The sequence below is a fragment of the Acinonyx jubatus genome, chromosome E1 (assembly GCF_027475565.1).
Source record: "Acinonyx jubatus isolate Ajub_Pintada_27869175 chromosome E1, VMU_Ajub_asm_v1.0, whole genome shotgun sequence".
NCBI lineage: Eukaryota > Metazoa > Chordata > Mammalia > Carnivora > Felidae > Acinonyx > Acinonyx jubatus.
This window is the reverse complement of record NC_069397.1, coordinates 42614113-42879718: the sequence shown is the minus strand read 5'-3', so window position 1 is coordinate 42879718 and position 265606 is coordinate 42614113. Positions and strand designations below refer to the sequence as shown.

The 265606-nt window shown below is 44.3% G+C and overlaps 5 protein-coding genes and 1 pseudogene across 16 annotated transcripts in view; 4 read left to right on the top strand and 2 right to left on the bottom strand.

Annotated features, from left to right (window-relative positions):
- Positions 1-20139, top strand: part of WNT9B (Wnt family member 9B) — a 22169-nt gene extending 2030 nt beyond the window's left edge. The window contains exons 2-4 of the mRNA XM_053212079.1: positions 15723-15979; positions 18009-18274; positions 19115-20139. Coding sequence (XP_053068054.1) covers positions 15723-15979; positions 18009-18274; positions 19115-19588 — 997 coding nt within the window. The 3' untranslated portion in view covers positions 19589-20139. The remainder of the gene's footprint in view (positions 1-15722; positions 15980-18008; positions 18275-19114) is intronic.
- A 33866-nt stretch (positions 20140-54005) lies between these two features.
- Positions 54006-122560, top strand: GOSR2 (golgi SNAP receptor complex member 2). Of its 10 annotated transcripts, XR_008294322.1 has the most exons (7): positions 62267-62381; positions 63202-63334; positions 117861-118087; positions 119031-119189; positions 120083-120161; positions 121014-121111; positions 121450-122560. XR_008294322.1 is itself a non-coding variant. In XM_027052036.2 (6 exons), exons 1-6 carry the CDS (start codon positions 54135-54137, stop codon positions 69253-69255), a joined length of 639 nt encoding a protein of 212 aa, XP_026907837.1. In that variant the 5' UTR covers positions 54007-54134; the 3' UTR covers positions 69256-72708. The 10 variants fall into 10 exon arrangements, 8 of the variants coding, with proteins under 8 accessions (XP_026907842.1, XP_026907837.1, XP_053068436.1 ...); XM_027052036.2 differs by lacking the exons at positions 117861-118087; positions 119031-119189; positions 120083-120161; positions 121014-121111; positions 121450-122560 and adding exons at positions 54007-54163; positions 60455-60519; positions 65750-65890; positions 69094-72708 and having other exon boundaries at positions 62273-62381; XM_053212458.1 differs by lacking the exons at positions 117861-118087; positions 119031-119189; positions 120083-120161; positions 121014-121111; positions 121450-122560 and adding exons at positions 54265-54422; positions 60455-60519; positions 65750-65890; positions 69094-70696 and having other exon boundaries at positions 62245-62381.
- On the bottom strand, positions 87610-96446 carry RPRML (reprimo like). 3 transcript variants are annotated; one of them, XR_008294325.1, is made up of 3 exons: positions 95338-96446; positions 93383-93847; positions 87610-88228 (listed from the first exon to the last, which is right to left on the bottom strand). XR_008294325.1 is itself a non-coding variant. In XM_053212463.1 (1 exon), exon 1 carries the CDS (start codon positions 96167-96169, stop codon positions 95807-95809), a length of 363 nt encoding a protein of 120 aa, XP_053068438.1. In that variant the 5' UTR covers positions 96170-96446; the 3' UTR covers positions 95217-95806. The 3 variants fall into 3 exon arrangements, 1 of the variants encoding a protein (XP_053068438.1); XR_008294324.1 differs by having other exon boundaries at positions 95349-96446; XM_053212463.1 differs by lacking the exons at positions 87610-88228; positions 93383-93847 and having other exon boundaries at positions 95217-96446.
- A 1151-nt stretch (positions 122561-123711) lies between the features above and the next one.
- Positions 123712-133718, top strand: RDM1 (RAD52 motif containing 1). Its single transcript, XM_053212456.1, is given in 8 exon segments — positions 123712-123740; positions 123742-123820; positions 124179-124358; positions 127655-127777; positions 128622-128790; positions 129745-129843; positions 131907-131992; positions 133540-133718. Coding segments are annotated over 8 exon segments (780 nt in total). The 5' UTR covers positions 123712-123726; the 3' UTR covers positions 133570-133718.
- Positions 133719-133785: 67 nt separating this feature from the next.
- Positions 133786-242279, bottom strand: LOC113597128 (EF-hand calcium-binding domain-containing protein 13). Its single transcript, XM_053211847.1, has 27 exons — positions 242157-242279; positions 237002-237145; positions 230539-230610; positions 224016-224510; positions 221846-221983; positions 220542-220613; positions 214759-214902; positions 211013-211087; positions 192437-192580; positions 190265-190336; positions 187619-187867; positions 185768-185818; positions 181994-182137; positions 180125-180196; positions 176525-176668; positions 172567-172638; positions 166293-166436; positions 165891-165959; positions 162311-162451; positions 158276-158347; positions 157242-157385; positions 156710-156781; positions 153459-153602; positions 145083-145154; positions 138522-138665; positions 137551-137622; positions 133786-133955 (listed from the first exon to the last, which is right to left on the bottom strand). Exons 1-27 carry the CDS (start codon positions 242221-242223, stop codon positions 133786-133788), a joined length of 3399 nt encoding a protein of 1132 aa, XP_053067822.1. The 5' UTR covers positions 242224-242279.
- Positions 208713-208839, top strand: LOC128313560 (uncharacterized; annotated as a pseudogene).
- Positions 242280-265606: the final 23327 nt, after the last annotated feature.

Sequence of the window (265606 nt, the reverse complement as noted above, 5' to 3'; positions counted from 1 at the left end):
TAGCAGTGCACAGGGGTAGAATTTGAGACTTGTGAGTGGGGGGGGGTGCCTTGGAAATTGGGGTGGGAGGGGATGGTTGATTAGGCCTGGGTTAGGGTTGAGAGGGATCATGTGAGTATTGGAGCCATTTCTTCCAAGTCATGAACCCAACTAGGCAAAGCTGACCAAATAGACTCAAGCCCCCACCACCCCAGTGTGGGGAACTGGACAAATAGAGAATAAGCTAAAACTGAGGCTTTGCCCTATTATGTGTTTAGTCTCAGAGACTGGACAGGATTCAGCCTGAGTTCCCACTGAGGAAGCCCTAGTGTGACTCAGTCAGGCCAGATTTTCCAGCTTCCCATCAGAATTTGCTCTCTGGAAGGAACTTGGTATCAGTCATCCACACCATAGTGAGAATGAGAGGCAATCCGCTTCTCCTTTCTCCAGGTCATTTGCATTTGAAATCTCATTTCTGATTATAAGATGAAGTGTTTGGGCATTTGATAAAAGGAAATTCAGGGGCGCCTGGGTGGCTTAGTTGGTTAAGCGGCCGACTCTCGATTTCAGCTCAGGTCATGATCTCATGGTTTGTGAGTGCGAGCCCCATGTCGGGCTCTGCACTGACAGCACAGAGCCTGTTTGGGATTCTCTGTTTCCCTCTCTCTCTGCCCCACCCCAGCTTGCTCTCTCTATCTCTCTCTCAAAATAAATAAACATTAAAAAAAAGAAAAAGAAAAAGAAAATTCAAACATCAGGAGGGCAGGTGAGGCCAATCTTCTTGGGGTCTTTGAAATCATAGAATCATAGATTTAAGAGTTGAAAGTGTCCCAGAAGCATCTGGGGTCCAACTCCCTGTTTCAAACAGGTCATGTATTATTATTTCCATTTTTCAAATGAGGCAGCCATCATCCCCCAAACCACAGTAAGCCAGCAATTGCTTCTGGGGCTTTTGTATGAACCCAGAGCTGAATTGTGGTCATGCTGATAATGCCCTAATAACTAGTGTTTCAGTTTACAAATCACTTTCTCATACGGCCTCTCTCTCTCTCATCTGATTCCCAGAGCCATTCTAAAGGTATACAGGATGCTGTAAATAGTTCCCTAGAGGAAACCAAAGGCCAGGAAAGTTTAGTGATTCACCCTATGTCACACAGCAGGATAGAGGCAGGATAGACACCAGGTTCTGCCTCCAGTCTGGGCTCTTTGCCCTCCAAACAAGAGTCTCCAGAGCTAATACTGTGTGACCATCCAGGGAGCTGGAGGGGGTAAGGGGTGGAGGGCAGCCCCCTCCCCTGCTTGGTCACTTAGGTCACTGCCTCCAAGGTCTATGGCACCTGGAGGTCCTAGATTTCCTAATTCTTTAAAAATTTTTTAACGTTTATTTAATTTTGAGAGACAGAGGCAGAGCACGAGCAGGGGAGGGGCAGAGAGAGAGAGGGGGACACAGAATCCGAAGCAGGCTCCAGGCTCTGAGCTGTCAGCACAGAGCCCGACGTAGGGCTCGAGCTCACGGACCGTGAGATCATGACCTGAGCTGAAGTCGGATGCTTAACCTACTGAGCCACCCAGGCGCCTTGTGGTTCCCTAACTCTAATGGGCTGAACCTGGCCTGGAAGTCTAGGATGACTCAAGAGCTTCTATGTCGGCTTGGATGGCTTGGAAATTCTGCAAATATTAACTTGTGTGGTGTTTTATAAATGAACATGCACTGTATCATGTGAAAAGTGGCTTTGTAAGTAGAGGTAGTTCCTGTGGATACACCTTTTCAAATCCTGGTAGACTTTGGGGGTGCTTTTAAAATGTGTGATCTCTGCATTACTTGGGTTTCTTTCCTCTCTAGGGATGATACAGAGAAGTTTATGAAAGCACAGGCTTTGGAATCAGCTAGACCTGAGTTTAAATCCCAGCCTCCTGTCTTGCTAGCTGTATGACTCTGGGTGAATGTCTTAACCTTGCTGAGCTATGGGTGATACAATACCTACCTTAAAGATTGATGCAAGGCTTAATTGAGACGATGAATGAAAGGGCCTGATTGGGTGCCTGTACAGGCTCACTTTGGGTGGTGGCTGGCCCTCTAACCATCTTCTTGGGTTGTAGAGGTGTCATCATTGTTAAGAGGCAAGACACAAACTTAACCCCCTCCCCCCCCATCAACATTACATACAGTAAAATGCAAGCATCCTAAGTGCACAGTTTGGGTTCTAACAGATGTATACCCCGTGTGCCCACCCCCACAACTACTAAATGGAACATTTCCATCAGCCCAAAGGATCCCTAAGCTCCTTTGCAATCAACCCTCCCCCACCAGCCTCAGACCATCACTTCTTTGCTTCTTGTCCTTATAGATTCGTGTTGCCCGTTGAAGTTCATACTAGTGGAATCATACGGGGTATAGCTTTTGTGTCTGAATTCTTTTGCTTACAATAATGTTTTTGAGATTCACCCATGTTAGGTATATCAGTAGGACATCCCCCCCTTTTTTTTAATCACTGAGTAGTATTCCACTGTATGGATATACTATAATTTGTTTATCCATTTACCAGCTGAGAGACATTGGTATTGTTTCCAGCTTGGGGCTATTCCAAATGCTGTAAGCGTTTGTGTACATGTAAGTATGCGGGTGTATGTTTTTATTTCTCTTGGATAAATACCTAGGGCCTGATTGTTGGGTCGTATGGTATGCCTGTGTTTAACTTTATAAGAAACAGCCAAATAGTATTCCAAAGTGACAATACTGTTTCACACAGTAATGTATGAGAGTTCCGATTACTCCATACTCTTGTCAGCTATTGTTCATCTTTTAAAAAATTTTTTTAAATGTTTATTTACTTAGTTTGAGGTGGGGAAGGGCAGAGAGAGAGGGGGAGAGAGAATCCCAAGCAGGCTCTGAACTGTCAACGCAGAGCCCGACATGGGGCTCGAACTCACAAACCGCGAGACCCTGACCGGAGCCGAAACCAAGAGTTGGACGCTTAACAGACTGAACCACCCAGGCGCCTCCCTGTCCATCTTAATTTTGGCCCTTTTAGTGGATAGGTACTTACTGTATCACATTGTGGTCTTAATTTGCATTTTCCCACTGATGAATGGTGTATTGCACATTTTTTCATGTACATGGTAATCATTTGGCTATCTTTTTCATTGGGTCATTTGTCTTTTTATTATTGATTTGTAAGAGTTCTTTGTATATTTTGGATACAGGTCCTTGGTCAGAAAGTATCGGCAATATTTCATCCCTATCTGTGGCTTGCCTTTTTCTTTTCTTTCTTTTTTTAATATATTTTATAATGTTTATTTATTTTTGAGACAGAGACAGAGCATGAATGGGGGAGGGTCAGAGAGAGGGAGACACAGACTCTGAAGCAGGCTCCAGGCTCCGAGCTGTCTGCACAGAGCCCGACGCGGGGCTCGAACCCACAGACCGTGAGACCATGACCTGAGCCGAAGTTGGAGGCTCAACCGACTGAGCCACCTAGGCGCCCCTGCCTTTTTATTTTCTTAGGAAGAATATAAGTTCTTAATTTTGAGGAAGTACAATTTTTGTCTTCTTATGTGCTTTGTGCTTTTTTCGTGTCCTATCCACGAGATGTCTGTCTACTCAGAGGCTGTAAACGTTTCCTCTTATATTTTCTTCTAGAAACTTTATGGTTTAAGCTCTTAACACTTAGGTCTATTGTTTCTTTCTTTTTTCCTTTTTTTTTGGGAGGGGGCACAAGTGAGCAAGGGGCAGAGAGAGACAGAGACAGAGAGGGAGAGATAGAGAAATGGGGGTCACCTGAAGTGGGGCCCGAGCTCACCTGATGAGGGACTCAAACTCATGAACTGTGAGATCATGACCTGAGCCAAAGTCAGAAGCTTAACCAACTGAGCCACCTCTGTTGTCACTTTTTGGTACATATTAATTGATTCAATATATGAGGTCCTATTTCTGGGCTCTCTATTCCATTCCATTAATCTACATATTTATCCTTATGCCAATACCATATAGTCTTGATTATAGTAGCTGTGTAGTAGGTGTTGAAGCCAAGTTCTCTCTTTTTAAAGTTGTTTTGGCTATTCTCGGTCCTTTGCATTTCCACATAAATTTTGAATACACTTTTTAAGTTTATTTATTTTGAGAGAGAGTGCAAGCTTAAGTGGGGGAAGGGCAGAGAGAGGGGGAGAGAAAGAATCCCAAGCAGGCTCCGCATCATCAGCACAGAGCCTGACACAGGGCTCGAACCCACAAACTGTGAGATCATGACCGAGCCGAAATCAAGAGTCGGATGCTTAACTGACTGAGCGACCCAGGCGCCCCTCCACATAAATTTTGGAATCAGCTTGTCAGTATCTATAGGAAAGCCCGCTGGGATTTTGTCTGGGATTGCCCTGAACCTATAAATCAATTTATAGAAAGAATTGATCTTCTAACAATATTGAATTTGCTGATTTATAAACAGGCGTATCTCTTTATCGGGGGCTTTTAAATTGTATTGCAGCAATATTTTGCAATTTTCAGTACGCAGGTCTTGCGAATAATTTAAAAAGATGTATTCCTATGTGTTTTATATATTTGGATGGTATTGTTTTCATTTGAAAACATTTTTAGAAGTTGATTGGGTCCTGAGGAAAACAGGGTTGGAAGGAAGAAAGGGTAGAAGAAATTTTACTGCTTTGGGGTGTTGGATTGAAAGGCAAACATCACTGATAAGAATCATTGTGCTTGGGGAAGGAATTTAGGCCGGCTTCTCCCTGGCTAAGCTGTAACCCCTCCCACCACCCCCCCCCCCCCAGAAGTTGGGCTGTGCCGTTGGGCTCAGGGTCAAACCAGCCTCCTCATGGATAGTGATGGATTTTCTAAGGCTCAGGAGGGCAGGCAAGGCAGGGGGACTCCTGGGCTGGAACCCCCTAAGGAAGAGAGCCTGGTGCCTTTAGGATTCTGTGATCAGGTAGAAGTTGGGCTCGGGAGGAGGTGGGCCGGGTGCTGTGAAGGTGAACCCCACCGTGGCATCAGTCTAAGCAGGGAGAGAGGCAGCCCAAGGCCCTACTACAGCATAAGGAGCACTGGACTTGGAGTCACACAGATTGAATTCCAATCTTCCATCCAACCATTCATTAACTGTGACCCAGGGCAAGTCAGTTAACTGTTCTAACCTCAGTTTTCTCATCTATAAAATGGGCGAATCCTTACCTTGCAGGGTTATTGTGACAGTTAAATGAGCATATATAAAAGTGCTGAAATGCTGTCTATGTATGAGGAGTTCAAGAAATCGAGCAATCTGGTCTTAGAGCCTCCCAAGTTAAGGAGCCTCTTCGGTTCCTTTCTCCCTTCATCTTTGCCCTCGTCATTGTATAATCTGAATCCTTTCTGTGCTCAGCATTTTATGTGCACGATCTCATTTAACCACTGTGACATCCCAGGAGGTGGTGCTGGAATAATTATCTTCATATAGGTGAGTGGGGAACAAAGCTCGGAGAGGCCAAGTGCCTTGCCCAAAGTCGCCTGGCACCAGAACTGGAATTCTAGCTTGTCAGAATCCAGAGCCAACCTCGTCCTCCCTGCCTCATGTTGACCTGGGGCTTGACGGGGTCTGCCTCCCTCTGGGTGGTTCTGACCCTTGAGGCCCTCCTTTCCATCACCCATACCCTTCACCTGGCATATGCCCTGGGCATCTCTTGCACTGCATGTCTTAAACTCTCGTTTTGTTGTCCGTTTTCTTTTCCACGTGCTTGTGTCTTCACCTCACGCATAGCTCCCTTTAGGCAAGGTCTTGGGGGCCCTGTTTTTGGCTGAGTCTCCCACAGTTCCTGACGTTGCCTCATGGTGTTCAGTGAATGTCCAAATGGGCAGCCCCTGTCCCTTTCGCTGGCCCTTCCTCTCCCCCCAGAACCTTCCTCTGCCCCATGATGTTTGCTCTTTCTTCTGCTTACACTTGACTCTCTTGAGCACACACTATTTGGTCATGACCTGGCCTCTGTCAGGATAGGAAGTAGAAACAAAGCAGAAAGCGATGAAGACCCAAGAGGGAGGGTGGAGAGTCTCAAAGAGCCAGAATATTCTTAAACCACCATATTCAGAGTCCTGGAAATTATTTTCTTCCTTCCTTCCTTCCTTCCTTCCTTCCTTCCTTCCTCCCTCCCTCTCTTTCTTTCTTTCTTTCTCTTTCTTTCTTTCTTTCCTTATTTCCTCCTGCCCTTTCTTTCTTTCTTTCTTTCTTTCTTTCTTTCTTTCTCCTTTTCTTTCCTTCCATAAACTCTATGCCCAATATGGGGCTTGTACGCACAACCCAGAGAGCAAGAGTTACATGCTCTATCCGCTGAGCCAGCCAGGTGCCCCCAGAGTCCTGGAAATTCTAGAGAGACTGGTTTTAGGGCGAGAGCAGAGAAGGTCTGCTTTCTTGACAGTTACATTCCCTTTAATGCCAGGTCATGTCAGAATTCAAGAATTTTTAATTATTAGAGAGACAATATAATGCATATGCCATGTCTAGGGCAGGACCCCATAATCAGACACTTTACTTTTTTGCAGAAAAACATCTGCATGTGGGGATAAATAAAGACCATAAATACTCTCATTTTGGTTCAGGTCAGGACTCGCTGCCATATGAATTCACCATAACTGCACCAAAGTTTGTAGTCGTCTGAGCTTTCTGGAGTTGGAATTGTGGATAAAGGTTTGTAACCTGTGGTAAACTTTTAGCACGTGTCACCTCTAGAGGTTGTGCCAGCGGAGTTCTATTTATTATTATTTTTTGAAATATAATTTATTGTCAAGTTGGCTAACATACAGTGTATACAGTGTGCTCTTGGTTTTGGGGGTAGATTCCCGTGATTCAGTGCTTACATATGATACCCAGCGCTCATCCCAACAAGTGCCCTCCTCAAAGCCCATCCCCCAGTCCCCCCCCAGCCCCCCATCAATCCTCAGTTTGTTCTCTGTATTGAAGAGTCTCTTACGGTTTGTCTCCCTCCCTCTCTGTTTGAAACTACTTTTTCCCCTTCCCTTCCCCCATGGTCTTCTGTTAAGTTTCTCAAGTTCCACATAGGAGTGAAAACATATGATATCTGTCTTTCTCTGACTGACTTATACCACCCAGTTCCATCCATGTTGTTGCAAATGGCAGGATTTCATTCTTTCTCATTGCCAAGTAGTATTCCATTGTATATATAAACCGCATCTTCTTTTTTTTTTTAATTTTTTTAATGTCTTATTTATTCTTAAGAGACAGAGAGAGAGAGCAGGAGCAGGTGAGCGGCAGAGAGAGAGAGAGAGAGAGGGAGACACAGACTCCGAAGCAGGCTCCAGGCTCTGAGCTGTTAGTACAGAGCCCGATGCGGGGCTCGAATTCACAGACCGTGAGACCATGACCTGAGCCAAAGTCGGACACTCAACCGACCGAGCCACCCAGGGGCCCCCATATCTTCTTTATCCATTCATCAGTTGATGGACATTTGGGCTCTTTCCATACTTGGGCTATTGTTAAAAGCGCTGCTATAAACATTGGGGTACATGTACCCCTATGCATCAGAAAGATTTGGGCCAATTCTTGTCTGGTCCTCACTGGGTATCAAAGGGAGGCTTCAGCTGCCTGGCACAACTTGTCCCCAGGAACTGAGGTTGAGAGGGAACAGACCGGCTCTCCCACTCTCCTCAGGGGCTGAGCCGGCAGCCAGAGGATTCGGGGTCCGACTGACCAAGGCTGGGGGGCCCTGAGATCCGGCTCTGGGGAGAGCACGCATCAGTGATCCGAGTCTGAGAGCCACGCCTTCCCAGTGCCTGCAGGGCCGAGCTTGGGAAGGTTGGGGTGTGGGATGGCCCCTGCAGCTTTGGAGTGAGACCCAGGGAGGACAAGGGTGTGGGAGTGGGGGCGGGGCAGGCTGAGGGACAGCCTGGAGCTACACGCCCCACCTGGGGTTGGACATCTAAGGGATTTATGCGGCCTTCAGGTGTCTGAGGAGCACCCGCTTGGGGTAGAGGATCTGAGCTGGGGATGGGGGACCGCCGGGTATGAGAAACCAGGACCTCTGCCAACGGGCTTACAGTCTACTTGGAGAGACCTGTCTGCAGCTCTAAGGAGGAAGAAAAAAGTGTCAACCATGCAGAACTCAGGGTGTTATATTTGTAAAAGTGAGAGAAGACAAAGAAAGGGGATGGTTAGAGAGAGAGAGAGAGAGAGATGGGGCTGGCAAGTAAGGAGGGCTTCCTGGAGGAGGCAGATAAGCATTAGAGCATGCTGGTACTGGACGGGGCCTTAGGATCACCTTTCCTATTCCTTGCATTGTGAGTCAAGTGTTGAAAAGGGCCGTGACCATAAAAGAGTCCAGGGGATCCGGGAGGGCTTCTGGACTGGGAGAGGCGTCCCAGGCAGGGGTTACAGCGTGAAGGAGGGCTTGGAGCCATTCCAGCATGGAGCGGACTGTGGTAGCCAAGACTGGCTACCCTGAGGGGAGGGACCCCCCTGCTACAGCCGTGGCTGGCCCTGAGTCCAGAACAGTCCAAGGTGGGAAGTTGTTCTGGTCCTGCCCTGGCGGGGGGGGGTCCCTGCTCTGTTCCCAAGGGACTCCCTTACACCTTCATCCTGAGCGCTGTCCTGACCACTCTGGGGTTCCTTGGGCACACTTAGGGAGTGGCTCCTTCACCAGGTCGGGAGGCTGCTGCTCCCCTTGGAGCTGAGAGGGGAGGTGTGGGGGTGTGGACCATCTCTGGGCCCTGTGGGGGGACAAATGGACATCTCTTCCTGGAGCAGGCTGCGAACAGTGGAACTCTCCTCCTCACACAGTGATCACGCGCAGGGCATTCCCCCAGGGGTCTGGCCCTTCCAGGGTGCCCAGCCCGGCCTGAGACTGCCTGCCTGTCCGTGGGGCAGAGGGTGACCCCTCAAGAGCCTGCCAAGCTGGTTAGTTGGTCAACTACTATGGTTCAATAACTTGGCCAAAGTTACCCAACCCTGGAGGCAGGGTTTCATGGTGGGCAGAACTGGGTGGGGGCATTGCTCGCCCCAAGGAGAGACTCAACGACTACTTGCTTTTCCCTAAAGCCTCCGTCCCATGTTCCCTAAACTGCTCCTCCCCTGGGTCAGGGCTGGGCCTGTGAACCCAAGAAGCTGGGGGAGACTGTCTTAAAGCTTCTAGCACCCCTTTTCTCTACCCCTCTCTCTCCTTACTCCAGGCTTCCCCTTTCTCTTTAGCTTCTTCATGATCCCAGACCCTCTCCTTTGATCTTCCTTCTATCTAGCAAAGTATGTTCTCAGGCACTAGCATTATATCAGACTCTCACACTTTAGTATGAATAGGCAGGCCACTTCTCTAAGCTTTATTTCTGATTTTTAGCCAAACAGAAACTGAGCATACATCTCTCCTCCCTTTAGCTGCCCAGGGGCTCAGAGGAGTCCTGGCCAGGTTGCCTTCCTTTCAAAGCAACCTGTCTTGTGTTCCTTTCATCCTAGACATTTGCTGCGGTGGTGACTGAGTTTTGCTTCCCTGAAGTGTTATGTTGAAACTGAAAGCAGAAACTGCCAGGCTTGACAGAAATAATCAGGAGACCCGGGGCACAGTCCTAGTCCCACCATGAACCCAGTGGGCCACCTTGGACAATAAATATTACGTGAACTCCCAGGGCACCAGACAGAGCAAAGCAGAGACCTACACTTGGCAACCCCCTTGCCCTCCTGCCTGCCCCCAGAAGCCCCTGGAATACCTCCCAGGAGTCCTCAGGGCAGAACCTCTGGACCTGGGCCAGCTCAAAAGGCTTCTCCAGCCTTAAACCACAACGATTCAAATGGTGTGCATTTGCACCCAGGCAGGGAGCTGGGGGAGACATTCCTAATCTCAGCCCCTGAGGGGGTCCTCTGCACAAGGGGACCCTCCACGGCCACTGTGCCGCCTGCCCCATGCACACCAGGGATGAAGGTTCCCCCTTCCCAGCTCTGCCTGAGCCGGAGTGGAGAGGGAGAGAGAGTCAGGAGGAGGGGGAAGCATCTCCTCCGCAGATGTTGCACTGGCCAAGCTCTAAATACCCGAGATTGTTGAGATGCAAAGCGTGCTTGCTGAATGGGCTGCTTGCTGCCCACTTAGCTGTGAACACACGTCTCCCCGATGCCACCCTCAGCGGCAGCCGGGTCTGCGGCTGTAAAACAGGAAGTGGAGCTGTTCTTGGAGAGACAAAGCCCACAGCTGGGCCAGGATCTTTTCTGTCTGAGCCAGGGCTGGGCTGGGCTGGGAGACATGGCTCTGGGGATGAGCTTAAGCGGGGAGGTGGTGACCAGATTCGGTCCTCAGGGTGGGTTCACGCAGCTTGACCGGAAGTGGGGAGAGAAGCTTGGGTGTTGAAGGTACCCCCCCTTCTGCAGAAGGACTGTCAGAGCCCCTATGCCCTCTCTTCTTGGGCAGGCACTGCCCTCAGCAACCCTCCCCTACTGGGAAGAGATGGGTGGTGGAGAGCACAGGGTGGGGGTGGGGGGTGTGTGTGTGTGTGTGCGCGTGTAGGGGGATTTAGTCAGGGCTGGAAGCGGTGGGCTGAGATGTTTGGGATGAAAGCTCAAAGGGAACGCTTACCATGCAAATGGCCCTGCAGCGGAAGCCTGTTATCAGGAGCATCTAATGGGGTTTTGCAGGGCCAAGGCCAATGCTTCAGGCAGGGCAAAGCTTTCCTGGTTCCCAGGCAGCTGCCCATAGTTGGCATGGTCCCTGGTGCCAGGCACAGCTCCTGGCCCCTCCAGCGAAGGGTCCAGACAGGCTGGCATTACCTGGTGCCCTGGGAAGTGCCAGCTTTGTCCTATACTACCCACCCACTCAGTCACCCACATCCTGGAACCATCAAACTTCTCAACCAGAAACAGGGGTGGGGGTGGGGGGGGGAAGAATGGAGCCTGGAGCACCCCCAAGTGATGGGAAATGCACTACAGCTGCCAGGTCTTCCCCAGCTAGCCAGGGGTGCTCCCTGGGAGCTTCTTCTGCCTCCTCCCCACCCCCCAGGCCTCCTACTACAGGCAGGACAGGACTGGCCAAGGTCAGGTTCTCACCCAGATGGAGCTAAGAGTTCTGATCCCTGAGCAGCTACTGATTGTTCCATGGGGAGCTGGGCTGGTTCAAAGCCTTCTTCTCCTTCTTCTGCTTCTTGGGGCCTTGGGAAATTCTGGAGTACTCCTGAGTGCAACCAAGTTCCTTCTAGACTGTGAGCTCCTCGAGGGCGGGAGCAGGTCCCAGCAGCCAGCTTGGCGCCTGGCACACAGCGAGTGCTCAAGAGTGCCACTTGCCTGGAGCTTACGGTGTTGGGCACTGTTCTAAGAGCTGTACAAAAATGAACTCATTTAATCCTCCTGACAACCCTGTGAGGTAGGTACTGTGGTTATCTGTATTTTATAGATGAGGCACAGAGAGGTGAAGTGCTTCGCCCAAGGTGGCACAACGACTAAGAGACGGAAGTGGGACTGGAACCCAAGCAGTCTGGGCCGGTCATGGTCTCCCACTGGTCAGTGTGTATTTGTTAGTTGGAATGAGCTCAGGGGCAGAGTGGATGTGCCCAAGGTCACCAGTGAGTGTAGGCAGACTGGGACCAGGCCACCCAGGCCAGAACAGCTCTGGGGGCCTGAGATCCTTGGGTCCCTCTACTCCAGCAGGTGGTGGGTGACCGTTCCAGGGTGAGCTCCATTTCCTTTCTGGGGTTTAGTGATGACTGGGGTCCTGCGGAAGGTAACTGAAAGCAGTTTCCTGGGACACTTTCTCCAAGTCCTGGGAGAACCTTCTTTTCCTTCCTTCAAGGTCATCCCAGATGGGGCAGCTTCAGCCAAAACTGTGGATGGGGTGAGCACTAGAGAGTGAAAGGAGGGCCAGGGCAGGAGGGGCCGGGGTGAGCAGAGGAGGCCTGGGTGTGGGGGGGTAGGTGAGATGAAGTCCCCAGGGGCACCCTTGACTTTTCCCACGCTGGGTGGAGACAGGGTGGCCCCGGGAGTAGCTGTGGATGCTCTGGAGTCAAAGCCAGGGACATCTTGTTGTGTAGGGGTGGGGGCTTGTGGCCTTATTATTACACTAAGGGCTTTGGGCTGAAGGTACAGAGAGCAGAGAGTCACAGGCGGGACGCAAAGAAGGGAGGAGAATGGAGTTGGCCACATGGGGTTGTTGCTTTCTTGACAAGAGAAGAGGCACTGGAAGTCAGCCTTGAGGAGCCCGACTGGAAGCAGGAATGGGGGACACCAGCTGGGCCAAAGCAGATACAGCGGGGGGAGGGATGGTGTGGTCCCAGAGGGCTCAGGAACACGTGAATCAGGCAGAAGCCTGAAGGAACTCTTGTCCCACAGCCCAGAAGAGCAGCTAGCAACTTCACAACTTACTCAGCCCCTGCTCTTCAGCTCAGAACACTGACTACTTGTGTGGCTGATGGCATCTGACCTGACCACAGAGCAGTATCTTTATGAAAACAAATTTTGTCTGAATTCGTAAGACTGATGAGGCTCACTTGATCTCTTCCGGGTGTACGGCTTACTCTCATGGGGCCCGACTGACGTGTGGGCAATTAAGTTTTTGCAGAGAGGCGGGTGGGTGGGGTTCTTGGGCCTGGGGTGCCGGGGAATGCGGCTTCTTCAAGGGGAGGGGATCATGCCCACAGATCCTGAATCAGACTGGAGCCTGCAGTGCCTGGAATGCTCCTGAGGTCCGGGAAGAAGCCTTCCCTGGTAGCTGCCAAGGGAAGGGCATGTGGAGGATAGCTCACTAACACCACCGGAGGAAATATGGTGTTTTCCAAATTTGATGTCCTAGCACTGTCTCATCCAAGGAAACAGGATCCCAGCTGCGACACAGAAAATAAATAAAAGGCAAACTGCGTCCTGGAAGACCTCCCAGCTGTCTTCCTAGGTCCTGTGGGGGTCCCCAAGGCAGTGCCAGAGAGCTTTCTCTGAGAGCAGCCCTGGGCAGACCAGGGCCCAGTGTGGCCTGAGGCCTCTATGCGGTTGGCTGCCTTTCCTGACCATTAATCGCTACTAAGTGTCATTACTGCTAATAAAATTAACCGACTTTATACTGGACTTCTGGGGCCATCAATCACAAGGCCTATTAAACGAAATTTAAAAAAATAGGTGCCTATGGAGAGGGTGTTTGCTGAGCCTGGCTCACAAGTGCAGGCGAGGCCATGCTGGTACTCCACAGCTGTCAGAAGGTCGTGATCAGTGACAGCATCCTTAGTTGGACAGCCAACTCCGGGCCTTGACACTGTACTACAGATAGGAGCATCTAAGGCAAGAACACAGCTGCCTGTAGGAAGACTCTGGGGCCAGGGCTGAAAAGCTCCCCAAATTCTCCCTCCTACTCTCACTTCTGCTTCCCTCTATGTGTTTGGTTCTTTCTTTTTCTCTCTCTTTGGGCCAGCTTCTTCTTTTTATCTCCTGAGTTACAGGCCCCATTGCCCAAAGAAAGGAAGAGAGAGAAAGCAACAGTATGCGCTCGTCATTCCAATTCCTAATTCCCAGAGAAAGGACTGATTGGCCCAGCTTCGGTCATGTGATTCCTCATTGGTCCAATCAGTAGGCCAGAGCAGCAAGGTCATGTGGTATGAAATGGCCGACCCCATGGTATCCATGTAGCTGGGAAGAAGCAGTGGGTAGCCAACTCAACAGATGTCTGCAAGCTAAAGGTCTTAGAAGAAGCACTCAAAAAGTGATAATAATATAGACTATATAGGATAAGATATAAGGTATCATATAGCTATAATGATATAATAGTATTGTTCTTAGAATGCCGTTTGAGACAGGCCTTGAAGGATGCACAGCCCCGTTGGTCCAAACTGCCATCACTCCCTGCTTGTTCTCTCACCTGTCAATCAGCTGCTACAAGGGAGGTCCCAATTTCCAACACACAGGAACAGTGTGAGCAGCTTTCCCGCACACCAGCACCTGCTGGTGAGGGGCTAGATGGCTCCCGCACACCAGCACCTGCTGTGAGGGGCCAGATGGCTCCTGCTCCCTTTGCACCCTTCACACTGGAAGTCAGTCAGGGTGGGGCCTCCTCAGCTAGAGCTGACATCTGGACCTGCCAAGGGTCAAGCTCTAAGGGTTTCCTGCCAGGCTGCAGGGAGGGGTTTGGGTGTAGACCTAGTGGGCCGGAAATTTACCCATTTGCCCCAAGATTAATGATTAACGGGTCCCTGCCCTCACCCTGTCTAGCAGGGGAGCCTAGGGCCAGGCTGGGCCAGGAGGAGCCTGATAGCATCTGTCTCTGCTCAGGGGTTTCGGAGATATGCTCCACACTGGGTTGGCTGCATCTGATGGATTTAGAATCTACGGGCACTTTCTGGGGGCACCTGGGGCCTGGCCAGATCCCACACTCTCCCTGGGGCAGTGTGGCATCCAGCCAGATGTCCTGGCTGGGTCAGGTGGCTCTAAACAGGAGAGCTGGGCCCTTGGTTCCATGCAGTATGTGCCTCCCTGACCACGCAGCTGGGCCAGGGCTTGCCTTGGCCGTGGTGTATAAGCAAGAGTGACAAGGGCCACATCCAAGCAGGAGCTTTAGGAGCCGTCACCTGGTTTCATTTTTGCTCATTATCTTGGCCATGAGGCTGGCGTGTTCCAGAAGGCAGCTGCTTCCTCTAGCCTGGGTCTGGAATGGTATATATTCTACCCATGCTGAGGACCACCAGGGTACAGGGTAGGCAACAGGAGAACCGTCTCAGAGAGGTTCTGGGGAGAGTGAAAAGGAACTCTAATGTAGTCCCTGCCTTGCTGCTCATCTGCTGTACGGCTCGGGCTAGTCACTGCCTCCTCATAAAACTGTGTTTCCTTATGTGGACAAAGGGAAGACTCTGCCCAGGTTGGAGAATAAAGCACCTTGCAAGAGGAAGGAATCTTGAGAAACTCTAACCGGCAGAAAGGTGAACCAGAGTGTCCCAGGCACTGTGGTGGGCCCAGGAGGCAGAAAGGATCCTCTTTGCACTTCCCAGAGGAAAAAAGCAAGGTTTCAAGGTTTACACAACTAAGAAGTGGCAGCCTGACTTCAGAATCCATGAACTTCAGATATAGTAGAACGGCAAGACTGGGGCTGACGGCCTGATGGAAATTCATCCAGCCATCGGCCAGTTTATCCATCCATCTGTTCCTTCCTTCCTCCTTCTTTCCTTCCTTCCTTCCTCCATCCATCCAGGTATTCCCTAAGGATCCCTTTGTAACAGGCACTGAGTGGCCAAATGGTTGAAGATCTGGGAATTATGGAAACAGGCTAGGTCGGCATGGGATTACATGGGCAGCAATATAAGGGAGAGAGGGATCTCAGAGAAGCTGCTGAGTGTTTGCCCAACATCTACCCCTGTCCGCCTGCCCCCTCTTAGGAATATGGCTCTACCCTCCAGGCAGCAGTCACGCTACATGCAGTTTTTTTCCCAAACTTTCCTGATCATAGAAGCCGCCCAAGATGTGTAGTAAATACAGATTCCCAGGCTGCGCCCCAGACCAATAGAGTCAGAATTGCCAATCGTGGATTCTGGGCATCTGTATTTTTAATAAGCACCCAGATGATTTTTATGATTGGGCCAAGTTCGGACATAGAGCAGAGACTTTGGCATCTGGAAAACTTGGGCACTAGACCCTGTTACAAGCACTTGGGTTTTCTACTCTGTGAAATGGGCACATACCCCATGGGGCTGGCCTGCCTCCCAGCAGGGTATAAATGAAGCCCCCTAGGAGGTCCCTTTCCTCTTGCTTGTCCCATGTCTTCCTTCCCCCCTTCCCCCATCATGTCCCCTGAGGGTCACTAGCTCCCTCTTTTGCTCTCTCTAGCCTGACTGGGCGGGAGGTCCTGACACCCTTCCCAGGGCTGGGCACCGCTGCGGCCCCAGCACAGAGCGGGGCCCACCTGAAGCCGTGTGACCTGCTGAAGCTGTCCCGCCGACAGAAACAGCTCTGCCGGAGGGAGCCCGGCCTGGCCGAGACCCTGCAGGACGCTGCTCACCTCAGCCTGCTCGAGTGCCAGTTTCAGTTCCGACATGAGCGCTGGAATTGCAGTCTGGAGGGGAGGACAGGCCTGCTCAAGAGAGGTAGTGGGGGTGCTGGGGAGGAGGGGCTGGGGGAGGGTGGGGGGGCTAGGGAGGACGAGGCTTGGGGAGGAGGGACAGCTGGGGACGAGGGGGGCTGGGGGGCTGGGGAGGACTGGAGAGGAGGAGGGCTGGGGAGGAGGAGGGTACTTGGGGAGAAAGGGGCTAGGGAGGAGGGGGCTGGGGGGCTGGGGACAAGGCCCCCATTCCTGCTCCCCTGGCCCCTGGGCCCAGGCCATGCTGCCCTTGTGAACCTAGCATAGTCCCAGTGAGAAGAGTCCTGGGAGTTAATGAGGCCCAGTCTTTCCCTCAGCTTGGGGGGAGTGGAGGAGCAGGGGAGATACAGGGAAAGAGGAGGCCCAGCCCATTCCTGGATCCTGGAGGACCCCACAGTTGAGCTGCGTGGCCCCCCAGTCCCCTCCCTCAGCCTCCTGCGCACACACACATGCACACACACGCAAAACAAGGTACAAGAACATGTAAGGGTGGAAGGCAGGGAATAGTTGGCCGAATACCCTGACACAGGCCGGATTCAGGTGCTTACTCACGCCCATGGCTTTGTTCATCGCATCCGTTGGTCCACCGTTTCCTCTTCCCCTTCCATTCACACCCGGCCTTCTTCCCTCCTCGCTGCGTCCTCCCACCCCTCGTTCACTAAGTGTCCGGTGAGGCTCGCAGCGAGCCAGCCACGGTGCTGGATGCCGGAGGCACCGAGCTGCACGAGACCCCCCTGCCCTTGGAGAGCTTACAGCCCACGGGGGAAGCAGGTCATCATGTGACTCTGTCACCAAGTAGGAAGGGGCTTTTACAAAAAGGCAGCGATGGGGGCAGCTAGGTGGCTCAGTCTTAAGTGTCCGACGTCAGCTCAGATGGTGATCTTGCGGTTCGTGAGTTCAAGCCCCACATGGGCTCCGCACTGACCGTGCAGAGCCTGCTTGGGATTCTCTCTCTCTCTCTCTCTCTCTCTCGTCTCTCTCTCCCTCTCTCTCTGCCCCTCCCCTGCTCACACCTGTGCTCTCTCTCTCTCTCAAAATAAATAAGTAAACTTAAAAGAAATAAGGCAGGGGCGCCTGGGTGGCGCAGTCGGTTAAGCGTCCGACTTCAGCCAGGTCACGATCTCGCGGTCCGTGGGTTCGAGCCCCGCGTCAGGCTCTGGGCTGATGGCTCGGAGCCTGGAGCCTGTTTCCGATTCTGTGTCTCCCTCTCTCTCTGCCCCTCCCCCGTTCATGCTCTGTCTCTCTCTGTCCCCAAAAAATAAATAAATGTTGAGAAAAAAAAAAAAAAAGAAATAAGGCAGTGATAGTACATGGGAGGCCAGCTGCTGTCCGTGGTGGGGAAGGGCCTGGGATGGAGCTGCTGCTACTCCCCAAAGGGTGCTGCCAGCACCCAGGTGCGCTGGAGAGCAGGAGGGGGTGGGGGCAGGTTTGCGCCACGGCCCACAAGAACACGAGAGAAGTGACGGTCCCGGAAGGGCATGGGATGGTCAGTCTGGAACAAGTCACGCAGGAGACTCAGGGTCACTCCGTCATTAGGTCCGCTCCACGGTAGGTAGCAGAGAGCGACATTTCAGAGGCGTCCTGAAACGCAGGGAGCCCACAGAGCATATTTCAGGGGACCGGGGGCCTCAGAAATGGGTCCAGCTGGCTCACACGCGGCCTTCGGGTCGAGATCAGCGGTTTGGCCCCCGCTCTGCCTCTCACCAGGTGCCGAGTCGCTTCTCTTTGCATCTCAGCCTTCTCGTGTGTCCCGTAGAGTCAGGCGCTCCTGTCTGCCGCCCTGGGAGCCCGGGCATACGCTCCATAGTGAATTTGAAAGTTCCGTCTAAAGGGCAGCAGCTTGCAGCCCGAGTCTCAGGCGCGGGTGTCACAAGGGTGCCCCGGGCCACATCCTCAGGTCCATATGACCCTCGTCCGGCTCGTCACGCCCCCCCCCCCCATCAGCTCTTCTGCCCTCAGAGGGTAAAGGGCAGCCTCTGACCCCCCTCTCTCCCCTCCCTCCCGGATCCCCCCCCCCCCCCGGGTGCCCGGCCCAGGTTTCAAGGAGACGGCCTTCCTGTATGCAATGTCCTCCGCTGCCCTCACCCACACTCTGGCCCGGGCCTGCAGCGCCGGGCGCATGGAGCGCTGCACCTGTGATGATTCTCCGGGCCTGGAGAGCCGGCAGGCCTGGCAGTGGGGCGTGTGCGGCGACAACCTCAAGTACAGCACCAAGTTCCTGAGCAACTTCCTGGGGCCCAAGAGAGGAAGCAAAGACCTGAGGGCACGGGCGGACGCTCACAACACCCACGTGGGCATCAAGGTGAGCACGTTGCCGGGAGGCCTGAAGCCTGGCCCCAGCCAGGGTGCCGGGCCAGGGAGCCGGGTCTGCAGGAGGCCTGCCTCTGCCGTGCCCCTCAGCACACACACAGAGCTGTCCCAGGAGGAACCTCGCCCCTTCAACCAGCACACCAGTACCAAGTAGCGGGAAGTAGGGAAGGGTGCTGGATGGCACGGCGGGCTGGGCGGCGGGTGGGAGCCAGGCTTGGGATGCGGCCGTGATGAGGCAGAAACCTGTTTGCAGAGGGGTCCCCGTGCCAGAGACTGTCCTTCCCGGACATCCTGGAAGCCAACGTCGTTTGAAAACTTTGATATCTTTTGCAACATCACCTCTTCCTCCACCTTACAGATGGGACGATCAAGGAGGCCCACAGAAGGGGAGGGACTTAGCAGAGGACACACAGTAGTGGGAGGACTGGAGGGTAAAAGGTGTCTAAGCCTACCGGGATGAGAGGCTGGGAGAGGCGAGGGTTCAAGCTCTCTAGCAAATGGAGTTCTGTGTCCTCATCACTGAGTCGGGGTAAACCAGGGCTGCCGCGTTCAGTTGTGCGGGTTTTCCACTCCACGAGAACTCTGGGCCAAGGGAGGGAGCTGGGGCTGAGATCCGGCCCACATTGCTCTCCGCCAGGCGGGCACGTTGGCCCAGCGTCAGGGTGGCCTCGAGCTACTTTGCACAAAGGTGGCGTGTGGGCTAGCCTGGGTCCCATTCACCCTCTTCCCTCCATCTCTTGCCCATCCTGCTGCCCCGCCCCCGACGGGGTCTACACTGGCCTACACCGGTGCCACGGCCCTGACCACGCCTGCATTCCCTCTCTCCTCGCAGGCAGTGAAGAGTGGCCTCAGGACCACATGTAAGTGCCACGGTGTGTCGGGCTCCTGTGCCGTGCGCACCTGCTGGAAGCAGCTCGCCCCGTTCCGCGAGACGGGCCAGGCGCTAAAACTGCGTTATGACTCAGCTGTCAAGGTGTCCAGTGCCACCAACGAGGCCTTGGGCCGCCTGGAGCTGTGGGCGCCCGCCCGGCCAGGCAGCCCCACCAAGGGCCCGGCCCCGCGGCCCGGGGACCTGGTCTATATGGAAGACTCGCCCAGTTTCTGCCGGCCCAGCAAGTACTCGCCCGGCACGGCGGGCAGGGTGTGCTCCCGGGAGGCCAGCTGCAGCAGCCTGTGCTGCGGGCGGGGCTACGACACCCAGAGCCGCCTGGTGGCCTTCTCCTGCCACTGCCAGGTGCAGTGGTGCTGCTACGTGGAGTGCCAGCAGTGCGTGCAGGAGGAGCTCATGTACACCTGCAAGCATTAGGCCTGCGGCCCGGTGTGCCAGGGGGGCGCTGCCAGGACCCCGCGGTGCTCGGCCACGTGGAGGCCCCCCAGGCAGGCGCACGCGGCGTGCACCCCGAAGTCGGTGCCCGCGCGCGCGCACTCCTCTCCACTGGGCCCGGCAGCCCTTCCCTCCCCCGACACCCAGCAAAGAGAGGTTGCGGGGGGACTGGAACTGAGGGTCCCCAACCACGTTGGAGCAGGAGGGCAGAGTAGGAAAGGATGCAGGGGGAATAAGGGAGACCAAAGGAGGAAGGACTCAGGGTTTTTTGAGGGGGAACCACCTCGCTGTCTCAGTTCCTCGGATGAGTGGCCTAGAGCCAGCCAGGCTGGGCCAGCAGGGCGCTGGGAGGCAGTGTCAGCATGTGGCTTTGCTGGGCTAGAGGTGGGGGCGGGGCGGGGCAGGCCAGGTGGCAGGGGCTGTTTGGAGAAAGGAAGGCTTTCTGGGCCCAAGGGAGGCCAAGTCCGACACCTGCCCCGGAGCCCGGTGTACTTGATTTGGCTTTTCAAATATGCACTGAGGCGTCGTTCTTGCCTTGAGAGCTGAGTTATTCACACCCACTGGGCCCTGCTGGATAAGAGCACCAGTGAATGCAGGACTGGTAGGGAGAGCCAGCGAGTGCGCTGAGGTTGCACAGAGAGACAGTGACCCCTCGCCGTTTTCTGGGTGTGGAACTTTTAGTCCCCGCGCAGGAGAGGGTGACAGCCTTCTGGTTCGAGGCGGGGACGCAAGGAGCTCCGTTTCTCAGCCTCCCCTTAAGCCCGGTTTGATCAGCTCCCCTGTGGCTGCGGTCCACCCGTGCCGTGAGGCCCCAACACAGCTGACGGTCGTGACACAGTAGAGTCCCGAATCTGGTTACGTTTCTGCTCTTGCAGCCACTCATCTAATTAAGGTTTTTGCCCTGGGGTTACAGGTGCAGGGAAGTCTTCGCTAAGCCTGGCTCCTGGGGAGCCCCCGTCACTTACTGATGGCCCCCACTTTGGCTCCTACCTGAGGAATAGAAGTCACTTTGCTAATTTCCTCTGATCCTGTGGACACTGCCAGTGCTACCTTCCAAGGCTCTATGTGGGAGGAGGAGAGAGTAATTGGTACATATATACAGGCGCGCGCGCGCACACACACACACACACACACACACACTCCTTGGACCCGCCAGGCTGAGGGTTCCCACTTAGCCGCACACTCTCTCCGGTTCAGAACCAAGACCTTTCAGGGGTCACTCTGCTGGAAGCTGAGTGCTTCCCCAGAGCAGGGCCCACGGCCAGCCAGGAGGAAGTGACCTCCATCGGGAAGCCCTTGGCCGTTTTGCTGACCTGCCGCGCCCTCCGTCAGCTTCCTTTCTCCCTAGAGTTGCTGACCTGCGGCTGAACGGAAACTTCAGAATCAGCTGTATGCTCCGAAACCACCAGCGTGAGGCCAGGAAGAAGCCCCGGGCTCCCTGAGATCTCTGAGGGTGAGGCGTTGCCCTAGCTTTGGCGGGTCAAGGTGGCTTGTGAGATGCTGGAAGGATCTCTGGCTGCAGAGGTTCTGATGAAAAGCCAAACTTACCCGAGACCCCCTCCCTGGACTGACTTTGCCGACACAGGCAGCTGGCCCACATATGGCAAGAAGAACAAAAAGGAGAGAGAGCTGCTTTTCTTCCATTCCCCCACCGCACGGAGACTTTCTCTTTGCCAGCCCCATCCTTCTGGTTCCTCTGAGACCCCAAGTCTGCTTCCGCCTTGCCTCGGCCCTCGTCATAAGGCAGCAGAGACCTCACGGGCAGGAAGAAGGGACCCGATGCGCCCATACACCATCTGCACCCCGACTCCGTGGCCGGCAGTGCCGGGGTTGCGGAGGATAAAGGCAGACTCCAAGGGACCGAGGCCATGGCTGGCCACCGACACTGATGACCTCGGCCAATGTCACGGGTGTGGGCTCTGAGGGCCCCTCGGCCTGGGGGGGGTTCCTTTCTGTCTAGCCCCCTGTCTCTTTCCTCCTTCCATGCTCCCACCCCTTTCTCTTCCAGGTGCCCCCAAAGATCCCCCTCAGCCCTGCTGGGACCCCTGGGGACCAGTGGCCACTGACCCCTCATTCTACAGCTTTAAGGGAAACACTCACAGGGTATTTTTTTGTCTACCTCACATATATAGTTTTTAGGGCAAAAGAGAATAATTTATATAGCGAAGGTATATGAGAAAATATTTATGTATAATATTTATATAATTTCTATATTTCATGGGCAGCCCCTGGGGGGTTTGTGTGCTCTGTGGGAAGCCATCTGTCTGGGGAAATACAGCTTGGCCTGACCGGGGCTGCCCGCCACTGAGCTGTCTGTCAGGTGGCTGGGGTATCTCTTAGGTTCCTGTGACCGGCCTATCTCGGAGGTGGTGAGAACGCATCCCCTCTGAGCCTGAGCCCTGGTGGGCTTGATCCATATCTTCCTTGTGAAGTTTTTGTAAATTCTCTGTTTTTCTGGGTCCCAGGCCCATCTTCTGCCCTGGCAAAACTGTCTTGCTCGCAATGATAATGACAACAAAGATGCCCACGCTTTGCATTTGTAAAGAGCACTTGCGGTCTTCAGAAACCCTCTTGTCCCTTTAATCCTGCTGGATACCCCTGTTATCCCTGTAAGCTGTGCTGGGTTTGTGGATGCAGCCCAGAGGTGGAGGGCTGTGCCCAAAGTCACACTAAGGGGGATCGTCCACGGAGTATTTACTGAAATTCCGCACAGGCCAGGCACCATGGGAGCTGGCTTGCCCTGAGCCCAGGAGCCCAGGGAAGTGGCCGCTTCCCTGGCTGTGTCTGACCCTGACCTTTTGGACCTGGACAGCATGTCAGCATTTCTCCAAGTGGAGTCCTGTGTCTCAGGGGCTGGGACTGCCCGAGAGGCCTGGAGAGAAAGGGACCTCGCGGGAGCCACTCCAGGGACAGCCTGAGAGGCTTGGGCTCCATCACGGGGCCCCTCCCAGCCCACAGATGGATGTCGTTTGCTCTCATGTAGTGTTTTTCTCTTCAAAATGAATCGTTTTCCGTCGGATTTCTGGCTTGCCTGGCAAAATCAGTTGTGCTCGCAAACGGGGCCCGCACTCTCACCCGGCCACCGTCAGCTACACACAGGGAGCCCTACTGGGCTGCGTGGGGGTTCCCCACTTGGCCAAGTACCCCCACTCAGTCGGCCTCACTCATGGACGTTCCTGCTTGGCGCTTGTGGGCGCATCGTGTCCATATAAGCCAGATAAGCCCAGATAAGCCTGTCCAGATAAGCCCAGATAAGCCCAGAGTCCCGGTGTCTTTCAGAACCTGGCAGACGGGTCCACAGACAGACCCACGCCAGCCTTGAAGGTTATTTCTTGCTTTCCAGCATTTCCTTTGTCGACAACCATGAAGTTCAAGTGCTTTTAGTCTCAGCACGTTTTAGAGTCGCAATGGGAGTTATCATACATCGAGCACCTGTTACGTCCATCCATTCAATCAGCGATTGCTTAGGGAGTCACCTCCCTGGGTGCTAGGTTGCAGCGGCGAGTAAAACCAATCCCTGCCTCGTGGGGCTGACACTCTAGTGGGTGGGTAGAGACAATAAACCAATAAACTCCATGTCAGCTATTTGCACCTGCTTTGTCTTGATTTATTGCAAAAACCCTGCGTACTGGACACAACCAGTAAAGGCCCTCGGATGCCACTTAGGAAGCAGGGATGTCGGGATTTGAGCACAAATCTGCTGGTCTTCAAACTATGGCGTGTTTCCTCTCTGGACTGCTGCCTCCCCTCAGAGACAGGTAGGGCAGGCATGGATCACCCCCTTTTATGGATTCTGGGCAAACCGAAGCCTAGAAGGTTCCACCCAAGGTCACATGCTAAGTCAGACCACTCCGGAGCCTGGGTGCCCTCCTGGAGTTGATAAGTATTTCTAATGCCTTCATCCCGTGGCCAGCAATGCAGGCTGGGGTGGGGGTGAGATCGTGCAAAGCGGGAACTTTCAGGGCTTTACGGCCCAGTAGAAGAAATGGGAGGCACAGCTGTGTAATGGTTTGGGTCCTCTTAATCAACCCTAGGGTTCCTCTCTGGCCATCCTGCCTTCCCAGCATGCTTTGGGAAGTTCGTGTCCTTAACCAGCACTGGTCCCAGGGGTCTGATGAGGGAGGAGGCCCCTTTCTGAGCAGAGGGCAGCAGAGAGGGCTTGGCACCTGCCCCAGCGCTCCCAGCCCTGCTGGGATCCACACCAGGCCCCTGGAGAGGGAGACAGAGGGCACCTACAGAGTCGAACTGTGAGGGCACCTACACTTCCACCTGCAGGCCTGTCTGAGCACGTTCCTTCTTCCAACCAGTGCTCCTCAGGCCTGGAGACTGGCTGGCTCCGAGCAGTGACACAAGCATCCACGCACGGCCACATGGTCCAGTGTCCCCACGGACTTCTTACCTGTTTTTTTTCTTTGTTTTTCAAGTTTATTTTTATTTACTTTTGAGAGAGAGATAAAGAGCAAGCAGGGGAGGGGCAGAGAGAGAGGGAGACAGAATCCCAAGCAGGCTCCGTGCTGTTAACACAGAGCCGGACACGGGGCTCGAAACCACAAACCGTGAAATCATGACCTGAGTTGAAATCAAAAGTCAGACCCTTAACCGACTGAGCCACCCAGGCGTCCCTTACATGTTTTCTTTTTTTTTTTTAACGTTTATTTATTTTTGAGACAGAGCATGAACGGGGGAGGGTCAGAGAGAGGGAGACACAGAATCTGAAACAGGCTCTGGGCTCTGAGCTGTCAGCACAGAGCCCGACGCGGGGCTTGAACTCATGGACCGAGAGATCATGACCTGAGCCGAAGTCGGCTGCTTAACCGACTGAGCCACCCAGGCGCCCCCCTTACATGTTTTCTTACTCAAGCCTCACGAGGCAGGCAGCTTTCTTCCCTTTCTACAGATAGGGAAACTGAGGCACAAAATGGTTAAGAGACCCACTGAAGGCCACATGGCACATAACCTGTGTCTTTGCCTCCAAACCCTACATTGTGTCCACTCTTTACTGCCTTCAGCCTCCCCCAACCCCGCTCTGCACCTGCCCATAAACCTGTTCCCAAACAGCCCCTCAGGCCTCTCCCCCCTCAGCTTCTCGGTGAGGGGATCTCTTCCTGGGGATCAGTGCTTGCTAGACAATCACTGGGTGGTACTTGACCTATGGTATCTCCCCTTAAAACAATTTTTTCTAATGTTTATTTATTTTTGAGAGAGTGAGAGAGACAGAGTGCTAGCGGGGGAGGAGCAGAGGAGAGAGAGAGAGAGAGAGAGACGGAGACACAGAATCCCAAGCAGGCTCCAGGCTCCGAGCTGTCAGCACAGAGCCCGACGCCAGGCTCGAACCCAGGTTCATTGGGTGTTTCTTTTTCTCTCTATACCTACATATTTATTTTGTCGAACATTTGTGAGAACACTGCAGACACCAGGATACTTAAGATACGTTATTACATGTCCCCTAAGAACAAGAACATTCTCCAGAACCACAAGGCCGGCCAGGGCGCCTGGGAGGCTCAGTCGGTTAAGCATCTGACTTCAGCTCAGGTCACAATCTCATGGTCCACGAGTTCGAGCCCTGCATAGGGCTCTGTGCTGGCAGCTCGGAGCCTGGAGCCCGTTTTGGATTCTGTGTCTCCCTCTCTCTCTGCCCCTCCCCTGCTCACGCTCTGTCTCTTTCTCTTTCAAAAATAAATAAACATTAAAAATAAATTTTAAAAAAAGAACCACAAGGCCACATCACCCCCAAGACACAATATTATCTACCACACGCTCCCTATTCCAACTTCTGCAGGTGTCCCTCAAAACATCTTTTTAACTTTTTTTTCATGATCTGGGATCCACTAAGACAATCTTGCACTGCATTTTGTTGTCCGGTTTCTCCAGTAGTCTAGAATAGTCTCCTTGCCTTCTTTGTTTTCATGCCATTGATATTTTAAAGAGTTCAGACCAGATGTCTTGTAGAATACCTCTCCGTTGAGATTTTTCTGATTGTTTCCTTCTGACTAGATTCTGGTTAAACATTTTGGCAGGAGTTCTCCTGGGGTGATGTGTGTCTTTCTCTGCGCCGGCTGTCGGGAGCCGGGAGATGTCTGTTTGTCAAATTACCAGTGATCTGGGGCGCCTGTGTGGCTCAGTCGGTTAAGTGTCCGACTTCGGCTCAGGTCATGATCTCACGGTTCATGAGTTCGAGCCCCGCATCGGGCTCTGTGCTGACAGCCCGGAGCCTGCCTAGGATTCTGATTCTGTGTCTTCCTCTCTCTCTGCCCTTTCCCCACTCATGCTCTCTCTCTCTCTCTCTCTCTCTCTCTCTCTCTCTCAAAAATAAATAAGCCTTAAAATTTTTTTAAAAAAAGCATTACTGGTGAGGTTGAAGTTCATCACTTGGCTCAGGTGGTTTCCACCAGATCTGTCTGATGCAACGTGCCCATCTTCCCCTTGTGATGTGTGATTCACCTGCGGGGTGATCACGTTTTGACATGACGCGACTATCTTGTTGCTTAACAAACATTTTACCAAAAACTTCCAGCATCCACTGGGGTCCTTGTCTAAATTGATCGCAAATGGTGATTTTCGAATTCCATCATTCCTTGCCTATTTTGTAGTTTGCCTTCTTTTTTTTTTTTTTTTTTGAGAGAGAGGAAGCACAAGTGGGGGAGGAGCAGAGAGAGAGGGACAGAGAGAGAATCCCAAGCAGGCTCTGCACTGTCAGCGCAGAGCCCGACTCAGGGCTCGAACCCATGAACCATGACGTCATGGCCCGAGCCGAAGTCAGATGCCTAACTGACTGAGCCACCCGGGCGCCCCATAGTTAGTCTTCTTCTGTAGAGTTTTCCCTTCTCCCTTACCCCTCTGGTATTCCTTTGAATCTTCACAATCACCCTGCAGGGTGAGAATTGTTACCCCCATCTTGCAGATGAGGAGACTGAGGTTCAGGGGGCTTCAGGCATTGGCTGAGTGAGTGGCAGAGCCAGGATTCAAATTCAGGCCTTTCTCATGTCTGAGCTCTCACCCGCTGCCCTCTGAAATCTTTTCGCATTTCTGGGTTTCCTCTCTGATGACTCGACTCTGAGCAGGGGTGAGGAGCAGTGCCTTCTTCCGCAGAATTCCTGTAGCAGGTGGGAGAGGCCTTTAGAGCAGCAGGGGTGGGGTAGGAGGTGGTGAGCAGAGATTTCCTCTCTTGGAAATCATGAGATGGCCTTGTTCCTGCCTCCCGGGCCCGCCTCCCACCTTAGAGGCTCTGCAGTGCTGACACCTCCCTCTTTGCTGTTCCCGAGGAGCCCCACCCCCTGCGGGCCATGCTCGGGTCTTCGCTGGGTTCCTAGCTCTGTGGAGCATGACTGTGGTGACCCCAAGTCCTAGAGCCCCCGAGAAGGGCCCAAGGTCAATGACTCTGCTCCACTGACTCCTTTTTTTTTTTTTTTTGAGAATTGCATTTTATTGAAATCTTTATTGTTTATTTATTTTTGAGAGAGAGAGAGAGAGAGAGAGAGAATCCGAAGCAGGCTCCAGGCTCTGAGCTGTCAGCACAGAGCCCAACGTGGGGCTCGAACTCACGAACTCATGAGATCACGACCTGAGCCGAAGTCGGACGCTTAACCAGCTGAGCCACCCAGGCGCGGGCCCCACTGACTCCTGAAGACACACGAATGATCCCACATCCCACTGTCTACCCAGCAAGCATAGCCTGCCTAAGTCCTGCTCTGGAAGAAAAGCTGTAAAGGACCAGAGGGATGGCCTGTGATTTTGGGAGGTGGGGGGGACCTTCAGGAGTGAGAGCTGCCGGGTGGGTCCTCTGTCTCTACCTCCTGCCCTTCCCGTTCATTTTCCACTTTTACTTGGCATCGTCCTCTCACCTGGTGTCCCTTCATGTAACTCAGCACACTTGCGTGCTAGGCTTTGCTGGGGTGCCAAGGAGTCAGGACGAGGAGACGGGCAAGGAGAGAGGTCGCTAGGTGTTAAGCTCGGTGAGGGACGCTGGACTGCATGGGAAGCACGGGCTGCTGCCGGGACCATCTCCCTTAGCCTCCACGGCAACCGCAGGGACACATCCAAACACGATCCCCATTTTCCAGATGAGGAAACAGAAGTTCAGAGAGGTTCCCTGCCAAGCCCAAAGCCCTACAATAAGTGACGGGGCTGGCCATTAAACAGCCCTTTCACGACTCTTCTCCCAAGTGCAGGGCACAGCTTGTGCAAAGGCCGGGGCACCGGGGAGGGGGGGGAAGGCGACAACAGGAAATTGAGGATTCAGTATGGCCGGTGGTGTCCCCTCCCTCTTCCTAGGTCCTCCTCCTCCTTGTCTTCCTTCTTCCCTCTCCCTGTCTCTCCTCCCCGCATACCTGCAGCAGCTGAGGCTGCCTCTTGGGTGTCTGATCCCCTCTACCCGCCCCCCCCAACCCCGTCCCTCCTCTAGTCCCCAGGGGCTGTGAGGCCCACATTCCTCCCTGGCTCTCTCGGTCCCATTAATGTGTTTACGCTGGAGCAGGCCCAGGGGAGCCAGGCCGGACTCTCCCCACCCTGCCCCCACCAATGGAGAGAGGACAGGTGAGAAAGTCGAGGCCGGTCGGAGTCGCAGGAGATCCTGACCCAGAGTCCGAATTCCTGCCCCCGTCTGAACAAGTCCAGGGCGGCCAACGGTGGCCCCCGGGTCCCCGCACCCCTTCCCGCACAGCCCCTCCAGTGGCTGACAGGCCCTAATCTCAGCTGTCTTCATGCAGCCAGCCCTCCACGCCTGGGGTCACCTGACGCCAACACAGTTTAATTCAGAAGCTGATTTCTGCTTGTTGGCAACATGTCATTTCTGAAATTGCTTTCTCTGCCCAGAGGCGGGAGATGTCAGAGCCGCGCAGGTGTTACAGCGGTGCCGCCCCCACCCCCCCCCCACCCCAAGTTCAGGAAGGATTAAGGGGCGTGGGGGGCGCACATTAGATCCTCGAGCTCTGCTTCTCATGTTTCCCCCAAGGGGGGCGGGCGGGATGGAAAATGCCGGGAACTGCCTCGGCTGTCCTCTCCTGCCCGAGGACAGAGGCCCAGAGTTGGGTAAATGAAGGGGCTGCTGTGGCAGCCGATATCCCGAGGATATCAACAGTACATTGTTTGGAGCCTGTTCCACGAGGTCACACAGCAAGTATGTGGCGGACCTAGGACTCAGACCCAGTGAGGGTGCAACAGCTAGACTGGGGTGTGGAGGCTTGGGAAGAGACGGGCCACAGAGCGGGGGAGCACTCGGGGGCTGGTTTCTATGCCTGCTTCATGGCTTGGCCTCAGTATCTTCAGTGAAATTTGCCTGCCCCCTTAACGCCCCCATTCCTGCAACCCACCAAATAGTAGTTTTTTTTTTTAAGTTTATTTACTTATTTTGAGAGAGGGGTGGGGGCAGAGAGAGAGGGAGAGAAAGAGAATCCAAAGCAGGCTCCGAGCTGTCAACACAGAGCCTGACGCGGGGCTTGATCTCATGAATCGTGAGATCATGACCTGAGCCGAAACTAAGCATTGGTCGCTTAACCGACTGAGCCACCCAGGCGCCCCCATCAAATAGTAGCTTGCCCCCTCGTTTACATTGACTTGGCATTCTGCATATACCTCCATTAGCAAATATCTCTCAATCTTGGCATCCTTTGCTTTATTGGATGAATGCATGAAAAGATGAATGGGAAATGAGTTTATGAGTCTTGCCCTCCATACTGATCCCTATCCCCAGTTTCCTCCCTAGAGGCATCCTCCAGCGACCTCCAGAGTAGTCTTCCTGTTTCAGCTGGCGCCATGGCCCTCCTTGACACACTGGTTCATCATCTGTCAAATTCCCTGTCCTTTGCTCTCCTCCCTTTCCTTCCCCTCACTCTGTCTTGACTCACCTTCCCAACTCCCAGGACCCCTGGCTGCCCAACCATCAGTAACAAGGCCATGCAGAAGCCCAAGCCTGCTGGTCTCCTTATAAAGATGGCACCTGGGCCAACCCGCCCTCCTGAAGGAGGTCCCCACCCCTCACCTCCACCTGCTCCCCCAGGGTGAGCTTCTCCCTCTTGCCTCTCCCCTCCCCCCCGCTCTTCAGAGGACCCACGGCTGTGTGTACTCGATCCTTGGCCTGGGTCAGCGCTAGGACCTGGCCGGATTGACTGGTGTTGAGCCCAGGACAGACAGAAAACGGTCCTGACCCACCTCACACATTTCTTGCAATAGTATCGAGCATTCGCTTTAGCCAAAAAGCCTTCATCGCTCCCATTTGATCTGAGTGCTGACATAAAGCAGTACCAGCCGGATGGGGTAAAAACAGGAAATACATCAAAGACCCACAGAACTTCAGACCTAAACGGGCTTCTCCCACTTTACAGATGAGGAAACTGAGCCCCCAGGCGAGCAGCGGCGGTAACATTCTGAACGCAACAGTGGGGTCAGGGGTGGGCGGGTACCAGAGGGCCTTCTGAAGTGGGGAGACATTCCATTTCTTGACACATGGCTCTTCTCTTGCGATCATTTATTGAGGGATACTATTCATGTTCAATTACACATTAGGGTTTAGAAAAATGAAATCAGGATCAATTTCACAGAGGATGATCAAATGTCCAAGAAGAAGGGATAGGTAGGCTTTTTAAAAAAAAATTCATTAATATATTTTGAGAGAGAGGCAGAGAGAATCCCAGGCAGGCTCCCCACTGCTGGTGCAGAGCCCGACACAAGGCTCGAACCCATAAACCGTGAGATTGTGACCTGAGCCAAAACCAAGAGCTGGATGCTTAACTGACTGAGCCACCCAGGTGTCCCAAGGGGTAGGTAGTCTCTAAAAGGCAGATAAACAGAGTCCTGGGTAAGTCAAGCAACATGTTACCTTTCTTCTCGGAGCCTCACTCACTAAAACAAACAGGACAAAAACCTCTGTGTAGGTATCCCTAGATAGACAGACAGATAGATAGACAGATAGATGGATGATAGGTATATAGATGATAAATACACATATAGATAGATAGATGATAGATAGACACACATATAGATAGATGATAGATAGATGATAGATAGACAGATAGATGGATAGATGATAGATAGATGATAGATACACAGATAGATGACAGATAGATGATAGATAGATGATAGATGATAGACAGATAGATAGATAGATAGACAGATGATAGGTAGATAGACAGATAGGCAGATTGCATACATAGTTACTCCTTTATGTACCAGGCACTGTGCTGGGCCCTGGGGATGAAGCAGTTAACAGGGCAGGCACAGTCCCAGGTCCTAAAGGACAGAAGACAGATAAACAAGTGACCACTATGCAGCAGGATGAAACCGACAACCCTGGTCGCCCCAGGCAGCTGAACTCGGTGGCTGGGGAACAGGGCGGGGAGAGCAGGGAGGCTTTCCACTGTATTCCTTGCTGTTGCTTTTGGATTGTGAGCCACGTGAATGCATCACTTACCCCTCAAAGCAAACACAATAAAAAGGAGAAGAAAAAATAAAGTGCGAAGGGTGTTGACACGGGGTCAGTACGGGGTGCTCAAGGGGAGACTGTGGGGGTGAGCGGGGCACAGACCTGGCCTGGGGAAGTGAGGGAAGGCTCCCCGGAGGAGCCGTAGCCCAGCTCCAGCCTGCACCTCCTCCAGATGAGGACTTTGAGGGGCAGGATACTGGAGGTGCCGCTGGGAGGATCAGAGGGTATTTCTCGAAAGTGCCTGGCACACAGGATATGCTTAATGTACAGCGGCCTCTACTGCCATTGCTGTCCAGCGATGGCTGCTGCCACGGCCAGGGGCGAGGGAGAGGGGGCCCCCGTGCTGCTGCGGACTCTGCCCGGAGCCTCTGGGCGTCCCTTGGTGACAGGCAGTCCGGGCGCTGGCTGCCGCAGCATCTTATCGTTCACACAGATCCAGCCCCAAGGGCAGGCAGACAGGGAGCAGGCCTGGGCTGAGGGTGCCCTGTTCCGGGAGCGGGAGCTTGGCTCCCCTGGCGTCAGTTGCCCCTCGGACACGGGACCCAAAGCACCGCGGACCTCTGATGCAGAGGACACCTGCCTGGGTGCTTTCACGCCACAGACCGAGAAACCTCCCCATGCCGGGAAGGCACAGAATCCCCTCCTAGCCGCGGGCCCAAGACGGGATGTGGCCACGAGGACCCGTGTGGTAAGCAGCGATGACGCACTAGCCCCTCAGCTCCATGACCCCCATCAGGAGCGAGGGGCTATGATCACTACCCCCACTTTGCAGATGGGGAAGCTGGGCATGCAAAGGTTAAGTCACCTCCGTGAGGTCACACGGTCAGACTTTGACCCCAGGAGGCCTCTTGGCCACTCACTGGCCCTCGAGGAGAGCTCTGGTGTCTCAGATTCTCTCTGCTTGTCTGCTCTGCCCTCCCCTCCGAGAGGAAGACAACGATTTCCTCCGACTCAGGAAAGCCCACTAAGCACAACTCAAACTTTATTTGTGTTCTAGACTTAGAGCCCCTGGTCACAGCAAATGCAGTTTTGGAAGTCTGATTTCCAGGGAGGCCGGATGGTCAGGGGTTGAGGACATCTAGACAGAGGATGGGGTGGGGGTGCACAGCTCACTGTTCCCTTTGGAGTCAGGACCTCTGGGGTGTGACAGCCTTCGCCTGACAGGAAGTGCTTCCCTCGGGAGGGGACTCAGCATGTCTCCCGTTGGCTGGGGGCCCGAGGGGAAGAGCCCTGACCCCAGGCAAGCTGTGAGCTGGTGACGCTGGTGACCATGGCCCCTCGCCTACTTCTCGGAAGAAAGCAGGAGTCACGTAAGCACATGGCTTCATCAAGGCCTTGGCAGGATCCAGCCAACTGTCAGTGGTCATGGCCTCCGGCACCTGGGTTGGCTAAGTGCACCTCTGATCTCTGGCTCCTAAAGCCTCATTCAGACCTCTGACCTCTGCGATCCTGGCCCCCCTCCTCCCTGGCACTCACCCGACCCCCCGAGATCTGTGCCTGGGTGGTAGTTATGAGAACATGTCTTTTCTTCCCTTCCGGACCCTGGAGGGAGGAGCCCCACACACTCCTCCCTGTAGTAGTTACATCTCACTGATCCTGAGTGGGGCCTTTGACTTTTGACCTTTAGAGAGCAGAAGAAGGCCTCTTAAAGCAGCAGACCCCGGCCTTGCAGAACAGGGTCAGCAATCTCTAGCGATAGACCTCTCTGTGCTGTAATTTCTACATCATCTGTGAAATGAAGAAAGTGATACTAACACCTACATAGTGAGGATAATGCTCACTAATATGGGAGCTTAGAACAGGGCCTGGCACACTATCAGCTCAAAGCCAGCATTAGCTGCTAGTATTATTATTATTATTATCATCACTGTTATTACCAGAAGACTCTGCCCCCAAGGTTCCTGGGCTGCCCCCCTCATACCACCACTTTGGCCCTACCTGAGCCTCCAGCCCCAGGGCCCTGCCTCATTCCCTGTCTGCTCTGTGTCTCTGTCCCCAGTCCCCCCTCCCCCTGTGTCCCCTTCCCTCCCTATAAACCCACTGCTCCTAAGGCCCTTGGCCAGCTAATAATGCTGCTGTCAGTTCAGATTAGAGCCCATTACGTTCCTTCATCTCAGCTTAAAATTTTTGTGGTTTCCCAGCTCTGCCTAATGTGCTCCACAAGGGGCAAGGGCTGCCCAGCTGGAGGAAGCTTCCGGAGAAGGAATGCGGGTCTGTGAATTCCCCAGGTGGGTTCCTGCCTCATGTGGGGCTGCAGTGGGGGTTGGGGGCCAGGAGGCGCGGCCCCTCCGTGGGCTGTGAGCAGGAGACCGGGGAGCTGGGGGTCTTGGAATCTTGGCCTTTATAGCCCCGGGGTAGACTCTCAGCCCAGCGTCCTGTGACAGACAGAGCCCTCTGGGGACTATGGGCGTCTTGGGCACTCAATCCAAGAGGAGCCTCAGAGTCACGGGATTCTGCAACTGGGAGACTCCTGGCAAAACCACTGGGTCAAGCCCTGGGGCTGGGGTCCAGCGCCCCAGTCCCAGATGCTGCCTCTCTCCTCAGCCCTGCTGCCCCTCGCCTCCAGGGGTCATCAGCCACGGGCTTCCTCAGGAAGAGAGAAGAGCCTGAGCAGGGGGCTGGGAGGGGGCTGTATGCAAGGTCACTGTGGCACATGCTCCCCACGGCCCAGCAGTGGGTGTGCCAGGACTCGGCAGGCCTCGACTTCCTTATTTCCTACAACAGTCCCCTGAGGTGGGATCTCCAGTCACATAGCTAGGAAGGGGGAAAGCAGGATCTGGATTCAGGTCACTCTGTCTCCCTTGCAGAGCATCTAGTGAAGAGTGACAGAGGAGGGCCCCCTGCAGGCCTCGGGGGCTCTCCCTGACTAGTCCCAGCCCCTGGCAGGGTTCTGGGTACAGAATCCCGACACACCTGCTCTGTGACTCGGGTATTACGTCTTACGAATCACGTGTAACTTTTGTGTGGGACTTTCCCATTTTCAAAGTGTCTTCCATGGCTATCGTTCATCTGTTGAGTCCGCCAGTAGCTCCCAGGGGAGGCCGGGACTCAACAGCCCTTTTGGCAGATGAGGAAACTGAGGCTCAGAGAGGTGAAGCCCCTTGCAGGTGGAAGGTGGCAAGCCAGAACACAGAGCGAGGTCCGCAGGGGCACCGCACTCTGGTGTCTAGAATGGTAGAGCCATTCTTCAGCTAACCCTCCGTGGCGTCCCCAGCCATGCTGCCCTAAGAGCTGAGAGGGCTCCGGGGGGTACCCAAGTGGCAGGGGTTCATCTGCCCCGCCCCCCAAACCTTCCCCAGCCCCAGTCCACCCGTTCAGTCAGGAAGATGTCAGCTTGTAGAGGATGTCAGGGAGCAAACGAAACGCTTCCCATACTACCTGGCCCGACAGCCTTCCAGCTGTGATGTCCTCACCCACGGCCCGGTCTGGCCCTGACACCTGGTCCTGCTCCCTTTTTTTTTTTTTTTTTACGTTTATTTATTTATTTTGAGACGGAGAGAGAACAAGTTACAGAAGGACTGAGAGACGGGGAGAGAGAGAACCCCAAGCAGGCTCTTCACTGTCCACACGGAGCCCGATGCAGGGCTCGATCTCACAAACTGGGGGATCATGACCTGAGCCGAAACCAAGAGCTGGACACTTAACTGGCTGAGCCACCCAGGCACCCCAGTCCTGGTCCTCTTTGAGCTCTGCTCAAGAGGGTGAGAGGATCACTCTCTGTAGAGCCTCAGCGACCCCAGAGCTTTCTTGGCCCCAAATAGAATAGTCTCTGTTTCTAGTGAAGGTTAATGCCAGTCCTCAGAGTTTCAAAGCCCTTCCTTACACTTCCTATGGGCTGGATGTGTCACAGCCCTGCCGAAAATCTTGGCTGTTACCCCCAGGCGTGGCCCCTCAGCCTTTCCCCACCGTCCCAGCCCACATCTCCAGGCCCCAAGCAGCCGAGTGCTTCCACTCTCCCTGAACATTTTCCCACCTCTGCGCGTCTGCTCACGCCTGTCCTGCCGAGAATGCCTTTCCTGCCTTTGTCCACCTCAGTCATTCCTGCCCCACCTTCAAGACTCAGCTCTAGAAGTTTCCCACTGCTCCCCAAAGTGAATCATGCCTTCCTGGGAGTTCCACCATCAGACTGTTTTTTCCCATCGTGTTCGCACTAACCGCCTTGCACTGTGGGCAACAGTGCAGCCATCTCTCTCCCTGACTGGATTGTTGAGCTCCTGGGAGCGAGGCCTAGCTCTCATCCACCTCGATTCCTGCAAAAGCTCTTCCCTTTCTTCCTTCCTTCTTCCCTTCATCCATTCCTCCATCCTTCAACAAATGTTTATTCCAGGAGGGTCAAGGCCTGCCCAGCTGGCAGAAGCTTCAGGAGATCTGAATCATAAATAAATTATTATTCACCCTGGGGAGAGGTGAGAACAGCACCAAATTTCGAGTTGAGGTTGGAAGCCTGAAGAAACCAAATGGGGGGCGCCTGGGCGGCTCGGTTGATTAAGCGTCCAACTTCGGCTCAGGTCATGATCTCGCGGTTTGCGAGTTTGAGCCCCACATCAGCCTCTGCGCTGACAGCTCAGAGCCTGGAGCCTCCTTCGGATTCTGTGTCTCCCTCTCTCTGCCCCTCCCCCCACCATGCTCTGATTCTCTCTCTCTTTCTCAAAAATAAACATTAAAAAAAATCAATAAAAAATGAAAAAAAGAACCAAACCAGAAAGGCTCTGGCTTCTAGAGGCTAGGAGGAGAGAAAGACGCAAGGAGCCTAATTCATCCTTCTGGGCCAGGGGCAGATGCTCAGAAGAGCCAAGCTGGCCACATAGGGCTCTGGGTCCCTAGAGGGGCCAGAGAGTGGACACCATGCTTCCAGGGTCTCTGTGGGGGTGGAGACGTCTTCGTGGACGTCTTTGTCAAGACGCACAACAGGTACTAGCACGGGTGGCCGCCTTAACGCCATCTGCCTACAGCTGGTCTGCCGCGGCACTCAGCAGCCCTCCCCCCCAACCCCTGCTTTGGTTTGTTCTAGTAACTCAAGACCGTAAGAGCCACCTACATCTCTTCTTCGCGACCAGCGGATTCGCTCCCAAGATTTGGAGAATGCTCCAAATGGCCATGACGCTTCTTAGGTGCTTCCTTTTTATCATCCACACGACAAGCACGCATTCTCTGAACACCCAGTGTCTTTAAAACACCATTGGGTGGCAATGACGTAATGAAGTTGCCCTGCCCTTGATTACCCAAAGTGAATCCCTCCAGTTCCTTTAGGTATAAAGAGGAGAATTGAAGACGGAGCGCACATCCTCAAGGGACTTACAACCTCCTGGGATGAAGCACACAGTTAATGTGATTGAGTGAGTCCCTTTCCTTCTCTGGGCCTTCGGCTCCTGCTTCGTAATAACGAGGAGGATCAGATGCCCTGACCTTGAGTCCTTGCCAGGCCTCATATGATTCCAAAATAGGTTCTACATACAAGGTCACTGAGTGATGTGCAGGGATCATTTCAGTCCCCCGAAGACAGGTCCCAGGAAAACTACCAATTGGGTAATTAGGCTTGCCCCGACCCCTCATCCCTTGAGGGAGCAGATGTGGACCTCAGCCGCCCTCCCCGCGGTGGCTGGCGGAAGTGTCGGGCGCTGCGGGGGTCCCCTGGTGGAATGTGGCCATGGTGGGCGCTGGGACAGAGGCCTCGGCTGACAGATCTAAGGCTGCCGCCTGCCACCAGGTCTCTGTAGGGCGGCCTGCCGGCCTCCCTCCTGTGGAATGACAGCCCTGCTCCCCCCTACCTGGCGTTTAATCTTTAATGCAGCCCCAACTGCCCTCGGGCAGGACCCATCAACCCACCCGCTCTGATAAAAGCGATAATTAGCTCTTTTTCAACTTTTCACTTCTCCCCCCTCCACTCTGATGTGTGAGCATTGGGAGAATTCCAGCTAATGGGTCTGCCCTCAGCCAATTCCCTGGCCCATGCAGGCCGGAATGCACGGGGTCATTAGCCGGGCCTCCCGGGCAGGGGCCTGCGCTTGGGACGTGCCTGCCTGCCCGCTCTGGGGTGCCCCAGCCACCCAGGAGAGGGCCCGGCCTCGGCAGAGCAGACCTGCCCAGACCTGCTGGACCCCACTGTCCTCAGCGGTGGCCCCTTCCTGCACCTCTGTAGAGCCCACGGGAAGGTGGCCTTAGGCTCCCATGGGGCCAGGCGGAGAGGACACGAGGCCATCCGTCCCCAGGCATCGCCTTGCTTCAGGGCAGGGAGCCCAGCCTGGGTTCAGCCATCGGTCAGTGTGGAGGCTGCTGGCTGGGATCCCCCCAGTCCCGCCCCGTCAGTGACTTGTAATAACTAACTTGTACACACTGCCTGTCCCTTTCAAAGTCCCTCCAGATAGCTTAGCTCAGAGGTCGCCGCAGCCCAGGGCTTAACCATGCAGGCTCAGAAGCTGCCCCTCAGCAGCGCGGCGGCGGAGGGTGGGGTGGGGACAATTCTGGCTTCGTTCCTCTTCGCTTCTCCTCTGACCAGCTCCAGCCAACGCTCACAGACTCGTTGGTCACCTAGTACCAGAGGCTGCCAGCGCCTAGAACCATGGGGCCTCCATCACTAATGCCACAGGGTCAGAAACACCCAGATTGGCCACCAACGTCTAGAGCTGCTGCCTTCAAGGGTCGTAAATAGAGTCACTGACCCCTAGAATCAGAGGTTACCATAGATCAGGGCTACCTTCATCTAAAAACCCAGGGTTACCTTCACCTGCTGCTGTTGACATCTAGAACCACCTAGGCCCACAGGACACAGGCCCCTAAAACCCAGCAGAGCCCAGCCAGGGATGCCATAAACTAGAACTCTAGTATCACCACGAGGCAGTAACCACAGAGTTACTGGTGTCTAGTCTGTCCTTGGACTTTTGTTCATTTATTTTTAAAAGTTTTATTTATTTATTTATTTATTTATTTATTTATTTGAGAGACACAGAGAGAGAGAGAGAGAGAGAGAGAGAGAGAGAGAGAGAGTGCAAGCGGAGGAGGGGCAGAGAGAGAGGGGGGCCGAGGATCCAAAGTGGGCTCCATGCTGACAGCAGAGAGCCCAATGCGGGGCTCGAACTCGCGAACCGTGGGATGATGACCTGAGCAGAAGTCAGATGCTTAACAGACTAAGCCACTCAGGCACGCCACCCCTTCCTGCCCCCCATCCTTGGACTCGTATTGGATTGAGGAACTTTGTAGTAAGGTCACGCTGGCACTTAGTGCATGGCTTTCCTCGCATGGGCTCTGGGTGTATTTTCCTTTACTGACTCTGTACGGCAATAAAATATCACAGAGTCTTCTGGGCTGCTTTTTCTACCTCCTGAACCAAAAGGCTTCCTGCCCACCTGGGTCCTGGGTTCTCACTGTGAACTTTTCAAAGAGGAAAACAAGAGATAGTGTATACAAGGAGCATATGGCCTTTTAATATAGTCTCCTCTTTTTGCAGAAGGTATTTTGGGGTGTCGGATCAAGGGACTTCCTGGAAGAGGCAGTATTAGTTTTCCAGAAACAGAGCAGACCATTACCAGGGACGGGGGCTCGCGAAATCACATGCTCTCCAACCCGCCCACTCAAGGGCTAACATTTCTCCACACTTTTCAGCCTTGGACACCACAGTGACCTTGTTGAGATACCACAGGGAAGATGCAGAAGACTGTTCTCTTTCTACTTCCCCATCCTGCCCTAGCCAACAAATACACAGCTTCGGAATATCACAGATGTACCCAGAGAAAGTTCCAAGCTTTTAACACCTGACATCTTAGTAATTTCGATTTTTTAAAAAAGTATACATTTTCAATAATTCCCCTGGGATCCTTGGCCTGCTACTGCAAGAGTTTCCACCGCCAAGTTCAAGGGTCCCCCAGGAAGTAAGCTACTTGGCTGTTCTGCACTTCTCTGGCCATGGCCTGTGCCCATGGCTGTTGTCATGAGATCTGGCCTCATCTCTGGCCCACTGGGGCCTCCAGCTGCCCCACTGTGTGTGTGTGTGGGCGGGGAACAGGTGACACCTGCAGGGATGAAAGAGCCAGGGGAAGAGTTAGGACTTAGGACAAGGAGGAAAATAAGGAGGCAAGTGAAGAGGAAAAACAACAGAACAAAAATAAAGGTCATGCTGGGGGAACCTCTAAATTCAGGGAGGATCCTTGCATAAGGGAGCCAGCCTCAACAGAAAGTCAGACAACTGTCTTTTTCAACAGTAATGATAGCAGCATCTCGAATCCCTCGTGCATGATAAACCTCATAACCTGCTGGTAGGAACATAACAGGTGCAGCTGCTTTGGAAAACACTTGGGCAATTCCTCAAAATGTTAAGCATGAGTTACCATATGACTCAGCCATAGCATACCTAGATATCTACCCAAGAAAGGCAAAACACGCATCTGTACAAACACTTGTACGGGAATGCTCTCAGCAGCACGATCCCCCATCGTGTGAAGATGGAAACAAGCCAAGGCCCGCCAGCTGGCGAACGGATAAACAAACGTGGTCCATCCACACGACGGAATAGTATACGGCCATCAAAGGGAACGACGTGCCGATGCGCACTGCTACGTGGGTGAGCCTTGAAAGCGTTCAGCTGAGTGAAAGAAGCCAGTCACAAAACGCTGCATAGGCACACTGCACAATGCCGTCTACAAGAAATGTCCCCAGTAGAAAAAGCCACAGAGACAGAAAATAGAGCAGCGGTTGCCTAGGACGAGGGGGGAGGGAGGAACGGTCATGGTTGCCAATAGGCATGGGTTTTGAGGGGAAGGTGGTGAACATTCTCTGAGAGTAGGGGAGTGGCTGATGATGGCTGCATAACTCCGTGAACATACTAAAAACCACTGACTCGTGCGCTTGAAAAAGGGTGAACTTCATTTATGTGATTTCTCCCAGTACAGCTGTTATCTAGAAAATGCTAGGCAACTGGGTCCGGTAAGCTGATTGTTACCTCACTTAAATCTTACGGTGACCCACATCAGAGGTGGGGAAGTGGCCAGCGGAGTAGTTCAGAGTGCAGAAATTCCAGGCCAACTGTTGAGAGTCTAACCCCAACTCCCCCCTCTCCTAGTCCAGGGACCTTGAACAAGTCCCTCCGCCTTCATGAGATTCAGAGTCCTCATCTGCAAAATGGGCACCGCGATCCGAATGCCAAATGCACAGTACAGTGCCTGGCACGCGTGGGCATCATTGCTGTTACAGACCGTATACAACCGTCTCCCCTTCGTTTCTACTTTGCAAGCCCCCCAAAGTGCAATCGCTCTTAGAGGATAAGATGAAGAATAAGGAGGAGAAGCAGTAAAGGGGGTCTTACACTTGCTACTTTCGGTCAATTCGCTCCTGCGTGTTCTGCACTGTGGGACATGCAGAGTGGGAAGACTGTAATTGTAGCTAATCTCTACCTGGCACTTTTGATTTCACTTTTTTCATTTTTTTAATGTTTGTTTTTGAGAGAGAGAGAGCGAGCACAAGTGGGGGAGGGGCAGAGAGAGAAGGAGACACAGAATCCGAAGCAGGCTCCAGGCTCTGAACTCTCAGCACAGAGCTTGACGTGGGGCTCGAACTCACCAACCCAAGATCATGACCTGAGCCAAAGTTGGACACTTAACTGACTGAGCCACCCAGGCGCCCCTCACAACAATTTTTTTAAGTAAGCTCTATGCCCAGAGTGGGGCTTGAACTCACAACCCCAAGATCAAGAGTTGCCCGCTCCACCGACTGAGCCAGCCAGGCACCCCAAAATATCAGGCACTTTCCCAGCAGATTGATGTTTGCTTATTTGTTTGTTTTTCATTTTATCCCAGAGAAGTGGTCTGGTCTGGAGATATCGTGAATTCGTTCATTACTGAGCACCATCTACAGGCCAAGCTCTGTGTTCTGGGATAGAGTGGGGACCAAGCCTGTCCAGGGTCTGGTCCTCATGGGGCTTCTATTCTGAGGGGGGGGGGGAGAGAAGTAAACCTATAAATAGCTTGTTTTCTGTCCAGCTATACTGCAACTGAAAGAAATAAAATGAAGGTAAGAGGGACTGCCTTATACAGGTGTTCACTGAAGTTTTCTCTGAAAAATTGGCTTGTGGGCTAAGATAGGATGCAGGCATTTGAGGTAGAGGGAATTGAGGCAGGAACAAGCCTGGCACGTTTCAGGAGCGGCAAGAAGGCCATGGTGTGGCCGGAGCTGAGAGGGCAGCAAGGGGAGACCCCGAGGTAGGCGGGGTCCTATTACACAGAGGAAACAGGTCTGCATCAGGAACTTGATTTTTGTATTTAGTGCCGTCAGCTGCATGGGGAGTTTCTCCAGACTTCTTGTAGGGGGCGGACAGGAAGGGAACAGCAGAACCCCAACCCATATACCTAGTATAGCATCTCCCTATGCTCATAGCAATGGAGTGGGACTGGGTCATTTGCCACGAATCTTTCGGTTCCCTCCGCAATGTCCAGCTACCAGGCACCGCCTCAGGGCTGTCTGGAGCAAGATTTTTACCACTGAGATTCCTTCTGGTGCCTGCTATGGACACAGCAAGCTAAGCTGCGGCCCCTCCCTGAACATTGCCTCGTAAGCATCCTCCTTCCGGTTGGGTCACGTGGAGCATGTGAGGTTAGGTGTCATTTTGCCTTTGCTTTAAATCAAGCCCAGTATTTGGCTGTGAGTTGTTTATGAAAAAATGGAGATTCGTAGATGCCTACTTGTGCCAACCTTGTCAGAAACAGATGGGGGTGGTGTCTGTGCCGGGGACTGGGCAACACGCCGGAACAGGCATTTTGCTCCTACCTATGTGGGATCCAGAGTAGTTCAATGGACACTAGAGTGTGTGTGTGTGTGTGTGTGTGTTTAAGACAGAGAGCGAAAGAGAGAGAGAGAGAGAACACTATGGCAGAAGTTTTCACTTGGCCAAGTTTTAACAACAAACAAGGAGAAGTTTGTGGCCAAGCAGTCCTTCTAGAGGGAAAAACAAACAAAGCAGGGAGCTGAGAAAGCCAGGGATGGGTTTACCATCCTGGGGTGGGGGGAAGAAACACAAACTCCTAGATCTTTCTTCTGATTGCCAACAGACACTGTGAGTAGCCAGCTCCCCCATCTTCTTGGTAAAAGAACACTGGTTCTGGTGAGACACCCATTCCCTCTGGAGAAGGGATCTCCACCCCCAGCTCAGGAGTAAATCCAGGTGCGATCATCCCTTTTCTGTTTTCAGAGATTAATTTGAACACGGGCAGGTGACGCAATGCTAGCCAAAGAGACTTGAAGGCAGGTTCTGCTGGGCTTGTAAGAATGGCTCCCTCTCTCTTAAAAAGGGACATAAGAAGAAACTGTTTCTCTTATGCTTCAGGCATTTACCGTATTGGTCGGCAGTCCCCGGGTGTGTGGCAGCCACTTTGACACCATGAGGTGAGCTGGCAAGCACGTGGGGAGTAGTCAGGCAGAAAGATAGAAAAAAATCTTAATTCTCAGTGGTGCCATTGAGTCCATGACCATGAGCCCAGGTTTTCCTGCAGAACTCTGCCTCTCCCTTGGAGGTGAAGTGCTCCCATCTCCTGGGCCCCCTCCCTGGGGCTCTACCTCCCCAGACACAGAGCAGGAGATGCCCACTCACACCACAAAAAAACCAGCTCTGGGAGTTTGGAGCAGGTCTCCATGTGTCTTAAAGTTTCTATATTTTTGCACGGCGGCCCTAGTGAGATGATCTTCACCTACATCACAGAATCCAAAGGTCCCCCATGAAGATGATGCTTAGAATAACCCACCCCCAGCCGGGGTGGGCAGCAGCGAGAAGATGCAGTTTTCTCCTTCTGCTGAGTCATCGCTGATCCCTTTTGTACATGTTGCACATGGGTGAGAGAGGAAGCCCCGGTGCGGGGTGGCACCTGTGGCTATGGAAGAGAAGGAAATCTCTGGCCCTATCTAAGGACTGACCCGTGACCTTGACTTCTTGGGCAATGAACACAGACAGCTAAGCCATCACTCCCCGAAGTCCACTGTGCATCCAGGCAGTGGGCCTTACCCACAGCCTGGGACAACCCAGTGGAATGTCAAGCAGATGGCCAAGTCAGAAACTGGTTGCTTCGTCCCGCAGGCTCTGGACTGTGTGTATGGGGGGCCAGGGAGTGCAAGGCGGAGAGATTTTGTGCCTCTGAGTGTGTGCCCAGCCCTGCAGGCCAGAGTCCTCCAAGGGACCAGCCCCAGTGTGAAGGAAAGACCCCGCCCAGCAATGACGAAGTGACTAGGACATCTTTCCATAGCATCTGGGAGGAACAGGCAGGGCCGGATGTGGGCCGCTGACCTTCTCCCTTCCTCCTGGAGAGGAAGCTCCTCCTGTAGCCACCTTTGTGCGGACCACTGGGCGGTTACAAATGCATTCCCTGCCTGTCGGATCTCTTCCTGAGAGTGAGGGGCAGCCCACCCAGCCCGGCCCAGCCCCCACCCTGGAGAAAGCCAGCCCAGGAAAGGAGCAGCAAGCCCTGGATCCTGACCAGTGCTGATGGGTGGGAGGCGAGGACCCGGACGCCAAGCCAAGGCCTTCCCCCCACCTCTCTGGGAGCTCGGCTCCCTCCCCTCTCCCATAAGAAAATAGACACAGGGTCAGAAAGGACTTCCCTGAACTAATAGGACAGAGCCCAGCCAAAGGCCTGAACTGGGGCCAGCAGATGGATGGTGAGCATCTCTGGGCAAGGAAGGTGGTCAATAAATTTGATTGATTTATTTTATTTTTTAAAAATTGTGTTCATGTTTACTTGTTTTTGAAAGAGAGAGAGTCAGAGCGTGAGCAAGGGAGGGGCAGAGAGAAAGACACAGAATCTGAAGCAGGCTCCGGGCTCCGAGCCATCAGCACAGAGCCCAGCGCAGGGCTCGAAGTCAGGATCCATGAGATCGTGACCTGATCTGAAGTCCAACACTCAACTGACTGAGCCACCCAGGTGCCCCTCCATAAATTTGATTTAACAAAACACGCTTGCAGCATGTAGTATGTGCCCTTTATAATTATTACTTTATTTAACACCCCCCCCCCAACTCTATGAGGATGGTGCTAACATCCTGCTCATTTTACAAATGTGCAAGTTGAAGCACACAGAAGTTAAGTGACTGGCCTAAGATTGTCCATCCAGTAAGGGGCAGAGCCGGCTTTTGAACTCAGGCTGCAGAGTCGATGCTCTTAACTCATATGCAACCCTACCTCCCAAAGGTACAAAAATAAGAGCACTGCTTGAGCACCATATGTATACTAGGCGCTATCACAGTGTCCTGCCTGGAACCCACCACCTGAGAGACCAGCATATAACTGCCACAGCTACATTGCAGCTAGGGTGATTAGGGTGATCAGAGCTATATCGTGAAGGCACCAAGGGCAGTTATACCATGAAGTGGGGGGAGGGCAGGAGACAAGGGGATGAATTCCATCTGGTGGCGCCACCCACCGTGCGTTGTGCCAGGTACTTTCAAACATGTGATTTCACTTAATCCTTGTAAAAACCTCATAAGGAAAATGAAGGTCAGAGCAGTCAAGTAACTTACCCAAGGATGCACAGCATGCCACTGGCCCCACTCGGCCTCTCTGATAGCCAGACCTGATGGCTTTCCAGTATACCAGAGCGTACTAGGACTACTTGCCAATTAAGGAAACGGGGCTTGGAGAATTCAAGTAGCCGGCCAAGGTCAACAGGTGGCAGGGGGCTGAGCCAGGATCTGAACATAGGTCTTTCTGATGCCTTGATGAGCAACTGTCAAGGTTTGGGGTTCTTCCTGGCCCGCTGTCCTCTGGGTCCCAGTGTGGAGGGAAGGAGACAAGGGAGCCTGTGCCCTTGACCCCCTGGCAGAGAGACCTAACCATGTCCATGAGCACTCAGGCCCCCTGAGGCTGGCTGATCCCCAGTGGTTGTGGACGGTCAGCCAGTGCAGGTGTTGGTTTCAGTGGGGAGGACCGCACTGGTCCTCTGCTCTTACCTAAGGAGCCCTTTCCACTCTCCAGCCCCAGCCCTTGGCTCTAACAAGGCTTTGGAGACCCCCGCTGCGACCCACCTCTCCCGATTTAAAAAAAGAAAAGATAGTAAATATCGCCTCTCAAACTGTGTGCTATTTTCTTAAAAGCAGGGGCAGACAAAAAGGCCCCACCAATTTCTGCCTTGCCCTGGGCCCCATAACCGCAGCTCCAGTTGGGGGGCGGTGGAGGGGGGGTTCAGTGCCAGCACCGTGGGTGAGCAGGCAGGGGCCAGCCCGGCCTGGGTTGCCAACCCCCTAATCCCTCTCCGGTGGAATGTGCTTGATTTCAGGAGGCTAAGGTTTTGGGGTGGGGGAGCTGCAGAAGTCCCCTTTAAAAAGCCTAACGTTCAGGCAGGCTTGTGGCCCTGCTGTTTGATGGTTCTTGATGGATGAGCCCCCGACCCTCTTGTCGAGCCTCCTTGTCCCCCCTCCTCACGCACCCCCCTCACTCTGTGAGGTCTGGCTTGTGCAAGGAAGCCTGTCAATGTTGGGACACGTTGGCCCCATGGCCTGCAGCGGGACGGAGGCCTCTGAGGGATGCCTGCTGTCTGGCCCTCTCCTCAGAGAGCTCCTGTAGCCCCCACGCCTCAGGGTTTTGGGCGCTTCCCTTTCAAAGCTGCAAAATTATTGCCATTAATGCCGCTTGTCTCCTGGAGGCACTCAAAGTACAGCGAAGGGGCCCGGGATGTAGAGGAATCGGGGCTGAATCTGGATTATATGCGGGGTTGACTTGGGGGGGGGGGGTGTTGAGTGGGGGGTTTTGCCCTGGAAGGTGGCTGTTAGGATCACCCCAGGACTGCGGTGAGTTTAGCTGTGGACCCCTGTGGAGATGTGGTTCCGGCCTGGGGCCCTCTGAAGGAACCATAGCGGAGGCTGGCAAGGCTGCGAACAGCCAAGTGGCAAGTAAGGTTTCTAGCCCCATCCTGAGAATGAGTGACTCAAATTTTGTGCCCTTGGCACCCGGCTTGCCTTATCCCGGCCCCGAACCCAAAGCCCCATTCATCTCCAACGGAAAGGCTGCCTTGATTGCTCCCATACCCAGTTCTGAGACTCTGTGGATCCAAGGCACCCCAGAGGAGCCCATATGGGCAGGCTATGCAGTCTGGAGAACTAAGAACCCAGCTTGTGCATCAGCACGTGCAGGTCCTGGGATGCCGGACTTAGAGGGACCACTTGAGTGGACCAGTACTATTCAAGGCAGCTCTCTGCCCTCCAGAGCCTGCAATCTCAGAGGGAAGCCAAGGCCAAGTACCCTGGACCAGTGCCGTCCTGACAGAAGCACAGTGGAAGCTACAAATGTGAGCCACGGATTTAATTTTAAATTTCCAGACGTCATATTAAACAAGGAAAAAGAAACAGGTGAAATTCATTTTAATAACGTTATCATTTCAACACGAATTAACGTGAAAAGGTAGCCACATATTCTATGTATTTTTGCGCTAAATTTTGTGAAAGCCATTGTGTCTCTTACATTTGCAGCGCGTATCAGTGTGTGTTAGCCACACTTCGAGTCCTCAATAGCCACTGGTGGCTGGTGGCTAGTGACCGCCGTGTAGCTAGGGCTGTGGGGACGGCACCTTCCTTTCAAGGGGAGAAAACAACCAGATGGAACGCACCAAGGTGTGGCGAATTTGGGGGCCTTGGAGAGGGGCCTAGGGACTCCTTCTTGGATACTTTTCAGTCTGGATTGGCCTGTTTCGCCTCTTGGCACGTTGAACACAATCTAGGTCCTGAGCTCCGATTCCCAGACCTGTGCTTCTAGAACCCCTGTTTACAGGGCCTCATCACGTTCAACAGGCAGCGTGAGGTAGGGGAGTTAAGCCCCAGACAGGAATCGAGACATGTAGCTTCCCACCCCAGCTACGCTTTGAACTCTCTGATATGGGTAGGTCATATCCCCTCTTTGGGCCTCAGTTTCTCTGATGGGAAATGAGTGGGTGGATTGGTTATCAGTTCACTGTTTATGAAGGTCATTGAAGGAGATTTCTCCATGCCTCTCACTGCCCATGCCACACCTAAATCCCAGCGGACTCTTTGAATGGCAGAAATGAAGGGATGATACAGGGGCTCCTGCACGCTTAGGGCAAGCCCACGGGGCCATAGAATAGAGGCCTTTAGATTGGCACCCTTTGCCAAGGCCCACTAAGTTGCCACCTGCTAAACACACTCCCTGCCCCCCCCCCCCCACACACACACTGCCACAGCTTTGGTTAACTCATGGGTGTATATTGAGTCCTCCCATAAGCCGGATCCTCAAAGTACTACCGTTCAAGGGGCTGAGGTGTTGAGGTAAGGCACTGTCTCCTGATATTCAGCTGGATTGATTCCTGAGGACATCCCCTTAAGCCCACTGCCTCTCTAGCCTAGATTGGTTGAGCAGATTCATTGAGAGATACAAGCAAGCCTTTGTCCCCAAGAAGCTTATGATCTAACCCGGACACTGATTATCCACGGAGAGCCAAGACTTCCACGAGGTGAATGCTAAGGCACAGAGGAAGATAAAGACAAGAGGGTAGAGAGGCTGCTGCAGGATGGGTGGTCAGGAAGTCTGCTGCAGGACGGGCTGGGATCTGAGCCAGCTTGGAAGAGGTGATGGATCGGCCCAAGGAGCCACAGGCCCGCAGATACAAGAGGATGTGAACACACAATGTGTTTGGACCCCCCCACCCCCACCCCACCCCGGCCCAAGTGAGAGCTGTGACTCAAGCCCATGGTCAGGCAAGGAGGCAGAAGCTCTAGGTTTGGGTGCTCGTGATGGATCAGACCAGGAAAGGTGAGTTCCAGGCCAAGGAAGCAGTAGCAGGGAGCCACTGATGGTTCCTGAGCAGGAGACATGCATAAGGAGGCGTTTTAGGCAGGTGGATCTGAAAGCAATATGTCTAGAGAGGCGGGCAGGCTGCGGGGAGAAAACCAGAGGCAAGAAATGGACTCAGAAGGTCCCACGACAGTCACTGTGAAAGTCATTAACACTCAAATCTTGTGCGAAGCCCTTCATTCCCCTTCTCTTGAATCCTCTTTCAATTCAGTAAAAGGACAGGGAGTGTCCCCATCTAACAGATAAAGAAGCTGAAGCTCAGAGGAATGAATTGATTTGTCCAAAGGGTCAAGTTGGAAAATCAAACTCAGGCTGTCTTTATCAAATCCTGAACTCTGCCTACTACCCTTTGCCTCGATGGTCCGGGAAAATGGGAGCCCGAAAGGAAGAGACCGGAGATGACCAAGGAAAGCTCTTGGGGTGGGGGAGGTATGTTCAGAGGGAAGTAAAACCCCGTGGAGCCAAGCATCCCTCAAAAGTTGTCACACTCAAGTACCGACCTGGTACACACCTGCTCCCACTGGTGCCGAGGTGCCCTGGCCGCTAGCTAGTGAGGCCACCCACTGGGTAACTTTGGGCACTTAACCTCTCTGAGCCTCTGTTTTCTCATCTGTAAGTTAACATACCTGCACACAAGGGGCTTGGAAAGAATGAACGAGATCATTAGGGTCCAGACAGCAATCTCTCAGTCGGTCCCTCAAGTCTAAGTTAGGCCAATCGGTTCCTCCACGTGCTGGCACACAGGCCTCCTTGTCCCCCACGATGAACCAGGAGACCACCGCCCTCCCCCTGCAACTTCTCCCAAACCTTATGCCACCTGTGTCTTCCTCCGACCTCCCCTCCTCCCAAGCATACCCGCACATACACCTTGTTCCGTGGGGACCCAAAGAGCTGAGGACTCAGAAGGCATTTCTCCAGTCTGGCAGAGAGCCCCCTAGAAACTGTGCTGATCCCCATGGGAATCACTTAGCAAGAGGAAAAGCCAGACCTTTGCCCTGGCTCTGCTCACAGGTGATGGGGTTAATCAGGAATTCTCTTTCCCTTTGCTCAGGGCTGTCGGTGAGGGTCTAGCTCCCTGATGACCTGGGGACACATTAGTCAGTGATAAGTGGGGCTTTCCAGCCCCTTTTATCCTGTTTACAATACATTGGCTCTCCTTGGACAAAACCCTGCTCCCCCCACCTCGCTCTTGGCTGTTATGGCTACATGAGACAATTTGCTGATGGACTGTCCATGAAGGGCAGCTTCCTTGGAGACCCCTCCCCACCTCCTGCAGCCCCCGGGGCAACATCCCCTCCACCTGGTGGGTCCTGGAAGGAGCCACACATGCTTGGTGGGTTTTTTTTTTTTTTTTTTTTTTTTTTTTTTAGCTTTGTTGCAGCCCCTGAATTCAGAAATGCCATCCTTTCTGTCTGCTCAGCTTTAATCGAGGGAGTTTCGGAGCAAACCCAGAGGCAATGAGATTATGTTTCTCTGGCTTTGGAGAGTGACTGGGGTTTTGTTGCTGTCCAAAGCAGAAGCCATCAGAGGCATCTTAACTTATCTGTGGCAAGGCCCTTTTTGGGTCAAAAGGCAGGATAGTACTACGTAGCCTGGACCTTGGCTCCCCTGTCCCACCGTCAGCTTGGCCAGGCATGTTCACTTCTCGAAGCTCAGCACACTTGTCTAGAAAACCAGGGTCCTGCCTCTCCCAGGTAGTTAGGAGCACAGAATGAGAACCTGCCGAGAAAGTCCTTAAGGAGGAGGCATTGTGTTCAGCACTCCGCCTCGATTTCAAGTGACAAGCCTTTCAGCAAGAGTGGCTCCTCTGATGCAGACAGCTTATAATCACCTAAAAGTCAACCTCAAATAATTCTGGGCCTCTGAAACGGCAGGCAAAGGTTCCAGCGTCTGTATGACAGCACATCTCTGTGTTTTAAGGATCTCTTGGGCATCATTCAAGAAGATGATGGAAAAGGGGAGGGAGTGGTTGAGGAGTGATAGGGTGTCTCGATGGGCTCTTATAGGCTGGTAGGGGAAGTGAGGCAGTCCCAGCTGACACAGGGGTGTGTGAACATCAGCACAGGTGGGATGGACAGTAGGGGCAAAGGGGGCTCCGGAGGAAACAGGACCAGAAGGTGCGCTGGGAGGGAGGGGCAGAGACCAGGGTGGGGGAGCATAGGGAGCACTGACCGTTTGGGAGAAGGGCTAACAGAATTGCTCTATTCAATCTCAATTAGGGGGCCAGAGACACACAACAGATTCATTGGGTTTCAGAGATAAGAATTAAGTTCCATCAAGTTGGACAGATCACTTCCCTGCTTGCCAGGAATGCCCGGGGCCCGCTTCTCCATGCGTCTTATCTTTCGTGTATTTCAAGGTCCAGCTGAAATCTCGTCTCTTCTGGAAAGCCTTCTTTCATCATCCACATTCAAAGAGATCTCTTTCTTCTCTGCATTGTGGCAGAACTTAATTGTCTTCTCTGCGTCGTTGCCTTTTCATAAGCCCTGTACCCTGTCTCTCCATCTAGATGATAGACTTTTTTTTTTTTTTTTTAGATGATAAACTTTTTGAGGTCAGGGGGCTATTGCTGGATAACAAATGACCTCCAAACTCAGTGGCTTAAAATACCACCCATTTTGCTATATCTCTTGATGTCCTGGGACAGGAATTCAGGCATAGGCTCAGCTGGGTGATTCTTCTTTTCCATTCTTCTTCCTGGAGAGGTCATTTGAGGGGTTCAGCTGGTGGATGGACTGGTATAAAGGTTACAAGCTGGCTTCACCTACATGTCTGGGGCCTTGGCTGGAAGAGTTGGCTCAGTTGGGGCATGTTGAGTGAAGCACCTACACATATAGACTTTCCAGAATGATGGCCTTAGGGTAATTGGACTTCTTCCAACGTGATTTGGGGTTACCAGCATAAGCCTTCCAAAGAGCTGGGTGGAAACTGCAAGGCTTCTTATGACCTGGCCTTGGAAAACCCAGAGTTTCTCTTCTGTCACATTATATTCATTAAACAAGTCACTAAATCCAGCTCAGATTAAAAAGGAAATGGAATTCGACTCCATCTTTTAATGGGAGCAAAAAATATGAAACCACCTTTATTCAACTACATGATATAGTCCTAAGACCCAGGCAAGTAAAGTCCCTGGCCAAGGACCCAGGCCTCAGTGGGCCCCACACTTTGGAGTGCTATTTTTGAATCTTTCTAAACCCCCCTTCAGTGGAGGCAATCATTCTAGTCTGTTTCTCCTCTTCAGGGTACTCTCCAAACTCCCGTCCCATGCATGGGACTGACCAAGTGCCCTGAAAAGCTTCAGGGCCCATGCCTGTGGGTTGTCCAGGGAAACCTGGCGAGCATATTGCTTCTGCCCACCAGCACAGTATTTCTTTTGTGGCATTGCATAAGATCAGGCTGCCCGCGTGGTAGTGACTTGCTGATTTGGGGTGATTCCCATTCACAGTGGATACAAGATGAGTTCAGGATTCTGGGGTACTGACAGTTGACCATTGACCCTTGGAGTTAAGCCACCTGTTTGGGTCTGTGCCATGGCACTTGCCAGCCTGTGTTCTGACCACAAGGCTGCCTCCACTCTACAACACACCAGAATAGTGGGGCTCCCCACCTCCACCTGGTAAGGGTGGTCATCCCACGCCCACCACAGGCTTTGCACTGCAGGTCAGGTAGTGCTCCAGAGGTGGCCATGCCTATCTTCTGCTGGAGACCATTACTCTGCCAACTGGCTTTTACAATCAATGTCTTTCCCTTCTTTTGATCACTGTACTGACGCCATGAGCCTCTGGGTCAGTCTTAAGTAGGGCGAGGTGAGGGCCATGCATCCCTTACATGAGTGGGACTTCTCTTTTTGTTTCACCCATGCACCTGTAGCCTAACTACCCTTTGCCCTCTGCCAAATGGTTTCAGTATGTGGAAAGCAGTGTTGCAGTCAACACTGAAAGAGATCATATTCTAGGAAAGCTGTAATTAAGGCCTAACAAATTTCAAGAAAAAAAAAAACATAGTTGGAAAATATATTATTGTAAATTTATACTGAGTAATTCTGAACAGTGAATTATTATTCTTATTTTCCTGCATACTCTAGGGAAAACATGCCATTAGTGTCATCATCAATGAAGCACAGTGACAAACTTTGGGTCATTGGAAGTCAGCATTCACGTTCAGTGTGAAGTAATAAAAATCACGAGCAATAATGAAACTAGCATTAAATAAATAAATCAAGACTCGGTTCAGGTATCATCTCCTCTTTGAAGCCCTCTTGAATCCCCAAACTAGGCTAAGTGTCACTTCTCTGTCATCACACAGGTCCTAATTACCTCTATCCCACACTAGCTACATAGTATTCTAATTATTTCTGTAGATGGTTCCCTCCTGTGTAGATGTGTATATTAAAGAACTTCTATGGCAAGCTGATGTATGTTTTACTCATCTTTGTGCCCCAGTCCTTGCACTGTGCCTGATATGTAGTATGAACTCAATGAATACCTGTATGGAGAGTCATGGAAAGACACCACCGGACTAAGTCAGGTAGACTCTGGTGAGCCTAGAAAAATAGTTCTAGTAGAACAAAGGAGAGGTTGGAAGGCATGCTACCCATAGAGATGTTGACAGGGTAGATCTGTTGTCTATGTGGTTTAGTCATAAAAGAAATGAGAAGTTTCAAGTGCAGCAAGATGGGGAGATGGAGTTTTCTTCTCTTTAGAGAAAGGCCATGTCCATATAAACACCTTAGAGACTGAGAAGCAGAGGGGAGGTCTTCTGGACCTCAGTATCCTTATCTGCCTAACCCACCTCACCAGGATGCTGTGAGGTCCAAAGAAGAGCAAAATATTGACATAAAAATTCTTTGAGAAAATTTAAAATTTCTATCCAACCTCTAAAGGCTTCTAACTACTTATAGAATTAAAAAAGAAACCTATAAATAAAAATCTAAGCATGACATTTAAGATCCCCCATGATCTGACTCCAGCTCTCCTTCTAACACTATTACTGCCCCCAAGCCCCCTAAACCCAGCCACAGAAGGTCTATGTTCTTTCCCGCTTTTTTCCTTTTCTCAAGCTATCCCCTCAGCTTCAAATGCCCTTCCCTTCATCTCCATTAGGCCAACAAGATCAACATTTACAGAGTAGTGAGCTTGTGTAAGATACTGGTAAAACTCTATTGATTCTTGAAGGCCCCATTCATAGGCTGTTTAGTCCATGAACCCTTCTTGCTTTTCTCCAGAATATCAATTGTAGTACTTACTCGACCTGATAATGTTGCTTGAGGGCGTGACTAACCCTCTCAACAGGCTATGAGAGATGAGAGATTTGAGGGTTATATTACTTGTATTCCTCTTCCAATATCCGTGCCTGGTAATAGCAGGTGCTCATTAATAAATATTAGAATAAGTGGGAAAATGTTAGGGAAAGAATGTACATGGGTGGACGGTCTCTTAGGACACAAGACTGGGTGGGCTCCAGGATACAGGAAAATAAAAGCATCAACTTGTCAAAGGAAGAGGAACATCTCCTCCCTTGGGAGGAACTGCAGATAAGCCTGGAGGGTGGACATGGGTTAGGTCCACGTGGAGAGACCGAAGTGTCCAAATCCTTCAAGTCTTAACTCAAATGCCACCTCCTACATTAAGTCTTTCCTGAATCTCCGACGGGGCTGACCCTAGCTCGGCTGTCTCTTTGGACTTTCTCCCTTGCAGCTGTTTATTTGTACCCTTATCTCACTTCCTTTCCTAGACCGCGACCTCTCTTGAGGGCAAGAGGAACCCGGTTTCCCCACAGCACACAAGACACGGTTACCACTCATTCATTGGGAGTTTATTGGAAGGATAAATGGGGGGGGGGGGGGGGTAGTAACCAGACATATTTGACATAGGAGATGCTTGCGCACAGGAGCCCAGCGGAGCGCAAGCTCCAGACCCACAACTGAGCAGTTTACTGGAAGCAGAGCGAGAACAGCCCCCCCAACCTGCCTCCGCTGGGGAATGGCAGGTGTCCACCAGCTCTCCTGCAGCTTTGCTCTGAGGACCTCACGTCCCTACTTCTCCGACTGCCCTTGTCAACGCCTGACTCGATGCCGAAGCCCGCCCCCCCTACCCACAACTATGCTTCCTCGTCCCCGATCTGCGGCAGTGCCTCTGACTACCCTTAGCCTTTTTGTCCGGGCCTCTTCTCCCGTCGCCCTCCTCTTCTGTCTCCATCACCACCGGCAGGGCGCGCGCCGGGGCAGCCCTGGCCGGCAGGAGGGGGCGGGTCCTGCGACCGGAAGCCGGTAGCCGGAAGCCGGAAGGGGGGCCGTGAGGACGTGTTCCAAGGAAGCCAGGGCCGGACCCGGCGGGGCCGGCGACATGGAGCCGCTGTACCAGCAAACGCACAAGTGAGGGCCGCGTCGGGGCACGGGCGGGGGGCGCAGCCAGGCTGGGCGAGGCCGGCTCCCCTGGCTGGGGCCTCGGGCGCCCGCCAGTGTGGAGGCCGAGTCCTTCCGCCGGGGCGCTGCCGGGGGCGGCTCGGAAGTTCTGTCTCTGGCGGGATGCCCAAGTCGGCGGCGGATGGAGGGTCCGGCCTGATGCGTGGGGACGTTGGGCCGGACGGCTCATGGGATCTTCGAGGCCGCGACTACCTGCTAAGTAGACTAGGTGAAGGGAAAGTCACACTTACAGATGATAAATTGTTTGTCCAGCACCTGCCAACTCACTGCTCTGGGTCGGTAGAGATGGTGGGAGTCAGGGCCCCTACACCTAGTTTACTATTCACTTGGAGAGCCCAGGGACGTCCGAAAAAAATCTAAGGTGTGGCAGGATTGGATGGAGTGTAAAGGAACAATACAAACGGAATCTTCTTTAGTTTAGAAAGATCCATCATTGAGCTAAGGTCGTCAGAATAAGTTTCATTGTAACTCACAGCTCCTAAATGACGTCGGCCCCAACTCTTGATTGACACTAATCTGTTGTTGCTGCTACACTTTTTTCCCTTTTCTTTTGATTTGGTTTATACCAGAGACCATAATGATGAAGTGTTTGGTTTGAGTGCAGATATAAAACCTACTTGGTAACAGTTTTAAAACGACAGAATTTGCTCTTACCCTGGGAGCCCTATTCTCATATAAAAAGTATAAGAAGGGACGGGTCGCCTGTGTGGCTCAGTCGGTTGGACATCTGACTCTTGATCTCAGCTCACGGCTTGATCTCTGGGTGGTGAGTTCAAGCCCTGCGTTAAGCTTCAAGCTGGGCGTGGAGACTACTTTAGGAAAAAATTTTTATATCTATATATATGAGGGAACTTAAATAATCAGACCTGTGAGTCCATTGGAAAAGGAATGAAATAGAATTATTTTTGTGTTACTAAGAAAGGACAGATCTTTTAGTGTGTCTTTCCCCTGAAGTATTGAACCAGTCCTGGGAGTTCTGGTTCTAGACTTCTTTTTCTGATCTATAAAATGTTAGTTTGGAGCTCATAAACTTTGAGGCTCCTTTCAGCTTCATGATACTGATGATTGAGTGTCTTAAAAGGAAACACACAATCCTGCGAGCGTCAGCAATTAACTTTTGCAGTTGCAGAAATTAATGATTGAGGCTGAATTGACACAACAGTAACTGAGCATCTTAATTTTACTGGAACTTTGAACCCACTTTGTGGTTATCTCTGGCCATGTCCCTGACAGTACGTTGGAATGAAATCAGTACTTGAAAGTTCTGTATCTTGAAAACTCCTTAACTGCCTGAGCAATGAGTGGGGGAGGGAGGGGAGGTGAAAATCAGAATAAACATTTTATGCTTAAGTAATACTGCATTAGGATGAACTTTATAGATGAATAAGTGGCCAGGCTTCTATTTTTGATATTCAAGTGGTTGTAGAGGTGTCTATATTTGTCCCCTGTATAGTCTAGGATCACTCAGTGCCCTGGACCTTATTATCTCTAGAGATTCTTTGCGGTTTTAATTTTTTAAAAAATATTTATTTTTGAGAATTAGAGTGTGAGTGGGGGAGGGGGAGAGAGAGAGAGGGAGCTACAGAGTCCGAAGCAGGCTCTAGGCTCCAAGCTGTCAGCACAGAGCCCAAAGCGGGGCTCGAACCCACGAATCGTGGGATCATGACCTGAGCTGAAGCCGGACACTTAGCCGACTAAGCCACCTAGGTCCCTCTATCCCTAGAGCTTCCGATTCAGTAGGTCTGGAGCACAAGAAGCTCTATTTTTAACAAGCTCTCCAAGTGATTTTGGTGAGCAGCTGGGTGTGAAAACTGTTACCTTAACTGAAGACCAGTTTTTCCTTTTTTTGATTTTGCCTTCTGGTGAGAGGCTAAATGTAGAAGCGGCAAGGTGGGTGAGGTGAAAATGACCAGATGGTTCCCACTACTTTTAAGTAAAGCAAAAACAACCACAAATGTTTGTATGATGCCGTAAAGGTTACACAGCAATTTCATATTGCATTTGGATCTATGAGCCTTTAAATAGTTGTGATTATTGATTCATGTGTGTACCCTGTTTTATCGGAGACTGAGGCACCAAGGAGTTAAATGGCTTGTTCCTGGTTCCTCAGCCAGTCCATAGTGGGACCAGAACTTGCAACCAGTATCTTTTAACTCTAAAACTGTTCCCTGCTCGTAGGGGTCAGAGGCAGCATGGATACAAAATAGGTGTATATGAAAGGATGAGAGTAGTTCCATGGACTTTTAAAAAGCAATTTCATTTCTACAGACTGGATTTGTTTGTTTGTTTGTTTGTTTGTTTGTTTTTAGTCAGCAACAGTGACCTTGTTTTCTTACTATTAGGTCTCTCTGCTTGGTGATGTCATTACCTAAGCCCACCACGGACCCCATGTTGGACAGGGCTAAGACTTCTGGTTTCTAGTGTCCACCTGCCCCCCCCTCCCCCGCCCGCCCCAAGTCCTGCCTGTGCATCACCTGTTCCTTACTGGCTTCAAGTGTGTTGTCTGAATTCCCAGTTCGGTTTAAAACAGACTTGCCACATAGTAGTCCCCCCTGTGCTATGCCTGCTTGCTTTGTTGTTTTGCATTTGATTTCCTCCCAGGCATGAAATGTAGAGATTGGAATCATTTTCTTGGCCGTATCTCTTCTAGTTCATTCAGAGCATTCGGAGCTTAGGTGGGAGAAGTCAGTATTGTTTCCCTGCAACTTTAAAGTTTGTCCATTTTGGCTTAGAAAACAGTATAAGCCACCTGAAGGGTGTTTATAGGGTGAGTGTTGCCATCATCTCTCACCCTGCCCTCATAGACTTTAAAAATTGGAGGGGACTGGCAAAATCTTCCATTCCAACTCCCTTTAGTCAGGAAGAGCCTTTATAAAACCCGAAGCAGTTCATGTACCCTGTGTTTAAACATGCAGGAGCTCTTTTTCTTCTTCCTTTTTTTCTTTTCTTTTTAAGTTTAGAGAGAGAACACGAATTGGGGGGGGGGTGCGCAGAGAGAGGGAGAACCCCAAGCAGGCTCCCAGCTGTCAGCGCAGAGCCCGCCCAACACGGGGCTCGAACCCATGAACCATGAGATCATGACCTGAGCCTACCAAGAGTCGACGCTCAACTGACTGAGCCACCCAGGCGCCCCCCTTCTTCCTTTGCTTGAAGAGAGAGAGTTCATAATTATTCTGGGGTTTTTGTGGGGAGGGGCAGGTTGAGCTGAAAGCTACCCTCTTGAATGGGGCTCTTGGTTCTGGCTCTCCCTTCAGGAGCCGCAGTGGAGAATGAGCCCATTCCTCTGCCTATGTCAGCTCTACGTATTTGAAAAGCACCAGCTGCCCCATTTTAATGGAGGTTTTTTTTTCTCTTTTCTTTTTTCTCTTTTCTTTTCTTTTCTTTTCTTTTCTTTTCTTTTCTTTTCTTTTCTTTTCTTTTCTTTTCTTTTCTCAGAGGCTTATTATCACTAGCTCTTTTGACCATTCCTCTTCATGACTTGACTTCTAGACTCTTTCCCGGTCATCCTCTTCATCCATCTTCCGTCAGGGGAAGTCTTTAATAGGGGCCTTTAACAGACAGCTCCCAGGATGGAATGCCACTTGATATTGTACATTGGGGACTTTTTAAAAAAGTCTTAACTGGGAATGCTTTTCATCCCTGACAAATTTAATTTTACTATTTTAGCCTAAATGAAAATATTACTATTTGTTTTGTGGTACAAGATCCTAACCTAGGCTCATTATAGCACAGAGTGATGTGCAAATGTCATCAACGTAAGTTGGTTTGTTAAAAAAATCTTGAACAAAACGTAGAGCTGAAGGCAGTCCTGTGGTAGAATGCTGGAAATCTTGGCTAGCATCCCTTGGGTACCATTATTTAGCCTGCCATGAAGCCCTCGTCCTTAAAGTTTAAAGTATTTGTCAATCCATGGGAGAAATGTACTATCTCATTACTTTGACTTTGCATTCTTCTGATTACTAGTCAAGTGGAATAATAGATATAGATATAGATGTAGATATGTTTGGGTTTTCTTTTCTGTCATTTGCTCTTTGCCCATTTTACAAAAGTGCTTTGACTTTTCCTGTTGATTTGCAGCATTTTTTAATATACTCTAGACATTAGTCCTTTCTTATCTGCCGCGGGTATCTTCCAGTCTCTGCCTGTCTTTTTATTTTATTTTTTTAGAGCGTCTTTGGTGTAGACAGGTGTTTTGTTTTAATGTAGTCAAATTGACGAGTCTTGTGGTGTGTGTGGTTTGGGGGACAGTATTGTTTTTTGCCTTGTTTAGGAAATTCTTCTTCAACCTGAAGTCATAGTATGCATTCCTGTATTTTCTCCAGAAAAGTTTAAAGCCTTGCCTTTTACATTTGGGCTTTAAACCATCTTGCGTTTCTTTTTGTGTCTGGACTCTATTCTTTGCTCCTGGGTCAGGGTTAGGGTTTGTCGTCTCCGCACTGCAATGATGTTGTTTTGTTTGGTTTTGTGTTGTTATTATGGCTTTGTCATAAGTCCTCATAGCAGGTGGACCAGGTCATCCCTCTCATACTTGATTCAGAGTTGTCTTGGATACTCTTTGCCCCCTGCCCCCCTCCCTTTTTTTCTTCTGTTCCCGTTCCTGTCAATACTGCTAATTTTCACATTTGCTCTATGAAGCTGCCATTGACAACTTACCTCACGGCCTACGTGCAGGCCTTTGGGAAAATCCTAATTCTCTTCCCATCGGCGTCGCCGTGCAGTCCTCTTGCTGTCTCTGTGGTTACCCTGACCCAGATGTTGGTTAACTCAAGCTGTGTTCCTCCATCTACCTCCGTACCTCCACGTGCCCTCATTCTACACTATCAGGACCTATCTTACCGGAGGAGCAGTCTGGTCCCTCCATCTCTAGTGGTGATTTCTAGTTTCCTTTCAGGGCCGTGGGTCTTACCCAGGTGCGCTCAGACTCAGTAGAGCGCTGGCCTTGCTTCTGGTGCCATGGGTCATGTTTAGAGTCCGCAGGAAAGCCCTGGAAAAGACAAGACAGAGTTGAAACCCAGTTTGGGCTTCTGGCTTGCATTGGTAAATTTGGGTTCACAGATTGCGGTGCTCATGGTGGAGGCTGGTTGCTGACCTTTCCCTCAAGGGTTGGAGGTGATATAGTTGCTCAGCAGACTGCTTTCCTGTGGCTGTGATGTGAGAGACCGGAAGCACCAGGAGCCCGTTGTTGGGGTAGCATAGGCAGTATTCCAGAACTGATCGCAGACGACTGCTAGGAAGGGCTCTGGGGGTGACCTTGGTCAAGCCCCGAGGAGCCTCCGGAGAGCACGCTAGGGCCCGCCATCTGAGACCACGCTGGGGAGCCAGGGTGCGGTGTCGCATTTCCCAATGAGGTGGCACTCGCCTGGGATTGCCAGGGAAAGGCCTTTACCGGACGGGACATCCCCGTCCTTCAGGACCTTCCTCTGATAGTTTTCTCGCACTGAGCGCCTCATCCCTTCTCCCCTCCGACCCCTACTCGCTTCCGGGCAGGCCCACCTGCTTGTAATCCACGTGCCTTTTTGCCGATCCTTTTCTTCATCTCTTCCCTCATCAGGTCAAGCTTCCGTCTTCAGAGTGCTCTTTAGAACTCACTTGACGCCACCGGGTTCCGCCAGCTTTTACTCTTATTTTCTTACGTTTCCTTGGCACCACGCCACTGCGCGGAGCCCCTCGGCTTCCTTTTTGTTTACACTTACATGTAGTGATGTTCCCCTAAATCTTCTTGGGACTTGTCATGTCTCTCTGGCCTGTCGTTCCTAATGACATTGTTTCTCAAGGACAAGGATTATATCTTTCTTGCCCTTTGACTCTCCCTAGTACAGACCAGCGCTCAGCACATCGGGTCAAAGAACAGAGAGTGGGATTGGCTGGGTCCGGATTGAAGTTTATCACTTGCTGTGTGACCTTGAACAAGTTACATAACCTTTCTGGGCTTCGGTTGTCTTATTTATAAAACGAAGATGATAATGGTCCTTTCCGCATAGGGTTATTGACTTTGCAGAATGTCTCCGATGTGGCAGGCACTTAGTAAGCACCGCCTGTTAGTGTTCTTATTAATATTCATGGTAAAATATTAGAAACCAGGCCAAAACATGTGGCCTAAAGTGCCACTTAACAAAGTTTACAGTTCAGTGATGCTGTCGATTTAAATCAGTTACACGTTGGCATCAGAAAATTTGTCTTTCCTGACCGAAGCACTGTCAATGACTCCTGTCTCACTCATTTCCTCTCTTCCTTTGATAGGCAGGTCCACGAGATCCAGTCTCACATGGGACGCCTGGAGACCGCGGACAAGCAGTCTCTGCACTGTGAGTAATTAACTATGGAGACCAGAGTCCTTTCTCCTGATGACACGATGCTAATGGGCTGGGTTTCCTGACCGCCTTGCTGCCTCAGGGGCTTAATGATTCCATGCCGAAGGAGTTGTGTTGTTAGGGGTGGACAGAAAAACCCTCTGGCAAAGCCTCTGACTTCTCTCATTGCACCCCGTGGAATCCCACAGGCCTTATCCCCCATTACCCCTCAACTCACCCTGACAGGGCCCTATGGGAATGGACCTCCTCTCCTCTGTCTTAATCTAATTACCGAGCCCTGGGAGGAATGTACTCCGTACAAATTCAGAGATGTTTAACTGGAATTGGTCATTTCTTCTGAGCTGAGAACTGTGGCTTTTTAGGAGGATTATTTAGAAACGAATAGCAATATTAATTAGTGTAGTTCCCACACTGTGGTTTCATTTGAGAAGAGTGCTGCTTTTTGTTTTACAGTTTTCTGTTGGCCAGAAAAGGTCCTTTCTCTGAGCTGGCCACAACAGATGCCACTGGTTACCCACACGTTGCTGAAGCCACCCGTTCACCTCCCCGCTTGGCTGTCGCTATGCCCTTTTCTGTTTGCTCATGCCTCCTTTTTGGAGCGTCAAAAGCATCTCTTTTCTGGGTTCTGTGCCCCACCCTGTTCTAATCTAGAGTGCATATGTTAGCTGCTGCAGGTTGGCCTAGGAGGGTCACATTGCTTCTTTACTGTCGTGTCTTTATTGGGCAAGAAGCAATCTGGGTACCTTTTTTTTTTGTTAATGTTTATTTATTTATTTATTTATTTATTTATTTGAGAGAGAGAGAGAGAGCACACAAGCAGGGGAGTGGCAGAGAGAGAGGGAGAGAGAGAGAATCCCAAACAGGCTCTGAGCTGTCAGAGACCCTGGTGTGGGGCTCGATCCCACGAACCGTGAGACCGCAACCTGTGCTGAAATCAGCAGTCGGGCACAGTCGGATGCTTAACCGACTGAGCCACCCAGACGCCCCCCTGGGTGCCCTTTTTGTACGCGGTTTAGTTCCTATCCATCTGCTTTGTTTGCCTTCCCAGCAGTCTCACTGTCACATGATTAGAAATGGAAAAGAGGCCATGTTGACTGTTTATCAAGAGGGATAAGGAAAATGACTGTATTTATCATATCTTTACCTCTGTGGATTCTTTCCTGGGCCTTTCCTAGTGATATTCAGTCTATTTTGGGGACTCCAGCATCAGCCTGCCCGTCCTTATGGAAAGCCTCAAGGGAGCTCTTCTCTGTGTTTCACACACTAATCTTCCCCTTTGTGCTTTTTTTTCTTTTAACCTCATTACTGTAGGGAATTCAACTGGCAGCCTTCTTACTAGATATTTCTAACTCGTATCTGAGAATAATCTCAAAGGAAAAGAGACCTCATTCTGTTTCAGAAGATACTGCATTTTGCTTAAAATATTTTATTTGGACAACCCAAATATTCATTTTATTTTCTAAAGGCAGGAAATTTATTTCTACAGATTTATCTGTAGCTTTTTAAACAATTGGCATTGCTATGATATTAACAGCTACATGTATATATGCGTGTGTGTGTTTAGAGCAACATTTACAGAATCAGTATCACTTGACTTTTTTTCCATTCTTCAGTACGATATGCGTTTTTCTCCTTTTCGAATGGGTTTCTTTGAATTTATTGGATATGGAAAAAGACATGTTTATTATATCATTCTGATTTAAACTGTCTCTTTTCCAGCAATTACTCTTTTTTCTCTTTTGTGCAGTAGTAGAAAACGAAATCCAAGCAAGCATTGACCAGATATTCAGCCATCTAGAACGTCTGGAGATTCTGTCCAGCAAGGAGCCCCCGAACAAAAGACAGAATGCCAAACTGTGAGTGTTGTGGCGCCTCTTGTCCAGGGGAGGCTGTCAGATATTCTGAAAATCCATTTACACATTGAAAAACTGAGACTCTGTGAAGATGAAGTCCCTCTAAAGGGCACGGTTTCGTTTCAATGATATTTCCTCAAAATAAAAAGCCTGTGAGGTTAGGGGCTCAGAAGCCTGTGTCTCCTTACATTGGGTCAGTTTGAAATTTTGCCTCCAATACCGTTTTTCTGGCCAGACCCGTGGCCTTACTTGAAGCCTCCAGCAGCCAGGGAGGTGTGCACTGCCCTCTGGTTCCTGCTGCATTCTTGGATTGAGATGAAATCTTGCCCTTAATCACTTCAGTCAGCCGATTTATAATGAAATACTGATCTAACATTTGATACTCCGCCATGAAATTCAAATGAAAACCCTCACCACCTCCAGCCCAGCCCCTGCTCCCAAAAGTTCTTATGAAACTTTGTTGTTGCTTTACTCGAAAGGTGCCCTTGGGCTCCTTCTTGAAAAGCGATATAATCCATGGCAGGTCAGGGAGAGGTCGTTGAGCCTGCTTCCTGTCACCTGTTCCCTGTCATGCATCCAGAATCAGAGACCAGCAGATGCTTAAGTAAAGCTGTTGGGATCTCTTGTGCTACAACCGTACTTTAACCACAGGCCGCTTCTTTGTTTTCAACATCAGTGATCAAAATCAGATCATTTTGGTGGGGACAGCATGCAGTGGTGTAGGGAGAAGTAAGGAAGCATCTTTCTTGAATACGAAGGCTGGCCGCTCAGAATGTGCGGCCCTGGGTTTCTGGAATGTAATCTCTGTCTCCATCAATTCCAGTCGTGTTGACCAGTTAAAGTATGATGTCCAGCACCTGCAGACTGCCCTCAGAAACTTCCAGCATCGGCGATACGCAAGGGAGCAGCAGGAGAGACAGCGAGAGGAACTTCTGTCTCGAACCTTCACCACTAACGTAAGCCGGGCTCCTGGTTGGGGGGGCGTGAGGGGGTGGGGGGGCAGTGTCTACAGGCACTCGGCAGCTCGTCGCCACTGAAACTCGGGTCCTGGAGCTTCATCTTTGTAGGGGGTGTCCGAAGCCGATCGACTGGAAGTAACAGTGGGCTTTGTGCCTTGCCACAGACACTAGACCTAGACAGGGAACCTCCTTCTCTAACACGAAAACCCAAAGTGGAAGCAGTTAAAGTGAAGGAGTGGGCAGGGGTGAAAATGACCTGGGTTTGACTGAGAGGTGGAAGTTCCCATGGTGGAAACGGTTTCTGATCAGGTAGAGACAGATGATGAGAACTGAAACCATTTGTCACGAGGGGCAGCATTTCAAAGCTGCCTGCAGGCACTTGCCATCGTGCTGTGTATGTGTGTGGTTCCCGTGTCAGATGCCTTAAAATGTTTTTGCCCCAAATCTGAGCAGCAATTTGGAGGAATTTGTTAACAGGTCTTTTGTTTTGGATGGATTGCTTGACTTGAGCCTGTTCGAAAGTGGCCTGGTTGGTGTGCATGTTTGATTTTTGGGAGACCCTTGCCCCTGCCCCTCGGTCTTAGTAGGATCCATTCCTGCACATGGCTGTTGATGGCTAGAGGACACACTGGCCTTTTTCAGGTCCCTTATAATGTATTTCCACCAAGTGAGGTGGGTTTTGGGTTGTTTTGTTTTAACAGAGAGGTTCATTTTCTAAAGAGGTCTTAGCTCTCTAAGCCTGCCATCAGAATTCAAATCAGCCCACGTTTCACAGATGCTTAAGTCTCTGCTGTGTCCACACTTGCAGGAAATTTCCCTGAGTGTTTCAGAATGTGCCTGTGTAGTTTCTGCTTCTCTAGAGTAAGCAGTCAAGTAACACTGATTAACAATTCAGAAGTGTGATGAGGACGTGTTGGAGGCATAGTGGTAGGCACAGCTGTCTTCCTTCCTTCCTTCCTTCCTTCCTTCCTTCCTTCCTTCCTTCCTTCCTTCCTTCCTTCCTTCCAGTAGTTTCAAGTTTTCATAGCTGCCTTTCAAAAGCGTAATGAACTCTACAACATGCCAAAAGGTGTGTGGGCTTTTGATCACTATGGCATTGGGTACTCAAACCTCTTTTAGGTCAGGGATGGTCGCTCAGAATTCTTTTGTTTGCATATCAGCTCGGTGCGGTGCTCTGCACGCAGTGCCCCTTAATCCAAGTTGACTTTGCCAAATGAACTTCTTGCCGGTCACTCTGTGAGCTGGAACTATGATATGTTTTTCTGAGTGATAATGCCCGATTAGGTCTACCCTTTCAGGCAGAAGGGTAAGAACGATTTGTATACAGAAGGCACTCAATAAACGCTTGTCGAATGAAGAGAAGCCTCTCTTTGATTCGTTCAAACACTGGAGTCTTGTGACCCACTGAGCATTAGCTGTATGCAGAACATTGTTGAAGATGCTGAGAGTAAAGCTTGTGAAAAAGTGAAAAGCTGTGGTCCCCGCCTGCTTCTCGAAACGCTCCCGTGTTAGCAGGGGGCACTGAGAGCAGGTGTATGAAAAGTGATTCTGAACGTATGCAGCAAGGAAGAGGTGGTTGAACCTCTTCGTGGTGATTGAAAGAGGGGAGAATGACCGTGCATGGCAGAAGAATGTGCGATTGTCGGGAGGCGGGAAAGAAGGGAACTATGGCCAGTCCTGACTGCCTTCTGTATCCAGTCCGCTTCTGGTGTAAACTTAGAGCCCTGAGGCCAGTCTCAGTGTTTCTTCCCACAGGATGATTAAGAGGGCCGGCTCTGCACTCAGTAGTGAGATACAGGCCCCGCTGGACTGAACAGCTCTGTGTGATCTTAGACCTCTCTGAGCTTCAGTTTCTTCACCTCTAAAATGGGGATAGTACAGTAACTGTGTTATAACGTTAGGATAAGGATTAAGTGAGCTTAGGGTAATGGGCATCAGGGTGGAAAGTACTTGATCGGTGTCAGTTTTTTTCTTCCTTCATTTCTTTACAGCCCTTTCTGGACCGCTGAGGAGAATTGTCCCATCCCGACTACCCATTAGGCCTTCGTCTCCTTTGTCCTTAGTCAGACTCCGTCTAAGTGCAGCGACAGCTGTAGATAAAACAGCTGCAGAACAAAAGCAAACCTGTAACACTGTGTTAAGGGAAAGCCAAGGAAAGGAACATTTGGAACAAGCTAAGTTAATAGGGGAGTAGTCAGAGAAAGCCTTCAGGAGAAGCCCAGCAAGACCTTGCAGGACTGATGTTCCTTCTTAAGTGGTGGTCATGGTGGAGAAGCAGGAATTCACAGGCCGTGTGCATCTGGCTGTCTCTCTGGCTTGGCCTTGGCCGACAGGCGGAGCAGTCAGACCCACTGGGACCCCAGGAGCTGACCAGGCGGCAGAGCTAATCCTGTGCCTGCGTCTCTTTCACAGGACTCTGACACGACCATCCCAATGGATAGCTCGCTGCATTTCAACTCCTCCCTCCAGAAAATTCACCATGGCATGGACGACCTCATCGGAGGCGGGCACAGTATTCTGGACGGACTGAGGGCCCAGAGACTGACCTTGAAGGTGGGGGCTTTTCTGGGGGACAGGGAGGAGGCCCTTCGTTCTGGCCTCATCCACCAGTTGGGTACCCGCGTTGACGTCTTGGTTACGTATCCTCGCGTTTTGTTACTTTGGTGGTGAGACAGAGCCCTGAGTCTGGGGTCCTTTCTTTTGGAGCTGAAGTATGAGGAGTCCACAAGTGACCACCTTCCCTTCGCCCGCAGCTGCTACTTGTGCTTGCAACGAACCATAATTTGGCATCACTTGGTATCTGGGTCTTTTTCCGTTTACTGAACTTACCATGAAAGTGGCTGCTACGATAGGCACCACTAAGACCAAGAAATCCCACAACTGCCGAAATTACAGAGTGCACGATTCTGAGAAGGCACACGTGGCCACGCGTGGCCCCTCGCCCTCACGTGGTTTCCCGGAGAGCCCCTCCTGCAGACCACCTGATAGCCGAGACCTTTTGTGCTCTTGTAACTGAGCCCCTGTGGGCGGGGCCGGAGGGCTGCCTGGGTTGACTAGCCGCAGGCACAGAAGGGCTTCTAGAACATCTGGGCTGGCCCGTAGCAGCTGCCCTCTCCGTAGTCCCAGGTATTCCTAGAAGCCCCGCCCCACTGGCCGAGGCTCAAACCCCCTGGGAGTGGTTTACAGAAACATTACACAGATTCTGATGTCAGTCACGATGTTTCAGCCTCAGCCCTTTTCCTGTATCAGCTCTAATGGATAATGGGGTGTGGGCTGTGCCTATTATCAGGGTGTGGTCCCCTGTGAACGCAGCACTCCCAGCCACTGAGCTGTGAGAAACAGTCACTCGGAAGCGTGAGATTTATCTTAGTTTTTGTTGGACCGCGTTGAGCCCGTCAGCCCCGCGGGACTTCAGTACATTGCCGCACAGCCCCTGCCGCCGTCAGCAGGGAGAAGGTCAGGCAGCCCGCAAGTGACCCTCACGCCCTGCTGCCGGCCGTGGTGCTTCTGGTGGTCTGGAAGTGTGTCTCCAACAGCTTCGCGGGTGCCCCTCTTTCTGAACGGCCACCTGCTGTGATCTGAACTGATACGTGATGATTAATCTGCCCTTTCTTTAGAAAATTGCCCATATCTCGGGAAAACAGTAAAACCCTTTTAGGACAAGCCTCCCCGTGTCGCACTGACGTCGACCCGGTGGGGGGTTAGAGCTTATTGCGGAAGCGAATGTTCGCTTCCTATCAAAGTCTGATATCACTGCGGAGTCTCAGCGGCATCTGCCCCTGTGCTGTCCCCGGAAGGACGCGCAGGGCAGCCCAGTGAGGCGGTTGGGGTCGGAACGTGAGGTTTCTAATTCAGTTTCCTCTGTACACCCGCTGCTACCTACCCGCCTTTTGGTCTTGATTCTCTCCATCTTCCTCCCACCCCACTCCTGCCTAAACCATTAAAAGGAGTGAAGTTGCTGGGCCGTGGCTGGGGGAAATTTGTGGCTGGAAAGGAATACATTTTTTGAAATTTATGTTAATTTTCAGGTGATTTTAGAAGCTGGGTACTTGTATTACATGCAGGGATGAAATAATCTGCCTTCAGAGCTAAGCAGAATCTCTTTTTTTTTTTTTTTTTTTAGAGTTTACTTATAATTTACTTAGGGTGTGCGTGCAAGTAGGGGAGGAGCAGAGAGAGACAGACTCCCAAGCAGGCCCCGAGGTGTCAGCGCAGAGCCCGGTGTGGGGCTTGATCTCACAAACCGTGAGATCGTGACCTGAGCCGAGATCACGAGGCAGACGCTTAACTGATTGAGCCACCCAGGCGCCCCAGAGCTAACCAGAATCTTTAGCAAGAGCCTAAATTTCACCATCACTGTCGTTGCAAAAACATGTCTCTGGCCTCCGCTGGCAACGGTCAAGTTTGACCTGAAAGATCTCTTCCGGGGAGGCTTGTTCGTCACTGGGCTGAACCCAGGGTTCGAGTGCCTGTCCGTGATGCCTCATGCTGTTTTCACTTCTGCCTCTTCTGTCTTGCTCGTTAATGTGTTGTTCATTTAAAAACTGAACGTGGGGGCATGAGGTTAGATGCCGTCCATCCTGATGGGCCACGTGTGTGGAAGCAAGTTGGGGTCTGCCCAGCATCTGTTTATACTTGCCACTTCGTGAGCAGTCAAGTGTTCTTACGAACAAAAATTGGAAAGCAGAGAGGAAGGGCAGGCTGAGTGCTGTGGGCTGTTGATTTAGGAGTAAAATACTCTTTTGGTCTTGATGGCACGTATACAAGGGGTCATTGTGTTGGTGACGGTCATTCCACGTCACCCGCTTCAGACCCTCTCGCGAACGTGGACATTGACCCACACGTTAGACGCAGCAGAATCCCGCTGTGTTCCACACAGTGAACGGGCCGATAGCCAGGATTTTGGGGTCAGGGAGCAGAGGAAAAGTTTTCTGAGGTTTCCTTTTTTAAAAATATGTAAAACATTCTCATTTTAAAATTTTCTCTTGAGGTGTAACGTACATACAGTAGGCGTACGGATCTAATTCATGCGGGTCCTTGAATTTTGACAGATGCATATACCTTTGTGACTCACACTGCTGTCAAGACGTAGACCATCCTCATTGCCTCCGGACAATCCCTCATGCTTTCCCAGCCAGCCTGCCTGCCTTCCTTCCAGGCAACCACCATTCTGATTTATCTCACTGTAGAGTAGCTTTGCCTGTTAGTGGACTTCATATAAATGTATTACCAAGAGTGGCTTCTTCCTCTCAGGAATGTTTTCCAGGCTCATTCATACTGTTGCAAGTTGGTAATTAGGTCCTTTTTATTGCCAAGTAGTATATCCCATTGTACAGATACACTATAAGTGGTCTATCCATTCTCTGGTGGATGTACACCTGGGTTGTTTCATTCTGCTGTGTTTTCCTTTCGAAGCTTTATGTTTAATTCTGTGATCCATCTCAAATTAATTTTTGTGTATGATAGGAACTGAGGATCTTCTTACAGACATGTGTATGGTACATATGAGACATGTATGTATATATGTCCACGATATATATATGTACCAGGGTCCATCATTCCTGCACATTTGTGGAAAAGGCTTTTCTTTCCTCCTTGCTTTGCTCCGGTACCTTGATCAAAAGTCATTTGACCACAGAGTGGATTGATGCTGCTTATGCTTTTAGGTATGACCAAGAGACTGTCTCTAGGAGAAGTCCCATTCCTTGGCAAAAGGAGCTGACCTTTGTGTTTCCTTCTTTTCTCGTCCGCTCCAGGGGACTCAGAAGAAGATCCTTGACATTGCCAACATGCTGGGCTTGTCCAACACCGTGATGCGGCTCACTGAGAAGCGGGCTTTCCAGGACAAGTACTTCATGATCGGTGGCATGCTTCTCACCTGTGTGGTCATGTTCCTCGTGGTGCAGTACCTGACATGAGCCAGCCCCGCCCCGCGGCTGAGCGTCGTTCCCACCGTGCGAGAGTCTGTGTGAGTGTGTGTGCGTGAAAGAGAGAGGGGGGCCCAGAGGCTGCCTTCTTAAATGTGTGCCCTTCTTAACTGTGAAGACCACTGGGAGTCATCGTGATCTGTAACGTAGCGGGAGTTTCAGACCTGCTCTGTTTCCTGTAACACCTTGGAGGGGAAGCGAATGCTACCAAGATGCATGGTCCTAAGGAAATGAGAGTATCTCCTCTCTCTCTCGCTCTCGCTCTGTCTCGCCCTCTCTCGCCCTCACTAGGGGTGGAAGTGATGTAAGGGTAAGGGGTGAAGAAAGAAGAGGGAGGGAAAGAATGGTTTTGCTGTTCTTGTCCACGTAGCTGATACTCGCCCAGGGAAGGCTTTCAATAGCGAGCCTTGCACATAGGACCATTCACTTTGGCATCATTTGGCCTCTCTGGCTCCTCGCGGATAACCCAGCGCAGAAGCCAAAAGGAGGGGAAAGAGGCCTGCTTTCCTGCGTCATTATAACAGATGGATTTCCATGCTCTTGTGCCCCCTCCCCCCAGTGACATGCAGATGACTAATTGCTGGTACTTGTCACCCTTCCCTGGAAGCCACTACCTAGAGGAAGCAGAGGCACCGATGCCACTGCAGACAGCGAGTAAGATTTTCCACATTAGGGCCGTTGGGTGTTTCTCCTTCTAAAGCGAGGCCAGTGTTATTCCCTGAGAGTGTTCAGTCTTGAGTCTGAAGACCCCCATCACTGATTTTTTTCCCAGTGGTGAACAGAATGATTGGCTTCTGTGGTTCTAGGACTGGCCTGGCATCCTGCCTGGGCTCTGGTGGGCCTTTGGCCCGGAGAACATTGCCGTGATGTGTCCATTACAGAATCTCCTCTAGTTTTGGTGTCTGATTCTTTGCTCTCTTTCCTCCCCTGAAATCCATTAGCAGCTGCCAGCCAAGCCCCCATTCCACCCAGCCGGTGTGGGCTGACACCACCCTGGAGACGTCCCGGGTGTCCTGAGAGTCTCTGATCTCAGGGACCAGGGACTTTTCCCTTCTCTGACCAACCCCAGATTAAGGCTGTACCAGTACCTTGTGCGTTGTGGAATTTATCATAAAGCCAGCCTCTCTGTTGCGATCGAGCGCTGCGAATCCTAGAAAGACTTGGTTAGCATGTGTTTTCATCTGTCACAGGCCCTACAGCCGTAGGCTCAGTGGCCTTATGGCAAGACAAAACAATCTCAGAATTTCCCAAAAGAACTGGAAACCTGGTCAGTATTAACTCCACCTGTGATCGTCGTGCTCCGCCTACTTCGTGTGTTTATTTTTTGTCACTTGGACTGTCTTCGGTCTTCTTTCCCTTTTCTGTGTGTCCCATCCCACCTCCCTTAGTTACTTCCCACCTATTGCTGGAGCAATATTGGTCTTTTCTGGCATACCTTCTGGTGAACGTTTCTTAATGGTCGCAGATCTTTTAACGGGAGTTTCCTGGGTGCCGATTTCACACTTGGTGGGCTTTCTGTCGCTGCTTCCCCTCTGGGCTGAACAGGGGCCATGGCTTTCCAAGGAAGGGGGAATCTATGACTCCATCATGAAAGGATTGAGGGCCTTGCCAGAGTGAGAATGGTGGACTGAAGGGTATACAGAGGGGTCAAGGTGTCTTCCGACCTAGGTCTGGCTTTGGGGAGGTGAAATTTCCATCACCCCTGGCACCCCTGTCAGTGCAGGGATCTCTGCAGTCCATAAAAAGTGTTCCAAAAAATGGATTTTTAAATTGCGCAGACCCGTCGTCCTATCCCCTGGGCATCTGAGGATCTTGCCAGAGATCGTATTTCAGAGGAAGGTGTGTGTATATATATATATATATGTATATGTGTATACATATATATATATACACACACACACACACACACACATACATATTTCTGTATATATACACATATATACGTATATATATTTATATACGTATATATACGTATATATATAAATATAACGTGTATATATATATAAATATATATACGTATATGTGTGTGTGTGTGTGTATGTGTGTGTGTGTGTGTGTGTATATATATATATATATATATATAAATACCTTCCTCTGAAGGTATATTATATATATATGGAGCAACTAAGCCATGTGGACCTGAACTCTAGGGGGCAGAAACTAGCACCCCGCCCTCCATTGATTGATGTGATCTATCTATTTGTAGCATATATCAGTGTATTTCCACACTTGTCTTTATAGCGATTGCTGGTCTTGATGAACCAGGAGAAGGCTTTCTATCCTGCTGTACCTTCAGAGCCATTCTCCCTGCTTTGTAATGAAAGTTATGCAGGCAATTCGTGGGTCTTTACCACTTGGGGCTAGGGAACAGCAGCCAGTGTGTCTGGAGATGGCCTGAGCTGGCTTTCAGTGTCCTGTGAGAAACATACCTCGGCCTAACGGGGGTTCTACTGTTTCTACAGCACCAACGCCCTCCCTCCCCCCTCCCCCCCAGAGTGTAGGGAAGGGTTCCAGGCCAAGGAAAGAGCACCATCTAGTGGACCTGGGGTGAAGTCTTAGGTCATGCTGGTGCAAGAATCTCCAGTGCACAGCATCTGTGACCTTCTGCAGGATTTGGGTGCACCTGTTGCAGATGAAGACAGGTGGGTTGTCAAGGAACTTGGGAATATCTTCATTCCATGGAAGTTTCCTCCAGGTATGACCACCTTAAGAAAGACCAAACTCAAAAGACCCCAGTAAGTTGGGGAGTCTTGATTTTATAGGAGGCTTCACTGCTGGGTTTTTACCAGTCTGTTGCCCTAATGAATTTAAGTGGGTGTGAATTGCAGATTTGGAGTTACACCCATTGTTTTGGAAACACATCAGTTAAATAAAGTTGAGAGTTATTTTATTTAGGAAATTCTATTTTGTAACTAAAACAAATGTTTTTTTGTGTCCAGGCCAGAGATTCTCAAACACTGCTCCATAGCCAGGGGCTAGGCTGGCTGCCTTAGAAGCAGCTGGGAAACTTTTTTAAAATTAGATTCATGGGCTTATCCCAAACCTAATTTTTTATTTTTTATTTTTTTTAACATTTATTCATTTTTGAGAGCATGGGTGCAGGGGGCAGAGAGAGAGAGAGGAGACCCAGAATCTGAAGCAGGCTCCGAGCTGTCAGCACAGAGCCCGACATGGGGCTCGAACTCACAAATGGTGAGATCATGACCTGAGCCGAAGTCAGGCGCTTAACCGACTGAGCCACCCAGGCATCCCCAAACCTTTTAAATTAGTGTTTTTTTGAGTCTCTAAGGTAATTCTGATGTGTGTATTTTCTTGTCTTTTAGACAGAAGGCTTTTGTCTTAAAGATGATATCATTTGAAAATCTATGCTTAACTAGCTGGGCATATGTATGTAAGAGCAAAACTTATCAAGTCCAAAATAAAGTCTTACTTGTTTATATCCTATCTGATTCCAGAAAAGATTTGAAGAGGCTTATAGGAAGTAACTAAAACAGTGAAATAGGGAGAAATAAGGACCAAGAACAAATCAGAGCAGAATGTCATTACCAAGAAAAAGTAACCCAAATGCAAGTCATGAAGCCCTTTCAAAACTGTTCTGGGCTTAGTTTTGAGCCCCAGCAGCTGAAGCAAAGAGAAACATGGTCTGTTACTGTCTAACTGGGGGATTGGGGGTGTCCTTTCCTCAGAGGAAAACCCTTAATACCTCTTGCTTGTCTGTGGCCCTTCATGGAAGTCAGGTATGATTAGTCTCCTGGGCCGTCCCTCTGCCCTTCACAAACCCTCTGAATCAGGTTCTGTGTTATCCCCATGGTACAAGTGGCCGAGTTGTAGTGACTTTCTCTAGGCCCCATTGGGAATCCTGGAGGAGCCTGCTGTCTAGCTTCATAGCCCAAGCTCATAACCATAGCACTGAGGTGCCTCCCGTGCCCGGGATGAGGGGCAGGAGATGGAGGGCGGTATGCCTGGATTGAGTATAGGCTGTAGGGCACTTGTGCCTCACCCAGCAGGTTCTCTTCCTGAACTATTTTCCTAATTGAAAGACAGAGAGATTTGTGGGGGAAGCTTCTGGAGGTGGAGGATGGGAGCTGGACTCAAGCATTGCCACTAGGGGGCGACATAACCCCATCTGTGGCTGGTCGGCCAGAAAACTGCTAGGTGCCAGAGGCCTGGCAGATTTGGAAGAGGAGGAACCCACTGCAGGCTTGAGTCGGTCCTTTTAGATGCAAAATTGCCTGTGAATCAGGCTCTGGGCTGTTCCTTGAGGCTCTCAGGAAAAGACTGAACCTGACCTGAAACCTGTTAGTTCTGATTTTCAGACTCCCCTTCTGCCTCGTCTTTCCCTCTGCATGTGGGCATATCGCACACAAGCATGGAAAACGTTTCTCAAAGTGTGTGTTCATTCCTACTCCCCTTTTTGTGTCCTTTCATTTCACATGGCACAGTGGGGAGGAGGAGGGAGGTGGACAGGGCGGGGTGGGGGGGGCTCTAGTGCAATTGGTAAGTTTCCTGCTGGAGGACCCCTCTGAACAGGTCCTCCAACCTTGGCTTTACATTGGAACTCCTTCCGGAGCTTTTAGAAATACCCATGTGTGGGTTTTACCCTGATCTATTCTGATTTCATTGGCCTGGGGCACACCCTGAGCATGAGGAGTTTTAAGGGTTGTCCCAGCGATTGTCATGTGTAGACAAGGGTGAGAAAGACTATTCTAACACTCGAACGTTCTACACAGGGTGAGGCTGTTCCCCACGAACTTCCCTGAAGTCCCCTGCCACACCAGGGGAACCACTGCCCTGACCAGCTGGGATGGGCTTGCGGAGGGTGGAAGCTTAATTCTCCCGTGTGGGTGGGGGAGGGGCCACATCCTTCCTGGCCAGTCTACACGCGCAGACACACACCCCCACTGACTGATGCCTCTGTGTCTGCTGAATAAAGCACTGTAGTGTGACAGGCCAGCCTCATCGCCACCTCTGGTGCACCGCTCAGCCCTCCCCCCGCCCCCCTCCCCACTTCATCCTCCTTGGACTGCTGGCCTGAGAACATCCCATACTCTTGCACACATCTGCACCTGTGCACAAGATGTTTCCTCCGGGGTGTGCCACAGACACCCCCATAACCCAGGTCACCTCCAGGAAGCCTGCCTGCCCCCCCCCCCACCATACCTCTGGCGTTGCGTTCCCTGGGGAACAATGGTCGCTTATGTGTGTCTCCGCTACACAGGGACTTCATGCATCCTGTGCACGTAACAGGCGTTCGGTAGCTATTGGGGTCGATGGCCTGCAGGAGGGCACTTGATGAGCCCAGCCCATGCAGGTAACAGACTTCTGAGACATGGGTACAATTGTTCAGCAAAGCTTTTGTGGCCAGGCTAGGAGGAAGCCAGAAGGTTCAAGGCCACTGATGCCACTAGCCGCGTGCTATGGCTGAAGCAACAGGAGAAGAGACATGGGACTTCGTGAGGAGAAATGCACCAACGAGGACCGTTTGGGGAGAGATTAGTAGGGTGACTAGTTCATCCTGGCCTTAAAACTGGGAGTCCTGGGGCCCCTGGGTGGCTCAGTCAGTAGAGCTTCCAACTCTTGATTTCGGCTCAGGTCATGATCTCACAGTTCGTGGGATCAAACCCTTGTGTTGGGCTTCGCGCTGGCAGTGCGAGACTGCTCGGGATTCTCTCTTTCTCCCTCTCTCTCTGCCCCTCCGCTGCTGGCACAGTCGTGCTCTGTCTCGCGCGCGCACGTGCAATTAAAACAAGCTGGAAGTTCTGACTCCTCTTCAGGCTGGAGTCAATGAGGATGGTTGGCCATCCTAGCGAAGGGTGCCCTCAGCGGCTAAGACAGTCCTGACAAATGCAGACAGAGTACCCAGGAATAGGGCACTGGGACCTTGGAGGCTGGCCTCTGACCTAGCGACTCCACAAGTGGGGGCTCCTCCGCCCCCCTCCCCGTCTCCTGGGATGCCTCCTGGAGAGCTGACCTGGCCCTCCCAGCTCCTCAGTCTGGGGGATCTTGCCCCCAGAGCTTCTGAGCTGCTTGATCTGGGGCGTGGCCTGGGTCTCAGTGTCTGTGTGAATTTTCCATGCGAGTCTCCTGTGTTGCCAGGGTTGAGACCACTGCTCCCAGCGCCTCCCAGGTGTGGTTGGTTGCTGTTCCCGTCTAACCGGAAAGATGGGAACTCACAGGAAGCAACCAGAGGACAAAGTGACCTGCAGAATCCAGGTTAAGGGACAAGAGTCTAGAGAGCCTGTCACAGTGGGCTAACTAGGAGCTGCTTTCAGGGAGAGTGAGGTGGGGGCCTCAGGAGCTGGAGAGGCCACGCAGGGCACTGGTAATGAAGTCTGACCAGCATTCAGGTGCCGAGAGGGCTGACGGGGCTGACGTGCCTTTGTGTGCTTGACTCACAGCTCCCAGCAAAAGTGCTGCTCACAGACCCAGGAAGCCTGAGGTGGGGCTGAATGGCTGGTGGGTAGTAAGTCATCAGAGACGAACGGTGTGCACTGTGCAGACGGGAGGCCACCCGCTCCCTCCCTTCCCTGTCCAGCCAGGACTGTGGATTCCTCGTTCTTTGCCCCCAGGACCGCGGGGGCAGGGCCCACCCACCCTCTGGCCCTGTTCTTGGCATGCATGCCCCACTAAGAGTGTCTTGTGCCCAGGGCGTGGTGCGGGGACGGAGAAGGGGTGTCCGGGGGCTGGGCCTCTGTAGGAGGGAAGAAGAATCACCACCGCCCCTCAGACCTCTCCATATCCGTGTGAATACCAAAAGGCAAAACCCTGAACCCACCCGAGGGTTGTCCAAGTTCTTGTTGCTGTATGCAAAGGGTGGGTGTAAAGTCAGTGTCCATGAGGATTCTTCCAGGAAACCATTTCTTGCTTCCCCCACTACTCCTTTGGCAGAGGGCAGCCTCTCTCACCGCAGCCCAGGGGCTCTGGGGGACTCTTGGAAAGCAGCCTCCAGAGCTGAATTCCAGAACGGAAGTCACGGCCGCCTCCTTGGATGCAAAAACACCTTGGAATAAATGTTCTGAGGTCACCCTCAGAACATTGGAGGGAACAGCACTTAATTAAAGATGTAGAAGGCCTAAGACATTCACTTAAGGGAAAAAAAGAAAGAGCTCAGTCCTAGTATTGTACCCTCTTAATGTGAGAAGTCAATTTAATAATGACAAGAGATGTCATGGGGCAGTGATAGGTGCCAAGCAAGTGGGGTAGACACCAGAGACCGAGTTCAGAGGACTGAGTTCATCCAGATGGGGAGTTAGGGGCGTGTGCACTTTCTGGGGCTGTGGTACTGGCTGGCCTTCCTGGGGGAAATCAGGGAGGGGAGCGCTCTTTTCAGCTGGCTGGGTTTGGGTGTCCTGTGGAAAGAGTGGGGAGGTACTGGGGGGAAGCAGGAAAGGGGATGATGGAGGAAGGCCAGGAGGCGCTGGTGTGAGCGCCATGTAGGGACCCCTAGCTGTTGTCCTGCAACCAGAAATGTCAGAAGGAGCCCTGCTCGTGCCCTGGACTCTGGACCCAGGAGCCCCTGCCTAGTGAAGAGGGGTGCACGCTCCTAAGTGAACAGGGGTGTGTGTTCCTAAGACAGCCTCACCATGAGGGGCTGGTGTAAGTCTGCTGGGGACTCTGGGTGGCCAGTCTCAGGAGCCCCCAGCCACCTGGGCTCCACCTTGACCTGGCGAAACCTCCGGATGGACTTGGGTAAGGGGGGCTGGCAGTGCCGCGTTCCCTAAGAACCGCCCCCCCCCCCCCCCCCCCCGGTTCATTGCTTGGTGCTGACCTGCAGAGGAGGCCCAGGGGAGAAGCTGTCAGTCTGGGGCAAGGTACGGACAAGCTCATCTCTGCTGAGAGGGCAGGGACCCCAGACGCGATCTTCTGAGAGGCAACACAGTGTGGTGGGGAGGGTGGACTGCAGATGGCAGGCGTGGCTGACAATCTTGGCTTTTCCACTCTTAGCAAGGGTAACCTAGGGCCTAGTCGTGCTCACCCATCTCTGGGTGTGTATGATGGGAGTAATGATAATACCTAATGGTGGTTCATATGCCCACACTTGGAACCTTGCCAGCCAGTGGAAGTGATTTGTAAGGAGGCAGAAGAGCTTAAGTGATGAAATCAAACGGTTCTGGGTATGCAGCTGGGCCCCATCCCTTACTAATGGTGGGACCTCGTGCAAGTCACGTGAACCAAAGCCTCTGTTCTCTTACCTTCCAGGGGTAAATGGTGCCCATCTCACAGGCCGGCTGGGAGCCCGTGAACACTGCAGTGTATATAAAGTGCCCGCTGCACAGGCTGGGACATAGAAAGACAGCGGCTGTCTTTGGTGCCATTAATCAGCCTTGCTGAGTCTGGGCGCTTCTTCGACGTGATGTGGTGGTGAGGCAGGGATCTGACACCTCTGAAGAAAGTACCTCCAGTTGCCCTGGTTTTGTGAATAGGTATAACATTGTGGACATGATATTGAGTTTGGTATCAGAAGACCTGAATTCAAATCCCCACTTTATTACTTACTAGTGCTCACCGCCACCCCCTCCCCCCCCCCGTCTCTTTCTCCACCTCAGTATCCTCACGTGTGAAGTGGGGATGGTAATAATGACCTTCCTCAGAATAGCAGCGAGGACAAAAGGACCAGGCACGTGCACCAGCGAGGATGCTCCGAATCGCGGGAACCGGCAGCCCCAATTCCAACCAGCCAAGCAGTAAGACTTGCAGAGCTGGGACAGGCTGCGAGGTTGATTGATTCAGGGCTCCGTGCCCTCGGGCATCAAGGGCAGGCTTGGGACTATCTCAGTTCCCTGAGGACAGTGGGACTCTGGGGAAGGGATGTAAGAGAGGGGAGAGGGATGGTTGAGAGGTCAGACTGGGATTGCTGCCTGCTACAGTTCATTCATTTATTTGCTCAATAAACGCTCCTTGAGCCCCCACTGTGTACCCATCATGGGCTGGGCCCTGGAGTGCAACACGAGTTAAGGAGGCCCCACCTGCATTAGTGACCTGTTGTCGTGTAACCAGTCATCAGGACACAGGGGCTTAAAACGACAATACTCTGTTGTTACACCTCCTGGTTTCTAACGGTCTGGACTTAGGACAGGGCATGGCTGGGATGGGTCACCTCTGCTCCATGATGCTAGAGCCCCAGCCGGAAGATTCCACGGCCGGGGAGGAGAATCATCTGGAGATTCACTCCCATGTCTGGTGCTTGATGTCCGCTGCGCTCCTTAGCTGGGGCTGTCCACTGGAACGTCTACACAAGGCTTCCTCGCAGCCTCATGTTCCAAGAGTGAGTGGCCCAAGAGAGAGAGAGCCAGGTGGGAGCTGCATCCTTTCTGTGGCCAAGCCTTGGAAGTCACAGGACATCTTTCTGCAGTCTCAAGCCTCCCCCCCACTCCCCCACAGTGTGTCATCCATCAGCCACAGTGTGACGAAAGAGCAGGTGGGGTGGGATAAACCCATGGGTGTGGCCATCTCAGGGAAGCACAGTCGGCCACACTCCCCTTGAACAACGCGCCCATCTAGCTCACAACAGTAAAATACTCAAACTCTGTCACCATAGGTACCAGGTAGCATCTACTCGCTGGGGGAAGCAATGGCACCGAATCCCTGGATGAGTCAGATTTGACCAGGTGCAGCTTGGGAGGAAGGTCTCGAGGGAACAGTGTGAGCAAAGGGGTGTGCCCTAGTGGGGGCAGGGCTCAGGCTTGGGCTTGAAGGCCAGGTACGGGGTATCTGAAAGCAGGTTCATTACTCTCTGCCCTGCTCCGTTCCCCACCCCTCTGCACAGGAGAACGTCCCTCTGTGTGCTCAGACGCCCCTGAGCTCAGGGGCAGGATGGCCCTGAGCAGCAGAGGCTGACAGGATGGGGGCTGCCCCGGCATCTTGCCTGTCTCAGACCCTGTGCGGCAGCCTGGGAAAGTCCTGGGCTTGTCTCTGGGCGCGGGGGTGGGGATGGGGGACGGGTACCCTGTGCCACGGCAGGTCAGTTCAGTGGGCTGACACTTGGGGCTGAGATGAAAACGTCGGGTTCCAAAGCCCAGAACAGAGGGAAAGTGGAGCTGGAAGGGGTCCCTAGGGACCACCACGGCTGACCTCAGGGAAAGTGACTTGCCAGGGATCATTCAGCCAGTTGGTAATGGTCAGTCTGGAATCAGAGTGGAGGTCACCTACTCCCAGGCCAGTGTCCCACCATTCCTGCTGCCTGTGGGCCACCTCCCCGGGCCATCTTGGCCTGGTGCTAGTTTGTGGCCCTCAGCCCAACTACAATCCCCTGGCCTGGCACTGTCCCATATTCTCGCCAGGCACAGCTAACTGGGGTGGCAGGAGCCATACCAAAGGCTTTTCAGATTTGAGGGCCTCTCCCGAGCCCCTCAGATACTGACGTAAACTGGCACACACATTGCCGGCTTGTGATGTCCCTTAGGGGACGCAGACGGCGGTGGACAGAGCCCATGACCACGGCTGGAATGGTGGGTTCCAGAGCGAAGCCTGGCGGTAGGTGTCATTCTCCCCGTTACCCACTGAACTATATCTCATCCATCCAGAGTCAGTTTCTATGGCAACAGCAGAGTCCTTACCCATCATTTTCATCTGTAAAGATCCACCCCAGCTGCCTGAGGCCGGGCTCCTTGCCCAGCTGCACACCGGGCCCAGCTCCGCATCCCAGGTGTAATGGTGAATCGGCAGCCTGCCAGCCTGGACCTCCTGGGAGGTGCCTGGTAACCGGCATAGCCCTTGAAAATGACCGCATAATCACGTCTTAACCGGGTTAGGAACTTGCTCCCAGTGGCCGCTTCTTGCTTCTGCGTCAGTCACCTCCCTCTTCTCCTCTGGAGCTTAGCATCGAAGACCTTCTCCATTCCCTTCTGCCCAGCCTCCAGAGCAAGATAATGCTAATCGAGGCTGCTCCGAAGCCAGCCGCTAACCTGCTAACCCCGGGGAGAGGGGAGCCTCCAGTCTGTGCCACCCGAATACACTCAGGGAGGAAACCCGCCTCCGTGGCCCCAGGGCCAGAGAGCACTCTGTGTGTGGTCCGCGCACCCCACCCGCCAGCCCTGTTCTCAGCCTTGGTGGGGTACTTCCCCCTCTAACCACCACCACCTTGACAACCCAGTTCCAAGCCCACACCCGCCAGGAAGTCTTCCTTTCTACACCGTTTTCCTCTGCATCCTCTCTGCATGCCTGTATTTGGTTTCTGCAACATAACTTTGAATATGTTGTTTCAGGGACAGGGGGAGATTCCTGAACCTTTTTTCCCCCCCTTTATGAAGCTATTTTTTGGTATATTTTCTGTACTGGAAAATTCTCGTAGTGGGTGGGCCATGTTTATCTGCTCAGCATCCCACCTTTGGACTACAAGCCCTTAGCCCCTTTGCTGGTAACATAATCTCTTTCCTGTGTGACACCTGTTCCACGGGCTTCAGCCAGAGCTGCCTCCTCCAACAGGGGATGCACCTGAAACAGGCCTGGTCAATCTGAGGACTCTGTCCTTGTGCTTGGTTTGGGGATGACCACATGACCATGCAGAGCCAGTCAGAATCTTCCATGGTATTCTCATAGACGCTGCTGGTCCCCTGACCACTGTCCATTCTCCCTTTCGTTCTCACTAACAGAAGCATAATTTTGTTAATCTAGCAGGAAGCCCAATTAAAAATACTTGACCTCTCTCAGGGCGCCCGAGTGACTCGGTTGGTTAAGCATCCGACTTTGGCTCAGGTCATGATCTCACAGTTTGTGAGTTCAAGCCCCGAGTCAGGCCCTGGGCTAACAGCTCAGAGCCTGGGGATTCTGTGTCTACCTCTCTCTCTGCCCCTCCCCCACTTGCACACGCACGCTCGCTCTCTCTCGCAAAAATAACCATTAAAAATTTTTTTTAAATATCTCTCCAGACTTTCTTTCTGCTAGAAGTGGTCGTATCACCCAGTTCTCATCCATAAGATATGGGGAGAAGTTGCTGGGTGGATCTCCTGGAAAAGGATTTCAAAAGGAACCGACCCAGCTGGTATGGCCCCCTTTAGCAGAAATCCTAAGGGATCAGTGTCTCTGTGAGATGAAGACGTCTTCCGCTGGAGGCCTTTCTTCCTGCTGTGTGGAGAGGCTGCCTGAGAATGAAACCCTCTAAGAGATGGGGGCTGGAGGGCGGACAGAGAAGAAGACAGTATCAGCTAGGGCCCCAGATTGAGCCACGCCTGAAGCCTCAGAATTTCCTAATTTGGGGAGCCAATAATCCCATTTCTACGTAAGCAGATTCACGTTGAATTTCTGTCTGTGTTGAAGAAGGAGCCCCAAAGGAAACTCTGCATAAGACCCACACCACGTCTGTGTCTCTGCTCTCCCCTCCCCAGCTACCCACAGTATGAGATGTTAGGTGCAGAGCTGGCCCACCGCGAATAGACTTTGAGCCCCTCAAATCTTTTTCTCAACCAGAGTCAAATAAGAGCTTGAAAGCACTTAATATCTGAACTAGATGATAATCAGGAACAGACTCTCCAGTTTTTATGGCCGGCTCCGTCCAAGCTCACCTTGGAGGCACTGCATGGTGTGGCGTCCCTTCAGCACTCACCTCCTCCAGGAAGCCTTCCAAACCAGCCCTTGACTCCATCATCCTTCCTACCTTTCTGATTACTTCCTTTCATTAGCCCTTGGGTCCAGCTGTACTCTGTCAGATGTATCATTTGAGCAGAGCTCAGACGAGAAAAGAGGGTCTGGACCGCAACCCTGCAGAGATGGAGAGTGGAGGGAAGAGGGGGAACTGCAGTTAGCAGGAGGGTGCGTCTCCGCCTCCAGGGAAAATCTGAAGAACAGCCCCTAAGATTAGTCCTGGATCAGCAGCCCTTATAGTATTCTAATTCAGATCCTGTCTCCTCCTGTGCAGCAATATAAACAGAAATCTTCTCCCCACATAAGGCCAGAATTCCGCCTTACAAGCTTTCTTATTTCCCTGTTTCTTAACTGTTGTGTAATGATGGATCCTTTATTGGGAAGCTGGTCAAATCCGAGTAGGGGCTGAGGGGGTGGCCATGTGTGGACTGTCTCATGGCCCCCCGTGGGTGGCAGTCAGCTATATAGCCGATAGTATCTTGGGAACAGGATGGCACCGTCCTGCTCTCTTCCAACGTGCTGCAGTGTCCTTGTACTGTCTCGCCCCCGTCCCTACGCTGAAGCCTTTTAAACAAGCCAGCTCAGTAAGGAGCAGATGTACATGAAGGAGTCAGGGAGCCATTCATTGTAGAAGGACAGATAACCTGGGGAAAGGCAGTGGGAGTGAGGTAAGTTACTGGGAGTGAGTAAGCTCCCTCGGCGAGCTTACTTGCAAGGAACCACTGAGAGCTGACGGTGTAGGTGGGGAGGGGGAGGGCAGAGAGGACATTAAGGGTCGGTTGGTTTGGTGGGAGAGGAGGGATTTGACGGGAGCCCCTGCATGCGAATTGAGTCTGTACTTGGTAGAAGAGGCAATGGGGAGACGAGGGCAGATCTTGGCTAGGAAAGAGACGTGATAAAAATAGTGCTAATAATCCCATCATCTGCATGTGGGAGGATGAGCGCTCAGGGGAAACGGAGGCGAGGTGCGAGGCCAGGGTTCCACACCGGGGATCAGTGTGCATGGTGACGTTTACGGAAGCTGGATGGAGTTGAGGTCTGCGTGAGCGACCCCTCAACTTGTAGACGGGCTTTGTCTCCTGGAGGAAGGTTCTGGGAGCTGTGGCTCTGTTCCCCGTGCAGGGACTGGTGGCTTTGGAGATCAGCTGCCACCAAATGTCGCTGGATCTGGGCCCACCCCATGCAGCCCACAGAGTGCAGGTCTCCTTGTCCTCAGGTGTCCAGGACTTTCCATTGGCAGTGACTGCCCAGGGGGCCTCAGGGAGGACGGAAATGGAAAGCAGGCTGCGAAGAAGCTTTGGCCCAAGCAAACCAAACCCCTCCTTCGCAGGGCAAAGCAGAGAGGTGAAGAGCCTTTAACCTCACCATTTTGCAAGCATCCGTATCACACACCAAATGAGGGAGACGGGACACATTTGTGCAATAACTCGAGGCAGAGTCTCCATGGCAACAATTACCCAAAAATCCACCGCTGACAGTTGCAACAGCGGGAGCTAGCCAAGAAGACTCTGGGGGTGGGAGGCATGTGTGGGGCTCAGAGGACGGCTTCCTTTTATTCTTAAACTGAAGGAAGTGCTGAGGGCAGGCACCGAGGCATCTCGGAGCCTGACTAAGCCAAGAACAATTGGGAACTGAAGCTGGAAGGAGCCTTCAAGATGAGCCACTCTGAGGCCTGGCTGTGAACCACTCCAGGAGGATGTGCTGCCTCCGGGCTGGCGACTGGGCCACCAGGGCATTGCCCTTCCCCCACCCACTCCTGGGGGACAGGAGTTCTTCCTGCCTCCAGCGGTCTTGGGATGGGGACACGGGAGGGACCCAACTTTCTGGGAAGCCAAAGGCTCTGGGGAGTTTGAGTTTGCCTCCAGACTGAGTCCAGTCCTTAAAAACCCTCACGCTTGATACGGGTTGGGAGAACCCAGCTCTAGCCACTCAGCCAGACCCCCACCCCGACTTGCGGTATGGCCCTTCAGCTCCCCCGACAGTGAAATGTGCCGCCGACTTGGAAGAGCTGTTCCGAGGCTGTGCAGGTAGCGTGACACAGGAACTGCTTTACCGAAGTAAAGCCCAACGCAGAGATAAGACAGGTCTGTAGGGCCGTGCAGGGCAGCCTGGCACAATTAGCTGTGGCACTCAAGGCTCCCCTCCTCAGGCAGAGACGGGTCCCAGGACAAGTGAGTCAGTGTCAAGAATGCAAGGAGGGGGGCGCCTGGGTGGCGCAGTCGGTTAAGCGTCCGACTTCAGCCAGGTCACAATCTCGCAGTCAGTGAGTTCGAGCCCCGCGTCGGGCTCTGGGCTGACAGCTCGGAGCCTGGAGCCTGTTTCCGATTCTGTGTCTCTCTCTCTGACCCTCCCCCGTTCATGCTCTTTCTCTCTCTGTCCCCAAAATAAATAAATGTTGAAAAAAAAAAAAAAAAGAATGCAAGGAGGGACCTAGAGTATGGCCGGAGAGGGATACGAGGAGGATGGTGGGAAGGTGGGGGAGTGACTTAGCAAAAGCATCGTCTGCTTCCTACCAGTAGACAGATGCACAGACTGAATGACAGAGGAAACTCAGAGGAAGACAGCAGAGCATACAACCTCCAATGTTTAAATTTTTCAATTTTTAATCAATTAAAAAAAATTTTTTTAAAGAAGTTTGGCTCAAAGGGAAAAGTATTCTGCTCTCTTTTTAGAAAAAGCCGAATCCACCCCACCCCCATCCCCACCTCTTTTCTACATTTCTTTCCCCGTGCTCCAGAGTCCTTGACTATTTTTCAGCCTCTCTAGCTCAGGCTGCATGAAAAACTCTAGAGAAAGGAGAGGTTTTTCATCATCTCCTTTAGAAAAGAGGCAATTTGTCTATCTTTAGAACAAATGGAAAGACTCTGCTGGGTCTCACCTGCATTTGGAAGTGAAACTTTGTGACCAACTCCTGGGCGTGGCAAACCCCTTCCGGTGAGTTTGGTGAGAAGGGATTAAGCTAGAGCATCTCTTAAGCACTTTTCCTGTTCCAGCCTCCCCCCTGTGCCATCCCACCCTCCGCCCCAAACCTTTTCCCTTCCCTTTTTCTCCCCCTAACCATGGAAAGTCCTCCCAGCCCTGGATGTCCTCAGAAGCCATTCTTTTCCACTCTCCCTTCTGGACTGAGCAGGGGTGAGAGAGATACAGGAGTGAGGCCACATCAAGAAGATTGGCTGCGTCCTCAGGCAGGAGCCCCCAGGGCAGAATGCAGAGGGATCGCCATGGTCCAGGCTTTGGAAGAGTCCAGAAGCTCAGCTGGGTCAGGACACTCTTTGGTCAGCCTCTTAGGACTGACCAAACTCAGTGATGAACCACCAGAAAGCCGCTTCCTAAATTCGGAACGGAAGGAATGAAGGATGTCTGTTCAGTCACTTAGGCTACACATGCTCACTGTTCTGGGGACACATGGCCGGGTGTCAGGAGACTGACGAAGCCAACACGGAGATGGGAAGGTCACTTGAAGGACAGAAACCAGAGCAAGGAGGCCGCAGTCCTGAGGGGTGCAGTATGCAGTCACCTCTTCAGTGGCCCAGAAAGCTCGGCTCTCCCTTTCATTCATTCTTTCACTCATTCAGCAGACATTTGTGGCATATCTACTATGCAGGTCCTACCTAGGGACGGCGGACACAGTAGCGGGAGGGAAAAAGGCAGGTGTGGAACTCTGCGAGGGACACTGTTAAGAGAATGCAGAGACAAGCCACAGATTGGGAGGAAATATTTGCAAATCACGTATCTGCCAAAGGACTATAACTATCATATGTAATGGATTCTCAAAACTCAGCAATGAGAAAACAACCCCACTTAAAAAATGAGCAGGGGCATTTGGACGGCTCAATTGAGTGTCCCACTCCAGCTCAGGTCACGATCTCACGGTTCATGAGTTCGAGCCCCACATCGGGCTCGCCGCTGCCAGTGCAGAGTCTGCTTCAAATCCTCTGTCCTTCTCTCTCTCTCTCTGACCCTCCCCTACTCATGCTCAGTCTCTCAAATAGGAATAAACATTTATTTTTTAAAAATGAGCAAAAGACACTTCACCAGGGAAGAGATACAGATGGTAAAGAAACTCCTGAAAAGCTGTTCAACATCATCATTCACTAGGAAATACAAATTTAACCCACAATGAGATACCATTACCCACGTGGAAAGGCACACATACAAACAACACACACACACACACACACACACACACACACACACACACACACAACTGACAATACCAACTACTAGTGAGGGTGTGGAGTCACTAGAACACCCATACATTGCTGATGGGAATGCAAAACGTAATCGCTGCCGTGGAAAACAGTTCGGCAGTATTTTTATAGAGCTAATCATACACTTTCCGTGTGACTCAACAAAGCTCCTCCAAGGTATTTTCCAAAGAGAAATTAAGACTCTTGTTTGCACATACACACAAAAACCGTGTGTGAATATTCATGTTGGCTTTATTCGTAGTCACCAAAAACTGATTCAGCCCATATGTCCTTCAACCGAAGACAGACGGAAATAAAAATTAAATGAAAAAAAAAAAGAATGGTGATACATCCATATGACGGAATGCCGCTCAGCAACAAAAAGGAATGAATGGTCGACACTTGCAGCAACCTGGATGTATTAGGCTAAGTGCAAGGAGCCAGACTGAAAAGGCTACATGTTGTATGATCCCACTTATCTGATATTCTGGAAAAGAAAAACCACAGGGACGAAGAACAAATCAGTACTTGTCACAGGCTAAGGGAAGGAAGGGGGTTTGACTACAGAGTGGGAGCACGAAGAAGCTTGTTTGGTAGAACTGTATCTTGATAATGTTGCTGATTACACAACCCTGAACATTTGTTCAAGACTCATACTACTGTCCATATCCCCCCAAAAAAGTGAACTGTACTGAATGTAAATTTAAAAATAAACATACTGAGGCACCTGGGTGGCTCAGTTGGGTTGAGCCTCGGATTCTTGATCTCAGCTCAGGTCTTGATCTCAGGGTCGTGAGTTCAAGCCCTGCACTGGGCTCCATGCTGGGCATGAAGTCTACCTAAAAATAAATTACTTAAAATAAACTTAAAAACTAAATAAAAATTTAAATAATAATAATAAATAAGTAAACATATTTATAGGGGCTCCTGGGTGGCTCAGTCAGTTAAGCTTCTGACTCTTGACTTTGGCTCAGGTCATGATCTCATGGTTCGTGAGTTCAAGCCCCACTGTGCGCCGTCAGCACGGAGCCTGCTTGGGATTCTCTCTCTTCCTCTGTCTCTCCCTCTGTCCCTCCCTCTCTCTCCCCTCCTCCCCTGCTGGCTCTCTGTCTCTGTCTCTCTCTCTCTAATAAATGAATTTTAAAAACATGAAAACATACCAGTAAAAATATTCTATTTTTAAAATCCAGCTGTAGTGTATGTGCCTCACATATCGACAGGGAAAACTTGCAAGGAAAAGGTTTTCAAAAAGATACACGAAGAAAATATTAACCAAAATAAAGCTGGTATAGAAATATTAATACCCAACAACATGTACAGCTTTCATTTAATACTTAGTATGCAGAGTCCTGTCCGAGGCCTCTGGGGGGATATGGGAGAAAAAAACTTGACACCCATTCCAGGGGACTATAGTTCGGGAGGTGTCCACATGACTCTAAATTATATGGGCAACAAATAATTTTTAGTAATTCTGTGCAAACCCAGAAAGAGGTGGTACTTCTAAAGAAGAGACAAGGGAGTGAAGAATACTTGGAATTCTGATTGTAAAAATCATTTATTGATCAATGTAGCTGTTGGTTTCCAAAGACACCTGCCAGTGAACCATGCCTCCAGTATTCATGGCCTTGCATAGTCTGTCCTCCCACAATGCATCTGGACTGGCTCTGTGAGTCATATTAATAAATAGGATGTGGCAGAGAAGAAAATACCCCAATTCTGAGCCTAAGCCTTATGAAGGCTTGGCAACTGTGCTTCTGAGCTTTGGGGACAAAAGCTGGGCACTAGACAGACGACCTCTAGATGGCTGCAGTTCTTGCTGACAGAAGATCTGCCCAGCTGGCCGACAGTCTCCCAGTCAACCCACAGAACCGTGAAGACATAATAAAGTGGTTATTGTTTCAAAGCTCAAATTTTTGGAGCTAGTTATAGATAGATAACCAAAACAATCACTTCTGAGGTGTGCCAGACATCGTGTTTATTAATCATTTTCATAAATGATGTTATTTAATCCGTTCAACAAATACTTAGAGATATGTGTCATTAACTCCCATTTTACAAATGAAGAAACTGAAGTTTGGAAAGAATGTCTTACGACTAAGAATGAGCAGAAGCAGGGCTTGAATCCAGGGCCCTTCTTGATGTGGACTCGACATTCCCAACCATCACATTACATGGCCAAGTGGGGAAGTCGAAGGCTGAAAAACACAAAACATTTCGGAGTGAATCACGATGGCTTCCCTAGTGTGAGCTCTTTATTTATTTATTTACTTATTTATTTACTTAATTATTAAAAAAAATTTTTTAATGTTTATTTATTTTTGAGAGAGACAGAGACAGAACGCAAGTGGGTTAGGGGCAGAGAGAGAGAGAGGGAGACACAGAATCTGAAGCAGGCTCCAGGCTCTGAGCTGTCAGCACAGAGTCCAATGCGGGGCTCAAACCCACGAGCTGTGAGATCATGACTTGAGCCAAAGTTGGACGCTCAACCGACTGAGCCACCCAAGTGCCCCTAGTGTGAGCTCCTTTTAAGCTTTCCCCTCATTGTCTTTTTCATCCTGGACTACTGAGAAGTGAAGGAGATTCTGGAAAGATGATCAATAAGTAGGCGGATGGTATAAATTGGAGATTTTATTATAGTTTTGACACATTTCATAACAAGCACTAATCATCATCCTCGGCGTTCAGTTGTCATTTGAGAAAATGTAAACGCTACATCTGCTCACTGCCTGCCTTTTCTTCCAGACAAAAGAACACATGTTCCTAACAAGGGAGTGTATTTTCTTCCTCACCCTCAGTCACCACTAGAGAAGCCTGAGCTTTGAGACAGGTGAGGAATGACCTCATCTTTATAGGCTCTCCTCTCCCCCACAGCCCAGGCAAGCTTCCAGAACCACTCTGGGCCCTCCAGGTTTTAGAGATCATCTTGGTCCCCACCTCAGGTTCATAGATGAGAAAACAAAGGTCCAAACAAAGGAGGTGTGGCTTCTTCAAAAATATACTGAGAGCTGGCTGTGGCAGGGTCAGGCTAGGACCACATCTCCAGATTCCTTTTTCAGTGCTTTCTGAAGCCCAAGACCCTCTGGAGTCTCCTCTCTAGCTGCAAGCAAGCCCTAGACTCCTGATGGAGGTGACCTGAGTCTAGAAGTCTGGAAGAGTGCTGAGAACAGCCAGCTCTTTTGAGCCCAAGACCTCAGCAGCCAAATGTTCAGCACCATAGACAGCTCCACCAGCCTATTTACTTGGGAAGCTCTTTGCCCTACGAGGAAGTGTCAAGGGAGAGAAAGAGAAAATTATTGGAATGATTTTGGAGAGAATCTAGTCCACCTCCCTCACTTCGCACGGGAGGAAACCCAGGAAATGATTAGTCCAAGATCACACGGCAAGTCAGTACGAAGCTAGAGAGGAGGTCCAGTAGCCCATCTCACACCTCTTCAGGGCCCACAGATACTTGGTCCCCATGACTTACTAGTGGCACAGCCAGAACTTGAATCAAGGTCTCCAAAATCTACATCTCTTGCCTTTGGGGATGGCAAGGAACGAAAAGAAAAAAAAAAGTAAAAAGAAACTGAAAGAGCACCCGGCCCTGATGGGAAGGCCTGTGATTTGGCCTCTAACTTCAAGTCCTGGACAGGAGCTTCCTACTCCCCTAAGGTGATGTGGCCTTTTAGAAACAATCTAGTTACCACGGCAACCTCATCCCAGGTTTCATCTCCATGGCAATTCACTTTTTTCACCCGTCTGGTAAGTCCACATGTGATTGCCCATATGTACATTGCAGAAAAATTAATATACGATCACATTTTTTAGAAGTGCAATATCTCATTATCCCAGGCTGCAATCAGGAACATAACAAGGCAGGATCCGGGGTAGACAGGGCCTGTGGCATCAAAGACCCAGAGCAGTCTTTGGGGGCCTCTCAGCCTTCTCGCTACCATCGCGAACCTTTCCTCATCTTTCCAGATCAGCGCACCTTAAGCTCACCCTGGGTATAAAAAAGTTCTCCTTTTCCGTGTCCTCCCTGGTGTCCTGCCCACGACACAACCTCAGAGTGGCCTGGGACAGGAAGGAGGCTGACCCTTCTGACCGCAACCTCTGCAGGACCCAGGAAGGCCTCCGCCTTTTGTGACAGACCACATTGCATGCCTGAACTGCGGACTGTGGGCACCTTCTTCAATATGACCTAATCAGCCAACTACTGTCTAGGAACTCGCCATCATTTCTAGTCCACTGAGGGCACCCTTCCTATTTTCCAGCAATGCTATGGATTTTCTTTACTGTCAGTCCTGATGTTCGTAATGATGTAGAGCCGGCTGGAGTATTCTACCATTTCAACCTAACCCTCTCCTGCTCTCTCTACTTTATTTTTTATAATAACAGTTTTCGCCATATGGCCTGTCAAATGATGGTGCTGGGTTGTTTCTCTTGCCTCATCTTCTTCATCATCAGTAATAGTCCCTTTCATGCACGGGGCATTGCCCTCCCATGTGCAGCAGAGAAAAGGGAGAAGTGCTCACAAAAATATTCCTCCAACATCCCAAACAACAAAACAGAAAAATCAAGGCATGGTCTCATTTCCAAAGCTCGATGAAAATTATGAAATGTACCAGCTATTCACCTTCCAAATACCTTTTGAGCTCAGATAGACCTGAATCTGATTCTACCAATCATTAGCTGTGGTCTTAAATGAGTGATCAAAGCAATCTGAGCCTTGCTTTCTCAAAGATGACAGCAATATCTGCCCTGCAGAGATTATTAGATATGGGCTATAGAAAAATCAGAAAGGATTATGAGATAAAATAGGAAAACTGCTTCCCACCATTTCTGGCATGTGAAAGATCTTCCCTAAATGGCAAGTATGCTTATTAGCACCTAAAAGGGGAATCATTCCCATGAAAATTTTATTTGTCTCTGACTAAGGAGAACGCCCACCCTTCTCCTCGTGTTTGATTTGATTACATATCCTTGATTCCTATGATGAGTGCAGCCCCTTGAAAGCAGGGGGCTGTGTCCTCAGTTCAACAAAGGTTTGTGATATTCCTAAACTAAATGAGGCACCATGGTGAGTGCTGTAGAAAATACATACACAGGGAAAACAGCTCCGGTCCTCAGGGATAATGCAGTGAGGGAGACAGACATGAACACCAGAGTCCATAACGCAAGGCAGAGAGAGGTCCATGCCATCCACCTTGGCAGTGTGCCTGGTGGTTAGGAGTGGGAGCTCAGAAACCAGTCTGCCTGAATTCGGGATCCCAGCTCCACTTACTGGCGGTACAACCTCAGACTAGTCTCTTACCCTGAGGCTGGGCCTCAGTTTCCTCAAATGTAAAATGAAGATGGTACTAGAAGCCACCTCTTAGGACAGTTAATATATGAACAGAACACATAGAAGGGCTCAGTAAACATTACTGTTATGTAGATATACGAAGATATGTGATAGAAGAGATCAAAATTCTGTTTCATGGATGAGGCTGCACTTGAGCTTGACCTTGGAGAATGAGCAGTTATAAGAGACAACGGAGGGGAAGAAAAGCATTTGAGGGAAGCAGAGCACTGGGAGCCATGGAGTGTGAACTCTGTAGCATTTTCAGAATGGAGACTGGGGGCCAGATCACCGGAGCCGAGAGAGAAATGCCGTGAAAGGGGCTGGCACAGAGGTTTAGGACAGCCCCTGCGAGGTCAACCAGCATCAGCATGATACTCGCAACCAGTTACCCAACACCTCCCGTGGGCAGAGCGCCGCGCCCAGCTCAGCCATCGTTGTCTCCTGGAATCTTCTCAACAAACACAGGAAGCAGGCTTCATGATCCCAATTTGACAGATGAACAGTGTGACTCAGAACACTTCATTAACTTGCTGCTGGTTCTGTAAAGTCTAAACTCATTCCCTTCCCTTCGCCTGCTCCCCGACACCAGCGCCCCTGCACGGATGGTCACACGGGTCTTCAGGACACAGGTGGCAAGCAGGGACTACATAAGACCGAAACACCAAGGGCTTCTCTCTTGGGATCAGCACCACCTGACGGGTCACTGAACAAGGAAGGGCCTCCTGATTCTGAAGCCTGTTTCCACCCGCAGATGTTCTGCTGCAATTGGTCTGGGGGGTGCGATATGAGCAGCAGGGCTTTGAAAGCTCAGCTGGGTAATTCTCACGAGCTGTCAAGTTGGAAATCATGGGTCCAAGGGGAGGCCTTGCACCAAAAGCATTGCTGCTGACGTCTGGCCCTTGCTGTGGCTCTCCAGACCTGCTCCAATGGCTCCGTACTGGGCCTCTCCTGCAGCAGGGAGCGGGGCCATGGTGGAGGCCTCCACGGCTGGGTCCTCAGCCCTCCACTTCTGGGTCCCTCTTCCTGTCCCATGTCTTTCCTCCTCATTGCCCTTCCCAGGTCCCCAGAGCCTTCTTATGGCCCAAACTTCCCTTTCCCCATGAGGGACCAATCTGGCTGCCCTCCTGGAAAGGACTCAAGACCCCCAAATTGATCCCATTTCCCTCCTTGATCCTGGCCAGAGCACCACCCTCATTTTCCCCTCTGTGGGGCCCACACAGAGCAAGGCAGGGAGACTGGCTGGTTTCAGCAGGAGGGACTGATGGCATTTCTTTCCCTCCCTCTCCCGTTCCACGGTAGGGGTGAAGTTTTGGGAAGCAGAGAGAGGGGTAGAGCCCAGGGCCCAGTTTTGAGGAAAGGTCGCCCTTCCAGGGAGGCCTGGGCCTGGTGTGGTGGAAACCAGACAGCAGAGTCCACGTGGGGAGGGGAGGAAGCCCCCTCGAGGCTGGTAACTGCTTTTTCTTCGAAGCCCAGCCATAATCACCCTCAATGTTGTTACGGTAACAGGACCTGGAACAGGAAAGGAACCCCAGCAAGAAGGTGAGGGTTGCAGGTAAGATCCCTGGAAGCCTTGCTGAACTTCACCTTTGGAGCGCATGTCTGTCAGCCTGGCCCAGCTCAGCAGGAAACCAGCAGTTTGCACAGCATGACCCGCAGTGATGGAGGCTGTCCCCTGCCTGGGTGGCTGTGGCGTCAACATCCGGGTCCCATGTCCTGGGCTTTCTGTCCAAGCTTTCCCCTGCCAGACAGGCCCCAGGAGAAATGCAGGTTCACAGCCAGCCTGCAAGCTCCCATCAGAACCCTGTACCCCAAATAGGTTTTGTCTAAATAGATTTGCTGGTACCCGCCCCCCAAAATAGAGGTCATCATCAGTAAAAGGTAAAGTGGGAATAATGCTAGTATCTGCCCCAAAGGATTGGTATGAGGATGAATTTAGATAATGCTCTTAAAGTGAGTAGCACAGTGACCATACTAAATAAATAAATAAATAAACAAACAAACAAACAAATAAATAAAGGTAGGTTACCATCGTTGTAATCTGGTTTGTGGAATACAGCGCCCTTTTAGGTGCAAAGGAAGATTCAAGGCTCTGGTGTCTGAGGGTGTCTCTGTGTCAGAAGCTGTCCATTGGTCTGCCTGGCTGGGCCAGCCTAGGTGTGGATAGCTCCAGGGGTACCAGTCCCCAGTGATGTGGTCTTTGACTCCTCCAAGATGGTAGGACACATGTAAAGCCAGACAATCGTCTTATAGGAGCTGGTTTCCTGACTCTTGGTTATTTTTTTTTCCTCAGCATTCCAGAGTGTTCCCCATGGATTAAACTCTCCATTTCTATGCACTGGAGTTACAGATTCCTCTGAGTTTGGAGGCATATGGCGGCAAGAGTAAGCAGGTGCTTCCTCAGGGCACTTCCCCAGTGGTCATGCCAGAGGCCTAGATGCTTGCCTGGCCTCTGGAGTTCAGGGATCTGGACATCCCACATATCCCTCGTGACCTTGAGTAACAAGAGAGAATCATGAGCTGCACTCAAGGGATGCTATTCAGAAATCCTTCTAAAGTCCTTTGTATAAAATGTGTGTGTGCACATGCACACATACCTTTTTCCCCAAATTGGAATGCTGGATGTGGGCTATTTTTGTGGGTACCCACAACCATCACGCTTCCTTCTTTCCCTCTGAAACCCCCCTTAATGCTCAAGGCTGCCCTTGGTCTGCTGCTGAGTTGGGGTCTGGGGAGGTTCAGGGAGGGTGACTCCCAGCAGCCAGACGAGCATGGCTGTGCCAAGTGGGCTCCAACAAACAAGTGGGAAAGTGAGCAGCTGTCCTCCATTCCAGGGGCCATCTTGCTAGTGAGAGCACCCGACCCCAGTGAACCCAGTGCCTGCGGCACTGCAGCCTCCCTCCTGTCCTCCATTGCAGGGGCCATCTTGCTAGTGAGAGCACCCGACCCCAGAAATTGCATCCCTTGGGACACCCGGTGGGGGCAGGGGGGCTCAGTCTGGTTGAACATCCAACTCTGGATTTCCACTCGGGTCATGATCCCAGGGTCATGGGATCAAGCCCCGCGTTGAGCTCTGCGCTGAGCATGGAGCCTACTTAAGATTCTCTCTCTCTGGGCGGGCATGTCACCTCCCCCACCCTTTAGGTACAGGTGTGACCTTGAGCCCCTTGCCTAACCTCCTTGGGCCTCAGATTCACCACCAGTGAAAGGTAAAGTAGGGATAATGCTAATATCTGCCTCAAAGGATTGTTATGAGGACGAAATTGAATAATGCCCAGTTTTAGCCCTTCCCCAGATCAGACGCTTGCAGACAGTGGAGCCACGCACTCGCCCTTGGCCAATGAGTGGCATCTTTCTAGCCCGTTAACACCACTTTACTCTAATTCTGCATCTCCAAGAGGTGCCTGGGTTCTGGGCAACGGGGTATCTCATAATGGGGGACTGAAAATTCCCTGAATACAGCTGCATATGGAGGTCATTTTCTGCATTTTAAATGTCCTGGGTCCTCCGCGCCACAAAGCCCTCTCCCACCCTTGCATCCTCCCACCCCCACCCCCGGCAGCAAGGGCATTTCTTCCCACTACTCCTGCTCCACACAAGATGGTGTCCAAGCAAGCCCTTAGATGGGGCTTTGGCCTTGTAATTTAACTAGATCTAGCGCCCCACCAACCCCCCCATTAAATTTTTATTCACTGTTCTGATATATTAATTTTGCTTTTCTTCCCTTTTGCAGGTAAGTCACTGATTTTTCTTTTTTTTTTTTTCCCTCACGGAATAGATTCCAATTTCCCAAAGATTTAAATAATCTCCCCAGCTGTCTGGCCACCCCGCAGGACCTGCCCGTTCCCCTCCAGGACTAAGGCCTCCAGGCCTCCTCCAAGTGGGGTCTCAAGAGCCCCCCACCTACCCCCCACGGCTCCGCAGTCAGGCGGCCAACCCGCCTGTGAGGTACACAGCGCACCCACCCCGCCCCAGCCAACACACCTTACACTTACACACACACTCCGTGAAGAGTTGCGAACGGGAAGCCGCCGGAAGCCCGACGGCAGCAGGTTTATTACCACGGTTCTTTTCAAATGCAAAATCCGGCCCACGATCTCAGGGATTCGGATTCATCACCTTGCCCCACCCCGCAACTCACCCGCACACGGACGCGTCTACGTACGCACAAAACTCCCCCGCACGTGACCTCAGCCCCACGCAGTCTCCCACGACCTCTCCCACCCCGCCATGCTGAGGCGCACACTGGACCGAGCCGGGTGTGGAAGTCCCTTCCCGCGCCACCGCCTCGAGTCTCACGGTGTCCCCGGGCCGGGGCGCCCCGAGGCCCGTCGCTGTTCCTCGCGCGGCCCGCCGGGCGGCGGCGGCGGCAGAGCCCGGGAGGGGCACGAGGGTCCCGGTCTCCCTTCTCGTCCGCTTGCGGCCGGGCTGGCGGGGACGGGCCGAGGCGGCCTCAGTACAGCCCCAGGATGGCGGCGCCCACGTCCTTGGAGGGCCGGCGCTCCTCCACCAGAAAGTTGATCATACTCTCCGACTTGATGAGCAGGTTGCAGCCCAGGAAGAACACGCCGAAGACCACGGTGAGCGACAGCACGCAGAGCACAGCGATCTGCGCCACGCGCGACACCCACAGGCTGCGCTCGTCGGGCGCCAGCCCCGCGGGGACCCCGTCGGTGGCGGCCAGCGGCGCGCCCCCGGGGCAGCAGCCCAGCCACGTGCCCAGCCCGTGGCTGCGGTTCCCCAGGGTGGCCCCGCCGCCGCCGCCCAAGCCGCCCGCCGCCTCCAGGCCGCTGTGGTTCAGGAAGGTCGCGTTCATCGCGGCTCGGCACCCGGGGTCTCGGCGCGCCGGCCGGGGCGCGCGGGGAGGCTGGCCGGCGCCCGCGCTCCCGGAGATGCTGGGGTCCAGCCGCGGGCGGGGAGAGGGGAAGGCGGGAGGCCGCTCGCGCGCCGGCACCCCTCGGGCCGCCTGGCCCTGGGCACCGGGCGGGAAGCGGCGGCCCGGAGGAACGAGCAACAGGCTGCGCGGGAGCTGGAGCCGGAGAGCCGAGCGCGGGTCGCAGTTGCCTGCTGCGCGGCTCGCCGGCCCCGCCGCCCCTCCCCTAGCAACGGCCCCGCCCCCTCGCGCCTCCTTCCTGCTCCCCCCTCCGCCGCGGCGCCCCCTGCCCCGAGTCCTCTGGGTCCGAGAAGCGGGCAGCCCCGCCCCGGGGGCAGTGGCGGAGGGTTTCGGGCTGGGAAATCTCCCCGAGGCGCCCATCCCGGGAATCGGTGCTCGTGGCGGTTCAGCTCCTCCTGAAGGCCCTAAATTTCTGCTCCGCTCTTTGGCTCCCAGTAAACCTTCCTGGACATCAGAGAAGTAGCTCTCACCCCCGGCGTTGGCTGCCCTCTCCTCTCTCCCTTCTCCATTGGGGCGGTGGCGCTGGGTCCGAGCGGTCCCGCCACGCCCCTACCCTCTCCTCGCTGCTGTCCCCAGGCTGAAAGCAGTGGCTGCGGGGCGTGCTGTCTTCGTCCTTCCCACCCCACCCCCATCCTGCCCCATTCGATTTTTTGTTTTTAATTCAAAAAGAAGTTACTGAGGTCTTCCCCCCATCCCCCGCGTTCCTTTTGGCAAAAAACGCACCATTGCAAACTAGAAAGTATGGATTAGCAAAATGAAAAAAAAATCGAAAACCTCAAAATCCTGCCCCCCAGAGTGTCGACGTTACCACCTTGGTACAAAATCTGGGCTTTTTTTCTTTGCGAGTCTCCATACATTTATTCAAATAGAGGTGCATTGTTAGTACCTACTGTTTTGTCATTTAATTGAGTATCTTTTCGTAGTGATAAATATTCATCTACAACAGTGGTTCTGAATATTCTAGAGGACTTATTATGTCGGGGTTGGGGGCCCCAGAATGTGCATTACTAATACCCTCACAGGTGATGTTCGTGCTGCTTTGAGAACTACTGATCTGTAATACAATTTTTAGTGAAGGAATGGTGTTTCAAGGGTAGAGACTACTACCATTTATTTAAGGAAGATGTTTATTTTTGGATATTTTAGTTGGCCCCCCTTTTTTGCATCAGAACCAATATTACCATAAAGAGCCTGTATCAAAGTGTATGCAAAAACTATTTTTTTCTTGATTTTTTGAACAATGGACCCACAGAATCCAAAGATTACATCCTACCAAATTGCTCTGCAGAAATGAACCAGTTTACACTGCAGCCCTATGGGGAAGGCGGGGGGCATTGCCCCCGATCCTGGTTATTGTCATTATTTTCATAATCTTTGCCTGTGTTTATGGGATGTGGGATGGTTTCTCATCCTTGTATAATTTGCATTCTTTGAGCTGTGGAGAAGGAAGGAAAGCATCTAGGAGTCTTTTCCAGAGTCCAGGCAGAAGATGCTGTGGGAGGCTTGGATTCCGCTGGTGGTGGCGGAGGGAAAGACCTGAGGATGGAAAGGGCTTGGCAAGTGGGCGTGAGGGTACCCAGGATGTCCCCAGCATGGAGTATCTCAAAGCCACCGCTCCGCCATTAGAACTAATACACGTGTGTGTGTGTGTGTGTGTGTGTGTGTGTGTGTGTGTGTGTATCTCCTGGGAAGCTATTAAGTTTCTCATTTTAAACATGAAGAAGGGTGCCTGAGTAGCTCAGTCGGTTACGCATCAGACTCTCGGTTTGGGCTTGGGTCACGGTCTCGCGGTTTGCTGAGTCTGAGCCCCACGTCCGGCTCTGTGCTGGCAGTGCAGAACCTTCTTGGGATGCTCTCTCTTCTCCTTCTGTCTCTGCCTCTGCCCCCACTCACAGTCTCTGCCTCTCTCCAAATAAATAAACTTTAAAAACATTTAAAGATGAAGAAACTGACACACGTAAATACACACACAGAGACACCCAGGAGAGACCGACGGATAGACCTGGCTCACCTTCCTCCGTCCTGGAAAAGCCGCTTGGGACAAGGGCACTCACCATTTTCTGGGCAGGAGTCTCCCTGCCCTGACTACCCCCCAGAGCCAGGATAGAACAGGGAGACAGCAGGTTCCTGATGAGATATTTTGTTCCCTGCTTTTGACCAGTTGGATTTCTTTAGAGAAATGCTTGGTTATGTCCTTTGTCCATCGTTCTCCTGAGACCAACCCCCGATCTTGAATAATACACTCTGGACGTGGAGCCCATATTCTTGACTCCATCTGTCTGAGGTCAGGCTGCCTGTGGCACAGAAAGCAGGGGCAGGAGTAAAGGTGGGGTCTAGGGGTCTGCCTACTCCAGCAGGAGGCTGTGAGGAGACTGATGTCTGACCTTCCCTTTATTAATAAGCACCTACGATACGCTCAGTGCATTAAATATATTACCTCACTGTTACACCAGCCCTTGGTTCCACTGGACTGTCCTCTTGACATGAGAAAACAGAGGCTCAGAGTGGTTAATTGGCTTACTGAAGATCACACAGCTAGTTAAGCATCAGAGCCAGAATTTGTCCTGTTCCAAACAGGACAGAGCCCTGTCCTGTTCCAAAGCTATGTTTTAATTATTCCTATGCCCCTCTCTTCCATCATCCCTGTGCTGGTTTCTGTAGCTACCTGCGGGGAAGAGGAAGGTGCTGTCTTTTTGACCTGTGGTCAGGAAGGGAGAGACAGAACATGGGCTTGTGGAAGTAAGCAAAGACCACCCACGTGAGAGCAAGCAAAGGCTGTGTTTTCAGAGCTCGCTACCACAAGGGAGTCAGCCCCCATCGCTTGAGTTTGGAAGAGAATTGAAGGCCGGCCGAGGAATAGGAAATCTTTATAATGGGAGAGAGGGAAGGCTTCAGGTTCTGCTCAGAGGCTGTTGGCATGGAACCTGTGGATGTGCTCGCTAGAAAGGGGGGTGCCCTATGTGATTGGGTTCGGGGAGCATGTTTGGCTTTTCCCAGTTTGTCCTACGTTGGAAGCAGGGGCAAAATGAGGGAAGCTGTCAGCTGTTGGTCCAGTCTTGGCTGCGTCTGGGCTATTACTACACGGGTATGCTTTGGCTTCCCAGACTAATGGCAGCAGAGAGTGGTTTCCCTCCTTGGCTGTTGCTACAGGTAGTGATCAGAGTTCTGTTTTTCTATATGGCGTGGCCCCTGTTTGTCTGTGTATCTGGTCTCTCAGACTCCTCCCCAGAGTCCTGGAGGAGGGGCCTTCCTGGCCTGGTGCTGGCCAGAGGCTTCCTGCCTCAGGCTCCCTCCTGCCTTCTGCCCTTTCTGGAGCCCCTGGTCCCCGTAGGTCTCCTTGCTATTTGCTGTGCACCGTCTCAATTCTCATAATAGCTCCCAAAGGGAAATCATATTCGTCATCATTGCCGCATCATAGCTCATCCCCAAATTTAGCAAATATTGATGATTTCACAGTTTTCTGAGGGCCAGGAAGCCAGAAGCGGCGTAGCTGGCTGGTTCTAGCTCAGGGTCTCTTGTGAGGTTGTAGCCCAGGGGTTGGTGGGGGCCACAGTCACTTGAAAGCTCGCCTGGGGGTGAAGGGTTGGCTTCCAGGATGGCTGCCTGACACAGCTCTTGTCTTGAGGCCTCAGTTTCTGCCCAGGTAGACCTTTCCACAGAGCCCCTCTTGAAGAACGTGCTTGGCGGTGGACCACTTGTGGGAGGGGTGGAAGAGTGAGCTTGTAGAGGGCAGTGGGTTAGCTATCATTGTTATGTAAGCTTCATGGCAACCTAATAGAGAGAGAAACCATTAGCCCCATTTGACAGATGAGAAAATGGAGCCTCTGAAAGGAGAGAGATTTTGCCTGAGGACACAGAGCCTGTAGCTGATATGGCCAGGATTTAAGCCCTTCTCTACCTTAAAACCTAACCCTAGCTCTTGCCAGCCCTTGGTGTGCGTCCAGGGGGGTGGGGTGGGCTTCCTTGTTAGGGAAAGACGCCCCTCCCCCAGCCCCCAGAGCCTCCGGGAGGCCTCAGGAGCCTGAGAAGTTGTCTGTCAACTGGGCTGCCTTCTCTGCTCTAGAGACAAGGAAGCTGGTGCCTCTGGGCCCAGCTGCCACCCACACAGGACTATTTTTACCCTCCACCTCAGTGACAAGTCTGCATCTCCCTGCTCTGGAAAGGCCATCTGGGTAGTCTGGCTGTCCCAGGAAGAGCCTCCACCCTGAGGCCACCGTTTATGCCCCGCTGTTCCCGCAGCTGTTTCTAGATGAACCTTTAGCTCTCCGGCATGCCTTGGCCAACCGAGGTCAGTACGACGCCTCCGTCCCCTGGATTCCTGTCAGCACAGAGCCCTACGCAGGGTTCGAACCCACACACCGGGAGATCGTGACCTGAGCCCAAGTCGGACACTTAACCCACTGAGTCACCCAGGTGCCCTGGGGCCATTTTAACGATACGGATGATTTTATTTGCGTCTTCAGACTACACACAGAAACACTTGAAAACTGCAAATACATGACTGTTGTATAACGTACTTCAGGGAGTCTGAGAACCTTTGGACATAATTTATTTTCTGAAGTGGTCTCAAACAACCCCTAGGATCCTGCGTGTGCTATTCATTTGTTTGGCAAACTCTGCCCGAGCCGGTAAAGGTTGCCTCCTGCCAGGTTCCTGTCCAAATGATCTCATGTTTCACCCTGGCAGACGGGAAGTTAATAATGTTTTACTGCAACTCTCACAGAATTAAAATAAACACAATTGTCAGGTTCAGCCTTTGTCCCCCATGCAAAGTGGAAAGCAGAGGATCCCCCCCCCCTCCAAAGCAGCAGGAGGGAGAGACCCGGCAGGGGGTTCTGTGCAGTGGTAGAAAGGGGGCAGCGCCTGTTTAAGTAGCACGGCAGAAAACTGAGACACGGATCATGGGGGATCGTGGAGCTTCACACCCCCCTTCCCCCCACCTCCCCTCCCCCCACCTGTCCGATTTGTGTTTTGGAGAATACCTGGATTTGGAGGACCTAGGATCTATTTCTGCTTCTGCCCCTAATTGACTGTGTGACCTTGAGCAAGTTAGTCATTCTCCCTGGGCCTCGATTGGCTCATCTGTAAATCAAGGGCTCTGGATCAGATCATCTTCAGTAAAACTGCATTTAGAAAAACAGGTAGTGGGTCAGACGGGCCATGGTCTGCCTTCCTCGGCTCTACATTTCCTGAGGGGTTCAGAGAGCACGGCGCCCAAGATCTGTGCCTGGTCTGCACCTAGAGCGCTGCCTGGGCCCCCATTACCCCAGCTGTGAAATAAGGAGCATGATTAATACCTGCGTCCCGTGAACTGCCCCTTAGAGGTGACACTGACCAAAAGAGGTCTGTTTAATACAGGACTTCTCAGAGCCTTTAATACGTTGGTGTGCATTGTGAATTTCCCGGGGAGGGGATGCAGGATGCAATATTTAACTAACACAAACTAATATTTTTTGCACGATGTACCTTTCAGCACAGTTTGGAAAATGCCATCAGCATAAAGAAGGGCTCTCAGTCTTCCTGGGGCTGTACGCCTTTAATAAAAAGGACAGTAGTGGATGCCATATACTGACCCTACATGTGCCTGAACTTACATCCCACCCGCCCTTCCCCCCCCCCCCCAGCCTCAACTCTGCAGGCTGTGTGATAGTATTCGCATGTCACAGGTGAGGCTCAGAGAGGTGAAGGAACTCGTTCAAGGTCACACAGCTGGGACGTGGCAGACCTGTCTGGCTCCCAGGCTTCTCCCCTGCACCACGCTGCCTTCTTAGCTGTCCCTGTCCTTCCACCTCAAAACGCAGACGCTGGCCCACTTGATTCTAATGCGCAGCCAAGTTTGATAACCATTGTTATAAAAGCAGCGATTCTCAGCATTGACTATAGAATCGCCTGGAAAGATTTTCTAAATGCTGGGAGCAGGGTGGGGGGTAGTAACAGGAAGGGGACGCTCGGGGCCTTTTCTGGGGTTGTAGTAACGTTCTACATTTTTTTTAATGTTTATTATTGAGAGAGAGAGAGAGAGAGAGAGCACAAGCAGGGGAGGGGCAGAGAGAGAGGGAGACACAGAATCCGAAGCAGGCTCCAGGCTCCGAGCTGTCAGCACACACCAACGCGGGCTTGAACCCACGAACCGTGAGATCCTCACCTGAGCCGAAGTCGGCCGCTTAACCTACTGAGCCGCCCAGGCACCCCCTCCGCTTGATTTTATAATCTTCATAAGAGACAAGATGTTCAGCACTAGATTGTGACCATACTAGACTCTAACCCTAACCCCAACCCCAACCCTAACCCTGACCCTAACCTTAACCTTAACCTAAGCCTCATACTTTTTGATCTGTGTGTTGGATACTTGGGTGTGTCCACTTCTGTGAAAATTGTGGAGGTATATGCTTAGGATTTGTATACTTTTCTCTGTGTAGGTTATTCTATAGCAAAAAAAAAAAAATTTTTTTTTTAAGGAAATTAAAAAAAAGCCGTTGTCCTCAGCGTCTTCGCTGCCTCCTAAGAAAAGGCAGTCTGTGGCCCCAGACTCAACGTCTTGAAGATGCTTTTCACAGCATTGAGCAGTTGTTGGCCTTTGAGTGTGTGCCTGTCCTTGACAATGAACACACCTGCTTTCTTACCGCTGCTGCTTCTCCCTGGGCCGGTGCCAGGCTTAGCTACAAATTGCCCGCTGTTGTGCAGTGACAGGTACTCAACGGTCAGGCCCCATGGCTGGCTCCACAGCGTCTCCCTCCCACAGTTGGACTGAGAGGACCCCACGCTGCCCAAGTCCCAGGACTTAGGGCAGCAGAGACATAAGCAGCTACAGCAGGGACATAAGCACCTGTGCCTAAGCTGGGAGCCCTCTGCTCACATCTGCCTTGTATCCTAATGAGTCCCTGGACACATGCTCTCTGGTCTTCACATACAGACCCGTCGGTGGGCCCATGGATGTCGGAGATGAAGGCTCTATTTCTCATCATCATCTGCAGTGAGGTGTCGTCACGCGACTCAGTTCTGGCCAAGAGAATGTACGTGAAGTAGTCTGCACAGTTCTGGAAATTGCCCTAAGGAGGAGAGTGCTCTTTTCCCTCTGTTCTTTCCTGTTACTTGGGATATGGCCTGGAAGGGCTGCGTTCCAGCAGCCATATTGTGCCGTGGAACAAATCATGCTCGAGGATAAGAGCGCGACAAGACAGGGGAGGCTGGGTCCTCGCTGTCATCTTTGCCCCCTGGAGCACCCTGTTGGCTGTGGGCTGACTCCCTCAGGGCATTTAACATGAGGGAGAAATGAGCTTCTACCCTATTCGAGCCGATGACACTTGGGGTTTTTCCATTCCTGTCAACTCAACTTAATCCTAAGTAATACTCAGGGCTTCTGACTTGATCTTTGGCCTGAGTTCCTGCCCAGCGTGAGGAGCAGGGTCCTGGCTTGCTCCCCCCGTGGACTGGAGTGCTGCCTCCACCCCATCTCGGCGGCTGGACCCTGCCAACTGCACCCCATCCGTGCTGCCTGCAGGATTTTGTGTTGCTGGGCTTGCCTCTTGCCTGGGTGGACTACAGCGCATCATTCCAGTTGCTTTTCTGGGGTAAGCCCTGCTTCCCTCTCATTCTTTGACCCTTGGATCCTTCCTGTGCCTAACAGGCTGGCCGCTTTCTGGAAAACTACAGCAGGGCCAGTGCCTATAATACCTTCCCCTGTGGACAGTCCAGGAGCAGCCAGTTTCTGAGACATAAAAACAATGGTAAGGTCATTCATTTATTCATTCAGCAGATGAGTGTCTATCATAGGCCCTGGGATCACAACGGTAAGTGAGATGAGATCAAGAGGCAGGCCTAGCATGGTGGGTACCAGCACAGGCTGTAGAGTGAGAATATCAGACACAGCCATCCAAGGCACTGGAACTGATCACAAGCATTTTCAGTGGTTTCCTTTAAGAATACGTCCATGGCCTTGGCCGTGTGTGCAAGCCCGTAGAGTCACTACACCTGTCTGGTCCTCAGCTTATCTGAACACGACATGGCTGAACTGGATGATGTTTAAGACTCTGTGCAGGTCTGTCCTCCTATGGTAGTCTTGCAAAAACAAAACAAAACAAAGCACCCAAATCTTGATCTGATCAAACCCCTAGATTCAACTACAGGAAATAGAGAAAACAGAGCAATGCGTGAAGCCACGTCATGGGTTTGCAATCACAAAAACCCAGACTGAGGACAATCTGCAGGATGCACGACACGCCTTCTCCGGTGATAAATCGCAAGCAAAAAGAGAAAGCTGGAGGAGGAACCTGGGGATTCAAAGAGATTCAAGAGACATCAACCAGTCACATCTGAGCGCATCTGATCCCAATCTTGATTGGATCAAACTGTTCGAAGTGTTTTTTGACCGGACACCATTGGAGATTTGAACACTGGCTGAATACGTGACGATGTTAAAGAACTGTTGTTTCAAGAAAGATACTAGTGATTGACGAAGCGCAGAGACGCAGCCAGCAGCAGGGGCCTATTATGAAATAGGGCCGGGGAGGAGGGGAGAAGAGACTGCCGGGAGTCTTACCCCCAGCTCGGCCATTAGCTCACTCGAGTCCCTTCCTCTCCCCAGGCCTCGGTTTCCCCATCTAGGGAATGAAGCAGGTGGACCCAGTGTTTAACCTTGGCCTCCTTTTGCTTTGTCTTCACATGGGCAGCCCTGGAGCCTTTACTCGGTGCCGGTGCCGTATCAACCCCACCCTGTGGCCACAGCAGCATAAAAGCAGCAGGAAGGCCGGAAGGCCAGAACCGCTGGCTCCTGCAGGACCTAGAAGAGGCCACCGCCCTGGGGCAACTCGCTTGAAGGATCAAGCTTCAGGATCCCAGGCGGGCTGGTCCAGTCCTGAGGGGAAGGATGAACTTCACTTACTCACGAACCATGGGCAAGAGTTATCTGCTCACTGGGATGCTTTGGCCTTGTTCTGATAACTGGGCGTTCTGGTGAGTTCTCTTGGCCTGCCTCCTGATCTGGTCAAGTTGCTCAGGACTCCAGCTGAGGTGGGGTACCGTTGCCTCTAACACACTCCTATGGACACACATGAACAATGCCACCGCATTGCTACAGGTCACGTGCCCCTCGATTCCTCATGCTGGCCTCTGTTAAAGGCCATACTTTCATCACTATGAACATATCAGTCTTAACACGGAACCTCACGCAGTGCAAATGCTTAGCAAATAAATAGGGAAGATTTCCTTCCTGGACCATCAGAGACACTTAAAATTCTCTGGAAGCATCAGGAACTTTATCTCCAGGAGGATAAGCTGAAATACTCATCGCCTGCTACCAACACCAACCAGTTTCACACATGAATTAAATAATACCCCAGCCCCAAAGAGAAAGAAAGACAATTCTGTTATAATGAGCAGTAAGAGCAGGCATCTGGGTGGCTCAGTTGGTTGAGCCTCCAACTTCGGCTCGGGTCACCATCTTGTGGTTCATAGGTTCAAGCCCCGCATCGAGCTCTGTGTTGACAGCTCAGAGCCTAGAGTCTGCTTCAGATTCTGTGTCTCCCTCTCTCTGCTCCTCCCCTACTCTCTCTCTCTCTCTCTCTCTCTCTCAAAAATAAATAAACATTAAATTTATTTGTTTAATGTTAATAAATAATGTTTATTTATTTTTGAGAGAGAAAGAGAGAGTGCAGGGGAGGGGCAGAAAGAGAGACAGGGAGAGAGGGAGAATCCTAAGCAGCATCCGTGTCAGAGCCTGACACAGGACTCAATCCCATGAACTGTGAGATCATGACCTGATCTGAAACCAAGAGTCAGATGCTTAAGTGAGTGAGCCACCCGGGTGCCCCTGACCATTTCTTTCTTTCTTTCTTTTTTTGAATGTATTTATTGTTTAATTTACATCCAAGTTAGTTAGCATGGTGCAACAATGATTTCAGGAGTAGATTCCTTAATTCCTTTAATCCATTTAGCCCATCTCCCCCTCCCACAACCCCTCCTGTAACCCTCAGTTTGTTCTCCATATTTATGAGTCTCTTCTGTTTTGTCCCCCTCCCTGTTTTTAGATTATTTTTGTTTCCCTTCCCTTATGTTCATCTGTTTTGTCTCTTAAAGTCCTCATATGAGTGAAGTCGTATGATTTTTGTCTTTCTCTGACTAATTTCACTTAGCATAATACCCTCCAGTTCCATCCACATAGTTGCAAATGGCAAGATTTCATTCTTTTTGACTGCCGAGTAATACTCCATTGTATACCCCGTCTTCGTTATCCATGCATCCATCGATGGACATTTGGGCTCTTTCCATACTTTGGCTATCGTTGATAGTGCTGCTGTAAAGATTGGGGTGCATGTGTCCCTGTGAAACAACACACCTGTATCCCTTGGATAAATACCTAGTAATGCAATGGCTGGGTCTAGGGTAGTTCTATTTTTAATTTTTTGAGGACCCTCCATACTGTTTCCCAGAGTGGCTGCCCCAGCTTGCACTCCCACCAACAATGCGAAAGAGATCCTCTTTCTCCGCATCCTCGCCAACATCTATTGTTGCCTGAGTTGTAACATTAAAAAAAAAAATTTAAAAACTGGTAAAAAATGAGCAGTAACAGCTACACCTGCATGTTAGTATCAAACCCGGTTTCAACTCCTTGCTCTGCCTCCCACTAGCTCTGTGACTTCGGGCGAGTCACTTAACCTCTCTGCAGCAGATTTCACAAGAGTGCTGTGAAGGTGAAATTGTTCACTGCTTACGGTGTTTGGCATCATGCCCCACACGCTGGGAAGGCTCAGCCTGTGTTAGCAACAGTTCTTACTGGGAATCCTCCGTGGTGGCCTCCCATGGGTGCTCCCCATCACCTCCCCACCCCCAATTCCACCTTGTCTCCTTTCCCTCGCCCTTATAAAAAATCTTTTCGGTGCTTCATTCTTTAGCTTAGTTGGCTGATGGAATCTTGTCGTGTTTTATAGTTGGTGGGGTTTCAGGCAAGGCGGAAAGCCGATAGAGAGGCTACTCCAGGCCTAGGTCTTCCAGAGGCACCTTGAGAATCGCAACTTGCTGGGGCCATCTCCAACTACTCCGTATCAGCCCTGCAGATAACTCACGTGGAGCTATGGCTACCCGCCCACCTCCCCAGGAGGGGAGCACACTGGAGGGACTTCTTAGTTGTGGGTGCCTAGCGACTCACGCTTCCTGTATGTGGGCCGCTGCTTCCCCCTAGTGGCCACTGGATAGATTGCACAGCGAGTTGGCCTGAGGACAAGGATGTGGGAGAAGTACCTCCCCCCGCCTCCCCTGGGGAGGGGGGGGGTTCTCAACCATGACAGACCTGTAACTCCCTTCTCATAAAATGTATTGTGTGTAACTGTAGTATACCTTATTCAGGTATTGGCCTACACTGAACGACGTATTTCTAAAACTACGATTTGATAATCTTTGACGTACGTATATACCCATGAAACCGCCATCACAATCAAGATAGTTAATATCTCTTCGCTCCCCAAAGTTTTCTTGTGCCCTTCAGTAACCCCTCCCTTCGCCCCTTTCTGCTCCCCCATCCCCAAGCAACTACTGGTCTACTTTCTGTCATTATAGATTGGTTGACATTTTCTAGAGTTTCTTATCAATGGAACCGTGCAGTATCTGCTTTTCTTTCTCCTCCTCTTCTTCCTCGTCCTCCTCCTTCTCTCCTCTCCCTCCCTCTCCTTCTCTTTCTTCTTCTTTTTTCGGTCTGACTTCTTTCCCTCAGCATAATCACTTTGAAATGTATCCATTGCATGGACCAGTAGTATATTCCTTTTTATTACTAGGTAGTCTTTCCATTGTATGAATGCTGCCATTTGTCCGTTCAGAATGTTGGTACTTTTAAAAATCAGTCTACTGCCCTAAATATAATAGGAACTGAAAGAAAGAAATAAAACAATAGGTAAATCCCATGTAAATGCTCAGACATGATCGCCCCGGAACATACAATGATGTAGTCAGATATTTCACCTATACATACAGTTACATGGACCCGCTTCTTTGCCGGAGGCTTTGGTTTGGCTCCAAAGGCCAGCGGTTGACCTCTCCACACAGGAGGTGACGATGCTGTGTGGCCTGACGCGTGGGGCCCGAGACTGAGCAGGAGAGGTGGACACAGGCAGATGTCAGCTCCGTGGAAAGATTTCTCACAGGGCTGACCATCAGGGAGGCATGGCCAGTCTCATACGCTAAGGTCCATATTTGATTTCTCAAAGGTGTGTTTGTATTTTACTTACCTTGCATTTCCGAGCGCAATACGGGGGCTTTCTGTTGGCACTTTTCTGAACCGAGACTTAAGACTTATTTCCTGCCCTCTGCTCTAAAGGCCAGTAGCAGGCATTGGCACATCTCTATCCTGCTGGGAGGCTGTCTCAGGACGGAATATACTTTTATGGAAGAAAGTGTTTAGTGGTGCTTTTGAGGCAACAAGACTTTAGAAACTTCTACTACAGAGGCGCCTGGGTGGCTCAGTCAATTAAGCATCGGGCTCACATCATGATCTCATGGTTTCGTGAGTTCAAGCCCCGAGTTGGGCTCTGTGCTGGCAGCATGGAGCCTGCTTGGGATTCTCTCTCTCTCTCTCTCTCTCTCTCTCTCTCTCTCTCCTCCTCCTCCTCTGCTCACTCTGTCTCTCTCAAAATAAATAAACTTAAAAAAAAAGAAACTTCTAAAAATAAAGCCTTCAGTTATACTTACCTTCTTGGATAATCTATCCACCATGTTATTATTAAAGGAGTCTGTTGTTTGGTGGTAACCCTTGACTTCAGACTGGCTTGTTCTTGCAAGGAACCCATTCCAGAAACTGAAGAATTTCCTTTAACCAGCTCTAATGCTACAGAGAAGTATCAAAGTCCATAGCAAGTATGGTGGGACATATAATATGCGAGGCCTCTAGTCTTTGTTTCTTTTTCTTTTTCTTTTCTCCTTCTCCTTCTCCTCCTCCTCCTCCTCCTCCTCCTCCTCCTCCTCCTTCTTCTTTTGAAAGAGAGAGAGCGAGAGTGCATGTATGCACCCATGCATGTGCGTAGGGGAGGAGCAGAGAGAGAGAGAAGGAGAGAGAATCTTAAGCAATCTCCACATCCAGCGTGGAGCCCAATGCGGGGCTCGATTTTGCGGTTCGCGCGATCATGACCTGAGCCGAAATCAAGGGTCGGACGCTTAACTGACTGAGCCACCCAGACCCCCTCTAGTCTTTGTTTCTTGATTCTGTTTTTAATACGTCACCCACATGTTCCCCCCCCCACCGCCCCTGAAGTCCCTTAAATATCTTAATGCTTCCATTCTTATTCTTTGCTTCTTGTTGTTTGCCTTGGAAATGTTTTCCTTCTATTTTTTTCTAACTTCTCGTTGCATGATCAGTCCGTTTGTTTTGCTTTGTTTGAAGGAAAGCAGTTAAGACTACACGTTTGCTTCTAAATACATTTTGATTAAGTTTCAGAAACGGCCTATGTTCCTTCATTCTCATCGTTTTAGAAACCTGTTATTCCAGATTTTAATTTGCCTTTGACCTAATAATTATGCAGGGGGGAAAAGTATGTGCGTGTTTCTTTGAAAGTCATAAGAAATTGGGTGGTTATTTTTACACTGTAGCCTGAGTGTGGAGCCTATAGAATTCCTCCTTTGTGGAGAGCTTGACGTATTATTTGTAGCCTAGTTTAGAGTCAAATTGTGTAAATATTCGTGAAGTAGTTGAGAAGGTGTGTATTCTGTGGGATAAAGTACAAGCCCGATAATAAAGCCAAAAATTCAGTCTTCTAAATATATGGTTTGAATACATTCCAAAGACAGTGGTGGACCATCTCTGGTGTCTCCGTCCCTGTTTAAGTCTATAAGCTCTGTGGTCTGTACTCATTCTCTTTGGTCTCATTGTTTTCCACATGCCTTTCCGCTCTGCACTTGGAGAGCTTTTCAAGTGTGTGGCTCCAGCCTCGAGGAACTTTTCTGTGCTGTGGACTCTGCTCTTTGCGCCTTCAATGCAGATCTCATTCCCGGCACTGGATTTGGGTTCCTTGCATTCTGCATTTCGGCAAGCTGTATCCATCTTTCTCGTATTTTATGGAGAACTCAAAGCAGACATTTCCTTACAGTGTCCTGTTTTCTAGAGCAATTTATTTCCAGAAGCATCCTCTTCCAGCATTGCCCTGAGAAGTGGCAAGAGAAGTCCCCAAGTGGGCCCTGTGCTTCAGAGTTCCTCACAACGGGGCGCCCGGGAGGCTCAGTTGGTGAAGCCTCCGACTTGGGCTCAGGTCGTGATCTCGCGGGTCGTCGGTTCAAGCCCCGCATCGGGCTCTGTGCTGACATCTCGGAGCCTGGAGCCTGCTTCGGATTCTGTGTCTCCCTCTCTCTCTCTGCCTCCCCCCCCCCCCCCCCGCTCGTGCTCTGTCTCTCTCTCAAAAATGAATAAACCTTAAAAAAAATTAGAAAATAGAGTACCCCCTGACAAAATAATCAAATTTATTAAGGACCGCACAATGCCTCTGGCGCTCAGCACTCGCAAGCAGGACCTAACCCTAAACATCCGTGCTCTTCAACAATGTTCAGGCCCCAGGGAGATGCTTCACATCTGACCCTATATTGATGGGGAGAAAAATGCATCAGCTTCGAAAAGTTTGACGAAAGCTTGATGGGCCCCTGCTAGGTACTATCTCGGAGGGCAGAGAGATTTTCAGCAGAGAAGGACTTAGGTAAGAAAAAAGGCAAATTAACTTGCCAGATCTTTCCTCTCCGCCGGAATGCAACAGATTAAACACAATGAAAGGGCATTTACTAGTCGTGCTGACTATAGTTTCTTGTTTGCATCTTCTTATTCATGGTTCTGGGGGTCCTACACATGAATTAGGACGGCATTTGCATCCGTTGTAAATGGAAACTGAGGACATTTTTGCGACATAACATAAGCCATGTTACACATTATTGAAATTTGCATGTATATCTAGGCTTTAGACATAACGATACTGATTCTTTACACAGGCAGCGAGATGGACACTGAATGCTAGAATTATGAATTTTAACATTTTTATTTAAAAACTCGGGGCACCTGGGTAGCTCAGTCGGTTAAGCGTCTGACTTCGGCTCAGGTCATGATCTTGCAGTTTGTGGGTTCAGGCCCCGCATCGGGCTCTGTGCTGACAGCTGAGAGCCTGGTGCCTGTTTCAGATTCTGTGTCTCCCTCTCTCTCTGGCCCTTCCCCTCTCGAGCTCTGTCTCTCTCAGTCTCTCTCAAATATAAATAAACATTAAAAAATTTTTAAAAATAAATAAAAAAAATAAAAACTTACTTATTTTTTTGGGGGGGGTGCCTGACTGGCTCAATTGGTAAACATTAAACATTTGAAAAATAAACATTTTTTAAAAATTAGAAGAAAAAGAACATGTGACTCTTGATCCCAGGGTCACGAGTTCGAGCCCCATGTTGTGGTTAAATTTACTAAAAATAAATATATAAATAAATAAGTAATAAAAAGTTATTTATAAATCAAATTTTAAATTAAATGTATAATTTAAATACAATTTAAGTTAAACTTTAAAATTAAGTTATTTAATAAAATTTAATTAAGGTTTTAGAGAGTATAATGATACACAGTATTTGGACTTATGTATATTTGATATAAAAATTTGATATTCAGTAATTCTAATCTTTATTTTGCCTTCTGCATTATTAGATACTTTTCAATGTTTAAAAAAAACCCTAACTTTTTGGAAAAACACTGGAAAATTTTTTCATAAAAAATCGTCGCAAAAAAATTAATAAAAAATGAATATATTTACATTTTTGTTCTTTGAATATAATTGTTTTTAATCCTTAAGTAAATTTTAAAATCTTTTTTTTTTAAGAGGAAGTGTGTGAGCGGAGGGGGGCAGAGAGAGAGAGAGAGAGAGAGAGAGAGAGAGAGAGAATCTTAAGCAGCCTCCAGGCTCAGTGCTGAGCCCCAAGCAGGACTCCATCCCAGGACCCTGGGATCATGACCTGAGCCGAAATCAAGAATTGGGTGCTCAACCGACTGAACCACCCAGGCACCCCTAAGATCTTGATTATCCTAACATAATTAGGGGCGCCTGGGTGGCTCAGTTGTTGAAGCATCCGACTCTTGGTTTCCCCTCGTGTCATGACCTCACAGTTCTTGAGTTCAAGCCCCGCATCAGGCTCTGTGCTGACAGTGAAGAACCTGCTTGGGATTCTCTCTCTCTCCTTCTCTCTCTGCCCCTCTCCCACTCGCTCTCTCTGTCTCTGTCTCTCTCTCTCAAAATAAATAAATAAACTTAAAAAAAATAACATGATTAGCGATTTTGCTGAAAGGAAGAGAAGAAAAATCCCATGGGATATTCATCATCATTTATGAATGAGGTATACGTTTCTTACTCATCCCAGCATCGTCAGCCCAAGCTGCAATGTCCTTGGGAAGAAAAGTCTGGAGGCAGAAGGTACAGGGCAGCACTGCCCACTTAAAGGCTCTTCCTGCTGCCTTCTTTCCGCCAGCCCCTACCATCCTGTTGCAGAGGGTAGTGTAGCCACCGGTAATAAAACTTTCCTTTGCCTCCTTTCTGCTACAGCAGGTGGAAGTATGTTTCGGACTTCTTTGGTGACTAGTGACACTAGGATGTGTGAGCTTCACGGGGAGGTGACAGATTGTCGGGTCACCGCTTCACAGGTGGTTAACCCCACGCTCCCTCCTATGCAGGCCTCTCTTGGTTGCAGTTGACAGAAACTCACCTCGAACTTATTGGCGCAGGAAGGGACATTTATTGAATTGCAGGATTGCAGTAAGGGCAAGACTGTGTTTGGGTCCCGGAAAGGGTGGACTCTAGGATTGGAATCCTGTCTGGACTCTGCTCCCTCTTCAAGGAAGCTTATGCTCTCAGATGGGCTGTGTCCACATGATTCCAAACTGTCGGCCTCTGGCCTCACTCCTGAAGGCTTCCCCTGTAAAGCTGAGCTGTTCCACTTAATTTCTATTCAAAATATAGTGGTGGGGGCCATAGGCACACCCTGTCACCCGGAGCACAGTGTCCTGTGACTGGCACTCTCCACTACAACCCCATGGGGGAAGGAGTTCCCCCAAAGGTGGTACCACCCACCAAAGGGAAGGGAGGTGAGGAGGCAGAACAACCAGGACCCTCTGTGCTGCCCCACCCAGGGGCCTTCATGACAGCGATCACCAGTCAGTGCTTCCAGACCCATCTGTACTTTCTGCGGGAAGCTTGCATGGGCCTCCGTTTGCATGGTTTGGACCCAAGTATGTCCAGGAGAATGATGACGTCACAGAACTGCGGTTCCAGAAGGCAGGGTGGCCCAGCGCTCCCACCTTCTTTAGAACATGGGGAGCTGCGACCTAGGCGGGGCTAGAGTATAGTTCATGAGGAAGAGACTCTTCGTTCTGCTGATTCTTGAGGAAAGCCCTGGCTGCCTGGGACCTGGGGTCAGAGAGGGGTAGGAGAGAGGTAAGCTTCGGAAGGGGAGGTGAGAATGCATCTACCAGAGGCACCGTATTCCCCATGGAGACCCCAAGGGGGTACTTCATGGGCAGAGAGAGAGCTCACCTGCTTCCCAAGGCTCAGTGACCCCTGGCAAGTCTCGGAAGGAACCTCCTGAGTCAGGGTGGAGCAGGGTTGCATGGGACACACTCATACTAAAAAATTATTTGTTGTTTGTCTGAAATTCTAATGTAGTTGGGCATCCTGTAAAATTTTCTTTACTAAATCTGGCAACACCAGGGGGAGGGAGAGAAGCAAAAGAACGTTCACAAGCTCAGGCTGGTACGGAGTGAGGTTAGAAGACATCTGTGAGGAAACAAGGCCATTAGGGCAGCCATCTTGCCTAAGCAGAAGCTTCCTGACTCTGCAGCCTGTGGGTGGAGGAACCTAGGCCTTTGCTCTGAGGAACATACACCTACTTTCAGGGCAACGATACACACGCACACAGTGACAGAAATAGCCCCATTCTGTGTTTTCATGGTGTTGATAGTTTTTTTTTCCAATGTTTATTTATTTTTGAGAGAGAGAGAGAGAGACAGAGCGTGAGCGGCAGAGGGGGAGAGAGAGAGAGGGAGACACAGAACCCAAAGCAGGCTCCAGGCTCCGAGCTGTCAGCACAGAGCCCGATGTTGGGCCTGAACCCATGAACCACGAGGTCATGACCTGAGCCGAAGTTCGATGCTTAACCGACTGAGCCAGCCCAGGTGCCCCATCCAGTTCTTCACCAAGCTTCCCACCACCTTAGATTTAATATCCATTGATGATTCTTGCCCAAACTAATCTATGATGGCTGCAGAGTGATGATTTTCCAACCTCATGACCACCTCCACGTTTATCACTCATCATCTTATTGTCAGGAAGAGCTCCAACCCCATCGCCGTTATGTATCTGTTTGTCTATTTATTACTATTAAGGACTCAGGGATTCCTATCTCTTTCACTAGATTATAATGTGTCACTATCATAATTTTTTTCAAAGACGCTCTAGGCCCAAGGTGGGGTGCTAACTCATGACCCTGAAATCAAGAGTCGCTTGCTCCACCAACTGAGCCGGCCAAGCTCCCCTGTCACTATCTTTATTTGTGTTGATGGCCAAAATGTCCCAGACTACCTTAGAAACCATTCTGTAGCTATGACACCAAAAGCGTAAGCAACAAAAGAAAAGGTAGAGAAAACGGTCTTCATCATCATTGAATTCTTTTGTTTCTAAGAATACCATCAAGAAAGTGAAAGGCAACCCACAGAATGCGAGAAAATATTTGCAAGCCATGTATCTGATAAAGACTTTTTTATTTTTTATTTTTTTAAATTTATTGTCTTTAATTTTATTTTTTATTTGTTAAGAGTTACATCCAAATTAGTTAGCATCTAGTGCAACAATGATTTCAGGAGTAGATTCCTTAGTGCCCCTTAGCCATTTAGCCCATCCCCCCTCCCACACCCCCTCCAGTAACCCTGTTTGCTCTCTATATTTATGAGTCTCTTCTGTTTTGTCCCCCTCCCTGTTTTTAGATTATTTTTGTTTCCCTTCCCTTATGTTCATCTGTTTTGTCTCTTAAAGTCCTCATATGAGTGAAGTCATATGATGTTTGTCTTTCTCTGACTAATTTCACTTAGCATAATACCCTCCAGTTCCACCCATGTAGTTGCAAATGGCAAGATTTCATTCTTTTTGATTGCCGAGTAATACTTCATTGTATATATATACCACACCTTCTTTATCCATTCATCCATCGATGGGCATTTGGGCTCTTTCCATACTTTGGCTATTGTTGATAGTGCTGCTATAAACATGGGGGTGCATGTGTCCCTTCAAAACAGCACACCTGTACCCCTTGGATAAATGCCTAGTAGTGCAATTGCTGGGTCGTAAGGTAGTTCTATTTTTAGTTTTTTGAGGAAACTCCATCCTGTTTTCCAGAGTGACTGCACCAGCTTGCATTCCCATCTGATAAAGAATTTTTACAACTCAATAAAGAAGGACAAATAACCCAACTAGAAAATGGGCGAAAGATCTGAATACTGAATTTCCCCAAAGATATGCAAATGGCCAAAGAGCACATGGAAAGATGCTCAGCATCATTAGCCACCAGGAAAATGCAGATCCAAACTACCATGTGTACGACTTGGCACCCATTAGGAGAGCTTTGATCAGAAAGACAGTTAATGACAAGTGTTAGCGGGGGAGGGGGGCCGGTGGGCTCCGTTGGTATAGAGCATGGTGACTCTCAACATCAGGCTCATGGGCAGAACCTACTTTAAAAAAAAAGAGTAAATTGAATTAAAAAAACAAACAAGCGTTGGGGCACCTGGGTGACTCAGTCAGTTGAGCCTCTTGATATCAGCTCAGGTCATGATCTCACAGTTTGTGGGCTCAAGCCCCGCATTGGGCTCTGCGTTGACAGGAGCCTGCTTGGGATTCTCCCTCTCTCCCTCTCTCTCTGCCCCTCCCTAGCTTTTGTGCGCTCTCTCTCTCTCTCTCTCTCTCTCAAAATAACTAAATAAACTTTACAATTTTTTTTTTTTTTAAAGTAACCAGTGTCAGTAAGGATGTGGAAAAGCCGATGGCAATGTAAAATGGTACAGCCACTTTGAAGTCAGGCAGTTGCTCCAAAGTTGAAACTTGAAGTTACTCTATGGCTCAGCAGTTCCATTCCTTGGCGTATATGCCCGAAGGAATGAAAACATTTGTCCACACGAACACTTGTGCGTGAATGTTCACAGCACCGTCATTCATAATAGCCCCAAAGTAGCCCAAAAGTCTATAAAACCATCACTAGAGAGACAAAAGAAGGATTCATCACAAGGAATGAGATCCCAGTGGCTGCCACAACATGAGTAAATCTTGAAAACATTGTTAAGCGGAAGAAGCCGGGCTCAATGGCCACCTATGGTGTGACTGTTTGTGTGCAGTGTCCAGGTTAGGTAAATCTAGAGAAATGGAAAGTAGGCTTGTGGTGGGCAGGGGTTGGAGGAGGGGTGGATTAGTGACAGCTGATGGGTATGGGGTTTCCTGTTGGGTTGATGAAAATGTTTTAAAATTGACCGCGGTCATAGTCGCACAGCTCTGCAAACACACTATTGAGCTGTACGCTTTAAATTAAGTGATTGTGTGGTATGTGAATTATGTACTGGGAATTTTATCTCAATAAAGCTGTTACCAAGAAAGTGTTCCAGATTTGGCCAGTGGGTGCCCCTCTGAGCTGGCTCTCATGTCCATTTGACGTGCCCCAATCCATATTTTGAGCACTTTCTTACTTTCTAGCACAAGATAACTCAGACTTATTTTATACCCTTTCCTACTCCAGCCTAGGAATCAACCTTTGTCCCAGAAGTCTTGCTTCCTATTTGGGGGGCAATGCAAAACCAAGATTTAGGCATTTATCATTTCCTTTAATCATCATGACAACCCTAGTAAGTCGGTATTGGCATATCTTCATTTTACAAATGAGGCCCAGGGAGGTAAAGTATATTGCCCAAGGTCACACAGCAGCCCAACCTTTGAAAGCAGGCGATGTGAATCCAGAGTCCCCGCCCCTTGCACCTCCCCCTACACACACACACACACACACACACACACACACACACACACACAGTGTGAAAGTGAAGTTTATTTCTTCAACAAGGTCACTTTTACTTGAGTGATACCAGTTTTGAGTGGAAACAAAGGTGTAGAGCTTATAAGACAGCCTCTCAGGAATTGCACAAGGCAGGGTATACCCTTGGGAAAAGTCACATATCATGCATCTGGGAGCGTGGGGTTGAGGGCAGATCAACACCCAGTGGCCTGGCCCTTCCTACGAGAGCACATGTTCAAATCCACACACACAAGTACCAGTAAAGTCCAGTTCTCATCAATCTCCTTTGCCAGCCTCACTCCCCACCCCTGTACCCAAATGCTGCCCATAGCCAGGTGTCCTTTACAAGAGTGAGAATGGCTAAAAGAGGAGAAAACCTGTAGGTGAAAGGAGATCAGCCTCAGTTTTTCACTGTTGACACCGGGCAATGGCTACATGGAGATTCATGATATTATTCTCTCTTATTTTGTAAATGTTTGAAAGTTTCTGTAGTAAAAAAAAAAAAAGGTATAAAATGGTGAGAGGAAAGAGAAATAGCCAGGTGGGGAGCCGTGAGTGAGCCAGGACATTTGGCTGCTCTCTCCAGATTCCTCAGGTGCTCAGAGGAGACCAGCAGCACATCTGGGAGATCCTCGGGACCACAGGCCCTCAGCTGCACCTTCTCCCCTCCGAAGATGATGAGGACGCTACTCATGTCCTTGGTCAGCTGCCTCGTTGCCATAAATGAGGCCAAGCTCATCAATCGCTGTGACTTGGCCAGAGTGCTGCACAAGGAGGATCTGGATGGGTTTGAGGGCTACTCCCTGAGTGACTGTGAGTGCCGCTTTCTCACACTCCCGCCCCCCCCCCCCATTCCTCTTCTGCTCCTGGTCACCCCCTATGTGGCCATCTTTCCATCATTCATCTTTCGAAGCCAAGTTCAAAGAGCAGCCCTCCCCGAGAAGCCCCTCCCAACATTCTATATTCCTTCCACAATTATTAACTGAGCACTTACTATGTACCGGGAACTATTTTAGGGGCTGGGGACAGAGACATCAACAAAGCCCCTTCCTTCACAGTGTTCGCATTCTAGGGGGAGAGGCGAGTCCCAGACACACACACAAACATATGAAGCACTTCCTGGTGGTGATAAATGTTATGCAGCAGAATAAAGCCAGGGGAGTGAGAGGTAACCTTGTCCTTGAAGGGGAAGTCAAGGAATACCTCTCTGAGGAGGTGACATTGAGCAGCACTGAATGAGGCAAAGGACCGGGTCACCCAAATGTCCGGGGAAGAGCATTCCAGGCAGAGGGAGCAGGCAGTGCAAAGGCTTCGTCCTCCTCCATGGTGGGGCTAGCTTCCTTCTGCCCAGATTTTGCACACACCTGTCTTGTGCTGTCCTTCTCGTTTTATCTTGTCTTACGGTCCTTTAAGGTGTGTGTCTTCATTCTTGTACTATAGGCCCTCTGAAGGCACCAGCTGCCTTTGACCCAGCTAAATGTCCCTCAGTGGGTTTTGCACGGGTCACGGCACACAGTAGGCGATCATCAAGTGCAGGAGACGCGGATGGACAGCGGGATGATGAGCGGTGGTACTGAGGGCCAGGTGGATGGACCGAAGGGCGAGGGGAGAAGCTAATGGGTGTTTCCAGCCAGCTTGCCCCATCTAGCCTCTTAGGCCTTGTTCCTTTCTTCTGCTTCCCCGTCTCCCTTTCTCCTCCGTATCCTTTGTCCCTCAGTTCAGAGCCCTCTAAAAACCTTCTTCTCCCTGTTCTAAGGGCTGTGCCTGGCTTTTGTGGAGAGCAACTTCAACCTATCAAAGGTAAATGAAAATGCAGACGGCAGCTTCGACTATGGCATCTTCCAGATCAACAGCCACTACCGGTGCAATGATTACAAGAGTCACTCGGAAAACATTTGCCACGAGGACTGCAAAGGTCTGGCCGGGGTCTCAGGGTGGGAGAGGTGAGAGGATGAGTGGGGTCTACTCTCAGGACTTCTCTTCCCACTCCAAGCCTGGGAATGCACCCAGAGGGATGGCCCGAGGAGTCCAGGAATGCCTTTGCTGAGCAGAGGATTTGACTAGTGGCTACGATGCCCCTCCGGTTAGGAGATTCTCCGGGGTGCAGGCTCCAGAAAGGCTCTGCACACCCAGTAGCAGAGGACAGCAGCGGCCAACATTTATCGAGAGTGTGTTATATACTAAGCACTTCCCATGCCAGCTTCTCACGCGGTGGAAACGATTATGATCCCCGCTTTACAGACGAGCAAACTGAGGCTCATAGAACCAGTGCTGAATGCCAGACTGGTGGCCCTGAAGGCTCAGCTCTAACCATCAAGTACTGACTTTGTTTGGTTAATGGCCTGGTTGATTGGAGGCCAAGGGCAAACTCCCCACCTCAGAGCCACTCCTGGAGGCTCCACAGGTCCATGACTTTGCCCCTTACTCCCTCTTTCGTACTCTGATCGACATCCCTGCACTCTTCACCTGAAGAGCCTCTCTCATTAGGCAAGGTTTACCTTGGCCTCTGTGCTGCCTGTTTTGACATTTCCTTTCCCTAGAAACCCTCAAACGTGGCGTGAACCAGCATGTACCCTAGCTAGGATGTGTGGTAGTAAACATACATTTACTCCTGCCCCTCCTGCCCCCACCCCTAGCCACCCTTGACCTCTAGCAGCCATTGTAGGGATATCTCAATGGGCCTCTGGGAGGGAGCCCTTGCCTAATCTGGAAGGACTCAGCCCCTGGGGGGCAGGGAGAGCCAGTGTCTGCCTCAGTCTCTGGGACTGTCCTCTGTGTTCTCACGGGTATTCTCTGTCTCCCCTTCAGAACTGCTGAGCCCCGATCTTCTCTCAACCATCAACTGTGTGAAAAAGATTGTGTCTGGACCAGGGGGAATGAAGAACTGGTGAGGAGGTCACTGTGGGACTAAGTTAGCAGGCAGAGCCCCAAGAAGGATGTAGTGACAGGAGGGGACAGGAGGCAAGGACTCGACCCCTTCTAACCGTCTAGAAAAACGTGGGAGAGCGGCGGGGCTCGGAACTGGGACTTACAAGACTTGGGATCTGGGTCTTTCTCTGATGTTGTATTAAAACCGTTTTGGACACAGTAGCAAAGCAACTTGAGTTAGCTGAGCGAGATGGCTTCAGAGGGGACAAGGTGTCTCACTGAGCTTACCCAAGGGGTCTCTTCTCGGGAAGAGAACGGAGGCGGAGCTGGGAACTGTCAGTGTGGCTCTCCTGACAAGTTTCTGCCTCCTCGTGCATTTCCTTCACTACTTTCTTTGTAGAGCAGTATATTCTGCTCCACATTCCAGAGGACAGATCGTGGCTGCCCCCAAGCTAACGGGCTAATGTTCTGAGCAGTCACGGAGACTGGCTAGTCTCAGCCCCAGAGTCCAAGGGGCTGGGATAGAGAATCTGATTGGCTCAGCTTGGACCCATCATCCCCGCGTGGTTCAATGAGCTGTAGGTGTGGGAGCAGTTAAGCAGTACCATCATGCTGGCCACGGGTGGGGGGTGGGGCTGGCCCTCTCCATAATTCGCAGCAACATTTTCTATAAAAGGTGCGTAGCTCCTCAGCTGAGCAAATACCCCAAAGCTGTCAGCTTCCCAATGGTAGACAGTGCAATGGTTGCTTCACTTTTCTGAGCTTCAGATTGGAGATAGATGATAGATAGATAGATAGATAGATAGATAGATAAGTTGCCTCTACAGGTGCCTGTGAGGATGGAGGGGGTTAAGTGCCTTGTCTACTCTAGGAACACCATGCGGAAGAGACGCTGACGGCTATTAGGGATGACCCTCTCTGGAGGGAGAGTCGATAGTTGCCCCTGAGATTGACGGATTGGTTATTTATGTATGTATGTATGTATGTATGTATGTATGTATGTATCTTTCTGTGTGTTTAGTGACTCTCAGCCTTGTAAAATGGTGCACTCCCCCTTCGGGGCCAGAGGAGGATTTGAAAACGTGGGAGCATACTGGACGGGGGGAGGAGCCAAACACCACAGAGAAGAGAAATTTAAAGGAAGGCTCAGAGGGGCCACAGGGGGACAGACCAGAGAGCGAGCAATGAAGGGGGTTCTGTGCATTGCCGTGCTGTGCTGTGCTGTGCGTTCACTAAGTGCTGGGTCATGGATGTGGAGAAGGAGCTACTAAGTAGGAAGCAAGAACCCAGCCTTCTTCTCTCCACAGGGTGGCATGGAGGTTGCACTGTGCGGGCCGGCCACTCTCCTACTGGATGACGGGGTGTCACAAGGAATGAGACAGGCGTGGAGTCATTCCAGCCTTCCTCTTCTCGCCTGGGGATTCTTCATGCCTTCTTCCTCTTGCCTCCACTTCACGTTATTTTCTTTCCTTCCCATGTTCAAAAAGGACTGACCGGAGCCCCAGGAATAACTGGTTTTCTAGGGCTTTCTCCTTGTACCCATCCAGGCCCAGGCCCCTGGTTCCTGACTGTCATTCGCAAACCAAGAGAGGACCACAGTGAAGAAGTTGTTATATCTGGGGAATTGTTAAAGCATTCCTTGTGCAAAGAATGTGTTGATTTATTCATTTTTAATTCCAGATATCTTCGAGTACCTAGTATGGCAGGAGGGTGGTAGGTACTAGAAGAAGCAAGGTAAATCATAACTATTGTTCTTGAGGTGTTCACCATCTGCCTGGAGAGGCAGAGACATGCACGAATACTGGCTACAGCGAATGAGTGGATACATACAATGAATACATGGTGCTGATGTGGAGTTGAACCTGCAAAATGACAACGCAAAGACAGAAAAGGGGCAGTTGGAGGAATGTTCTACCCATGGCTACAATCGGAACTGCCTGAATAAACTGTCCCACCTGGGCCACTGCTGTCCCTACTTCTGAGCCTTAACTACTCCAGCTCTGAAGTGAGAGATTTGACATTTGAGTGGTTCCCAGACTTTTGGACTTCACAGACCAGTAAAACACGAAAAAAGTTAAGGCCATGTTAAAATTTCCAACTTTTTATTTTAATGCCCAAGAAAGACTATTAATCACAACTACCCTCTATCAGCATCTCCTCATAAAACAATTTTTAGCATGAAAAATGAAGGTCAGGGTGCCCGGGTGGCTCAGTTGGTTGACCGTCGGACTTCGGCTCAGGTCATGATCTTGCGGTTTGTGGGTTTGAGCGCCGGCGAGGGGCTCTGTGCCGACAGCTCAGAGCCTGGAGGCCGCTTTGGAGTCCGTGTCTCCCTCTCTCTCTCTGCCCCTCCCCCATTCGCACATGCAGGCTCTCTCTCTCTCTCAAAAATAAATAATATTAAAATCATTTTTTAAATGAGGGTCATATTTATAGGATAATGGAATAGATTTTGTTTTATGAAAATATTTTTTTAACCCTGCTTATATTACCTTTTCTTGCTTTGGCAAGAACTGGTGAAACCTTCACCACAGACCAGCAGCAGTCTGAAGGCCACTGTTTAGAAACCTCAGGAGACTTGTTTTGTAAGGCCCCTTCTGGCTCAGACATTCTAGGATTAAAATAAGGATCATTAGGACCTACTTTCCCTCTCAGTGTGTCAGTCCTCAAAATAGCTATTTGGATGCCGAGAATGGCCCTTCTGCACAAGCACCCTGAGCTCCAATATTGGTGCCCTACCTGGCCTCACTCTGATTTTTTCAAATTTATCTCTCCTTCTTACCCTGCTTGCCAAACTCCCACATCATCTCACCCCAACGAGCACACACGTACACCAATCCATCAAAATCACGTAGGGAAATCAGGGAATGCTTTTTAAGGATTTCATTAATGGCTTAATGAGTTATAGTTTGATTTGTATATTTAACATTCATGAAAACATTCTTAAGCCAAAGGATTGCATCTTTAGTGGTCATTTCCCACACAACGTAGAGAAATCCAAATTTTTTAAGTTCAGTAGGTAACTTACTAACTGCTAGTAGTCTAAATCTTCTCCCGGAGTGAAGAGGAAGAAGGCTGCCATAAAATTGTCCACACCCAGGGATCCTGTAAGCTCACCCTTTAGACCCTACTGTAAAAATACACTTGACTAACGGTGCCTGGGTGGCTCAGTCGGTTAAGCGTCCGACTTCAGCCCAGGTCGTGATCTCACAGTTTGTGAGTTTGAGCCCTGCTTGGGGCTCTGTGCTGACACCCTGGAGCCTGCTTCGGAATGTGTGTGTGTGTGTGTGTGTGTGTGTGTGTGTGTGTGTGTGTGTGTCTCTGATTCTCCGCTGCTTGCACTCTGTCTCTCAAAAATAAATATGTAAAAAAAATTTTTTTTAAATACACTTGACTAGAAGCACTAAATTCTATGACATTGAGACAATGGAGCTGCGGGAGAGGAAGTAGAGGCAGAGACCCGCCCCACCCCGCGGCGAGCTGGCCCCGCCCCTCGTACGAGCCCCTTTTTAAAACGCGCGGGCGCGCCTTGCGCAGGCGCGGTGCCATTTAAACCTTAGTCGTGCCTGCGCCTTGGTGGTAGGATGGCGGAATTGGTCTTTTACGGTTCCCACCGAGAGTGACAAAACCTTGCTGGTGTGGGAGCTGAGTACTGGACCCACAGACGAGGCCTTGCATGTGAGCCGGGCCGGGAGGGAGGGAGGGAGGGAGACACCCCTACCTCCCCGTGACTGGGAGTCTCAGAGTCTGGCTTTGAGCGCCTCGCGCGCCTTGTAGTCTCCGCCAGGAGGAATCTTAGTTCTAGAAGGGAGCTTTGCAGTCTCAGCCCCGACAGATTTTTGAGAGGTAACTCTCAACAGCCAGCACATGTTGCCTTCTCATGCTTCTCGAATCCTAGGATTTCAGAGGGAAATCTTTTCAACGAAATGAGAAGTGCTTTGGGTTGCGTGTGCAGGAGGGCTTAGGGAATAGAAGGCAGTTTTGTTTCCTGGGCGTGAAATTTCATGCACTTACTTGGCGTGGGACCACCCCACAGCATTCTCTGTTCGCAGTATTCTCCCAGTTTGGCCTTCTGTATTCGGTCCGAGTCTTCCCAAACGCTGCAGTGGCCCGTCCTGGTTTCTACGCCATCATCAAGTTTTACTCAGCAAGGGATGCTCACAGAGCCCAAAAGGCATGCGACCAGAAGCAGCTTTCTCAGAATTCTCCAGTGAAGGTGGGTCCAAGTAGGAAATTCCTAACTCCGCTGGGACGAAGTGTTGAATTCAGCAATAATAGACCAGCGTTGGTATACCACTGTGGTTTACAGAATGCTTTTAGATGCATTGCTACACTGATCCTCCGGTTTCCCTGGGTTTTTGGTTGTTTTGTTATGTTTGTTTTGTTTTCAGATGAAGAAACTTGAACTCAGGATAGTTAAGTGACTTACTTAAGGTTCATGACAGTAACTGGAAAGTAGAGGTCAAACCCAAACTTACTGATGTTCAACCCCGTGTCATTTTTTGGTGCCCTTAATTTAACAAAGCTTCACAAGAAGTCTTGTTTCTATTTACATTATGGGGATTAAAAAATTTTTTTAATAACGTTTTTATTCAGTTTTGCGAAACAGGGCATGAGCAGGGAAGGGGAAGAGAAAGAGGGAGACACAGAATCAGAAGCAAACTTCTAGGCTTTGAGCTGTCAGCTCAGAACCCGATGTGGGGCTCGAACCCATGAATCCTGAGATCATGACCTGAGCTGAAGTCGGACGCTTAACCGACTGAGCAACCCAGGCCCCCCTCTAGTATGTGGATATAAAATGACAAACTCTTTCATCAGTTGTATTATAAAGGATGCTTCATCGTCATTATCATCGTCATCACTCCCAAACTGCGTCTTCAGAACTCCCTTCAACTCCTGGGAAAATGGTTAAAACATTCTTTAATACACCACAGAAACTTTATTCCATACCAACATGCTGTCCATTTTGCTTTCCCAGAGCCCCAGAATTATATTTCATTATGAGCCTCAATTCAATCACCATTTCCTTATCAAGGGCCATGGCAACTCCTTTGAATAAGTTGAGTGAGGCTTAGATTGCCAAACCTTTCACTTTATAATTGTATGTTTTCATCAGCTTTCTCTAACTGGCTTCTTAATCTAGCTACTTCCTATGGACTTGACTGCCTATTCTTACCATATGCCCTTCCTTACTGATTTAATCTGGATCGAATCTAAGAATCCTTCTCAAATGTGACTCTGAGTATACTATCTCCACTTGTTCAACACTGTCTTCAATCCTGGCTCCACTCCCTATGATTGAAATGATCACCTGTCAGGCATTCCTTAGTTTGCAAGCTTCTAGCCTGTGAAAATGTCACCCAGCCACTCAGCTATTACAGATTATGAAATAATTACTTTGTATCAGTTGTGAGTAATGAGGTGTTTTTCTCTCATTGGACATTAAGACCATTTCACAAATGGATTTTGAGATTTCACAGCATAAAGCCCAAAGTCAATATATAGTTGACAGGAGAGAGCATTCATATTAAATTTCTTTATTTATTTAACACAGAGCCTTGGGTTACCACCCCCCCCCCCCCCCCCCGCTGTTTACTGAAATTGTTGCCCAATTTACTTATGTGTTCCTTTATACTTTGGCAAGTACACATAGTTTCTGGTTGTTTTTTTTGTTTGTTTGTTTACCTTTTATAAATACATATTTAAAAAGAACATATTAAAAAAATTTTTTAATGTTTATTTAAAAAAAATTTTTTTTAACGTTTATTTATTTTTGAGACAGAGAGAGACAGAGCATGAACAGGGGAGGGGCAGAGAGAGAGGGAGACACAGAATCTGAAACAGGCTCCAGGCCCTGAGCTGTCAGCACAGAGCCCGACGCGGGGCTCGAACTCACAGGCCGTGAGATCATGACCTGAGCCGAAGTCGGACGCTTAACCGACCAAGCCACCCAGGCGCCCCTAATGTTTATTTTTGAGAGACAGAGTCAGAGCATAAGCGGGTGAGGGGCAGAGAGAGAGGGAGACACCTAATCGGAAGCAGACTCCAGGCTATGAGCTGTCAGCACAGAGCCTGACACGGGGCTCGAACTCACAAACTGTGAGAATCATGACCTGAGCTGCAGTCGGATGCCCAACAGACTGAGCCACCCAGACGCCCCAAGAATGACATCTTACAGTAAAATCAAGGAAAGGCCTAAGGCATCTGAGAGCTTTTTTTCAGTAGCATGAAGGAAAACGGTTGCCAGCAAGAACTGTGGCAAGGTTATCTAAGGTGACAACTGTCTCTACCACTCAGGGGCTGAAGGCCCTTCTGAAGCTTCCTGGTTGTCCAGGACAGCTCCACTCTGCCTCACCATTAGCCTGTGCTGTAGCACTCAACATTTAAAAGTTCATCTTCATTTCTCCTTCCTAGCAGGCAGCTTCAGTTGGAGAAAGTAATTTCACTTTTTTATCTACTCATCCATTCACTTAATCCATAGACCTGTGCTTGATTCTAGGAATGAGAAAAGAATAAAATATGGTTCCTTCAAGCACTTAAGGAACTGATAAACTAGTGATAGAGGAAGTTGCACAAACAAATCAATAAAGAGTTAATAATACTTTGACTTTATTTGAATTATTTGAATTTTTATGAATATACTAAGATACTACACCCCACTTGAGATAGACATTTATTTATTTATTTATTCTTTAACGTTTTTTATTTATTTTTGAGACAGAGACAGAGCATGAACAGGGGAGGGGCAGAGAGAGAGGGAGACACAGAATTGGAAGCAGGCTCCAGGCTCTGAGCCATCAGCCCAGAGCCCAACGCGGGGCTCGAACTCACAGACGGCGAGATCGTGACCTGAGCCGAAGTTGGCCGCTTAACCCATTGAGCCACCCAGGCGCCCCGAAATAGACATTTAAAAAAAGAACTAGAGGATGTAAGAAATACACTGTAGGGTGTAAGTTATTTAGAGAGTTAACACTGGAGGTATTTGCATTCTCAAAGAAGCTTATTAAGGCAAATGAACCTCTTATTGTTTTATTTGCTTATAAAATTTACAGAAGTATGTATATTCCTTTTTCTAACAGGGGCTAGTAACTTGCGGGGGGTGGGTGCTGCTGATTCAGGTCCTACTCAGGTCCATGTTATCTGCTCTTGAGGTCATATTCTCAAACAGGAGCTACGGGATGAGACAGCAAAAAGTTTACTTCCCTTGCTTACCTACAGCCCTATAATTTGCTTCCAGAGGGCTTCCTTAGTTGCTTTCATCATCACTTTCAATATCAGAGATCACGGAAAGCCGATTAATCTAGGGCCCTGGAAATGATGCAGAAAAGTCTATAGCGTAAAAATAGTACATAGCATTTATTTAGGGTTTATTAGGAGCTGATTTCTTAAAATGTTTCCAGTTTGATCTTCACAACCTCTCTATGAAATAGGTATTGATAAATCTCAGGTGTATCCAAAGGAAGCCTCTGTGTCAGGTTATGATATTTTCAGGTCTATTTCTTATGTCTTTAGGTTCGTCTTGGCACCAAACATAAGGCGGTTCAACATCAGGCCCTTGCCCTAAACAGCTCCCAGTGCCAAGAACTGGCAAATTATTACTTTGGTTTCAATGGATGGTCAAAAAGGATCATCAAGGTAAACTTTATAGATTTTCTCTGACTAATTAGAATCATTTCAACACTGAAATTCTGGACTTCAGAGAGGAGAAAATTGGGTTGTGGGGAGATGTGAGAGGCCTCTAACTGGAAGTACCTGAGCCTGCCACCAAGAATTCATAATAATCTCAGTTACTTGGGTGGTGGTGTCCATAATCTTGTCCAGTATTTGTATGGTGTATAATAAAAACCAATTGTCTTTATCCATTTGTAAGTCTTACTTGATTTTGAAGCTATAGGATACCTCCATTGTGGGCTGGCATTGCTGGAGTTTAGTTTGCATTTTTTTTTTTTTTTTTTTTTTTAGAGAGAGAGGCAGATTGCAAGCGGGGGAGGGGCAGAAAGAGAGGGAGAGACAGAATCGGAAGCAGGCTCCAAGCTCTGAGCTGTCAGCACAGAGCTCAACGCGGGTCCCGAACCCATGAACAGTGAGATCACGACATGAGCCGAAGTCGGAAGTTTAACCAACTGAGCCACCCAGGCGCCGCTGGTTTTGTTTTTAATAACAAAACATCTTGAGGCTTACATTCAGATCCAAGGAAGGACCTTCCATTTAAAATCCTAACAGCTCGGGGCGCCTGGGTGGCTCAGTCAGTTGAGCGTCCGACTTCGGCTCAAGTCATGATCTCACGGTCTGTGAGTTCGAGCCCTGCGTGGGGGTCTGTGCTGGCAGCTCAGAGCCTGGAGCCTGTTTCGGATTCTGTGTCTCCCTCTCTCTCTGCCCCTCCCCTGCTCATGCTCGCTCTCTGTCTCTCTCTCTCTCTCTCTCTCTCTGTGTCAAAAATAAATAAACATAAAAAAAAATAATAATAAAATCCTAACAGCTTCAGGATCTTTCTGACCTTGAAGAAAGGGCAAATGAAGATACTGTGCCACCACTTCAGAAGCAGAGCCTGAAATTCTTCTGCGCTTTAGAGGTGGTGTTGCCATCCTATGAGTGCCGGAGTCCCGGAGCTGGCATGGCCAAGGAGCCTTTGGATAACCTGGAGGAAGGTCTGTTTACAGTGGGGGTGGGGGTGGGGGTGGAGGGGAGGCAGAATCCCTCTTTCTCTCTAAAAACTCATCTTTTCAGATACATCATCCAGCCCTCCCCCTTGCTAAGCTCCTAAAGCCCTAGGCAGAGTTTTTCTGGCCTACGGTACAGGCTTTTATCTCAGGCAATACCTGAAAGAACCTTTAACTTTAAAATTCTAAAGCTGACTTTCTGCCAAGAAGTTTAGGAGGAGGGAAGTAATGTTTTTCCCATTTTTGGTTAAGAATTCGCCTTGTGCTAAAATAGTCCTTCAAATACATATCTCTTGCAGCCTGCAGTGATCCCAGCAAAGTGATCATCTAAAGATTTAAATAAACTGTTGTGTGAATGTTGAGTCCTTTGCCTCCTATCAAAGGGCTGGAGTGTAAAGAGTCAAATACAGATGCCTAGAAAAGGTATTCCCATTGGTACTGTGTTTTTTCCCAGTGCCTACAGCACTTCGGCTTAGGGTTTTCAGGGAGGGGCAGGGCTGTTAGCAAGGCTAAGGGAGTAAGGCTCCCTTGGGTGATGCCCAGGAAGAGACCAGGCGGTCATGTGCACTACCACCGAACCTTTCTCCCCATGTGACTCCAGCCCTTGATGCACAGGAGAGTAGGGTCTGCAGTAGGGTCTGAAACTATAGTTTCCGCCTGTCCATTTGAAATCTACCAGCGATGTGAGATCTGTGCCACTTTCTTGGCTTGTGTCTCCCTTTTGGTACTTCCAAAACTTCTGGAGTAGATCAGGGCAGTCAAAATGTGCCCTGCCAGGATATACCTACAGCAGAGTCATTCAGCCTTGTGTTGTGCCTGCCCTTACTTGCTAAGATAATGAACAACGAATCATGGATGTATTTTCACTTTTACACATATAACCCCCAAATCAGTTATCATTCAGATAGGCATGTTAAATCCATTTGTTTTGGTTGGATGCAGGGCCATTATCATTTCTTATGAAAAGGCGGACAATCCAGAAGCTTGCTATTCAGAAGGCTGTGTCAGATGCATTCCAGAAACTGTTGATTGTGATTTTAGGTAAGACTTACTTGATTGTCCTTGCAGTATATCAGTTTCAACGAGCAAATAAACTCATTTTGAAAAGTTAATTGGATGAAAACACTTCATATTCTTTTATTCACCAAATGCTTTCAAAGCAGTAGTCTCAAATTTGTTCCTTGTGGCATTTGTGAGAAAAATGACCACAAATATTTTTGTCCACAGTATATAGATATACAGTGATTTACCGCTGTCCACACAGAAAGTGTTTGACCCAGTCTTCTGTCTTCATTGTTTGCTCATAACACAGAATACTATTGTGAGTATAAGCTTTGGGGGCACGTGTGTGGCTCAATCAGTTAAGCGTCCAATTGTTGATTTCAGCTCAGGTCGTGATGTCACAATTTGTGAGATTGAGCCCCATGTCGGGCTCTGTGCTGACAGCGTGGAGCTTGCTTGGGATTCTTTCCCTACCTCTCTCTCTGCCTCTCCCTGCCTCTCACATGCCATGTGCTCTCTCTCTCAAAATAAAAAAAAACAACTTTGAAGCTTTGGACGTCTGGTGTTGAATCTTAGCTCTGTCTCCTAGATTTCTTATGCAATTTTAGGTTTATAGTCAGATTTGAAGTATTTAATCTCTCTAAGCTGCAATTTCTCTATCTGCCAGTAAAGGTAATCATTCAACTTACCTCATGGGGGATGAATTGTAAGAGCAAATGAGATGATGGAAAAGTTTAAAACTATCCCTGAAACATGGTAAGCAGAGAAAATATGTTAACTTGTTATCATCGTCTTCCTGTTGGAGAATTTATTAGATTATGTTTTTGGAATCCATTCAGCTTCAGTTTTTGTTTTTGGCACTGACCTATTGGGTGAATATGATTCTTATATTAGGGTCAGCTATATTTTTGTGAACCTTGAAAGTGGTCAGGCTATTGAATAGCATCGATTGTGTTCTCTATTGAGTTCTACCATGGTGTGAATGTTACAGGCTGTGCTCCAAGGGAATTTTATAATTAGTAATGAGTCCCCAAACAATCGCTCCCCCCACCCCGCCCTCGCCGCTTCACAGTCTTGCAGGCTTAGAGACTAAGAAAGCCTAGCTAAGTTTCAGAGGCCTTATTTGCCCATAAGCGTTGACCCTGGATTGGTCTCAGGCTTCCAGCCTGGACAGCTCTTGCAGTGAAAGTTGACTTCCCCTGGTCATCAGGTAGAATCTCCATTAGCTGTCAATTCTGAGTAACAACCTTTAAGAACCAAACTAAACCTTTGGGTTGCTGACCTCTCCCTAACATGCTCTGGTATCCCTTGTACACGATCAAAATGTTGTAGCTGTACTTTGCCTTAAGGGGAATTGTATTGTCTATAAGGGACATGGGCCAGTTTCTGCCAATAAACTGTCCAAGCGCATTCTCTCCCTCCCCCTCCCCCTCTCTCCAAAGCATTGTTCATTGTATCTGGTGGGATTTTGTTTCCGGGGAGTAGACACTGGCCTTGTTTCTAATATGAAGTATCAGCTATAGTCCATGGTCTCTATTCCAGAACTCACACTGACCTCTACCTAATGCCTTACTGTCTAGTCATCTGATTTTGAGCATTGTTGTTTCCATAGTTTTAACTTCCTGTGTCATTATTCCTTAGTTCCTATCTCTTACGATGATAGCGTTTTTGAACCACACAGTCGGTAACTTCATGTGTATTTTTTCACACATAGTTATGATTAAAAATTGAAGTGTGAGATGAGAAAACTTCTAGGAACATGCTTTTATTTTCTGCTTTTATAAATAAAAAAAATGTCTAGTTATTGGGTGCTATCATTGTATACAGCTAGTTTTAGAACAAGGAAAATTCTGAATTGATCTTGTTAACTTTATTGATTTTTTAAATGTTTATTTTTGAGAGAGTAAGCAGGGGAGAGGCAAAGAGAGGGGGACAGAGGATCTGAAGTGTGCTCTGGTGCTTACAGCAGAGACCCCGGTATGGGGCTTGAACTCATGAACCATGAGATCATGACCTAAGCTGAAGTCAGACGCTTAACTGACTGAGCCATCCAGGCGCCCTCTTTTTTTTTTTTTTTCCAATCCTTATTCACTTTATTTCAGAAAGTGGTAAAATAGCTGTGGAATACAGACCCTGTGAAGAGATCACAGATGCCAGTACTGAAGACGAGCTACAGGATTTAATTCAAGTATGTGGAGATTAAAGTTCAGGGGTGACATAGCCACTATAGCCATAATGTAAAGCAACCAGCAGAATTTGGAAGACTTTGGCATTAGCTCTATCATCCTTTGGGAAATGTGAAACTCAGAAACTGCTTTTGACTGCAGGGGATTTCTGAAGTCCTGACCCTTGGCTCTGACGCCTTATTTGAAATTTGGAGAGCAAATTTCATCAGAGCACTCCCACAGTTGTGGACATAGGAGAGGACACAAGCCTTTTAGAGCTCCCCTCAAACAGAATCTCAAGGATTTGGGAACAGAGTAACTATGGCCTTAAATGTGATTATACTACAGCGTTTGAAACCATTATGCCATTCAAATAGGATGTGTCACCCAGATGTCGGCATCTCATATATATCTTGCATGAATATCTTGCTGCAGAACTTTTCTGTAAATCACTCACATGGATGCCCTGAATTAGGGATTAAGTTGCCAAAATAATTTCTAAAAGAAAATACTAATGTGCCACATACAGAATGTTAAAAAAAAAGAAAAGAAAAAGCAAAAATGTGTTTCATGTCATTGAGAGCTTAATTTGGGGCTAGATTTGTGAATTTTTTATTTTAGATTTTTTTTTTAATGTTTATTTATTTTTGAGAGTGAGAAAGAGCGTGAGCTGTCAGCACAGAGCCCGATGCGGGGCTCGAACCCATGAACCACGAGATTATGACCCTCTCTGCCACTCCTCCACTCGCACTGTATGTCTCTGTCTCTTGCTCTCTCCAAAATAAACATTTAAAAAAATTTTTTTAAAACAACAATAAGCATTTATTCCTCAAAAAACATCTTTTTTAATGTTTATTTTCAAGAGAGAACAAGAGAGAGAGTACAAGCAGGGGAGGGGCAGAGAGGGAGACATAGGATCTGAAGCAGACTCCAGGCTCTGAGCTGTCAGCACAGAGCCCAACGCGGGGCCCGAAGCCATGAATGGTGAGACCATGACCTGAGCCAAAGTCAGACGCTCAACCAACTGAGCCACCCAGGCGCCCCATTCCTCCAAAGGGACGGGGGGAGTGGTGGCCTTTGCAGGGTGGAGGGAGGCCTGGGCCCCAAGTGATTCTGGGAAAAGGGCCTGCTCTGGTGGTGCGGAGCCCATTTCCAGGGAGCTAATAAAGGTGGCGTAAATAAAGGGTGGGACGTAGGCGTGGGAGGGGCGCGCAGTTGCTAACAGTGCGCGCGCGCATCACGGGCTGCATAATGGTTTGGCTGCCGCTCAGGGCCCAGCGCCAGTACCCCACTCGCCTGGGTCGCTGCGCCCCGGAGCCTCCGCAGGTCATGTCCCGGCTGCGCCTGTTGGCCCCACTGCTTGTCCTTATGTGGCAACCGTTGTGGCTGCTGGTCCAGGCAGCTCAGCTTCCGGAGTGGGCCCTGGACCCTGCCCAGCTGACCGCCGACCCCATGGAGCCGGCTGAGCCCTGGTCTTCGCGCTCGTCTGATCCCCCACCCGAATCACCCCAGGTACTTACACCCCCAGCTGAGCCGGTGGGCTCTAATTACCTGGGGTCCTCTGCTCCAGCCCAGATGTTGGCCTCGCCTAAGGAGTTGACTGAGACTTTGGTTCCATTCCTGGACACGGATTCCGTTGGAGAACTACCCCCAGGGCCAGATGAGGATCTGAATGACCAGCTAACCCAGCGTCAAAGGCTCCCAGAGGTGGTTCCAATGCCAGGTTGGGATTATTTAATGTTTCCCAGGGTTACAGGTAAGCCTTTAGATGTGGAACTTACCACAACTCCAGGGCCTGATAAAGGTGTTGAATCTTCTATAGCCCAGCAAGAGGCCCCACCTCAGCCTCTTGAACATACTGAGGAAGCAGAACTTTCTCTAACCCAGCAAGAGACCTCGGGTAAGCCTCCAGAGGAGGTTGAGCCTTCAAGTGAGCAGGAGACCCCAGGTCAGCCTTCCGAGCCTCCTGGGATGATTGATCCTTCTCTAAGGCAGCAGGAGACCCCAGCTTTTGATAGGGATTGCATTAAATGTGTAGATTGTTTTGGGTAGTATAGACATTTTAACAATATTTGTTCTTCCAATCCATGAGCATGGAATGTTTTTTCATTTCTTTGTGTCATTTTCAGTTTCTTTCATCAGTGTTTTATAGTTTTCAGAGTACGGGTATTTCACTACTTTGGTTAGGTACTATTAATAGGTATCTTCACTATATTTGAGTGCAACTATAAATGGGATTGATGCCTCATGTCTTTTCTGCAACTACTGATCTCTTAATACTCATAATTTTGCCTTTTCCAGATTTTGACTCTAGTTGAATCCTACCAGTTTGCAGGCGCTTTTTCAAGATGGCTTCTTTTCACTAGGAATACACTTTTGAGGTTTCTCCCGTGTTTTTTTCATGGCCTCATAGGGTCATTTCTTTTTATTGCTGAAATAATATTTTGTTTTATGGAATGCTTCACAAGCTTGTTTATCCAACCTACTGAAGGACATCTTTGGAACTTCTAATTTTGATAATCTGAATAAGTGCTATAAACAAGATGTGCAGGGTTTTTGTGGAATAAGTTTTAACTTTAGGTTAATATCAGGAGCTTGATTTGCTGGATCAATGGCAAGAGTATGCTTACGTTTTTGCATTTAAGTCTCCAGACTATCTTCCAAAGGGCTGTACAATTTTGCTAATCCGACCAGCAAGAATGAAAGTATGTTGTCCACTGCCTTGCTAGATTTGGTGTTGTCAGGGGTTTGGACCACTGTCATTCTAGTAGGTATGCAAGTGGGTGGTATCGACCTTTTGTTTTAATTGAAATTTTCCAAGACATATTGCACCACAGAGTATCTTTGCAGGTGCTTCCTTGCCGTGTTCTTCCATATCTGCTTGACCCATTTTTATTTCATGAACTTTATTTTTTAGAGCAATTTTATATTAACAGAAAAATTGAGTGGAAGGTATAGAGATTACCTCCATACTATCTGCTACACATCATAACATCCCCCCACTCGGTGGTACAGTGTTATCAATTGATAACCTATGTTGGCACATCATTGATCACAACAACGTGCAGCATTTTACATTAGGGTTCAGTCATAGTGACCACAGAGTCTGTGTGTTTGGACAAGTTATTATTATGTACATCTACCAGTATAATATCATTACAGGAAGTTTCACCGCCCCTAAAATCATCTGTGCTCTCACTCTGTCTTGTAAACCCTTTTGCAACCATGATCTTATAACAGCTTCACGGTTTTGACTATTTTGAGAGTGTCCATACTGATGAAAACCATACAGTATGATAGATTTTTTCTCATATTGGGCTTCATTTCATAGTAATAGGCACTGATAGTTTCTTTGTGGTCTCGTCTTTGCTTGATTAATCGTTTCTTTTTAGTGCAGGAAGGGACTATTCCAATGTCTGGATATTCTCCACATAGACATAAGTTCTTCAAATCCTTTGAGTAAATACACACTAGTCAGTTTGGTAGATCACATGGTAAAAGATTGGTCTTGTTCTGTAGTCTTGGTTTTTAATAAACTGCCTTCCAAAGTGGTTGTGTAGTCTTTGCACTCTCTCCAGCAATAAATTAAAGTTCCTATTTCTCCACATCTTAATCTGTGTTTGATATTCTCTATGTTTGGAATTTTATCATCTAATCGGGATTTGCATTTCTCTGATGACATCATATAGGACTGTTTTTCATGTGATTATTTGCCTATCTGTTATCTTCTTGAAGTGATGTCTGTTAGGGTTTTGGGCCATTTTTAAATTGGGTTGTTTATTTTCTTGTTGAGTTTTTAGTTCTTTGTGTATTTTGGAATCAAGTCATTTTTACTCTATGTGCAAGGTTTTCTCCAGTCTTTGGTGGTTTTTCATATTTTTTAAAAAATGTTTTAAGTTTATTTATGAGAGAGAGAGAGGAAGACAGGCATGGAGCGGAAGAGGGTCAGAGAGAGAGGGAGACACAGAATCCACAGCAGGCTCCAGGCTCCAAGCCATCAGCACAGAGACCTAGGTGGGGTCTAACTCACAAACTGTGAGATCATGACCTGAGCAAAGTCGAGGCTTAACGACTGAGCCACCCAGTTTTCATATTTTTAACGGTGTTCTTAAACAGAGCCACCTTTTTAATTTTCGATGAAATACCAACTTATTTCTCCTTTCTGATAATGAAGATTTATCATTTCAATGGGTTAAGATTTTTTCTTGTGTGGAATACAGGACTTGTTGACTTCAAAAGCTGTTTATATGATTAAATAAAAACCAGAAATCACTAATTTCTCTTTGAATTTGTATTGGGGTGGCACACTAGAAGTTAGAAATGGATTTAATTTTTTATAACATATTGACAAATTAAAAGCATGACCTTTCCTATATTACCTTATTATCATGCTGAAACAAATTACCACAAACTTAGTGGCTTAAAACAAACACAATTTATTATCCTGTAATGTAAAAGTCCTAACTCTAAATGAAGTCTGCAAGGGTTGTTCTTTTGGAGCTTAGGGACAATTTATTTCACTTCGTTCGTTAAATTTTCAGTCTGCCCACATTCTTTGGTTCCATTTTCAGATAGCATGTACTTTCCTCTCTGACCCTCCTGCCCTACCCTCTTAAAAGGACTCTTGTAATTATAGTGGCCCCTGTGAATGAGCCATGATAATCTCTGCATTTCAAGATCTTCAAATAAACTCCTGCGAACTAGGATGTCAGAATATCTGGGTGGGCATGGCACTTATTCTGCAACTACCAAGATGCCCCAAAGATGCACCTACTAGGAATAAAAGGTATTAAGTTCCTCAATTTTAACAGTGAATTGTAAAATATATATTATCTTCTTTGATTATCACTTACCAATAATTTCAAGAAGAAAATTTGCTAGCGTGTCCACAGTAATTCTTCTGTCTCAGATTTTTTTTTTTTTTCCAACCTTATCTCAACCAACACGAGTCACCTAATTTTCAGTTTTGCTTACTGCTTATAAAGCCAATTGAAGGAAGTAATTTGCATTTGTGCGTATCATGTTTACACCTTAGTGTATGTAAATGTGGCTGGGATAAATGAAAAAGAAATGTTGGACATCTTTGATGTGACTTGCCCATTGGAACAGAACTGGAGCAGAATACCCAATTTCAGTCTTGAACTTAAAAGCTTGAGATCAAGAGTCACATGCTCTACCAACTAAGCCAGCTAGGTGACTCTGTTTGGCTTTTTTTAGATTCCACTTATAATTTGAATCATATGGCATTCATCTTTCTCTGTCTGATTTATTCCACTTAGCGTAATACCCTCTAGGTCCATCTATGTTGTCTGAAATGGCATGATCTCATCCTTTTTATGGTTTCCTTATTCATTCAGCTATTAACACTTAGTTAATCCCTTTTGAGTGATGGAAAAATACTATAAGTTCATAAAATTTAAGTCAAGAAAAGGTCAGGACTAGGATCCCTTCCTGATTCATCATCCAAAGTACATTTGTTACATACATGATGTGCTTCAGCATTAGAAAACTGCACAAATGCATATAATCAAAGCTAAAGGATTCCACTCAAAATTTTTATTGTTAAAAAATTCTCACTTACTTTGAACTTTTGTAAGATATGGCATTTTCATTAACTGAGTCAGGAAATCTTTTAAGTTCACTTTCCCCTCGTCTGAAAATGAAACATCAAGAAATGAATGGTCTTTCACCCAAAGATACAAAGGGATGAGGTCAAAAGATATGCATGCTTACCAAATCTTCAGAACCAAGTTAGTCCTGTTTTCTAACTCTGATTCTGCTAAACACACCTCAGACTATAAAAAGGAACATGATTATAACTCTTGCAGTCTTTTTTCTTGTAGAGCCAATGAGTGTTTTATGAATTTTACATACATTTTAACCACTTGGGACCATTGTTTTTTGGTAAGTTTCCTCTCTGGTATGACATTCTCTGAATTTTTCAGCATTACAAGTCCTACTACCACTATCTATGTTACGAGGGAAGAAGATATTCCCTACAAGTACCATAAACCAAACCCCAACCGAAATACCTAATGGAGACTATATATATACTTATAAGCAAAGATATATTAGTAAAGGAAGTGTGCATCTTTTGTTTTTTATTAGCCATGTATTTGGAACTGAAGAAGAAGAAAAGTACCCCTTTGCTCTGCATGTAAGTTAAACCTCCCACTGGCAGGATTCCAAAAACACCACTGTAGCCCTCTGAGGACTGTGGGGAAACCAAACTGGTAAGTGTGTGTCACCACACTAAGGCTTGGCCCTGCATTTCAGGGGCTTGAGAGAGCTGCACAGCTCCTGTCCAATAAAAACGTATGATTCAAACCTCAGGAGGCAAAGCAATGGGATGAAGACAGGAAGATTATACATCCCTAGGATAATTCAATATGAGACTAATCCAAAGCAAATTCTCACCCAAGCCTAATAGGGAAAATCTAATGTTGTTGAACTCATTGCATCTGATTCCTAATCAATCAGCTCTGTGGGTTTATGAGTGAAAGTAAACACGAGTGTGATATGGAATAAATGACTCAGAAAAGAAATACTTACTATCCAGAGAAATGGATGTAAGCATGTCCTGCAATTCTTCCTCTGGCAAATAAATCCCCAAGCCTTTCAGTATAGGTTTTATATCATCAACAACAACTTTTTCATTGGTGACTTTGTTGAACGCCTTTGCAAGTTCATTAACCTCTATCCGGAGAAAATACTTTCAGTTTAGATGCAAATTCTAAACAATTAGCTTAAACTATGATTCAAAAAACTAATATAGATACCTAGCATTTTTTAAGCATTCACCTTAAATACTCTCTTGAGGTACATACACATCTAACTCTCATTGTATACCTACAAAATAGATCACTTATAGGGCAAACTCATAGTAGAAATTAAGCCTTGATATCTGTCTCCTTCTGTCCATCTATCTTTGCCTCTCAAGTTTCTTACATCCTTTCAGTATGTGTCCAGGGATCTCTCTGCTGCCCCTAGTCACTGCCACCTCAAATCTGCCTCTTTCCCGTCCCTTTATTAAACTTAATTTGTCTTATACCGATTCTCTTGTACTTCGAGCTGAGAACCTTGGTATACACAAGTAACCGCTAATTAATCTGCTGATAGAATTGTTACTGTTTTTAATATATGAAATTTATTGTCAAATTGGTTTCCATACAACACCCAGTGCTCATCCCAAAAGATGCCCTCTTCAATACCCATCACCCACCCTCCCCTCCCTCCCACCCCCCATCAACCTAGAATTGTTATTTTTTTAATAATTGGAAACCAATGTTAACAGAAGAGAGAGCTTTGCTTCCCCCTCCGTGTCAGTTTCCTTCTTATTTAATAACAATACTTTAATAGTGGCCTAAGATAGGTAATACAAAAGAATGTCTTAATGATAGTAATTTCTGATGCTGTGAAAGATCCTAGAGAGCTTTTTTTTTAGAGGTTAACTATCCTTCCTATCACTTTAAGTACTTACGTATTCTGTCTAGGAAAAACCCGTATTTATTCTCTAATAGTATATAATCAATCTGAATTTAGCACTTTGGAATATGGATTTATAACTTCTGACTGTGATGACTGTACTTCCTAGGTACAAAATGTGCTGACACTGCCTTTGTATTCAGGTAAAACTTTTCTGCCTAGAAATAGACACCTAAAAATATGATAGCTATAAGGTAGTTAGTAATTCCATTATGTATTTGGGGAAAGACAAACTCAGCCATATTATAATTTGCAATGTTATAAAGTAGGTATTTTATCATTCAGATTTTGTGCATTCCCAAATCTATCCCACATCTTTCTACTTTATTCCTCACAGACATCTAAGTCATTCTCACCTGTTTTCTTTGGGCAGGCTAGTCTCCTCATCTAGAATATACATCTAAATTCTCTCCCCAGTCCAGCAACCAGTTCAAGGTCCATCTGCTCCTTTAGGCTTCCCCAGATTATCATAGTTCATTCTGATATACCATGATATATAATAATGGCATAATATCAGTATATATAAGATGTATTCTTCTCATTATACTTAAATTCTTGTAGCTCTTGTGGCTGGTGCCACATGGTCTAGTATACAATCTTCTAAATGTCTTTTTTCTTTCATCTCACCATAACCTCCCTTAGGAGCACAAGACCCGTGTGCTATAATACTTCTACGATCTCTACCATGCATACCAAATAGACTCACTAATTGTTACTTGATTATTGACTAATGTATTTTCTCCTCTGCTCCCTTAATGTTTCCATTCCTCTATCCTATTGTCATGCCTACCTACTATTCTACTTCCCTCCATTCTGTATTACTGAGCTTCTCAAATGAGTAATTTAGTATTTCTTGCCCCTATTTCATCACCCAATCTCTATTTTAAGCCCCCATAGCTCTCTTGGAATGATACTACTTTACATTTGACCACTTTTTATAACTTATGGGGTACTTCTATATTACTTCTTTTGACAGCCACAAAAAAATCTTATGAAATATATAGGACATGTACTATTATCTATAGTTCAGCACATATACCTGTATTTTATATTTAGATGAAGTGATTTGTCCAAGATCATGAGGAAGAAAACATGAGACTACAGGTCAAACATGCTGATGCAGAGCACAATGCTTCTGCTATTACAAAGAACAGCAAATAACCTCTCAACCCCCTTCTTTGTCAGATCTAATAATCTTAGCCTTCACTGTCCTCTGTACAATTTGGGTAGCTGACTACCTGCCCTCACGTCTTAATTAGCCTCCTTCCTTCCAATTACAGAATGAGTACACGCCATGCCACGTGCTTAATGATTTATATGTTAACGGTGTTTGGTCTTAATACTCTTTAATATCAAGTTTCATTTCATTTAGCAATGTATTTTCAACATTTTCCCTTGTCAGCATATTATTCTAGGAGTATTATTTTTAAATGACCACATAGTATTCCACTGCATCCTATCTTTCTAAACCAAAATTCAGTGGAATCCTAATAATGAACCCTCTTAGAATTTTCTTTCAGAAGAATTGGCCCAATTTACACGAATATGTAGGAAGTGAAAAAAAAAAAGCCATTCATTTCACCACATCCTTTCCAACTCCTATTTTCTCCTTATTCTCTTCAGGAATTCTATTATATTTATCAATTAAAGAGAAGTGACTTATGTATGATATGAGACATCTATCCATAAAATGGTAAAATCTTTCTCATTTTACCTACCACAATCTTTCTCATTTTACCTTAAGGGGATTAGCATTAACTCAAAGATTGATAAAACAATCAAAGTAAAGAAATTGACTAAACAGATTAAGAATCTAGGCTAGAAGGTCTTGGTCATTGCTTTTTCTTCTCTATATTATCTCTGAGATTTATTTCTCCTGATTGTTATCCAGCTGTTACCTCCATGAGGCAATTACATGGCCAAATTACAGCTCCAGCTTTTCTCATGTGCCTATTTCTCTGGATAGTCTCTGAGGTACCATCATTGCTACTAACTTGAAATAAATATACTTTCAACTAGATTCATTCCTTCATTAACCTAAGTTGGAACCCATGGTTCTGTTTTCATTTGTTTCTCTCTAAACCCAGACACCACAGTTTTTTCCCCTTTTAGCATATCTCTTTCATTCATTTTTCCTTACTAGTCCATACTGAGGACCCTATTCAGGTCCTCACCTCCCCAGGCCTGTATTATTTCCAAATTTTTCTAAATACTATTAAATACCACTCTTTCCCTCTCTCAATCCAATCTCCACACTGCAACGGGAGTGACTAAATTGATCATATCACTCTGTTGTTTAAAATCATTTCATTGGGGGCATCTGGGTGGCTCAGTCAGTTAAGCCTCTGACTTCGGTTCAGGTTATAATCTTGTAGTCCGCAAGTTCGAGCCCCACTTTGGTCTCTGTACTGACAGCTCAGAGCCTGGAGCCTGTTCAGATTGTGCCTTCCTCTCTTTCTGCCCCTCCCCTGCTCACTCTCTCTCTCTCTCAAAAATAAACATTAAAAAAATAAATAAATAAAAACACTTCATTGGTTTCCATTATATTTTGAACTCGATTCAAATTCCTTACCTTTATTTTCATTAAAGAATCTGAATGATCTGGTCCATGACCATCACTCTAACATCATCTTTTGCCAGTCTCTCCTTTTTTCACTAGACTTCAGCCAGAAAGGCCTTTCAGTTTCTTAAACATATGTGTTATTTCCTACCCTAGAACCATTCACAGCTTCTTCCTCTTGTCTGAAAGACGCTTCTGCCAACTCTTCCAGCAGCTGATTCCTTCTAATCCTGTAGGTTTCAGCCTAAATGTCACATGTCAGAACACGCTTCCCTGGCCATCCTATTTAAATTAAGTCACTGCACCTTAACGCTCTACCGCCTCCTTGTACATTTCCTCCTTAACATTTAGCACAATTTGTAGTTATTTATTTGCTCATCTGTCTTTCTTCAGTGAATTCTCTGGGGTCAGAGACCAGTATTTACCTGTCTTGGTTACCAGCATAGTGTCACTCATTTGCTGACTGAATGGATTAAATAAACGATCTTCCTGCTTCTAGTGGCTCCTTAGTCCAATCCACTGTTAAATCAATCTTTAGAGACAGCTTAGTACCTGACACTCTCTTGCCCAAAGACTATATTGAGACCTGTTTTGAGCAAAACATTTAATATCTCCTCCAATGTAGACCTACCAACTATCTCTCATTCCTTATCTTTCAAGTCCTACTTACACCTCTGATCTTTTCTTCCCTTTTAAATCTCTAGGTGTCAATGTTTTCTGGCTTTCCTTCTACCTATCAAGCAAGATGCTACCCTTCCTTCACAGTTCCTCCATTTTTTTCATAGGAATCTAATCTTCACCCAAACTCTTAAAATAATATGCATCACTAATGTGCCCTTACAGAATACTAGTTATATTTTTATGTCAATGACCTATCTTTTCATCTAGATTTTAAGACTTCTCACGGCCTACTTTATGCATATTTTTGTGTTCAATACATGTGTGCTGATCATGATAATATTAATCGGTAAGTTATAGCATTAAATGAATTTTGAAACTGAACCATTAAACTATAATACATTAAAAGAAATATCTGCACATGGAGTCCAACACTTGCTGTGGGGTCTTAGGTAAGGTACAATTTCCTCGAACTTCACTTTTCTCTTTCTTTATTGTAAGATTTCTACTTAACAGGATAGTCATAAAGAATAGTTAAAAAATAAATTATGTGAGGGGCGTCTGGGTGGCTCAGTCGGTTAAGCGTCCAACTTCGGCTCAGGTTATGATCTCATGACGATTTGTGAATTTGTGATTTCAAGCTCTGCATCAGGCTCTGTGCTGATAGCTCAGAGCCTGGAGACTGCTTTGGATTCTGTGTCCCTCTCTCTGTCCCTCCTCTGCTCATAGTCTCTGTCCCTCTCAAAATAAATAAATATTTTAAAAAAAAGAATAATTATAAAAAAAATAAATTATGTGAAAGTGCTTGGTAAAACATCAAACACTATGCAAAAATATTATTTGCCAACCATTAATGATATTATTTGAAACCAAAGAAAATAAAGTATACCTTTAGAGACTATGAGATAAAACTATGTACTTTTGACCCTAAGATACTTTTAATACTGAAAATAAGAGTTAAAGAAGAGTTTTGGTAAGTTCATAAAACATTAGGCAATTAACTCATTTTTAAAGTGAGTTAGATATTTTCAAAATTATACTCAAAAGTTAGAGCATCCATCATGGGACGCTGCAAAATGTTTCTTGGTACCATAATCGAAAAGACAAAGATTCAAGTTGGAAGGATCACTGATCCCAATAAGTTAAATATATGAATTTCCATCAGGGGTGCCTGGGTGGCACAGTCAGTTGAGCGTCTGACTTTGGTTCAGGTCATGATCTCGGGCTCTGTGCTGCCAGCTGAGAGCCTGGAGCCTGCTTCGGATTCTGTGTCTCCCTCTCTCTCTCTGCCCCTCCCCTGCTCACACTCTGCCCCTCTCTCTCTTTCCAAAATAAATAAACAAAAAAAATTTTTTTAAATAAAAATAAATTTCCATCAGAATGAGAATTCACATGTTCTCTATGCAACTATAAAAAGGAATGAGAAAGGCCTTTATATTCTGATATGAACAAATATCCAAAATATATTACTGTATTAAAAAATCAAGGATACAGAACAATGTACATGTCATGCTCTCACGTAAAAAGTGAGGGAGGGATATGTATGTGTGTATATATATATACATATATACACACATATATTCATATTTTCTCGAACGATCTAAGTACTTCCTGTCTCAAAAATAAATACTGGGGCCTGTTTCCAATTCTGTGTCTCCCTCTCTCTCTGCCCCTCCCCCGTTCATGCTCTGTCTCTCTCTGTCCCAAAAATAAATAAACGTTGAAAAAATAAATAAATAAATAAAAAATAAATAAATAAAACATTAACAAAAAATTAAAAAAAAAGAGAGAAACTAGTTACTTATTAGTTAGTTACTGGGGAAAAGGAATAGGAACTGAACAGACCAGGCAAGAAGGAGATTTTCATTGTGTATCTTTAAATACTTTTTAATTTATTTTTACTTAAAAAAATTTTTTTTAATGTTTTATTTTTATTTTTGAGACAGAGAGAGACAGAGCATGAGCAGGGGAGGGGCAGAGAGAGAGGGAGACAGAGAATCCAAAGCAGGCTCCAGGCTCTGAGCTGGCAGCACAGAGCCTGATGCTGGGCGTGAACCCATGAACTGTGAGATCATGACCTGAGCCGAAGTCGAACGCTTAACCAACTGAGCCACCCAGTGCTCCAATACTTTTTTATTTATGATCTGTGTGAATGTATTCCCTAATCAAAAACCTTAAATTTATTAAAACATTTTTAGGGTCACGTATTTTTGGCAACCTTGTTAGAAGACATATTATTTGCTTCAATTACAAACTTATAATGTTTCAAACTAGACTTACATGAACACAGGAAGCTCACCTTCATCTGAATACCCAAAATACTGAATGTATACCATTCACTTAATCTTGTAGCATATTAGTTATATGTTGATGTAAGTAGCCCATCACTTTTCAACAACTAGCTAAAAATTTCCTATATTCTGTGTTCAAAACTTCCTAATTATTCTCACCTCTAAAATCTCGAAAACGCTTAATGCTCTTCAGTGCTAAAAGGGCAGTCTTTAGAGAAGTATCTCCCTTTTCTGTGAAGACAAAAACAGAACAAAGAAAAATTAGTAGATTCAAGAAACATAAAGTACTTCCACAGTGAGCTAAATCGGTTCTCTTGCTGGCCCTTAAAGCATCTTATGGTTTTCTAGCTACGTAAACTTTTGTCCTGAATGCAATCTACAGTCTGCCTATTTAAATCCTATTCATGTCAAAACCAGCTCCTAAGTCTAGATTTCTAAAAAGCCTTCTGTTGAACCTAGATGATACCCTCTAACCACTACTCTTTCCTTTTCCTTTCCTTCCCAAACTATTTTCTGGAAAGAAATGTTCTTATTCATCATAATCATATTGTCATTCACACATCAAACTGGTCTTATCTAGCTTCCACCCTCTCAAAACTGCTTTTACCAAGTTCACCCATTAACTATTTATTGCCAAATCAATGAATACTTTTTTTGGGTCTTATTTAATACTTTCCTCTTTCATTCCCAAATTAATGAATACTTCTTAATTTGTTGGTCTTATCTAATACTTTCCTCCTTCAAACTCTTTTTTCTCTTTGTTTTGTTGCTATCGCTTTCTTTTGGTTTCTCTCCTACCGTTCGTTCTAGTTACTTCCTGTTACGTCCTTTATAAACTGTTCTTTCTCCACCATTACTTAAATGTTAGCATTTCGGTGTCCTTGGCCCTCTTCTTGTTGCACTCTATAAACCATTCCTGAATTCTCTTGTAACTACAAACTGTATGTTGCTGACTCTCAAGTTTCTATTTCTAGGCTAGACCATTGTCTACTGCACATCTTCAACTCCGTGTCCACTCCATGCCCTCAAACACAATATTTCCTTTTTGTGTGATATATTGAATGTGGTTCAATGAATTCAATGTGCGATATATTGAATGTGATTCAATGAATTCAGTGACTTCAAATGAACTGATGATTTTATTTCCATGCAAATAACAACTCTTTGGGACAGATCAGATACATTTTTTGACTTCCATATTGCCAAATTTTAATTTGATCGGTTCTACATGTATCCCCCTGTGGCAGCTGGAGCATTGACAGCAGACAGAAACTTTCCTCATTCCAGTCTATCAAGGAAAATCTGCAGTTAAAAACTTTGATCAGCAGGCATTCAGAGAATGGTAGGTGGCAAATAAAGATCTTAGTGGATTATTCTAATTGCATTTTGTTTTACCTTCATAACTTTAGAAGCTGTAAGAAAAGAGAGGGGACAACTTTCTCTGTGTGTGTGTTTTTTTTTAATATAATTTATTGTCAAGTTAGCTAACATTCAATGTATACAGTGTACTCTTGGCTTCAGGAGTAGAATCCATGATTCATCGCTTACATACAACAACATACAGTGCTCATCCCAATAAGTACCCTCCTCAATGCCCATCACCCACTTTCCCCTGATCCCCATCCCCCCATAAATCCTTAGTTTGTTCTGTGTATTTAAGAGTCTCTTATGGCTTGCCTCCCTCTCTGTTTGAAACTATTTTTTCCCTTTCCCTTCCCCTATGATCTCTTGTTCAGTTTCTCAAATTCCACATATGAGTGTACACATCTATCTCTCTTTCCTTGACTGACTTATTCCACTTAGCATAATACCCTCCAGTTCCATCCACGTTGTTGCAAATGGCCAGATTTCATTCGTTTTCGTTACCGAGTAGTATTCCACTGTATATATAAACCACATCTTCTTTATCCATTCATCAGTTGATGGACATTTGGGCTATTTCCATAATTTAGTTATTGTTGATAGTGCTGCTATAAACATTGGGGTACATTTGCCCCTATGAATCAGCATAATTTAGTTATTGTTGATAGTGCTGCTATAAACATTGGGGTACATTTGCCCCTATGAATCAGCACTCCTGTATCCTTTGGATAAATTCCTAGTAGTGCTATTGCTGGGTCGTAGGGTATTCTGCTTTTAATTTTTTGAGGAACCTCCACACTGTTTTCCAGAGAGGCTGCACCAGTTTTCATTCCCACCAACAAGTGCAAGAGAGTTCCCATTTCTCCACATCCTCACCCACATCTGTTGTTTCCTGAGTTGTTAATTTTAGCCACTCTGACCTGTATGAGGTGGTATCTCAGTGTGGTTTTGGATTTATATTTCCCTGATGATGAGTGATGTTAAGCATCTTTTCATGTGTCTGTTGGCCATCTGGATGTCTTCTTTGGAAAAGTGTCTGTTTGTGTCTTCTGCCTGTTTCTTCACAGGATTATTTGTTTTTCATGTGTTGAGTTTGGTAACTTCTTTATAGATTTTGGATACTAGCTCCTTATCCAATATGTCATTTGCAAATATCTTCCTCCCATTCCATCAGTTGCCTTTCAGTTTTGTCGATTGTTTCCTTTGCTGTACAGAAGCTTTTTATTTTGATGAGGTCCCAATAGTTCATTTTTGCTTTTATTTCCCTTGCTTTTGGAACTCTCATCACTGTTATTTAACAGAGTGTTGGAAGTCCTAGCTTAAGCAATCAGACAGCAAATGAAATAAAAGGCACCCACACTGACTAAGAAGAAGTCAAACTTTGGCTTTTTGCAGATGACATGATACACTACATGGAAAACCCAAAAAACTCCACCAAAAAGCTGCTAGAACGGATACATGAATTCAGTAAAGTCACAGGATATAAAATCAATGTACAGAAATTGGTTGCATTTCTATACACCAACAATGAAACAACAGAAAGAGAAAACAAGAAATCAATCCCATTTACAATTGCACCAAGAACCATAAAATACCTAGTAATAAACCTAACCAAAGATGTAAAAGATCTATATGCTGAAAACTATAGAAAACTTGTGAAAGAACTTGAAGAAGACACAAAGAAGTGGAAAAACATTCCACGCTCATGGATTGGAAAAACAAATATTGTTAAAATGTCGATATTACCCAAAGCAATCTACACATTCAAGGCAATCCCAATCAAAATTGCACCAGCATTCTTCTCAGAGCTAGAGCAAACAATGTTTCAATTTGTAGGGAGCCACACAAGACCCCAAATAGCCAAAGTAATGTTGAACAGGAAAACCAAAGCAGGAGGCATCACAATCCCAGACTTCAGGCTCTACTACAAAGCTGTAATCATCAAGACAGTATGGTATTGGCACAAAAACAGACACATAGACCAATGGAATAGAATACAGAACCTAGAATCGGGCCCCCAATGTATGGCCAACTAATCTTTGACGAAGCAGGAAAGAGTATCCAATGGAAAAAAGACAGTCTCTTTAGCAAATGGTGCTGGGAGAACTGGACAGTAACATGCAGAAGAAGGAAACTCTCTCACACCATACACAAAAATAAACTCAAAGCGGGTGAAAGACCTAAATAAGAGCCAGGAAACCATCAAAACCATAGAGGAGAAAACAGGCAACAACCTGTTTAACCTCAGCTGCAGCAACTTCTTTCTCGACATGGCTCTGAACTTTCTGTGGTTTTGACAGTTGTATTTACATCCTTCTTTAATGAACACTGTACGAAGTTTTCACAGACTGTAAGTATGAATCTAGTTTGAAGTGTCTAGTGTCAATTTGCACAATGGATGCAGAGAAAAAAGAACTAGGATAATTGGATGTGCTAGATATATAAAAGTATTGACTAATGTTATTACAAATTATTTTTATCATATTCTCTTATTTATTTTCACCACTTTCTTTACTGGTGTATTACTTTATATTGAAGACAGAAGAGGTAAACACAAAATTTAAATAGAAGAATGAAAAATTAAGATGAGGCAAAATTAGGTCTAAAACAAGCAATAACTGGATTAATTTGCATCTTCTTTTTAAAACAAAATCGGGGCACCTGGGCGGCGCAGTCGGTTAAGCGTCCGACTTCAGCCAGGTCACGATCTCGCGGTCCGTGAGCTGGAGCCCCGCGTCGGGCTCTGGGCTGATGGCTCAGAGCCTGGAGCCTGTTTCCGATTCTGTGTCTCCCTCTCTCTCTGCCCCTCCCCCGTTCATGCTCTGTCTCTCTCTGTCCCAAAAATAAATAAAAAACGTTGAAAAAAAAATCATTTTATTATAAATCAACCCCCCCCCAAATCTCAGTTTAAACTGTTATTTTGGGTTTTATAACATATATCTGAAAGGAATTAATTTTCACATATTAATTGGTTAAAAGAATGAGCATTTCTGGGAAATCAGTTTTAATGTAAACCAATGACTATTTGCGTAACAATTCCTTACTTTTTAAACAATTGAAAACAAGAAACTTGAAGATTCATCTAGGGGGCAAACTTTAAAAATGACCACCTACCCAGTGGTAGTGTAGTTCCTATTAATTTTTTTATGTTTTTATTTATTTCTGAGAGAGAGAGAGAGAGAGAGGAAGGGGCAGAGAGATAGGGAGACACAGAATCCGAAGCAGGCTCCAGGCTCTGAGCTGTCAGCACAGAGCCTGACACGGGGCTCGAACTCAAGAATGGTGAGATCATGGTCTGAGCTGAAGTCTGATGCTGAGCCTCCCAGGCACCCCTCCTGTTAAATTTTTTTAAAGCAATATGTATATATTGTATATTCAGAAATATGCAAGTACTTTTATTTTTCCTGTTAGCTGGAAGAACCTGCAAAATAAATGAGATACTGTGATGTAGGTCAAAGTAAGAAGTGGAAACCCAAACAAAAACATGTTTCTCATTTGATCTTTCCACCTACCTCACATTGTATTATGGCTTTAAATATTTAACCTGTTCTCCCCACAGAATACTTTAAATTTGCTTACAGTTTAAGTATTCATTTTTCATCAGTAACCAAATGCTCAAAATGTATCCTCTCCTCATAATTCTCATGGAAATTTCTCCAAAATAATATCACTTTTCTCAAACAGTTATAAAGCAAAATTGTCTCAATGATGCTAAACATGGCATGTTATTAAAATGTAAAAGGCTTCCACATCTAACTGAATGAATTAAGAAAAGCTTCAAGGAGGTTACATTTTTACTGACTTGGCTGCATATTTGAAGGTTGACAGAAAGACTCATAAGGAAAACGTATATAAGTGAGTATGATGCGTTCTGGAAACTGTAAGTAGTTTTTTTAATTTTGGATTTAGTTTAAATTATTCTATTTGTGTCTATTAAGTGTCTTGAAACCTTACAAAAATGTGTCAGAAAGTTTGTGGGCAAAGGTTAATCTTAACAGGTCCAGTAACGGGAACTAGATTTAAAAAGGCCTTGTGCATTTTGTGAAGGAATTTAGATTTATCTATTCTCATTTCAATCTCTTCCCTCCATCATGCCCTTCATCAAACACAATATATCCTAAGCTGAATTCATCTTTGCACTAAAGCCTCCTCCTATATTCCCCAGCTTATTAAAATGCATCACTTGGGTGCCTGGGTGACTCAGTCGGTTAAGTGACCAACTCTTGATCTTGGCTCAGGTCATGATCTGATGGTTCGTAAGTTTGAGCCCCACATCAGCTCTGCGCTGAGAGGATGGAGCCTGCTCGGGATTCTCTCTTTCCTTCTCTTTCTGCCCCTAGCCAGCTCATGCTCTTTCTCTCAAAAATAAATCAATACACTTAAAAAAAAAAAAAAAAAAGACATCACCATGAAATGTCTCCCAAACCAGAAGTCTGTTAATCATTCTCAATTCCTCTCTCTTTTCCTTCCCTAACTTAACCAAACAATGAAGAAGTTCTGCCTCCTAGAACTCATATCTGTTCCCTTCTTCCCATCCCTGGAGCCAATGCCTTACATCAACACTCATTACTTTTAACCTGAATTCTTGCATGCCTTCTAAAATGTCTCCTTGCTTCCAATCTTGCCCCCCTCTGGTCTTTCTTAACACTGCTATCATAATGCCCATTACAAAGTGCAAAATTAGTCATGTCACTTTTCAAATTGGACTTCTTCAATGACTCCCTAGAGCCTTCAAGATAAAATTCAAACTCTGTTGCTCAGAGAACAACAAAGATAAAAACAAAACCCTTCTGGATCTGCTCTTGACTATATGGCCACTTCATTTCTTTTTTTTCCCACTCCTTCCACCACTATGCACCATCAAGTTGATAGTCAAACATCAACCTGAACTGTAAAGCTTGTTAAACACACACACGCACGCGCGCGCGTGCGCACACACACACATACACCTTGGCCATGATTCAGATATTCTGGGTTTTTAACAAATTCCTAGGTAGTTCTGATGTAAATCAGTCTGAGATCCAATGCTGTAAGTCCTACTGGACTACTTAGAGTTCCTTGGCTTCTCCATGAGCTTTGTTCTTCTGTACTTTGTACACACTGAACATTCCTTCCTAACTCCTTTCAGCCCCTTTCCCTGCACCCGCAATTCTTGGCTAGTTCCGACTCATATTTCAAAACTCAACTCCAACAGCATCTCCTCCAAACAGCCTCTCTGACTACCCTATCCAACCCTGTGTGGGTTAGGTACCTATTGTATACGTTCCCATAACACTCTGTTTACCTCTGTCGTGGTATTTAACAATTGGAATTCGCGTTGTTTGTCATCTTGATAGACTGTAAGCTCTTTTATCTTTATATACTTAGTGTCTAGCAAGCAACAGTGCTTATTAATAAACTTTCATTGAATGAATGAAATAGCTCACCTCTGAACTCTCATACAACTCAGTATCATCACTTGTGGAGGAAAAAACTCAGTCCTCCTCCTGTGTTTCTTCTTTACTCTCACCTACGGCCACACTTACAGCACTCTGACACCAGATATGTGGGGGGTTTTCTCCCACCAAGCAATTCTCTGCAACACCAACTGAGTGTCATACAATTTAACGCAATTCTGACACTACCTACCTGGAGATGGCATCAGATCTCACAAGTTAAGGGCTCAGTCCCATGAGACTGCTCCCCCTCCACTGCAGATGCCAACCACAAGCAGTAGGTCCCCAGGTTACCTACAACTTCTGTCCAACTTGGCTACAAATTGGAGGTTCCCATGACTTTCTCTCCCTTGGACCCAATTATTTCCTAAAATAGTTCACAGAACTCAGGGAAACACTTAACATTTATCAGTTCATTAAAGGATATGATAAAATATGCAAATGAACAGCCAGATGAAGAGATACATAGGGTCTGGGGGGTCTGGGAGCATCCCAAGCATGGCAGCTCTGTCCCTGTGGAGTTGGGTCAGTTACCTTTCTGGTATGTAGATGTGTTCACCAACCTGGAAACTCCCCAAACCCCATACTATTGGGATTTTATGGAGACCTCCTCACATAGGCATAATCAATGATTCACTCCATTTCCAGACCCTCTCCCTTTTCTGAAGAATGGGGGTGGGGGACAGAGCTGAAAATTCCAAAGTTCCAATCATGGCTTATCCTTATGGTGACCAGTCCCCACCTAGAAACCAGAAGCCTTCCCAGAATCACCTATTAGAAATACAAAAGATGCCCGTAGAGTTCTCATCACTTAGGGATTTGCCAGTGTTTTAGGAGCTCCGTGCCAGGAATGGGGTTGAAGGGCAAATATATATTTCTTATTATAAATCACAACCCATCACATCACTATGTCCCTGGCTATTATTCAAGTACTGCCATATACCATTGTAAATTCACTGAACTTTTATCTCTTATATTGTTATACACCCTTTTGTTGTTTACAGCTTGCCTCACCAACTAGACTGAAAGCTTCCTATGAATATTTTCTATTTCCTCGATTATCTGACACATTACATGACCCCTTACATATAAAAGACACTCAGGATCAGGTCTGTCCCTAGCCATGCAGGCCAGGCACTGCCTAACACTGAAGGGTGCTGTTTACAAGCACCCGTAAGTTGTGCTGTACAGCGGCTCCAGTCAATATGATTAATGAAACAATGCTTAAACCCATTTAGTAATGGAATAAAGAAAATACTTTTAGGAACTGAATTTAAATGAATAAAAGAACCACATAAGAATTGGCAAAATTTGAAAATTATACATTGTTTTCTCTGAAACCTCCTAGGATTCAATCAATCTTCTCCCACAAATGTCTCCTGCAGAGGGGAGAAAGTCCTCCCTCAGTCTCTTCCTGGCTCAGAGCAGTTTCCCTTCAGCACAGCTTTCACAGAGAATGACCTTGCCTTCCCTGAAGATGCGAAAAACATACACACAAAGACACTCTGATGGAATCAACACAGGATACTTCACGGGTCGTAAAAAATCTTATTAATCTTATTCAAAGATTTTTCTGTCAAGATAAATCTATGATCTCAGTAGACACGCTCTCTTAGAGTACTTTTTCCATTAGGATAATAACGAAAAAAATTATTGGGGAGTGATGAACGGAGGATAGGGAAGGGGAATGGAAAATTTGCTATCACTTTATTTGGAAAGTCAACGTAGTTATATATACCATCAACATCAAGCGTTTTCACTAACATCTGGTGTTCTTCAGGCTTTACAGAAACATTGAGGTCATCAAAAGCATCTTTCAAGTCACCAGTCTGAATTCTGTTGCAATTCATCAAGTTGACAGTTTGGAGGGCAGTACATAAATCTGAAAACACAGGGGGATTCTATAGGTCATATATTTCAATTAATATTATCATTATGATTCCAAAATTAATAAGCCAAACATCCCTTTATTCCAAGCATATTTCCCTGAGATGTTCAGTTATTTTTGTCTCAAACTAAAAAAACTAAGATGACTCAGTTTTGTTTTTGTTTTTTAACTTAACTGCCTTACCAATGAGTTACACAAATCATCATACACTCAAGGTATCAGCTTCTCAAAAGTTAAAATAGGCCATTGCATCTTTTAGGGAACTGTTTCATTGTATATCCATGAGACAGAATTTGGGGCTTACCTCTGTCTATATGAAATAGCCCAAATTTCAGAGTAGAAAAATATTAGTCCTGAATTTTCTTCTGCTTATTTTGCCACTGCTTTCATTTTTTGCATATTCTTCATAACTTTCACTCGATTATTAGAAGTCCGCCAAGGAGTGTGGGAGTATTAAGGTGCCCCATTCCCAGCTCTTATCTAAAACCTCTAGGGATTTTCCCTTCTAAATGGGGTCCTTAGGATTAGAGCCAAGCCAATGTCTGCCCTTTCAATGATTCACACAAATCATGGTACACTCAAGGTCACTGTTTGGATTATAATCTCTAGTTTATCTAAGAGAATATTTAAAAGGAGGCAAAGTACTGGTACTCAAAAGAATTGCAGGAAAGAGTTGTACTATTTAGTAAGACATTATTAGATAAGACATTTTTCAACAAATCCTAATTCATGAGTGCCTTATTTCTCCAATAAATCCCAGCAGGCTTTTTTGTAGAAATTACAAACTGATTCTAAAATCCACATGGCAGTGTAAAAGTCCTAGAATAGTCAAAACAACTTTTTTTTTTACAGTTTTTTAATGTTTATTTTTGAGAGGGAGAGAGCGCGCGTGAGAGAGCGAGCGAGCAAGCAGGGCAGGGGCAGGGAGAGAGGGAGACACAGAATCCGAAGCAGGCTCCAGGCTCTGAGCTGTCAGCACAGAGCCTGACATGGGGCTCAAACCCACAAACCATGAGATCATGACCTGAGCTGAAGTCGGACGTTCAACTGACTGAGCCACCCAGGTGCCCCAGTCAAAACAACTTTTTAAAAGTGGAACAAAGTTAGAGGGCCAATACTACCTGAATGGTTTCAATGTTTATTGCAAAGCAACAGGAGTCAGACAATGTGGTTTGTGTAAAAACTGACAAAGATTAATAGAACAGAAGAGAGAATCCAGGAAATAAATATATATGTATATTTATATGATTTGTTACAAAACTACAAAGGAATTTCAGTATAGAAAGTAGAGAGAAAATACAATCTTTTCAACAGTGGTGCTGGAACAAATGAAGGTCCATATGCAAAAACAAAACAAAACAAAAAGGAACTCTGATCCATACTTTATTCCACATATAAAGATTAACTCAAAATAGATCACAGAGCTAAAATACAAAACCAGAGGTGCCAGCGTGGCTCAGTCAGTTAAGCAGCCAACTTCAGCTCAGGTCATGATCTCCCGGTGAGTTTGAGCCCCGCCTCAGGCTCTGTGCTGATAGCTCAGAGCCTGGAGTCTTGCTTTGGATTCTGTCGCCCTCTCTCTCTGCCCCTCCCCCACTTGTGCTTTCTCTCTCTCTCTCTCTCTCTCTCTCTCTCTCTCTCTCTCTTTCAAAAATAAATAAAAATATTAAAAAAATATTTTTTAATGCAAAACCAAAACCCATAAAACTTTTAGAAGAAAACATATAATAAAACATTTGTAACCTTGGGTGAGGCAAAGTTTTCATACATGTGACACCAAAAGCACACTATATAAAAGAAAAAAAAAACTAACTGGACTTCATCAAAATTAAAACTAATGCTCTTCTAAAGACACTTAAGAAAATGAAGACACTCAGACAAAAATGTGCTCAGTAGAAGACTCGGAGAAAATATTTGCTAAGTATATATCTCATAAAGGACATGTATCCAGAATACAAACAGAAATACAAAAAAAACCCATCCAACTTTATTTTTTTTTATTATTTTTTTTAACGTTTATTTATTTTTGAGACAGAGAGAGACAGAGCATGAACGGGGGAGGGTCAGAGAGAGAAAGGGAGACACAGAATCCGAAACACGCTCCAGGTTCTGAGCTGTCAGCACAGAGCCCGACTCAGGGCTTGAACTCACGAACCGCGAGATCATGACCTGAGCCGAAGTCGGCGGCTTAACCGACTGAGCCACCCAGGTGCCCCAAAACCCATCCAACTTTAAAAACGGGCAAAAGCTCTGCACAGACACTTTATAAAGAAGATACACAGATGACAAATAAGCACAGGAGAAGATGCTCAACATCATTAATCAGTGAGGAAACACAAATTAAAACCACAATGAGATACTTCTACACACTTATTAGAATGATTAAAATTAAAAAGACTGACTACACCAAGCACTCCCGAGGATACGGAGGAATTGGACCTCTTCATACACTGCTGGTGGAAATGTAAAATGGTGTGGCCACTCTGGAAACCAGTTGGCAGTTTCTTAAAAAGTTAAACATACACCTACCATGTGAACCAGCCAATCTTTGGTAACTACTCAAGAGAAAGGAAAAGCATACATTCATACAATGAATTGTACACAACTGTTCATAACAGCTTTATTTATAAGAGCCCCAAACTGGAAATAGCCTAACGAGCCTCACCAGGTAAGTAGATAAACCAGTGTATCAGTAAAATGGAGTGCTATGCCAGTAATAAATAAGAATGAACTGCTGATACATGCTACGTGGATGAATCTCAAAATAATTATGCTGAATGAAAGCATCTAGCAAAAAAGAATATACCCATTCTATAAAAGTCTGGTAAATGCCAATGGATCTATACTGGCAAAAAGCAGATCAGTGGTTGCCTACGATGAGGAACAGGATGGGAAAAAGGCAGGAGAGATTACAAAGGAGCATGAGGCAGTTTTGCAGGTCAGGGATGTGTTCGTTACCTTGATTGTGATGACAGGTTTATAGGTGTGCGCATATGTCAAACTGTGTACTTTTAATTATAAAAATATACAGCTTTTGAATATCATTTACAGCTCACAATACTGTTTAATAATAACAAAAGGCAATGGGAAATATGACCCACCTTCCAATTCAGGAGCTGGCTTATTTGTGTTCAAAGCCTCCAAAATTTGTTTGAGACTTACTTCACTATTTTCTAAAAAGTAAAGTATAAGGATTATAAAATGGCAAGGTGTCAATGTTAATAATCATCATGGTTAAAATAACCATGACAGGGAATGGTGTGTGTGTGTGGGGGGGGGGGGGGGGGACAAATTTTGTTAATGTCTGAAAATTAGCCAGATAAAAACTAATCAATTTAAGATAATTTTACCACGAATCTATTCCCTTAAAACAAGAAAAAATTCTAACCGTATTATTTGTCTTAATTAAATATTGATGTATACATTTTACAAATGTGATGCCAGACAGAGGGTGACTCTTAAAAATATTTCCAAGAGTAAAAAAATATTAATTTTAATTTGTTCTCAGTATGCCTACATTCTCATTATGTTTCTAAGACCTAGTTTATCTAAAACATACATATATAAAACATATCCCAAGCACACAGTAAAACTAGGACTTCAACAGAGATTGTTCTTTTAAAAAGGACTCACCATCAATAGATGCTTGACCCAGAATTTCCTGGAACGTCTTGTTGCTTAATAGAATTCTAGCGTTCCGGAGTTGGGACCTCAGCTCATTGATAGGCATCTTATCATTTCTGATCTTATCAAGAGTTGTAATCTCTTTAAATAAATCTGTAAACATGTCAAGAATAGAGAACTGATGAGGAAGTTGAGGCAAAGCCCTTTTTTAGACTTAACACCCTAACCTGCACAGAGCAGATGCATTACAAAAGGAATTCTGAGTTAGAGGGCTTTCAAAACATGTCAGTGGGCTTTGTTTTCAGAAGTCACTTAAACAATAAGCAAAATTTAACATGCCCCTAGCCAGCTAAAAGTTGAGTTTCTGCAACATTTTTGTAGAAGTTTGCTTTTATTTATTAACTATTTCTCCTCAAAGGTTTTTCTACTACATGCTCCAGTCTTTCATAGACTGTAAAGCATTTCAAGAACAGCTTGATAATAAATAGCTCTTGGAATGAAGTCAAATATCAAAAATAGAACCCAGCTAGTTGGCAAAAGGAAAACCGAAAAATATAAATCTGTTATGCACTGAAAAACAGTCACACCCTATCCTAGGCATTAGAAAGCCTCTCTTTCTTGCTAGCCTACCTACTAGTATTACATGCAGTAAATCCTTTTTTTTTTTTTTTTTTGTACTTTTTTTTAACATTTCACTATAGGTGAGAAAAAGAAGCATATGGAAATTATTGGAGGTGAGAGAAAATTGTATTAGATTCACCAGGGGAGAAAATGTGTACCTTATACTGGAGCATATACTGAGACAAACTATTTCGCTTTAAGAAAGCATATTCTAGGAATGTAATTCTAAATAATTCATTACAGTCAAAGCACAGATTAAATATGATAAGGAATAAGAAAGCAGATTATAACATCTTGATACATTAAAAAGAAAACTTAAGGAATTAAAAATACAGGGGAAAACAAACCATATTTTAGAAAAAGAATACCATTGAATTATCTTAGAAATTTACTTTTAATTTTCATTCTTTTGCTATACTTACTATTGAATGGTGTTGATGGTTTAGGTGAATTAATGAAAACATCAATTACATCTTTTAAGATCTTTTTACTTTCTGCAAAGTTAAGAAATAAAATGGAATTTAAATAGATTTTAAGCTCATTAAAGCAGGGATCTGGTATTGTTTCAATTTCATTCAGCTTTCAAACTTCTGTGACCATAATGCGTGGTAAGAAATACACTTAGATTATGAGCATGTGCGTGTACACACACACACACACACACACACACACACACACACACACACAAACAGGGAATGCAAGGAAACACAATCTGGGAATTGCAAGGTACAGTTAGGATTCAGACCTCCCCATCCCCTGCCCCGAGGCAGGTCATAAGACACTCATGTGAGAGATGCCCTTGCTATACCCAGAGGGAGGGTGCATCCTTATCTCTGAAGACTGAGGGTTGGAGGGACACCAAGAGGAATCTGAACGAACAGACCTTACTAAGTTTCCCCTGGTTGACCACCCTCAGCTCATATCATTGTGTCCCATCACAGTCTTCTACCACTTTCCACACTTCATCAAAGCTAACACCAAAACATTCAGGTTTAACAACTCCTTATGAATATTCCCCTTTCATGTAAAATTTATATTAAATTTGAATGCTTTTCCCTTGTTGATCTGTCTTTTGTTACAGGGCTCCAGCTGGGAACCTAGAAGGGTAGAAGGAAAAGATTGTGTTCCCACTCCTACAGAAGCCTGCTTCAGGGATCATAGGCTGGTAGCCCACAGACTGAATATAGCTGAGATTCAGTCATGTTCATTGTCCCAGGGAGTGGTGGGGTTTTCTTTCCATTTGAATTTAACTATCTTCATCTAGGACACATGCTCTCAAGTTACCTTACAGTCCACACCCCTTCCTTTTGTCTTATAACCAACTCATTTTATTAATTTTGCATTACGTGCCTGGCTACTGCAGGCATTTGAGTTAGCGGACTCTGCAGAGCCTGATTCAAAAGTTACCCTTCTCTATTGAAGTCTATTGTAATTTATCTGAATAGCAAATATTGGAGCTATGGCACTATACCTCTTGAAGTGGCAGGATAACTTGACCCATCTTTCCTATTCGAAGCAGTTAGCTTGGCCTTAAATATTTCCTCACTCCTGAGATTTTTGTAGACTGAGAGTTTTTGTAGGGACTGTGTTTGCAAAAACCTAGAGTCATTGAAGAAAATATGCCAAATGCCTAAATAGAGAGGAAGAGTTTGTCTGGAGACAGAGACAGAAGGAAAGAGAGGGACAGGGAGGGGTTGAGAGACTAGAGGTTTGATGGGAAAGAGTGAGAATTACCCTGTGGGAGCTTCCCTTCACACAGATGCAGGATTACCACAGGCTCCAACAACAAAGCGTCAGTAGAAACACAATGCAAGGCAGTTTTACCTCTGTCTCCCACATTATGGTGTGACTTTGGAATGGGAGAGGGTGCCAGTAATCAACCACCCTGCCCCCAGGGTCTGATTTAATTTAATTGAAAGAAAAAAATGATGTCAATTTCTGGTATTTAGTAGCTAGATATCTGGATCAGCCCTCCTACTAAAAACAACTAAAAATTCTAAATAAAATTATTGCTATAAAAAAAAATCTTGGGGCGCCTGGGTGGCTCAGTCGGTTAAGCGTCCGACTCCGGCACAGGTCACGATCTCACAGTCCGTGAGTTCGAGCCCCGCGTCGCGCTCTGTGCCGCGATAGCTTGGAGTCTGGAGCCTGTTTCAGATTCTGTGTCTCCCTCTCTCTTTCTGACCCTCCCCGACTCATGCTCTGTCTCTCTCTGTCTCAAAAATAAATGTTAAAAAAAAAAAAATTTTTTTTAAATCTTGAATTCATCAATGTGCTGCCAAGAAAGTAAGAAATTCCCAGACCAAACAACTGATGAAAGGCTGTAATCCAGAAACACGGCGACTGTTTTTACCCAAAGAGTGTTTGCCAAACACAAAACTAAAACAAAACAAAATTGGATGAATTTTAGTTTGTACTTTCAAAGGCTCAGACAAAGCCTAAGTTCCTCCCAAAGTGGAGGGGAACGTGGGGTGGTTATCCTCAATTTACAAAAATGTTTCTCTAGACTTCAAGACCCAGAAAAAAATATCGAGAATGAGAAACAGTTCCTTCTTTATAGATAATTTGACTTTTCTCTCTAGCTACCTTTAAGATTTTTCTTTCTCTTTGGTATGTCACAGTTTCATCATGATAACCCTACGTATGGATTTCCTTTCATCCTATGTGGGATTCACTGGAATTCTTGTATTGGTAGGTTTAGGTCTTTCTCATTCTGGAAAATTCTCAGCTATAGTTCTCCAAATATTTTCTCTGCAACCACTCTGTCTCTTCTCTCCTGTGTGGATATATATCACATCTTTTCATTCTTTCTTTTTCTAGCTTTACTGAGATGGAACATTATATTAGTTGTAACTAATATATAACGTAATCAGAGATACACATATATATTTCAAACTGATTGCCATAATAAGTAGACCTCTTCATTCTGCCTTCCTTTTAGCTTCTTCTTCTTCTTTTTTTTAATGTTTATTTATGTGGGGGAGAGAGAGAGTAGGAGATGTGCAGAGAGGGAGACAGAGGATCTGAAGAGGGCTCCATGCTGCCAGCAGTGAGCCCAATGCAGGGCTCTAACTCACAAACCACAAGATCATGACCTGAGCAGAAATCTGATGCTCAATCAACTGAGCCACCCCAGCGCCCCTAACCTCTTTCCTATATTCCAACTCTGTCTTTCTATGCTGCATTCTGTATAATTTCTTCAAACTCCTTTGCACTTCATATTTCTCTCTTCACCCATGTTTAATCTGCTAATATTGTTGTCTGCTAATTAATTTTATTATATTTTTAATTTCTTTATGTCCTGTTTCTTTCTTTTCAAATTTTAGTTTCCCTTACATGTTTTCAAATTTATCTTTTTTTTGAAGAGTACAGAAAGAGTGAAATTAAAAGAATAGAAAATACATATATATCCAAAAATATACTGTATTGCATATTTGCAGGTTGCTCAGAGAGTAAATCTTAACATTTCTCAACATAAGAAAAAAAACCCTTCTTTTAACTATGCATGGTGACGTGTTAACTAGATCTATCGTGGTGATCATTTCATTCTATATGTGAAATATATATACAAAATGTCACAAAATCAATAGTAGAGAAGATAATGATACAGATGAAAACATAAATCGAGGAAACAATAAACACACACGATAGAGAGGATCAGAAAGCCAGGAATTAGTTAAGAGTTATTAAAATTGACAAACCACTAGCATAAATGACCTAAAAAGAAAAAAGATGGGGCGCCTGGGTGGCTCAGTCGTCAAGCGTCTGACTTCGGCTCAGGTCATAATCTCGTGGTCCATGAGTTTGAGCCCCGCGTCAGGCTCTGTGCTGACACCTTAGAGCCTGGAGCCTGCTTCAGACTCTGTGTTCCCTCTCTCTGACCCTCCTCCACTCTCTCTCCCTCAAAAATAAATAAAAACATTTTTAAAAATCTTTAAAAAAGAAGTATCTGATTTTATTTATTTTTTAAAATGTTTGAAAACATCTTTTTAAACATTTTTTAAATGGTTATTTATTTATGTTTGAGAGGGAGAGAGAGAGGGAGAGAACAGGGGAAGGGCAGAGAGCAGAGAGAGAGAGAATCCCAGGCAGGCTCCGTCTGTCAGTGCAGAGCACTGTGAGATCGTGATCTCAAACCGTGAGATCATGACCTGAGCCAAAATCAAGAGTTGGACGCTTAACTGACTGAGCCACCCAGGCGCCCCAAGAAGTATCCGATTTTAAAACCTGGATAAAAACAGTACTTGTTTCTACTAGTCTTCTCCAAATAAAGAAGAGTATCCACACACTTTCCAAAAGGGTTACAACAATTCTCAGTAACCAATTTATAAACATAGCAGTCCCATAACAATCTTCCTAAACCTATGGTATTAGTATTCTTAAAAAAAAAAAAAAATGAGCCAGCATGAACACGTATAGTCTAAACAGGAAAACTGAGAGGTAACTCAAGAACTCACCATCTGTTTCAGAGTTCAGTAACACCTCAGGTTTTTCTTCATTTAAAGGTTTCTCCAGGCCCTCCAACGCAGATAAAAGGTCTTTAACTTCAACTTTCCTATCAAAGACACTATTCACAATGTTACATGCATCTTCTATTCCTAAACAGAGACATGACAAAATACAAAGGTATCTAGTAGGTCAGTCTATCCAGAGAAGCACATAACAACTTGATTTGGGTGAAATGTATTCATTTTCTAGAATACCCAGTCTGAGAGATTTTTGTCTCTCTGAAATATTCTCCAAACTGAAAGCTCTACAACATTTATAGGTTTACAATGCTTATATCAGAAAACAAGACACACTGAAATAGTTTACCTTACTAGTTCAACGCAGGAAGCTAAACAAAACAACAAAATACCAAAATTATCTCTAAGAAAATAGTGCCATGATGGGGAAACAAAAGGGGGCACTTGGGTGGCTCAGTCAGTTAAGTGTCTGACTTTGGCTCAGGTCTTGATCTCACGGTCTGTGAGCCCGAGCCCCACATCAGGCGCTGTGCTGTCAGCACAGAGCCAGCTTCAGATCTGGCACTCTCTCTCTCTGCCCCTTCCCTACTCATGCTCGCTCACTCTCTCTCTCTCAAAAATAAATAAACAAACATTAAAAAAAGGCAGCCCTTTCTGTCTTTATCTAAACATTTGGAAAGAATGACAGTGTTGTTGATGACATGCCAATCATTTGTTGCTTTACTAACTTAAGTGTTATTCATTTATATCTTTTAATCTCCCTTGTATCCAAGTTACTACTGTCTTCTTTATTATGTCCTCCCTATTTTTTCCCCTTCATCATACTTCCTAAAGAGTTCTTTATTAGTCTTTTGAAAGAACCAACTTTTGGTTATATGGATAAGTGCGTGTGCGTGTGTGTGTGTGTGTGTGCGTGCGTGCATGCGTGCGTGTGTGTGTGTTCTATTTCACTAACTTCAACTTTCCACTTTGTTAGCTCCTGACTAGCACTTTTCAGGGGGATTGTACTGCTCTTTTGTTGTTTATCCTGCTGGTTAGCTCTGTAAGCTGAACGTTTAAGATACATTGTTCTGGAGGCGCCTGGGTGCCTCAGTCGGTTAAGCGTCCCACTCTTCATTTTGGCCCAGGTCATGATCATGTCAGCTGCGCTGACAGCAAGGAGCCTGCTTGGGATTCTGTCTCTCCTTCTCTCTCTCTGCTCTCCCCCCACCCCGCCCCCCCATACGCACTCTCTCTCCGAAAATAAATAAACTTAAAAAAAGATAAATTATTTTTGATATTTCTTGTTTTCTAATAAAAGCATTTAATGCTATAAAATATCCTGTAAGATTGTTTTGGTCACACTCTACACGATTTGATACATAGTGCTTTCACTGTCATCATTTCTAAAATCTTTCAGGTTTCTTTTATTCTTCAACCAAGGAATTACTTACAAGGCAATTTGTTTTTCATCTTAAAAGCAACACTTTTCCTTTCTTTCACAAATAATTTTAATGTCACAACATCATGGTCAGACTATGTGGTCTGAATGACTTCTGATTTTTAGAATTCACTGAAATTTTTATTTGTGGCTTAAATACATCATCTATTTTTGTGGCTATTCCATAAGTATTTGAAAAGAATGTGTATGTTTTTAGGATACAGAGTACTCTAATCTGTTTCTGAAGTCAACTTTGTTAATATTGTCACTTCAATCTCAATCTCTTTCTCAATTTCTTTCAATCCGTCTATTTCAATCTCATCTTTCTATTTAGAATTCAGTGTTTACCTGGAAATAGATATAAATATGGTTGTGTTTTATGGGCATTAGTAGAAATCCAACCTAGATAAAGCATTCTTTGTTATGCACTTATTCCATTTTTTCCTTTCTTCATGGAACCGTATTGTTACTGAGGTCTCTCTCTGGTGCAAATGTAAATCTAGCTTACTGTTATGACGTGTATGTATGGACCATATTTTATTCAACCATTTCCCCAATCGTGGACTCATAGATTGTTTTCATTTCTTTCCTCCCATAATGTTGCAGGGAGCATCCCTGTACATGTCTCTACAAGAAACTTCTCTGGGCTATTTATCTGAGAATAGAATTATTGGATCATAAGAAATATGCATACTGAATTTGACAAGTACTGCTAGATTGCAATCTGGAATGCTGTACCCTTTTACCTACTCACTAGCAATTTGTGAGTATTGCCAACTCTCTTCATACACATATTTAGCTATGTGGGTTTCTCCTCCTGTATACTAAGTCTTATATCCTTACTTATTTTTCCAATTGATTTCTTTCTTTCTACTCTTGATTTGCAGAATTTCCTTATATTTGAGATATTAATTTTTTGTTAGTTATCTTGTAATTATCTTCTTCCAGTCTGTTACATGTTTTAGAGTCCTTCATTTACCAGAAATCCTTGATTTTGATGTAATCAAATCCTTTTTTACCCCATGGTTGTGCTTTTGGGGAGTAACATCTTTACGAAGGCATCCATAACCACAAGGCACAATAGTTTTTCTTACATTTTCTTCCATCAGCTTTATAGTTTAATCTTTGAGATCCATTTTAACATTCATTTGATTCTTTGAAGGTTATTTTTGTATATGGTATGACATAGGGATTCTACTTCATTTTCTCTGCATTGTAAGACAATTTTCTCAAATCAGAAGCTAAGTAATACATCTTTTCCCCACTAACTGATGATGTCATTTCTATCACATTCCTAGTTCCCATTAATAGAAGTCTCTACCGGGTTCTGTATTGTGATGCACTGGTCTATTTTCACAGGTCTATATTACAACAGCATTATGCTATGTACTAACATGTGACAAAGCAAGATCTTTATCTTTTTTTTCCCAAAAGGGTCTTAGCTATTCATAGATCTATAATCTTCTATAATGAATATAGAATTAATTTGTCAAGGTTCCCACCAAACTTATCCTGAGATAGCGAGTGGAACTGCGTCCCAAGTACAGATTATTTAGAGAGAATCCACTTATTTCAATACTTCTTTTAAAACCCCAGTTTTAGGACTACAATTCTCAATCTCAATGTCTGTGGTCCAAGGCTGTTTTAGTGTCCTCATGATAGAACTGTGCTGAAATGTCAAAACAAACCGAAAAAAGTTAAGCATTTAGCCAATGTTTTTCACAAGGAGATAGAGAGCAAATGTAAAAATATATATATATGAAGAAATAAACAAGAAAGATAAGAATACAGAGGGGAAAAGTCATTAGATGTGATTTAAAAAACCAAACTTGATTACTTTGACTATAAGATGGATAACCCCATCAGCATTAGGAAGGACAAAAGAAAGAATATAGCAATAAAACACATGACAAGGAAGAAAGAGAGACAACAGAAATTTTTTTAAATAATTCAAGAATATTACAGTATGAAAAATATGTATCTATGTGTGAAAACCTAGAGTTTACAACATCAACTGAGTTTAAATGAGAAAATGCATAAAAGGGGGGTTTGGTAGAGTATATATAAAGTCTATATACGCACATACCTATACATACACCAACCCCCAAAAATGAAGTTCCTGTTCATATGCATTTTGAATTTCATACTTACTGTGGCACTCGATAAATTCATCACTGTTGTCCAATTCTCTGATGAAATCCTTAAAACTCACCACTTCATCTTTTTTTAAAAAAGAAAAAAAGAAAGAATTTAGATATTATTGTAAAAAGGACCATTTGATGTTATAACACCAGAGCTATAAACACAAAAATAATGGAGAGGACTGGTAATCCTATTGTGACACATGTGATATGCAGAATAGACCTAAAATAAAGCTGTCAGAGATGCACTTTGAACATCAATTCCTCTGATAAAAACCCATAAATTGATAGACAAGAAACAATTTTTAATTTCTCTTTTAAAAGATATATGGCAGTATATTTCCTTTGGCATTTAGAGTGAAACTTCTGAAATACGCAAAATTTGTTATTTTAAATTGAAATAATTACTCACCGTTAGGATGAGTGTTATCCAAAGTCTCCTTCATTTTATCATCTGTTAGATAGATTCCAATGGCATTTAAATTTTGCTGAAGTACAGGAATGTCTTTAAGTTCATTTTTGTAAATGTTGATGTTGTAAAATTGATTTTTATTTCCTGGGAAGAGATAATCACCTTCACTCAGAAAGGAATTTTCATGTTTCTCCTTTATATTTTAATTTTTTTTAATGTTTATTTATTTTTGACAGAGAGAGAGAGAAAGACAGAGCATGAGCTGGGGAGGGGCAGAGACAGAGGGAGACACAGAATCTGAAGCAGGCTCCAGGCTCTGAGCTGTCAGCACAGAGCCTGACACGGGGCTCGAACTCACAGACCGCGAGATCATGACCTGAGTTGAAGTCAGACGCTCAACCGACTGAGCCACCCAGGCACCCGTCTCCTTTATATTTAAAAAAGAGTGGGGGAAAAAATCTCCCAAGATATAAAATTATACTTAAGAGAAAAGGCAGTATTTGTATTTATTTATGTACCTAAAATAATTTAAAATAGGTGACAATAGGTACACATAAATGTATAAATATAAGTAAGGAAACTGGGGGAAAGAAACAGAAGAGCAGCAAAAATAAGACAAAAGAGAGCAACAGACAAAGTACATTTCATAAGGTCATGTACATTAAATTTTGCAACAATATCAAATGTGTATGCATCTAACAAGAGCCTTCCAAATATAGCAAAAACTTGCAGAATTAAAGGGAGGAATGCATGAACCCATAATCAGAACTGCAGATTTGAAAATCTTGCACTTAGTAATTAATTGAACAACTAGAATAAACATCAGTAAGAATTAAGGGCGCCTGGGTGGCTCAGTCAGTTAAGTGTCTGACTTTGGCTTAGGTCACGATCTTACAGTTCATGAGTTAGAGCCCTGTGTTGGGCTCTGTGCTGACAGCTCAGAGCCTGGAGCCTGCTTTGGAGTCTGTGTTTCCCTCTCTCTCTGCCCTTCCCCTGCTCGTACCTCTCTCTCTCTCTCTCTCAAAAATAAATATTAAAACAAAAAAATTTTTTAATGTTTAAAAAAAATCAGAAATTAGAATATCCAACAAAACTAGCAAACAATCTAACCTAATGATATTTATAGAACACTACCCAACAACTACAGAATATACATTCTTTCAAGTGCACATGGAATATTCACCTAGGTAGACCACATGCTAGTCTTTAAACCAAATCGTAATGTATTTAAAAGAATTTAAATTGTACGAAATAAATTCTCTGACCAAGGTGTATTAAATTAGAAATCAGTAACAAGATCCCTAGCACATGTCCAAATATTTGGAAATTAAATAATATAGTTCTTTAATTTTTGTAATGTTTATTTATTTTTGAGAGACAGAGAGAGGCAGAGCGTGGGTGGGAGAGGGGCAGACAGAGAGGGAGACACAGAATCTGAAGCAGGCTCCAGGCTCTGAGCCGTCAGCACAGAGCCTGACACGAGGCTCCAACCCAGGAACCATGAGATCATGACCTGAGCCGAAGTCGGACACTTAACCAACTGAGCCACCCAGGTGCCCCTAAATAGTACATTTCTAAATAACTCATGTTTCAAATGAGATATCACAAGGTAAATTAGAAAATATTTTAAATAAGTGATTATCAAATCACAACATATAAAATTTTGTGAGATGCTGTGAAAGTGCTCAGAGGGAAATTTGTAGTTTTAAATGCTGGAAAGGTATAAAATCAGTAGTACAAAAAGCAGTGGTATGAAATTCTTTTTTCTTAATGTTTATTTTTGAAAGAGAGAGAGAGAAAGCATGAGCATGAGTAGGGGAGGGGCAGAGAGAGATGGAGACACAGAATCCAAGGCAGACTCCAGGCTGGCACGGGGCTTGAACTCACGAGCCGTGAGATCATGACCTGAGCCAAAGTCGGATGCCTAACCGACTAAGTCATGCAGGCACCCCTGAAACTCCTTTTTAAAAAATTCTTTTTTATAGTTGTATAATACTCTACTGTACATAGAAACTAAAGTTTATTCAACTAACCTCCAATGTTTACACATTAAGTATTTTCATTATATTTTGCCATCTCAAATAATTCTGTAATGAATAATCTTATGTATCTATATTTTCACATTGTTGGAGGGTATCTTCAGGGAAAATTCCTAGAAGCAGGATTGCTGGGTCCAAAGGTAAAGGCATATGTAGTTCTGTTAGACATTGCCAAATTCCCTCCATTAGAATGGTAGCATGTTAAGTGCCCACCAGCTATAGGTAAACGTCTTTTTCTCTACAACCTAACAGAGTATGCTGTGAAGGTTTTCAATTTTTGCCAATCTAATGGGTGAGAAATTGTATCTCCATTTTAATTTGCATATTTCGTATTATGAGTAAAATCAAACATCTCTTAATATGTTCATAAGCCATTTAAGATCTTTTTTATGATTTATATATCCATGACTTTTGCCCATTTTTCTATTTTTCTTCTGTGATATACATTGTAGTTTCTACCATATTGTTATTTGTTCTTTGACTTTACCTATGATATTGTATTAATAGATAAAATTGTTTTTTTTTTAATTTTTTCCAAGATGGATGTCAGAGAGCTTACTGCCTATGTTTTTTCCCAGATTTTTTTTAAACGTTAAAAAAATTTTTTTTCAACATTTTTCATTTGTTTTTGTGAGACAGAGAGAGAGAGAGAGAGAGAGAGAGCGAGCATGAGCCGGGGAGGGGAGGAGAGAGAGGGAGACACAGAATCCGAAGCAGGCTCCAGGCTCCGAGCTGTCAGCACAGAGCCCGACGCCCACAGACCGCGAGATCATGACCTGAGCCAAGCCAGACAATTACCTGAGTCATCCAGGCGCCCCTCTTCCAGGAGTTTTATGGTTTCAGGTCTTACAAGTGCAAGTATTTAATCATAGTCTAAGATAGGAATCCAGTTTCATTCTTTTGCATGTGGTTGTCTAGTTTTCCCAACACCGCTTATTGAAGAGTCTGTCCTTTCCCTACTATATTATTCTTGCCTCGTTTGTCATAAATGAATTGACCGTATATGCAAGGGTTTATTTCTGAGCTCTCCGTTCTGTTCCACTGATGTCTGTTTTTATGCCAATACCATAGAGTTTTGATTACTATACTTTTGTAATAAAGTTTGGAATCAGAAAGTATGATGGCTCCAGCTTTGCTCTTTCTCAAGATTGCTTTGGCTATCAGGGTTTTCTATGGCGCCACACAAATTTTAGGATTGTTTGTTCTAGGTGTGAAAAATGCCATTGGAATGTTGATAGGGATTGCAGTGAGCCCGTATATCGCTTTGGGTAGTATGGACATTTTCACGTTATTAATTCTTTGACTCCACAAGCATGGAATATCTTTGCATTCATTTGCATCATCTTCAATTTCTTTCTTCAATGTCTTATAGTTTTCAGTGTACAGGTCTTTCACCTCCTTGGTTAAATTTATTCTTAGGGATTTTGTTCTTTTCAATGCAATTGTAATGGGATAGTTTTCTTAATTTCTTTCTGATAGTTTATTAGCAAATAGAAATGCAACTGGTTTTTCTATTGGATTTCATATGGTGCAACTTTACTGAATTTGTTTATTAGTTCTAACAGTTTTTTTTTAATAGGGCCTTTAGGGTTTTCTACATATAATATTGTGTTATCTGCAAATAGTAACAGTTTTACTTCTTTCTTTCCAATTTGGATGACTTTTGTTTCCTTTTCTTGCCTAATTGTTCTCAGTAGGACTTCCAATACTGTGAATACAAGTTGAGTAAAAATAGTGAGAAAAATTACGGCATAGGGAACATAGTCAATAACACTGTATTGTGACACTTTTATTGTGACAGATGATAACTACACTTATCATGGTGAGAAGTGAGCAATACATAGAATTATTGAATCACCATGTTGTATGCCTGAAACTAATATAACATTTTATGTAAACTATATTTTAGTAAACAAAACAAAACAAAAAAACTGGCAAGAATAGGCATCCTTGTCTTGTTCCTGATCTTAGAAGAAAAGCTTTCAGTTTTTCCCCATTGAGCATATATGTGGCCTTTCGTATACGGTCTTCATTAAGCTGAGGTATGTTCCTTCTGTACACACTTTGTTGAGAGGTTTGTTTTTTAATCATAAATGGATGTTATCTATCATAAATTGATGTTTGGCAGTTTCTATCAATTTAATTATATATATCCCAGCAATCCCATTTCTAGGTATTCAACTAGGAGAAATGAAAATATATGTCCACACAAATACCTGTACATAAATATTTATAGAAGCTTCACTCATAATCACCAAAACCCAGGAAATTTCAATAGTTTATCAATTGGTAAATACACAAACATTACATTCATGTAATGGAATAATACTCATCAATAAAAATAAACACACTGCATGCAAAAAGTTGATGAATGTAAAGTATAATATGCTATGTGAAAGAAGCCAGACTCAAATGAGCTTCATATGTTATGATTCCATTTACATGACATCCTAGAAAAGGCAAAATTTTAGAGTCAAAGAATAGATCGGGGGTCACCAGGAATGAGGGTTAGCGAAATGGATGGACTACAAAAGGACACAAAGAAACTTCTGTGGTGATACAGTCTATGTGCTGTTTAGTAATGGTTACATGACATTATTTTTAAGAATTCAAAAAACGATATACCTAAAAAAAGGTGAATTTTACTACATGCAAGTTATACTGCAATAAATATAAATTTGCTCCTCAAAAATATAGTCAAGAGAGTAGTTGAGAATACATAAAAACAGAGAAGATAGGTATAAAATCCCCTTGCTAGGTTGGTCAAAAGTTTTAAAGTTGTCTTCTTTTTATTTTTCAAATTTTTATTTAAATTCTAGTTAGTTAACATATAGTGTACTCTTGGTTTCAGTAGAATTTAGTGATTCATCACTTACATGTGACACCCAGTGTTCAACGTAACAAATGCCCTCCTTCATACCCATCATCCTTTTAGCCCATCCCCCGCCACCTCCCTCCATCAACCCTCAGTTTGTTCACTATAGTTAAGACTCTTTATATGGTTTGCTTCTCTCTCTTCCCCCACCTTCCCCTACGTTCATCCGTTTTGTTTCTTAAATTCCACATGTGTGAAATCATATGGTATTTGTCTTTCTCTGCCTGACTTATCTCGCTTAGCATAATCCAGCCTGGTTCCATCCACATTGTTGCAAATGGCAAGATTTCATTCTTTTGATGGCTGGGTAATATTCCATTACATATACATATACATACACCGTAACTTCTTTATTCATTCATCAGTCCATGGACATTTGGGTTTTTTCCATAATTTGGCAATTGTTGACAATGCTGCTATAAACATCAGGGTGCACGTGGCCCTTCAAATTAGTATTTGTGTACCTTTTGTGTAAATACCTAGTAGTGAAATTGCTGGGTCATAGGGTAGTTCTATTTTTAACTTTTTGAGGAAACTCCATATTGTCTTCCACAGTGGCTGCACCAATTTGCATTCTAAAAATTATTTTCTCATCGTTTATAATATTCTAATAAATTCAGGTCAGATATACCTAGTGAATAATCTCAGAGAACAGTATATAATCTAATATTTTTCTAGCACTATCAAAGTAAAACTACCCATAACTTTGAGTTTGGGGTAAACTTAGCAGTCTTTGCCATATAATTCAAACACAAGTTATATAAACTAATACTGTATTGTTTTATCTTTAAAAAAAATTAATGTTTGTTTATTTTTGAGAAAGAGAGAGACAGGGAAACCGAGTACGAGTGGGGGAGGAGCAGTGAGGGAGGGAGACACAGAATCCGAAGCAGGCTCCAGGCTCTGAGCTGTCAGCACAGACCCTGATCGGGGGGCTCCAACTCACAGACCACAAGATCATGACCTGAGCCGAAGTCTGACGCTTACACAACTGAGCCACCAAGGTGCCCCTATATTGTTTTATCTTTATATTGTTTCTTACTTACCTGTGCTTTATCTAATCCTGTGTGGTTTTTAAAAGATTTTGTTTGTTTGTTTGTTTACTATTTTAGGGAAAGAGAGAGCACAAGCTGCGGAGAAGGATGAAGGGAGAGAGGAAATCTTAAGCAGGCTTCATACTCAGCGCGAATGGATGCAGGTTGAGCCCATGACCCTGGAATCATGACCTGAGCCGAAGTCAAGAGTCAGTTGCTCAACCGACTGAGTGACGCAGACGCCCCAATCCTGTGTTGTTTTAACATGAAAACCACTGCCTGTCCTTCCACACGGAGCCAGTAGATACATATTAAGTGGAACTCACCTGAGGCTTTAGGCATGTTCAATGTATCACAGAACTTAATAAAAAATTCTTGAAAGGTAATCTTGCCATTTTCTGTAATGCAAAGTAAAATGTAGATGAAGGAATTACTGCTTCTGAATTAATCTGTCAGCAGTTAATAGTCAAGTTATAACAAAGGTGAAAAGCCCGGGGGTCAGCCTGTACTGTTCCTTCTTCCTTAACTTCTGCATACATATGATTATCAATTTCTATTCAATTATTTCCAAATACTTCTTGAGTATATCACTATATTAGTTAATGCCTATGCTATTACAATAGCATTGCTAAAAATCTATCGCATCAGTCTCATTGCTCTCCATTTATTTTAAACAATGCAGCAAGAGAGGTCTTTCTCTTTAAAAAAAAAAAATCTGGTTACTCCTCTGAATAAAACCCTTCAGTAGCTCTTACTTGTCCAAAAACTACAAAAGCAAAACAAAACAAACACATGGTGGGTAGGCAAAGAGGCCATAGGCCAATATTCCTTACAAATGTGTTAACATCTAAGTGAAATTCTAGAAAATAGGGTTTAGCAGTATAAGCAGAAACTAAAGTTCTAGATACCTTTAGGACATGCATTTTCACTGAGGGTGATAGGCTTTCAGGAAGGAAAACAGGTTCTTGGAGGGGAAAAAATCTTAGCCATTACAATGGTTTGTGGCCACAGTACATAAGCAAGTATTTATTTTTGGCATTAAACATTCATAGCGTGTGGGATGGTGAAAAAGACAAAAACGTCTAAAAAGTCTCCTTAGGGGAGTGATTTTTTTTTTTAAAGGTTAAGAAACACTACTTTTAGGATAATGGTAACCACCTAAATTTACTCTGGAGAAATCTAAGAAAAAGGCTTAGAAATCCATAGGACCAAAGATGGCATCTTGATGTGGAACTCAGTGCATAGGATTTGGTGGTGAAGGAAAAGAAAGAAGCAGTTAAAGATGAAGTCCCTACCAAACAGTATCAAAATGTCAGAAGGCTCACTACCCCCACCTCCCACCCTCTGCCCCAAAGGTGCCATTAAAGTAAACGGACTTCATTTACTTCAGTAGAAACTGAAGACAGAGCTCCAAACTGAATGTGCCACCCACCACCCTCAACTCTTTCAACAAATCAGGATAGAAATGGACAAAGGAAGATTTGAGATGGGAGCCAACAACTCAGAAAATAGATTGTGTAGAAAGACCAAGTCAGCTCCAAAATAAAGACTCAAGTAAAGTAAAGGTACACAAGGTGGAATGGATATGACAAACTATAGTAAGGGACATAAAGGATAGACATGAAAAGAACCAAAAGGAAAAAAAAAAAAAAAAAAAAAAGGAGGGGGGAGAGAGAAAAGGAAGAAAAAAAAACAAACCAATGCAAGAAAAAAAAAAAGTAGAAAAGTTTACAGCAGAAGTGACAAAGCCCAGAAATAAACCCCACATACGCTCAACTAATATTTGACAAGGCAGCCAAGAACATTCAATGGAGAAAGGATGGTCTCTTCAACAAATGGTGTTGGGAAACTGAATAACCACTTGGGATACTCCCCAAAATTACCTCAAAATAAATTAAAGATTTAATTGTAAGATCTGATACTGTAAAGAAAACATAAGGAAACAGCTTTCAGACATTGGTCTTGGCAATGATTTTTTGGACATGACACCAAAAGCACAAACAACAAAAGCAGAAATCAACAAGTAGAACTAGATCCAATTGAAGATTTTTCTTTTTTTTAATGTTTATTTGTTTGTGAGAGAGAAAGACACAGAGCATGAGCAGGGGAGGGGCAGAGAGAGAGGGAGACACAGAAACTGAAGCAAGCTCCAAGCTGTCAGCACAGAGCCCGACGTGGTGCTTGAACTCAAGAATCATGAGATCGAGACCTGAAGTCGAATGCTTAACTGGCTGTAGTCGGACGCTTAACCAACGGAGCCACCCAGGCACCCCAGAACTACATTCAACTTAAAAACTTTTGTACAGCAAAAGAAACAATCGGCAAAATGAAAAGGCAACCTACAGAATGAGAGAAAATATTTGCGAACCATATATCTGATAAAGGATTATTATCCAAAATATATAACAAAGAATTCACACAGCTCAATAACAAACAAACAAATGAACTATTTTAAAAATGGGCAGAGTAATAGAACAGGCATTTTCCCAAAGAAGACATCCAAACGACCAACAGGTGCATGAAAAGGTGTTCAACATCACTAACCATCAGGGAAATGCAAATCATAACCACAATGAGATATTGCTCAAACCTGTTAGAATGGCTATCACCAAGAAGACAGGAGATACGGATTTGTGATGATGTGGAGAAAGGGAACCCTCATACACTGTTGGTGGCAATGTAAATTGGTGCAGCCACTATGGACAATAGTATAGAGATTCCCCTCAAAATTAAAAATAGAACTACAATATGAACCATCAATTCCCCTTATAAGTGTATATTCAAAGGAAACGAAAACAGGATCTCGAAGACATACTCCTGTGTCTATTGCAGCATTATTCACAATAGCTAAAATATGGAAACAATCTAAGTGCTCATCAACAGATGAATAAACAGAGGTAGTGTGAAAATATACAACAGAATATTTTTCAGCCATGAGAAAGAGAGAAATCCTGTCATTTGCAACAACATGGTAGGATCTTGAAGTCCTTATGCTTAGAGGAGATAAGCCAAAGACAAATGTTGTATATGTCACTAATATGTGGAATCCAAAAAAGCCGATCTCATAGAAAGAGAGTAGAATGGTGGTTACCAAGGACTTAGGGGGTGGGGTGATTGGGGAGATACTGTTAAAAAGTACAAGTTTGCAGTTAAAATGAATAAATTCTGGAAATCTAATGCTGTGCTGATCTAATACTGTATTACATAATTGAAAGTTGCTAAGAGACTAGATCTTAAATGTTCTCACCACAAAAAAAGAAATTGTGATAATTACGTGATGTGATAGAGGTGTTAGATAACATTACAGTGATAATTATATTGCAATATATAAATGTATCAAATCAGCACATTGGACACCCTAAACTTACATAATGTTATCATATGCCCATTATATCTCAATTTTACAAAAAGGAAAAGAAAAACTCTGTGGAGGTGGAGTGGGGGAAAAAAAAAGCTCTAAGTCACTAATATCGAGGATGAAAATGAAGGTATCATTACAGATGAAGCAGAAATCAAAAAAGATAAAAAGCAGATGTCAAGGACAACTTTATCCAATACATTTGAAAAGTCAGATGAAATGGACAAATTCCTATAAAGACACAGCCTGCCAAAACTGACAGGAAAATAGAATATTTTCTTGGTAATACCATACAATTTAAGAAATTAAATCAATAATCCAGAATTTTTCCATAAATAAAACTCTAGGCCCATAAGGCTTCACCAGTGAGTTCTGCTTAACATTTGAGGAAGAAAAAAATCTCTTACAGAGAATAGGAAAGTAAAGAATATTCCCCAACTCTTTTGAAAACGTAGCAAAAATGATATTCAACAATACCAGTCATTAAAATAACGCAGTTATTTGGTACATTTATAAACATCTGCTTCCCTGAGCCAATGCCACAGGCAACACCCCCTGAGGTATTCCTGGATATCAGCATAGTTTCCCTTCCAAAGGGTTAACACGTGGCGAAGGGCCTCACGGACTCTGTTGTACTCTGTGCATGGCATTCTGATTGAATACTGCCCATGCCAGCCAGTTCACAAAGTGACCTCATCTCCCAAGTACCACCACCCACAGGGATAAAGTAGGCCCAGACTCACCCATCTGTTCAGTCTCACAGAGCTCAGGCTTGGCACACTATGGTGGCACCGGTGCTCACCAGTCATCTCACTGCAGCCCCCCCGCCCCAGGGTGCCCTCCATTGCTGTATACCCCATCCATACATCTCCCATCCCCACTGGTAGATGATGGCCTTTACAACTAGATGCATTCAGACTACTAACCGTGTTCAGGTCCATGTCTTAATACTTCATCAAGTAAAACATTAGCTGCATGAAAGTCATTGTTCATCAATAATGCCTTGAGGTCAGAGACATCAATCAGATCATTCTGGAGAATTTGAACAGTAACGAAGAGTAGCTGTGTAACTGAGAAAAAAAAAAAAAGAGCAAAAACATGCTTCAACAGCAGAAATAAGAGTACACTGTTCACTTTCACTTAATGGGCTTGAGTTGCATAAGAGAAGTTTACATGAAATTACTAGTAGTTTTAAAAACCATTGTGTATTATAATAGCTAGCAGTTACTGAACACTAAGTGCTGGAGACTCTTCTGAGTACTTCTACTTTACCTATTTAAGTCTATTATTACCTGTAATAATTCCAAGATAGGCATTATTATCCCCATTTTTCAGATGAAGGAATTGAGGTTAGTGAGATTTAAAAAATTTTTTTTAATGTTTATTTATTTTTGAGAGAGAGAGACAGACAGACAGAGAGACAGACAGACAGACAGACCATGAGCAGGGAAGGGTCAGAGAGAGACAAAGATGCAGAATCTGAAGCAGGCTCCGGGTTCTGAGCTGTCAGCAGAGACTCCAACGTGGGGCTCAAACTCACTAACCGCGAAATCATGACCTGAGCTGAAGTTGGGCGCTTAACCGACTGAGACACCCAGGCGCCCCGAGGTTTGTGAGATTAAGTGATTTACTAAAGAATATACTGGTATTAAGTGACAGGGCCAGGATTCAAATCCAGGCACGATATTTCCAAAGCCCATGCTCTTAACTACTGTGCCTTTCAGGTAGACATATGTAACTGCTCAACCATTATGCCTACAGCTACATAATACTTCATATGTGGACCCTGAAATAATTGTGAAGCATTACAAAGAAGTTTACATCAAAACTTTATTGCCTTATTTCACTTAAAGTTATCTTACAGAGACAAAATAAGAAGAAGAAGGTGCTGTTTCTGTAAGTCGTGCTCTTTATATTTATCTTATAGCCCCACAAATCTTGACAGCCTTGGTCACTTTCCAATGCCTTCAAACAGTTGTGGTTGTTGATGCTGTTTAATTTAGTCCACATTTTACTAGTTGTTCTCAGAAGGAGGGTTGGTTTCACATAAGCTACTCCATCATAGTCAGAAGTAGAACCAGGTAACTCAAGCTTTATAGGTAAATTTGATGCCCTGCTCTGGTTGAAAATTATTGTTTAGGTTATTACTTTACTACAAAGCTATAGTGATTAAGACCATGTGGCATAAGAATAAAAATCAATGGAATGGAACTGGAAGTCTAGAAATAAATCCATACATTTCTGATCAATTGATTTTTTACACGGATGGCAAAACCATTTATTTAAGGGGGAAAAGAATGATCTTGTCAACAAATGATGCTGGGGTAACTGGCTATCTGCATGCAAAAGAATTAAAGTGGACTCCCATCTCACACCACATACAAACATTAACTCAAAATGAATCAAAGATTGAAATTAAAAGGCTAAAACTATAAAATTCTTAGAAGAAAACATTAGTATAAATCTTAATGATCTTGGATTATGTTTAGACATGATATCAAAAGAAGTGACAAAAGAAAATATAAACTGGATTTCACCCAATTTAAAAACGTTTGTGCTTCAAAGGACACCACCAAGAAAGAGAAAAGACCCATAAAATTGGAGAAAAGATTTGCAAATCATCTATCTGATAAAGCTATAGTATCCAGGATATAAGAACCCTAACAACTTGACAAATAACCCGATTTTAAAATAAGCAAAGGATACATATCTCTAAATGGCCAGTCAACACATGTAAAGATGTTCAAAGTTATTAGCCATCAGGGAAATGCAAAACAAAACCACGGTGAGATACTTGTGAGACTAGGCTAGAATAAAAAAGACGGACAATGTAACAAGTACTGACAAGGATTTAAAGAAATGTACAATGCGTTGGGAATGTAAAATGGGGCAGCTGCTTTGGAAAACGTTCCAGCAGCTCCTCAAGTTGAATGTAAAGTTACCACGTGACCCAGCAGTTCCATTCCCAGGTAGGTACCTGAGAGAAATGTAAATGTACGTCCACACAAAAACCTGCACTCAAAAAAATGTACACATGTTCATAGCAGCATTATTCTTAGTGGCCAAAAAAGGGAAACAACCCGAATGTCTATGAACTGATAAATGGCCAAAGAAAATGTGGTATAACCACAGAATATTATTCTACCACGAAAAGGAATAAAGTACTCATTTATGTTATGATGCAGGTGAACCTTAAAAACAGTATGCTGGGGCGCCTGGGTGGCTCAGTCGGTTGAGCGGCCGACTTCAGCTCAGGTCATGATCTCATGGTTTCGTGGGTTCGAGCCCCACATCGTGCTGACAGCTCAGAGCCTGGAGCCTGCTTCGGATTCTGTGTCTCCCTCTCTCTCTGTCCCTCCCCCGCGCTCTCTCTCTCTCAAAAATAAACATTAAAAATTAAAACAAAAAACAAAACCAGTATGCCAAATGAAAGAAGCCAGACACAAAAAGCCACGTATTCTAGTTACATGAATAACTAGAATAACGATTCTAGTTATATGATGTTCAAAAATCAACACAGATAGAAAGCAGACTAGTGGTTGTCAGTGGCTGGGGAGAGCGGGGAAATAAGCACTACAGGGTACAGGGGTTTTTTTTGACGTGATGAAAATGTCCCAGAATTAGAGTGTGATGGTTGCACAACTTTGTGAATATATCAAAAACCACTGAATTGAACACCTTAAAAGGATGAGATTTTATGGTATGTGATTTATATCTCAGTAAAAATGTACATTTGATAAAAAATGCCATTGATTATAAAGGTGTTCTAATTTTAGAGATATTCAAACGTGAAGAAAAAAAGACATTTGTTTCCCCAAGGCATTTAGAAATACATTGTTGGCAGGGGTGTCTGCATTTGTGGAGGGTTCTTTGGTAGGTGTTCTCTGTAGACATGGGGGTTTAGGGAAAGATGCTGGTGTTGAAATGGTTTCCCTAATTTCAAGGAGCACGAGAGGAACTTTGGGGACAAAGACCAAGCACTTGTCTTTATGCAGCAGGGGCAAAATGATGTGGTTAGGCCACAGAAATGACATGGTAGTAAGAATGATACAGGGATTAATGGCCCAAGCATTTAAAGAAACTAGCTAGATGAAGCTAAGATTTCTATAAGTGAAATCAATGGCCAGTCCATTTGGGTAAACCTGAAAACTCCAAAGGCCTGACTTGAGACAGCACAGAGGGTAGTAGTGGTCCCTCACCCAATTTCCACACCTGATTTAATTCATAGATCCAGAACCCCTTGAGTGAAGAAAAATTTATCTCCTCTTGAGGAAGGACTTTATATTAACAGCAAAGGTATTTACTGTGTATCTTCTTCAACGCTGTTTTATTTCTTTTCCCTCCTTTATAACTTTGCCCCATTTTCACTTGTTTTTTTTTTATATCACATAAGCTGCTTGAAATCCCTTTTGAAACTATAGACACTACAAATTAAACACTTGAAATCCATTTAGTGATTTTTTTTAAATGTGATTTCATTATCTTTATTTTACAGTCACTTCTTTAAACTGGAAGTATTCACTTACCTATGGACTCTTTGAAAGGTGGACTTCCTTTCATTCTTTCAAAGAAATCTTTTAAAGTCACCTCATCATCATCTGGAAATATCAAAATCAAGCATATTGTCATTAAAACCCTGATACTCAATCGGTACACAAAATAAAGGCTCTGATTAACAATACCTAAAATCTCATTCTACCTCATTTCTCTCTCAAATGGCTGAAACTATTTCTATGTAATTTTTCATACTTTCAGGAACCACACCCATTGATCAGTTAATGATATTAATAGTTCACTTTTTTTGACTTCTTACTCAAAAGTAAGAACTTAAAATAACTTTGAGTTCCTTATGTATATATACTAAGTATCCTTTTATGATGCTTCACATTTATTAACTAAAATATGCACAAGAATTCTATAACATGCTTGATATGCCTATCCTTAAAAGATGAAAGCAAAGAGAAATTAAATAACTTGTCTAGCTCACAAGAGCCAGAAAGTGCTCGAGGCTGTATTTGAACTAAGGCAGTCTAAGGCCAGAGGTGACAATGTTAACTACTGGGACACACACACACACACACACACACACACACACACACACACACACAGGAAATAAAATGCAGTAATGTAACCACAGCAGAAAATATAGGGCTATAACTACATTGAAAAGACTTTAACTTATAACAAAATGGCAAGCTGGGTAGCACAGGAACGATTACAAATTCCTAAAGATGCTGTATGAAATATTTTATTCTATAAATGCATTATCAAGTTGTATGAAAAGGAAATAATAAAACGTTAAGTGGGCACAGAGATCCAGAGGGGAAAACCAAGTGAATACTAAGCCTACAGCTATTTGGGGATACATATTAGATCCAAAAGCAGCAAGGTGCTTGATTTAAATGTTCATGCATATTCATAAAAGAAAACTTGGGTCCTGCTACACAGAGAGCTTGAATTTAGATACCAAATGAAACTGGGATGCTTAAAGAATTTCAATCCAGTGAAAGGGAGATTAAAATATTATATTCACTGGCCCATGTAAACACCAAGGTGACCTAAATCTTCCCAAGTTTGAGAGGCAGTGGGTAAAAAAGATCACCTGTGAAAAATCTCCTGCATCTCATGTGGGCTTAGGGTCTAAATTTATACCACTCTCATGATATGAAAAACCCCAGGTCAAAACATAAAAATTGATTGAGGTCAATAATAATCTATGGCAAAAGCAATAACCAAACAATGCTGGGGAGGTACTCTTAAACCTAAGACATGCTCATGGGATTCCCATAGAAAAAACAAGCTGGTTAAGATAAACCCCAAATAAAAAGCCACCTAAAACTGGTAAAACTCACCAGCTTCTAGAAGTATTCCCACACGATTTGACACTTAAGAGTGGATGTAAATAGGAAAGGAGATCAAGTACACAATACATGAAGTCAAAGATGGAAAACAAAGATAAATATGTGACCACTTGGAAACAATGATCAAGACTAAATAATTATTCTTCTGAGATGTAATGAAACTTTGGGTATTTCCTTTGGTTAAAAAAGCAGAATGGGACAAGCAAAATAAAAGGTGAAAGTGGGTCTCCTCTGAAGAAAGACTGCAGATCAAAATGAAGCTGCTGATGTCATGTCTTTGTTTTATTACATAATGGTATTTTCCCACCCATGCTTACAAGAAATGAATGCTAATTATCTAAATAAGCATATGTAGAGTATGAACAGATAGATATGGTCAGTAAATAAATTAGCAGACTATTTTGGCTCTAATTTATATCAACCTAAGCCTCATCGCGACTGCCTTTAGCATTTTACCTCCATATAAAACACTCTAAAACTGGTTCCTATAAACAGGGAAAAATGAGCAGAATCTCAAGCCAAAAAAATGCTCACCACTGATGTCACAATACTTAAGGGCTTCACTGCCGTCCTCCGCAGCTAAATTAACATTCAAACTTTTCAGGGCATGCTCCAAGTTACGTATGCCAATCTTGCCATTATCAACACTTGTCAAGATATAAGCAGCTTCTTTAAATGCTACAAAGATAAATAAATATATATAAGATACTATTATTTTAAAAAATGCAAAATAGTTTGTCCAGAGTCCACTATAGGTGAACTCTCAATTTAAGTATATATATTTAACTAAAATCTCTGCAGAAAAAAAGCAAAGTATTTTCTACTTGTAACTGACAACCTATTTATTTCAAGCAGCATTTAAAAAAATTAAGGGCGCCTAGGTGGCTCAGTCGGTTAGCCATCCAACTTCAGCTCAGGTCATGATCTCATGGTTCCTGGGTTTAAGCCCCGCATTGGGCTCTGGGCTAAAAACTCAGAGCCTAGAGCCTGCTTCAGATTCTGTGTCTCTCTCTCTGCCCCTCTTCCACTTGTTCTCTCTCTCTCTCTCTCTCTCTCTCTCTCTCTCTCTCTTAAAACTAAACATTTAAGAAAAGAAAAATTAAACCAAAAAATTATATGCAGAATTTGATGGGTTATCTGAATCCATTCATCCATTAAATACTGAATAAGCTGTGACCCTTTCTTAAATAATAGTAACGTCCTGTACATGTAGATCTAAAGACTTCTATCAACTGATGAAATAAACCAAAAAAAAAAAAAAAGCTAAAATTTGAGATTAAAGCTCTTGATCTCCAGGGCCACTACCAGTCTATATTGTGCTTTTGTGTGAATTGAAAAAAGGCACCCCTCTCTATGTATCAATTACAAAGAGGCATACCTTCCTCTAGGTAGCTGCAATCTAGCATTGGTGGTCCCAGCCTGGAGAGCACAGTGGAATGTAGAATGCATTTCAGTCTCTACTTGTACCCTTTCAACCAGGCATCTCTGTGCAAGCACAACCCATGCAACCAAATGTAGTCCTGTTGATACCACACCAATTTAAAATATAAAACATGATCATTACTGGGAGTTTCAATTTTTTGTCAATACCATTTCTCACCCCATTTCTCTCTCAACCCCAAAATGAAGTTGTCGTGTATGTTTCCATAGTCCGAAAATCGTTGCATTATACTAACAGATCTAAACCTTCAGTTGGAAAGAATACCATAATACCATTTTAGACCTATATTCATTTTTACTAACATTTATTTTATAGCTACTAAAACCAACAATGAAAATTTCAGCCCTCTTAAAGAGTTTCCTTTAAATTCCTTGAAGACAGGGACTTTAGAATTTGTCTTGTCTATAAGTAAAATTATAATACATTATATAGTTGGTACTATGAGAAAAATGTGTGCCAGATATGAGCACTGAGCACTCAGATATAAAGCACTGAGACAGTTCACCTAACCTATAACTCTGAAAAGTCTTATGGGTTGAGGAGTGATGTTTGAGCTGAGTTTGGGGGAAAAATGTGAATTTGTTTGACAGAAAATATACAGAAAGGAAACAGCACATGCAAATATATGGAACCAAAAGCACATGGAAGATATGGAACCAATTTAAATTATAATAAGTAATATGGCTACAGAATAAATACAAATGCAGAAGTGATGAGAGATGAGGCTAATGAGATAAGAAGACAGATTTATTGTCATTCTTTAATTCCATAAATATTCACAATTATATAAGTCAATAATATAAAAGATTTGAAACAATGCCTAGCACAGTAAATATCATATAATATTACCTATTAAATTAGCTATTAATAAGGGGCTTCGGAAAGCCAAAATTGTGCTAGGATCTGGAGAAACAATGCTAGGACTTCTGGCAAAATGGAAACATGGTTCTTGGCCCAATGATGCTTCCAGGCACGTAAGAAAAAGAATCATTAACCAAATAATCAAAAATATGACTAGAAAACAACCAGATTTTAACATGGGCAGAAGACCTAAATAGACATTTTTCTGAAGAAGACAGACACACGAAAAGATATTCATCACCAATCTCAGGGAAATGCAAATCAAAACAACAATGAGATATCACCTTACACATGTCAGAATGACTAAAATCAAAAACATAAGAAGTAACAAGTGCTGGCGAGGACGTGGAGAAAAAGCAGCCCTTGTGCAATGTTGGTGGAATGTAAATTGGTACGGCTGATGTGGAAACAGTATGGAGGTTCCTCAAAAAGTAAAAACAGAAATACTATTTGACCCAACAATTCCACTACTGGGTATTTACCCAAAGAGAACAAAAACACTAATTCAAAAAGGTATATGCACCCCTATATGTTTACTGCAGCATTATTTACAATAGCCATGATATGGAAGTATCTCAACTATCTATCAATAGGTGAATGAATAAAGATGTGGTATATTATGGAATTTGACACAACCATGGAAAAGAATGAGATTGTTTTTTTGCCATTTGCAACAACATGGATGGACCTAGAGGGTATTATACTAAGTGAAATATGTCAGACTGAGAAAGACAAACACCATATGATTGCACTCATATGTGGAATCTAAAAAACAAATAAAAAAAAAAGAAAAGCAAAATCAGACCTATAAATACAGGAACAAACTGATGGTGGCCAGAGAGAAGGGGGGATAATGGGTAAAATGGGTAAAGGGGAGTAGGAGATACGGGTTTCCAGGAATGTAATGACTATGTCATGGGAATAAAAGGCACAGGAAAGGGAATATAGTCAGTGATACTGTAATATTGTTGTATGGTGACAAATGGCTATGTTTGTGGTGAGCATAGCAAAATGTATAATCACTACACCTGAAACGAATATAACATTGTGTGTCCACCGTACTCAAATAAAAAAATTTAATGAGAAATTATATTATTTTGGTCTTAATGAATTAAGATAATTCAAAGTTCTCTAATATTTTTGCTACTTTTTTTCCTAAGTAAGCTCTACACTCAACATGGGGCTTGAACTCATGACCCTGAGGTCAAGAGTTGCATGTTCTACCAACTGAACCAGTCAGATGCTCCTACTTTTGTCACTTTATAAGCTAAAATATATTGAGCATTTCTAGTGTCATTTAAAAAAATATTAATGGGTATTTGTAGTATGAAGTAAATGCTATGGAAAAGACATAGTTTAATGAAAGCTTATAATAAAAGAAGCTGACCTCGACTAGCAGATAATGACAGGCTCCCTAGAGGAAATTGACATTCATTCAATTTTTTTTTTAATGTCTATTTTTGAGACAGAGAAGGAGACACAGAATCTGAAGCAGGCTCCATGCTCTGAGCTGTCAGCACAAAGCTCAGCACAGAGCTCAAACTCACAGACTACGACATCATGACCTGAGCCAAAGTGAGACACTTAACCAACTGAGTCACCCAGGCACCCCATCACTCATTTGAAAGATGAGTAAACATTAACTAGGCAAAGAGTGTCAGGGAAACCTATTCCAGGGAACAAAATACGCAAAAGCTTTGTAGTTGGATTTCGAAGGAAATGAAAGAAAGCCAATGTACTTGAAAATGCAGAAAGCAAGGGTAATGGTACAAAATTATACCAGAGAGCTAGGACATGCAGGATTTTGATCTTTAACAACAATGGAAAATGTTTAAAGAGTTGAAAATAGGGGGACATCACACAATCAGATTACTTTTTTGAAAAAAAAAATTACTCTGGCTGGAGTGGGACGAATGGACTAGGAATCCATTGGCACCTGGCAATGATCCTAAAAAATAACTCTTTCATAGGGAATGCTTTCTTGTATACATATATAAAGTCCTTACCATCTGCTGTTGGTAGTTTCAGATTTGAAGACAAAGCCTCTTTCCTAAAGTCTGCAAATTTAAATAGAGAGATTAGGCCATAAGGAACAGCATAATGATTTTACCCAGTTTGGAAGAAAACCAATGGATAAATTACATACTTCATTTCTCAATAACATTTAGCATTGACCATTCCCTTCTTCTCAAAATCCTCCACTAGCTTCCAGAATAACGTTCTCTACTCATCTTCCTCTTACTTCTTAGACTCCATGGATTCGTCAAGCTCCACCAAGCTTCTTAAATGTGGCTGAGATTCTAATGTTACAAATGCTTCCTTTATCCCTAAGAGAACAGCTTAATCCCCAGGCTCATATGTTCAATAACATGTTTAATTATTAGTCTGAATTGTCCTTCTTTAGTCCTGCCTGCCTATCTATCTATCTATCTATCTATCTATCTATCTATCTATCTATCTATCTAATTCTGGAGCTTTTCCTAAGGACAAGGTGCAGTTATACCCTTCATCCTATACATTTTCTACAAAAATGCAAATTGATACAGAGATCTATTTGAGGGACAAGTGATAGAAACAAAATATGTCCATTTGCATAGATGGACCACATTGCAGTTAGAGAGCAGTTTAGAATAACTCACAACTAGTACAGGTATTACCTTGAAGCAAAAGGGGGTTAGAATCAAGATACATTATATTTACATTAATTTTTAAAATGTGATCTAAGCAGGATTAAAAAAATATAACTAACCTATTAAAAAGTACTTTCAAAATAGTAGGTTTGGCAATTTTACAAGATAACTCTAAAACAGAATTTCTCAACCTGAGCAAAATTACATTTGGGGCCAGCTAATTATGTGGGGGAGTGCTGTCCTATACATCATAGGGTGGTTAGTAGCATCCCTCACCTCTACTCACCAGATCCCAGCACTCCTCCCCCATCAGTTTTGACAATCTAAACTGTCTTTGCATATTGCCAGTTTTTCCCTGAGACACAGATCTGATCTCATTTTTTAGCTGAAGTTAAATTTAAAGGCAGGAGATGGCTTTCCAAGTATTGATAAAATCCATCTGGGTATATCCCAGATAAGAATATGGATGGATCAGGTAAATTCTTTGTAAATAGAGCAAATAGCCAGATCAACACTTACACAGAATGTTATATAGACCAACGGTTTAATTGTTCAACAATAACTTGTATTTTTCAAAGAGCCTTTCACCTAAAAGAAAAAGAAAGCTAGACAACTATTAGGACCTCTCTAAAATTCATAAAAGGAAAGGGATTAACTTTGAAATAAAATTACTCTAGAAAGAAACATTTTATTTATTTTTTTTTTAATTTTTTTTTCAACGTTTATTTATTTTTGGGACAGAGAGAGACAGAGCATGAACGGGGGAGGAGCAGAGAGAGAGGGAGACACAGAACCGGAAACAGGCTCCAGGCTCTGAGCCATCAGCCCAGAGCCCGACGCGGGGCTCGAACTCCCGGACCGCGAGATCGTGACCTGGCTGAAGTCGGACGCTTAACCGACTGCGCCACCCAGGCGCCCCGAAAGAAACATTTTAAAGCCATATGACAATATATATAAATACTTTCAGACCAAGTTTACAATGCAGTCCAAGAGATCATCCAGGAATTTGATATTGTAATAACTAAACCTCCGTGAATATAGAATATAAGATATATCTCTAAATCTGATCTGTAGTAAATTGCATTTCAATACATTTACAGTAGTATTTAGGAACTAAGTATTAAGATTTAATTAATTAAGTATTTGGTAAAATATTTTAAAACCTTGGATAAAATTTTAGAAGAAATTTTTATTACAAGTTACTGGTTATCTGCTCAATCAACTCACCGTCGAGCAAGGAATCATCCAGCACTTCTTGAAAACTATTATCAGTGAAATAAATTCTATTGGTGTTTCCAAGCACATCTGCATAGTTGTCCTTGCCAGACTGATCACTTTCCTCCATACATTCCAATGTACCGATGATGTCATTCAATGCTACAAACACAGAGAATATACATGCAACATGTAATTCAGTCCACGGATCTAAATTTTTGGAACATAACAGTAAAACTGATGGATTCTTCCAGTTTTGCACTGTCCAAAATGGCAGCCACTACCCACATGTGGCCATTTAAAAAGGTAGAGCAATCCATTCTCCACTATAGTTTTCTTTTTTTTTTTTTAATTTTTTCAACGTTTTTATTTATTTTTGGGACAGAGAGAGACGGAGCATGAACGGGGGAGGGGCAGAGAGAGAGGGAGACACAGAATCGGAAACAGGCTCCAGGCTCCGAGCCATCAGCCCAGAGCCTGACGCGGGGCTCGAACTCACGGACCGTGAGATCGTGACCTGGCTGAAGTCGGACGCTTAACCGACTGCGCCACCCAGGCGCCCCTCCACCATAGTTTTCTATAGTCCCTTATCTTTATTCTTAAGATTATTTTGTTAAAACTCCGGGTTCTGCGTGGGCTATTCCTTTATGAACAAAAAAGTATGCCAAAGTTTCTCTAGTCATTCTATTAACGAGCTCACCATTTCATAAAAAATACCCTCCATTCGTCACAACTGCTCCCAAACTCCAATCCTTCCCTTTCTACTTTCTTTCCCTACACCCCTTGCTCCTGTCAGCTCACTTTACCCAATTTAGAGAATCAGCAAAGCCTATTATGTTTAGCATGATAATATCAAACATCTGAACTAGGAAATCCATGACTGACCACCCCCCCCCTTAAAACAAACAAACAAACAAAAACCTCTTCACATTTCTAAAGTACATGTCTAAAAAAATAATCTTTCAGAATTCATTAAGAGAAATATATAATAAATTCCTTTAAAATTAGCTAATTTATGTGAAAGTATAATTTAATATATTATGTTGTTCCATGAGTTAGTCATTAGTCATTGGTAAGAAGTTTCAAAAATAGGCCATGTGAGGAATGGTTGAAGGGAAATCTGAGTCCAGAGAAAAGACGATTCAACGTAAAAGAAAGAAAATATAAGAGCTCTCCTCCCATCCCTGGAGGGCTACTGACAGGGGGAAGAGTCCAAATGTTAAGTTTGGGAATGGAATTATAAGGCAGGATTTCCATCAAATATGTGGAACAATTGACTAGTTCTACAGCTGTCCAAAAATTATGGAATGGGCTGCTTCAAAAAGTCATAAGGATTTCCAAGACAAACAGTAGGATGAGTGTACATTACGATTAGCCTGTCCCTGAAACCCACTAATGTGGTTTTTAAAAAAAATTTTTTTAATGTTTATTTCTGAGACAGAGAGAGACAGAGCATGAGTGGGGGAGGGGCAGAGAGAGAGAGGGAGACCCAGAATCTGAAGCAGGCTCCAGGCTCTGAGCTGTCAGCACAGAGCCCGACGCAGGGCTCGAACTCACAGACCGCGAGATCATGACCTGAGCCAAAGTTGGACGCTCAACCGACTGAGCCACCCAGGCACCCCTAATGTGGTTTTTAAATAAACATGTAGGGGCGCCTGGGTGGCGCAGTCGGTTGAGCGTCCGACTTCAGCCAGGTCACGATCTCGCGGTCCGGGAGTTCGAGCCCCGCGTCGGGCTCTGGGCTGATGGCTCGGAGCCTGGAGCCTGTTTCCGATTCTGTGTCTCCCTCTCTCTCTGCCCCTCCCCTGTTCATGCTCTGTCTCTCTCTGTCCCAAAAATAAATAAACGTTGAAAAAAAAAATTTTAAAAATCTGAAAAGTATCTATCTACTTCTTTACACCCAGAAATGACTCCGCTTCCGTTTTCCTAAACATATACCTATGTTGTTATTCTTCTCCTGACAGCGCTCATTGACCAAATAGTCATTTGAATGTCATTCAAATAAATTACCAGTGATAATTAAGTTTTAAACTTATTTTCCCAATAGAAAAGTACACAAACTCCCTGAGTATGATCTCCATTGGTTTTAGGTCTATGATTTTAACTTTTAAGCAAAAATGGAAGTCAAGTGGTAGGAAATACCCATGGTACCAAAATGCACATGGTCACTCTTGTATGTTAACAAAATCCAAAGAAAGGAACATGAGGAATGTGTACTAAAGGAGGAGGTAGAAGATTTCTGAGAAATTCTATAATATATAAGCCTTTACATAGCGTAGAGTCCTAAGTCTGAGGCTAAAAATGGTACAGAAAATTTTCATATCTGAAAAACTGTAAAGCTAGTATCTGACTTTACATAAAGTCCAGAACAAAACACACACACACACACACACACACACACACACACACACACACAAATAACAACAAAAAAAGGGATTTAAAATAGGTTTACACAGGCCCCATTCCAGAAAAAGGCTTTTTTCTTTCATCATGGATGCTGCCAACTTTTAATCAAAATCAAGTTTTGCCTGCCTTAAAACAGATCAATGCCAACATGGTAAGCAGAAATTAACAGAACTAGAAATTCTAAAAAACAAAACACAAAGACATCCATTCAATAAAAGTAAATTTAACAGTCACAAATAATTTACTAGTTACCTTTTAACACGGAGGCATCACGAATATCCTTTACCACTTGTCCAAATTCTTCTATCTGTACTTCATCATCTTCTGCAAGAAAAACATTTTTTTAAGTTTATTTATTTATTTGGGGGGGGGGGAGGGGAAGAGAGAGAGGGAGAGAGAGAATCCCAAGCAGGCTCCATCCTGTCAGCACAGAGCCAGACAAGGGGCTCGAGTCCACGACTGTGAGATCATGACCTGAGCTGAAATCAAGAGTTGGACGCTTAACTGATTGAGCCATTCAGGCACACCCCCCCCCCCCCCCCCATCTTTTTCCTTTTTTAACATACACCATGGTCAAAAAGAGGATCCTAGGTCAGGAATGCTTACGTTCTTTCTCACGTTTCTAAAGCTCTGTTGAAATACTTAAGCAGTTCACTTGGTCATTTCCCCCACTTTATTCAGAGAAACTCAACTTTTATGATTTATATATTGAGGGACTCTGTAAGATTTCATTTAGAAGAAAAGGATTCTACTGCTTTACCAGCACCAAATATAAATACAAAACCAAAAATAACAAGGTTCAAAACTTTGCAAACCACTGCATTAAAGTAAGAATTAAATCACGTTGTACTGAAGGTCCAATAAAAGGTCTCAGTAAAAGAGAGGGAAAAAAATCGCTATTATCAGGTAGTATCATATTTTCATCAACCCTCCTCATCTCAAATATGTTAATAAACAAAACAACCAACACACTTAAAGTTCAAAATTACCAGTCTCACTTAAACAGGAGCTTAATGAAGAAAAAGGGGTAGGTAACCCTCACAGGGAAAGACAGTTCTTTGACAAAGACCATAGACAGCATGCTCTTGTTACTAGGCTAGTTTTGCATAAACATTTCACATAAAAGAGTATAATAGTACATTTGTAACTTCAAGGTATGAAAAATACGAAGGAGTGGAAATGTTCACCTGTGGTTGTGTACTACCTGTCTCCTACATGCAGAACATCAGCAGCAAATGATAGTCTTATTTGAAAAACTGTAGAGGCCCCTGGGTGGCTCAGTTGGTTAAGCGTCCGACTTCGGCTCAGGCCAAGATCTCATGGTTCATGAGTTTGAGGCCCGCAACGGGCTCTGTGCTGACAGCCCAGACCCTGGAACCTGCTTCTGATTCTGTGTCTCCCTCTCTCTCTGCCCCTCCTCCCGCTCCTGCTCTGTCTCTCTCTGTCTCTCTCTCTCTCTCAGAAATAAATGCTAAAAAAAATTTTTTTATTTTTTTTTTCAACGTTTTTATTTATTTTTGGGACAGAGAGAGACAGAGCATGAACGGGGGAGGGGCAGAGAGAGAGGGAGACACAGAATAGGAAACAGGCTCCAGGCTCGGAGCCATCAGCCCAGAGCCTGACGCGGGGCTGGAACTCCCGGACCGCGAGATCGTGACCTGGCTGAAGTCGGACGCTTAACCGACTGCACCACCCAGGCGCCCCTAAAAAAATTTTTTTAAGAAAAATTATAGTCCACGGTCTTTGTTTTACTTTGTAAACTCATTTTTGTTTTGTTTGAATCTTTTTTTACTTGCTAACTTAGTAATGGTGGTGGCCACCACGAAGTCTATTTTATAGTATGGATATCTGAAGTCATGTTAATAAAAAAACGGGAAACTGGGGCGCCTGGGTGGCGCAGTCGGTTAAGCGTCCGACTTCAGCCAGGTCACGATCTCACGGTCCGTGAGTTCGAGCCCCGCGTCAGGCTCTGGGCTGATGGCTCAGAGCCTGGAGCCTGTTTCTGATTCTGTGTCTCCCTCTCTCTCTGCCCCTCCCCCGTTCATGCTCTGTCTCTCTCTGTCCCAAAAATAAATAAACGTTGAAAAAAAAAATTAAAAACAAAACAAAACAAAACAAAAACGGGAATAGATCTCTTCACATTTCCTAACAGTCCCCTCTGTGTTCACGGGGACATGCCATTTTCCGGTTGCATGTTACACAACTTGAAGGTAAGCAATGCATATGTGATCAATTTAGAGTAACAATAAATTAGATATTAACATTTTTTCTGTTGGACAACCAAACAATCTGAGGTTTCTTTATATGTTCTAAGTGTATATATTGGCATATCAACCAAGTACAAGATACAAAGGAAAAAAAAGATTGACAAAAGGCAGACCGACAGTCTTATATATCTTTTAATTGTAATATTGGAATACTTACCATCCACTGTTGTTAGTTTCAGTGCAGCTAGGAATTCATTTTTTTTCAAGTTACTATTCAAGTTAGACAGAGTGGTCCACAGGTGAGAAATATTCATCTTCCCTTTGCTGAGATTATGGAGGTTTTCAATAGCATCAGGCAATACTGAAAGGTAGATCACACACAAGTTTTACAACACCCTTGTCCAAGAAGTTAATACAGTTAAACTATTACCTGGAACAGTCAGGAACTAAGGTTTTTATGGCTAAGAAGAATAACAAATATGTTATAAATGATTGCCAATTTTCAAACATTAAAACACAATAAAATATTTAACACCAAAATTAGTGTTTCTTTGAGGATTCTGAAATATTTCAAGAACTTATAGTGACCCTCTGCTGCATAACCAATATAAAGAGTCATTTTCATTGACTTATAGATTTACAGAAGTCTGAGTTCATAAACAACTCCAACTGATTAAACCATGAATTAAACCATGAAACCAAAATAGCTTTTGCTCTACATCTCCCCCGAACATTGTTCCCTGGATCTTACTTTCTCTTCAATCTACTACTGCAGCCCATGGAAAGAAATTTTGTGGGGTTTTTTGTTTTGTTTTTGTTTTGTTTTTAATTCCAATGGAAAACCTTCGGAAGGTTTAAGGGGCAGGGAGTGAAATTATCTCATTACCAATGTGTAAAAAGATCACTCTACTACTGTATAGAGAATAGACTCTCTGGAAGATCAAGCAGTTAGGAAGCTAGTTCAGAGAAAAAGATGACAGTGGCTTCAGCAAGGGTAACAGTGATGAGAACGGAAGTGGACAAACATAGGATGTGTTTGGAGAATAAAACTGAAAGTATTTAAAAAAAATTTTTTTAAGTTTGTTTAAGATTTTATTTTTAAGCAATCTCTACACCTGATTGTGGGGCTCAAACTTACAACCCAGAGATTAAAAGTCACTCGCTTTATCAACTGCACCAGCCAGGTGCCCCAAGACTGAGAGTATTTAGTGATGAATTGAATGAGAAGCTGGGGCCATGAAGAACTCCTAGGTTTAGAACTTAGAAGCTGAGTGGACAGTGGTGTCGAAAACTGAGGTAAGAGAGCCTAGGGAAAGAATAAGATCGTTGGACAGCAAGAATTCTTTTTTATACATATTAAGTATGAGATACATGGGGAGTCAAAAGAACAGCAATATTATTTAAAGCAATAAGATGATTCGGGAAGAGGCTTAGAGAATGGGACTCAGAATGGATCCTGGGATCATGCTAATATGAAAGCCAGTCAGAAAAGAAGGAGCCAGCAAACAAGACCAAAAAAGAGCTAGGTCTACAATGGAATATTATTCAGTTATGAGAAAGAAGGAAATCCTCACATTAGGGACAAAAGAGTGACAAGCACTATGCTTGGTCAGATAAATCAGAGAAAGACAAATACTATAAGGTCTCACAGCTGAGAAAGCAGAACTCAGAAACAGAGTAGAATGGTGGTTACCAGGAAATTGGGAAGAGGCTGGTCAAGGGTACTAATTTACAATTAGAAGATGAATAAGTTCTGGGCTTCTAAGGCACAGCATTGTGATTATAGTTAGCAATACTATATTATATACTTGAAGGTTGCTAAGAGAATAAATCTTGGTGTTCTCACCACAAAAATAGAAATGATCATTATGTGATGTGATGATGCTGTTAGTTAACACTATGGTGGTCATCGTACTGCAATATATAAGTGTATCAAATCAACACTTTGTACACCTTAAATTCACACAATGTTATATGCCAATTATATCTCAATTTTAAAGAAAAAAAAGGAAAAGCCAATAAGGTGGGGAAAAAATGACATGACAATGTCACAGAAAACATAAGGAGAAGAATTTTGAGGAATAAACATATTAAATTAAAAATAATAATGGTATGGGGCGCCTGGGTGGCGCAGTCGGTTAAGCATCCGACTTCAGCCAGGTCACGATCTCGCGGTCCGTGAGTTCGAGCCCCGCGTCGGGCTCTGGGCTGATGGCTCAGAGCCTGGAGCCTGTTTCCGATTCTGTGTCTTCCTCTCTCTCTGCCCCTCCCCCGTTCATGCTCTGTCTCTCTCTGTCCCAAAAATAAATAAACGTTGAAAAAAAATTTTTTTAATAAAAAAAAATAATAATAATGGTTGAATCATTATGCTGCACACCCGAAACTAATGTAATACTGTATGTTAATTATACTTGAGTTAAAAAAAACTACTAGAGGTAAACAAGATGAAAATAGAAAATTGGCAAATGGAGTTAACAAAGTGAGATTTAACTTTTGTCAAAAGCTAAGGTGGAATGTCAAGGTCAAAAACCTGAATGAGTGGGGTTTTTTAAGTTTATTTTATTTCTATTTTGAGAGAGACAGAGAGAATGAGAGCAGGGAAGGGACAGAGAGACAGTGAGAGAGAGAGAATCCCAAGCAGGCTCCATGCTGTCAGTCAGCACAGAAGCCAACACAGGGCTTGAACCCACGAAACTGTGAGACCATGACCCGAGCCAAAATCGAGAGTTGGATGCTCAACCAACGGAGCCACCAAGTCACCCCATGAATGAGTGTTTTTATTTTTTATTTTTGAATGTTTATTTTTGAGAGAGAGAGAGAGAGAGAGACAGAGCATGAGCTGGAGAGGGACAGAGAGAGAGGGAGACACAGAATCTGAAGCAGGTTCCAGGCTCTGAGCTGTCAGCACAGAGCCTGACACAGGGCTCAAACAGCTCAAACAGCACAGAGCCTGACACAGGGCTCATGAACAGCATGATCATGACCTGAGGCAAAGTCGAACGCTTAGCCGACTGAGCCACCCAGGTGCCCCCTATAAGGAGAGAACTGGCAATATAGAATGACGATAGCCAGATTCCCCTTCAATTTCCAATGCAAAACACACTCTATACTGAGTTAAAATATCAATAAAAATAATATTTGGTGATGAATTGAATCAGAGAAGTGGAAGTGGTGGAGCTAGGGCCATAAGGAAAAAAAAAGACCAAGAATGACTCCTAACTTTTCAGCCTAAACAACTGAATGCTAAGCTCAATAGAAAGGGAAATCACCAGATGCCAGAAGTGAGGAAGAATTATTGTGTGTGTGCCTGAGCTGACGCCATGGCAGTCAGATGGTATAATGCATAAGTAGAGAACATAAGCTCTGAGTTGCTTTTTTTTTTTTTAATTAATTCATTTATTTTGAGTGAGAGAGAGAGAGAGAGAGCATGCGGAAGGGGCAGAGAGAGGGAATCCCAAGCAGGCTTCTCACCGTTGCATGGAGCCTGATGCAGGGCTTGAGCTCACAAACTGTGAAATCATGACCTGAGCCGAGATCAACAGTCAGATGCTTAACTGACTGAGCCACCCAGGCGCCCCATGAGTTGCCTTTTTTTTTTTGAGAGACAGAGTGTGTGCATATGGGAGAGGGGCAGAGAGAGAGAGAGAGAGACAGAATGCTTTTTTTTTTTTTTTAAATATAACTTATTGTCAAGTTAGCTAACATACAGTGTGCTCTTGGCTTTAAGAGTAGATTCCCATGATTCATCGCTTACATACAACACCCAGTACTCATCCCAACAAGTACCCTCCTCAATGCCCATCACCCATTTTCCCCTCCCCCCCAGTCTCCCCATCAATCCTCAGTCTGTTCTCTGTATTCAGAAGTCTCTTATGGTTTGCCTTCCTCCCTCTTTGTTTGAAACTATTTTTTCCTCTTCCCTTCCCTCATGGCCTTCGGTTAAGTTTCTCAAATTCTACATATGAGTGAAAACATGATATCTCTCTTGCTCTGACTTATTTCACTTAACATAATACCCTCCAGTCCCATCCATGTTGTTGCAAATGGCAAGATTTCATTCTTTCTCATTGCCGGTAGTATTCTGGTATGTGTCTGTGTGTGTGTGTGTGTGTGTATCACATCTTTTTTATCCATTTATCAGTGGATGGACATTGGCTCTTTCCATAATGTGGCTATTGTTGATAGTGCTATTATAAACATTGGGGTACATGTGCCCCTATGAATCAGCACTCCTGTATCCTTTGGATAAATTCCTAGTAGTGCTATTGCTGGGTTGTAGGGTAATTCTATTTTTAATTTCTTGAGGAACCTCTACACTGTTTTCCAGAGAGGCTGCACCAGTTTGCTCTCCCACCAAAAGTGCAAGAGGGCTCCCATTTCTCCACATCCTCACCAACATCTGTTGTTTCCTGAGTTGTTAATTTTAGCCACTCTGACCTGTGTGAGGTGGTATCTCAGTGTGGTTTTGATTTGTATTTCCCTAATGATGAGCGATGTTGACCATCTTTTCATGTGTCTGTTGGCCATCTGGATGTCTTCTTTGGAAAAGTGTCTGCTCATGTCATCTGTCCGTTTCTTCACTGGTTTGTTTGTCGGGTGTTGAGCTTGGTAAGTTCTTTATAGACTTTGGATACTAGCCCTTTATCTGATATGTCATTTGTAAATATCTCTTCCATTCGATCAGTTGCCTTTTAGTTTTGTTGACTGTTTCCTTTGCTGTGCAGAAACTTTTTATCTTGATGAGGTCCCAATAGTTCATTTTTGCTTTTATCTCCCTTGCCTTCAGAGACGTATCAAGTAAGAAGTTGCTGTGGCTGAGGTCAAAGAGGTTGTTGACTGTTTTCCCCTCTAGGGTTTTGATGGTTTCCTGTCTCACATTTAGGCCCTTCGTCCACTTTGAGTTTATTTTTGTGTATGGTGTGAGAGAGTGGTCCAGTTTCCTTCTTCTGCATGTTACTGTACAGTTCTTCCAGCACCATTTGCTAAAGAGACTTTCTTTTTTTCCTTGGATACTCTTCCCTGCTTCATCAAAGATTAGTTGGCCATACATTTGTTGGTCCAGTTCTGGGTTCTGTATTCTATTCCACTGGTCTATGTGCCTATTTTTGTGCCAATACCATACTGTCTTGATGATTACAGCTTTGTAGTAGAGGCTGAAGTCTGGGATTGTGATGCTTCCTACTTTGGTTTTCCTGTTCAACATTACTTTGGCTATTCGGGGTCTTGTGTGGTTCCCTACAAATTGAAAGATTGTTTGTTCTAGCTCTGAGAATGCTGGTGCAATTTTGAGTGGGATTACACTGAATGTGTAGATTGCTTTGGGTACTATCCACATTTTAACAATATTTTGTCTTCCAATCCATGAGCCTGGAATGCCTTTCCATTTCTTTGTGTCTTCTTCAATTTCTTTCATAAGTTTTCTACAGTTTTCAGCATACAGATCTTTTACCTCTTTGGTTAAACTTATTCCTAGGTATTTTATGGTTCTTGATACAATTGTAAATGGGATCGATTCTTTGATTTCTCTTACTATTGCTTCATTCTTGCTGTATAGAAATGCAACCAATTTCTGTACATTGGTTTTATATCCTGCAACATTGCTGAATTCATGTATCAGTTCTAGAAGTTTTTTGGTGGAGTCTTTTGAGTTTTCCATGTAGAGTATCATGTCATCTGCAAAAAATGAAAGTTTGACTTCTTTGCCAATTTGGATGCCTCTTATTTCCTTTTGTTGTCTGATTGCCGAGGCTAGGACTTCCAACACTATATTAAACAACAGTGGTGAGAGCAGACATCCCTGTTGTATTCCTGATCTCAGGGGGTAAACTCTCAGTTTTTCCCCATTGAGGATGATATTAGCTTGGGCTTTTCATATGTAGATTTGATGATGTTAAGATATGTTCCTTCTATCCCAACTTTCTGGAGGGTTTTTACTAATGATGCTGTATTTTGTCAGATGCTTTTTCTGCATCTACTGACAGGATCATATTGTTCTTATCCTTTCTTCTATCGATGTGATATACCACATTGATTGATTTGCGAATACTGAACCAGTCCTGCAGCCCAGGAATGAATTCCACTTGATCATGGTTAATAATTCTTTTAATATACTGTTGAATTCAATTTGCTAGTATCTTGTTGAGAATTTTTGATCCATGTGCATCGGGGATATTGGCCTGTAATTCTCCTTTTTAGTGGGGTCTCTGTCTGGTTTGGGAATCAAGGTAATGCTGGCTACATAGAATCAGTCCAGAAGCCTTCCTTCCATTTCTATTGTTTGGAACAGCTTGAGAAGAATAGGTACTAACTCTGCTTTAAATGTCTGGTAGAAGTCCCTTGGGTAGCCATCTGGCCCATTTGTTGGGACTCATTTGTTGGGATATTTTTGATAACTGATTCAATTTCTTCACTGGTTGTGGGTCTGTTCAAATTTTCTATTTCTTCCAGTTTGAGTTTTGGTAGTGTGTGGGTGTCTAGGAATTTGTCCAATTTCTTACAGATTGTCCAGTTTGTTGGCATATAATTTTTCACAGTATTCTCTAATAATTGTATTTCTGTGGTGTTGGTTGTGATCTCTCCTCTTTCATCTGTGATTTTATCTATTTGGGTTCTCTCTCTTTTCTTTTTGAGAAGTATGGCTAGGGTCTTATCAATTTTGTTTATTCTTTCCAAAAGCCACCTCTTAGATTAATTGATCTGTTCTACTGTGTTTTTTGTTTTTTTGGGTTTTTTTTGGATTCCCTATTGTTTAGTTCTGCTCTACTTTGTTATTTCTCTTCTTCTGCTGGCTTTGGGGTTTCTTTGCTGCTCTGCTTCTAGTTCCTTTAGGTTTGAGGGTAGATTCTGTATTTGGGATTTTTCTTGTTTCTTGAGATAGGCCTGGATTGCAGTGTATTTTCCTCTTAGGACTGCCTTTGCTGCATCCCAAAGTGTTGGGAATGTTATATTTTCATTTTCATTTGCTTCCGTATATTTTTAAATTTCTTCTTTAACTGCCTAATTGACCCACTGATTCTTTAGTAGGATGTTCTTTAACCTCCATGCATTAGGAGGCTTTCCAAATTTTGTCTTGTGGTTGATTTCAAGTTTCATAGCATTGTGATCTGAAAATATGCATGGTATGATCTCAATCCTTTTATATTTATTTAGGGTTGCTTTGTGACCCAGTATGTGATCTATTTTGGAGAATGTTCCATGTGCACTCGAGAAGAATGTGTATTCTGCTGCTTTGGATAAAAAGTTCTGAATATATTTGTCAAGTCCATCTGGTCCAGTGTATCATTCAAGACCGTTGTTTCTTTATTAATTTTCTGCCTAGGTCATCTCTCCATTACTGTAAGTGGAGTATGAAAGTCCTCTACAGGCAAGATGGTGGCGTAGGAGGACGCTGGGCTCACCGCAGGGTCCTGCTGATCACTTAGATTCCACCTACACCTGCCTAAATAACCCAGAAAACTGCCAGAAGACTAGCAGAACGGATTCTCCAGAGCCAAGCGTAGACGAGAGAACCACAGAAGAGGGTAGGAAGGGTGGAGAGGCGGTGCATGCTACAGACTGGCGGGAGGGAGTCGGGGCAGAGGGGCAGCCTGTCGGCCAAGCAGAGGCCCCGAGTCTGGCTTGCAAAAGCAGGGGGGCCGGACAGAGTGTGTTCGGACAGCAAGCAGGACTTAACATCTGGAAGGTTATAAGTTAACAGCTCTGCTCAGAGAGCGGGAAGGCTGGAGGACAATGGGAGCGAGAGTTGTTGAGCCCCGGACAACAAAGCTCAGCTTGGTGGGGAACAAAGGCGCTCGCCAGTGCCATCTCCCTTGCCCATCCCCCAGCCAAAATCCCAAAGGGAACCAGTTCCTGCCAGGGAACTTGCTTGCACTGCGCAAACATCCAACGTTGTGCTACTGCAGATCCATCCCACCGGAGGCGGATCTGACTCCCTCCCGGTGCTGCAGGGCCCCTCCCAAAGCTGATCACAGAAGGATAAGCGAGCTAAGCCTGCCCCTCCTGCCCCTGTGCACCTTGCCGATCCACCGCAGCTAATACGCCAGATCCCCAGCACCATAAGCCTGGCAGTGTGCAAGTAGCCCAGACGGGCCACGCCACCCCACAGTGAATCCTGACCCTAGGAGAGGGGAAGAGAAGGCACACACCAGTCTGACTGTGGCCCCAGCGGTGGGCTGGGGGCAGACATCAGGTCTGACTGCGCCCCGCCCACCAACGCGAGTTATTCAAGACAGCACAGGGGAAGTGCCCTGCAGTTCCGCACCACTCCAGGGACTATCCAAAATGACCAAACGGAAGAATTCCCCTCAAAAGAATCTCCAGGAAAGAACGACAGCTAACGAACTGATCAAAAAGGATTTAAACAATATAACAGAAAGTGAATATACAATAATAGTCATAAAATTAATTGCTGGGCTTGAAAACAGTATAGAGGACAGCAGAGAATCTATTGCTACAGAGATCAAGGGACTAAGGAACAGCCAGGAGGAGCTAAAAAATGCTATAAATAAGCTGCAAAATAAAATGGAAACAACCACGGCTCGGATTGAAGAGGCAGAGGAGAGAATAGGTGAACTAGAAGATAAAATTATGGAAAAAGAGAGAGCTGAGAAAAAGATAAAAAAAATCAAGGAGTATGAGGGGAAAATTAGAGAACTAAGTGATGCACTAAAGAGAAATAATCTATGCATAACTGGTATTCCAGAGGAGGAAGAGAGAGGGAAAGGTGCTGAAGGTGTACTTGAAGAAATCATAGCTGAGAACTTCCCTGATCTGGGGAAGGAAAAGGGCATTGAAATCCAAGAGGCACAGAGAACTCCCTTCAGACGTAACTTGAATCGATCTTCTGCATGACATATCATAGTAAAACTGGCAAAATACAAGGATAAAGAGAAAATTCTGAAAGCAGCGAGGGATAAACGTGCTCTAACATATAGAGGGAGACCTATAAGACTCGTGACCGATCTCTCTTCTGAAACTTGGCAGGCCAGAAAGGAATGGCAGGAGATCTTCCATGTGATGAACAGAAAAATATGCAGCCGAGAATCCTTTATCCAGCAAGTCTGTCATTTAGACTAGAAGGAGAGATAAAGGTCTTCCCAAACAAACAAAAACTGAAGGAATTCGTCACCACTAAACCAGCCCTACAAGAGATCCTAAGGGGGACCCTGTGAGACAAAGTACCAGAGACATCGCTACAAGCATGAAACCTACAGACATCACAATGACTCTAAACCCATATCTTTCTATAATAACACCGAATGTAAATGGACTAAATGCGCCAAAAGACATAGGGTATCAGAATGGATAAAAAAGCAAGACCCATCTATTTGCTTTCTACAAGAGACTCATTTTAGACCTGAGGACACCTTCAGATTGAGAGTGAGGGGATGGAGAAGTATTTATCATGCCACTGGAAGTCAAAAGAAAGCTGGAATACCCATACTTATATCAGACAAACTAGACTTTAAATTAAAGGCTGTAACAAGAGGGGCGCCTGGGTGGCGCAGTCGGTTAAGCATCCGACTTCAGCCAGGTCACGATCTCGCGGTCCGGGAGTTCGAGCCCCGCGTCGGGCTCTGGGCTGATGGCTCAGAGCCTGGAGCCTGTTTCCGATTCTGTGTCTCCCTCTCTCTCTGCTCCTCCCCCGTTCATGCTCTGTCTCTCTCTGTCCCAAAAATAAATAAACGTTGAAAAAAAAAATTAAAAAAATAAAAATAAAAATAAAGGCTGTAACAAGAGATGAAGAAGGGCATGATATAATAATTACAGGGTCTATCCATCAGGAAGAGCTAATAATTATAAATGTCTATGCGCCAAATACGGGAACCCCCAAATATATACAACAATTACTCACAAACATAAGCAACCTTATTGATAAGAATGTGGTAGTTGCAGAGGACTTTAACACCCCACTTACAGAAATGGATAGATCATCTAGACACACGGTCAATAAAGAAACAAGGGCCCTGAATGATACATTGGATCAGATGGACTTGACCGATATATTTAGAGCTCTGCATCCCAAAGCAACAGAATATACTTTCTTCTCGAGTGCACATGGAACATTCTCCAAGATAGATCACATACTGGGTCACAAAACAGCCCTTCATAAGTATACAAGAATTGAGATCATACCATGCATACTTTCAGACCACAATGCTATGAAGCTTGAAATCAACCACAGGAAAAAGTCTGGAAAACCTCCAAAAGCATGGAGGTTAAAGAACACCCTACTAAAGAATGTGTGGGTCAACCAGGCAATTAGAGAAGAAATTAAAAAATATATGGAAACAAGCAAAAATGAAAATACAACAATCCAAACGCTTTGGGATGCAGCGAAGGCAGTCCTGAGAGGAAAATACATTGCAATCCAGGCCTATCTCAAGAATTAAGAAAAATCCCAAATACAAAATCTAACAGCACACCTAAAGGAAATAGAAGCAGAACAGCAATGACAGCCTAAACCCAGAAGAAGAAGAGAAATAATAAAGATCAGAGCAGAAATAAACAATACAGAATCTAAAAAACTATAGAGCAGATCAATGAACCAAGAGTTGGTTTTTTGAAAAAATAAACAAAATTGAGAAACTTCTAGCCAGGCTTCTCAAAAAGAAAAGGGAGAGGACCCAAACTGATAAAATCATGAATGAAAATGGAATTATTACAACCAATCCCTCAGAGATACAAGCAATTATCAGGGAATACTATGAAAAATCATATGCCAACAAACTGGACAACCTGGAATAAATGGACAAATTCCTAAACACCCACACACTTCCAAAACTCAATCAGGAGGAAATAGAAAGCTTGAACAGACCCATAACCAGCGACGACATTGAATCGGTTATCAAAAATCTCCCAACAAATAAGAGTCCAGGACCAGATGGCTTCCCAGGGGAGTTCTACCAGACGTTTAAAGCAGAGATAATACCTATCCTTCTCAAGCTATTCCAAAAAATAGAAAGGGAAGGAAAACTTCCAGACTCATTCTATGAAGCCAGTATTACTTTGATTCCTAAACCAGACAGAGACCCAGTAATAAAAGAGAACTATAGGCCAATATCCCTGATGAATAGGGATGCAAAAATTCTCAATAAGATACTAGCAAATTGAATTCAACAGCTTCTACAAAGAATTATTCTCCATGATCAAGTGGGATTCATTCCTGGGATGCAGGGCTGGTTCAACATTTGCAAATCAATCAATGTGATACATCACATTAATAAAAGAAAAGATAACAACCATATGATCCTGTCAATTGATGCAGAAAAGGCATTTGACAAAATTCAGCATCCTTTCCTAATAAAAACCCTCGAGAAAGTTGGGATAGAAGGAACATACTTAAACATCATAAAAGCTATTTATGACAAGCCCACAGCTAACATCATCCTCAATGGGGAAAAACTGAGAGCTTTTTCCCTGAGATCAGGAACACGACAGGGATGCCCACTCTCACCGCTGTTGTTTAACACAGTGTTGGAAGTTCTAGCATCAGCAATCAGACAACAAAAGGAAATCAAAGGCATCAAAATTGGCAAAGATGAAGTTAAGCTTTTACTTTTTGCAGAAGACATGTTATTATACATGGAAAATCCGATAGACTCCACCAAAAGTCTGCTAGAACTGATACATGAATTCAGCAAAGTTGCAGGATACAAAATCAATGTACAGAAATCAGTTGCATTCTTATATACTAATAATGAAGCAACAGAAAGACAAAGAAAGAAACTGATCCCATTCACAATGGCACCAAGAAGCATAAAATACCTAGGGATAAATCTAACTAAAGATGTAAAGGATCTGTAAGCTGAAAATTATAGAAAGCTTATGAAGGAAATTGAAGAAGATATAAAGAAATGGAAAAACATTCCGTGCTCATGGATTGGAAGAATAAATATTGTCAAAATGTCAATACTACCCAAAGCTATCTACACATTCAATGCAATCCCAATCAAAATTGCACCAGCATTCTTCTCAAAACTAGGACAAGCAATCCTAAAATTCATATGGAACCACAAAAGGCCCCGAATAGCCAAAGTAATTTTGAAGAAGAAGACCAAAGCAGGAGGCATCACAATCCCAGACTTTAACCTCTACTACAAAGCTGTCATCATCAAGACAGCATGGTATTGGCACAAAAACAGACACATAGACCAATGGAATAGAATAGAAACCCCAGAACTAGACCCATAAACGTATGGCCAACTAATCTTTGACAAAGCAGGAAAGAACATCCAATGGAAAAAAGACAGTCTCTTTAACAAATGGTGCTGGGAGAACTGGACAGCAACATGCAGAAGAATGAAACTAGACCACTTTCTCACACCATTCACAAAAATAAACTCAAAATGGATAAAGGACCTGAATGTGAGACAGGAAACCATCAAAACCCTAGAGAAGAAAGCAGGAAAAGACCTCTCTGACCTCAGTCGTAGCAATTTCTTACTTGACACATCCCCAAAGGCAAGGGAATTAAAAGCAAAAATGAACTACTGGGACCTTATGAAGACAAAAAGCTTCTGCACAGCATAGGAAACAACCAACAAAACTAAAAGGCAACCAACAGAATGGGAAAATATATTTGCAAATGACATATCAGACAAAGGGCTAGTATCCAAAATCTATAAAGAGCTCACCAAACTCCACACCCGAAAAACAAATAACCCAGTGAAGAAATGGGCAGAAAACATGAATAGACACTTCTCTAAAGAAGACATCCGGGTGGCCAACAGGCACATGAAAAGATGCTCAACGTCACTCCTCATCAGGGAAATACAAATCAAAACCACACTCAGATATCACCTCACGCCAGTCAGAGTGGCCAAAATAAACAAATCAGGAAACTATAGATGCTGGAGAGGATGTGCGGAAACAGGAACCGTCTTGCACTGCTGGTGGGAATGCAAACTGGTGCAGCCACTCTGGAAAACAGTGTGGATGTTCCTCAAAAAATTAAAAATAGACCTACCCTATGACCCAGCAATAGCACCTGCTAGGAATTTACCCAAGGGATACAGGAGTACTGATGCATAGGGGCACTTGTACCCCAATGTTTACAGCAGCACTCTCAACAATAGCCAAATGATGGAAAGAGCCTAAATGTCCATCAACTGATGAATGGATAAAGAAATTGTGGTTTATATACACAATGGAATACTACATGACAATGAAAAAAAATGAAATATGGCCTTTTGTAGCAACGTGGATGGAACTGGAGAGTGTGATGCTAAGTGAAATAAGCCATACAGAGAAAGACAGATACCATATGGTTTCACTCTTACGTGGATCCGAAGAAACTTAACAGAAACCCATGGGGGAGGGGAAGGAGAAAAAAAAAAAAAAAGAGGTTAGAGTGGGAGAGAGCCAAAGCATAAGAGACTCTTAAAAACTGAGACCAAACTGAGGGTTGATGGGGGGTGGGAGGGAGGGGAGGGTGGGTGATGGGTACTGAGGAGGGCACCTTTTGGGATGAGCACTGGGTGTTGTATGGAAACCAAGTTGACAATAAATTTCATATATTGAAAAAAAATAAAGTCATCTACAATTACCGTATTATTATCAGTAAGATTGCTTATGTTTGTGATTAATTTATAAATTTGGGTCTACCAAGTTGGGGGCATAAACATTTACGAGTGTTACCTCTTCTTGATGGATAGACCCCTTAATTATGACAATAATGCCCTTCTTTATCATTTGCTACCGTCTTTACTTTAAAATCTAGTTTGTCTGATATAAGTATGGCTATTCCAGCTCTCTTTTGACTTCCAGTAGCATGATATATGGTTCTCCATCCCCTCACTTCCAATTTTCAGGTGTCCTCAGGTCTAAAATGAGTCTCTTGTAGACAGCATATAGATGGAACTTGGTTTTTTATCCGTTTTGATACCCTATGCCTTTTGATTGAGGCATTTAGCCCATTTACATTCAGAGTTATGACTGAAAGATATGGATTTAGTGTCATTGTGTTATCTGTAGGTTTCATGATTGTGGCAATGTCTCTGGTCCTTTGTAGTCTTTGCAGCATTCCACTCACAGAGTGCCTGCAGGGTTGGTTTAGTGGTCATGAATTCCTTCAGTTTTTGTTTGTCTGGAAAAGCCTTGATCTCTCCTTTCGTTCTGAATGACAGCCTTGATGGATAAAGGATTCCTGGCTGCATATTTTTCCTATTCAGCACATTGAATATTTCCAGCTACTCCCTTGTGGCCTGCCAAGTTTCAGTGGACAGGTCTGCTACTACCCTTATGTGTCTGCCCTTGTAGGTTAAGGCCCATTTGTCCCTAGCTGCTTTCAGAATTCTCTCTTTATCTTTGTATTTTGCCAATTTCACTATGATATGCCTTGGGGCTGACCTGTTTCTGTTAATTCTGAAGGGAGTTCTCTGTGCCTCCTGGACTTGGATGTCTGCTTCCTTCCCCAGATTAGGGAAGCTCTCAACTATAATTTGGTGAAATAAACCTTCTGCCCCTTTCTCTTTCTTCTCCTTCTGGAACTCCTATGATACAGATATTATTATATCTCATTGAATCACTTAGGTCTCTAATTCTCCCCTCATGGTCTAATATTTTCCTCTCTCTCTCTTTTTCAGCTTCATCATTTTCCATAATGTTATCTTCTATTTCACTTATTCTCCCCTCTGCTCCTTCATCCTTGCTGTCTCTGCATCTAGTTTATTTTGCATCTCATTTACTGCATTTTTTAATTCATCATGACTATCTCTTGTGTCCTTGATCTCTGCAGCAATAGATTCTCTGCTGTCTTCTATAGTTTTTTTCAAGCCCAGCTCCTAGTCTTATGACGATTATTCCAAATTCTTGTTTAGATATATTGTTTATATCTGTTTTGAGCAATTTTTCTGGCTGTCATTTCTTCCTAGAATTTTTGAGAATTCTTCTGTCTAGTCATTTTGTCTAGTTTTCTGTCTTTTACGTGTTTCAATAGTTTGTTATGTGTCCTGCCCCTGTGAGTACTACTGTGTTAAAAAGGGGTCATATACTATCCAGGGCCTGACCCTTCAGGAGGTGTTTTTGGAGTGTGTCGCATGCTCTCTGTTGTTGTGACTCTGGTTGCTTTATACCCCTACTCGCACTGGTGGTGTGGACCTTCCACCAGGCGTGCTTCGATTTGTTCATTGAAGTAACCCTGGAAAAAACTAAAAAGGGGAGGGGGTGGAAGAAGCCTTATCCCATAGAAAGAGGGAAATGACAGGGGCAGGGAAAGAGAAAAAAAATTGAGCGGACAGAGAATCAGAGAAACTATACGGCTTAATCTAGAGGAAGAGATACAGAAGAGGTGTAAAATGCATAGATTAAAAATGCCTGCTTACACAAATTAACAACCAGAATAGAGAAGGGAAGGAAGAAGAAGAAGGAGAAAAGACAAGAAAAGAAAATAGGTGTTACCAAAAATCAAATCAGAAAATGAAAAACTGCCGGACCGTTGTCCGAAGGTGCCCTGGAGCCAGTGGTTGTGCTGGTCTGGAGGAGGGACCCTCTGGTTGGGTACGTGGCAATTCTCCCTCCAGCAGATATGCAGTTGCCAGGCATGGTGAGGCAGGGTTTGGTGTAAGCAGTCCAACCTCCCCTGGGGGCCTGCTGTCCTGTTCCCTGAAGCCCCACCACGTTGGTGATTGGAGGAAAATGGCATCATGGCAGTTTCTCCTCCCTAGACCAAACCACCCTGTTCAGGCAGCCCTCGCAGCACAGCACAGGCACGATCCGGCCAGTTTGTCCCGCTCCACAGTCTCCTGCACCTCCCAGGCGCTCAGCTGGGATTCAAACCCCAACATCTTAAAGGATCCCACTCCACACACCCGGTTCTGGGGTGGCACCACTCTGCCAAGCTGACACAGGGCCTCTCAAGATAGAATCTTAAGCAGGATCCATGCCCAGCACAGAGCCTGATGTGGGGCTCCATCTCACAACGCTGCAGTCATGACCTGAGCTAAAATCAAGAGTCGGACACTCAACTGACTGAACCAACCAGGCACCACTCTACCCGAGTTCTAATCTTAATTCTACCACATACTAGCTATGTGACTTCTTTAACCTCTGTGCCGCGGTTTTACCATCCATAAAATAAAAATAATAGAGTTGATGTGAGAATTAAATGAGTTAATAAATAAAACATTTAAAACAGTACTGGCACATAGTAAACCCTCAATAAATGTGAGTAATATAATAAGTATTATTGTTATTACTTGGTACAGACAAGTCTAGAATTATAATTGAGATGCCTACTTAAAACCAGGGCCTGGGTGGCTCAGTCAGTTAAGCGTCGACTTCAACTCAGGTCACGATCTCTCAGTTTGTGAGTTCGAGTCCCCCATTGGGCTCTGTGCTGACAGCTCAGAACCTGGAGCCTGTTTCGGATTGTGTGTCTCCCTCTCTCTCTGCCTATCCGCTGCTCGCACTTTGTCTCTTGCTCTCTCAAAAATAAATAAACATTAAAAAAAAATTTAATACAAAACAAACAAACAAAAAAAAAGACAGGGCCCAGCTTTGCACAGTGGCAGTATCATAGCCAATGAGGTTTATCCGAGGCGCGATTATTGCTAATTGAAAACTTTTCCCAAAAAAGACAGGGCCCCGGAAAATCTTTCCATCTGAAAATTATTAATAAAAACACTTTAGTCACCTTTTTAGGAATTCAAGAAGAAAGGCTGTTCTCTGCCAGAGGTATGGATAGAAGGAATAAAATCTCCAATGATAACCTAAATCCCAAGGCCATCATGTGTGAGTGTCAGGTTCCAAATCAATTTATACAATACATAAATCTCAAAGAATTAATATAAAACTGTCACCAGCTAATATCTTTATGGAAAAAAACTAAATTGGATCCCAATTTCACTCTAAACCTAAAAATCAATTTCAGGTGAATTAAAGACTTAACTATGAAAAAGAAAAACTTAAGAACTTTTAGGAGAAAATATTGGGAAATACCTTAACGTCCTCAAAATAGTGACAGGCTTCTATTTTCCTTATAAAGGCTAAGTTATCTGCTAAATGTGAGAAGGGCTAAGGTTGGAGTAGGAATGGAAGTTTGAGAGAATGGAGATTGTTAATTAGTTATTTCAGAGAGTAAAAGAATAAACTAACTGGGAGAGGGTGGGAATCACATAATTCCTAGGTAGTGCTGAGGGCCACCAGACACTGATGGTCAAGATTTCAAAGTGTTCAATCTGCTGAGCTATATGATTTTCTCTAGAAATGATGTCAGCCACGAGGAGAAGCCAGGGTTGGGAGTTTTGTCAGACAGGTGCAACCAAAGGGCAATTTAGGGTACTGAAGACTTTAGGGTATTCGAGGTACACAGACCAGAGATTTTCAAGTGGATAAGGAAGAAAAGTGAAAACAGGGAGACTGGTGGGTAAGGACGAAGTTGAGGGATAAATGGATGGAAGGTCCCAATGAGGTATACAGAACCAATAAGCTGTCTGGTGAAGAAATGAGCAGCCAGATGAAGAAAAAAGGAAAGCAGTGAATATAAATGTGCAATATTTAACAACAAGAAAGGAAATTTAACTATAGATACGAGTAAGATAATATACTATACAACTCTGTGCTAATAAAACTTTTTAACTCAGAGTGTCTGGGTGGATCAGTTGGTTAAGCATCCTACTTCGGCTTGGGTCATGACCTCGCTGTTTGTGAGTTCGAGCCCCACGTCGGGCTCTGTGCTGACAGCTCGGAGCCTAGAGTCTGCTTAGATTCTGTGTTTCTGTCTCTTTCTGCCCCTCCCCGGCTCGTGCTCTCTCTCTCTCTGTCTCTCAAAAATAATAAAAATGTTTAAAAACAAAAACAAAAACTTTTTATTTCCCTGAAACTAAAATTCCTAGGATAAATGAAGTGACTAACAATGCAAATAATCTCTTCATCCAATCAATCTATTATGTTCCACCTTGTATAGAAAGCAAATTAAATTGATTTTTAGTGTAAGGTAAAATAACTGTTACTTAAAATGCACTATTACCCAATAGCTAAGCACAAAATAACAAAATGCTACTTTTCGCTTCAATTTCTAAACTAACTTCACTCCATTTAAAATATACATATAGGACCTTATATTTCTTTACAGTGAGCTTCTGAGTGGCCAAGACTGTCTTTCTCATCTTAACAGCTCATCAGCTTAACAGAAAGCATATATAACAATGGCTCAGTAAATATTACTGAATAAATTGGAAGATGGAAAAAAATATATAAACAAATGAAAGAGGAAATTTTGCATATGAGTACCCAGCGCTAGTCACTAGATGGCATCACTTCCCCAAATTGGGAAGACATTTTACATCTTCCAAAAAGGAATTTTATATACATGGTTCTAGCTCTTTACAGTAAGTGTGAGGATAAACAGTAAGCTCGTAAAAACTTTCAATTCATTTGCACGTGAAAGTGCTCGAGATTTAGAAATCATGAACAGAGAAGATTGAAACCAAACATCAGCAGTAAGCCAGGCATCTGTTTGGCTGACGACCTACAGGATGACTGCCTCTTTTAGTCTACTACACTCTTCTAACGTTTGTCACACCAGTTGGTCCACTAAAAGCACAACATATGTTGGGGTGGGTGGCTCAGTCGGGTAAGTGTGTCCAACTCTTGAGTTCCACTCAGGTCACGATCTCATGGTTTGTGAGATCGAGCTGTGCACTGGGCTCTGTACTGACAGTGTGGAGTCTTCTTGGGATTCTCTCTCTCTCCCTTTCTCTCTCTCTGCCCTGCCCCTGCTCTTTCTCTGTCTCTCAAAATAAATAAATAAACTTGAAAAAGTAAATAAAAGCACAAAATGTGATGTTCTTACATAATTTTTCAGAGAAGCGTTCCGTATTGGTCATCATTGTATCAATGAAACCTTTAAAATTCACTTTTTTCGTTTCTAAGGAGAAAAGAATATTTTCTTCAATATCTTCAAATGTTAATTATGACAACTATTGAATTATGTAAAATAAATTATAGGGAGATAACATGATTATAGCCATCAGCTAATACCACTAAAAATATATGGTTCTAAGAGGAAAAAGCAATTCAACACACAAGGAGAAAGTAAAACTGAAAAATGCCAGGAAAGTTAATCAAAATCCTTCTAGTTACAAGCGCACAACATTTTTAATTTTAACTTACATTATCTTGTCTTGGCCTGACAACAACTCAAAGATATGTCGGTAAAGAATTAGTGTATTATTTTATACATTTTAAAAAATACTTAGACATGATATCATGATTTTTTTCCCCAGGTCACAAAAGGAAATACGAGATCAGAGATTAGAAGTGAGCTTTCTTGACCTCTGGTTTCTCCCACCTCAGGCTACCATTCACATTGTTATCTTTATTCCAGTATACTTTTGAAACTATTAAACGTTTTAATAGTCATTCTATACTTAGAAAATGTCTTTCCTTGATTATATATAATATCCCAATATTAGAATGGATAAAGATTTCTAAGAATTTTCGAAGGCCGCATATAAAGGTTTTATATAAATAGGATGAGCTTTTGATAACACTACTCCTTTGTTTATCCCACTAAAAACATCAAATTCCAATTCTAATCTATAAAAGATAAGGCACAGCCTATTGCCTATTTCCAAGATAAAGAATCTTTGAGAAGTTTACTTTAAGGAGCACCAAATTACTTTGTATTCTTAACCAAATATTTAAAGACTTGAAAAAAATGAGACTTTGAAAAATCCTAGGGGAATGTTAGAGTTAATGAAGATTTACATCCACTAACAGGAACATATAACTTTCTAAAGCAATAGATTCCCTATTTTTGATAATGTCTATTTGATACACAAATGTTTTAGCTGAACCACTGAACCCGCCTCCCATTTGAAGAACATTATTGTTTTAAGGACAAAATTACTTTTTATTTTTATTATTTTTTTAATATAGTTTATTGTCAAATTGGTTTCCCTACAACACCCAGTACTCATCCCAACAAGTGCCCTCCTCAATGCCCATCAGCCACTTTCCCCTCTCCCCCACCCCCATCAACCCTCAGTTTGTTCTCAGTATTTAAGAGTCCCTTATGGTTTGCCTCACTCCCTCTCTGTAACGTTTTTCCCCCTTCCTCTCCCTCACAGTTGAAGAACATTATTAACACCACTGCATCTGCTTCTGTGCTTCCCCCATTCTATTCTACTGCTTCTTTACAGAGAGAACATTGCTGAATTTTTTAAAATTAACCAAGGTCTTGCTTTTTTACATATAATTTTACACAGGATAAACAAAATATTCCTTAATTTTGTTTTACAGCTCTATAAAAATTATCACACTATAGCAATCTAGACTTGCTTTTTTCATTCAATATTATATTTCCAAGAACCATCCATATAGTATATTGCTATAGTTCATTTTCACTAATGTACACATTATCAGTATTTCATCATGCATCAGTGGTAAATACCACAATTTATTTATACATTCTATCACCGATCATGTTGTTTCTTTCTGTTCATTCTTTCCTTCCTTCCTTCCTTTTCCTTCCTTCCTTCCTTTTCCTTCCTTCCTTCCTTCCTTCCTTCCTTCCTTCCTTCCTTCCTTCCTTCCTTCCTTCCTTCCTTCTTCTATTAAGATCAGAGCTGCTATGAGCATTTTTAACATGTCTCCTTGCACATCAGTGCAGAGATTTTCTGGGATGTATCACTAAAAAATGGATTTTCTAAGCCATGAAGTATGAAAACCTTACAGAATACTACATAATGTTTTTCAAAGTTCTTTTACCACTTTTGCCTTATTTACCAACAATTAAATTAACAGACCTTAATTTTTGCCAATTTGGTCAGCATCAAAAGGTATTTCATTGTGACCTAAATTCTGCATTTCCCTGATTACTATGATGTATAAAAAGACTTCATATGATTATTAGCAACTTAACGTTTCTTCATCTGGCAATGGCTGTTCTTGTAATTTGGCCATTTTTCTCTTGGGTTGTTAATTTATAGGGGTTTCCTATTTATTCTCCACAATGATCTTTTGCTGTTATGAGTGTTACAGATAATCTTTACTCTGGAATGCCTGGGTGGCCCAGTCGGTTAAGCATCCAACTTTGGCTCAGGTCATGATCTCACAATTCATGAGTTCAAGCCCCGCTTAGGACTCTGTGCTGACAGCTGGGAGCCTGGAGCCTGCTTCAGATTCTGTCTCCCTCTCTCTCTGCTCCTCCCCCACTCATACTCTGCACCTCTCTCTCTCTCAAAAATAAATAAACATTAAAAAAAAATTTTTTTAATAATAATCTTTGCTCCATTTGTGGCTTGTATTTTCATTCTGTTTGTATTACCTTTTAATAAAGAGAAGTTCTTATTTTTAATGTAGTCAAATGTATAAATCTTTTCTGGTTAGTGATTTTGTATCTTAAAAATAATTCCTTGTAACTCCAAGTCAGAAAATTTTTCTTCTTTCTCTAACGAGAATTTTAGTGTTCGTATCTGGAAAGCATTACTGAATATGATACATAGGTAGGGATCCAATTCTATTTTTTACATTTGAATAATTAATTATTCCAGCACCATTTATTAACTGGTGCTTCCCCTCCCCCCCAGTAATCTGCCACCTCATTATATATGTTTCCTTATATGTGTGTAGATATATTTGGAAGTTACTTATCCTGTCCTATCAATTTCTCTATCCCTGTGCCATTTTCACACTGTTTTACTTACTGTAACTTTATAATGAGTCTTAATATCCAGGGTAGCAAGATCCCTCCAACACCACTCATACACCCTATCCATGTTTTTCTTCCTCAAGAGTGTTTTAGCTACTCTTGATCTTTGTTTATGCATACAAATATTAGAATTAATTCATCAAAAAGTCAGGGTTTTATTAGAATTGCTTTAGATAAGTAAATTAATTATGAGACTTGGCAGACTTGGGGGTCTCTGAGTCCATTAATATGGGATATATTCCAATTTATTTAGGTGTTCTATAATGTCTTTTAACAAAGTCTTATCATTTTCTCACGTAAGGCACATAACTTACATTTGTTCTATTCCTTTTTTGCTTTTCATTATGGAAAAATGTTAATACACGCAAAAGAAGAAATATATTGTAATAAAAGTTCACATACTCTTCCTGTACTCTTCACATACTCTTCATGGCCATTCTTATTTCATCTATAGCCCCACACACTTGTCTATCTCACAACCACCCTTTCTCTTTAGAAAAGATGCTGCTAAGTTATAAGGGTATAGATACTCAAAACTAGTACCTTCCTTATGAATTATAGGCTTTGGCATAATAAAGAGTCGTTTGTCCCATTTAACGACTTTTGTCCTGACCTCTTCCTTGTCAGAAAGCAAAACCATAAACTCTACTTTCTTTTTGTTTGTACTTTTGCCTATAGGAAAAAAGTGTCTGGAAAGACTGTTAATACTGGATATTTCTGGATCATGGGATTTTGTATGTTTTGTTGTACTTTTGAGTATTTTTCTGTATTGACTTCATTTTAATGGACTTTTTTCTAATCAAAAAAATAAAGTCATTATTCTGAGGGGAAAAAAATAGCAAAGTGACCATCTTTTCACATGTGTCAACCCAGTTTTCACTTACTGTCAGCTTCAGTCAACTCTGTGATCTTCTCAAATTCTGGCTTAGAAAGGTAACCTCCAAAATGCTGAAGACAAGTATTCATATCCTCATAATCAATATTTTCATCTTTAATTTTATCAATGGCTTTAATGACATCAGTCAACACTGAAAATAAAGCAGTATGCTAATGAGTATTAAATATAAGTCAAAAAGAAAACACCAATAGTAAGATGAATTTTAGTTCTAACACTAAATAAACAAGCATAGAAATTAACTTCAGAAATGTTATATATGAAAAGAATTACCAGATCTTTAATACTTAAAACCAACAAAGTACAAAATGAGAGCCAAAAATATATTCTACTTTGCTATCATCTCTGTATCGAAGGAAGTGCCAATTTAATTGCAATTTAAGTGCATAGGAACAAAAATATTATACAATTTCCCCATTTAATTTTCTAACAATTTAAACTTTCTTAGTAGTCTGTTTCTCGGTAGCAGATACAGAAATAAGTAGAAAACTTTCAGTCCTGAATAATGAATTGGGGTAAGGTTTTGTAGCAATACATGGCTCAGTCCCTGGTTAATCTTTTATCTTCTGTATACATAAATATTATCACTTGGAAATAACTATCCCACATGTCTTTTTATGATACTTTGGAATATATGCTTCACAAATTTGGGCAGTATTCCCTCCATTAAATTTAAACAAATTTTTACTGCAATGAAAGCTTTAATGTTTATTTTTGAGAGAGAGAAAAAGGCACAGCATGAGTCGGGGAGGGGCAGAGAGAGAGGGAGACACAGAATCTGAAGCAGGCTCCAGGCTGTCAACACAGAGCCAGACATGGGGCTCAAACTCAGGAACGGCGAGATCATGACCTGAGCCCAAGTGGACCCTCAATCAACTGAGCCACCCAGGTGCCTACGCAATAAAATTTTCTTAAAATAACTTACAAACACATAGAATTATTAAGGGGGTCGACAGGTATGCATGCGGGTGTGTTTTTGTGTCAATTTTGGAACAAACTAAACTCAAATAGATTTTCTCTAATAGAAGATTAGGATAGGTAAAGCGAGGAAGCTGGGCAGTGGAGGGCATTAAAGCCATTATCGGGAGTTAATCGACTTTAGGCAGTCACTGGACGTCATTATGGATTACTAAACAAACAAATGATCAAAATGATGTCTGAATCAGATGATTCTTAAAATGATTCTTAAAAAGGTAATTTTTATGTATAAATATGTAGAACAAGATATATGATACTATCTTGTGAAAGGACTTTTTAGATGAAAAAAATTCTCACTTAAAAGTAAATAGCTGATGGGGCACCTGGGTGGCTCAGTTGGTTGGGCACCTGACATCAGCTCAGGTCACGATCTCATGACTCATGGGTTTAAGCTCTGTGTTGAGCACTGTGCTGACAGCGCAGAGCCTGAAACCTTCAGATTCTGTCTCCGTCTCTCTCTGCCCCTCTCCCACTCTCGTTCTCTCTCTCTCTCAAATATAAATAAACATTAAAAAAATTTTTTTAAAAAGTAAACAGCTTGTGAGTGATGTCAGTAAGATGGTTAAGTAGGACGCCCTGGACCCTTCTTCTCCCCACAAACACACTGATTCAGCAGAAATTAAAAAATAAATTCCTTTTGTGAGAAATTAGAAACTAACTGACAGGCTCTTGTATCCCAGGAGAATGCAAAACAAGACGTACTGAAGCTGGTACAGACATTTGGGACACCCTCCCACAAGTGCTGCCTCCAATGCAGCACCATATGATCCAAAAAAAAAAAAAAAAGACTCTAGCTCCCAGCTTCACCCAAGGGGAAGAAGAGTTTGGTCCACATATCCAGAAATTCAGCTTTTCCAAAATGCCTCCCCAGAAGATTGGCTTCTGTTTTGCCAGCCTTGGAGCTCTGATGGGTCTAGCACAGTCTAGTATTGGGGGTAGAATAAAGCGATGGCTTGGGCTGGTAGAAGGCAGTGATCCTCCCCTCTGTTCAGCACAGGATGAGATTAAAATTCCCAGCTCTTAGTTTCCTCCTGGAGAGGTAAAGAGTTTATCCAGCACGTCAACTTTTTCAGGGCGTCCCAAAGAACCATCAGCTATCTCGTCAGTCCTAGAGCCTGGGGAAGGAAAAAGGTGGTAGAGGCCTAGGGCCTATCAGGCTGGGCCGATGGGTGGGGGTCTTCTCCTGTATAGGGACAGTATGTGAGGACTGGGAGAGCTGCCTGCTTTTTCTCTTGCACAAACACCAACACAGAAAGTCCAAATGGAAATTGAATGACTAAAAAGTATGATGACTGAAATTAAAAGTTCAGTGGATGGACTCAACAGCTGAAAGGAGGAGAGAAAGGTAAGAATCAATGAATTGAAAGCAACGGAAATCATCCGATGAACAACACTGAGAAAATAAACTGAAGAAAAAACGAACAGTTCCAGAGACCTGTAGGAATATAAAAATGATCTAACATTTGTGTCCATCAGAGTCCCAGAAGAAGAGAAAGAGACTTAAAAAGGCACTCAAAGAAATAATGCCTGCACACTTCCCAAATTTTTATCAAGAGACATTAACCTACAGATCCAAGACAAAAGTGGACCTCAAACAGGATAAATCCAAAGAAATCCATGTCAAGATCCATCATAATTAAACTTCTGAAAACTAAAGACAAGGGAACATTTTGAAAGCAGCCTAAGAAAAACACTTTAGGGAAAGAAAACCAATTTGAATGACAGGATTTCCAGCAGAAACCATGGAAGCCAGAAATAAGTGACACAATATTTTTCAAGTGCTGAACGTAAAGAACTATCAACGTAAAATCCCATATTCAGAAAAACTATTCTTCAGGAAGGAAGAGGAAATCAAGATGTTCTCAGATGAGAGGAAACTAAAAGAATTGGTTGTCAGTAGACCTAAGAATGGATAAAGGAAGTTCTTAAACAGAAAACAAAGGATAAAACAAAAAAACCTCTGGAATATCAAGAAGGAAAAAAGAAAATGGTAAGTCAAAATATGGGTAAATATAGTAGGCTTTCCTTCTCTTGAATTTTTTAATCAAGTCTGATGGTTGAAGTAAAAGTAATACCACCTGATGTGGTTTTAAATATATGTAAGGAAATATTTAAGGTAATTATATCATAAAGGAGGGAGGGATGTATATGGAGATAAGGCTTCTGTATTTCACTTGAACTGGCAAAATGATGACACCAATAGAGTGTGATAAGTTATGTATATATACCTGAAGCAACAACTTTAAAAGGTATACAGAGAGATATACTCTGAAACACTACAGATAAATCAAAATGGAATTCTAAATGTGGGCCAAAGATTTGAATATATATTTCACCAAAGATATATGAACAGCTGGTAAGCATGTGCAAATAAATTTGACATTATCAGTCATTAGGGAAATGCAAAATTAAAACCATAATGAAATTCCGCTACACAATTATCATAATGATTATAAACAAAAAGATAATACCTACATGTGGAGGATAGGAAGAAACCAGAATCCTTACCCATTGCTGGTGAGAATGAAAATGGTAGAGCCACTTTGGAAAACAGTTTGGTAATTTCTTTAAAAGTAAAACATAAATTTACCATACACACTAGCAATTATTCTCCTAGGAATCTACCCAAAAGACATGGAAACATGTCCACAGAAAGACTGCAATGCAAATGTTAATTTCAACATTATGCATACCAGTCCCAAACTGCAAATAAGCAAATGTCATAAGTTGGTGAACCATCAACAAAAGGGAATATACCTATAAAATGTAATATGGACTTATTTAACCATACAAAGGAACAAACCACTGATACATACGACAATATGAATTAGCCTCAAAAAAGTGAAGTCAGGCACAAAAGACCACATGTTTTATGATTTCATTTATATTAAATGTTAAAAAAAAAAAAAAAGGCAACTTTATGGAAACAGAAAGCAAATCAGTGGTCGCCTGGGAATGGAGGTAGAGATTAACGGTCAATGGGCACAAGAGAATTTTAGGAGTGAAGGAAATGTTACAGACCTGGATTGTGTCCACTTCTGATTATATATCCCAAAGAATTGAAAGCAGGGGCTCAAAGAGGTATTTGCATACCCACATTCACAGCAGCACTACTCACAATTGCCAAGAGGGTGTCTATTAATGGGTGAATGGACAAACAGAATGTGGCATATACATGCAATGTGATATTAGCACAAAAAGGAAAGAAAAATCTGACACGTGCTACAACATGGATGAATCCTGAGGGCATTATGATAAGTGAAATAAGCCATTCATTCATAAAGACAAATACTATATGATTCCAGTCAAGTATCTGGAGTAGGCAAATTCACAGAAACAGAAAGTAGAATGATGGTTGTCAGAAGCTGGAGAGGCACAGATGGGTAGTTGTTGTTCACTGGGTATAGAGTTTCAGTGTTGCAAGATGAAAAAGTTCTAGAGATTCGTTGTACAACCGTGTGAATATACTTAACCCTAATGTTCTTGAACTGTACAGTTACAAATGGTTAAGATGGCAAATTTTATGTTACGTGTCAGATACCACCATTAAAAATAAATTTTAGGGGCACCTGGCTGGCTCAGTCCAAAGAGCATGAGACAATTGATCTTGGGGTTGTGAGTCTGAGCCCCATGTGGGGTGTAGAGATTATTTAAATAAATAAAATGTTAAAATAAAATAAATTTTAAAAACAGTATAATGGGGGAAATGGGAGGGAGGAGTCGGCTACAACCAAGACACTACTTCACAAAACAGCAATGAAATGGTGACTGAGTTCGTGAATGAATGATTACAAGGTAAAGCACTCAAGAAATTTGCTAATAGTGTCTTTAAGAACACCACTTAAGCAATTCATCGTAAGTGACAAATTATAATGTAGCTTTTTTTTTAAGTTTATTTATTTTGAGAGAGAGAGAGCACACAGGGTAGGGGCGGAGAGAGAAAGAGAGAATCCCAAGCAGGCCCTGTGTTGTCCACAAGAAGTCCAACACAGGGCTTGAACTCACAAACTGTGAGATCATGACCGGAGCCGAAACCAAGAGTCGGACACTTAACTGACTGAGCCACCTAGGCGCCACAATAATGTAGTTTTTAACATGAGACTTCATGTAAGTATAAGAGAAAAAATCTCTTCCTTTGGATTAATTTTTCTCTATCTGAGAAATCCTTTGGGAAGACACAAAAAGCTTATCTTTCTTTTTCAGCATATGAATAAACAAAAGGAAATAAAAACACCAAGGCTTAGTATCTTTCATTTCTCATGTTAATCTTGCTGAAAAATATTTAATTATTTGCATAAAAACCCAAAATCATTGCAAGCAAAAATTTTTAACAAACTGATTGTGGTGTTGATTGTATGACTCTATACATTTCATGAAAATTAGTGCGTGAGTGAGTTTTATGTATGTAAATTATAGCTTAATACAATTTTTTTTAGAAATGTTCTAAAACAAGGGAAACACAACCAGTATTTCATTCAAACAAGTTCCTTATAAAAAAATTAAAAATCAAATCACCCATCCATTGCTAAAAATGGGGCTAATCCCCTATTGGAATTCCTCATTACCTTACTCTACATTTATGTAGTACTTTACAGTTTTTAAAATCCATCTAACAATTCTGTGAGGGAAGCAAGTTAGCTATCACTACCCTAATACATCAAGTTTTCATGGCTTGCCTGAGAATTTCAGAACTATTAAGTACCTACCCAAAAAGCAAACTCAGTTCAGTTGAACCTCTTTTCAACCTAACCACTTCTTTCCTCCAAATCATTTTAAAATAAATTTCCTACCTACCATCACATTCAGGGAGACTTTGCTCCTTGGAGAGAGCGCTCATAAAGTCATCTAACTTCACCATTCCATTTCCTGTAAAATAAAGACTTTAGATCATGCATTCTTTATATTTTTGCATAAAAGGTAAATTCATAGTTTCATACAACTATGAAAAAAAATTACTTCTTCACTTCATCATAATTCTATTTCTCCTTTCATATCCTGTCTCTGAATTAGGTCAGTTCGTTTCATTTTGATAATTACTCAATAATTTTTAAACACCTATTATAAAGTGCAATGGACTGAGCTAGGTCCTCAATTTTTGATAGATATAGGAAAAAGGAAAGGTGACCATATAGATGGACCATGAGAAACTTAAGGAGTCTATTTCATACCATCATGAAAACCCAGTCAAAATGCTATCCATTAAGACACCTTGACAATACTGACCAATCCTGACAGACCCAAGTGTCCCCATTACTATCAGCTGATCCAATTACCTATTTTTAGATATACACCCTCCACAGTGATCCTACCAATCCTGATAAGCAACATGAAAGGGCTCAATAATTTTAGTAGCACCTACCTACACCTTAGATTTTTTTTTTTTTTTTAATTTTCTTTCCCATTTGCCTTAGCTAAGAAATTTTGCTCAGGTTCTAAGAATTCATTTCTAATATATTCCCAAGTCAGTCTTTCCCCAAAATGTTGCCTCTGCCCTCTCCTCAGCTGAACTTCTGTTGTGGATGGTTCTTACTTAATGATAAAACAACTTCTCCAATACAAAAGCTCTTCCTGGAAACTTAAAATCTGCCTTGAACTTAGGCTGGTGACTGGGATATGCTATTTAACATCTAGATGCTAATCATCTGCCTTGATTGGTTAAGTATCATTAGCCCTAAATTCCTAGTTGTAGCACTTCCTTACCATTTTGGAATCTCCAGTTATTTCTTCTTGGATGCTTAGGCTATTTGCTCAGAGATTTTTGTACCCCTTGGATTTTGTGCTCTTATTGCCTGAACCTCCCTACAACTGGGTCAGCCTTTCCAGTACCTGTCCCATACGGGAAGGCATAGCTAGGGATAGTGATAGAGTGTTACATAACAATTCTGAGATATAAAAGGCCTAGTCCCTCCAAACCAATCCATTAGGGCAGATTTTCCAGGAATTTTTTTTCCACTTTCCATTTTTATATCTGTTCTTTTAGAATCTTCTTTAGCATGGCCCATTCTGTTCCATTCCTAGTTGAGAACTTACTCCATCATTTAATACTATCCCATAAAAGTATCTAATTTTTTCAAAAAGTTTGGTATTATCAGTCTCACCATTTTGAGCAGTCTTTGCCACAATCTCCTTGAACTCTTTGTCTGATAAAGTAACTCCTATTGAAGGCAAAATGGACTGAAGTTCTTCTGCAGCAATGCAATTTTCTTGGAGTTTATTGATAGCTTCACAGATGTTTTCTAAATATACAAAATGTAGAAGACTATTCAGCCACAGAATTTATGTGTCTTAAGCAATAATTAGCACCCATAGTCTTTAGCAATTAGAAAACAAGTTTTATCTAATTATTATTACCTCATATGACTGCTTTTTTCTTCGTATTTCTGTTGTATCTTACATTATACCTAAATATTTCCCATATAGCTCAAACAGAAAACAATCTTGAAGTTCTATAAATGTTTATAAACTACTTGTTTGGAGGAACAGCCTGTTCCAGTGACCCAGCCAATGCTGCTTGGTTCTGATTAAAATATAATGAACGAGTTCAAGAGATCACAACAACAAAGTGTTTAGTTTAAATTCCAGGATTCCAAGCAAACAATGAGAGTTCTTCCCCTTCCCATCATTTTAGGCTACCATGTTTTCAGTTCACAATCTTCAAAATCATACAATCTTCACAGGAGATACACATGGCCATCGTGAGTCCCCTAATATCATGCACTGAGATAGGCATAGTATCACTTCTCTGTAATTCCCACCAAAAATGCATAGCCTGAACTTACGAAGAAATATAAGGAAAACCCAAAATGAGGGACATTTTACAAATTAACTAGTCAATACTCTTCGAAAGTGTCATGGTCATGAAATTATCCTAGGTCAGAGGAGACTAAGGGACACATGACAACTGAATGTAATGTGTGATCCTAGATGAGACCTTGAACCAGGAAAAATACATTTATGGACCAATTGAAAAAACTTGAATAAGATCTCCAGAATATAAATAATATTGTATCAGTGTCAATTTCCTGATTTAGTTCACTGTACTGTGATTATACAAGATCTTAACACCTGGGAAAATGAGATGAAGAGTATATAGAAATGTCTCTCCCTTTGTGTAATTCTTATGATTTAAAAATTATCATAACAATGAAAAGTTAAAAATGTTTTTAAAATGTATATCCAATGACAGTCACATTTCAGAAATGTTCAATTACCATCAATTTATCTTGAGAAGTTATACCAGATAAACGATTTCACACTTCTCTTTACAAAGAATATTAAGTATGGCAAAGGTTGGCGACACCAGCAAGATAGATAAGCGCTTTCTTCCACAGGCTTCTTCTACCCATGGGCTAAATGCCTACTACTCCACTGTTCCTTTAACAAGGGTTTTCATCTTACTGGAATATAAAGAACTCAGAATTAGGAATGAGGCACAGAGTAATAGTAGCGTATCGGTAAAGGAATCAGAAAGAACATTGTTGTGCCTCCTTAAAAGAGCACATTTTCTGTTCAACTGAGTTGTTTAAAATATGTATTACTGTGTAAGAACCACTAGTATTTCACTAAGCACTCATTTTAACAATTGCCTTCAATATTAAATGCAATAAAAAGATAAGTCTCTTTCAAGAAAATAAACAACTTAAGTAACTTCAGCCAAGGACTATAGGAAGGAGTATTTAATTAAGTTCCACACACAGGACTTCTGTGATAGAGGTACCACGGAAGGAGGAAACTATACATTGGTTGGAAAACCTTGCTCATCTTGGAGAAAGACCATAACGCCCTGGGGAACCAAACTGTAAAATAGTAGTTATTTTATCTTTCCTCATATTCCCATGTCCAAAAGAGATGATATCTGAAGCATTATCATATCATATTGGATATGGATATCATATATTTAAATGATGGAACCTGAACAAAAATTTCACATAGACTCCTTACATATTTAGCTTAAAAATTATAAAACAAGCATTTCCAAAAGAAAACAGGCCCTCTATTTCTAGGGAACTTGAGTGAGTTGGATTAATCTCTGAATAAACTTCTTGGTCAAAGTTAGGCATCTGAAAAAGGGAACACAACCATCTGAAAAGGCACATCTTAAAACCACAGTGTTACATACACTGGTCTATATACCAGAAGTGGTGATTACTCATTAGTATTGACAAATGAAATGCAAACAACGGTCTAATCAATGGTTAATTCAGCTTGTTTCTGTGATGACTCAAGAACTCAAGGACCTATATTTTGACTTACATATATGATACTGACCCAGAGCATTCACTGCAATCTTTTCTTTCGACGAAACCTGTTTTAGGAGGCTGGAATGCCTTCTCACAGCTGGCTTCTGAAGTTTGGGGGTACTAAAATGATCACTTTTATCCAGAGACTTTTTGAGGCTTGTGATGCTCTTCAAGCTATGTGACGTAGACTTTGAGTCATGAATTTCAATCTTCTCTGAACTTTTCTTAAAGTTTATGCCATCCTTTGAATATGGTTCCCAGAATCCTATATCACTGCTATCAACCCCATTTAGGATTTTTTTTATTTGCAAAGGATTTTTTGATCTTTTAAATTCAAGGTAATCATTATCCTCCATAACTTTATGATATTGGAGGTGTTTTCTATTTAACTTTGGGAATAATGATGGTTCACGTAGTCTGGAAGAGAAACTGCTTTTCATCCTATACTGTGGATAACATTCTGATATATTTGATAACTTTCTGTCTGAAGTAGACTCATCCAAGGCTGATGATTCCATAACTGCTAAGCAAGAGAAACATATTTAATTATTCTATTTACCTGTACCATTTGTAATAGTTTTTAAAAAGTAACAACTAAGTCCTCATGAAAACTATTCAAGAAATTATCAATTGCTTAAATAAACAAAGTTTAAAAAGTTAAATAAGGTTAATATGTTGAAAAACTAACAGAGCTGATAACTAAGACTGAAATATTAACTAGGTTAAATATAATCTTCTGGTTTAATATATTTAAATTCTTTTATCCAAAGCTATTTGAAGTTACACCAAATCAAAAGTGATAGCCTACTGAAGTTTGTAGTTCTCATTCCCCACTCTGCCAATTTTGAAAGATTATAGGCTAAATATGCCAATACAGCTACAAATCCCTCAGTTATGAGCATACTGAAGTATATGGAAGTTGGAGTGGGGAAATTTTTATTTATAAAATCAGAATACAGGGGCACCTGGGTGGCTCAGTTCGTTGGGCATCCCACTTCGGCTCGGGTCATGATCTCACTGCTCATGGGTTTGAGCCCCACATTGGGCTCTGTGCTGACATCTCAGAGCCTGGAGCCTGCTTCGGATTCTGTCTCCCTCACTCTCTGCCCCCCCCCCCCACTCACGTTCTGTCTCCCTCTCTCTCAAAAATAAACATTAAAAAAATTGTTTTTAATTTAACATCAGAATACAAATATTTACTCTCCTAAAGATTCTCAGTACTTGTGGGAAAAAATAGTTTATATATAAAATAACCTCTTCAGAAAAATATTAATACAATGTCCCACTGGGGCTTCCTTTATAAAACTCATCTGACGGCTCAGAATAGTACCTTACATTTGAATAACACATTTTAAAGTATTTCAAATGTTATAATACTTGATTTTATGATAGACTATTATTCTCCTCTTAGAAGTTTAAAATATGTTTGATCATGGAAGGCAAAACTTATAAAACATTGTCTGAAGCTTTCAGTGTGTATAGTGGTAATACATAATAAAATTACAGCTTAACGGAGGGAGGGTAAAAAGGTCTATATAATGGTAAAACTTCTATATTCCACTTGAAGTGGTAAAATATTTATTTTAGTATACTAGAAAAGGTTAAGTATGTATACTATAATCCTTAAAACAACCACTGGAAAAATACAGAGATATAGTGAAAATACATATAGAATAAATTCACATACTAAAAAAATGCTCCCCAAAAAAGAAGGGATAAAATGGTTGAAAAACGGAGGAAAAAATAGAAAATAAATAATAATATGGTATACCTGGTCTGAATGTATAAGTAATTACATTACATATGATTTAAACACTCCAATTAAAATATAGGAATTATACAAATAGATACAAAAAACATCACCCAACTCTGTGTGGTTTACAAAATACTTCAAAACTGGTGATATAAGAAGGTTAAAAGTAAAAGGATGGAAAATACTTACCATCTAAGCACTAATCAAAAGAAAACTGGAGTTATATTAGAATCAGAAAAAGTAAACTTGAGAGAAAAGAAAATTACCAGTGATCACATACATATTGCATAATGATAAAAGAATCAGCTCACCAAGAGGATATAACTATTCTAAATGTGAATTCACCTAGCAACAGAGCTTCAAAATGCATGAACCAAAACCTGACAAAACTGAAAGGAGAAATGGACAAATCTACAATTATATTTGGAGACAATGTTCCTTTCTCTATAACAGAACTAGTAAAAAAATCAGCAAAGATACAGAAGAATGAATAACATGAATTATTATGCATGGGAGTGGGTATGTGATTATTAGGAATATCTATGTCAGAAAAGAAAAATTAATGAAAAAACTTCTACATCAAAGACAAAATTAGAATTCAAAATAAACTTTGAAACGTTCAGGTAATAATAGCAAATTGAACAGCCTTCAAACACTCCATTTAAACTAAGGAATTTTGGGGATGCCTGGGTGGTCCAGTCAGTTAGGTGTCCAACTTCAGCTCAGGCCATGATCTCGCGGTTTGTGAGTTGGAGCCCCACATCAGGCTCTGTACTAACAGCTTGAAGCCTGGAGCCTGCTTTGGATTCTGTGTCTTCCCCTCTCTCTGCCCTCCCCGGCTCGCTCGCTCGCTCTCTCTCTCTCTCTCTCTTTCCTAAAAATAAACTAAAGGAATTTTTAAACCATCACAAATCCATAATAACAAAAAGAAGAGGAAAAGAAACTACTACAATTAAATTTTGGAATCTGGAAAGCAGATGAACTTAGTAGACCTGAAAAGGCTGAACCATAAGGCAGCCTTGAGGAAAGCCAAGAAGCAACCCAATTCATAACACAAAAACTCCAAAAGCTCATAAATTAGTAGCATTTAGGTACCTCTAAAAGTGAGGGTAAGAGTGAAGCTGAAAAGAAAGAACTGGTTAAAATCCCTTTAAGTAGTAATTTGATACCTAGGGTCTCTTCACACGGCCAGATATTCACTTTTATCCACTGGGCACAGCCAGTTATTGATCTTCTCCTACTCCAGCAGGAAAGTGACAATTCATCAGAAAGGGTTAAACACAAGGTCTCTGGATTATGGAATACTAAACACAATAGAGGGTAGGAGTGTTACCTGCAAAACTCGGAGGGAGGCTTACACTGAATAATGGGAACTTCAGTCTTTCGTCTTATTTAACACCTGGAATTCTATGAAGCAAGGCTATACCTCCGGGAAGGATATTCAAAGTTTCTTTGAACACTCTGACCATCTCAAAAGGAAATATACCCTAAAGACAGTCATATTAAGGGTTTTCCAGGCAAATAGCCCAGCCAGACCACCCGATGATAGCAGGGTTTCTCAATCTCAGCAGTACTGGCATTTTGAGACAGATACTTCTTTTTTTTTTTTTTTTTTTTTTTTTTTTTTTTAAATTTTTTTTTTCAACGTTTATTTATTTTTGGGACAGAGAAAGACAGAGCATGAACGGGCGAGGGGCAGAGAGAGAGGGAGACACAGAATCGGAAACAGGCTCCAGGCTCTGAGCCATCAGCCCAGAGCCCGACGCAGGGCTCAAACTCACGGACTGCAAGATCGTGACCTGGCTGAAGTCAGACGCTTAACCGACTGTGCCACCCAGGCGCCCCAGAGACAGATACTTCTTTATTGAGAGAGCTGTCCTGTATATTGTAGGATACTCAGAAGCATCCCTGGCCTCTCATCACTTGATGCCAGTAACACAGATTGTGATGACCAAAAATGTCTCCAAATGTTTCCAAATGTTCCTGGGGGAAGGGGAAGTTCAGGGTGGGGGGTGGGGGAAATCTCCAAATCATCTCTGGTTAAGAATCACTATCCTACAGCTCATCATCAGCTAGTTTTGCCCTCAGTCTCAGAGCTTCCAAATAGCTTTTGAGTTCACCATTCTCAAATATGAGTAGACAACCAAAGATCACCAGACATTTGAGGAACAGTTCTAAAATGAAAAACAAACAGAAAAAAATACCTTGGAGGAGACAGAATATGAATGAAAAAGGAAATCTCGAAAGCACTGCAACAGAAGTTCGTAGTTGCAACAGAAGATATTGTTTGTGGAACAACAGAAATGCCCATGAAATAAGAGGAGGCTATTATAATAAAATAACAGAGGGGAAAGAAATTATTGGAAATTTAAAAGTACAAATGAAAAACGAAATAGAAGCATTGGAAGATAAATTTAAGGAACTCTCTCAGAAGCCACCTGGGTGGCTCAGTCAGTTAAGCATCCGACTCTTGATTTCAGCCCAGGTCATGATCTCACAGTCGTGAGACTGAGCCCTATGTTGGGTTCTGCGCTGGGTGTGGAGCCTGCTTAAGACTCCCTCTCCCTCTCCCTTTGCCCCTCTTCCACTCCCACTCGTGTAATCAATATAAATAAATAAATAATAAATAAATAAAGCATAACAAAGAGATAAGAGAAAAAGGTTAAAAAAAAAAAAAAGGAATCATCCCATTATGTCACATATCCAAATATCAAGATTTCCACAGAGACAGAAAAAATAGAGGAAAGGAAATCATCAACAAATTATTTTAATTTTCCAGAATCAAAGGACACTGTATTCAGCACAATCGTTACAAAGAAACTTCTTTCCAGGAGACTTTCAGAAGACTAGAAAATATCCTATATGCTTGAAAAAAAAAAAAAATCAGTGTCAAAGTCAACAGTCAGAAAATTTTGCACTTCAATGGCAATACTGAAAACTAGAAAACATAGAAAATTATTTACAATCTAGAATTCTGTACCCAAACCATCCATAAAATACGAAGACAGAATCTGTCATAGGAGGAGAGAAGTGAAAAGTCTCCAGCATGTTAATGAAGAAAGATCTCAAGATGACAGTTGCACACAAAATGTAGAGGGCAACAAATTCATACTGAAGAACATCAAACTACTCTAAAGAAGATTTCTTCAAGAAGACAAAACTACTAGAATACCTTGTGCAGACAAACTTACGAAGAGGGTATTTAGACAGCTGGCAGAGTTTAAGCTTCAATCAGTAATATATATACTTTTTTTTTAAACCAAGCAAATAAGTAAGTAAGACAACTCAAAGAGGGAAAAATTGTACAGAAAGAGAAAGTAGCCACAAGATACTTACATGTGGCTCAGCAGTGAATAGTGTGTACATAAATATATTAACATAAATACAGAATTAAAGCTTACTCAATTACCCTATGACTATATTAGGAGGATGGATAGGTATGGGAAGTGGATGTGGTGGGGACAGGGAAAATGAAACAGAGCTAAATCCTTATTTTTCATATTAGGGAGTTTACTAGGTCTACCCAAAATTTAAAAAAATCAACAAGAAGCAATACAAACATGTTATTTACAGTCATGAAAACAAATATCAGGTAATCAGCTAAAATGTTTGCCTCTGGAGAAACTGAGGAAAGGATCAGGCAAGAGGCTGCTCTATTTGTAGCAAGTTTATTAGAACTATATAATTCTTTTTTTTTAATCTTTTTAAATCTTTATTTATTTTTGAGAGAGGCAGAGACAGACTGTGAGCAGGGGAGGAAGAGAGAGAGAGGGAGACACAGAATCCGAAGCAGCTGAGGATCTCACGAACCGTGAGATCACGACCTGAGCTGAAGTCAGACGCTCAACCAACTGAGCCAAATTGAGCTTAAAATTATACACATAGATAATCTTGACCAAAGGATGTCCGGACAGAGAAAGAAAAGGGAGTGACACCATGTGCAATAGCAAGAGATTTTTAAAAACGTACTTAATGAAGAAAAACAAAACTAATCATGAATGATACTGAATAATATACTAAAAACAATTTTTAAAAAATGTTTTAATGTTTATTTATTTTTGAGACAGACAAAGCACAAGCAGGGGAGGGTCAGAGAGACAAAGGGAGACACAGAATCTGCCTCAGCCTCCAGGCTCTGAGCAGTCAGCACAGAGCCTGATGAGGGGCTTGAGCTCACGGACCATGAGATCATGACCTGAGCCGAATTTGGACATTTAACTGACTGAGCCACTCAGGCACCCCTATATTAAAAATTTTTAACTGTCAATGTCAGGATGTCAGAATGACCCACAAGTTGCAAATTACGTTTTTTTTCTTAGTGTTATTATTTTGTTTTAAAGTTGACTTCATGTTGCAAAATATTAAGGGAAAGATAAAAGAAAATTATGGTAGTTACATAATCAATACTGATTAGGTATGTTTAGGATTTAAACTTTTATCTATAGAGTTAGAGTAATGGGGGGGGTCAGTCGGTTAAGCGTCCAACTTCAGCTCAGGTCGTGATCTCGCAGTGTGTGAGTTCGAGCCCCGCGTCGGGCTCTGTGCTGACAGCTCAGAGCCTGGAGCCTGTTTTGGATTCTGTGTCACCCCCTCTCTTTCTGCCCCTCCCCCGCTCATGCTCTGTCTCTCTTGCTCTCAAAAAATAAATAAAACTTTAAAAAAAAAATTTTAAAGAGTTAGAGTCATGGGGTCAGAGAAGGCTTTCAGAGTCCATATGATAAAACCTACAAATTAGGATTTAATTTAAAGGCAACTTATTTATAAATAATACTTGCTGTAGCAACGAGAGCTCACTTACAAAAATCTTCATACTGGTGCTGTAGTTCATCCAAAATAAATAGAATATCTCTAATATCCACCATGTGGTTACCTGTAATAGAAAGAGTTAGTTCAAGTACTGTTATTTCTTTTTTGAACACCAATCTAGTTTCCATCCCATTCTAATACAAAAACAACACAGAGATGTGTGAAAGTAGGAACAGAGGTTGTGAATAATATCTAGAATTGTTAATAGCTCAGTACACACTGAAACATAAAAGACCATTATTTTCTTTTTCCCTTAATAAAAGAGTTTCCCATCAAAAGAAATTAGTCACATTTTAAGCTCCACAGCTAGGTAATCAGGTTAATATTTCATTCATTTAATAAATAGTGTTTTGAGAATTTACTATAGGTAGAATTTCAAGTTTTAGCTCTTTTGTCTTTCTCACTGGATTGTGAGCTCTTCAAGAGTACAGGATGTCATTTGTTTCCCCAATGCCTAGCAAATTATATACTTCCTAGCACTTAAAAACTAATTTTTTTGAGGGGCACCTGAGTGGCTCAGTCAGTTGAGTGTTTGACTCTTGATTGGGGCTCAGGTCATGATCTCAGAGTTCATGGGTTCGAGCCCCACGTTGGGCTCTGCGCTGACAGTGCAGAGCCTGCTTGGGATTCTCTCTTTCCTTCTCTCTCTGCCTCTCTCCCACTTGCACTGTCTCTCTCTCAAAATAAATAAACAGACTTTAAAAAAATTATTTTTTAAAAATTATTTTTGATAAAACAGGGAGGGGGACAAAACATAAGAGACTTGTAAACATGGAGAACAAATTGAGGGTTACTGGAGGGGTTGTGGGAGAGAGGGTGGGCTAAATGGGTAAGGGGCACTAAGGAACCTACTCCGGAAGTCATTCTTGCACTACATACTAACTAATTTGGACGTAAATTTAAAAAAATAAAAAATTAAATTAAAAAAATATTTTTGAATGAATAAATATACTAAAGGCTGTAAAGAATCATGCAATGTCTACATTGTGGATAGCAGTAAACCATTTACTTGGCGTCTTACACATGTACAGCACTCCCATACTTATAACTTCCTACCATTCCTGCCCTTGCCTCTGTCTCAAACCATTTTCCTTCTTGGACAGTGTATGACAGAGAATGGGGTCAGAGACAGTGACCTCAAATAATGTTGTTCCAATTGGACACCCAATAGTTCTTGCCTCCAAATGTCTGGCTTCGCTTGACATCCAAGGTGAGTGAGAAAGACCAGGTGTTGACTTACCTACTTATAAAAATACTAGGTTTGTTCTTCAGCCTATGCCTAAAAAATCAACTATTCAGTTATAAGCATAAGCAAAGACCCTGAAAAGAAGATGCCAGTTTTTAAAGTGCCTTTTGAGTCCAAGAATTATTCTATACACTATGGTTTCGGTGTTGGGTAAGATTGCTTCATTCTGCTTCTTTAAAAATTGGTAAGCTATGTCAGGTCCAGGACTTTAAATCACTGCAAAGCAAGTAAGTATTTGACCAACCAAACAAGTGCTAGCCCAATTGATGTTAAGTTGTCTTCTGATTAGAACTGCTTCTTACATTCTGGGTTTTTGTTTTGTTTTGTTTTGTTTTAATTTTTAATGTTTCTTTATTTTTGAGAGAGACAGAGACAGAATGCAAGTGGGTTGGGGCAGAGAGAGAGGGAGACACAGAATCTGAAGCAGGTTCCACGCTCTGAGCTGCCAGCACAGAGCCTGACGTGGGGCTCGAACTCACGAGCCACGAGATCATGACCTGAGCCGAAGTTGGATGCTTAACCGACCGAGCCACCCAGGCGCCACTCTTACATTCTGTTTTTTTATTTTCTTGGTATTTATTCTCATTCTGTTCTTGATTGTGGTTCTAACACCCCAGTGAACTTCTGGAACTTTTGTAGATAGAGTCCATATCCCAAGTTCTTAGATCAAAGCATAAGTCCTAAAATAATTCAAGGCTTCAGCCCTCAAACTCCTGAATTTGATCAGTGAAAAGAATTCTCTTGGATCATCCATAAATTAATCCAATGGAGAAGGCTGTATTGGTTATATCTGGTCTCTACTTAAAGAACTCCCCTTTCTGGAAAGAGGTCCAACATTGCAGTGAGCATGCAGTAGCCAACCATTTACAGATTTACTAGCTCTCGCTCAAATTTATTCCTTCTTCTATGCAATGACAAACATTTCTCACACACCTCTAAGACAAATACTATCCATTTGTATAGTCTCTGGTGGCCAAATAAGCATTACAGAATCTGAAATTACTATTTTGACCCCTATCTAGCTTATCAAAACCTCAATGAATAATTCCTGGTTGAGACTGAGACAATCAGTATAGTTACAGGTAGCATTTACTTCATAAGAGAAGTTCAAAACAGCTTCCCACTGTTACATTTGTCCTTCTGGAGGAAGCTCATATTGGAACTTTCCTTTCCATTCAACCTGGAAAATGTAACTATCTAATGTGAAAAAAAATTATCCTCATCATCAAAGTCATATTCAGGGCAACATTACTTTGAAGGGGTAAAATGACTATTAACACATTTCCATAATCTCCACAATAGCTCCACAATATCAAAGACCTTCTCATCAAAAATCGTGCTAGTTACTACTTTTCACCCAGTTCAATTACTAGATCGGTAAATACCACGAGAGAAAAAACTACTGCACCAATATCCTATCTCAGAAACCAAACTACCAGAACTGTCACACAGTGATTTTCCATATTCCTCTTGCCAGATCTTAATGAAGCAAATGCTTGTTGGACTTCCTTGCAAATTCCAGCGGCATTCCTCTTCATCATGCATACTCATGAAGATATTCTCCATGTTATCAGTATTGCTCCAAAAAACCAAACCAAATACAAAAACAAGATGTTAAAACAGTACCTATACCAGGGTGCTACGGCTTCCACTAGTGGGATAACTGACTTATATCACTCCTTACTTCAAAATTCTGTCACAGAAGAATCCATATCCACTACCGGGGTAACCCAAAACTTTTGGCATTCTGAGGGTGCCCTTTCCTTAAATGTTTAAGTAAAATAGCCCCGACCCCACACCATACATTATATGAACAGCAATCAATACTCCCTCCAAAATTTGAAGATTCCTGAGTGTTTTATATGCTGGCGGTTGATTTTCGTTTTGTTTTCTATTCCCGTGGACTCCTGATCTCTCTCACATTATCACATCCTATAGGTGCTATCTTCTCTCCACCCCAAGCCTACCTAACACAGAACCTACAGACCTTTTTCCTTGAAATCCACCCACCACATGACTAACACAAGGCTATTGTATATAACCAACTCTTACTAGATAACTTGAAATTAATGAGAGTAAGGGATTTCTTTATAGCACAGCAAGCACTACATAGTATTGTCCTAGAGTTCTACAGCCACTCTCTATTGATTGCTAGACCCCCATCCACTCTCAGGTTCCCTCAGTGTTCCTCTTCCAGCTGCCGATTAGCCACTGTTGTATTCTAAGTTCCTGTCGTTTTCTTATATAGAGTACTTTACCTTACCTTTTTGCTCAAACTAGGTATCTCCCAATAGGCTTTAGCTCTCATAATCAAACATACCTGTTAAAATGATTTTCCTAGTCAAAAGACAAGGACCTCCCCAATGAGGAATTTTACCTTAAGTCACAACCAGGTTATTAAAAATGACAAAATGAAAAAATCTTATTCTCTCTGGTTGGAGGAGATGGAGTGAAGGGTGAGACTTATTAATTCATTCAACATATATTTGTTGAGCAGTTAATATGTGCCATAAGCACTGTATGGAGTACTGAGGATACAATATTGAGCAAAAGTACACATGATATCTGCTTTCTTGGTATTTCATCTTATCTGAGATACAGATCTTCACAAAACAATAAGAAATAGGGGTACCTGGGTGGCTCAGTCGGTTGGGCATCTGATTTTGGCTCAGGTCGTGATCTCGTGGTTTGTGAGTTTGAGCCCCACATTGGGCTCTGTGCTGACAGCTCAGAGCCTGGACCCTGCTTCAGATTCTGTGTCTTCCTCTCTCTCCCTGCCTCTCCCTCACTCACACTCTATTTCTCTCTCTCAAAAATAAACATTGAAAAACTTTTTAAAAAATATAAGAAATAAAAGTTGCAACTGTGATTAGTGCTGTGAGAGTGTATGAGAACTTGACCTAGTCAGAAAAGTCATGGAAGCATCCTTAAAGAATAGAGTTGAGTTTAGATCCAAAGTATAAGTAGTAATTCACTAGGAGGGGAAGAATGCTCCAGGAAAAGAAAAGAATATATGTAAAGGCTATGGCAGGAGGAAGCCTGGTATATCACTGAAACTCTAAGAAGGCACAGTAAGCAAAGCAGAATGTGGTCTGAGATGAAGCTGGAGATCTAAGGTAAAGGCCAGACATTGCAAGTCCTTGTACGTGACCTTAAAGGGCTCTTCATCCCAAGAAGTATTATTAGAGTTTATGCAAGGAGGTAACATGATCAGATGTGTGGGGTTTTTTATTTTTTTATTATGTTTATTTATTTTTGAGAGGGGAGGAGGGGCAGAGAGAGAGAGGGAGACAGAATCCGAAGCAGGCTCCAGGCTCCGAACTGTCAACACAGAGCCCAACATGGGGCTTGAAACCACAAGCCTGAGACCATAACTTGAGCCAAAGTCGGACACTTAACTGACTGAGCCACCCAGGTGCCCCACAGATGTGTGTTTTGAAAAGATCATTCTGTCCATAGTGTTAAGGGGGATAAGACTGGGTGTGGGTGGGGGCACCTGGGTGGCTCAGTCGGTTGAGCGTCTGACTTCGGCTCAGGTCATGATCTCACAGCTCGTGAGTTCGAGCCCCCCGTTGGGCTCTGTGCTGACAGCTCAGAGCCTGGAGCCTGCTTTGGATTCTCCCTCTCTCTCTGCCCCTAACCCACTCGCATTCTGTCTCTGTCCCTCTCAAAAATAAACAAACATTAAAAAAAAAAAAAAGACTGGATGTGGGTGGACTTGTTAGGATGAACAGTGATGGTCCTAAGGAAAAATTATGGTAACTTGGACTAAGGTAATGGTGGAAAATAGAGAGATTTAAGAGATATCTAGAAGTTTAAAATAATAGTAATTCACAACGGTTGCATGAGGAGTACAGAGAAAACAGAGTTGCCAAGGATAATTCCCAGGTTTCTGCTTCCTATTTCTTGAGACTATTCTAGTGCCAATAGGTTCTATTTAATTCCTACAACAATCTATGAAATCAGCATAATTTTTCAGTTTAGCTCCCCAAGTACAAAGCCTGGAAATCCAGACCAGAATTCCAGAAGCCAAAAAAAAAAAAAAAAGCCACAGTGGTTTCATATGTAATTTCTGTTGCTTCTGGTAGAACATGCCCTAAAGGCTATTTAATAATATGACTTGAGATTAAGCTTTAAAATCCCTATTTTATGGGCATCTTTATGCTCCAGAACATCCCTCCACTTATGTCTATCAACCCAGAACTCACCATAAATGACTACCTACTAAAATCCATGCAGCCTGGTTCTATCTTCACACCACATTCCAGCCACCAAAGACCCCCTAAAAGCCACCGCTGACAAATGACAAAAACCTGTGGAAGCCCATGGAAAAGGATGCCATGTCTGATAATGTTCCTGCCATATTTACACAAACTGTTCCCTCAGTCTAAAATGTCTTTCTCACTCTTCATTACCACCTTCAACCAACTAACCCCTATTGATCCTTCAAGATTTAGCTCAGACATCACATCCTCTGATGATCTTTCCCTGGTGTTTCCAGGATACATTTGCAGCCTAACTACATTCTGTAACAGTATTTGCTATACAACATTATCATTTTCATTTTATTTGACTCTTTCCACACTAGAATGGGAACTCCTTTGGAAAAAGAAATGTGTTCTATTCATCTCTGTATCACCTTGCATAGTTCCAAGCACAGTAGATATTAAATGACTATCTGACTCATTAAATACATGGATAATCAATGAATCAATCATTTATCAATCCATTATTATCAGACACCCCCTGGTGACATATAAACATATAATACAAAACATCTGCTAAATATATCCATAATGTTTTTTAAAAAATCTACATTTTGCAAAGAGCAACCGAATAGCATGAGAAGATTGTGTAATCAAAGCTATCTAATCAAGTTAAAAATTCAAGAAATTTAGGTCTCCTAATTTGTGAAGCCAATGCCCTTGACATTAAAGAAACCATCTCTCCACAAACAAGAAATGGAAAAGAGAGGAAAGTTTGAAAAGAAAATAAATACATTTTTCTCTTACATTTTTATCAAACATACCAAAATCTAGTAATTTTAGAAATTTCTCATTTAATTTTTCTAGACTATCTCTTACCACAGACACCAGTAAGCAATGCTGATAGGTGGCAAGAGGGAAGAATCAAGAAGGAGAGATAAAGGATGAATCAGCACACTGATATCCAAGAAAGATATATTTACATAGTAATTCAAATAACTCACTGTCTATACGAGCATGTTTTATCACTTCCTGAAAAGTTTCAGGAATTACAGGAATATCCATGCTATCCAAAACAGCAGCCAGTTCATCAGTCGCAACTCGACCACTTTTTATCCTACAGAAAATCTTCAAGGCATTCTGGAATGCTGCAAAAATATAATAAACAAAGAAGCTATTTTATCATGAGAATCAACAGCTTTTCTTGGAGGGGCTGATTTTGTGTCAATAGCCTACCAGGGTACAATACCTTTCCATAGGCATAGGGTTTTCTAAAAATGTACCTGCAAGTAGGCATTTGCCCAATTCTGACCACATTCCTAATATAAAATGTAATTTTTGCTATTATCACTACTGATACAATATTAGCAAAGATAGGTGCTATTTACTGAATGCTATTTATATGCCAAACATTGTGCTAAAAGCTATAGGCATTGTGCTAAAAGCTCTGGATTATCTCATTATACTATATTCACCGCTTAGTTAAGCCTTGTAACTAAAATAATTTCATATCTATCAGTGGTATAATCTATAATAGCAAGGCAGCTTAATCTAAAATTTGAGGGCATCATTAATTGTTTTAAAATGTAATTTAGAAAAAATAGTGTAAAAGAAAGAACAGAACAGATGCAAAATTTCTCTTCAGATTTTTTTATATTACAAAGAGTTTAGCAATGGTTTAACCACTATTTAAAGGTCTTCTATTTCTCCACAGAAACTTCATTTTCTTATGCTAACAGTCCTTAACATCAAAAATGAATTGGAAAGATTTGCAACAATATAGATAGAACTAGAGTGTATTGTGTAAGTGAAATAAGTCAGTTAGAAGAAGACAAATATGTTTTCACTCATATATGGAATTTAAAAAACACAACAGATGAACATAGGGGAAGGAAAGGAAAAATAAGATAAAAACAATAAGAGACTCTTAAATACAGAGAACAAACTGAGGGTTGCTGGAGGGGAGGTGGGTAGGGGGATGGGCTAAATGGGGGAGGGGTATTAAGGAGGGCACTTGTTGGGATGAGCACTGGGTATTCTATGTAAGTGATGAATCAGTGGGTTCTACTCCTGAAACCAATACTACACTGTATGTTAACTAATTTGACTTTAAATAAATAATTTTTTAAAAATGAATTGGAAAGAACACAGCTAAATGAAAATATTCATATTAATGAGAGAATTTTCCCTAAACAGATGTCCTCCTTAAAATCTAAACAGATTGATACCTGTGTCCTAATGCTAAATTTAAGTGATCCTCAGACTACCGCACCCCTTAATTTGATAAGGGAACACAATTCCCATAATCCACTTCAGAGAGCGAATCACTTTTTGTCAGACTACATTTTCTCGGAATTCAGGATATAACGAGCCTACAGATCCACAAGTTCTTAGATTTGCACAGTCATGGAGGAAGAACTGGGCATTATTCACTCATCCAACCAACCAGTTGTTATTGACCAGGCGAGCAAAAGTAGCAGAGGAAGGACCTCTGAGAATCCTCTCCTCCATAAAAGCTGTGAGAACACGGACGCAAACTGTCAGAATCAACTTTTTTCAAAACTCTGGCTATAAATCAAAGGCTTAGAGTCATCCAAAGAGTGTTTTCTTTCAGAAAAACGGCTGAACCTCAGTAATAGTGAGCTTTGTGGCATTTTAGCTTGCCATTATTCCCATCTTACCATCCCAGCTTCCCAGGAGCCTTGAAAATTAAGAGCCTACCCTCATGATGAAAAACAGCAGCCTGACAGCCAATGGAGAAGAAGGAGTTTGGAACTTCTTCAAAGCCCCATTCTCTAAGAACTGTCATTATTAGACCTGCCTTGTGGCTCCCTGGAAGACCCTACTTGCTAAGCTGCCTTATTTGACCAGACTCAAAGCTTGCCCAAGGCAAAGAGTCTTTTCCCTGGAAGTACTCCTCAAACACAATCAGAGGCAATTAGTTAACATTATAACTGTCTGAAGTGGTGGGTAATAGTTGGAGCAAGCACTGGATGTTACATGTAAATGATGAAGCACTAAATTCCACTCCTGAAACCAGTATTATACTATATACTCACTAATTAGAGTTTAAGTAAAAACTTGAGACAAATGAACAAAAACCAGTCAGATTCAGGAGCCCTGCTCTTAAATGCTATTGCTGCTCTTCCAATGACATACTAATATTTTTTAAGATTAAAAAAAAGTGGTTTTTTTGGAGAGAGAGAAAGAACAGGGGAGAGGGGCAGAGGGAGGGTGGGATGGAGGGGGAGAGAGAGAGAGAGAGAGAGAGAGAGAGAGAGAGAGAGAGAGAGAGAGAGAATCCCAAGCAGGCTCCATGCTCAATGTGGAGCTTGACTTGGGGCTTGATCCCACAACCCTGGGATTGTGACCTGAGCCAAAATCAAGAGTTAGATACTCCACTGACTAAGCCACCCAGGGGCCCCGACACAATGATAATCAAATAAACCCACAACTGTACAAAGAAGAAAGATAAAAGCAACACAAATTTCCCATCCAGGGCATGCAAAAAATGATGCATTTTGATTAATATCCTACTTGGATACCTTTCTATGTCTCTTTACGTTCATCAACGATTGTGAACATTTCACTCAATTAAAACAGTACATATAGTATACTGCCTTTTCACTAAAAATATGCCATGGACCTATTTACAAGTCAATAAATGTAGATTCATGCCATTAAAAAAAAAAAACAATTGGGGCAAATAATAGGCTAGCAAACAAGCTTAAAAGGAAAATCTGGGAAATGAGACGTCTGTAGAGGCCTTTGAAAAGTTCCAACATATTCCTGAGCATCTAGATGGCCACACACATAAACAGGTCTGTACCCAGGAAAACCAGAGTAGGTTCTGAACTCTCAGGTCTGGCTTACGTTGAGGATATACACACACAGAAAATGAAGGCTAAGGAAGAGTTGAAAACTATCTGTTTGAGTGTTGAAGGCATGCCCCAATGCACACATAGGGTCCCTCTGGTTCTCCTCTACCTAATCATTGGCAACTAATTTTGCCCTAAAAGGCACTTAAGGACACAAGCATACATATATAAACTATAATGTGAAAATAAATATGTATAAAATATAAGAAAAGATATTCATTGTGAAAGTGTCTATACTAGGAAGATAATTAGAATCAATAAAGGATTAGTTAAATAAATTATAGTATATCTACATTTTTCAGACACCATGCAGCTATTAAAAAATAAAAGGATCGAGCACCTCGGTGGCTCAGTTGGTTAAGCATCCGACCCCTTATTTTGGCTCAGGTCATGACCTCATGGATGGTAAGATCAAGCCCCACATCAGGCTCTGCACTGACAGCATGGAGCCTGCTTGGGATTCTGTCTCCCTTACTTTCTGCCCTTCCCTCACTTGCTCTGTATCTCTCTCTCTCAAAATAAATAAAAATAAACTTAAAAACAATTTTTTTAAGTAAAAGGCTGACCTACACTTACTGGCACGGGGAAAACTTTCCAAGACATATTACTCAGTTAAAAAAAAAAAAAATCATGCTAGACAACAAAGTACATAGCATGATCCCTTTCTCTTAAAGTATAAGATGATCATATTTTTCCCTTTTATTTTCTTAGGGTCTCTTGATTTCTACCTGTATGCTTGATCTTTTCACTTGCCTCTATAAGACCCAGCTACTCTAGTTCTCTTCTGCCTAGTAACTGATAACTCATTTCCTCTTACAAAATATGTAAATATTTATATACATTCATAAGTGCATATAATAAAAGATGCTAAAGTCAACATTAACTTTAATATAGGAAGGATTAAAGAGGGTATTTTACATTTATATACTATTATATTGCTTGGATATTTTACTAAAAATAGTGTATTTGAGAATTAGGCATACTGTTTTAAGAGGAAGAAAAGAAATTTGGCACTTCTTGGTTGGTCTCAGAACATTGGACCATAAATAAAAAATAAGGTCAAAACAGAAAACCAGAACTTGAAAAACAAAGGAATACATGATAGGTCAACTGGGGCTCGACAAGCAGTACTTAGGTACCCAAACACACTTACAAATCTATAGTCAAGAAAAAGCTATAAGCTGAAAACCAAGTAGACAAAGAGGAAACCCAGTGCTATAGGAGTTAATCAAAATGCCAAGTAGGAAGAAATTCAAAGAGGGAAAGCAAGCCAAGCATCACATCTATATTGCTAATTGATGCATATGGTAATGTATTAAATAACATTCACTACATTAATGAATAAACATTAAAGAGTTTTTCTTGCCTCTTGCTTCTTATCCAGGTATATGAAGATTATCACATTCATATATCCTTGATTCCAAGAAAATACAGGCTGGTTGACAGAAATATATAACCCCAAGGACAGATTATAGGAATTTGATCTTGCCTAATGGCAAAACCAAGGGACTGGTTTTTGTTTTGATTTGTTCTAACCCAAAGAACTGTTAAAATTAGGTCACAAACCCTAGAGATCTCAGAATATTGGAAGCACTGTTTCTATCAGTAACAGGAATATTTCTTCCAATCACTTTCTTCGCTATTTACAGGAGTGTAAACTAAACGTTGTTAGGAGATCCATCAGTGTCTGAAATTTTTAGGGAGAAATACAAGCAGATTCCAAAGAGAGCAAAGAAAGTACTATTCACATTGGAGAAGAAAGCAGATATGAGATTTCAAAGGGAAAAAAAAGAAAAAAACCACATGAACAAAGAAAGGCCTGGAAACAAGAATGAAATTGGCATGTATAGACATTTGTGTCTCTAACTGGAGCACGGGGTTCTTGCCTGGAAAAGATTCTACCAAGAGGAAAGTGGCAAGAAAAATTATAAGGGGGTGAGAAGGTCAAGCATAAGGGCTTGGACCACATTCCTTTCATCACAGGAAAAGCATCTACATTTTTGAGCAGGAGAATGATATGACAAAAATCGTGTGTTAAGAAAATCTAGCCGTTGCATGCAGGAAAAAGTGGAGATTACGGATAGAAAATTAGGATACTGTGGACAGGTTTTTAGTGCCTTTTATGAAATAACTCGTGTCTAATTTTTCTCAACCTAGGCTACAGGGGAAAAAACTATGTGAGAGATCTGAAAAAAACATAAATCCATATAACCATCCCACCCTAAAATCAGTGACAATCAAAATCATTCTTTTCTGCAATTTTGAAGAATCGTTTTTTTACCTGGATCCTGGGAGACCAAATAACAAACATCATTCACAGTCTTAAGGAAATCTGAAAGATCCAGCATTCCTTTAACTATAATAATGGTTCAGAAACAGAAGGAAAAAACCTGCATTAGCAAACTCATTAAGAACATAAGATAAAAATGCAAACTAAAAATGTGAATAGAATTAACTGATAGTCTAGAGGAGCATTAACATTAAATATAGAATGTAAAAAGAAAACCTATCATAAAAACATAATTACACATTTTAATTATGTAGTAAATAGTGCCCAGCAATAATCAAAATGATATAGACTAGAATTTAAGATACTGCAATATTCTTTACTCAAAGCTCTAATTTTTTTCAACGTTTTTTTTATTATTATTTTTTTTTTATTTATTTTTGGGACAGAGAGAGATAGAGCATGAATGGGGGAGGGGCAGAGAGACAGGGAGACACAGAATCGGAAACAGGCTCCAGGCTCCGAGCCATCAGCCCAGAGCCTGACGCGGGGCTCGCACTCACGGACCGTGAGATCGTGACCTGGCTGAAGACGGACGCTTAACCGACTGCGCCACCCAGGCGCCCCAAAGCTCTAATTTTTATACTTGTCATTAGGTGCAAAAAAAATCATGCAACTTGTCAATTTTACATATATAATGGTTTTACCTGAAAAGAATAGGACTGATTTCATTGTGTCCTAGCTAAGACCCTCTATACCAGTGGTTTTAGGGGAGATTACAGATCCAGATGAGACTCTAATGAAAGCTTTGCCTCAAATCATTCCATCTCCTTCTCTCCTCTCCTCCTTTCCTCTCTCTCTCTCTCTCTCTCTCTCTCTCTCTCATTACACACACACACACAAAATGCATTGAACAAATGCACAAAATATTGCACAATATTAAAGTCTTCACCCAAAAAATCCTCTCATTTATCATGCAAAAAGTAATGCCTATTTATTAAAAGAAAGAAAGAAATCTAAATTGTACAAATGAAAATTTCAGTAAGAAATTACTGCTTGGTTTGAATGAGAAGTTGAAATTATGGAGCTTTTTTTTCTGCATAATGCACAGGTCATCTCTGATGAGCAACTAGAGCTGAAAATCCAGATTTACAAAGTGTGACAAAACACAGAATCAGGATTCTTCTGTCTCATTTTCTAGACAAGCATAGATCTGCCTCAAGGAACATCTGAATTTTTCAAGCTTCTTCAAGTTAAATAACTAACGTCATTTTCCTCTTCATATAGTAAATGAGGCCAATTTGGAAAGGGTTTATCTGTGTTTGGAAGAAACTTATTATAAATTTACATTTTAAATTAATGTAATCTGAACAAAGTAACTTATAAAAGAACATTTCAGTGCTTCTGGTGGTCTGCAGGCTTCTACTGTCAGAGAAATTGACAAGGCTTAGTTGTTCTCATTGCTAAACCACAGAAACACTTTCTGGATTGGAAAATTTGTCAAGTTGTCTACCTCGAAATTTCTTTTTCAGTGTCATAACTTGAGAGTGGTTTCTCCTTTCCTTCAAAGAAACAATGAAACATCTGTGCAAATTTCAATCAATTATTTTGATTTGTTTTCTGACTTCTATGTGACTTAGGTTTAAACAAAAACCTTATAGATAAAACATCAAGAGCACAATCCATACAAGAAATAGTTGTAGACTAGACTTCTTCAGAAGTATGAACTTAAGTTGAAAGATATTCTTCAAAAATTGGGGTGCCTGGGTGGCTCAGCTGGTTAAATTCCGACTCTTGATTTGGGCTCAGGTCATGATCTCACAGTTGGTGAGTTCAAGCCCCGCATAGGGCTCTGTGCTGACAGGGCAGAGCCTGCTTGGGATTCTCTCTTTCCTCTCTGTTCCTCCCTTGCCTGTGCTCTCTCTCACATATCCAGTAAAGGACTCGTATTCAGAATATATACATTCAAAACGCAATAGTAGGAACACAAACACATTTTCAATGGGCATAAGATATACAGGTAGCAAAAAAGCACATGAAGATATATTCAAAATCATTTGATCATTCAGGAAATGCAAATTAAAACCATAATGAGAAAACACCATACATCTATTAGAATGACAATTTTTAAAGGCTCACCAATTCCAGGATTGACAAGGATGAGGAGCATCTGAAACTGTCATAAATTATTCATAACAATGTAAAATAATTCAGCTGCTTTGCAAGCACAGTTTAGCAGTTTCTAAAAAATTCAAATATACCTACCATATGACCCAGTTATCCTACCATCAGGTATTTACCCAAGATAAATGAAAGTATATGACTACACAAAGACACATAAATGAATGTTTACAACAGCTTTATTTGTAATAGCCAAAAACTAGAAACAATCCAAACATCATCAATTAATGAATGGATGAACAAATCATGGTACATCCATAAGAGAGAACGCTGCTTAGCAATAAAAAGAAATAAACCTGATATGTACCAAAGCATAGATGAATCTCAGTATAATTACGCTGAGTGAAAGAAATCAAACTAAAAAAAATGAGTACTTACTGCATGATATCATTTATATAAAGTTCTAGAAAATACAAACAATCTGTAGTGACAGAAGCAGGTTAGTGTTTGCTTGGGAAGTAGTGAGGGGGGGTTGTGGAAAGAGAATGGGGGCTTACAAAGGGGTATAATGGGATTGAGTTTTCACAAGTATATACATATGTAGAAATTTTCAAATTGTATACTTTAAATATGTCAAGTATATACCTCAATAAAACTATAAAATACGCAGATAATTTAAAATCCATTGGAATAGCCAATTCCAAAAACAGTACAGAGGTTTTGTCTAAAAATTAAAAACAGAACTATCATATCATCCAGCAAGCTCACTTTTGGATAGATACCCAAAGGAAATAAAAGCACTATCTCAAAGAGCTATGTGCACTTCAAACATTGCAGCATTATGCCCGATAGCCAAGAAATGGAAACAGCCTAAATGCTCACCAACAGATGAATAAAGAAAATGTAACCTCTATGTATATGACATATTCTGGAGGGTGGAGGGAATGGGCAGATGTTTGTCAAAGGATACAAACTTTAGGTATAAGATGAACAAGTTCTGGGAATCTGATGTACAGCATGGTGACTATAGTTAATAATACTATATTGTATCTTTGAAATTTGCTGAGAGAGTATATCCTAAGAGAGTAGTGTTCTCATCACACACAAAAAAGGTAACTATGTGAGGTGATGGAGATGTTATTTACTTGATAGCTGGTAATCAGTTCACAATGTATATGTATATCAAATCATTACGTTGTACACTTTAAATATATGCAATTTATATTTGTCAATTATATCTCAGTAAAGCTGGACAACATAACATGACTTGACATAAACCATGTTCCTATAGGTATATGCATATCCTATGACCCAGCTTCTTCATTTCTAGAAATCTATCCTATAAAAATATTTACACAAATGTGCAAGAATTGATGAACAAGGATGCTCTTTATAGCATTATTTGCAATAGCAAAAATTTTAGAGGTAACTTCACCACTAATCAATATGAGACCAATTAAAATGTATATAACAAATATCCAGGAAGAATACCTACCAAATTATTAACGGTGTGTACTATGAAGAATTGTAGTGAAAGATTGAGGTGAAGAGATAATTTCCATTTTGTAATTTGTAAACTTCTTTAAGCTAAAAATACTAACTTAAAACAAAAAAACCTTTATATTCAGTTATTAAACTTCTTCTTGTATTTGCAATTTTTACCAAGATATTCAATATAGGTCTACATTTTTTTCAATGTAAAAATTAAGGAATACAAATTTAAACTAACATATGTTATCTCAAATTGTTTGTATGGACACTAATAATGAAGCAGCAGAAAGAGAAATTAAGAAAACAATCCCATGTACAATGGCACCAAAAAGAATAAAATACCAAGAATAAACTTAAGCAAGGAGGTGACAGATCTGTACTCAGAAAACTGTAAAACATTGATGAAAGAATGTGAAGATAACACAAACAAATGGAAAGACATTCCGGGCTCATGAATTAGAAGAATATTGTTAAAATATCCATACTACCCAAAGCAATCTACAAATGTAATGCAATCCCTATCAAAATACCAAAAGCATTTCACAGAACTAGAACTAACAATCCTAAAATCTGTATGGAAACAGAAATGACTCCAAATAGCCAAAACAACCTTCAAAAATACAAAGAAAGCTGGAGGTATCATAATTCCAGATTTCAAGTTATATTACAAAGCAGTAGTAATCAAAACAGTGTGGTACTGGCACAAAAACAGACACATAGGTCAATGGAACAGAATAGAAAACACAGAAGTAAACATACAGTTAAATGGCCAATTAATCTTCAACAAAGGAGACAAGAATATGCTTTTAGAAAAGAGAGTCCCTTCGACAAACGGTGTTGGGAAAACTGGACAGCAACATGCAACAGAATGAAACTGGACCACTTTCTTACACTATACACAAAAGTTCAAAATGGACTAAGAACTTAAATGTTAGACCTAAAACCATAAAAATCCTAACAGAGAGCAGAGGCAGTAATTTCTCTGACATCAGCCATAGCAACGTCTTTTTAGATACATCTCCTGAGGCAAGGGAAACAAAAGTAAAAATAAACTACTGGGATTACCACAGAATAAAAAGCTTTGGTACAGCAAAGGAAACAACCAATAAAACTAAACAATAACCTACTGAATGGGATAAGATGTTTGCAAATGACATACCCAATAAAGGGTTAGTATCCAAAATATATAAAGAACTTATATAATTCAACACCAGAAAAACAAATAATCCATTTTAAATGGGCAGAAGACAGGAACAGACATTTCTTCAAAGAAGACCTACATATGGCCAACAGACATATGAAAAGGTGTTCAACATCACTCATCATCAGGGAAATGCAAATCAAAACCACAATGAGATATCACCTCACACCTATCAAAATGGCTAAATTTAAAAACACAAGGAAAAACAAGTGTTGGCAATGATGTAGACAAAAAAAGGAACCCTTGTGCATTGTTGGTGGGAATGCAAACTGGTGTAGCCACTGTGGAATACAGTATGGAGATTCCTCAAAAAATTAAAACTACCATATGATCCAGTAATTGTACCTCTGGGAATTTACCCAAAGAATAAACATTAATTCATAGGTATATAGGCATCCCTAGGTTTATTGCAGCATTATTTAAAATAGCCAAATTATGGGAGCAGTCCAAATGTCCATCGATAGATGAATGGTGATACACACACACACACACACACACACACACACACACTGGAATATTATTCAGCCATAAAAAGAATTCAATCTTGCCATTTGCAAAAACATGGATGGAGCTAGGGAGTATAATGCTGAGTGAAATAAGCCAGTCAGAGAAACACAAATACCATATGATTTTACTCACATACAGAATTTATGAAACAAAACAAATGAACAAAGTGGTGGGGGGCGGGGGTGGGGAACAGGACAAACCAACAAACATACTCTTAACTATAGAGAACAAACTGGGGGTTACCAGAGGGAAAGTGGATGAGGGGATGGATGAAATAGGTGAAGGGGATGAAAAGGATACTTATCTTGATGAGCACTGCGTAATACAGGGAATTGCTGAATCACTATATTGTACACCTGAAACTAATACAACACTGTATGCTAACTAACTGGAATTAAAATAAAATAAAAACAAATAAAATAAAATAGGTTGTATGGCTTTGGAGTAGACTTTTATCTTTCTGTCCCTCAGTTTCCCCAACTGTAAATCCAGGTAACTGGAAGAAACTACATCTGAAGTCTTGAAATCTAAGTTCTAAAGATTTATTGCTTTGAATTTCTAATAACAGTATTACTTAAACCCCTTAAAATGTTCACATCCTTTGACCTAGCAATTTCAATTTTAGTGACCTATCTTTTGTCTGATGAGATAAAGAGAAAAAACCCTGCTTATAACAGCAAAAATATTAGAAATGACATATTTATTTAGATTATTTGTTATATAGCTTATTTTTCAAAACAATTTGTTTTTGTGCTTTGATCTGTTCCACAGAATAATTCACAGCTGCCAAAAGCCAAGCTCTCCAACCAGCCTGATGGCAGGGCCCGGGTGATGGATGGATCGGGACTGCATGGTGGCCCACCGACAGTGAAGCTTCTTGTACCCCTGCTTTTATGTAATTTGGCCTTAGCATTGGTCAGGGCAGCCCCCCTACCAATGAAAGTACCTGGGGATTTGTCGGTTGGGGAATTGCCCATGACAGGCCCCCTGGGAAAAGGACCACGGGGGAAAGAAATAAGATTCCGCAGGGAAATTATGCGGGCCTACATCCAGCCCTTGCCACCCCCTGTAAAGACTCCTCTACCTAAAGGAAGGATAGCCCCATATATTTCCCAGCCAGGGAGGGGGACAAATGGATTTGAAATCCCTACCCTGGCAACAAAGGAATGTATCTATGGATACAAATTACTCCAACCCCTAGGCCCACTTGGCCCCAGGAGGCATTCCAGATGATAACTGGACCTGGTGGGTTAAGGTACAGAATGGTTCATTAGTTCCTAGGTATACATTGTCTCCCTGGGAGCGCAGAAGGCGTGGGTTCCCAGGGCCCTCTTGGCTCCCTCCCGGCACCCCAGACCAAAGCGAATAACTTTTGTTCCTTATACGCAAATGGTTCAAAGAAACAATTAAGAAGTCATGTCCCTGTAAATGTTCCACTTGAGGTGTTGAGAGATAGATGACCTTTCATGAAAATAGCAAAGCAAACGCTTTATAGACTATAAACGTAGATACATAATGAAAATAATATGAAGAAATTAATCAATTTCTTGTAACGTTACAAGAAAATAACCATGTTGTCCCTTAATGGGTGATTACACAAAGGAACAGTTTTAGAATTAGGTAAAGCCAAGAAACATAGATGACGCACGCTACAAGGAAATTGCTAACAAATATAATGCCACGTTTGCCGCAATAAAGCGGCCAGTCTAACACACTGTTGTTGTCCGTGTCCATTTGTTATTTTCGCCGACGCCGTGCATCCTTCGGGAACCCCTGGACCTGCTGGAGCTGGACCCCGGCGCACAGCCATTTAAAAAGGCAGTGTTGGGGTGCCTGGGTGGCTCAGTCGGTTAAGCGTCCAACCTCGGCTCAGGTCATGATCTCGCGGTTTGTGAGTTCGAGCCCCACACCGGGCTCTGTGCTGACAGCTCAGAGCCTGGAGCCTGCTTCTGCTTCTGTGTCTCCCACTCTCTCTGCCCCTCCCCCACTCATGCTCTGTCTCTCTCTCTCTCAAAAATGAATAAATGTTAAAAAAAAATTAAATATTTAAAAAGGCAGTGTGGATCTATATTTATTTACATGGAAGGTTGCCTAACATATAAAGTTAATAGAAAAAGGTAACAAAATTGTATGCATGTGAGTCAACATATATATTTTCTAATTATGTGTTTATGCATATGTATATACCACAGTTACACACACACACGCACACACATGGTTAGAAAAATCCTAGAAAAATATATGTAAAAATACCAAAGTTCAGCTCTGGGTAGTGGGATTACACATAAGTTTTATTTTCTCCTTTCTAGTCTCCTATGCTTTCAGAGAATAAAGTTATTTCCACTTTGAATAATTATTTTAATAATAAATCCCCAAAAAATTATATGTCAAGAGAATTAACATATGGGTAAATAAACATGTCAGAAAAAATAGAGTTGCTTTTTAGTCTTTCTAAAAGTTAGATTTATATTTATTATTTTATTTTTATACCCTCTGAAAGTTGTGTACAGTAGGCACTCAAAAAATGTTGGGGTGACTCGGATAGATAGACGAATGACACCATTGCAACTTGTCAATTCCTCTTAGGTTGCTAAGTAACATTCTATTGGTGGTCCATTTGACTCCTAGTATTCTCCATCTACAAATTTTTTATAATAACCAATCCACATCTTTTATTTGAGTAGCCTGATGCTTTTAACCTCAGAGTATGACTGTGCCATTGTGTGTATTAAGTTTATTTTATTTCTGACCAACCCTTCAACTTATCTATACCATTTTTATTCTAAACTTCTCTCTCCTCCTTAATAAGCTTGGAATGGTCTGTAAATATAATCAGTTCTCTATTATTTACTTCTTTGATTAAAGTATTGGACACTGACAACAAAAGAACAATTACTTTTCCAGATGTTTTAAAATAAAATTATTAGGATTTTGATTTGCATTTTTTTGACTACTGAGGATGGAAAATATTTTTATATGATTATTGGCTACATATATTTTCTTTTATGTGATATTCTTATCCATGTGTCTTACTCACTTTTCCATTCCACTTACAAATATCGCAAGGATTAATGGTAGATATCAAACCAAACTATTTGTGCACGAACCTGTTGGGTCATGAATTTATGGAATAAGAGGAAGCAAGATCATTGCCTTAAAATAAATTTACTGCTTCTCTCGGCTAAGTAAAATGGAAATCATTAAAAAACCCTCAGGTCAGCTCCAACCACCAGAATGAAATGGGGGCCAGCCAGGTAGGTGGACAATCAATCAGCAGAGTATTTATCAGCTGTACTAGATGTTATGCTGTACTTGCTAGAAGGGGCAATGGGGGGGAGAAAATGGACCCTCTCCTACTCTATTCATTCCTCACATGACTACAGCTGTGTGTATCCCACCTTTCTAGATGAAGAGCTTGAGACATCAGAGGGACCAAGTGACTTGCCTGGAGCCACAATGCTGAAGGATGGCGGAGCTGTCATTGGGACCAGGCGGGGGGGCCACTTCTGGCTCAGAGTCCCATGCTCTTTCCAACATAATAACTGTAGCCTCCTTGTGCTCCAATCTCGCATGAAACTGACCCCTTCTAAGTGGGGGGCTTATCTCTTGATGTGCCAAACCCCAGACCAGGCAGGGATACTCAACTTCGGGCTGGAGCAAACTGGACAGTGCCCCCAGAAGATTTCCATGTGTTTATCCTAGAAACCGAGCGCTATCGATGTGACAGGTAATTTTATGTGTTCAGCTAGCTGAAGCTATTGTTACTAGAGATTCCATGTGTTTATCCTAGAACCCATGGTGACTAACCGATGTGACTAGGTAATTTCATGCGTCACTTAGCTGAGCTATCATTCCAAATATTTCATCAAACACTGTTCTAGATGTTTCTGTGAAGGTATTTTTAGATGAGATTGACATTTAAACCAGTAGCCTTTGAGTAAAGCAGATTACCTTCCATAATGTGAGTGGTCCTCATCCAATAAGTTGAAGGCCTTATGAGCAAAGATTGAGGGCCCCCAAGGAAGAGGGATCCACCAGAAGATGGCCTTAGGGACCTGGGCCTGCAACACCAACTCTGCCATGGTATCCAGTCTGGCCAGTCCACTGAAGAATTTTGGTCTTCAGGATCCAGTTTGTATGAGTCATTTGCTTATAATAAAGACCTTTAGATAGGTAGGTAGGTAGGTAATACAGACAGACAATAGATATGGGTGGGTGGATGGATGGATGGATGGATGGATAGATGGATGGATAGATAATGGATAATATATGACAGATGATAGATGATAGATAGGAAGAAATCTTTTTCATATAGATATCTTATATCGATATATACTATTATATTGTGCGTATAGATAAATATCATATGGAGATCAGTGTCTGTGTATATATAATACAAATATGTATGTATATAGTGTTCTGTTTCTCTGAAGAACCCTGGACTTACACTCCTTATGCAAAAAAGGATTTGCAGATACATAAGTTAAGTCTTGGAGGGAAGAGATCATCTTGGAATTTTTCCAGGTGGGGCCAGTGCAGTCACAGGTTACCTCTTACAAAAAGGCAGAGAATGGACAGTGATGCCGACAACAGCCAAAGGTACCTGCAGCCACAGAAGAGGCAAGGAAACAGATTGTCTTCTGGCGCCTTGGAGGGAACATGGCTCTGCTGACATCTCGATTTTGAACACCAGTGTACTGATTTCAGACTTCTAACATTGAGAGCCTATGAGAGAATAATTTCTATTGCTTTAAGCCAAACACTTTGTAGAGTTTTATTCAGCATCCTGTAAAAAACTAAACCACAGTGGTCACTCTCAGCAGGAGGGCTGGGCAGCTCTGGACAGTTCCTGGTGGGGGTGTGGGCGGGGTGCCTATTGATGCGCAAAGGTCAAGGGACACACTGCTTGGTGTACTGCGTCTCTTCCACCTCCTCAGCCCCCTGTGAGCTCCCTCTGGATAACCTCTTCTGACGGCCCACTCTGTCACTTTTCCTTTCCTGGACAGAGACTGCCATGGCCACAGTACAGGGGAGTCACCTGTGCAGCTACAGGCCTGCCTCACCTATCCCCATCCCACAACAAGCACTTGCTAAACTATTGCTGGGGGCACAGGGATATTTGCAGGAGGAATTGTAACATCATGGAGCAGGTAGCTGGGGGTGATTTCTCTGTGACTCAGCCTGGGAAAGGAAAGGGAACTTTTCTATATATAGTTCATTTTTGACAATATGTCCCAGGTCCAGGATCTGGGTAAACGGTTCTCCTTTCAGTTGACTTTTAGCAAAGATGAATCCCAGCTCCTCTTAGGACCAACAGAATGCTGTGACTCTGACTGAAAAGGCACCCGGAGGGGACTCAGCCTCAGCTGAGATTCCAGGGGCCAGCACCTTGCTGCTCACGACATGCCCCACATCCGACCTGTGCTAACTGCTCAGACCCCCTCCCCAGGCCTAGCAGGACCCCCATTGAACCCCAGGTAAGCCACTCTCAGTGCAGCCTCCTATAACGCAGGAGGTGCAGATGGTGGGTAGGGGGGGGGGGGCAGGCGGGGGGGCGAGACGTGAGGCACTGTTGGTTGACACACCCCATGCAGTGGACGATATGACTCAATGACTGCAATCACAATCCGTGGATAAACCTCACCAGTCTCTGGAGCACTCCCTCTGCTCACACTCCAGGGTCATTTGCCCCTCAGTGTCAGTGAAAAAAGCATGTTAAATGTCCTTTGGTTGCTTGAGAACCACTGGAGATCAGCACGTGAAACTTCTGATTGCAGCAGTGGTCCAAGGAGCCAGCTCGAAGCCAACTTGTAGATATAAGGAGAGGAGTGTGGACACAGCTGGACTTGAGCCACGCCACCAGACTTCCAGAGACATCGTCCCAAGAGCCTCCTGCCTGTCCTCCTGTGCCTGAACTCACACAGCTTCAGAGAATTCCACCGACTTTAGGCAACATCAAGTGGTCTGATGCGCCGGATGCCAAGGTGAGTGCCAAGCAGAGTAAGCCTAGATTCCAGGTCCTGGCCATAGCTACCTAACAGAAAGGGAAGCCATCAAAAGCTATCAACAGAGATGGCAAGGGGAGACTTGCCTTTCGAGAGAGGGGCTCTCACCCCATCCTGTGGTCACAGTGGAGTGATGCCACCTCACCACAGTGCAGGCTGTGGGCATGCCTATACACTGACGGCTCCCTACTGGTAATCACCCAGCCAAAAACGACGGCCCTAAGATGCACACAGATTGTTCATCACAAGTTTTACCTGTAAGAAGTACGAAGTGCAAATGTCTGCCCACGTGGAGTAAATGAGGTAGACAGAGAGGAATAATATACAGCAACAAAATGGGAAAAAACTGCAAGACACAGATCAACAGAGGTGAATCTCACAAGCAGGAGTAGAATGAAAGAAACCAGACACAGAAGAGGGCTTATTCTACAACAGAGGTAGGATTACTTTGAGGTAAAAGAGGGATAGTGATCAGTAGGGGCTTGAGAACATGAAACCTTGGAATTGTGAAAATATGATATAGGTGTGGAGGCTTTGTTTAAAGTACATAAAGATTAGAAAATAAAAGTAGAGAAATCTCCAAGCCAAAGTCAAGATAATGTAAAGAAACTGTAAGGAAATTGAAGGCTCGGTGTCACAGGTTAGTAATAGGAGTCCCAAAAAAGTGAAAACAAGTAATGTAAGGGTACAGGCTTTCTCTTAATGCCATTTGGCTTTTCCTTATAATGAGAAACAACCAACGAACACAAATCGCCTTGTCCAGGGAGACTAGGCTGCTGCTCTCAGGTCCACAGTCAAAAGCCTAAGAAAAGTAGAAAACTGGGCTGCCTTGGGTAAAGCTGTTTTGGTATTGGTCAGCTTAAGCTCCAGGGGTAGGAGGGCCTGTGAGAACACGGAGCAAGCTAAGAGTGGTTCTCAGGAAAAGGTTGCGCAGGAATGAGGATCTACCCACCACCCATCCATCCATCATCCATACCCATCCATCCATCAATCCACATCCTCTGATCAAACACATAATAACAAGTGCCTGCCCAGGGTCAGCCTTAGGCATCAGATCTCAAGAACGCAATCATTTTCCCATTCCAGGAAGCTAACAGTCTAATGTTCCTGTGGCACTGTTGCCAGTATGTGAATGTGCCAACCTCAAAGAAAAGTTTCCTGAGCAGCTAGTATGGAATGAGGTAACACCACAGGATATAACTGGAATTTGGCAATGCCGTGAAAAACTTGAGCTCTTGAATTTCCTGCTTCACAATCACTTTGGCACAGCTGATTCTCCTCAGTGATGTCTTGGAGGGGATGGAAATCTCAAATACTTCTTAAGCCTCTGTTAGGTTTGACATGTAATTAACTTTGCACCTAAGGAGCACCTGCACGGTGCAGAGTGTCTAGAAAGGAGGCAGCTAAAGTGGACAGTAAACTATCCAAAATGGAATGGCAAAAAAAAAAAAAAAAAAAAAAATAAGCTTGTGGGAAATGTTATTTTTATGAGTCTGAAACACCTGTTTGTGTGATGGGCAGCCTGCTCCCCACTCCCGTGGAGGAGCCCACTTGCACTGTACCCGCCCAGGCTTTGTCACTGGTCCCAAAGGCAGGGGAGGGGTCTGCCCTACTGACAGGGGGCTGTTACCACCTCCCCTCCCACCAGGCTGGGTTTCCACCTTTCTGGGACTCGCCCCCGGGGTCAAGGCCAGGTTTTAGGCCCTGTTAAGGAATATACATGTGCCCTGAGTGGGCATGCCTAAAGTGAGGTCTGGGTTAGAAAATTCTGTTTTATCGGAAAAAAAAAAAGTGACATCTTGGCCTCCACTATCTTAGCACTTGCCTTTCCTTAACTATTCTGAGCTTGACAAAGTGATTGGTGGAGCAATTTTGTGGAATTCACGCCCCACTTTGGGCTTTGTGCTGTCAGCACGACCCCACCTTGGATCCTCCTGTCCCCCCCGCCCACACTCTCACTCTCTATCTCAAAAAATAATAAAGGATAAAAATATGGGGATATCTAGGTGAGTACTGACCTATACTAACAAAACAATAACGCCATATGTGGTTTAAAAATATATTGGTATATTGTATATATGACAAAAATATCACCAAAGTTGGGAGGAATTAAACAAAGTTGAAGTGTTCTTTGGGAGGTACCCTGTCGGCCTCACAGTCGTTATAGCATGCAACACTTGATCTCAAGGTTGTAAGTTCAAGCCCCATGTTCGGTTGCAGAGATTACTTTAAAAAATAAATAAAGAGACTCTGAAAAATGAGAAGAAACTGAGGGTTGATGGGGGGTTGAGGGAGGGGGAGAGTGTCGGTGAATGGGCATGAAGGAGGGCACTGTTGGATGAGCAATGGGTGTTGTATAGGGCAACAATTTGACATAAATTTCATATTAAAAAATATAAAAATAAAATAAAATTAAATACAAAAGTGTTCTCAAGGTCAGGTTTTTGGAAAAACAGTAAAAAAATCACTAATTTTTACATTTGACTGTAATTAGTCAAAGATGCATGGTTGGTAAATTCAGCGATTAACTCTTCAAAAACAGTTAAATGTATGACTAACATGTTAGATATGAGTAAAAATTTCAAATAATAAAAATATACCTGATGATTTTAAAGAAGGGTAACAAGGTCTATAAAAAAAAAAAGTAAGTAACCACAGTATAGGTGAGAAAAAAAGACATTAGAGAAGAATGTGATCAATCTAAACCCAAAATATGATTGCAATGAAAGTAATGAAAATGAAATCTGAATATCAAAAAAGTGAGACTTCATAAAAAGAGAAATACATGTTGCTTATAAGAGATGTGTTTATAGAACTACCCTATGATGCAGCAATTGCACTACTAGGTATTTATCCAAGGGATACAGGTGTGCTGTTTTGAAGGGGACACATGCACCCCATGTTTATAGCGCCAAAGTATGGAAAGAGCCCAAATGTCCATTGATGATGGATAAAAGATGTGGTATACATATACAAATGGGTATTACTCGGCAATCAAAAAGAATGAAATCTTGCCATTTGCAACTACGTGGATGGAACTAGAGGGTGTTATGCTAAGCGAAATTAGTTCAGAGAAAGACAATAACATATGACTTCACTCATATGAGGACTTTAAGAGACAAAACAGATGAACATAAGAGAAGGGAAGCAAAAATAATATAAAAACAGGGAGGAGGACAAAACACAAGAGACTCTTAAATATGGAGAACAACAGAGGGTTTACTGGAGGGGTTGTGGGAGGGGGGATGGGCTAAATGGGTAAGGGGCATTAAGGAATCTACTCTGAAATCATTGTTGCACTATATGCTAACTAACTTGGATATAAATTAAAAAAATAAATTAAGTTAAAAAAGAGAACATTTTAAAGTAAGGACACCAAAGCATTGAGAGTAAGAATGGAAAAGATATACTATGAAAAACTAACCAAAGAAAAGATGATGTGAAAAGACCGATTTCAGCAGATGTTGATTTTTAAGTCAAAAAACTTCAAAAATACATTACTAGACATAAAAAAGGACAACACCCTGGAACATTTTCACATGACATAGCACTTTCTTATATGTCTGCACCTAATAGAATAATTTTAAATTATGTAAAGCAAAAACAGATGGAACCAAAAGGAGTTGACTGAGCCAGGCAATCACAGTGGCAAACTTGATTGCCTTTCTCATCAATGATAGGACAAGCAGACAAAATTGAGAAATATAAATGATTGAACAACACGGGTGAGCAAACTTTAACTAATTGCAAATATAGGTAACTGTAGTATCAACTGAAGGAATGACATAGTTTCCAAGTGTGATGAAAATATTTATCAAAACTGGCCATATATTGGCATAAAGCAAGTCTCAAGTTCTAGAATCATTCCAAATAAGAAATCTCTGCATTCTAAATAATAAATCAATACAAAGAGAATATAACAATACCCAAAATCTTTGGAAATAGGAAAAACACTTTTGAATTAATAAATCAAAATAAGACATATCAATTGTGGGATACATCTGATTCCAAATCAGTGAGAATTATTATAACCACAAATGATGTATATTAGAGGAGATGGCTAAAAAAATAAACCACGTACCTTCTCAAAAATGAGAAAAAAGTTAAAAGTAAAAACAAATGAATCAGTAAAAAAATTAATGGTAAGAACAGAAATTAAAGAGGACACAAACATAATACAAATCAATATCACGAATATTGTTTTTTTTTAATTCTAAATGGTCAAAGAAATAAAAAGAATGGAAAATTAACCCCATATCAGAATTCAAAAGGGAAAACATCAGTATAGTCTATACAGAAATTTTAAAATAGGAAAATAATTTTACAAAACTTATATGGAAATATTGTATGAAATTTTAAATGAAATGGGACAGATTTCTTGAAAACTACAACTTGCCAAAATGATGCTAAAAGAAAATCTAAATAGGTAGGTAAACTTTTTAAAGATTGAAATCATTACCTAAAATCCTTCTCACAAAGATATCTCCAGGTCCAAAATGACCTTACCAATAAATTATACTAAGTATTTTGAGATGAAACGATTAAAACTTACACAAATCTTCCAGGTAATGGGCAAAGAATGGGGACATTCCCCTAATCATTTTAATTTTGCTACAAAATTGGAAAGGGCATTACAGAGAATCTCACACCAGAGTCTGTCAGAAACACGATGCACAACGTCACAAGAAAAATACTTAGCAAATTAAATCCAGTGTTATATAACAAATAGCCAAGTTGAGGTTTATTCTAAGAAAGCAAAATTGGTTTACAATTAAAATCCAAACAGTGTAATTCAACACAGTATTAGAAGAAAGAGTAACTTACACAAGCTTTTTATTAGTTGCAGAAAAGGCATTTGATAAAATTTAACATCCATTCAGAAAAAAAAAATAACAAACTAGGAATAGAAGGCCAACTTCCTAATCTAATAAATAGTATTTAGTAAATAAGCAGTCACATGCGCAAATAATCACCGTTAATGGCGAAATACTGAAAACTTAACCTCTAAAATCAGGACCAAGAATCAGGACCTGATTACCACTTCTACTTAACATTTTATTTGAGATACTAGCCATGCCTAAAGCAAGAAAAAGTAATAAAAGATTTAAGAATTGGAAAGGAAGAAATAAAACTAGAATGTATATCCTCTATTTTTCTAGGATGAAAAAATAGAAAATGAAATTTCAAGAAAAGATTACCCACTTATAAACTATGGCCCATTAACACAAAATACCTAAGATTAAATCTAGGCAAAGGGGAGGCAAGTCTCTGCACAGAAAAATCACAAGGACGTTATGAAGGGAAAACTTAAAGAGGACATAAACAAATGAAATAATTGCACTCACAGACTGGAAGTCTCTGTAGTGTTATACATGTCAGTTCTCCACCAATTATCGAAAACTCAGGGCATCCAAGTCAGATCCCCGTCCAGTCCTGGCCTCAAGCTGAGCAACAAGCCCACTAGCGCTGCAGGCTCGTGCCTGAGAGCTGCGCCTGCCTCCCCACCACAGGTCAGTTTGACTTGTGGCCTTGGAATCACCTATGTCCCCAGTAGGTATGCTTGAGTCCTCATAGCGTTACCTCTAGTGGCTGACCTGCCTGGCACTGTCTTCCATGCAGCATCTTCGTGCACTTCTGGAGTCAGCTCCTTACTTTCTCCACTTTCCCTTTCATGCTCTGAGGATGCTCTTCTGCCTGCAGATAACTGCCCCCATCCTCCAGGGCACACACAGTGTCCAGGCCTCCACCTTCCTCTGAAACAGGCAGTCTGGAATGAGATGGGCCAGGCTTTTGTCCAGAGTGGCAGCCCCCAGCAACATAGCCTTCTTAAATGCCATATCTGCCTCAGCTTCCATGCCCTACACATGATCCGACTTGCAGGGCTCTTGTGACGGATTAAAGGTACAATGCAGACAGAGTTCCATAGGCTGGAGTGGAGTACCTGGACTCATCAGTACGGAATTCCAGCAAAGACAAACAGAACATGGGCCAGGAAAGCATGCCTTTGCTGGGGCCCTTCACATCTCCTTAATAGAGTGTTGAGTCTAAAGCAAATTCCTAAGTTTCTTCTGTTCACTCCAAAATAAACTCAGCCTGCTGTGCTTGTCCTGCATGGTTCTCCTATAGCACAGGTCGGTTCCAGACATCCTGCTCCCCAGTGCAGCCCACTGTAAAGTAAAATAAGTCTTCATAGTACACATGATAGCAGACCTACCTACCCAATTAAGATTGATTTTATGTGAGATTGGGAGCTAATAAACTTTCTGGATGTCACAATAGTCTGAAACCTTTCTCTGTTCTGACCCAAACCGCCTTTTGAAAACATGCTCGTTAGTAAAGTATAGGTTTTCTAGTTGTTAATTTATCATTTATTAAGCATTGCTATGTGCTACTAGCTTTACAAGCTTATCTCCAAACTTCGTAAAACATCCTTACGAAATTAGGTGTTAACATCTCCATTTCCACATGATGAAATGATGTTCAGAGAAGAAGGTGACTGTTCCAGGATCACACAGAAAACCACTGCAAGTACTGACGTCACACACAGTTCTCTAACCTCAATCATGCAACTCCAAAGCCAACAGCAGGGAATGAGTTTTCTAAGCCTCCTTCTACTGATTCAGGGATCCCATCCCAGTTACATATGACTAGTTACAGAAGCATTAACAGAGTGAGATGAGGTGCATTCTTTGAAACAACTTCAGTGAGTCACTTCTCTATTGGTATTATGAAGACCAAGGCCAATACTCATCTTAATCTGTTGCAAGATTATTATTCACTATGTGATTCCATATTTGGTTATTCAGACCAAAGAAGCTGCAGAAGGGAAAAATTCCAGACATCTCACTGTCAAGGTTCTGGGCACTCGAATGATGAAAGAAGAATCCCTCAGCACACTTCCACAGATTGCCACCACAGAGATGTGTGGCCTCCTGATGGTGATAGCATTACTTTGTGAACTGAACATGTTAACCTTAAGGATAAAATTCCTAAAAAAAAAAAAAAAGAAAAAAGAATGAAGAAAAAAAAAGAATAAAACTACCTGGGTGGCTCAGTTGGTTAAGCCTCTGATTCTTGATTTCAGCTCAGGTCATGATCTCATGGTTCCTGAGTTCGAGTCCACATCAGGCTCTACGCTGACAGTGTGGAGACTGCTTGAGATTCTGTCTCTCCCTTTCTCTGCCCTTCCCACCTCTCTCTCTCTCTCTCTCTTCTCTCTCTCTCTCTCGATAAACTCCAAAAAAAAAATTTTAATAAAAAATACATAAATAAATAAAACTGCCAGTTATTTTGCCATGCAAAAATGAGTTTATTTAGGAAATGCAGATGAGCTACAATCTGGAACAAGCAATAGCAAACCCATAGCAAGCCCACAGACAAGGAGGGAGAACACTCTTTTATAGAAGAAAAGGGGAAGTTGGGAAGGCTGTTGTAAACAAAAAGTTCATTGGAGTAAACTGGGAGTTGGAAGTATAGTGGCTTCTCATTGGCTGAGTTGTGACTGCCTTTCATTGGCTGGGCTGTTGCCAGGGAAGAGGAAGCCTCTTTGTCTCCTGTTGTGTAATAATGTAGTATACATGTATGGCCCTTCTCATCCAGTTGGCGTCTTGCAATTCTATCTTCCTGATGGCCTCCCGACTCCATTTCATTTTTTTTAATGTTTATATATTTATTTTGAGAGAGATGAGAGAGAGAGCATGTGCATGCTGTGAGCAGGGTGAGGGGCAGAGAGAGAGAATCCCAAGCAGGCTCCATACTATGGGTGTGGGGCTCAATCCCACAAATGGTGAGATCATGACCTGAGCCGAAATCAAGAGTCAGGGCTTAACACTGAGCCACCCAGATGCCCCCAACTCCATTTTAAATGAGTTTCCATTTATTGGTTTTCAACCAATATTTAGCTAAATGACAAGAAGGATAATATAAATTGAGCAGCATATAAACATGAGTCAGCATTAGGCGGGTGCTATCATGCCCATCTCATATTGCCATTTTGCAAGGGAAAATAAGGGTAAAAGCTGAGTTTTTTAAAGAATTTAAGTAATTAGTCTAGACAGCATGCATGTCATACTGGAAAAAGATGAGGCTTGAATCTTGGGCTCCAGACCTACAGCTGGGACAAGTACTAAATCTTTGCATTCCTCAACTCCCCAACCTGTAAAACAGGATAAAAGCTTTCTGCTCCAGCAAGGAAGATGACAAGGATGAATTTACCTTCTGCCTGAAACAGTCAAAAAAAATCAAACTAATATATAAAACAAGAGTTTTCAAGACAACTGTCCATCAAGCAACCAAGGATGGGGCTCCGGGAGTGGTCAGCAGGAGAGAAAAGCCTTCGATTGGGCTAAGCTACTGTCTCAGAAAGAAATTCCAGACCAGAGCCAAAAGAGTGGATGCTATCTAGAGCCTATAGAACCCTTGAGTTGAGCATCTGGCAGACTGCCTAATCTTACAAAACTCAGAGCCCAGGGAGGAGAGAGCATATTGGAGGCTTGTGGAAAGAATCCTGTATTCACAGAGCCTTAATGAGCACATGCATGCAAGGAAAACTACGTGAAGCCAGTGAAGAATCCTCTAAAAACAATGAAAGGTAGCAGTTCCAGAAGTCAGCCCATTGCCTGTCCCCCACCAGATCAGGACTAGAAAATTCATGGTTCGTAGGACACTGGGTGGAGCAACAGAAGGGTTTTTGCTTCAGGAATGTGGTTAATTAACCTTAGGACAAGTTTTTTTCAGTCCTGCCTGAAAAAATCTTGAAATCAAATTAATTAATTATTAATTAATTAATTAAAATCCAAGAGGATCCAATGTTTCTAAATAATTCACTTCATCCCACAACAAAGCTCAAAAAAATACTGATAAAATTCAAACTGGTAAACAAGGTAAATATACAACGTTTGGCATCAATCAGAAATTACCATGGTCAATAAAGATGCAGGAAATTATGACCTATATAATGAAGAGATCAATCAATAAATCAAAAAGCCACCAGAACTGATAGATAATTTATGGTTATTCCATATCCAGTCTTCAACCATTTGCTCAAATATCACCTTCTGCCTGCAAAGAAAAAAAAAAACTATCCCACTTTCTTGATTTCCTTACCTGGTCCTTAGTTTGTGTATGGACCTTAATAGTCACTCAACAAATATTTGTGAATGAATGAACGAATGAATGAATGAATGAATGAATGACTCAACTGCAGGAAATATTCTCCACATTTTTTTTTTTTCGGAAGAACTAGTAAAAATGTTACTGCTGTGGGCAAGTGAGTCCCTGTTTCTAGCTGCAGTCTCTTAAGAAAAATTTAAAAAACACAGAAAGATGTTCACTTTAACTTGGGGTATTTGTCTTTCCCAAACTTCATAAAAGAAACACTAAAAATGTCTAATCTTCTTAGAGGATAATAGAAAAGAGATCATCTGGAATTTATAAAGGATCTTGGTTAATAGTTCATTTTTAATAATAGCTGATCTTTCCATTCACATAGAGGCTGCTTTGCCCAGCCTCAGCCAGAGTTTCTCAAGACTTTCCAGGGGGGACGGTAGTTTATGGCTAAGATATAATAAAATACGGAGGGGTAGTTGCCTTTCTCGGAGAACCAAATGACATGTGGTCTTAAACATGACACGTAATTTGATTCATCTTTTTAAACTAATTTTATAAACTTTCAGCAAAGGCTGGACCAGAATGTTGTCACACAATTCCCAGTTCATGGAGGAAGGACTTTGCCCAAGCTGTGGGCTGACTTTGGTGAATGAATTAGCTGGCATCTGCAGACACAGGACCTGGCCTGGCCTTGGCTGGCAGGTTCTGCCTCCACCTGGATGGAGACTGAAAGGGCTCAGCCTCCTACACAGCCAGCCAGATCCTGCTGCTTCTGCCCTGCCTTACCCACTACTCATGACACCTTGTGGTGTGTCTTCCTAGACTCCAACATGGGTCCCGCACATTTAGCTTCCACTGATCCTTGCAGTGCTCCAGATTGGAACACCTGCAAGCTGACGGCTTTCAGGCTTCCCATCTCTCATCCCCTAAAATCTATACTCCAGACCCTGGGATTGCACTTGTTTTCTGACTCTGCCCACCTGTTCCACCTCATGCCATCATTCATGTCAGACTTTCTCCCTGGAGTTCTGTCCCCACCCCTCAGTTGTCCCAACTTGAGATGCAGTGATAAACAGAAAGGTGTCCTCCAACCCTGAGCAGCCCTGGGCTAGCAGGCCAGAGGTTTTTCCATCATTCCAAGTTTCTGGGAGTGGTTCTGGATGCAGACTCTTTTTAGGTAAAATAATCTTCAAAAATAGTTATTTTCACTCACAGTAAGTCAAAGTGCATAGACGAAAAGTGCTTAGAAGATATAAAATACTAAACAAATGTTTCATTCATTGGTCACAGCTTTTGCTTTTCACAAAACAAACCGAGATTGTGCTCATGCCTCTGACAGATCCCCCACCCCACCATTATGAGTGGTGCTGGGTCCTTGCAATCCTAGGACCAACAGAGTCACACTCAAACAAATGCCCAGGACTTCATCCTTCCTGGACCAGGCATATAACATTTTAATAGGACTAAGCTCTTTTATCCTCAACACAACCAATCCTGTGAAAAGGTCTGTAATTTTCCCATTTTCAGGACGAGAAAACTTGACATGAAACAGAGCTACAGCAACCTGCCAAGGCGTACAGCAGGAAGTGCAGAGTGCCAGGACAGCCCAGGCAGTGGCACCGTGCTTGGAGCACTTAACCACTGGCACCATACCTACCCCTGTAAATGCATTCCTGAGCATACTGGCAAGGACTAATTCTGCCAGCAGACATGCATTATACACCACATTTAATATTTATTTATTTTTGAGAGAGAGAGAGATAGCAGAGTGCAAGCAAGGGGAGGAGCAGAGAGGAGGGAGGACACAGATTCTGAAGCAGGCTGCAGGCTCTGAGATGTCAGCACAGAGCCGATGTGGGCTTGAACCCATGAACCATGAGATCATGACCTGAGCTGAAGTTGGACATTTTAAATGCACATTTAATGGCTCTCGCAGGTTGGTGGAACAGTGGAGATTTTGGAAGAATACACAGCATGGAGGGGGCATGGATGTTCCCTGTCCTTTCCCCCTACCTACGATATCCTATACATCTTTTTCCATTGGATGTTCATCCTTTCTAATCTTGGTGATTAGTGTCAGACTTGAGCACAGTGGCATCCAGAAATCATTATATATTGAAAGCAAGTATTTCCATGCATGCCAATTGTAGAAGAGTTTCTCTGTCAAGGATTTCAAAACATCTCTATGATTTCTTAGGATCCTTTTTCCTTAAGGCAATTTTGTCTAGTCAGTTTAAACATTGGAATTGGAACTTTGAAGATTTTACTGCCAGGGGAGAGCCAAACATGAAGAGAAGTAGGGGGACCCGAAGTTCCCTTGTCCCTCAAACACAGCAGTGTTGAGGCCAAAGGACTTTGAATTCCAAGAGTCCAGGCTACAGAGTGACAGAGACATCTCCAGGGACCCACATGGGGACAACCTGGGGCCATAGGTGCGTGATTCGAACTGGGATAGATAAAATGGGCCCTTAGGCACAAGGAGAGGGGTCCCCTTCTGCAGGGAGACAAAGGGAAGAGTAAGAGCCGGGGAAGTGTAGGACTGTACCTAGGCGAGAGGAAAATGATGGAACAGGACAGAGAAAGATCCAATCTCTAACTGTCGGGGCTTCCTCTGGACTGGGGGGCTTCCTGTTCGTGCACCTGGGGAGGAGGGAGCCAGCCGAGTCTCAGTAACTAGTTCAGAGGTGCAGTCCACAGTGGGAGAAAGCAATCCCCTCCCTAGAGTGCTGTGGGAAGAAAGTATATAACCATTTCGAAGGACAAAGCCTGCTTGTGCCTGCCAGCCAGAGGCCATATATCGGGGCACATGGAGCAGCACTTCCCTGGACCTGTGCTCACACAGAACGGGACCCTTTAAGACATCGGGGTTTAAATCCCAGCTGAGCGCAAGGAGGCGTGGGAGTCGGCGGAGCGGGACAAACCACCTCGTTTGTGCCCACAGCACTGTGAGGATGGCCTGAACAGAGTGGTTTGGGACACCTGGTCCGTGGAGGAGAGACTGGGGTGTCGCCATTTTTCTCCCCATCACCAACATAATGGGGGCTTCAGGGAACTCGACAGCGGGCCCACAA

Coding starts and splice junctions, on each gene's coding strand:
- GOSR2 (XM_053212458.1), top strand. CDS start 54,317: ATGCCCAAGTCGGCGGCGGATGGAGGGTCCGGCCTGATGCGTGGGGAC. Junction 54,423..60,454: donor CTACCTGCTAAGTAGACTAG/GTGAAGGGAAAG, acceptor TTCCTTTGATAG/GCAGGTCCACGAGATCCAGT. Junction 63,335..65,749: donor CTCGAACCTTCACCACTAAC/GTAAGCCGGGCT, acceptor TCTCTTTCACAG/GACTCTGACACGACCATCCC.
- RPRML (XM_053212463.1), bottom strand. CDS start 96,169: ATGAACGCGACCTTCCTGAACCACAGCGGCCTGGAGGCGGCGGGCGGC.
- LOC113597128 (XM_053211847.1), bottom strand. CDS start 242,223: ATGCTGGATCTTTCAGATTTCCTTAAGACTGTGAATGATGTTTGTTAT. Junction 221,984..224,015: donor GATTGCAGTGAATGCTCTGG/GTCAGTATCATA, acceptor TTGTATATTTAG/AAAACATCTGTGAAGCTATC. Junction 192,581..211,012: donor ACGCTTCTCTGAAAAATTAT/GTAAGAACATCA, acceptor TCTACCTTTCAG/TATTGCCTGATGCTATTGAA.